The sequence below is a fragment of the Aedes aegypti genome, chromosome 2 (assembly GCF_002204515.2).
Source record: "Aedes aegypti strain LVP_AGWG chromosome 2, AaegL5.0 Primary Assembly, whole genome shotgun sequence".
NCBI lineage: Eukaryota > Metazoa > Arthropoda > Insecta > Diptera > Culicidae > Aedes > Aedes aegypti.
The window spans coordinates 69,122,403-69,410,760 of NC_035108.1; the positions used below are offsets into that span (position 1 = coordinate 69,122,403).

Below are 288,358 nucleotides of genomic sequence, written 5' to 3' on the forward strand. Positions count from 1 at the left end.
ACTTCAAGAACTTAACAAAACGCAAATTTTCATGCAAAAGTATTGACGATATCTATTTTAGTTCAAAACTTATTAAAGTTTTCCTGCTCAAAATCCTTTGTTTTTCAAGGCATTTTATTAGGGTTACAAAAATAACACATCTGTCATTTTTTGATATAATATACAATTTAATTTTTTCTTTTGAATGCCGTCAAAAGATATGTTTTATGTTTGCCCCAATCAGAGATATTCACAATCAAAGTAGGCATGTTTTTGAGAGAAAAACAACAATAACTCCTAAACGGAAGGCGATAGCGAGTTTCTTCACTCACCAAATTACGCATTTTTCAAAGCTCTAAAAGTGTTTCTTAGACTACTTTGATGAGAAATTTGAATTGAAAATTCTAGAGCCAGAAAACCAGTTTTGTTCGGACCACCCTATGTCACCGTAGGAAAAAAGCTCTAAATCGGTCAATTTAAGAGATACAAAAAAACTTTTTTTGGCAAAGTTGCTTGAAATTGAATGGTCTACAACTTTGCTGAAGCATGTATAATATAATTTCTACAAATAAGAGAGTTAGTTACACAATTTCTATGAAAATGTGGTCCACCCTAATTTTCAATAACACCAAACAAAGGGCTTAACTAATACAAACAACTTTGTAGAAGACCGTTTTTGTCTAATGTTTCATTCTAAAGCTCAAAATGCATCGTTCCGCGTAAAACTGATTCCTGGACCACTGTGCATTGTCTGTACTTACGTACTTTTGAAACATAGTCGACTCATTAAGATCCTTCGCCTCAAAAGACATCTATCACATACTATAATCCCACTTAACCACACCCATAATGTCCGAGGTCGGCGCAATGAAAATCCCCACAAACTTACCCGTAGACCTCGTACTCCATTCACAGCGCCAATAATCCTTCCTCTTCCTTTTTCTTGCCTCCTTTGGAGGCGCTGTTTGGACCTCCACCGCCAATTTGGCTGGAGATTGACGGTAGGTTATCGGCGACAGCTGCCCTTTCGGCAAGGAACTTTTCAAACTCCTTACTGGTAAGACTTTCTTCTGGACCACCGCCGTTGCCACTGCCACTGGATGGGTCCAGGTTTTCCAAATCGTCCTGTTAAACAATCATAAATCAGATTAAACATTGAGTTGCCATTCAATGGCATTGCTAAATTAAATTTAATTGAAATAAATTAGACGACACCAAGATTCAATCATGAACAAGTTAAGAAATAACTACTCACCGGGTTACCAAGCCACTTCTCCATTTCATCATACTCGGTATCTTGAGCGTTCTTGATAGATGAAATGATGGTGGATAGAGATGAACGGACAGACAGCACAAGTCATACGATAGAAAGTTGTCCGTTAAGTTGTGGATTGACGGTCCCATTTGAAGATTTTATTATTTTTTGTAAAGAGATGCATAACGAACACACCGACACGTAAGCAGAAATGAAAGCCAAATCAACGAAATTTATATATATAAATGTTGCAGTTGATATAATCACGAAATGATACAAGGATAGACACCATAAGCATTGAACGTGTTTTCTGTGTTTTGTGTGAGTGTTTTCTGTGTTGTGTTGCGTACTAACATTTTTAATAACAAGCAGAAGTTTTCCAAAGCTCTTATGTAAGGAGAAGCTTTCTAAAGCTCCTCTACAAAGAGCTTCTCTGGAGGGAGGGAGAACCTCTGTCAAGCTTTTCTAGAAGAAGACGCATTTCCAAGCATTCCAGGTAGGAGAAGCATTAATAAGCTGGAAAGAGAAGAGTTACATGTTTCTCTGGGAGCTTACCCAAGCTTTTCTGAAACAAAAACTTACTCAAGCTTCTCTGGAAGGAGAAGCTTTCGCAAGCATCTCTGGATGTAGGAGATTTCCCAAGATTTTCTGGAATGAAAGGTATTCTAAGCTTCTCAGGAGACGTTTACACAAGCTTCTATTGAAGCAGACACTAATCCAAGCTTCACTGGGAAAAGAAGCTTTCCCAAAGTTCTCTGGAAGGAGAAGCTTTCCAAGCTTATCTGGAAGCAGAAGATTTCTCAAGCTCCTTTGGAAGGAAATTTTCAAAGCTTCTCTGGAAAAGGAATTTATCCCATGAACTTTTTTTTTTAAAGAAGCGGCCTAAACTTTTCTAGAAGTAGAAGCTTTTCCAAGCTTCTCTGGAAGGAGAAGCTTATTCAAGCTACTCTATAAGAAGACGCTTACCTAAGCTTCTATGGAGGGTGAAGCTTACTCAAACTTCTCTCAAACTCTCAGGAAAGAGAAGCTTTGTTTTTTGAAAGGAGAAGATTTCCCAGTCTTCTCTGGAACTTCTTTGGAAGGAGAAGATTTCTTTTTTTAATTATCTCGTTCTAAAGCTTCTTTGGAAAAAAAAGTTTTTCAAAGCTCTGGAAGGCAACGCATTCCGAAACTTTTTTTTAGAAGGAAAAGCTTTTCCATGCTTTTCTTGAAGGTGAAGCTTTCCGAAGCTTCTCTGGAAGGATATTTCCTAAACGTTGCTAGGTGCTTTCTCAAGTTTCCCCGGAAAGATAAGCTTATCCAAGCTTCTTGGGAAGAAGAACCTTAACCAATCTTCTCTGGAAGGAGAAGCTTACCCAATTTTTTTCTGGAAGAAGCTTTCCCTACTGTTGGAGGAGAAGATTTTCCAAGTTTCTCAAGTATGAGACGATTTCCCAACCTATTCTGATAGTTTATCCAAGCTTCGCTGGAAGCTTTTCTAAGCTTCGTTGAACGCTTTTCCAAACTTCACTGGAAGCTTATCCTTCGCTGGTAAATTTTCGACATATCGCAGGAAACTGTCCCACGTTTCGCTAGAAGCTTTCCCAAGCTTCGCTGAAAGCTTTGCCCACACTTCGCTGAAAACTTTCCCCAGCTTCCAGAACTGTCCCACGTTTCACTGGAAGCTTTCCCTAGCTTCGGTGGAAGCTTTCCCAAGCTTCGCTAAATTTTTTCCCAAGCTTCTCTGGAAGCTGTCCTAAACTTCTCTGAAAGCTGTCCCAAGATAACCTGGAACCTGTCCCGAGCTTCTCTGGAAGCTGTCCCAAGCTTCTCCGGAAGCTTTCCGAAGCTTCGCTGGAAGCTGATTTACGCTTCGCTGGCAGCTTACCCAAGTTTCTCCGGAAGCTCACCTAAGCTTTCCTAACAAGTTTTAAGGGTATCTTCCTAACTTTAACATGATTAAAGGCATGTTTGACAACACTATAGTGTTTGAATCCCATAAATTTTACCCTCAGAGTGTGTTAAAAGTTTTACAAAACAAAAAATTAATTGTTCATTCGACACGATTTAACTTAAAAAGGAAAGAAAGGATATGCAATTTTCGTTCATGGTTTGTTAGTGTTCAAGAACTCTCAAGTATTTTTTTTTATCAATTGCTACCCAGTATTGTTTAAGTGTAAAGTGTGAACTGTACAAATAATAACATTTGAACCCGTAGACCGTCAAATTATGGTTTACTATGAAACAAAGAATAAAATTAAACACAACACCAAAAGATTCCAGAAAACACGCTAAATGGAAACACACCAGAACATTACAATGAATCAAACCTACCAGCGGAGTTGTTTTGGGTTGTCCTGGTTGGTTCAACTTTGCGGTGTCCTTAGCGGTATCCCTAAAATAGAAACACCATTCAGTCGTGATCCAAACTAATCCTGCAAAGAATTTCTCACCCTGTCGTGTTCCGGGACTGCGCAAACATATCGAACTCATCGGACACCACATCCGGTGGGATGGACTTCTTGGTACTGCTGCTACCCGTGGTTGCTCCGGACTGGGCCGGCACGCTGCTGAGCTGCGACAACTGAGACGAAGCCGTTGTTCCCGTTCCCGCTAAACTGAGCCCGGCAAGTTGTGTGCTCAACGCGGCACCACCTCCGCCGCTGGCTTCGTCACTGAGATCGATCAACGATTCCTTTTTGTCCGCACCTCCGGTGGATGCCACCAGATCGGTAGGGACGCCCATCGCAGCCCCCAGGATGGCCGATGGCGTCGCCGAGGAAGCTGTTTTTGGATCGCGGTTCTTCTCGAAGCGAGCATGCCGCACGAAGAGCAAATTTAGTTCGTCATTTAGCCGTAGCAGTTCCGCTGTGAGCTCGTCGTGGTTGACTTTCCCTATCAGCTCAACGATTCGGCTTTGCATTTCCCTGAGAAGATAATTTTTGTTTTTAGGCTTCGGGGCTGGCATAAAATTTTCAAATTGCTAGTATTTGAGCAACAGTCAATTTTTTTTTTCATAAGATTTTGAGGTTTGATGCACCAGTTTTTATTATTTAGGCTGACCATAAGGTAAAACAGAATCAACTTCTAAGGTTGCACTAAAACTTCAAAGGCACAAATCTCGCGAAGAAAGCATACCACAACAGTGCTCTTTTTATTTTGGCTCATGCTATTTTAACAATCTACACCAACCAATATGATATACATGTGCAAAGACTTGAGGCAATCCAGAGAAAGTTCGTGAAATTTGCGCTGAGAAACCTACGATGGACTAGAGAGCAAATGCCTGAATACGATGAACTCTGCCGTCTTGTAGATATTGACAGCATAAGCAACAGACATCACATCGCAGACATTGTATTTTTCTGCAATATTTTGAGTGGACGCATAAGGAGTACACTTTTGTACGATCGACTTAGTTTTAACACCAGTCCGGTTTCACTTCGCCGCAGAAGGGTGTTTGATCCCCCATTGAGGTCGAGAAACTACACCCGGATTAAGATTAAGGATATTTTTAAGCGACTACTAAGAAATGTGTTTGTTAATTTTAAGTAAGGGTAAGGGTAAGGCTTATCCGGGATTCGATTATCCGGAATTTTAGACTCGATTATCTGGAATTGGTATTTCGATGGTTTTGTTTTTCAATTTTTATGCATAAATCTGAGATAATTTGGTATTACAATATACAATATGGATGGTTTTGCAGTTTTGAACGCATTTAAGAAAAGGGGGGGGTTTGAAAAAGTGTTTTTTGTGTATGCTGGTCAAAAAAATTTGTTTTCTTGTAAAGACCTCTACTGTTCCTAGAAATAATTTCTGGCTACGCCACCGCAACAGTTAAATAAAACAACAAAAAAGAGAATATTTAAGTTCTTTTATCGAAGATTTAATTTTCCGGAGTGAAAAAAAATCGATACTCCGGATAATCGAATCCGACCTGTAATAAGATTTCAAGTAAAGATAAAATCTTGTGGAAAAAATTTCGTTCAAATGATAAAATTAATAAATGCCACATATATAAATCACTTAACTTAAAAATAGGCCTGTGAAACATCAAATTGCATGGAACAAGGACTTTAGAAATAATCCTAAATTGCACTGAATATAGGGGAACCTGGTCCAATTTGGACCCTGTGCTAATTCGGACTATCAAGCATTTATCAATACTAACGCTACTGTAAATATCGTGTGTACCGTTTTTCTACTCACCTTTCGGCATGGATCTAACACAATAGATTTGACGCCTTTCAGTAATTTCGTTTGATTTTTATATTAGTTTATTGTTTTGAAGTGCTCTAGTGTACCATCTGTTAGAATTATTTTTAAGCTTCTTTAAGCGACAATAATTCTCCAATCTTTCGGTGTTATTTAGTAATGGAATCCCCAAAGCCTAAGCTTTCATATGACCATATGGTTTTAATATGTCTATGCACTGTTTGTGCTCAACTGGTTCGAACTTCACAAAATGTGTGTTGGTCCAATCCGGACCTTTTGATATGGTTCAATATGGACCTCTTGATTTTCAACGTGTACTCAGTCTATTCTAAGAGCTCCACCCCGTGAAAGTCTTCTCGACTTGGTAGAAAATCACAGCAGTTATAATATTGATCAATGGTGCCTTTGCTTCTGTTGCCGTCAAGAAAAAAGATTCGAAAAAAATCTAAGAAATACGGTAGACCACCAAAAACTAAAGGAATCAATAAATCAGCTACTTGAAAAGCATCTCCATCAATGCCACAGCCAAGCTGTATCCTAAATAGTTTGGCAATGCGCTATAAAATAAAAACGTTTACAAGTGCTAAGAATAATACAGTCAACTTTCCCTTACCCGATGTGCTGTGTTTTTGTTCATAAGCTTGATAGAATGCGTAGTTCCTTCGATATAGTATAATTTGACCCCTATATCTAAATCCATTCTTCTCCAACTTGATGTCCTGAGACTCGGTGTTGTCTGTTTCAGCGCCCCATACAAGTTCACCTGTTTAGCCCGATATATTCATGCAAAGTTTGAATGTTTTGACATTTTACTACATTCAAAGTTGAAATGACCTTTTCGATTGTATTTAGTCAAAATAACGAACAGCTCCAAAGTTTTAAAAATATGTGTTATTTATCTTGAATCTCTCATACACTACGGTCCGTTCAAAATCGAGTTAGGGAGAGTTGACTGTACCTAGTTTCAAACCAGCCTCACCAGTGGATTTCACTTATGTTTGTTTTTGTTAAATTCACATTCTACTTGAGCTAGCTATGACTCAAATTAAAATGTAATTTGTCACGCATTGAGTTTATTTTTTATGTTTGCACTTACAAAAAAGTTCAATAAGCTTTTAAAACAACAAAACGGAGTTATACTTGATAACTACCATAGCAAAAAACGATAATATATATAGGGTGGTCCGAATTAGAACATGGGGGGACCGAATTGGAACAGGGTTGGTCCAATTCGGAACTTCTGGATAATTTTGTTCGGACATGTCTAGTCATGTCCTGGTAGGAGATATCACAAAACTCTCTGAGTGAAAAGTGTGCGCGCTAAATCAAGCTTTCACGAGAACATAAAAATTTTCATGTAGTTCATCGTGCTGAGAAAATATGGCCAAAAAACTGTTACTAGGTCCGAATTGGACCATGTTCCCCTAAATAAAACATGTTTATATTTTTTTAGTTCAGTGCATGAAGAGTTTTAAACTAGTCTGGGTTTATAATACTTTTTTTTTGTATCAGTGAAGAGCAAACATGAGTTAAAAATAATGAAATTAGTATTTCCCTGTAGTATGAACTAAGTATATACTGCTGGATAAGATTTAGCACTAACCAATTTTAGATCACATTACAACATCATTTCTGAAATCCAAAGAAATTTGTAACGAATTCTGCGCTTGTTCCCAAGTGCCATTCATCAACTTTGAATAAAACAATTTCCTATTTTCTGCGTTACTATTTGTGAATTAAAATTATATATGATATCTTGACAAAACACAAACTATCACGCATTGTTTTATTTCACTAAATAAAATTTAAAAAGGCTTTTTTTTTATTAAATCTATTAAAAGGATTTGAAGAATTTGTTTCCATTTTTTTTAATCTTGACAGAACAACTAAAACAATGTTTTCTGGAGGAGTTGTTAAGCAAAATTATTATGTAATATCTAGACACCTCTGCATTTTTTTAAACAAATAAAAATACAGTTAGCACATTGTATCCAACAGATTGAAAATTAAACTAATTGTTCCAGCGATTTCAATAAGATTTTTATTAATGCTAAGCTCAGCTTTTTATGCAGATGCGTCTCAAGATCAATAATGTTCTTATGTGTGGTAATAACACAACTTTCAGATAATTTAAATTAATTCTCAAGAAAATCTGACTTGTGCACAATTTATTGATATACCTATATAAAATATTTTAATATACTCTAAATTAGTAAATACTTAAGTCTCAGCATGTTATTTTTTATGGATTCGATAATACTTTCATACAGTTAGTAGTCCTCCTAATATTTTTGAAAGAATTTTAAATGACAATTGACTAGTTTCCCAAGAACGAAGTGGCTGTAGCTGTAACTCAGGCACATAAACAGGAAACATAAAACAAGGATTACTGTATAGCTACAATTAACGTTGATTTAAAGTGGGAAAAGGCCCCTCTAGAGTGATATTGATAGTATAATTTATAACATTAACTCAAATATCTTTGACATACGAGCTTTTAGTTTTAAGTTTATTTTGTGTTGTAACGTTACATGAAAAGATTAAAAGGTTTTGTGCATCTTTGAGAAAGATTTCGAAAGGAAATCGCTCAAAGCAGGTTTCCCTCTTTCAAAATATCCTCCAAACTCCTTTTAACTGTTGTTATATAGTACAGTGCTATATGTACACCGTTTGTACGCATAAATTACATAAATTACAGCATGGAAATTTTTTACGTAAACGGTAATCACATACAAGCTCGCATCATGAAAACAAAATTGACTTAGGGGCGCCAAAAGGGAAGTTCGCCAAGAGCGCCGTGAGGCCACGCTACGGCTCTGATCATTCAATTCGTGCGTTAACCTAATTTTGAGTTGATGGGGTAGAAGTTGTTTTCATTTGCAGCCATGCGAAAAAATACCTACTGGCTAAAATCTTTTCACTCAACCGACAGATCAAATAACTCAACTTCCAGTACTGCCACTTACTCAAATTTGAGGTAACGTACAAAGGTTTGGATTTTGGGTTGTTTTGTTTCGCTCTCTGACAACAATAGAAGGAGCAAATGAAATAGGGAGAGAAAAATAAGTTCAAAAATACTCAAATATGAGTCTTCCGGTTTCGCCGTGTAAGGCTGCAGGCTAAATCAGATTAGAAATGTATGGGGCCATTCTTCGATTGAATGAATGGCAAAATTACATTCTAAAGACCCTTTTCTTTGTAAACTTATCTATTTTATTGTCCTAGTGATAAAAACTAGTGATGTTTTTCTTACATAACCGCAGATATCTTACCAAAAAGTCAACTTGTAAGTGAATATATGTGCAAAAACTTACATTGTACACGGTGAAATTATTGGAACGAAATATGAAAATTTAAGAATTGTTTAGATCATTTCTCCTGACTATGTTAGATTTTCAACGTAATTGTGCAAAATGCTTTCACGTCTTTCGCGTTCGAATTTCGATAACTGTTGATAGTATGTATGAATATCCATAAATTTTTTACCACTAGATGAACAATTATTCCGGATCAAAAGGCTGTAATAAGCTTCTCGCTATGACAACTAGAGGCACCACAGTAATTAAAAAGAAGTGGCCAAATACAAAGTGGAACATGCTTGAATCACTCCATTCAATCAAAGTCGTGGAAAATAAAGGGTTAACATGTTAAATGTTCATAATAGTATATTTTTCGACAGTAAAGTTTTACGGATTAGAACGAAAGCGTTTATAGAGAATAACACAAGAATAGTCAGCAGTAGAGTCGGTAGATCATTCGGACTCGTACTCCAGGATAATTTGCATGGCCGCCATTATCCGATCGCATGGAGTTTGAACGTCTAGTAAGGCCTTGCAAATGCTGTAATATACAAAAATAAGCCATAATATGCTATTGAATAACGCATGGACTTACGTAGATTATGGCTGAAATTTCTAGATGTTCAGGAGGCCTTATAATTAATCAAGATTAATTATACTCTTCTTCATCCCTCGGCTCATCGTAAATTAATAAAAATCAAGGGTCTGTCCAGTTTTTGAACATGAAACATTTTGTTTACAAATAATGAAACAGTGCTAAAAGAAAGTTTATGTGATTTTACTTTACCGTCAGTCATGTTCTGAAATAACTGTGAACGAAAAACTCAAAATCTTTGATTTCCCATCACATATGAAACTACAACTACTAGTGAAGCCAATTCCAAAATTTTGTGGAAACATTTTGACGCTTTGAGTGTTTTATGTCAGTCCCGTAGCCTACAGGTTAAAAGCAAAATGGCAATACTCATGCTTACCGACACGTGGAGGCCAATTCTGTGAGTAGCTGATAATCGGAGGGATCTTCCTGTCCGGGCTTTAGCTCGGTCAGCATGTCTCCCAGTACGGTCATGTTCATTGTGACGATATCCAGTTCGGATTGCAACTTCGCAATCTGGTCCTGCGACATCGAGGATGGTGGAGGCATCTAAAATCAACGAAACACACTAGAGATTGGTGCATTTACGAACAGAGCAGGATCCAACTCACAGCCGGCGAATTTGGTGTTTGAGACGCATGATGTGGCGACACAGACATAGTATTATCTGTAGCCGCTCCGTCTGGTACGCTCTAAGAATGAAATCAAACAGCATTAATCATCCATATGTTCACGACCACCTTCAAAGTTCAAAAACAACTACTCACCCTTTGCGGCGTGTAGATGGGCGCCAGTGAGTCTAGGTCAGTGGCAGGAAACTCGATGCCCTTGTTTTTCAGTTCCTGATACACCTGCACCACCCCGTTCAGATCCTGCTGAGAGCGGAAGGCATCCGCCCAGATCTGGATAAGACTCAGCACCTTCTCCTGTACGATGGGCGGTGGGTCATTTTTTGGTCCGATTAGTTTTACCAGTTCCTGAATGAATTCCTTGTTGGCAACGAGCACGTGAAATGCTTTGCCGCAATTCTTGACGCATGTTTCCAAAACGGTCAAGGTGTACATAATAACGGTGTAGTTTTTGCCGGCATTCTGTACCAGTCGCTTCCGGATGGCTTTCATGGCATCCCTGGCGCCGTCCGAGGACTCATTGATAAGATCGCATATCTCCATGTTCAGGGCCCAGTTTTCCGACGCTAAGCTGGCATCCGTGGCTTGTTCTGGAGAAAACCAAAACAATTATCGGTTAGCATGGTCATTAGAGTGGTTCAAAAAATCGTTTTTACTCCACACCGCTCATTCGATTCTAGATCAAATTCTGGGTGTCCTCCCAAAATTTGAGGTCATTCGGACGAAAACTGAGACTGCACAAGCCCTTCAAAGTTTATATGGGAATTACTATGGGAAAAGCGAGCAATTCATTCAATCGGTCATAGTGTTTGCCCATGTGCTCTTGGAGACTAGAGCAACGTTGATACTGTGAGATACATTCATCAGCTACAACTTTGCCGAATACCGTTTTTGAGTCGGACGCCCCAGTAATTAGTTATTGATTTTTGAATGAGTTGTAAAACTTTGGCTATAATTATTGGGCAGTTCTGCAGGCATCACTGGGTATATGCAGTAAAACATAGTAGCCATGATTTGTGCGTGCTATCTTTCGCGCCAGGTGCAGCAATGTTGCCTGTTCAGAAGTTGAATGAGCACTGCTGAAGAATTTGTAACCGGATATGAATCAATAACTAATTACTGAGGCGTCCGATTTGAAAACGGTCTTCGGCAAAGTTGTAGCTGATGAATGTATCTCACAGTATCAACGTAACTCTAATCCCCAAGAGCACATGGGCAAACACTATGACCGATTGAATGAATTGGTTGCTTTTCTCATAGTAATTCCCATATAAACTTTAAAGGGCTTGTGCAGTCTCAGTTTTCATCCAAATGAGTTAAAACTTTGGGAGGACACTCAGAATTTGATCTAGAATCGAATGAGCGGTGTGGAGCAAAAACGATATTTTGAACCACTCTAATGGTCATATTTTTACGAGGCAGATAAGAGTATATTTTCGTGGCACTGATAATATGACTCATCGACCTGAAGGTGATAAGATATCATAAGCTTGTCTATTTCAAACTCGAAAGAACATGTTATGATCGCGGTCTTATAAATACAATTTGGAATCGGATGTTGTTGAAATATGATGAATCTATTCATGAATTAATCCAGTGATTCTTCCGTTGATATCTTCAGAAACTACACCTGAAAATCTAATAGAAGTATATCGAAGAATTTCATCTTAAATCCAATCCTGATAGAACTTATCATGAATTCATGCACAGAATCGTTGACAGAATTCATGCACAGAATGATTTTTTTTTTCAAAAAATGTTGGAAGAATTCGTGAGAAAACTCAGGAAGCATTTCAGACGAAACCTCCTGATGAACGAATCCCTGAGAAAGCCTTGGATTTTTTTTTTTGCAGATGAACCGCTAAATTGCTTATTGGAAAAAACTACTGAACAAAATGCTGGATAATGCTCTGCAAGATGTTTGGAGGCACTCCTGAAGAATCACCGGCGGTAATCCCTGGCGATATGTATGTAGGAATATTTAGAGTAATCCTGAATAATTTCTGTAATATTCCCTGGTAGCACACCTAAATAAATTTTGTATAGAATCTATAATAAATTTACATGCGTAATTAATGACAATCTTTGGAAGAGACTACAAGAGGAAATTCTGGGTGAAAAACATTCCTTCTGGGTAGAAAAAAATGTTCGAGAGTAATTCCTCGTGGAGCCAGTAAAACAATTTGAAGGAATGCTTGTAAAAATGGTTGGAAAATTTTTTTGTAGGATACGGTATGCTTTTAGCCGCATGACACCATGAATTATGGGCCACCTGTATGATTTGCTTATAGCACCATGTACACATTTCATATAGATTTCCTTATGAAGAAATGTAGGTGGAATACCGTGGCATAGCTTACTTCTATGAGAGTGTCTGATGCAGTAAAAAGAGTTTGTTTTTTTCTTGAATTGAAAAAGCGTCTTGAAAAATAAACACTTGCATAAATATTGCTACATACAACTGGCTATGACACATCACATTATTGTACACTCACCAGTCCGTAACCATAAAAGTCTAACGAAAAGTAAATTTACCTAATGTAAGAGTACACTGCACACGCATAGCTGTCTACGCTAGTTAGGCATCGTTTTTTCTCATTAAATCTATACTCTAGCTATAGTTAGAAGCATCATGACAAAGTTTATACCGTTACCAATTAGGTATAGTGCCTTTACGCTTCGCATCCCAAGGTATGATGTCACATTTTACATTGAAAGTGTCGATTTAGATTTGTTTTGAACAAAGCAGAAAAATATCCGCGTTTATTTTAGCTTTAGCATGGCAATGCATTGTACATTACCTAGACGTTGCTTTTATCAGCACCCCCACTTTATCGATAATCTCTATCCTCCTCTTATCATGTGACCAATGGGCCAATGAGCAGAGAAAAATCAAGCCAACCATCAACTGGAGGAGATAATTGCAAAGAAAAAAGAGCGCCCCCATTACTCCCACGTTAGTTGCTTATGGAAACGCGATTCCCGAAGATGGTAGGTGGACAAGACCAGGGCTGGTAGCGACTAAATGTCTTAAAAATAGGAACTTTGGAGACTTCATGCCTAAAATAAGAGAGTAAACAGAAATCAGGAGATAAGATTTTTAAAACAATCCGACCAGAACCTAATAAGAGTTTTTGAGAATACCTCGTGACATTACGGCAAATATGACTGCTCGTATTGTTGTATGTATTTAGGAAAATTATCAGGCCAGCCATGTTGTATGGTGTACCAATGTAGACTAGCTGTTGTAATATCAGGAAGAAAGCTCTTCACAGGATTCAAAATAAAGTTTTGAAAATGATTCTGAAGCTTCCTCCCTGGTATTGTACTAATGAGTTACATAGAATAACGCTAAAATTGAAAATTGTAGAGTATCTTCGTACCTGCCACACGATTATACACATGCAAAAATGGTCAATTGGCAAAGAAAGCTCTCAGTTAATAACTGTGGAAGAGCTCTTAAGAACACTAAGCTGAGAAGCAGGCTCTGTTTCAGTTGGGACGTAACGTCAGAAAGAATAAGAAGACCCTTAAAGAAATGCATGGAATAAATCCATGAGATTCCTGGTCAATTTTCCTGGCAGAATCTGCAGACGAATTCTTAAAAAGAACTCCATGAAAAAAGACATATGAGCTCCTGGAGGAATCTTTGCTAGGCTTTCTGGATACAAAAAATGAAATTAATCCTCTAAGCATCCCTTGAGAAATCGCTGACGTTATTTCTGGACAAATTCTTGTAATAATTGGTGGAAAATTTCAAGAAGTATTGCGAAAAATCACTAGAAGGATAGAAGCATTTCTTCGAGCAATCCGTAATGAATTTCTAAAAAACCTGTGGAATATTGAATAAATATTCAATCAAATCGTTGTATAATGTACCGCAAGATGTTTATGAACCTTGAACAACATCGGACGGACCGCACCCTTTAGTTTTAGCATAACTACTATACATGTCGATAGCGGCCTGGTTTCAGCGAGAATTGCTCTCTTACAGAATATCTACAACGTGATGTAGATGTTTTTGGTTGAATTGCATGAGCATTCCTGTAAGTATTTCTTGACTAATCACTGGAATATGCATGAAGAACTATCAAGAGATTTCAAAAAAATCTTTGGAATATTTCATGGATCAAGTTACGGCCTTATGATACTGAACGCGGGATATATCCTTAAACCATTAGACTGATGCAAATTTTGAAATTTTTGCTCCCCTATGCTTAAACGGTGTCAATTATGATAAAAATCATTCTCCCAAAATTTGAAGTGATTTGGAAGAAATTTGGTTGTGCACACGCCATTTGAAGTTTATATGGAAATTACTATGAAAAAGGCAAAGCTTTTGTATTCAGTCCTCTAACTGCTTGAAATAATAATCTATGGAAAAGTGAGCAAACTCTTCTCATGTGAAATCTTCCCAGCTACAACCTTGCCGAAGACCACATTTTGATCGCCTGAATAAAAGGCGAACAATGTTATCGATTGATAATTCGAATTAAGAATAAGATATTTTATACGCGCCTATTACCGAATTTCATTGATTGACTTATGAAATTTTTTACTGAATTTCTTCACCAAAATCATAAGTAAGACTTAAAATTTTTAACATTTTTATTCGTTGTGGCGCCAAATCAATTATTAAGTTTTTTTGCCTCAATTATTAAGTTTTTTTTGCCTCAGTGTAGAAGAATGAACACCGCTAGCGCATGACGGCTCACCATAGTAGCATGTCTGAAAGAACTTGAAACTATTGAGAACCAGAGCTACAGGTCCAAAGCCCTGATAAAGGTGGATGGTTGTGATGGCTATGACCGTGGTCATCATGTAAAGAACAAGCGGACGATGCTGTATCGTGTCAGCATCGAGGAGGCAGCCCCTCTAGCACGATGTAGGTAGCGCAACCCTGGTTAGGTGGCCTATCGAAGACTCTTCACCAACCAAGAAAGGCAAAAGTAGAGCAAACGGATTGATTTTACGGCAACAGACCCGGCAACGAATAAAGGACAACGATTGGAAAGTTGGATCTTGGAACGTGTAGAAGAATGAAACATATTTAGGGGGACAACGTGGCGTAGTTGGCTACACGTTCGCTTCGTAAGCGGATCGTCATGGGTTTGATTCCCAGCCCCCCAACAAAAAACCCCTCGTCAGTTCGCTGCTTGAAAACTACACGAGCTCCACCCGTCCAACACCATGGCCGTCTGAAAGCGGACTGACAACTGACCCTCTTCTGAGCGAACATGCTCTAAGGGCGCGGCCAGGGTAGACGCGAATTGCGAAGCGAAGCGAAAATTGCATGAGAAGGAATAACAATTATCAATGATTAAATGTATTGAATTTGTTTTACCAAATTAGGATGATAGTATTGTCTAATAACACAGAACACCTAGATATAAGAAATGAATGTAATGTTTGGAATGATACTAATAAAGAAATTAAAAAAAAAATGATTAAATGTCAAATTCTAAAGGATTTTCACGTCGCTTCGCTTGACGCTTCTACCCTGGCCCTGGCCCATACTTAATGTACCTGCACGGGAAAAAACTCTGTAGTAAAAACTACTATTTTAGCTGACTACGCCCATTCTTGAAATTACCATGGAATTTCAGCACAAATTACTATGTTTATAGTACCACCCACCACATTGCCGATACATTTGACAGAAACCATATTCGACTATCTGATTTCGACTATAGACATGGTAAAATCGAGCGCATTTCTGGTCTGCTGAAAATTGCCGGTGCGAGCGCTTAACTTAACCCCCTAAAATGGTAGTTTTTACCGCACAATTTTTTTGCGTGTGGATAACATGACGATCGACCAACGGCAAGGAATAATGGACTTCTCTCTGGACTCTCTCTGGAAAAGCAACATCACAGGTAACGTCGGATCAGATCCACAAATAGATTTAATCGATAAAGTAGATACGGACAATGTACTAAAACAAACAACTGTCAAATTTGAATTCGCTTTGTCGATGCCCAAGCTGGCGAATAAGAGCTCAATAAGTTATGTAAATGGAGAATAAAAAAAAATAAACATATCAATAGATACAGATTGTACAACCAAGATACAACATCTAAAAAGTAGTCTACCTACGGACGAGGCCTGTTATTGAACACATGGCCTTCTGCTTACCAAGCAGCCTGCCATTAGATCACCAAACCTCATATATTCTTCATAATACTATCAACAAGCTATCATAAAGAAGTGATTATAACAGTATTAGAAATACAGATGTTTGTACTCTTGTTTTTGGATTTTTTTGTCGGCATGTTCTATAAACTCTATAATTCTATAAGTCGATAATGCCTTTAAATTTCGAGTTATGGAAAGTCAACTGTATTTGTTTTTTTTTTTTTTTGCTGTAAGCTTAGTTTAGCTTCCTCGGGAATATTTATATCACAATTATGCGAAGAATCCAAAGAAAAAAATATGGAAAGTTTAACAGCATTTTGATATTTAAATAAGGAAGGCTGATAAGTTTGGCAGTTTGTTCAAGTTTTTGTTAAATATGTGTAAATAAACTGGTCTGAAAAGGGATATAAATTTTGATCAAATATTAAATCGCTAATGAAGTACATCTAACCAATGACCTTGAAGCGTTCTCAGTCTTGTGTTAATGACAGGCATGAAAACAGTCACTTTCAATTTGCTGTCTAGCATTTCATAAATTTGAAAAAATATCTGGACTTCATAGGAAATAAACAGTTTGCCAACGTATGTCCTACCCATGGTTTTGAATGTGGACGCGTCTTTGTTTGTTCTGGAAGTTTAATAAATGGTTTAAGAATGGATTTTTTTTATTATCTTCATTTACGAGATTTTTAGTCCTGGCTTAGTTCATCTCGGGACATGAAAGAGAGGAGACAGTTCACTGAAAGTTGGCATGTTTTCTTGCCTTCTTTGACTTCTTTCTTTAATTCTGGAGTTGTGCACAACGGTCAGATGGACTTATTTTGGCCAAAATCATATTCATTTCTTGTTGTTCACTATGAATATGAATACAAAAAATCAATAGCAGTTTGCCAACACACAACTATAGTTAGGTATTCATCTTTTTAAAATGTGAAATCATCGGAAAACACCTAGAAATTTTAATTACGTTTACGTGAATTCTGACGGTTTTTCACACTCTGCCTTTCAAATGTACGGTTTCCCAGTGACAGAATCCCTTGACTTTTGGTAGTTCGCAATCTAAGCCAGCTGTCTCCTCTCTCTCATCTCGGTATCAACGGGTTTTGCCGAAGGAAGTCATAAGTCATAAGTGATTATGTCGGGGATGGGCTTCGATCCAAGTTCTTCGGCGTGAGAGACGTGTGTTCTAACCACTACACCAGATCCGTCTACCTAGAATGAATTTATGGATTTATGGAAGCAATAGCACACGCGCTTCACTGCCTGCACAGTGATTTTTTTTTGCCGATTTTGTGATCGAAATAGAATAGCGTCTAAACCGTTAGTTTTAGTGAAAAAGTTTGTTCAGAGAAGTTTCTTGATTTGTAAAAGCGCTTCTTTTGATACTAGCGGCCAGGTGATTAAATCACCTAAAAGTGAGATAAAAAAATATTTTTTTTACCTGTTCGCGATAGACGGTCGGTGTCTTCAGCAAAGTTGTAGCACATGTTAATTCAAGACACTTTGTCAAAGACACCAAATTTCTATCTCTTATACACTACAAGATATGTAATTTTATCTTAAAATGACCCTTAAAAATCAAAATTTTAGTATAACTTTTTTCTACAATTTTTGACATTTTTTGTATCTTCTACAAAATTGTTCAACTACCAAATCTACATGTTTTTGCTGAACATTGCAACTTGCTATCTCTTATGGTAAAATAGTTATTTTCAAATAATCGATTTTTATGGGGCTTTTTTGGACTAATAGCATTAGTTTGGACGCAGATTGACGCACATAGCGATTTGCGATTCTGAAAGGACTATTTTTTCACTTTCAAATGACACTAAGAACTTTTGGCCAGAAGCGGTCTATTGATTTTTATGTTTAAACTAGTTAAACCATAAAAAAGCATTTTATTTATATTTTATATAAGGAAAGGTACAACTAATTTATAATCAAATCTATACCTGTATTTGTTGAACCAGACATTTTTCAACAGTTCTCACTGATTTCACAGAGTTTCTAACAGTTATAACAGAATTCAATAATATACACTGAATTTAAGGTGAAACCCCTTTGAATCCGTAAACTTCCGTTTCAAAGTAGTGGTACACAAAATATATTCTCTTACTAGTTGGTAATAAATAGTGTAGTTACAATTAATAAGACTCCGTTGCCAGTAATCCCAGCATCAGTTCCAGTCTTTTTAATTTCAACTGAATAATACTGCTTGATATCATGCGTAACCATCAACATTCCTGACAGCACTGCAAGCGTGCAGCCGACTTGATGAATATTAGAAAAATAAAAAAAGCGGAAAGTTGAGAACGGGTGATTGTTTTGAGCACGGTTCTGTAAAGTTTTATGTTGTATCCATCAGAAATCAATGAGAAGGTGTCTTTCAATAAATAATTAATGAAAGTAAACTGAGTTCGGAGCGTGTAGCGGAAATGATAAAATTGGGCAAAAAGTATTTTTCGTTAGCTGGTGAGTAAGTATAAACAAACGAGAGAATGTTCGTCGCTCGTGTTGAAAATTAACACGATTTATGAAATTTGGCTAGTTATGAGTTACTTTAACTACAACAATGGTAACATAACAGTGTTCTGATGTACAGTTAGTAGTTTGGGAGTGAATAATATTAGGTAAGTGAAATATTTTGAGAAAAAATGTGAACCGCCGGCAAATGTGTTTGTATGTGTGAGGAGGTCATTTTCCCTGCCATGACAGGGATTCCTTCCAATATGTCTTTAAAGTTCTGATTCATGTCCAATCGGCGTTCACTGTTACAGTTTTATATCAAATCAGCAAATACCTTGTCTGTATTAGTATAAGTGAAATTTACATTCACTATAGAAGTGTCAGCACACATATAATTCTCGATAGTTTTTTTTTTTTAATTTTGTTCCTACATCATAGAAGAATTTGTATAACACAAAAAGAATTTTTATTAGCTATGTCGCGTATCGCGAGATTTTGAAAGGAACAGAGACATTACATGGTAGCGCCACAAATGAAAGTTGCGTAACAAACGAATGGCACCGTTTACAAATTACGTAACGCTCTATGGAGAGCAGTGATGGAAAGTGGCGAACACTTCTTCTGAACTGGGACAAAAACAAAACCAAACGCTCCCGAGCGTCAGAGCGCTGGTTTACTCGCATCTGTCGGCTCCCGACTAACTGAAGCTAAAAGTGATTCGCGAACGTGTTCTGAGCCGTTCAGAGTCATATTGTGCTTTTGAGAAAAAAGCTGTTTCCGCTCCGAGATTTATGGTTTTCAAGGGCTTTTGACTACAAACTAGTAGTTTACTGTCGATATGATGGTTATATAATTAATTTGTCTGTCAAAACCATAATAAATCACACCTTGCTCGGTTACTCGCGAGTAAACGCTCCCGAGCTTGTTGCTACTTTTTTTGACATGTTCTCCCGAGCAGACGTGTGTGGACTTACTCACACCAGTTCCCGAGTCTGTGATGTTTGTTAAGCGTTGGTATTCACTCGTGAACTGCATCGTGATGCGAACTTTTCCAGCACTGATGGAGAGTCAAAAGTTGGGTCAAACGTTATGACTTAAACAAAAATAAAAAAAAGCATTTCCATGCTAAATGAAGTTTGTGGGTGAGGTAGTATATCAAAAATTATATAAATGGTCATAACGTATCAAATCCAACATGTTATATATGAAATAACGTTATGAAAACGAGAGAAAAGTCGTAAAACCGCAAAAAAAAATGCATTTTTTTGGTTTAACTAGTTTAAACATAAAAATAAATAGACCGCTTCTGGCCAAAAGTTCTTAGTGTCATTTGAAAGTGAAAAAATAGTCCTTTCAGAATCGCAAATCGCTATGTGCGTCAATTTGCGTCCAAACTAATGCAACTAGTCCAAAAAAGCCCCATAAAAATCGATTATTTGAAAATAACTATTTTATCATAAGAGATAGCAAGTTGCAATGTTCAGCAAAAACATGTAGATTTGGTAGTTGAACAATTTTGTAGAAGATACAAAAAATATCAAAAATTGTAGAAAAGATTAAGATTAAGATAAAATTACATATCGTGTAATGTATAAGAGATAGAAATTTGGTGTCTTTGACAAAGTGTCTTGGATTAACATGTGCTACAACTTTGCTGAAGACACCGACCGTCTATCTCGAACAGGTAAAAAAAATATTTTTTTATCTCACTTTTAGGTGATTTAATCACCTGGCCGCTAGTATCAAAAGAAGCGCTTTTACAAATCAAGAAACTTTTCTGAACAAACTTTTTCACTAAAACCAACAGTTTAGACGCTATTCTATTTCGATCACAAAATCGGCAAAAAAATCACTGTGCGGTGCAGTTGTGTAAGCTTCTAGAAAGCTATTTTGATGGTAGGATTCTACTGTATGACACATAGGAGGGGCAGAAAAGCGTTCGAATTACCGCGGGAGTGCCTCAAGGTTCAATCCTGGGCCCGCTGTTATGGAATGCGATGTACGATGACGTACTGAGGCTGCCCCTTCCGACGGGTGTTAAGATTGTTGGCTTTGCCGACGATATCACCCTAGTGGTCTATGGTGAATCGATGGAAGAAGTAGAGTTGACAGCAGCGCACTCTATTTCCATAGTTGAGGAATGGATGAAGTCTAGGAAACTAGGACTGGCCCGTCACAAGACTGAGGTGGTGGTGGTCAACAACCGCAAGTCCGAGCAACGGGCGCTTATCTCGGTAGGTGATTGCACCATAGAGTCCAAGCGATCCCTTAGGCATCTTGGGGTAATGATACTAAGGCATGGAGGACCAATCTGGTCAAAAGCGCTTAGAACGAGCAGAAACCCAAAGCGGTTGGAAAGCACGTACAGGATTATGTGCTTAAGAGTAGCAAGTGCATACCGGACGGTATCTTAAGAGGCCGTGTGCATCATAGCCGGGATGACGCCCATCGGGCTCATCATCAAGGAAGATGTTCAATGCTTCAACCAAAGGGGTACCAGAGGAGTCCGCCGCACGTGTAAAGAGGAAACGCTCAGAAGCTGGCAGCAGGAATGGGATAAGTCCACTAAGGGTAGATGGACCCATCGACTAATACTAAATATGTCAGATTGGTATAGTAGAAACCATGGGGAAGTGAACCTCCACCTGACGCACCTGCTCACTACATGCGGAGGGGACAGGTCCCCCGACAATATAAGAGAGAATGTGTGCGGATGCCGAGTGCTGGAATCCAGTAACCACGGCTGTCACTCACATTATGTTAGAATTGCAGCGCCTATGGCGCGCTGACCAAGAGTTGGCACCAGAGGATTAGCCCTGCCGAGGCTGGTCCCTTGTAATATTGTTTAAGTCGGCTAGGAGAAACAGTTTGCCTAGGCTACTTCTGCTATACATGTTATGCTATATGCACTGGTCCCTCCCCGAAGAAATAAGGTGATTCCGGGGAGATAAGGGTCTGAGTCCAAAAGTCATGTCGATGCACTGTTCACCACTTGAGCAATTCTAAAATAATTGCTAGTACAGGGATAAGGCGAAATGATTGAGATAGGCTAAATTTTGCCTAAAATCAAATGCTTATAACTTTATGAAAAATGAATAAAATTGGATGGATCTGGAAGCAGTCGACGGCAAATTTAGTCTAGTTTCAGGAATTGCTTGGCCATGCATATTGGCCACTGGACACCGGAGATTTTTTTCGAATTTTATGAGGTCATTCCATGGGCCTAGTGGATGTGGTCATGTTCCGAATTGGACACATCTCGAGGACCCCCTGGATCTACTAGAGTGGTTATTACATCTTGTGGTTCGGGAAATGCTCCACATTCTCCAAGCCACATGGATCCTACTGTTAATTGTAAAAGATGATTTTAAACAGATTAACGGACATTTTTCAAATTGGCCACTTCCCCGGGGGCACCTGTAACCTTCTATAAAGTGGTCTATGCGTTTGATGGTTCTGAATATGCTGCTGGTAACATCATGTTTAAGGTTGATGTCTACTTGGATATAGCTCCGAACAATATTCACATGATTGGAAATATTTACAAACCGTGTTTACCGGAACCAGTTTTACGGAAATGGTCATATTTCTGAAGATTCTCAACTAATCTTAATGCGTCCGTCCGGCGGCATTCAACTTCCTATTAGTTCTAGTTTCTAGGAAAATTGTAAACATCTATCCAACTTTACACCGCACAAAAATACAAGCGTCAGAAAAAAAATGACATTTGGACATGACCTCAGAAAATCCGAAACATCTCCGGTGTCCAGTGACCAATATGCATGGCCAAGCAATTCCTGGAACTAGACTAAATTTGCCGTCGACTGCTTCTAGATGCATCCAATTTCATCCATTTTTCATAAAGCTATAAGCATTTGATTTTAGGCAAAATTTTGCGTATCTCAATCATTTTGCCTATCCCCTGTATCTGTCAAAGGATACAAACTCTAGTGGAATTGAATGGTATAGTACTAAATTCTTTTTATTCTCTACTTATAGCTAAATTTAAGTATTTTGGAAATATTTGAACATTGTGCTGAAACTTAGGTTTTTTTTACAAAGTTCCAATAATTGATTTCTGAAATTTTGATATCTATTCTCGGAAGGAAAGATGAGAATCCTATAAAGTTTCTGATAAATGCTCTCAGAATTATCAGTATCGTCTCAGGATTCTCATTTGATTCCTCGCAGGATTCGGATCAAAATTATCAGCAACATCATCGTAGGATTTACATAAGATTCTTTTTCGGATTCATATCAATCTTTCCATAATTTTTATCGGAAACCTTCTAGAATTGTCACCAGAAACTATTTTTCAACAGAAACCTTCCAGGACTCGTATCAGCAACCCTGCTTTAAAGACCATTTTGGTTGAAAAAGAGACTTAGGGAGCTATAACGATCAATACTCTATAAAGGGACCTGCTACCAGCCCTGTCAAGGCACTGCCCTAACTTATATGGCAATCGACCGAAACGATAAGGCATTGTTTAGTTTCAATTTGCGGCCATGATGACCCTGCCGTGACCGCTATCTGTCGGGAGTGTCATAAATACTTCTTATCAGTGCGCCCTGGTATGTTTCCACACCTATAGATATGGGACAGGTGACTTACCTATTCGTTGTCCAACCGGCGTCGAGAACGGGTTACCCCCGAGGGCACCAACATTGAAAAACGAAGCCATCCCTGCTGGAAGTAAACAGCTGTTAATCTCCGGATGGTCTCTTCCCTTCCTTTATCCGAAGAGTTCCGCTCCAAATCAATTTCACACTTTCACGAGCACTTTTTTTCTACTGAGACCCAGACACAAAGCAATAACAAGAAATTATTTCTATTAGCTGCGGGTACTTTCCTTCTTCCCGACAAAAGGCAGAGCACTTTTTAGGCTTTGCTGGTCCGATTCTTCTCTTTCTTCACTTTACGGTGTTTCAAACCGTGAACGATATCTTCATAACAAACACGCAGTTTTTCTTCAGAACCTTGTTCCACGGATTCCCCTTTCCGTGGTCAGTCGTCTGGTCCCTGGTCACACAATCGTCGAATATTAGAAGCCAGCCAAAACGATTGCCGTAACGGCACACATTCTCCTCACCGGACAGACTAACGAAAACATACACCTAGACATAACATCCAGTGCAAGGAACGGCTGCTATGAATCATCATCGCCTTCCTCCAACGCCCACCATGGATTCCGTTTCTCCCGGGGAGTTGTTCCTCCTCTTCCAAAAACAAAGCAAATCCAACAACAAAGGTCGATGATTGAACGATTTTTCCACACGCAGGAACTCCGATAGTGTTTTCACAAACCCGTTAAAAACACAAAACACTTCATTTCAAAACTAGTCTATGAGGAGTTCACTCTTATTTTGCGTAACTAACTGTTGATGGCACGAACAGGAAACAAATTGAATAACACTTTTTCCAGCTAGAGAGGAATCAGCGCAGAAAATTTTCTTGTTGTGACACAAGTTTCCAACAAAATCGCTGTCACGGGAGGTGACAAAGTGCATTTGGAGTGCGACTTCGCGGACTTCACACGATGTTGCTGATGATTTTCGAGGTTTTGTGTGAGGTAGAAAGAGAGAGGCATAGGTTTGACTTGACTTTTGCGCACGATCTGACAGTTTCATGAATGGGCTTTCATTGGTGCGAGCGAGAGTTGAAATCTCTTTTCGTTTGGAAATCTGATCCAAAATGCATCCTTCTGAAGAATGCATTTTAATGTTTACGTTTTATTTGTTACAGTTGGTAGTACGAAGTAGAAGTCTCATGTAACTTTTGTAAAACACCTATTATTTATTTTTAAATGGATCAAGAAATTTTGAACTCGTCGAATAAGCCATTTTATGAGACGTTTCGAATCATATGGTTTCCTTTTGTTTACCAGCTTTGAAAGTTTCTGGCGGGCCGATTTATTTACGTTTTTTCTAGCGCTACATTTGGAAGGAACATGTTCATCAATCATATGATTTTCGCATGTAAAATTTAAAACAGAAGGCAAGGAAGATATTTTTCATCTACCTTATTTGTAATTCATTTAAACCGGGTAGGAACATGCGCTGAAAGAGACGGGGACGTCATCGCCAACAAAAATGTGACCAGCGCCATTCAGATATCATGCTAGTTTTTTGGACAACAACAATGAGCGGCCCGCCAGAAAACTTCATTCGAACGTCTCGTAAAACGGCTTATACGAAGCCTCTAAATACATCACAGCAAAACTGACTGGCGAAATTTCCATCGAACACTCATTTAACGATCATTTCGTATTTGCTATGTTTCAAACCTCATAGTCAGAGGCGCGCGCATCTCCTTTCTTCTTATTTCACGTTCCTTATTATCGCTATCTGCAGTTGTTGTTGCACAACAGTAAATATTTCATGCATGTTACTGCAATAGACTGCAACTACTCTAGCAATTTTTCCCACTCAAAAAACGGCTATATCATATTTAAACTTTAATTTAAAAATATGGCTCATAAATGAACCTTGACACTTCGGGTCCATTTATATATTTCATAACGCGGGGCCTTCCTTAGCCGAGCAGTTAGAGTCCGCGGTTCAAAGCAAAGCCATGCTGAAGGTGTCTGGGTTCGCTTCCCGGTCGATCCAGTATCTTCTCGTAATGGAAATTTCCTTGACTTCCCTGGGCATTAGAGTATAATCATACTTGCCACACGATATACGAATGCGAAAATGGCAACTTTGGCAAAGGCAGCTCTCACTTAATAACGCTGGAGGCAGTGTTGTGAAAAACTCAATTTCTCACAACTCACGCTTGAGATTTTTCATGCGTGAGTTGTTAATCATGCAACTCAGCAGTCAAAAAATCATGGATGAGTTGGCTCACCTTTTTGACTCATTGTCTCGTATTTCCACAGTTTACTCACACACGGCAATAATTTCTTGCTAGTCTGGTAAAATTATGTTAATCCTTTCTAACGTAAACAACAACATTCGGTTTTCACGAGTTTTTGCCGGGTTTTGCGACTAAATCATTTTTTACAGTTTGAGTTGATTGAGTTGATTTAGTTGAAAATAAAACGACTACAAAACACAAGGCTATTTCTTCCACACCGCGGGCACTGATTGATTTCGCTACCAACCAGCCCCTCTCATTTATTTCATGTCTGGGTAAAGATATCTACAATTCATTCGCTTAAAATGCTACCTCTACAATTCTTACCCATCGACATCTCCACTGCAGGTTGTGTGATGTACCTGCATTCCAACACTCCTCCTCATCACACAACCTTCAAACCGCCATCTGCCACCCGAGGTCTCTTGTCCACTAAGCTCCTCCTGGCACCAAGCTCCAGCTACCGAACTCCTCCTAGTCAAGCTTCTCCTGGCCAGCTGCACCATTGTCCTTTTGGTCAACCGCGCCATCCTACGAGCTCATCCTGACTTCCGAGTTCCTCCAGCACTTCCGAGCTCGTCGTCCGATCAGCCAGCATCCGCACCTTTAGCCTCGTTCTCAGCATCTTGGCCTCCAACTCTTGGGAACCTCGTCCAAGCCACCTCCCATCCAGACTCCACCTTCCATCCAGGCTCTACCTCCTCACTGAGATTCTGCCTCCTAGTCTAGGCCATGTCTCCTCGTCCAGGTGCTTCCTCGTGGTCCCTCATTGAAGCCGCCTCAGCGTCCTCCTGGCGTTCCTGGGCCCATAACCTGTTGAAATATGCTACACTACAACAGTGGAACACCCGCAAGCCGAACCGGACATACTACGGGACTTTCACGTGATTGGTAGAAGACACCATGAATACAGAATAAAACTATAACTATCTTTATTGCGGTTAATAATTACACGGAACACTTTACTTCGACCTGATAGCCTCACTACTAAAAAACAACAAAACGATCAGCGCGCCAATTCGGTTGACACCAAGGGGCAGCACACTCACATTCAAATCACTAGACTACAAGGGGTCGGACACTACCTTTCTCCCAACAGAAGATACTCTATGCCCTGGAAAGTCGAGAAAATTTCCAACCCTAAAAGATCCTCGACCGGTGGGATTTGAACCCACGACCCTCAGCTTGGTCTTGCTGAATAGCTGCGCGTTTACCGCTACGACTATCTGGACCCCGGAAGTAATGCGCTGTATTGACTGTTTAACGATAAACTTGTGACGATCGACGCGCCACCATATTTTATATAACGGAGGGTATTAGAACTAACTTGGAGGTGATGCTTTGGAGGTTATTTGGCAATTTGGAGGTTAAAATATCCCTCCAAACACTAGCGATTTTGAGGTGGGATGTTGACGTTTGATGACGAATAGATCATCTGATGTTCTTTACAGCGCATTACTTCCGACATTAGGTTTAACGTACAGGCAGCGTTAATAAAAAAGCGGAAGGCGCTATTTAGTTTAGTGCTAGAAGGGGTATAATTAGTATTTACAACGGCGCGCGAATTTTAAACTTCTGATTTGGTTTTAAGGCACATGCTCCTGGCTACTTTCGCCCTTATTTTAGTGTTATGCGCGTGTTGCAGATCTAAATCCAAAATGTTGGTAGTAATGACTTTGACAGTTGTGCGTGAGAAAAGTCAAAAGAAAAAAGCAAAAAAAATCTCACGACCAAATCAGCCGTCAAAGCGCCACCCGAAAACGAGAAGAATCCCCTTCTTCAGCGCGACTGTCGTGTGAGTTTTAATCGCAGGTTGAGGAAAAATCTGACCAAAAAATTTATCTTTTCCAGATCTAGAGTGTAACACCGAGACCCTCTTCGATCTAGACACAGGAATAATGGCATCAGCTGTTTCGAAGACTCCGATGCTTCGTGCCGCTGCGGTAAGTACTTATCCGGGACTGATTTTCCGTCTCCGTAGGGGAACGTCAAACATGTTACGTAAATAGCAGAGCCCTCTCGGAATGGAACGAAATGCTTCGAAAAAGTGGTTCAAATTTTGTGCAAATGCCTGAATGTATTTTCAATTGCAGGCCCGAGGATTTGCCGCCCAGGCCCAGGCTGCATCTGCTAGCCGAGGATCCGCTGAAGTTCAGTGCAGCAACCTGCCGAACAAGATGACTGTCGCTTCGGCCGAATCCGGAGCTGCCGTGGCTCGGGTGTCTATCGTCTATCGGTAAGTGCTTCTGGGGATTGATGCCGGATGGGAACAAATTGTTGATGGGTTGCGGAGGCGAAGCCACAAGACGGAAATTAGCTGGGACAATAACTTACAGGGGTGGTAGCGAGTCACTATTTTCGCTCTAGTCACTTAAGGTGAAACATGAAGGAATGCAAACATGGGTGTCACAATGACCAGCTTGTGCCCATACTTACGATTACAAAGACGCTAAACTGGAGAAACAACAAACGCTAGTGGATTCCAAGCTGTGGAGTAGTTTTTGATCCTTTGGCCTTATCGCTTGCTCTGCTCTTGCGACCGATAAACACTTATTCGGCATACAATGCGTTTATCGAATAATATCGCGAATCCGATTGGGCGTGAACATGCATATCATGTATGTATATTACTTATCCCACTAACGCAATATCCTTTCCATGACAACCGTGGAGATGCAGAGGTTCACTCGGTCTCTAGTAACGTCAGTGGTCTTAAGGCTAAGTAGCCCGTCATTCGTTTTGACCACAATGATGACTTTTCAGCTTGCATTTCAAAGTGATAATACTCAGCCTTGATAGTTTATATTTTCTTGAAAAAGTATCACTGTACGCGCTAACATGCATAAAGTATGCTGATACTTTTTCAGCTGTGTCAGTGCAAAACCAACTGATTTTCTTTGATTCGAAATCGTGAGATGAATAGGGCGATATTCAAAACTTAAAAGGCAATAGATGGCTCTTTTTCAATGGTAGTAAAAACGAAATCCTGAAGCAAAGAAAGCACCACGGAAGATGAACTAAACACAAAAAGTTATGTATTCACTTTACACTTGATTTCTAATCACTATTTTTTGATCCAGTTTCCTAATTGCAAGTAATTTACGATTTTCATTATTTTTCATACGTTTTGACAGTTCTCCGACTACCATTCTTCCATGCGCTTGTGTTGGAAGTTTGAGAAATTTGAGAATCCAGCGTAGCGCGATCAGTGGGTGACATACAAACAACAGTGTCGTCGCTCGGCGGCCGGTAAGAGAAACTGAATGTTCGAAAGGTTGTTGTCTGTAATTTTTGCTGCTGGCGCCAACTGTTAACGTTTAAGAACAAAATAAACAGTCATTACCCTATTAGCAACAATCATCAACGACGCGTACAAATTTCAATGACGGCCTACATCGCCTTAAATGAAAATTCGATGGATTGTTCGCAACCAATTAGTTACAAATTGATCAAATTTTCAGCGCGATAAGTTGTTTTGTTCTTTAAATTTATACTTTCGTAAAATGGGTATGATTATAAGTGTATTTTAAAGCAATAAGTTGATATATTTCGATTAAAAATTTTCGAAACTGGTGCTCCGGTGCTCCGTGACCTTCCAAGGCTTCGCGGAGCATCAAGTGACCATTTGAGCAACATTGCTTAGGAACGTCTGTGTGATGAATGCAATAGAGTGCCAGTACTACCCCTATCGCTACCGACAAAAAAAAATTAAAACAAGTACTGGCATCCTAGCTATCAATTACAATGGATTACCTGCTTTGCTCTTGTTCACAGTTGATCAGCAGAAGTTTTCTCATTTTATTTTGTATGGGGAAAGGCATCTAACTTGTGAATGGAAGCTTTAATCGAAACAAATATTTGGTAGGCGTGATAGCCATCGTCATTATGCACAACCGGTACCAAATGTTTTTTTTTCGAAAATAGTATCCAATTAAAAAAAAAAATTAGTTAGATGCATTTCGCCATACAAATATTTTACGCGTTACCTTTTAGCGATTTTTCGTGCATAGATACTAGCGCATGTGCGTTACGGTGTGGCGAGTAGCAAATCAGGGCATGCATGTAACCCATTGATAGATTGCTAAAAGATTCATTTTGAATGGATACATAATTTTAAAGATTATTGAAAGTCGGGTTTCTGTTTTAGGGTAACTTTGATAATGGAATATGAATCGAACAAAAGAGAATTAATTACGGAACATTTATAGGGCGTTGCATACCTCTAGGCCCGTGGTGGCCCGCGGGCCGCACATGTTGTCTGGATCTCCTGAATGTGACAAACTTCGTACAATTTTTCGTCAGGAGGCGTACTACCCCTAAAGTTATCATGAATAACACACTCATCTATTCGGATAACTATCTTCGACCAAAAATACATGCGATTGAAAAATGAGCCTGAGCACCACTGCCTAGGCGTTCAACGCTATATGGAAATTTCTTACTTAGATTACAAAAATGGTCCCAGTTTGTGAAAATGCTTTTCGCTAAGAGATGTGAGACCATATTCAAGTTCTATGATAACTAGGCTGTCAAAGATAAGTGACCATCTATACAAAACTACATCAAATAGCGATCGTAGAGCAGATTGTTTGAAAGCGTTTCGAAAATGCCGTATCAATTTTTAATATTCGTATATAAAGCAACAAATGTTCTCGATTCAAATGGAAACAGCTCTTACATGAAGTGTCATACTTACAATCTTCAGTTTTGCATTCGTTTTGCTTAACCGATTAATAAAAATTATGATATTTGGTGCAGCATGTGGTGGGTAACGCACTATCAAAGTTACTCGCATTATCAAAGATACCCCGTTTTACGGTACCATGTACGAAACTAGAAAATTTTGCCAGGCAGTCGCGCAGCCTGACAACTCGTATTTCGTATCATGACATTATTGATTACGCTACAATATCATGTAGAATTTTGATGGAAAAATTTACTACAGTGGGATTCCGTTTTTGGCATGCTCCGTTTTTGGCATGCTCCGATTTTGGCACCCCCCGATTTTGGCAACAAAATGGATCCGTTTTTGGCAACATTTTTCAATACCATTAAATTTGTAAATTTTTGTAAATATTATCGTGTCTGTTGCCTTAGTCATTTGAATAGCATGTCAACTCCTCACCGATTACATTCCAGTGCTCCATTTTCGTCGATATTTCCCCAAATTTCACCAACTACTAAGGACTCGCTTATGTGCTTTTTTACTTCAGAATGGTCATTGGTCATACATTGGAAACGTTTCATGAGGCCAATAATCTCCACCAGTAACTCAACTAAAGACCAATCTTTTTCTTAGGCATTCATATTGAGTGACCAGCCCACTTGAGTTTGCCAGTTGGTGCTAAAATAAAAAACACTGTTCTTCAGATTTGGAACAGCTTGTTTGAACAAAGCACCAGCACCGACATAAGAGCAACAAAAAATCTATGGCTCACCCAGAGTAACAATCATAAATTTTGTCTTATCTTTTTGGCTCATTGTCTTTATTATTATGGATTTACATACATTGCGCATGTAAAAAAACACCGCAATAATAGTTACAAATATGTACAGCAAAATGTCGTGTATCATAACTTTTAATAAATTTCATTAAATAACATGACAAATGCGAGTACAGTCCAAACTACAATTTATTCTCAATAATATCATTGAAGCGTGCGATAAATACGACTGAGAGTGTTTTTGTTTTAACTTCTTATCTGTGGTATTGGTGTGTATATTGATCTTTCTGCGTCAATAATTTAAAGCTACGTTCCCTCTTTTCTATAGACTCTGTAAGGCATTAGATTTGTTAAGAGACGATTCAGAATTCTGTATAAGATTGTTAATCAAGGATACGGGTCTCAACATCATCAGAATGTGCCTTACGAGCTGAGTCTATGAGTTTCTTAACTGTACCCTGGAGAATTCTTAAAGGATTCTTGGTTCTTGTGGGACTTTTCAGAAATTTTAACGAATTTATGAGAACAACTACCGAAAAGCTAAACATTACATATAATTTGCAATTGGATTAGATGGACAAATTGATGTGAAGATTTGCGAAAAAGTTACACGTCTTCTCAGTGAGAATCGAACTCACGACTCCCCGATCTCTAGTTGGGGCGCGTTAACCACTACGCCATGAGAGGACTCATGAACGCAGAAGTTAACCTGAATTCGATTTCAGCTCAATAATCACGTGGTCCTCTTTCGCAAAGTGCACCTCTTTCGGAAGAATTAGATGCCCATCCAAACACAACGCTTTCTATATATATCCAATGCCTAGCCCGAGAGCGCATTGTTTTTTAGATATAGGAATAGCACACTACACTAGCCAGCAACTGCGCTGGCTGAGGTTTCTATTGTGTGGGCTTCCAATGGGTCGCGACGTTCTCAAACGACCGGTTACGGAACATGAGTCCGTTGCTCGATAAATACTTGTTTTAATTATGAATCGTGGTTTACGGCCAACCAGCCGAGTGGAAGTTTAACAACTACCGAAAAGCTAAACATTACATATAATTTGCAATTGGATTAGATGGACAAATTGATGTGAAGATTTGCGAAAAAGTTACACGTCTTCTCAGTGAGAATCGAACTCACGACTCCCCGATCTCTAGTTGGGGCGCGTTAACCACTACGCCATGAGAGGACTCATGAACGCAGAAGTTAACCTGAATTCGATTTCAGCTCAATAATCACGTGGTCCTCTTTCGCAAAGTGCACCTCTTTCGGAAGAATTAGATGCCCATCCAAACACAACGCTTTCTATATATATCCAATGCCTAGCCCGAGAGCGCATTGTTTTTTAGATATAGGAATAGCACACTACACTAGCCAGCAACTGCGCTGGCTGAGGTTTCTATTGTGTGGGCTTCCAATGGGTCTCCTATATCCTATATCTAAAAAACAATGCGCTCTCGGGCTAGGCATTGGATATATATAGAAAGCGTTGTGTTTGGATGGGCATCTAATTCTTCCGAAAGAGGTGCACTTTGCGAAAGAGGACCACGTGATTATTGAGCTGAAATCGAATTCAGGTTAACTTCTGCGTTCATGAGTCCTCTCATGGCGTAGTGGTTAACGCGCCCCAACTAGAGATCGGGGAGTCGTGAGTTCGATTCTCACTGAGAAGACGTGTAACTTTTTCGCAAATCTTCACATCAATTTGTCCATCTAATCCAATTGCAAATTATATGTAATGTTTAGCTTTTCGGTAGTTGTTAAACTTCCACTCGGCTGGTTGGCCGTAAACCACGATTCATAATTAAAACAAGTATTTATCGAGCAACGGACTCATGTTCCGTAACCGGTCGTTTGAGAACGTCGCGACCCATTGGAAGCCCACACAATAGAAACCTCAGCCAGCGCAGTTGCTGGCTAGTGTAGTGTGCTATTCCTATATCTAAAAAACAATGCGCTCTCGGGCTAGGCATTGGATATATATAGAAAGCGTTGTGTTTGGATGGGCATCTAATTCTTCCGAAAGAGGTGCACTTTGCGAAAGAGGACCACGTGATTATTGAGCTGAAATCGAATTCAGGTTAACTTCTGCGTTCATGAGTCCTCTCATGGCGTAGTGGTTAACGCGCCCCAACTAGAGATCGGGGAGTCGTGAGTTCGATTCTCACTGAGAAGACGTGTAACTTTTTCGCAAATCTTCACATCAATTTGTCCATCTAATCCAATTGCAAATTATATGTAATGTTTAGCTTTTCGGTAGTTGTTAAACTTCCACTCGGCTGGTTGGCCGTAAACCACGATTCATAATTAAAACAAGTATTTATCGAGCAACGGACTCATGTTCCGTAACCGGTCGTTTGAGAACGTCGCGACCCATTGGAAGCCCACACAATAGAAACCTCAGCCAGCGCAGTTGCTGGCTAGTGTAGTGTGCTATTCCTATATCTAAAAAACAATGCGCTCTCGGGCTAGGCATTGGATATATATAGAAAGCGTTGTGTTTGGATGGGCATCTAATTCTTCCGAAAGAGGTGCACTTTGCGAAAGAGGACCACGTGATTATTGAGCTGAAATCGAATTCAGGTTAACTTCTGCGTTCATGAGTCCTCTCATGGCGTAGTGGTTAACGCGCCCCAACTAGAGATCGGGGAGTCGTGAGTTCGATTCTCACTGAGAAGACGTGTAACTTTTTCGCAAATCTTCACATCAATTTGTCCATCTAATCCAATTGCAAATTATATGTAATGTTTAGCTTTTCGGTAGTTGTTAAACTTCCACTCGGCTGGTTGGCCGTAAACCACGATTCATAATTAAAACAAGTATTTATCGAGCAACGGATTCATGTTCCGTAACCGGTCGTTTGAGAACGTCGCGACCCATTGGAAGCCCACACAATAGAAACCTCAGCCAGCGCAGTTGCTGGCTAGTGTAGTGTGCTATTCCTATATCTAAAAAACAATGCGCTCTCGGGCTAGGCATTGGATATATATAGAAAGCGTTGTGTTTGGATGGGCATCTAATTCTTCCGAAAGAGGTGCACTTTGCGAAAGAGGACCACGTGATTATTGAGCTGAAATCGAATTCAGGTTAACTTCTGCGTTCATGAGTCCTCTCATGGCGTAGTGGTTAACGCGCCCCAACTAGAGATCGGGGAGTCGTGAGTTCGATTCTCACTGAGAAGACGTGTAACTTTTTCGCAAATCTTCACATCAATTTGTCCATCTAATCCAATTGCAAATTATATGTAATGTTTAGCTTTTCGGTAGTTGTTAAACTTCCACTCGGCTGGTTGGCCGTAAACCACGATTCATAATTAAAACAAGAATTTATGAGGATATCTGCAGATTCCAAGTGGACACTGAGAGCTTGTTGAGGGATCCTTAGAGTGTACAATTGGTTATGGAGGATTATGTCCAAAATTTGGTAACTCCTAATAAACTCTAGGGCATCCTGTAAATTTTAAGCGGCATAGTGTGAATATCTAGTAGTATTTTTAATATTTCCGTCGAAAGCTTGGGGGTTTTGAAAAGGTTCCTAGAGAAATTTAAGGTGTGCTAGTGGTAGCCTAACAATAATAAACTTTTAAATTATTCATAGGAGACTTGAGAATATTCAGCAACATCGCAGCGGAATTCCAAGATTTTAACTCCTATCAAATTCCTTAGCAAGATCCTGAGAACTCTATGCGAGATCCTACGAATGCTTGGCAAGATGCATCAGAGCTCAAGCGTTTTTTCTGTAGATTTCTCATGAGAACCTGAAGATTCCTATAAGATTCTTGAGGTTTCATAGCAGGATTCTGTAAATTTCAGTTGATTTCATAAGGTAGGTGTAAAACATATATCAAGCTCAATTAAACATTATTTCAAGTAAAAATAAATTCTACAAAATTACAAGTCACATTTATGCATCATCTCATGTTTATGTTTGTCCTTTTGATGCAGTCAACCATTCATTATAAAATGCTTTACTTTATCAGAAACATAATTTTCAAATTTTACGCTCCAAAATTAAACTGATTTTATATGGTAATTTCATGCCGTTTTGCAACACCCAGCGCTTTTGATTCGCAAATACGTCTTTAAAAGAAAACAATTTTTTTTTTGTTTTCTTTCATAGTTTTAAGAAAATGTCCAGTTCTTCAATAAAAGTCACTTATGCGATTATTGGTTTTACAAGGCCTTCTTATACAAAAATTATACATAAAGCTTCCAAAAAATAATTGAAGACGTTGAGGCGTAAAAACGCCACCAGAAAAAATGTTTGCCAGATATAGTATAACCCTTCGGGAAAATGCTTCGAAGTGAACCTTTTCAAAGTCTCAACGCCTTATGATTCCATAAAAATGATGTATTAACATTGTAATGATGTTTTCAAAACCAATAGTTGAACAATACAGTTTAAAATAATGGTTCCGATTTTGGCACGGTTCCGTTTTTGGCAACTGAAAATTTAAACTTTGTTGCCAAAAACGGAATCCCACTGTATTAGTGTAGAATCAGAAAAAAAACAAACCAGCAAGTACGAAATGCTTTGATTTCAGGACAGCGCACAATGGTCGGGATCCATATAAGGCTGAAGTCAAAAAATTGAAAAATGTGACAATAAAATTAGGTACAAAATTAATATTTAAGGAATGCAATATTTCCTCAAAGTTACGCACTATCTGAAAGTTTATGGTTCAACACTTTTATCGAGCATGAGGATGGAAAAAATAGTTTGTTGAAGTTTTAATACTATTCAATATTATTCTTTAGTAATTTTAATGATTTTGAACTCTTGCCGCGTCATGTCGCCATGTCGAATATTGCACATTAAAAAGCATACTCATATCTTACAAAAAACGTTTAAATTTTTTGCAGAAATTTGCTGATTTTCAATTTAGAGCTATTTGAATAATTCAATATTTTCATATATTTTGACGATATTTTCCATACAAAGCTGATTTAAAATATATTTAACTCTCTTCAAACACATTTTGATCAAACGCGGTAAAATACAAACAAAATTTGTGGTTTCGGCCAAATTTGATAGCTTTTTTAATAAAAAAAATTCTTCTAAAACAATAAAAACGCCAAATAACATATTCAGATTACATATTTCATCGATTAAGGCGATAAAACTAGTTTTGGCTAAACTTTGTATTTTTCCGACCATTGTGCATTCGAGAGACAGCTAGTGAGCGCAATCGGACGAAAGATTGATGGTCCGCGAGTGAAATTGTTGGCTTTGGGTATGGGGACGAAGAGGCTTTCTTGCCATTCAACTGGAAAAATATCCGACAGGTTGGTTGAGTTGATTTGGTTGAGAATTTTCAGAAGTTTGATTTTCCGGGAAACGGCAGATTTTTGAATAGTGGATATCCAATGCCATCAGATCCAGCTGTTTTTCCTTTACTACGGCTAAGAGCGAATTTTAATTCTTGGAGTGAGAAAAGTTCGTTGATGGCTCAAGTTTCAAGATTCAAATGGAAACACTTTCTGTCAAACATATTCTCCGTGACTATTTAACGTAAAATTTCATGTAGTAAGTCATTAGAAGTCTTTCAAACCGATACCGATACAGCAAAGTTTACTATGCGTCTAATTCAATTTAGTACGAGACAACTTACAGATTTTTGATAGTAATTTGGATGCTTCATCGATTATTTAGCTGTTTAAAGGTACCAATATATTTTAATGTTCTTCTAACACACAGCTTTCAGTTTGATTTTCAGAAAACGCAACTCTAGTGGGATTAAATTAAGCATAGTACTAAATTCGATCTTTCATTTACTTAAGAAAATTTCGTTAATTATTTGCTTTATTATAGTAGTAATTCACAGTTAATTTATTAAATGCCCCTTTTTATTTCTTTAACGAGATTTTAAAACCTGGGCTACATTATCTCGGGACCAATGGCTTTACTCCCCTTCCGAAGGAAGTCGTCACTGTAACATAAATGTCAAGTGACTATTTCGGGGATGGGATTCGATCCCAGGTCCTCGGCGTGAGAAGCATGTGTTCTAACCACTACAACTGGTCTGTCCTTTTATTAAACTTCTAAGGAATCTAATAATGAAAAACAAATAGAACTTTGAAGAATGTAGCTGCAAAAATCGTTGAAACTCACATTGTTAATCCGAATCAAAGTTATTACTGCTTCGTAGTTGTAGGGGGTAGAGCGATGAACTTCAAAATATACTTTTAAAGCTTTTTATTTTCCCCGTTTCTGGGATGGATATCTGGGGATACATATCGGAAGAAAACCACATTATATTGACCTACAATCTTCTTTTGCAGTGCCGGATCCCGTCACGAGTCTGCCGACAACTTGGGCGCTTCGCACGTTTTGCGCAACGCTGTCGGTTTGTCCACGAAGACCGCAACGACCTTCGGTATCACGCGTAACTTGCAGCAGGTCGGAGCTTCGTTGACCGCCACTTCGGATCGGGAGACCATCACCTACACGGTTGCCGTCACCAAGGATGAGCTGGAAACTGGGCTGAAGTTCTTGGAGGCCGCTGCCACCGGTCAGGTCTTCAAGCCTTGGGAGTTGGCTGATTTGACCACCCGGATCAAGGCGGACATTGCCCGAGTTCCCACCGAAGTGGAAGCCGTCGAATCGCTGCATAAGGCTGCCTTCCACAGCGGTCTCGGAAACTCGGTCTACTGTCCAAACTACAATGCTGGCAAGCATTCGTCGGAAACCATGCAGCATTATGTGGCCGCCAACTGCACCACTGGCCGTGCTGCCGTTGCTGGTGTTGGAGTTGACCACCAGCTTCTGGTTGGATTTGCCCAAAGCTTGAACTTGGAATCCGGTGGTAGCTCGGAGAACAAGGTCGATAGCTTCAACAGCAGCGAAGTTCGTCACGAACGTGGAGGAAACCGTGCTGCCGTGGCCATTGCCACTCACGCTCCCGGATGGAACAGCATGAACGAATGCCTCGCTAACTATGTCCTCCAATGTGCTGCCGGAACTGGTCCGGTTACAAAGCGTGGTGCCAACAATGGCATCCTGACCAAACAGCTTGGAAGCGGCGTTGCGAGCAGTGCTCTGTACTCCAGCTACAGCGACAATGGCCTGTTCGGATTCGTCGTTGCTGGCGATGCCAAGGAAGTTGGCCAAGCCGTCGAAGCCGGAGTCAAGGGTTTGCGGTCGCTGAACGTTTCGGACGCGGATGTCGCCCGTGGAAAGGCCGGAGTCTACTCGTGGATTGCCGAGTACATGGAAAACCATGGCACGTTGGCGTTCGATCTGGGCGAACAGGCTGCCCTGCTCGGAAAGATCTACAAGAAGGCCGACATTCTTGCTGCCATCGAGTCGGTTTCGACCAGCGATGTGCAGGCGGTAAGTTCGAATTGTTGAAATTACTTTGATACCAATAACTGAGAGTACTTTCTTCCTAATTTTCAGGCTGCTCGGAAATTAGCTTCCGGAAAGCTGGCCGTCGGTGCTGTCGGTAACTTGAGCAGCGTGCCGTACCTTTGCAGCCTGAACTAAGGCGCTAGAAGGGTGTAACCGTCGGTGCGCAGGAAAGGTCTGTAGCTTGTATCATTATTATTCGTAAATTAAAGGGAAAACCAAAATAAAATCGAAACGATGTAGAAGTCGGGTACTATTGTTATGAGAAATTCCCTGAACGGATCAGAGTGTGTCCATAAACCATTTAAGGGTTGGAGGGGTGGTGTTGGGATTGGCGCATAGTAAATCAAACATATGAAACGAATTCTATCTTGTGAACCAGATGAAACAGAGAATTCTAGTCTTCGGGGAAGTTCTTCGAAAAGTCAAAGGCATCCGGAAGGCAGACAGTTTGATTTATAATTTTGCGTCAGGTGGCGCTATTGATAATGTTTAAATAATTACTAGTTCTTTCTATTTTGATTAGAGAGAACAAATAAAAAAGTTTTTAGCAAAGTTGTTTAGAATGTCAAGGAAATCCGGCAGGCAAACGGATTAGTTTGTAATTTTGCCGCTAGGTGGCGGTAGTGAGCATGTGAAATTGAGAATTTAAAGCTAGTTCTGTGTTGTCACCCACAAGAAATAGCAATTTAGAATGTTCGCCAAAGTTGTTCAGACAGTCAAAGAAATTCGGACGGAAAATAGTTTGATTCGTTACTCTTCCGTTGGTTGACACAAGTTTGCATGTGAAATTGAACATTGTGAAGTTGAAATTAAAACGATCATCGTGTTATGAAACACATAACCAGTGTTACTGCGGTTGAAACCCAACTTAAATTCTGGTTCTTTACCTTGATATTGAGATATCAGAAGGCCGGAATGGTGTCCAGAAAGCCTGTGGCATTTTGAAGTGGAATTGGTTAAGGTCAGAGTCATATCATATGCAAATTATTCAAGTCTGATCAATTGGGCCGTATGAATAAAATGTAGTAAGGTTGAGTTTACTACATTATCGATAGTAAACGCTATATGTGGAACACGAGTGGAACTTGTTTGGGTCATTTCTCTTTCTACACCTTTCGAACATACTACAAAAAACGCATTGCTATGAATAAAGGTAGCATTTACTACAAATCTACTGGTAGTTAGCTTCAGAGGTTGCTACTCTGTGTTAGGGACTTTATAATCCCAATGTTAGGGACTTTATAATCCCACAATTGCTGTAATCTCAATATTCCTTCATACAGATTTCAAGCTAAAATTCCAAAATTATCTGAAAAATCATTGTTGTTATTATAAAATTCACATGCACCTAAGTGGAATGTGAAGGTTTGATCGTAAAATAAAAAATAATTAATAGAATAATTCAAAATTATCTGTCAAATCGTACACTTCAGGTTAATTATCAAGGGATTTTCATTCAACCTGGAAAAAACCTGGAATTCTCAGGGAATTTCGGCTACACTCAGGGAAATTATTTTGAGGCTTTAGTACATGGTATAATATGTCGTTTTTGTGACACAAAATCTTTTAAATCGAAAAATTTTCGGCTGCGCGTCTACAGAGCCGTAGCGTGGCCTTATGGCACCCTTGGCGAACCGTAATTTGAACGCCCCTTGTTCTAAGGTCTTCCTTTTTTACTGGTTGACGTAAAATTCCAGAAAATTTTCAAAGATTCTTTTCAAAATGCTTTAGCGTTTCCTGTTAATATTGTTCATCGGAATTCTCAAAAAAATGGCATCATAAAGCTCCGGTAATACTTAAATATTAGCTTACACTGATAAGGCTTGTGCAAGAAAGCATAACTCTATATTCAAAATTACTGTTTATATGGCCAGAGACGAATTTGAAGAAACCACTGGATTCACAGCCCAGAACCTTGCGTCGCGTCTTTTATGTGCCTCTTTTAAAGTTTCAATGAAATGCATACTCCCGAATATATTATTGTAGATATTCCTGATATGTACTTTTATTTCTCCATAAGTTTACAATACATTTGTCCAACGCTTGTTCCAAAAATCTCGGTAAAGATATTGATTAGTCATATTTGGTTGGTTTAAAAACGAGGAGCAATCGCAAAACATATCCCAAAAAATCCTGATCAATTCCTTTAATTATCAAGAAATTATCGAATATTTTTACCTTGATCCATGCAAGAAAGTTTTTAAAGAATTTCCATGAAAACAGCGCATTGGATTTGTATAAAGAAGTTTCAAAGTTTATGCAATGAATTTGTGTAAAATAGCTTAAGATTTTATATTCAGGAACCACTCATAAATTCAAAGAAGATTTCTAAGGAAATCTTACCAAGATATTCTATAGAAGTTACATTGAATAAATGAAATTGAGGATATAACAAGTTTTGTACAGATTAAAGCATTTATCAGTCAGTTTGTAGCATTGTTTTCAAGAAATATATAAAAAAAATCTGTTGTTTCAACAATACCCTATTCCATTTCTTATATTCTGTGATAATTTTTTAGGATTGAATCAATTTTTTCGTTAGGACTCTATGCAAATCTTGCTTGACGTTCTGTGAGTACAAAATCAACTAATACCAAAGAATCTTGCTCAGAGTTCTGTCTGGAACCCGGAAGTATTCTGCTATGATATGGGTTTTTGGGGTTATTACTTTTTTGTGGAAATTGTGTGCCGAATTGTTTGAGAATCCTTCCAGAAATTCTGTGGAATCCTACTATTTTATTTATCAGATGTTATCTACATATTCATTTTGAGATTGTTTTATAGATGTTGTGCAGTGCATAAGCTTATTTATCATTGCTATGGAAAACTGTTTCGAAATTATGGAATGAACTTTTAATGATAAGTATCTCAGAAATATCCTATTTACGCATCATTGAACACCTTATGAAATGCTTTGAAAATGTTTTGTTCAAAACGTTCCAGAAATAGTTTAAATCTATCATGTCATAAACATTAAGTTTATAAAATATATAGTGATAATGACGTAACTTTGTCCGTGACGCAGTTCTGTATCGCTATTTGTTTATATCTATTATTGTTTTCTTTCTAGATTCGGTGGCTGCAGAAACGCCTTTACTAAATGTGACTCAAAAAAAAAAAAATCCCAGGTGCCTCAAGCATTTTGGCGCCCTTGGCGGGTGCCAACCTGACCAACCGCACGCTACGGCACTGCGCGTCTATCATAAGTCTTGACATGTTTAGCCCATTTAATGATTTTTATCTATTCAGCATAAAAAATGTTTAGACAAGGAAGCATGTAAGCCATATGTTGGTAAGAGCAAGTACAGTTCCAGTTCATGAGCATATGAAACAAAGTGCAAAACAAGATATCGAACTGATTCACATTAGTACTGAAACTTGGTTGCTATTTATTAAAATGTAGGCAACAACACCGCACCGATCAAATTTAACATACACTTGTTGCGCGGTTAAGGTGAAGATGAATCGAAGCCAAACCTCAAATTTTCAAGAGCACAAATCTGGAGAACCAAACATCCGTTTAAGCTGAAAACTTAATCGATTCGTCACTAGCTGGCGGTGACCAATCGATTAGGTTTTAAGCTCAAACGGATGTTCAGTTCTCCAGATTTGTGCTTTTGAAAATTTGAAGTTTGGCTTCCATTCATGTTCACCTTAACAAACAACTATGTGTCTCTTGGTCGACTTCAATAACAACATTGGACTTTTTGTACTTGAAATATAGATTTTCAATATCCAAAGGTTTTATATTATGGATCCGGTAGAAATAAGGACAAACATTTTTTTCAAATGTATTTTTTCTCAATCTCCAAGCGTCGCGACTAATATTTGAATAGTGCGCTGTGTTCCTAAACATCGTAAGAATGCAGCGACACACTTAGAAGCTGATTCGCGCGAGTTGAGGCGCGTCGCGAGTCTCTCTGGCGCGATCCGGTTTGGTGGCGGTGCGACAATAATAAGCCGTGACAAGCTCTACAAAATATTCATCGTTTATTAACCATTCAATTGAACAACTTTGCCAACCACGTTTTTCTGCTGGACCGTTGTCAGATGTTTCAATATTTTCTAAAGGCAGTCTTCGCTTAATATAGGGAAAAATTGCGGTATAAAATAAGCAGTATACTTTGAAATGATATTTGGTTTATATTTTTTCCATAGGTGCACACCTAAGGCCAAGTTATGTTTTCTTACAAATATAACATGCATCAGATCAGACGCTTCAAATTAAAATTTATCTGCATAAGTAGGTAGTAGTAATTAGAGTAAATATAAACTTTCCATTAACATGTGATTTATAGATAGTAAAAAAGAATTATTGTCCAAGCTCGAGGACAAATTCCAGATTTGATTCCAACAAGTCGTTCGCTAAAGTAAAATCGACACCAGCACAATGGCCAAAGCTAGCACTCCGATTATTACCCAATAGCCACGCGTTGAGGAATCCTGTTCCGTGACGACGCCAATCTGACGCGTTTCTCGATTCAATCGAGAATCAGTGGTTTCCATTGTGTCTGCTATATCATCCAAAATTTCTGCGAATAATGCCATACTTCATTAGTGGGAACGTTCCCTCCAGGGTTCATCTTAGTCTATCTTACCATTGTGTCGATCCACTTCATTTCCGATCTGCGAGGCCAGCACTTTCTGGCGCGATATGACCTTGGACAGCGCTTCCAGGCCCTCGTTCTGATCCTCCAGTATTCGCGTTTGCTGGGCTCGTAAATCGTTCACCGTATAGCTGGACTCTGGCCGGATCAGCGCCGGATCGTCGTCGTCGTCGTCGAACAGTCGATTGCTTCCGGTAGCAAAGAGACTGGCCCGTTCGACCGATGCTTCCACGGTGCTGAACTGTTTCTGAAGCTGGACGTGCTTGGATTGGAGGGCCTCGACCAGTCGCTGGCGTCGTTCAGCTTCGGCCGATGTGAGCGAACTGGATATGTAGCGTAGCTTTTTGTTCAACTGTTCCAGCTCGGAACCGAACTGCTTTAGCCGCACCCGCACCTGGCCGGAAATGGAGGAATATTCGGGGGAGAGCTGACCCTGGCGATTCCGGGCCACCAGATGGGACTGGATTTCGTTGCTCAATCGTTCGCACGCATCCAGATCGCTGAGCCTGCGGCGGGGACAAATTGATCAGGGTCAAGTTTAATTGGATTGATTGGTCGAGGTCAGGCTAGTAATGAATCTCTAATAAATCTAATGATTACTCACCATGGATCGCCATCTATGTTGATCAGGGCCATTGCTAGAATTCCCAATCAGGTCGAATTTACGGCTTAATTAACGAAAAACCAATACTGCGTATGGGGTGAGTAATTGCGAAAACTTGATATCGGAAAAATAAACTGATAAGGATGCAAGCAAATCCTGATCAGTGCCAGGCAGAGCGAACACAAAAACAAAGTGCAGTGCGAGTGCATATATTTTTGACAGCTGCTGCAAAGAGTTAGTTCAATTCCACCTTATTAGGGGAGGCTGTGGTTTGGAAAAATGGGTGGTCTGCATCAGAGTCTATGAATGGAGAGTTGCGCGAAGAGGCTTCTTTGAATGGTTGTTCTTCTTCGTCTTCGAAAATAGCCCCTATCTGTTTTGCTGGTCTGCTCGATAGGTAGACGGTTTGACAGTTCGATAGGTAGATTTGGTTTCACTCTTCGCGCAACTCTCCATTCATAGACTCTGGTCTGCATAAACATTACAGAAGAGCTCATGAAGTCTTTGAGCCTTTTTTCGGCATAACGTTGCTGTTGAGCCCAACGATTGCTGTTGAGCCCAACGATTGCTGTTGGCTCTTCCTGAGAGAGCTATTGTCAGATTGCAACATCTCACGCGACGTGTGGCTCATTCACATATTCCATAACGCTGAAAATATTTTCATACATGTGCAAATGTACACATGTTTTCATCCATTCACCTCCTTGTAACGATCTTTGGACGAATAATAATATTCTTCATATTTTGTATGAGCCGTAACATCGTTAGAATACCCACCCACCTCCTTCAGCGATATGAAAATTATAAATGGATTGCTCGAGAAATTTCGGTAGTGGAATCAGGTGGAATCATTTGATCCTTTTGCACAGCACTTTTCAGCAGCGGATCACGGTTTACAGTTGTAGTAGATAAAAGACCCATGGAAAATATAAAGTTAAATGAAAAATAATTCCAATTTGAATCAGCAGTATTTAGCGTGTTTGACATCCAATTGATCATTATAATTTGCCCGGAAGAAAGAAAAAGGCTATAGAAAAGGAGAAATGACAAACGGGAGATATCTGGTTGTGCAAAATTAAGCGTCCTTCTCAAATTTACAGAGAGCGTGTTTGGCCGCATGAGAGCGGGTTATGCTCGGGCCGAGAACGGACGACTAGGTTGCGCTGGATGAAAGATTCGGATCGATCAGTTGAACGTGAGTGAGAGTGTGTGATGGGAAAACGAACGATGGGTCGAGGCCGTCAAGGCCGAACTGAGGGTTCGGTTCGATGAATGAAAAGGTTGAATGCGAAAAAGAACGGGGAGATATTTCGGGGCGTTTGGCTTCGGGTAGATAGCAGCGTGAGTGGGTGATGGGGAACGAACGATGGGTCGAGGCTGGACTGATGGTTCGGTTCGACGAATGAAAAGGTTGAAGGCGAAAGAGATGGGGGAATATTTCGGGACGTTTGGCTTCGAGAAAAATAGCGGAGGTCTCTCGGAAGAAGCAACGAAGCGAACCCCGAAGTGGCTTCTGACTGATCTGGGAATAGGTTCGTCGTCGCGGTGACGATACGGGGTTTCCATTCTGTTGATGAACGTTATAGCAGTTGGACGCGTTATTTTGTTAGTAAAACTTGGCTTCAGAGTCCCAAGTTGTATTCCCGTTTAGTTTAACCGGCGATTTCGGAGTAGTTCGCGACGAAAATGAGAAAACGTTACGACAACAGTGTTCATCAAAAACTGTAGAATATAAATACAAAAAGCATTACAAGGCGGTGGGTGGATGTCCAGCATTTCGAGAAAATGTATTTACATGCCCACTTCCAGCAATTTTGTAAATCATGGCTTGCTCAAATGTGTGGCTATGGACCGATGCACGAGTTCACTATCTGACGTTTGAGCGGTGCCGTGTTATTTACGTGACCATGGCAACGAGTGAATTCGGCACCGCTCAAACGTCAAATTAGTGAACTCGTGCATTGGTCCATGTGACAGCTATCAAATCCAAAAATTGTTCAACCTAAGTTTTGTAGGTTTTGAATATTGATTTTGAATACTTGTATAACGATGTTCCTAATTTCTTCGTGGCTCAAGCGTGACAGCTCACACAAAAAAAAATGGGTGGGGAAGGTGGTTAATGTCAAGGTTGGGGTTTGTTCATAAATTTCATAACGCGAAAAATGGCCATTTTGGACACCAACCCAACCCCTCGTAACACATTTTGTATGAATATTATACAATTTTTGTATGACCTGTAATTTCAAAGTGATAGATCTCAGTCCTCATAGATCATATTGATCCGGAAAAGTATCACCATATGAGCTGACATGCAGAAAGTATGCTGATACTTTTTCAGATGCATCAGTGAAATACCAACCGATTATCTTCAATTCGAAATTGCGATATGATTTAGCAACATTCATCAACGACACGTACAAATTTCAATGACGGACTACTTCGCCCCAACCTTCCAGTTGTCGTGGGATTTGTCACCGTCAAAACCACCACGCTGCTGTTGTGAACGGAAAGCGAGCTTTTTCAACAGTGTTGTGTATACAAAATACAGCGCGGCGACTGAAGTGTTGAAACAATGGGTAGTTTATATTACACGACTTTAAAAGTGAGTGCGTTCAATGCCGCTTCAGACCTCTTCGCAGACTGTCATTTATATCTCTTTTTTATTTTCTCTTTTTGTGTTCCTTTTCTTGTTTTTTTCACCAGACCAGTCTCGCAGACGTCGCTTTTTTGCCTTTTTGACGGTTCGCATCATCCATTCGAGTACGGGACGTCGTCATCGTTGCATCCTTTGTGTCTGTAGTGCGTGGTTTCGTCGATTGCGAATAAGAGTTTTCCTTCATTTTCCCACAGGTAAAAATTGATATTGAAAATTCATAGTGCAAAGCAAGTGTATTCGTCGACTGGTTGAAATCAAGTTCTAAGCCGAGATTTTTGAAGGGAGTGGTGCTGTGAAACTGTTGTTTCCTGAGGACTCTGTTTAGGGAAAGTTTTTCGGATGTTCCAGCTGCTGAAGTGAAGAAACAAGAATCTGATTTTTTTTTTCCATTTCGTGGTCTTGCGCGAAAGTGTGTTGGCCACTGTATGTAATGGTATTTTATGGTGTGAAGCGCAGGAAAATCTGTCTTACATGAATTCCATACGGAAGAGATAATAATTCGAACTGGAGATTATTAATCGTGCTGTTGATTTTTGGCCTGCGGGAGGATTTGGAAGTTCAGGTGCAGTGAAAAAAATGTCCACCGTCGTCGCATACTGCGATCCTTACGGTTATTTCTGATAGACGTCACAAAGTGTTGTGTGGGTGAAAGGGGGAGGAGAAGTGAAATACACAACGTCAAAATCAATAACACGCAAGGATTTTCCTCCCAGGATATTTGTCTCCAGATGGTGTAATAATTCGCGGGTTCCTTAGCTGAAGTTCGTCCGTCCCAATTAGGTAAGTGGACCAATTTTATCATCTGATGCCGTTCGTTGCAAAGGTTTGCGTTTTATGTTTTATGAACGATCATTTCGAGTGGTACAAATCGTGTTTGAAACAACTTTTTCTTTTACGCTCTAGAAGCGAGCTAATGCCTTCGCTGCTGCTGCTGCAATGCAAAAGGCATAAGCTGCTTCGAAATCACCTTGAGGGAATCAGTTCAAACCGCAGCAGAGCGAGGTACGTCTTCTCATTGAGCACTATACAGCAGTATGACGACAACGAGTGGGGAGGAGGGAAATACCGAAGTATTAAAGTCGTCAAGTTTAAGTTGTAGAAGTATATCTTGGCACTGAAAAGTGTGTCCGATAGTATAGAGGACAGTATGTTGTTCCAATATCTCTGTACTATCTGCGCTAATGCTTACAGTCATGCGATGAAGTGATTGCTCTTAAGGCCCAAGAATCCATCATACAACTATCAGCAATTATTAAATATTAAAATCCAGTTTTGTGTCTTAAAATTGAAAAAAAAAAACATCAAGAAAAATATGTCATTGGATTCCAATGTATTGCAATGATAGATTTTCATAATCATTGCTTTGGTTTCGAGCAAATAAAAAACATTTTTGAAAATTTTTAAAACTGTTTGTAATGAAACAACATTAAGTTTAATCAAAACACAAGTAGATGTCCCTTTGTAGGAGTACATATAATAATCTGCTTATGCCAACGAACACAACCACTGCAAGGAAGACTCTGCTAAACTACGGAGTAGCTGTTTGGAACGCTCTTCCTGTCGATATTAAAACGAAACCATCTGTTTCTACCTTCAAATCTGCCCTACGAGCACTATAGTGCTTATAAACGCAGACCCATATTTGCTGGATTTCCTATTCACATGGGACAATTATGCGTTTATGGGCAGTATATTGTTTCATCAATAATTTCCAATTAGCAATCACTGAAAATTGTTATTTACTAGTTCTCCAATATGTAGTTTTCATTTTGTGACTTCCTTGACCCGATAAAAACGTTAAAGCTGGTTATCGTAAGATTAATAAATACATTTACAATTTATAACAAAACATCGACCTTTAAAATACGGTGAGTTTATCAAACCTATGACTTTAATCAGCTTTTATAAAAATCCTGTCAAAAATTGATTGAATGCATATAACAAACCATTAATTCAATATTTTCATCTCAAGCATCATGTTACTTTTAAAGCATCTTTGGTTTTATAGTGGTTTTTGAAACTGACCCAAAATCAAAAATTGCACATTAAAAGTAAATTAATTAACTCATTACGCGTGGTAAAGATGGACAAATTATGGGTGAAATTATGAAAAAAATCCACGTGCTCGGCTGGGATAAAAAAAAACGCTCAATATAAGCGTCAATTTACATTAAAAGTACTTTAAGCACAACATTTTACTATGGATTGACAGTGATTTCGCACCCTGTTATATGAACGCTTATTCATAGTTATGGAAGATTCAACGCTTCAACCTCGTTTTACGACCGTCAGTGTTAGATTAACGAATGCATCTGTCGTCTAAATTAGATTAGAAATGAGTGGTCCTTCAATTGCATTATTTAGAACCAATGTTTATCAACAATATTGTTATCTTTTTTTTTCAAATGGAAGTCCTTCTGACTTGTTTGTTTCGTTTTGAATTTTGAATTTCTGCTCTAATCATAAGTTTTTGCTTAATCTAGATTCTAGAATAACGCCCTAAAAGCCATTGGTAACGCGGTGTGTAGCTCGTTGTTTCTGATCAATAATAGCTGTGTTCAATGACTTTGATCGAACTTGCTCGGGGTTGGTTGTACTAGCTCGTATTTTTTGTCAACAAATAACTGTCAAAGCTACTTCGAGCAACTCCAAGCTGCTTTCTCAATGAACGCTCTTTTTACTCTTTTTACTAATTTACCGGAATTCCACGTGAAAAAAAAATTCGCGCACTTAACAATCCGTATCGCTTCGGAATTTTGCTTTTTTTTTTTCAATGTTTACGTTTTTAAACGTCAAAAACACGAGCTACTGCGAGCTGGTTGAACTAGCTTGGACTCTAGCTTCCAACCTGTTTCGAGCGACTCGGAGTTGGTTGGACTCGGCTCAATGAACACAAACCCGAGCGACTCGAAGTAGGTTGGAGTGGCTCAATGAACACCAAAAGCTGACTCGCAAGTGATTGCAACCAAGTTCGAGCAGCTCGTTGAACACAGCTAATAATGAATAAGCATCGAAATCAACACTACGGGCAGCTAGAGGATGATCCTTTCTGCACCATCCCAATGAGCCACACATATGGTTACCAATGACTTTTAGGGCGAGATAATAAGTTATGCAATAAACTGTTTATTTCATTTATTCCTAATTTAACCCTTACTCAGCCAACATACTTTGCACATGCTGAAAAACACACTAAAATGTGCATTACTCATTTTTCTAAATAAATTATGTTGAAATTTCCAGAAGTTTCAGAAAAAACTCTTCAAGTTTATGGCCCGGAAAACGTGAGAATATTATTTTGGAGTGTCTTGGGGTAATACAATTGGCCAAATCATCCATTCCACAGATATCTCAACACCTTGATGAGCTAGAAAGTTGGTGTCTTCGGCAAAGTTGTTAAGCAGATCAAGTGCTATCTGACAGTAAATCTAAATGGGTATTTATCCGCTGGGGTGGCGCTATTAACAAATTTCGTTCGTGGCGACATTTAGGGGGTCCACGGAACTATTTTACATCAGGGTTTTTTTTATGAATAAATGTGTGGAATTTCTTATTATGACTGAGCGTTAAATTTTTGATCTTTCAAAAAAAAAAAAAAACAAAAATTGTCCACACAGTTATTGATAAAATACTTGCAACATCAATGATATCAATAAAATATGACAGACCTAATATTACCTCACTGGCTTTCAGCGTTTTTTTTTCAGTGCAAACTGGCAATTAGAACCAACATCATTCCAATCGAAGGAAACATATTTGTATTATTTTTTGGAAGATCCTGGTAAGATCCACAAAAAAGTTTTCCGAATATCCCAAAAAATAGACCTAATCGAATATATTCGAAATTTTTCACTCAAACGAATCTTTGTCACATCCTTACACGGTTAAAATATCATCTAGTCCAGTTTTTCTGAACACCGATCAACTGAAGTAATAATTCTTAAAAGATTTTTGCAAAGATTCTACAGACCTCTGCAAAGGTTTTTGAAGATTAAGCTCTAAAAAGGTTGGGAACCACTGAGCTTAGAAGGTTGGTGTCTTCGGTAAAGCTGGCAGTTATTTCGAATCATTGTGCATTTATCCGCTAGGTGGTGCTGTTAATTTTGTTCAATAATCAATATTTTAAGATCCTGATGAGCTAAAAGGTTTGTGTCTCTGGCAAAAATGTTCAGCGGTTCCACGGCGATCTGGCAATGACAAACCTGATTGGGAATTCATCAGATAGGTGGCGCTAGTAACACATTTCCTTCGATCTTCTATATCTTAAGACCCTGATGAGTTATGTCGAATTCGTTTTTGAACCTAAGTTGGAACTGGCGCAACCCGTTCTGAATCACAGTTTCAACCCCAACCCGATTCAGGTTCGACCGAACTACAATTTATTTGACATTGGTTTGTTTATGTGTCGATCACCGACCCAGTTCCTAAAAACGAAAACGACATTAGAAAGTTGGTGTCTTTGGAAAAGTTGTTCATTATACCGAGGGCTATCAGTAATAAACCTGATTGCGAATTATCCGATGGGTAGCACTTGTTACAAATTTCGTTTAATCGTTCATCTGCGGCGATCTGACTGCAAAACATCTTTTTGAGAAAACAAACATCAATTGTTCATGAATCTGCTATATCTCGAGGTCTTGATGAGGTATAGTCTGGTGTTTAAGACAAAGTTATCCATCAACACAAAGTACGGCTGACAGTGAAAAAATCTGAATGAGAATTCATCCGCTAGGTGGCGCCAGTACCAATCTTACTTCATTCTTTTATAGATTGAGTTTCTGATAAACAGGACAAGGTATATATGGCGGTGCAAAAATCTGATTGTGAATCAATCCGCTAGAAGGTTATTTTCTACATTAAATATGTCAAGACTGCTAAGATATACCTGATACTGCAAATTAAAAAAAAAAACAATTTGATGGTAAGATTGTTGCTACTCTATTGAGGATTGATGTGTTTGACGAAGATACCAATCTTCCGGCACATAAGTCTCTTGAGATGGAGAAGTTTACAAAACTAGAACCACTTAGCGTTATATTTTTCCCCGCCCTTGATGGCTTTTTGATCATTTGAATTACTTTGCCGCAGACTAACTTATCAGGATCTCGAGATAAAAAAAAATCAAAAGAATTTGTCACTAGCACGACCTTACATATAAACTCTTAATCAGATTTGTTACTGCCAGATGGCTATTGATCTGATGAACAACTTTATCCAAGATACCGACATTCTAGCTCATCATGGTTTCGAGATACAAACGGATAAAGATTTCTAGAACGGTAATTTTTATTAAATTTTAGATGTTTTACTGCCAGATAACCTTTGATCTGCTGAACAATTTTTGTCGCAGACATCAACCATCTAATATCAAGATAATAAAAACAAAAGAAAAATTTTTACTAGCGTCACCTAGCGGATGAATTCTCAGATAAGATTTATAAATGCCAGATAGTCCTTGATCTGCTGAATCTCTTTGTCGAAGACACCAACCTTCTAGCTCAATGGTTCCCAAACTTTTCGGATGCGCGACTCACTTAATCGTAAGGCGTATTCTTTGCGACCCATTATTGAAAAATCATGATCCAATTTGGCAGGAACTTTTAAGGTATTATAAAACGAAGCCAAACTTTGAATTTTCAAGTGCACTAGACTGGAGAATCTGACAACAGTTCGCGTTGGAAATCAATCAAATTGCTTGCTGGCTGGTGCTGACCAACGGGATAAATTTTCAACGCGGAGCGCTGTTCGGTTCTCAAGTCTTGTGCTCTCAAAAATTGGAGGTGTGGCTTCGTTCTATAATCACCTTAAGGTCAGGACTTATGTCCATTTAAAATTACAGAGCGTGTAATGCTAACATCATTTTTGAGTTTCCAGTTCACACTTCCAAATAGCTTTCAATGCGCTGAGCAACTTTGCCGAAGACACCAACCTTCTCTCATCAGGGCCCTGAGTTAACCGTTAACCGAGTTAACCCAAGACCATCCGGAAAAACTCCGGAACCACTTAGACCATTTTCCAAAGTTTTCCGCACCATAAACTAGAAGAGTTTTCGGGAAGTTCTGAAAATTTTAACAAAATCCATTAAGAAACAAACAAGATAAGCACATTTTCGTGTGTTTTTCAGGATGGGAAAAGTATGTCGGCTGGATGAAGGTTAACCCCTTGTCTGTTTTCCGGGTCAATAGGATTCTAAAAAACTTTGGCTGTATGGTGCATGGTGCATTCCCAGGAGTTGTTTATTTCGCACATGGATTTTTCAAACACTTATCTTGAAAAATAGTTTTCTAAAATTAAATAATTCGGGGGATCAGAAAATAATGTTTTTTTTTTTTGTGATAGCTCCATCATGCGGTGCAATTCCCAACTAACCAATGGTTAACATAGTAGCCCTTCCCATGTTTCAACTCCTTACCGAAGAAAATATAGTTTTATGTAAAACTGTTTAACTGATATAAGCGTCCAAATTTTCAAATTTCACGTTTTTACCTTTTTTCACAATAACTCCTTTTGATTTTATTTTTTTTTTAATTTTAAAGTGAAACTGAACGATTTTTTTTTTAATCAGCAAATTTAAATCCAAATCGAACATCGGTTGAAATACCGTGAAGTTATTACGATTTAAATTTCGGGATTAATTTGAGTCCATCGCACATACAGAAGGCGAAAAAGCCATCATTAAAATTTGTATGCGTCATCGATGGATATGGCTAATTCATCTCACGATTGCAAATCAATGAAAATTAGTTGAATTTACGCTGACAAAACTGAAAAAGTATCAGCACACTTTAGGCGTGTTAGCACACATAGTGATACTCTTCTGAATCAATATTAGCTACAGTCATCTCTCCCTTACTCGATATTGAAGGGACCATCGAGTTAGGGAAGTATCGAGTTACAGAACACAAAAACAGTGCAACTGCGTTTCCAAGGGACCATCGAGTTAGCCATGAAAACCAACTTTTACTATGGTTCTCTAACTCGATATCGAGATACGGAATATCGAGTAAGGGAGAGTTAACTGTATAATGATTAAATATTATTACTTTGAAATTGTGAGCTGCAAAGTCAACATGGATGCCAAAACGAATAAAGGGCTATTTCGTCTTTATGGGATATTTATCATATTTTTACCTATCGTTCTATCCAATAATTTCTGAAATTAACAGTGACTTTATAGTTTTGAATTGGATGATTTATGGATTCTTTCACCATTTTTCTATTTGGCTTTACATGTAGGAAGGTGTACCGGTATTCGCCATGTACCAGTTATTCGCCATCCCGCCATTATATACTGTTTTACGACATATATGGCTGCCAATTGTTTAGTGTTAAATTGCTTTAAGATGACACGGAAACATTATTGTAAACTGCAAAATTTGCTCAGAAAAAAATAGAAAAAAAAACATTTCCCTTAAAAAATTTCTCCTTTGCACCTGTGTTTCGCCATGGTGTTCCTGATTCGCCACCCTCCATAAGAAATCAACGTAGGTTGCGAATTCAGGAACCGAAATTAAAAACGTGGCGAATATTGGTGCAAGTGGTCCAGTATTCGTCACTCCCATTCTTAATACAAAAACAAAGTTTCTGATTGGTTTTTATATGTTTGAGTATAAATTGAAAGCTTTCGTTTAATGTATTGACAGTAACCAAAGATCTTTTGATTTATGTATAAACAATATGTTTCCTTAGGGTGGCCAAAACTGGGTACACCTCCCCTATTCTGCTTTTACTGACCTCGAATTGAAAAGTGATTACGACTGTCAATTAGGCATTTCACGGCGAAATTCTCTCTCTTTCGCTCTTCAACAAAACTTGAAAACAATGGTGCCAGTACCTGTCCACTTTGGGAAAGAGAGCGATTTCTGATGACGTCATCGTGCAATGGGCAATGTCTCAATAACCTTGAAACCACTAGAACTATGGTACAATGGAGCGCAATTTTTGCATATATTACAAACATAAAAAAACTCCACAAATTTGATTACTAATTTTCTGGCACGTTTTGGTCTTATCTCGCTCTTGAACATGAAATTTGCCATAAATATGTGCGAATAATTTAAATGAATTCATTGTGATAATATGCCGTTTTGAAAAATTCGTTCTTTTTTCTAATGATAACTTCAATGTACGTAATATAAAGTCAGAGAATTTATACTTAGATTTTGAATTGACAACTTGTAAATCACAACTTTTCATATACAAGAATTTAATTTAAAGTTACATCGTAGTCATATCTCAAACCCCCAAAAGCACCAATCTAGAAAACCAGAAAGCCATTCTAGCTGAAAAATTGATCAATTGGTTAATCGATTAAATTTTCGGTGGTATCAGCTGACTTTTTCTGCTGACATGTGGTCTTGATAATGTGAGACCCGGCCGTTCCGATATAGCAACACATCGATTATCGTGCCAAAAAATCGGTATTACGGATGAATGGAAATAACGATACATGGCGATGTAATTTGATTGCCAAATCAACATTTTTTTTGGGGCGAGTAATCCGTCATATGGAACACAAAAAAAATGAAAGAATCCATATATATCCATTTTTTCGACTCCATTTAGTGCCCCAAACAACTGTGCAAAATTGAGGCACGATTTTTCTAAACTTTTAACACTATACGCACAGACAAACCAGACGTAACACTGATGAAATTCCCATCGACCACTCATTTAACGATCATCTCAAATTCGTTATGTTACAAATCTCAGAACCAGAGGCGCGCGCATCGTTTTTTCTTCGCGTTTGACGTTTCACACTACCGCCATCTGCCGGTCTTGTTGCACGAAACACCTTTTCGTGCAACATGCTCACCAGATGATGATGGTGTAAACTGGGCGATGGATTTTGAATAAATTTGTTCTAAGAGTTACGTCTGTTTGTCTGTGCTATACGCTTAAGTGTACTTTAGAATGTGTCAAAACCATTTTACCGTTAAAAGCAAGGTACTAAAACGTCTATAAGCAAATAACAACAAAATAAAAAACGGAACGGTTTTATCTTTCTAGATTTTTGTACGTTCGGAAAAAAGGTGCTGTTTCAATTTTGGCAAATGACCGATTCTGAGCAGAACCTCAAACTGAGATGACATTTTGTATGAAGTCGTTTCGTATTAGGGCGTTTGGTATGCTGAATGTTTCAAATGTGCAAAGGAAACTTTTAAAGGATGGGCATAACCTTGCCGATTGTTGTTTTTACATTGATTAGATTCATGTGATCCATTCATCCATTCATGCATTTATTTGCTATTTGTTGTTGACTAAAATCCCACATGTAGTCCGAAAAACTTCTGCAAATACGTCAAACTAAATTAGCCCAAAAAGGATTTGTTTCTTCAGTAACTTTCTTTGTTATGGTTTAACAAATGAGTTTTCATATGGTTATAATATTTTGCTTACATTACAGTACAAATGAATTTGTAACATTTTTCAAATTTTCTCCCGTAATAATTTTCATCTAAACCTTCATTGTTTTTGGGCAACCTTTAAACCCTCACCGAACTATATTTTCATTATGAAAATTTATTGGCTTTTTTCGGTGAATAACAATACCTATACTCAGAGTGAAAGGGAGTAACGAAAGTAATGAAATGACAAGATGGATAGAATCGCAAGCGAGCGACGAGAGAAATGAATAGAAGTTGAAAATTTGTTTTAACAGAGGGCCATATGTGTGAACAACACAATCGAAACGACAAATCGTTGCCTAACGTCCTGGTCTTGAACGGCTAGATGTTGTAGTGTTGGTCACTACTAACACTAGACAGGAAAACATTTGTCGCCTCGACCTGTTAACTATATTGTTCGGCGTATGTAACAGTTCTATCGATCGTTGGCATATTTTCGGAGATTGATACGAAATTGACGTTACTTATTGTATTTTTTCGCGTCTAATATCGCATACCCCTAATTTGGCCCAAGTGATCATTCGAACTGAAGTTAGATTTCTTTGCCAATTATATTCTACATTTATAAGGTTTAATCACCGCATGACTTTATTATTATGAAAATTTATTGGCTTTTTTCGGTGAATAACAATACCTATACTCAGAGTGAAAGGGAGTAACGAAAGTAATGAAATGACAAGATCGATAGAATCGCAAGCGAGCGACGAGAGAAATAATAGAAGTTGAAAAATTTGTTTTTAACAGAGGGCCATATGTGTGAACAACACAATCTAAAACGACAAATCGTTGCCTAACGTCCTGGTCTTGAACGGCTAGATGTTGTAGTGTTGGTCACTACTAACACTAGACAGGCAAACATTTGTCGCCTCGACCTGTTAACTATATTGTTCGGCGTATGTAACAGTTCTATCGATCGTTGGCATATTTTCGGAGATACCTTAAAAAATGAACTATATATTTGTCATAAGGATGGTAGAAAAGATATGAAAGATTGAATTTTTTAAACTTTTTCGAATTTTGAACCGCGCTAATCAATCATACAAATCATTCGAATAATCGAAAACTATGATTCCAATGTAATATGGAGTTTTGGCAGTTAATTTACTGATCTCGGACAACTTATTCACAAAACATTCGGCAAACATTATAATCAAGCGTGTTTGTCTGCCATTTGAAATTAATGGTCTTGTACATTTAAATGGGGACCTTCCTTAGCCGAGTGGTTAGAGTCCGCGGCTACAAAGCAAAGCCATACTGAAGGTGTCTGGGTTCGAATCCCGGTCGGTCCAGGATCTTTTCGTAAAGAAAATTTCATTGACTTCCTTGGGCATAGAGTATCATCGTACCCTGCCACACGATATACGAATGCGAAAATGGCAACTTTGGCAAAGCTCTCAGTTAATAACTGTGGAAGAAACAGGCTCTGTCCCAGTGGGGACGTATTGCCAAGAAGAAGAAGAACATTCAAATGTATAAATATGATTTGTCGAATCTCAAATATGATTACCCACACATTTAAATTTTATTCATGTAGAACATTTTTGTTCAAAAAAGTTTGCATAATAAAGAGGTAGTTTGAACGTCTGTTATTCCACCCCATTTTGAGCTCTTGTTGACATTCGATGAAATTTGCAAATGCCACGTGGGCATTTCGGGAGAAGGTAGGATTGATGAAATTTCCACGCTTGTCCACGGGGAGTAGGAGGGGTTGGATGAATCCAAAACAGAGGTTTTAGGTCCACGTGATATATGCGCGGCCCCTAAAGTGAAATGATTTGAGGAAAATTTGACTGTACACACGCCATACAAAGTTTATTTGGAAATTACTATGGAAAACTTCTAAGCAATAGAGTTTATAAACAAAACTGAAATAGGTACCAGCCGAATTCCATAAGTTAACGAAGAGACTGATCTAAGCAGTATACCACTCCTCTCATTTCTTTCGCTTAAGCTTTGGGAATTTCATTAATAATGGATTGTATCAAACCATGAAGTTCGCGCATTATCAATAATTACGTTTACGGTCACTGATCGCCAGTCATATATTTTTTTTGTTTCGACCATCTTCAGGTAGCGAATGTTTGCTACCGAAAAAAAAGTGCACATTTCACTCATCCAGTGATGTTTTCCGCATCAGCAATAACAAGCGTTGTGCAGATTTTTTTTCTCCTGCCATCACCTTGTGCCATCGATACGTGAATGTTTGCCACCGCGAGTTGTAATTTAAAGTAGTTTTTTTTTGCATGGTGCTGCTGTGTTGTGCAACAGTAGCAAAAGGTTTTGTAACATTTTTGTTGCACCAGTTATAATTCGCATGCTAATTAGAACTCTTGCTGTTCTCCATGTTCGAGTGAGTTATTCAGGATCTTAGAAAATCGGCCAGGTAAATATAAAGTAATGTCAGTCAAAGTATTCAGTGCAATTTTGAATTTTGAATTTCGTGAAGGTCGTTAATTATTGGTACCTATTTGCCAAAATCGCCAAATTGAAGTTCAGATCAGAGCTATTGATAGATGATACCGAAACGGAATAGCTATATGCCAGCTTGGAAATTCGGACGAATAGAGTTGAGAAATAATAGAGATGCTAAGTGGACTGCGCATACTTTTGGTATTTGCGTCGTTTTGTGCTTTGGACTACTAAGAAGCGTCACCAAAGTGGTCCACACTTGGTAGAGTATGCCATTAACAACTTCAATACGAGAGGGATTTTATCACCGAACAAGTCAGCAATGATAAATGTACCGTTTTCCCGAAGGTTTATACTTGTGTAGCAGGTAGTTCAGTTTTATCAGCTGGGTATTGAGGTGCTTAATTCGATAACGCATACCAGGTCTTAATCAGTATCTCTCTACTGCCTGTTGTTATCTGTATAGTGATTGCTATTTGCTGTAACTTGTTGATGACTAATAGTAGACACAAGTTGGAAATGTAAAATATAGCGAATTTGTTTGTAGCGGTTTAAAACTAGGAACTCATCAGTACTGAATCATTCTGTAGGTGTTAAAACTGTATTGTCTTTGCCAGTCTGGAGAAAGGAAAAGCAGTATATCATGTTTTATGGTAGTTTTTATATGAAGCATGAGCATGATTTCCATCCGCAGCGGCTACTTTTTATTGCCAGAATAACAATACTTGGTGAAGAAAATACTTTGGAGTTCTTTACTTTTTGAAGGCTGGTTTGCTACTGACAAGAAAGTAATCGCCTGTCTCGATGCGTGGACAATTTCTTTCAAGAAATGGTCAAGAAAATCACATTTCTTTGATCGTAGTACGCAGTTGGGAGGAAATGTCATTTTAAATGGGGCTCTTTGTAGGAAATTTTCTTTACTTTTATTGAGCGAAACAGCATACTTAGCTTGAAGGTTAATTCATAAATTTGTTGTCTTAATGATAGCTTCAAAAGCCGTAAGTCATAAGTCATGCTCTCAGACTACTATGATTTTAAGTACTGGTTTACCACATTTCGACCATCCTGATTAGTTGATGTCCTCATCGATAGTATTATCATCAACATTCAATAATAACACGGAGATAGCCACAACTTCATGTTTCCGGGTGAACAAATCGATTGATAAGGAATGCTGGAAACTGGAAACGCCTCAATATCAGATACCAAATAACGACCATTAGGCAATATTGAAAAAAAAAAAAAACTGATGTTTCGTAGACACAAGAGTTAAATTGAACAAATTGAGATGTACAGTGAAAAATGATGTACAGTGGGCTTCGATCTTACGACTCCCAATACGCTAGACTTGGCGCGTTAACCTACTGCGCCACAGAACAGGTAACTGCAGCGCCGTCGGCCAACCTGAAACCAAAGACCCCACATTCTTCCTCACATTTCCGCATCTTCTTCGGCTCGAGGACCGTAAATTCTCATACTGTCCAGAAGGTGTTGCAAATGATATGTATTTTGTGTATTTAGGAGTAATTTTTATTTGGTGTAATCCTGCTTTCAAATCTTAAACTGAAAAATTATATTTTTGTTCCTGAGTTTATCTAGTATATTCAATCAATACCCTTTACTAGTTGTCCCTATGTGTATCTTCATTTAATTTGCGATAATCAACACGCATTCAAAAATCGCCATATATTTCTGGAATTAATACAATGGGATTACCAAATGAAGAATCACTCTTCTTAGCTATTTTCTCACGTAAAAGCTGTTCAATATTCTCATCTATTTTTTTTCTTTAGAATATGATAGCCTCCTAGGTTTAAGAGGAAAATAATAGAGATGGTCGGGTCTCGGGTTTTTAAAGTTTGAAATTTTTCGGGTTCGGGTTCGGGTCGGATTTGAAAGCTACAAAATTATCGGGTACGGGTCGGGTTCGGGCTTGAAAAATGTCGGGTTGAGACGGGTTTGGGTCGGGTTTGATGAGAATGATGAACAGAGTAGCCACCTGAAAGCTTTCCTATGCATCAGAAACGATGAATTTACCATCTTTTCGAGCTCGGGTTTTACTCCGGGGTTTTCTTTACTAAAAAATTTCGGGTTTCGGTTCGGGTTCGGGTTTGATCAGTGAAATATTTTTCGGGTTCGGGTTGGGTCAGGGTTTGGCTTTTAATTATTGTCTCGGGTTCGGGTCGGGTCCGCGTTTGAAAAAATAAAATAAGTAGGGTTCGGGTTTGAAAAATGTGAAACCCGATCATCTCTGGAAAATAACCATCATCGTTTTTATAAACATTCAAATTTTTCTGCTCAAAACCGAAACAATGTTTATGAAAATATATCATTGCATTGCACTAGCTCACTGTAATGCAGTAATAGATTTTCATGAGGATATCATTAAATTTGAACGAAAAAACTGGTTTTTCATTTTTGATGATTGCTGATGATTGAATGATGGATTCTTGAGCCTTAAGGCTAAGTAGCCCGTCATTCGTTTTGGCAGCCATGTTGATTTTGCAAGCAATTTCAAAGTAATAAAACTCAGACATGTTAAGTTATATTGATTCAGAAAAAGTATCACTACTTGCGCTTACATGCAGAAAGTATGCTGATACTTTTTCAGCTATGTCAGTGCAAAACCGAGTGATTTTCTTTAATTTGCAATTGTCAGACGAATCATCGATTCCCAGTACAAATTTCAATGACGGCCTACTTCGCCTCAAAGTGAAACTGAGTACCAGTTTTCAGATAAATTTCATTTCACATATGATTTTTGCCTGACTTAATTTATCGGTATACAAGTAATTCATTTTCAATATTTTCAAGGAAATTGCCTTGTGCTCGCTACTTACGTTAACAACATTGTTTATTATGTTTGGTTCTTCGAGGGATTTTATAACTTTTGTTTTGTTCAAATTTTCAGATTTCACCATTTTGTTCACATGATTTTTAGAAATAGTAATATGGCTTCTCGCAATAACAGTTTGAGTATGAGGTACCATATTTTTCAATAATAGCGTCGCCGATGACGTCGTTGAATCAGAAACGACCAGAAAGTTAATTATAAAATCTATAAAAAGTTGAAAAAACTATAAAAAAGAGTCTCTGAATGATAATAACATCGTTTAAACTCAATTGCTTTTTATCGACCATATGCAATGGACTACCTATTTCGCTTGTATACACAGTTGGCCAAAAGAAGTGAAATCATTTAGTTTTGTATGAAAAAGGCACCTTAAAATCGGTATGGATGATAACCATCAACATTTTAAACAACTAGCACCTTTTTTTTTGGAAATAGTTCTCAATTTTCTAAAAAAAAATTTTTAGATGCACGAATTTAAATAAATAATTTTTTGATTTACTTCTCTACGATTTTGCGGGCGTAGACATGCCGGTACTCCATTGTACTTTCGAATCCTTCAAAGATCTAGCATTGATTATATATGCCATCATGAAGGAGCGTAGATCTGGAGGATAGCTCTGGTTTAACGCTGGATTCAAAAACATGTTCCTGATTGATCTCGGATTTGGGATCTGTGCCCGACCAAATGGATTACAATAGAGTTGTAACAGATTTTGTTACTCAGGTAGCGCGTTTTTTTTCTATCAAAATATATTAGTAGTTAAAATAACAAAAAATTATAACACAATTTCCTCTACAATAAACAAAATTGAAACAAAATATGTTAATTTAAACAAAAATGTAACTCATTATGTTTCAAATCAAACAAAATACAACTCATTTTGTTATTTTACATAACTTAATTTATAACAAAATTTGTTATAAGCAATTTTTAATTTCTTTATAACGAATTTTGTTATAAATATGTGTTGGCTTGGCGTAGGGTATTCGGCTTCTTTTAAGCAATAACACCGATGATGTTGATGATATTAGCGCTAAAAGCTAGGTTCATTTAATTAGTTTCTTGACGTTTTTAGCATAATTGAGCAGTAAACTTACATATTTGATCCGCTATCCCACTTGCGGCCAATAAATAATTATAGGTTTAGTTATTCTGCTGAGTTTTTCCCTAAAATTCAGTCTATTAATTGATTGTCATTTTATAGGTGTCCAATACATACTTTTAGGTTATAACCAGGCTCGTGAACTTGCAGAATTATACAGTCTTTGCAGGTGCCCAAAAATCTATATAAAATGCGGAATTGAATTCAAAATATTCATATTTTTAACAGTATTACTTACAATAAAGAAAATTCAATATTATTTGTTAAAAACTGCTTTCTGAACTAAATTCAACGTTGAAATAACTTCTCGCTAGCTACAACTGATTTATAGAGGTGTTGAAATCTGTTTTCGTTATTTGATACGTCTACCTAGATTTGAGAGTAATCCAAAAAACGGTGCTATCCACCATGTTTTCAGTTGAAACAAATTTTTAAACAGCCTTGTTATTATAACTAATTTTGTTTTAATTATGTTATAATTTCCTCCATCAACTCAAAATCCTTCTGACAAAAATGAAACAAAATTTGTTAGTTGTAACAAATCTTGATATGATTGTGCTATAATTTTGTTGCACGTCTACTACAGACGACACGCAGGCTTCGTCCTTTGGCGGAGCCTGTGTCATCCGCAAACAAAGATTTTCGACATCCCTGAGGTAACTCTGGTAAGTCTGACGTGAAAATATTGTATAATATTGGTCCCAAAACGCTGCCTTCAAGAACATCAGCCAAGTCTTTCAGACTTGGAGTTGTGATAATTAACCTGAAGTGTACGATTTGATAGATAAATTTGGATTATTCTAACAATGTATGTAGTATTTTTTTTTTATTTTACAATCAAGCCTCCATGCTTTCAGATTTGTTCAAACGAATCAAATTTGTCACAAGTGAAAGTTGATGTGTGATTGAATGTTCGTGTTGGAATCCGAACTGTTTAAAAATCCTTCTTATTCGATGAAGCTCAGACTACTTCTTGATTGAGAATCGAACAATTAGGTATGAGATCAGGACAAGCCCGAACGCTCAGTAAGATCACTTAGGTACTATTATCAATACAGTTATTTCTTGTTGGAAGGTGGCATCTTCCGCAAAGTTATGCAGGGGCTCATCAAAGGTAGTCTAATGGCCATTAGAGTGGTTCAAAAAATCGTTTTTGCTCCACACCGCTCATTCAATTCTAGACCCAATTCTGAGTGTCCTCCCAAAATTTGAGTTCATTTGGATGAAAACTGAGACTGCACAAGCCCTTTAAAGTTTATATGGGAATTACTATGAGAAAAGTAATCAATTCATTCAATCGGTCATAGTGTTTGCCCATGTGCTCTTGGGAATTGGAACTACGTTGAGACTGTGAGATACAATGATCAGCTACAACTTTGCCGAAGACCGTTTTCAAATCGGACGCCTCAGTAATTAGTTATTGATTTATATCCAGTTGCAAATTCTTCAGCAGTGCTCATTTAACTTTTGAACAGGCAACATTGCTGCACCTGGCGCGAAAGATAGCATGCACAAATCATGGCTACTATGTTTTACTGCATATATCCAGTGATGCCTGCAGAACAGCCCAATAATTATACCCAAAGTTTTACAACTCATTCAAAAATCAATAACTAATTACCGGGGCGTCCGATTTTAAAAACGGTCTTCGGCAAAGTTGTAGCTGATTATTGTATCTCACAGAATCAATATAATTCTAATCCCCCAAGAGCACATGGGCAAACACTATGACCGATTGAATGAATTGCTTGCTTTTCTCATAGTAATTCTCATATAAAATTTAAAGGGCCTGTGCAGTTTCAGTTTTCATCCAAATGAGCTCAAATTTTGGGAGGACACTCAGATTTGATCTAGAATCGAATGAGCGGTGTGGAGCAAAAACGATTTTTTGAACCACTCTAATGGCCATGTGTTTAATTCCGATTACTTCCACTAGTTTGCGCTGGAAGCACGTATGTGAAGTTTTTAACTGTTTTGTCAGCAGCTCTTGCCAGCATCATCAGGCTCGTGTTATATTACAGTAAGCGAAGTTTTCAAATGAGAGATTCATGGGATTCCGGTGTGGACCCCTAGTGTAGATCCTGAATGTGGATCTTGAGATTTGAGTATGGATCCTGGGATTTCAGAATGATTCCTAAGATTTCAATGTGCATCCTGGGATTCCAGGATGGATCTTGGGATTCCATGATGGATCTTGGGATTCCAGGATGGATCTTGGGAGTACAAGATGGATCTTGGGATTCCATTGTAGATCCTAGGATCCCAGTGTGGGTTCTGATTCTCCATTGGAATCTCAAGATCTACGATTACAGTGTGGATCCTGGGATTCCAAAATAAATCTTAAGATTCCAGTGTGGATGCTGGAATTTCAGTTTGAATACTGGGATTTCAGTGTGGATCCTGGAATTCCAGTGTAGATCATGATATTTTAGTGTGGGTCTGAGGATTCCAGTATAAATTTTTGGATTCCAGTGTGAATCCTGGTACTCCAGCTTGGATTATGTTAATTCAATATGATTGCTAAGATTTCAATTTTGATTCTGAGATTCCAGAGCGGATGCTGTGTTTGCAGTGTGGACCAGCATGAATACTGGGATTTCAGTGTAGATTAAGGCGGTTCAAAATTCAAAGAAGTTGAAAAAATCCCACCTCAGTAATTAAAAAAGTCCAGCACAAGATGTCAAATAATATTCTTAAAAAATAGCTCAGTTAAAAATAACTCTGCCAGCTCACATAAGTACTTTTGATTCTATTCGAAGTAGAAACATATGTTCCTTTGCTTTGAGTTTGAGGTTTTTTTGTATCGGCATGTTCTATAACTCAACAGTTCTATACGAAGTTGCCTTGAAAGTCGAGTTATGGAGAGTCGACTGTATTGTGATTATTTTTTGCGTCTAAAATATTTGCTTTCAATTGTAATAAAATCAAATAATCTAAAACCCTCCATTCTCCTTCTCGTTTCAGTTGAACTTGCATCACATATTGCCTACCATCAACCGCACACGCAAAGAGAAAAGTGAAAAGCCAGTAGATTTTTATTCCCACCATTGCATTTGATGGCCGGGCGCCGAATCTCGCAATCACGTTATGTGCTGTGTCCCGTCTGAAAAGCTCCAGCTCGTTATCGCATTACACAGTTTGCGGTGATCTTGTTTTTCCACGGCGACGACGACGACTGTTTGTGTGATCTTTTTGTATTTCTTTAGTTTTCAGGTTTTGTAGCAGTGGAAACTGGTGCAGAAGAAGCAGTAGTCGAAGAAGTGAAAGTGTGTTACTGAGAGATTATTCCAAAGGGGTGCCGCTGGGAAAGTGCGTTCTAAATGTAGGTTACAACAAGTGCAAGTGTCAAAGAAAATCCCAGGAGCAGAAAGGGAAAGCTTTCAATAATCAAGCTTCGTGGGTTGGCTGTGGAGTGAATTACGGTGAAGCGGATCAAACACTTTCCGGATCCGTACTGTACTGTCGTTCCGGTTGCTTAACGGTGGCGAAGAAGTGCAATACGAGAAAGGCCGCATCATGAGCAGTACGGAACATCCTCCGGGGGATCTGATCAATGGCAGTACGATCAACCCGAAGCCGACCATTATCGTGCATTCTACGGGGGCAGCTGCGGCACTGGGAATCGATCCACTGATCAGTCACGTTGGTGACGGTATCTTTCTGCAGACCAAGACCGCCCAGGGATTGGCCGGTATTTTCGTGTGGATCGCTTTGTTCATCACGTGTCAACAGGTAGGTCTATGTAAAATTATTGTTGGATTTAGAAAAAAGCTATAATTTTCAATTGTATACTGACATATTCTGTCATACCATTGTTGGACTTAAACATCTCTACTCTTAACCTTATGCCCAAAATTTAGCATATGCTCCCTATTTGATCTTATTTTTACGAAGTAAAGCACAATTTTATTACACTTCAGAATCTTATTTTCGATATTATAAATGATTAAAAAATATTACAGTCTTGACTATGTATAGATAACTAGGTACCCCTAAAAATCCAAGTTGATGGTCTTGTGAGAAACTTCAATATGCACAAGTCTAGAAGTTCTGTAAATTCACCATATAATGATTTTGAACGATTCATTTCAAAAGCTTTCCGCTAGACGCTGATTACTTGCCTTGAGGGAAATTTCATCTCATCTTTAGGACCTTTTCGTCCAAATTTAATTGATCTACCATTAATTAAAAGCACACGTGGTTTGGATGATGCAGTTGATACTGCAATGGGCTTGATTATTATCAAAGCCTTCATGCCTATGCGGTCTTTGAAGTAATAAGATGCACCTATTCGCATAACTGCCCCGTGTACACAGGAAATCACAGGAGGATACGATTAACTGTTCTACTATGTATTGTACATTTTGAGAGAGATCCGCGATAAGGACCTATTTGACAAATCAATAACGATGAAAAAATAACCAATGAAATTTCCATGTGCAATTTTTAATCCCAATTGCAGAAAATATACTCAAACTTAAACCATTTCACTATAATTTACATTTCATAAACCTAGTTTTAAAACCCCTATGAATATAACACACATCTCCTATAATTTCCCTTGCTATTTCGTACTTAAAAAATCTTATAAGCACAGACAAACAGACGTAACACTTAGAACAAATCTCGATCCAAATCATAGTCACAAGGACATGTACGTCCAATGCTAAAATTAGTGTATTTGGCCGACGGGTCTACAGATGGCGCTAGTGTGTAAACGTCAATGGTATATCATGAAGAAAATACTCTATATCCAGGGAAGCCTAGGAATTTTCAACAAGAAAAAAATCCTGAACCTGAACTGATCGGGAACCGAACCGAGACACCTTCAGCATCGCTTTGTTTGTTAGCTACAGACTTTTCCATTAGGCTAAGGAATGTCCAATGAGCTTCTTAAAGCGTTTATAGATTTTTTTTCCAATGATTCCATATCTAGTAGTTATTACAGGGATTTATCCTAAGGAGTTTCCAGGGATTTATGCTGACACATGTCTTTCAAGCCTTTTGTGGGCCTTCCTTAGCCGAGTGGTTAGAGTCCGCGGCTACAAAGTAAAGCCATGCGGAAGGTGTCTGGGTTCGATTCCCGGTCGGTCCAGGATCTTTTCGTAATGGAGATTTTCTCGACTTTCCTGAGCATAGAGTATCATCGTACCTGCCACACGATATACGAGAGCAAAAATGGCAACTAAGGCAAAGAAAGCTCTCAGTTCATAACTGTGGAAGTGCTCTTAGAACACTATGCTGAGAAGCAGGCTCTGTTCCTCCAGTGAGGACGTAATGCCAAGAAGAAGAAGAAGAAGATGTCTTTCAAGCCGAGGGATTGGGTTCGAACCCCACCTCGAGATAGTTCCTTAGAGACTTCCATCGCAAGGGAAGTAAAACCGTCGATATTGAGCTCAATTATTATTATTTGTCTTTGATCGCTTTTAAACCTTGCAGAATTCGCCAAGATGAACTAGCTTAGGGCTAAAAATCTCGTTATAAAAACATATCTCGAAAACTTATTCATACAGACTCAAGTCAAAAAACTATACAAACTTACTTTATCGATCCTACGTGTTAAGCAGGCGGAATTCTACACGTACCGCTCTGTACCAACTCAACTTTTCCACTTTTAGAACGTTTGATTTCCGGATTTACAAAACGACGAAAGTAACATTTTCAACTTTCGCAACCTAACCACTACTTTCGCTGCCCCGCTGTATGGAGAGACAAAGTGACTTAACCACGAATCAAAACAAAACACTACTTGAGCCGATTTTACACTGGTAGAAAAACGTCGAAAGTAACTGAATGAAACGGCTTATCATTTTTTTATAATTATTTTTGTGGGAAATAATAGAAACTACCTAGTTTTTGAACGTGAGCTGAGTGTATCTGGCATTGTTCGGAAAGGGCTTTCTCAAGAATTTTATTTAGTTCACTTTAACAAAAAAGAACTTAATAATATTAAAGCTTTAGAAAAAGCAAAACTTTTGTTTGATGTCCGTGTGACATGGGAACATTTCCAGAAACCTGGAGGAAATTACCAGAACCCCACTCAGTGCCGTCGGTGCCAAAAGTGGGGTCATGGTACAAAAAATTGTCGCATGGATGCTAAATGCATGATTTGCGGAGGTTCTTGTCACGCCAAAGACGTCTGTCCAGTGAAGGAAGATACCACCAAATTCATATGTTGTAATTGCGGGGCTAACCATAAGTCCAATTTTTGGAATTGTCCTTCACGCAAAAAGGTCATTGAGGCTCGTGCCAGGCAGATGAAAGATAATATCCGTTACGATAACGGTCGATTCCGGAATTTGCCTGGTAGAGTATCGAACAATGCTCATTTTTCAGTTAACGATCGCTTGATCATGAATCATACCCATCAGGAAGATCATAATCATGCTCATTCACAAACTAATTTTAATCCGTCGGGTAGCCGTTCGAATCTTTCTATTTCGAATGTATCTACCCACGGTAAATCCTTTGCCGATATCGTAGCAGGAAATTCGAACTCCTCCCCTGTTCGATCCATGGGTACCCATTCTACTTGTTTCAAATCAAATGGAAAAAACCCTACCGCCACAGGTAACTCCGCTTCTTCGTCTACCGGAAATTCCAATGGGAAATCACATGACATGTCTGCCTCTGATTTTAATTTTCTAACTGAACAATTGAATCTAATGATTGATGCAATGTTCAAAGCCACCACAATGACTGAAGCAGTCCAAATAGGTGTAAAATTTACAAATCAAATTGTTATTGGATTACGTTTTTCTAATGGATCCAAATAATAATTTAAATATTTTAAATTGGAATGCTCGTTCTCTGAATGGTAAAGAGGACGAGCTGTTTAATTTTCTTACGGTTAATAACGTGCATATAGCAGTTATTACCGAAACGTATTTAAAACCTGGATCTAAACTCAAAAGAGATCCTAACTTTTTTGTTTATCGTAATGATCGACTTGATGGGGCATGTGGGGGAGTTGCAATCATCATTCATAGGCGTATAAAACATCAACTGTTTTCATCATTTGAAACTAAAGTTTTTGAAACTTTAGGTGTTTCTGTTGAAACACAGTTTGGTAAATATACTTTCATAGCTGCCTATTTGCCTTTTCAATGCTCTGGGCAGCAAGTTAATTTGCTCCAAACTGACTTGCGTAAATTGACTCGCAATAAGTCAAAATTTTTTGTCATTGGTGACTTTAATGCCAAACATCGGTCATGGAATAATTCTCAAAGTAATTCCAACGGCAGAATTTATTTGATGAGTGCTCTTCAGGATATTTCTCAATTCAATACCCTGATAGCCCCACATGTTTTTCCTCTTCTAGAAATCCATCTACGATTGATTTGGTCTTAACCGACTCTAGTCATCTTTGTAGCCAACTGATTACTCATGCTGATTTTGATTCTGATCATGTCCCTGTTACATTTCAAATATCCAAGAAGCGATTCTCAATCCTATCAGCTCCACTTTCATTTATTTACGAGCAGACTGGAATATATATAAAACGTATGTTGACTCCAATCTTGATGTTAACATTTCTTTAGAAACTAAACTTGATATTGACAATGCTCTTGAAACTTTAACAAATTCCATTGTTGAGGCCCGGAGCATTGCAATTCCAAAATGTGAAGTAAAATTTGAATCCGTGATTATAGACGATGATCTTAAACTCTTGATCCGTCTTAAAAACGTGAGGAGAAGGCAATTTCAACGCACTCGCGATCCTGCTATGAAAATTATATGGCAGGATTTGGAGAAAGAAATCAAGAAACGTTTTGCTCAATTAAGAAACAAAAATTTTGAAAATAAAATTTCTCAATTGGACCCTGGCTCTAAGCCCTTTTGGAAATTATCGATAATCTTGAAAAAACCTCAGAAGCCAATACCGGCATTGAAAGAGGAAAACAAATTATTACTAACTAATTGCGAAAAAGCTCAAAAACTTGCTATGCAGTTTGAAAGTGCGCACAATTTTAATTTAGGACTTACTAGTCCAATTGAAAATGAAGTTACTCAGGAGTTCGAAAATATTCTCAATCAAGAGAACGTTTTCGAAAATGCCAGGGAGACTGATTTGGAAGAAGTGAGAACTATTATTAAAAAATTCAAAAACATGAAAGCTCCTGGCGATGATGGAATTTTCTACATCCTCATCAAGAAACTTCCAGAAAGTAGCTTATCATTTTTAGTTGATATATTTAACAAATGTTTTCAATTAGCATATTTTCCTGACAAATGGAAAAATGCTAAGGTTGTTCCAATTTTAAAACCAGACAAAAATCCTGCAGAAGCTTCTAGCTATCGTCCAATCAGTTTGCTTTCCTCCATCAGTAAACTTTTTGAAAAGGTTATTTTGAACAGAATGATGGCCCACATCAACGAAAATTCAATTTTTGCCAATGAACAGTTCGGATTCCGCCATGGACATTCGACCACTCATCAACTTTTACGTGTAACAAATTTGATCCGTTCCAACAAAACTGAAGGCTATTCTACTGGTCTTGCTCTTCTAGACATAGAAAAAGCATTCGACAGTGTTTGGCATGAAGGTTTGATTGTAAAATCAAAAAACTTTAATTTTCCAACATACATTGTTAGAATAATTCAAAGTTATCTGTCAAATCGTACACTTCAGGTTAATTATCAGAACTCCAGATCTGAAAAACTTCCTGTAAGAGCTGGTGTTCCTCAAGGCAGCATTTTGGGACCAATATTATACAATATTTTCACATCTGACTTACCTGAGCTACCTCAGGGATGTCAAAAATCTTTGTTTGCGGATGACACAGGCCTCTCCGCCAAAGGACGAAGCCTGCGTGTCATCTGTAGTCGATTGCAAAAAAGTTTGGATATTTTTTCTTCATACTTGCAAAAATGGAAGATTTCTCCTAATGCTTCCAAAACTCAACTAATAATATTCCCACATAAACCAAAAGCTCTTTATTTGAAACCTTCAAGTAGACATGTTGTCACGATGAGAGGGGTTCCAATAAATTGGTCAGATGAAGTTAAGTATCTAGGGCTCATGCTAGATAAGAATTTAACTTTCAAAAATCACATTGAGGGCATTCAAGCCAAATGTAATAAATATGTAAAATGTCTCTATCCCCTTATTAATAGAAAATCAAAACTTTGTCTTAAGAACAAGCTGTTGATATTCAAGAGTTGTGTTTGATCCTTCGACCTTGACGCTTGCTCCTGCGTAGGCCGGCGATGAGGGCAGGATGTCGGTCGAGTGAAAGTGAAAAAGTGGCGTGATCGATTAGTTCTTTTTGATCTTTCGACGTTGACGCTTGCTCCTGGGCAAAGCGTCAAGAAAGTCCGAGCAGTCGTCAGTTGTTTTCCTTCTCGGGTCGCGCGCCCATTTTCTCTGTGTGTTTTTATTTAGCCGAGCAAACGAGTGAAGCTGAAAGTGGATTGTTGCTGCTCAAGGATGACGGATCAATTGGTGAGCTCGTTTCATGCTACTATTTCTAATCTATAAAATATGTATGATTGTACCTTTGATCGTTACAACGGTGAGACGTAAATATGATTTTTCAACAAACTATGAGAGGTTCGTCACTGTGAGTGTCGACATAAACTCTGATTCATAAATTATTTACGTCCAATTTTTTTTCTCAAAACACCTTTTTCCTTTTATTTTTATTTTTGTAATTTAAAAAAAAATACTTAGAATGGTTCGACACTACGAGTGTAGACTTGCGAAAGGTTCACTTTATTCAACAAACTTTGAATGGTTCGTCACCTCAAGTGTCGGCATATTTTTTTCCTGCATAGATATTGTTCATACCAAATGAAAATATTATATTTACATATGAGCATATTTATAGCTCACAAATAATTATTTATCATGGTCTAATTGCTTATCAAAGTGAATCCTGTGACCCAACGATCCTCCCCATTAACAAACATCCCTTCCAGTAACCTTTGTGGAGATGCAGAGGCAAACACGGTCTCCAAATAGCAAAGGTTACACTCTAACATTCCTTCCCCCAATCCCACTTGACTGCAAGGACGTGGCCGGCGCCGTTATTGACCATGTAAAAATAGAGGTACTGAATTATGCACACTGAAGAAGATTATGGCCAATCCCAGCCGATCTTCTAGTTGATTCTTTGTGCATTTTCACTGACCTCGGTCAATCACGGATTAGCAACCATTGATATGTGTAGTCAGTCTAAGCTAAGCTAAGCTAAGAACAAGCTGTTGATATTCAAACAAATTTTCTGGCCAGCCATGTTGTATGCTGTACCAATATGGACTAGCTGTTGTAATACCAGGAAGAAAGCTCTGAAGAGAATTCAAAATAAAATTTTGAAAATGATTCTGAGGCTTCCTCCCTGGTATAGTACCAATGAGTTACATAGAATGTCCAATGTTGAAACATTGGAACAAATGTCAAATACAATCATTAATAATTTCAGGCAAAAATCGTTACAATCTTCTATTGCCACGATTAATGCGTTAACATTTTTTTTCTCTTATAAGCAGGTGAAATCAACTCACCTGTAAAAAAAAATGAACTGCTACGGCAAATGAAATGTAATATGTTGTTAACAAAATGTTAATTAAATCTTAAATTTGTAATTTGTTTTACCAAATTAGGATGATAGTGTTGTCAAATAACACAGAACACCTAGATCTAAGAAATGAATGTAATGTTTGGAATGATACTAAAAAAAAAAAAAAAAAATCGATATAATACTCAGCGCAGATTACTTTGTGGTTCTCTACTCTAGATTTGTGCTCTTGAAAACTTTATCTGTGACTTCGTTTCATCTTCACCTTACTGAAAATTCCTTCATTTAAATAATCAAGACAAGTACATTTTTGGATGACACGAGTGAGATAATATTGCAGATAAAATAACTTGTGCTGGCGCTACAGAAAAAAATGCGATCTAAACTTCATTCACGCGCCATAGTTTCGCACCAAACCTGCTCTGCTCCTTAGGTGGTTCGACGAAAGTCGAAACTGGTTCACTACTTGCTTGCCTGCCACCACGGCTGGCAAGTCAAGAACAAAGAGAGCTAAATACAATGCCGGTCACTGAGTTCGATGACGGAATCTCTTGGTCCGCACTGAACAGTGGACACTCAATAACATCCACCAAGAGCAAAGCCATTAAAAACCCTCGCGACCATTGCTGGTGTTGAAGCGTAGCGGGAAGGTCAACTGCCGCGAAGTGTATATATTATGTACTGCAACGGAGGCTCTACTAGCGTAGAGGATACGTACGTCACACACAGCCAGGGTGGTTCTCATGGGTGGCATTGTTTTTTTTCTTTCTGTTTGTTGAATTGTTGCAATCCACTCATCCAGCGAGGACTAGTTCAACGAATCGACAGAAATTGCGCGACCCGCGTGCCATTTCGATTTCTGCAAGTAGTTAGATGCTCTTTTCGAGCTTCACATCGCGGTGTAATACAGTGGCTCAAATTCATATTCGTACAGGGAATTGGTTTCACATCAAGTTCGTAAAAAACTATCTAATGATATAAGCATTTAAAATATATATCAACGGTGAAGTTAACGTCTAATCTTGGAAATTCATACACTTTTATCATTTGCTTTTATCTTTGGAATAATGGAAAAGTATAGAGCATTGCAGCAATCGCGTTAACCCGAGTTTTTTGAAAGTTGTTTATATCGTAAACAACTTTCTGAATTCTGAATTCTGAAACGATGTGCAAAAAAATTAACAAGAAAATTCCGTTCTAGAATTATACTGCTTAGGAAACATTAGAGAATGCAATCGTTTAACTTTCCTATTACCCGAAGTTCAATCGAAAAACGCTTTTGACATTTCTGCGCCGAAAACTAAATCCTTGTACGCCATCTTGTAGTCTTCTACTGAAATAGTGTCTAAAATTGACCCATGTCATAATCATACACCTAGGGTAGAAGCACTTAAGTCTAGAATCTAGACTAGATTCGGCTACACAACACTGAAGACGGTTTTACAGTTGAAGCCGAAATACGCGTATCTGTCGAAGGATGCAAACTCTAGTGAAATTAAATGGTATATTGAGTACTAAATTTAGTTTTTATTTATTTGGTAGTTTTCTATCAACTTGATGTGAAATCAGTGCCCTGTACGCATATGAATTTCAGTCTCTGTACACTACGAAACAGAAGAAAAAAGGAAGAGCCCCGCTGAAACATATTATTCGTGGCAAATCGTGACGACCGTCAGACTCAATTTTTTGCATTGGGTCTTCTCCAACCAGACTTCGGGGTTGTTGTTTGTATCAAAATGCCAGAGGAGCTGATGACATCGCTTCGGCTCGCGTTGTCATGTGATCCATTTACCTACCTCTAGACGCGACGTGTCAAACAACCTGAACCAATCGATGATGGGAATTAGATTTCAACGAAATTTCATTTGGAAGGCTTGTACCTTCTAGTTCAAAAATTTATACTCCACAAAGTGTAGTTTTATTTTGCGACATGTACCCATCAGATACAATACAGTTATTTACAGCCTGACGGACCTGTCGCAAAAACATAAAGCTCACAGTGCTATAGTGCCAAGTAAACGTACCATTATGACGATGGCAAACTACTATAGGTGTGTTTCATTCCTGCTGAGACTAAGTACGTGGTTGTTGCTTCATGTTGCTTTTTTCGCGAATGAATGTTGCGCTGGAACATGTTTTCCGCCACAGCACTCACACAAACAGGCAATGAAATGGTGGGAGGGGGAGGTGTGTCACGGTGGAGTAGAATTAGCGATCGTGCAGCATGTTGGAAAACAGACGACAACCAACCAATATACGGCGCGGGTGGTTCAACAGAGTGTAGAACGGTCACGATAAATGCTAAGGGGGGATGCAAGATGAATGATTGACTTTACGTAGTCTTATTTAGGTGGTAGCAAATGCTGTTGTTGGTAAAATGTTGTTTGTGCACAAAGGGAAAACTGCATCATGATTGTTGTTGTAATGAGGTTATTGAGCATGTAACTTCCCTAAACACTTAAAATGAATGTGTTTCAATTTATTTGTTACCATATTGATCAAGCAAGCTGCATATTTTAGATTCTTACTTGCTTACTTAAGTTCCACTATTCTATATCATTTTGTAACAATTTCTCTAAAAATTTTACAACCATATTTCTGTGAAAATCTTATTGGAAGGAGAGTAAATATTCAGTTTTGAATAATTCCATAATTTTGTTCTCAGAAATTGATTTTAGTTGTTTCTGTTTGCCATTTACAAAAAAAATGAATATTGTCAATTTTAACGCTGGAGCTTATTATTAAAGTTGATGTTTTTTATGTTTTTTATGTTGAAATCATTTTGTTTTGTGACATCTAGAACGTTGTTATTGTTAGTACGTTTATAATGGCATGTATTATATTTCTGTATTCCTAGTAGGAATACTATTCTAAGCAACATTTTTATTATGTTGCATGTGGAATTCCTGCATTTATAAATAAGCTGTAAAATTCTTCGAAGTTTACAACAGATTCTTGGTAACATTCTAGCCAAAACCGTTTTAGGATTCTTGTTGGGTTTCTGTTGATGTTCGAAAGAAAGTTCTGGTGGATTCCTTGTTATTTTTCTTCTCAGCTTTCTGCTGAGTTATAATTAGTTGCACAGTGCATTCCTGGCGTATTCATGAAGATCTGCTTAACAGATTTTCCAAAAATCGTGAAAAACATCTGATCAGAAAGATCCTGCCTAAGACTGCATCAGTGAAGAGAAGCAACTTCAGTTTGTATGCATCTTAACCTAGATTTGTTTGAATACTTTTCAGAATATTCATTATGCTTTACCCGAGACACATCATGTTTTGTGCACACAACGGAAAAGTTTCAAAATAATTTTCGGCGGAACCTATTCCTTGTGCTCTGGATCTGTTGATAGCGAGGTCATTCTTCATTTTTTGACATAGTTTTTCCTTCAAATAACGGAAATGTCATAAAATAGGCCTTCCTGGAACCTGTGCGTGATGCTCAGTAGTAGCAGCATAGAGTCTATTCCTCATTTGTTGACATGTTCTTTCGAATTCACGAAGATTGACATGTCATGACATGATTGACACGGTTTGTTTTGGATATAAAACAGAAATATCCCCAAGGCGGTCCTGGCGGAACCTGTGCTAGGAGCTATGGAGTGGCCACATCAGATGTGAATAAGTTTATTCTTCTTTTATTGACATGTTTTTTTTACAATTCACAAAGATTGAGAAGTCGCACGGTATGTTTTGGACAAAAAGCAGAAGAAGCCCTCGTGGAACCTGTGCCAGAAGCTCTGCAGTGGCCAAATCTTTAATTACTGTGTTTATTTTTCATTTATTGGCAAGTTCTTTAGAATTCATGAAGATTGAGATGTCGCACGGTATGTTTTTGGATATAATAAGGAAATGTTCCCAAGAAGCCCTCGTGGAACCAGTGCCTGGAAATCTGGAGTGGCCACATCTGTTCGTACCGACTTTTTTCTTCTTTTATTGACAAGTTCTCTCGAATTCTCTCTGGAGTGGCCAAATCTACTGATATTGTTTATTCTATCTTTATTGACATATTATTTCGAATTCTAGAAGATTGAGACATCACACGGTATGTTTTGGACATGAAACGGAAATGTCCCCAAGGAGGCCCTCGTGGAACCTGTGCCAGGAAATCTGGAGTGGCCACATCTGTTTGTACCGAGGTTTTCCTTCTTTTATTGACATGTTCTCCCGAATTCATGAAGATTGAGACGTCGCACGGTATGTTTTGAACATGGAACGGAAATGTCCCCAAACTGGCCCTTGCGGAACCGGCTACGATGTACCAGAATGGTCTACTTATTCAAATTATGTTGAAATGATGACAATCGATCATTATCTCACGTTTCACTTAAAAACTTCAATATTGTAACTGAAATAAATAAAAAAATAATCACATTTCCCAAATTTGGCACCCTCGTTACCCCAGTACAACCCGGAATATCTCCGGCATGGTTCCGGCATTTATGACAAATAACTGAAACCTTTTCAAAGTAAACTGACGGTAGTTTAAAAAAAATCTAATAGAAATTGTCGAAATGGCAGCTATTTGAAAATGCCTTGTCGGAGGTCGGTAACGTAAAGGTTAAACAGGAAAAAATGAGGGAAATTAATATTGTTATTTCAATAGAATTAATCTTGTTATATAACAAGCCTCTTTTGTTTTATAATTATTATGAAATCGATGATGTTAAAACAGATTTCTTTATAGAACGGTTCTAATTGATAGTCAATTTCCAGAGTAGTTTTCTTAGAATCAAAATATTAAACATTATCGCATTTTTTAAACTTGAATTGTTTCCAATAGTTTATGAAAACTAAATGAAGAAAAAATGGGTGTAATAAAAAAATTACCAAACTGAAGTATTGGTTAGAAATTGAATCAAAAGATGAAGTTGGCCTTGATACTAACTTCAAATTAGTGGAACATTTAACAGACCAGATATTACAAAAATCTTTGAACTCTTCGAGGACCGCACTGTTTTAGATGCAATAATTTGACTAAATCAATTTTAACTAACTATTTTAATCAATTTTTACACCTACCTATCACCAGCATTACGAAATTCTTCAATGAGCCCTATATAAGACGATTGTTGCAGTCAAGGCTTAGAGATTGAACCGGTTTTTCTTGGTGAATGAAATCTCTTTCAATGTTTGCTGTATAACGAAACGATGCTGAACCCACCGGGATCGAAACCTTTCAGCATGGGTTATCATCAAGCCAAAAAAGGGCACTTATCCAACAATTCTGGCGTGACGTTGAAAAGGGCCTAACAGCGAAATGTAAACATCAAGATAATCGTGCACAAAGGTTCTGTATTAAATGTGTCAATACTATTTCAAAACCATTCACTTTTGAACAAATTTGTTACTTGCTCTCGATATTTATGATAGTCTGTTAGGTGACCCATAACAATAATGAATCTTATTGACGATAAGTGAAAATGGTTGAATTCCAATATTGTTGTCAGATTGACCCTTTTACGAGTCTCTAAGGGGAAGATAAGTCGAAGCCAAACCTCAAATCTTCAAGAGCACAAATCTGGAGAACCGAACATTTATTTGAGCTGAAAACTTAATCGATTGGTTATTACCAGCAAGTGACCAATCGATTAAGTTTTCAGCTCAAACGGATTTTTGGTTCTCCAGATCCGTGCTCTTGAAAAATTTAAGGTTTAAGTTCGATTTATCTTCACCTTAAACCAGTTTGGTCACAGCAGGTTTGGTTCAGCATAGTTCCAGTTAGGCCCCTGTAGTTTGGCCCTTTGAATTCACATGGCTTTAGTTAGGTCTTTTTGCGTTAAGTCAATTTCATCCATAATTGAGCTTATTTGCACAATACTTGAACGTTAAATGAAACGTTTAGGTATGTAAAAAACAAAATAATGGTACAAGATCTGGAAAATGAGAAACATTAAAAAAAAGGTACAAAAGAGCCCATTTAGTTTTTATGAAAGTTCATAGTTAGGTCTTTTAGAAAAGTATATACAGCTATGAGTTATGTAGATATTGATAAGTATAGTAAACAATCGATTTTGTTTGCAAACGTAGTTAAGCTCTTTTCAAATGGTATGCTAGAACTCGTCTCAGCGACCTCCTTCGTTCAGTAAACTACGCTTTCAGTCACCAGAGGATTTAATATTTTATTATTACTCTTTTCACGCTAAGCCGCTACATACCGAAATGATGGATACGTTTGGAAATAGCCTTCTGGTCATGGTATAGTAATCGTGAGTTGATTTTTTTCTAAGGAAAACAAATATGAATGGAAGGCAATCTCGGTTCTCCAGAGCCTCGACAGCAAAAAAATAAACACTAAGCTGTCGTTTGTACGTGTGACTAGAAGTCTTCACGCTCCACAAATTTGGGTTTCTCACTCGGCCTTCCAATGCTGCAAGCAAAGGTTAATTGCTTGTATGACAACTCAAGGTTGATCGAAATTGTCGTTAGTGAAAGTATATACTGTATCGCACCTGAACAACACTTCTCAATGACTGTCAATGTCAATGAGTTTCTAAAAAAAAAACTGTTCCTTCAGACAAGGTCATTGCTTATACGACTCTGCTGAAAACGATGGCAATAAATTGTGTAATTGATTTTAACGCCATGGAAATCTTTCTGAATGAATGTATTGAGAAGGTTGTCAAGGCACATTCTTGCAACATGTTTGCAACTTCACATGATATTATATGTTATAATATTGCACTGCTCATAGAAACCTCAGCAATGCGGTTATAAATAACAGCGAATATTGGCGTAAAATGAGTGTCATATACATATAAACTGCCAATGGGTAGTTTAGCATAATGTCTGCAGAGAGATACTTTGCTACTGCTGACAATCAGCGTGCAGTCATATATGTGACGCCTGCAGCTAGCTCTAATGTTACACAAATTCATAACAACTAGACCACACAGATTTGCATCAACTCTGGAAGATAGGCTATCATAGCGGCAAAATGCTCACACAAATGCTCTATTTCCGTCACACATTCTTCGACTTGTACCGGATTATAGATCCGTTATGACGACCGACCGCTCTTTACTATGATGTGCAAGTTTCTCCACTGTTTGTGGGGAAAAGGCAAACTGCGAAAGCAAATCAAAAACAACTTTTTCCTCTTTTTCTAACCGCATGTGAATGTACAGTCCCCACAAACTATATTGCACATATGTTACGGATGAATGACGCAGAGAGGAAGCTATTTCTACATTATACTACATATTTAGGGCAAAACATCTTACATCATTCTCAGTTCAGCTATTAATCCGTCCATGCAAAAGAGAACTCCACTACCGTTTACACTCGCAATCACACACCAAAATTCACTAGTAGTGGATGGGGTAGAGTATGTTCTTGCACATTTTCCAGACAGTGATAAACATTTAAATGTTTCACAATTTTCATCCCGACTTAAAGTGACGTATAACTAGCGTTTACGAACCACATTCTAGCGCCAGATCCTGAAGTGGGAAGGCGGCTGCAACATACATAGAGTTGGGGGTTGGCAAAGTAAACAAATTTTCCGGTAGTCTACATGATGGGTGAGTCGATTCGTATCGGGTTTGTTTATCGTGTTTCATAAGCTTTCCGTGACGGATGAGTGAATTGGTAGATGTAGTTCCTCCTTTCGGATGGCATCATTCTGTTGGCATATTTTGTTTAGGTAAAGCCTTTCGAAATAACAGGAAATGAACGGTCATTTTTCGCTTCGTTACATTGTACCTACCGTACACCAGCTACCAAGATCCATTTACATAATTTATACTTTTAAAATTAATCGAACTTTACTATAAAATCTAGATTTTATTTGTTTCGATAAGTATGACAGGGTCTGACAAAATAATAAAACCATCAAGCTATCAACATATTGCTTTGGTTTTAATTCTTGTAATAAAGAGATTAAAGTGTGATTGAAGTGGATTTTAGTATTTTGTACCTGTTAAATCCTCCTTTAACCCCTCTACTAGCAGCTCCATTCTTTACCGATGGAAAATATTCAAATCGCGATAACTTTTCTGTTTCTCGATTATTTTGCACCATTTTTTCACAAGTTCTCAAAAATCTCTTCTGGTTTTAGAATTTGTGCTGATATTGAGCATTGGTCATCTAGATCCGGTTATCTCTAGCTTTACTAGTGGTCCGTCAACACTTTAAACTTGTAGAAAATTCTTTCAAAATCATAGAAAAATTCCTGGCGGATTTGCTCAATAAACTGTGGGTTCCCCTGAAGTAATTCCAGGAGTTGCTGGTATTTACTTTTTGAAAAATTCCAAAAGGAATGAGTTTTAGAGATTTAAACAGTGATATCTTTGAGGACGGGGATGATTTTTTGCAGAAGTCCATGGAGAAACAGTAAATGAACACCGTGAAAAAATACTGAATGTATTAAAGCAAAATGGGCACTTTTTGGAAAAAAAACAATATAGGAGTGACAACATAGAAGATATTTTAGAAGTGATTCCTGAAAAAAATGTTGTGTGCATTTCTTAAATATTTTCGACAATTTAGAGTGTTATTCTTGAAATAATACAAGGCGGAATACCTGGACAAATTACTTTGCAAGAATATTTAAAGCAATTCAAAGCAATGAAAACTTAAAAAAAAAACCTTACAAATTGAGAAAGCGCTGAAGTTAATTGTTGCAAGATATAGAAGAATAATTCAACAACACGATAATAATAATTATTTTTGTTTTTAAGATAATGCGTTGAAGATTTTTTGGAAGAAATTTTAGAAAAGTCTTAAAAGAATTAAGTATATTAGCATAATCATAAATATATACTGCCCTTAAAAGCATAACTGTCCCATATTGATTTTCGAGTCAACACCTGTTTTGGTTGCAATATACATGTTTTAATGTATATTTCGCTATGCATATAAATACTAAAACAATTTATTTGAAAATGTTGTAGAAAAATATGAAGATGATGCAGTCCCATATTGAAAAATGAAGGCCTAATAGTCTCTATATGATCTTTCACCCCTAATAACAACTGCATAATGGGAATTGCATTTATGTTTATATTTTTCGCTGATCAATAGAAGCAATATGAGTTATCTGAGCGGTTGTGTTCAATGAATATGGTACGTAGAAATATACTAGAAAATTATGAATATTTGTATGATAAAACAAACTTCAAACTTTGAGTGCCATTTTCTCAATGCCTACTTTTTCCATATGGGACAGTTATGCCTTTATGGGCAGTATATGACCATACAATTCGTAGTTGCTACTCCGTGATTACCTTCTTCTTCTTCTTTCTGGAGTTACGTCCCCACTGGGACAGAGCCTGTTTCTCAGCTTAGTGTTCTTTATGAGCATTTCCACAGTTATTAACTGAGAGCTTACTATGCCAATGACCATTTTTGCATGCCTATATCGTGTGGCAGGTACGATGATACTTTATGCCCTGGGAAGTCGAGAAAATTTCCAACCCGAAAAGATCCTCGACCGGTGGGATTCGAAACCACGACCCTCAGCTTGGTCTTGCTGAATAGCTGCGCGTTTACCGCTACGGCTATCTGGGCCCGTGATTACCTAGAACAATCAAAATTTCACAGATAACCAATGAACGGAGCTTGAGATTAGCTAAACATTCTCAGTTTGCACAATTTGAGAGCTCAGAACATAATGAAGTCAAAGACGGTGCCGGCCATCGAGGAGAAGAAGTGATGCTACTACTACCGTTGTCACTAGAGACCGAGATCACCTTTGCATCTCCACGGTTGTCACAAGAAGGATTTTTGTTAGTGGAAAGGGTTAAAAATTTATATGATTAGGATTCACCTTGGTAAGCGATGCGACTCATGAAACTTTGATTTTAAATAAAACTATTTTTATGGCTTCATTATAAACGTAGACGAAAGTTTGTCGACACCTGTTGTGACGAATTATTCAAAAATTATTGTTAATTAAAAAAGTGAATATTTTTATTTTCATTTGATAAGTGTTCTTGATGAAAGCTTTTGCCGACACTCAGGGTGACGAACCATTCATTATTTGTTTATTAAATTAATCAATATTGCGTATCGAAGAAACAGATAAAAGGAACGTTCTCACCGAAGATATTCATTTCAACAAATATTATTTCAATAAAACTACAAAATTCAATACATTTTTGAATGAATCATAAGTATTATCGACAGTTAATTATTAGCCCAAAGGTAAAAGCTATAGAAAACCTACTACCTATCAAAAAAATCGTAACTGAAGCAAACATGCAACCAGTCGCTAGCCTATAGAAAAGTCCTAGAAGAATTACTGAAAAATACATATGGTATATTTTCTTGAAGAATGCTTTCAAGCACATGTGGAACTTATGAGTGAAAGCGATTTGAAAACTTGTACCCACTTCTAACTACAGGTAAGTGGTATATCTTATATAGAAGAGTAATTGCCAATGGTAAACAAAACCATATGATTCGAGCAGTGGACCAGTTGCTACAAAGATTGCAGAGCTTAAGATTGACAATGTTGGGAAGCAATGTCGGAAGACAAAACCCTCTGTTTAATTTTTTCATGAAATATAAATGTGTTTTGTCATCCTCTTCAATATTCATGTTATTTAACCAATGATTCTAATATTTCGGAAATATGATTTCATATACAACTAATCCGATTCGAATACGGTCTTCGGGAAAGTTGTGGCCGACTAATGTATCTAACAGTATCAGCTTTGATCTAACATTCTTACCCTCAAGAGCACGTGGGCAAACACTGTGACCGATTGAATAAATTGCTTGCTTTTCCCCTTAGTAATTCCCATACAAACCATGCAACCATCTGTTTTCAACCAGATGAGCTCAAATTTAAAGCAGAATTCAATCTAGAATTGAACGAGCGGTGTGGACCAAAAACGATTTTTTGAACCACCTTAATGACCCGTATATCATTTGAAAGATCTAAATGAAACAAGAAAAAATGATATGGTTTCAAAAATATTAGTCGATCTCAAATCGATCAGGTATTGATGGACACTTCTCCGACATAATCAATATCAGAATCGGTTAGGTGGCGCTAATATCTACTCTGACCTGGTTATGATAAAACTGCGTTCAAAGTTCCCTTTGTGAACAAAGAACGGTACCGACGCCGGTCTCATTATGACCTTCTGAAAGTCATACTGAGCCACAGCATACTTATTGAACAACAGCCGTCAGTAATGAAACGGAGCTGCTGTTTCATACCTGAAAATGCAGAAGTTCTATCACAAACTCAATACATCCCACAAGTACAAGGATAAAGATAGGAGCATTTCGTCGGCCGAAGGCGAGGTGATTGAAAAGTGGAAGGAGTACTACGTCGAATATTTGAATGGTGTTTATGGCACAGGCACAGAGGTTCAAGGCAGTGGGGGAAATGACTAAGTCGGAATGTTGGACAATTGTAATCAACCAGCTCCCACTTCGAGGAAAGTTGAGGATGCCGTTCAACAGGTCAAGCATAACAAAGCAGTTGCAAAGGATGGTATAGGAGTGAAATCAAGATTAAAATGGGCCATGTAAAGCTGGTTATTAGAATTTGGGAAACATAACAACTGTAAGAGAAGTGGAACCGAGAAGTTATATGGCCTACCATCAAAAAGAACGAGTGCCTATCTATCTGTATCCATCCCTCTATCAGTAATGCTTGCATAAAGGATGCCAAGGGCTGGCAGACAAGCTACTGGGTGATAGAGACAGAGATAGAAACAGAAAATTATATAAGATACAGTATGGCCCATAAAAAAATGCGAAAGTTGTTTGAACGTGAATGTAGCATCCACAAGCGTTATTTTCATTGTTTTTGCTAGTGAATGTAATTTCTGATTATTGTAGTATATTCTGACATAACTTCGCTATTCAGGACAATTTTTGTCATATTTTTCTTACTAACCTAAATAATGTAATAAAGCAAAGAAGTTCAAAGGTTTTGTCCGCCCAAAGCTAGAAACAGCGTCTGATTGTCGTATACTCTTGGTGATAAACTTTCCTTTTTCAAAAATCACACTTTATTGTTGAAAATTTTAGTTTGTTTGGTATCAGAGGATGGAGGAGTTCTTAGAGAACGTATTTTTCATGATAACAATAAAATATTTTGCCAGGGTCATAGTTATGAGGGCATTTGCGTCTTCTAGGTTTGATATACCTTCATTTTTAGTTAAAGTTGAATAAAAGATAAATACGGAGGCCTATAACAGATTTTTGAGGACGAAATTTGTTCCTTCGGTTAAAGACAACTTATATCAATACTAGCTCATAGCTTTTGAGCAAAACGGAGCCGCTTATCACACTTATATGAAGGTTCAATCAAAGCTCACCTATAGCCGTTTTTTTCGTAAATATGTTTAAGTCTCTAATGACCCAAGTATGAACCAATTCTATCATTTGATATGGGCGTATGCTGAAGACAAGGCCTGTGAAGAATCGCCACGCTGATGTTTTAGAAGCTTTCATCACACAGATATTGAACTCGACGTCCGCATGATAAAATTTGAAGGTATGCTTCCAATTCCTCTCTGGTAAGGTGAGAGTAACAGATAATAATCATGTCCAAAGCGAAAAACTGAGTCTAAATATATTGAACAATGCAAGTAATGAATAATATTTATGTTTCATTCATATTTTCTATGTAAAAACTACCATAAAACATGATATGACGATTTTCGCATTTTTTATGGGCCATACTGTAGGCTGTCATAAGATAAATAGTTCCATTTGGCGGTACGAAATTCGCATACCAACTCGTAAAACAAAAATGATTGATCTTTTTCTTTACTTACATAAGACCGGTTAGAATTTGTTTTCTTATTCAATGAAAAATATAGCAAAAATAATCAAATGTATCAAATATCCATCTTAACTTATGTGGAAAAACTTGTTTTTATGCGTCGTATGTTGTTAAACCTATGTCTTATTTAGCTCTTTCAAATGATATATATATATATATATATATATATATATATATGTAAGTCATCTGTGTACATTCCGGACCCAGATTTGCCCAATCTCCTTTGAAGTTGAACAAAATCTAATCATGTTATCCAAGAAATATTGGACAATTTTTCTCCAATTTTATAAATCATGACCGGTAATGGTTCGAAATCGGTTGTGAGTGCTTTAGAGAAAATGATCCAATCTGGAAATGACGAAATATATGAGTTTTTTTTTATTACCATTGTGAATTTCCGCGACTCTGAACTAAAGCTTTCCAGCATGTTATGATAATTCTTTGACATCCCTGGGCATAGAATATTATCATATTTGCCACAGGGCAAACGAATGTAAAGTTGGCGAATTGGAAAAAACGACGTGTCGTTTGATAAGTTTGGAAGTGCTTATATAGGTTTATGGACAAAAGGTCGAAATTTATTTGCTTGGTGGGAAATTTTTCCTTCTTTGAAAATACATTTTCGACCTTTTGTCTCTTCTTTTTTGTTATTCGACCTTTTGTCTTTCGACCTTCTTTCTTTTCGACCTTTTATCATAGATTCGTCTAAGCATAGGGAGCCGGATCTTATTGTTGGCACTTTTGATTCACTTCGGTGTTTTTGTAAGCTACTGAGGTCATAATTATCCACAATACGAGTGCTAATTAAAATCTTTTTTTTTGCAAATTTCAGACAATTCGACGAAGAAAAGCCCCTTATGCCAAAGCGAATAATGGATATGTCTAATACGTTCTGTACCCTAACACTCCAAATTTAACCATCCGATCACGTTCCATACGTGAGCAAACCCGAGGAGGAATAAAAACTCGCACCAATCTATACATACCATATTTTGATATCATACCATGTCTGAGTATTGCTCAGTAGTCAATACCGCAATGTTCTGTTATTATTAAAGTTATAATTAGAGATATCTAATTGAGGCATTTGAGAACCATCGTGGATTGTTTTAGATATTGAACTACTATTGAAAATTTTCACTTTTATATGGAAATCAATAATGTATTATTTAAGTATTACAATATCTGATCTAATTATTAGTTTATATGCATGAGATATTGCTTAAGGTATTTTTCCTCTTATGCAGGGCTCTTTCATGCCTCATTCAGTTTGTAAGTGTCGAAATTATCTGGTATGAAATACCTTAGTTTGGTATTTAGTAGCAATTTTCTCCTGCTCGGGAAAGTCATGCACGTAGACAAACATTCGTTTGCAATGAACTTTGCCTTACCGTGTGCAGCGATGCGAAAAGATTGGGAACTTCCTACACGTTCGGTCCCACATATTGCACATCGAATGCGGTAGACATACGGTTCCGATTGGGAACCGGTATATTTTAAACTGTCAAAGTTCAGTCAATATGATTACCCGCACTCACGTACAACTGGCTTGAAGTTTCGTAATTCGATTGGATGCATTTATCAAGATGAGACGACCAAAGCCAACTCAAAAATTTCTCGAACTGCTTGAAAGTACACAGGCGTAATGACCATAGTGTAATCAACGGTTATGTGAACACTAATTACGGTGTATTTTGATTGCTTTTCGTGTGCGACCCTGCAAACAGGAAGCTGCTTGAAATTAGTTCCTACTAGAAGTTTGAAACATCACCCTTGCCATCATTGGTTAAACGACGCATGGTGAAGAAATACATGGCGAAGATAAAACAATGCAATTTGGGTGCTAACGGATCCGGAACCGACTCCATTTGTGCTGACCATGAATTAGGTATGAACAAAGGTAGTAGCGTATCATGAGCATGAGTTGTTTGGATTTCGGTAGGTTCATTAGTTGTTTTATTATAGTGTTTTAAGCAACAATATCTTGTTTGATATAAGCACTAAAATACGTCAAATTTTAAAAGAAATACCTCGGATAAAATAATTTCATACCACTTTTAAGATCAATGGGAAATCGTGTTTCGTTTTGTAAACTGTACAAAGCTTTCGCACCTGACCAACCACTTACAAATACTCAACCTATCGACGGAGTATTTTTTTTAAACCATGAATTGCAGATGGAAACGGAGAGAAAATTAGATCGCATAATAATTACGCTTCTTCTTAATGGAGCCTCATAACTGCAATCGATGAGATTTTTCCCATCGGCGAACCAGTTGTGCAATTTTTCGATCCGTTTGCCATACACAGGTATATGATTTTCATACTTTTCAAGGCTATATCAATCAGCATGGATTATCAAGTTTGGAAATGACCAACAGGTGGTTGTGTTTTTGTTGTTTCTCATTTCACTGTATCAGTTTTTTTCTCCACCTCGTTAAAATACATCCACATGCACTTTGCTTCAGGTGGTTAACTGATCTATCGTTAAACGGATATTGTTAGTTTCCTTTCATCAACCTTCTTCATAATCTACTTTTTATTCACGAATTCCATTTTATATTTTTCTGATTCTTTATAATATCTTCATGAAGTTTTTCCTGAAACTTCCACAAGGTTGTTTTATTTAAAAACTCCTTCTAGAATTATTATTATCATGTGTAGTTTGTACATCTAACGAACTCACTACAAACTTTGCTTAGTATTTCTCGGTATTTTTTTTCAAGCATTGTTTTTCTATTTTTTTTCATTTTTATCTTGAATTCCTTTCAGCAAATAATCATTGAATTTCTTCAGTATTTACTCCCTCAAGTTCTCCAGAAATTTCTAAAAATATCACTGATTTTAAATTGTGATCAAAAAATTCCTCTAGAATTTTTTCTTCAACAATTGTTTAAGTTATTTAACTTGTGTTTTATGTTTATTTAACGATATATTCACATCCTTTCTATATTGATTAATTTGATTTCAAATCTGCGGTGTTGCCAGTCGTAGAGAGTGAAAAATTATATAGCAAAGCTTTAAAATTGCGTGTGCCGCTCATAATCGCACAAACTCCAACTTTTGCATTTCGAATGAATCAACCATATGACATGTCCCGAACAGATTACAGTCCCACTCGCAACTAGCTCACATTTCTGCCATCTCATAATCGTAAAACTGCTCATACCAGTGCACAAAGCTTCCTACATTGAAGCATTACGTGCCTCGACCGATGTTCCTGGGAACCACCAGCGATAACAATTTACGTTGGCTTGCGGTAGAAGCTTTTTTTCGTGCGATTACTCGAATACCAGTTTTAATTACACACGGTGGGTGCCGGGTTAACCACGCGATGAAATAGCAACATTGTTCCTGAAAACGGCTCAGATTGAAACTAGTATGCGCTTATGACTATCAAAGTAATGCAAAATGGAGCGAAAAATGGTCTTAATGACCATGGGTCGTAATCTCTTCCTTTTCGTGATTCCTTGTAAATATTTCCAAAGTACGTTCCGTATTCAGTGCGGCAAAAGATACTTGTAATATGAGCTGTCTCTTAGTAATCCTTATATTTATACGGCTACTTTGTAACAAATTAGTCTTCCAGTGCTTATTCTTGTCTGTAAGTGCCAAAGATGTTCCCCAATAGCGTTCTTTCCAGATATTACAGATTTTAGCCGAGCGTTCGATATCTTGGTCAGAAATATTCGCTATCTATACGTCCTAGAGCCCTACTGCCCATATGCTTTAACATAGGGCCCCCAGACGTACATATGTTGGCTACATGTGTGTAGCTTTCTCGACTTGGCTCGTGTTAAATTTATGTATGTTTGTAAACGAAACACAATCAGCCCGTCGCACAGTGGAGCAACTTAATTCAAAGGTCGGACAAAACCGCAAAAGTTCAGTAAAATAGCTGTAACTAAATTTAAAAAAAAAACTGATTTTAGTACTATACCTATTAATTCCAAGTAGAGTTTGTATCCTTTGACAAACAAATAAATAGTATAGTACTTAATTCGTTTTCCTTCCCTTGTTAGTTCACTGACTTTTTCGGTAGTCAAAAAACCCAGTTACTTTTACCGAAACAGATTGCGTGTGTACATTTTCGCATTCGAAACCCCTGTTTTGAAACTTTTTGATGTTTGCGCCATCTTAAATAAAGACAAGTCAATTAAAATATCATTCAAGTACATTAAATCTTGCAACCTTTTAGTCACTTTTTTAAAAACCATAAGTCACTATAAGTCAGTAATTACCCCAGATGCTGTAACTCTAAATTCCATTACCTAGAATGTACCATTACCGAATGATATTTTCCCCAATTAACAATTATCTTAACATGGACTCTATGACACTACCCCGAATGCCATTATCCCGAATGGGTCATTACCCCGAACGCCACTACCTCGAATCCATAAAATTTTGAGACTAAAATAAGAATGAAGATGGGGAGAAAAATGTACGATTCCTTATGAGTATTAAACAAGTTTGGCTTAACAATGATTTTTTTCAAATATTAGAAGATAAAATAAGGAGGATTTTCATAAAACAATTTTTACATACTAAGTTTTGTTTGGGTTTGTCCTCTAATTGTGATGAGATTAACACAGCTACACTGAAATGCTCTGAAGAACAGCCTATTTCGAAAAGAAAGAGAATTTATTATGAAAAGGATAGATATTCTATGCACAAAATAAGTTTCGTTTTGGACGCTGCTATCCACTTCCTACACTTAATTTTTATTTAGATGTACTAACTCGGTTGAGAATTGACCACATACGGGTAACCCACACTTTCTTGTTGAAAAAGGAACCGCCACCAATTTGCGAATGCTGTGGGACAGTCCAAGATGTGCGACACCTGATACTTCAGTGTAGGAAGTATCAGAAAGAAAGATAGGAAAATGATTTAACTATAACTAGCCTTCAAGACGCTTTAAGCAACGGAGAAATGGACAAGGAAATCACTGCAATTTTTACAAGATTCTGGATTATATAGACAGTTGTAATGAAATTTAAATTGTAAATCAACAAACATTCATTGCCGACACGGATGCACTTTCTAGTGTAAAGTGCCGTGAATACACAAACAAACAAATTACTAGCATTGAGATTTTCTATAAGATTTTGTTTCATAAACGATGGTAATATCATTCTGATATTATCGCTGCAAGTGTCGTTTTATGGAACTCTTTCAAAGACTATCTTGATAGACAATCGTACCGCTAATACACTTGTACATGTAAGCAAAACAGCGTTACAGTAAACACTTTCGTAAGTTGTGTTTGATTCAATACAATTAATAAAAGATGAAGAAAAGTGATGAGAAGTTCCATAAGAGACCTGACTGTCTTAATGCAAGAAGATAAAAGATGGAAAAAATTCCGATTAGAAATAGCGGGAATAATCTAAATGAATGCCTTAAGCATCCTGTTTACAAATAAAATAGCAGTTCCATATGGAAATATTTTTGCCTAGCTTATCCAGCAGCAAATTTAAGAAAGAAGGGCAAATTTCTGGTGAAATGCTTGCAGCTATGACGTGAATAATCCTATGACGTGAATAATCACTGTAACAACGTGATGAAATCGCACAACCTGTGTTCATTAGAAACGATAATCTTTGTTTAAAACAAAATTAAAATATTAACACCACCAAGAAGTCCAAATACCGGTGATCACGCAGCTGTTCAGCAAAACAATATGGGGTATGGTTCCAAATTCCTCCGATGGTGAATCTTATTGCATTGAAAAGTTCCTCGACATCCCTGGTCTTACAGGCACATGTACAAGAATGGTAAATAGACAAGGAAAGCTCTAGATGAAAGGCTTGTTTTGTTGAAAGCCCATTCAGAAATTGCATAACCCTGAAGGGGGTTGTGGGCGGTTCTCCTCGAAATGTTACACCTCATACAAAATTTGTAGAGTTTAAATACAAAATGGTTATGACGGGGTTGATGGGTGTCAAAAAGGCCATTTTTGGCATTATGAAATTTGTGAATGAACCCTTGAACTGTGAAAATGCCCACGGGGCTGAGAAACAGGCACTGTCCCAGAAAAAAAAGAAGAAGATAGTTGCCAACAAGATATTTCGAAAGAATAGCTGACGTATTAAAGAAGGGAAAATATATGATGATCGTTTTACTGACGAATTTTCCACACTATTGATTGTCAAATTATTTTAGAGACGCATGGTCAATCCGCTATTGTCATTATGTTTGCACTCAAAACAAGATACTGCATTGTATCTCATACTATTCGGGGTAATGGCTCATTCGGGCTAGTGGCGTTCGGGGTAATGGCTTTCGGGGTAGTGACCCATTCAGGGTAATGGGATGGAGTTCTTAACATGATGACATCGATGACATTTCCCCACGACATTGGATTTCGGGGTAATGTCAGTCGGAGTTATGCGTCGTTTAGTAATTTGAAATTCTAGGTAATGGAGTAGAATCATTTTTGACATTATTTGTCGCTACCAGCCCTGAAATCGGGAATATCTCGACTAACCTGTGATCTCGTCCGAAAAGCCATTGGTAACCGAGTGTGTAGCTTGTTGTTACAGAGAAAACAAATGGACTTACACGTTATTTAAGGTGAAACATCTCGGAATCAAAAGATGGCCGGCACAATGGCCGAGTGGTTATAGTTTTCATCCTGGGCCATTAAGAGCTACACACTCGGTTTCCAATGGATTTTAGGGCAAGATCACAAGTTATGCAAGATATGTAATATTTTTGTTTAATACAAGTGAAACCTCAAATTAAAGAACCAGACTTTTACTCCACTTTACTCTAAATAAGTAAATTTTCTGATTAAAAGTAACAAAGTAACTAGTTAATACTCCCTCATTAGTTCTGCATTGATTCATAGAAAAAATCATAATTGCACCATAAAAATCACTAGATTGCATCATAAATGTTCATAATGTTCCATAAAAGCATAAACATTGATGACCTACAATTTGTAGTTGCTACTCCGTGATTGTACAGGGAACCAACAGATGCAGCTTAGGAGTAGCATACCATCTTCAATTTACAATTACGAGAACTCGATACTTTATAACGTCAATAACGATGCCTGCCATGTCCTTACGGTCAACGAGGAAAGGAAGGAATGTTAGTGTGAGCATTCTGTATCTCCATGGTTTTCACAGAAAGGAGTATTGTTAGTGGGAGAGTTAAGAAGCTTCATGATCAGAGTTCACCTTGGTAAGTGATGCAATTCATGTAGCTTTAATTTAAAAAGATATCTATCAGTGTGTCGATTTTTTTCATTGTCGCACTATTCAAAGATTATTTTTAGTAACTGCGACAAATAAACCGAAGTATAGGTACGTGTATCTTATTTTTTATATAACAGGATTAAGGGCTTATGCCGACACTTATGGTGATGAGCTATCCATTGCCACCAAACAAATTTATGTTATCACAAGCATGAAACGAACTCACCAGTAGGTAATCCATCCTCGACTGAAGCCACTCCGACGACACAGAAAAATAAAAAAGCTCCATCAATAACATCATATGTTGAACCATTAAATTTATCATTTGCAACTGGCAGCACTGGCAGTAACCTATATACAAAAATGTGAGAGTCAATTGAGTAGGGTTATACCCCTTTTATAATACAAATCTCGCTTAACTTATAATAATGCCTTGAAAGTCATTGGTAATAACGGATGTAGCACGTCGTTAATTGTTCTAATAAATTTGGGACACTTTTTAGGTTTTATCCTAGCTTTTTATAACGGCGCGCGACTGTGCATTGTCGTGTGGCTCGTGCTCGTGCGAACAGATAAGTTGTAGCGTAGGTGCGAAAATCAACCTGCACAGAAACTTATCAGCTTGAATATTTCAAACAACGTAAGTTGTCTGCGGGGTATTGCTATTGTGGGAAACTCAGACCTTCATTAGTCATTCATGTCTAACCGCTTAATAGTGGCGCTTGCAGCCCTTCGGCTTCCATGTGTGATTCAGGTTTCGGTATTGCACCGTTCATTATAAATCTGAATTTTGGTTAGACTCGTTGGCGTTCATTGGTCTGGCAGGGCAGTATTTACAAACTGGTTTGCAATTTAGAGTTTACAAACTGAAATAATTGTAATATACCTAGGCTTATTTTCATTCTTGATAGCACATAGTTTGTGTTACGGCGATGACAGAACCAGTTGTGTTTGAACTTTAATTATATAGAATCGATATTATTGATCGGACAACTGTTACGATGCTGACCGCGGTTTGAAGTGTTGGAACAGGCACTGCCCACTCAATTAAACGTAAATCTGCAAGCTGGTTTTGAATTGCGTCTGTTAAATACACGAGTGTGCATCTGAACTCCGTTGCACTTGTAGTGACGAATTATCTTCTTCGTGGGAGTACATCTTCACTGGGATAGAGCCTGCTTCCCAGCTTAGTGTTCTAATAGCACTTCCACAGTTATGAACTGAGAGCTTTATTTGCCAATGTGCCATTTTTGTCTTCTTATATACCTATATACTTTATGCCCAGGAGAATCGAGGAAATTTCCTTAACGAAAAGATCCTAGACCGACCGGGAATCGAACCCAGACACCTTAAGGCCTTTACCACTATGCTAAGAAAATCCCCTGGTGACTGATTATAAGAATGCTACATTATATCTACGTACTTGTTTCGACGTTATTATCGTTGATTCCATCATCAAACAGAAAGGCAACAGTTGCATCATTGTTCTCTCGCATTCGAAAGCAAGTTGTGCATCATTTTATCTCTGAGAACAATCAGTGTAGGAACATACATTGCTCATCATAACGAATTACGATCAGGAATTACCGTTGCTTGCAACCTTCTCTACAGAATGCTCGATTTACAAGCTGAGATACGCATAGCCTATTGTCAATGTATCTTTCCACCGAGAAGGTCAAGAAGGTGACTTTTTTCTGTTAAACTTTGTCAGAGCAAACCTAGTGCTTTTGAAATGGAAATCGCTCCGGCGCTATTACACTGATGGGCCTCTATTTTCCGCTGCTTTCTATTTTACGATGATGATGTTTTGTCAGAGTAATGGTTGTAGTGTTTAGGCAGGGCGATACGATAAAGCACAAGCACAAACAATTATTGTGCGTGCTGGAAAGTGATTAGCTGAAAAGCGATCCCCTAACGTCCCAAATTGGGGCCATAAATTGCAAACTGAATAAATTAATTCGTACGCGTTGTTGGTGGCTGTGAAAATATATATTGAGCCTAATTTGAGTTGATTAACCGAAATGTTTAGGTTGATTAGTTTCATGTTTTTTTGTGCGCATTATCGGTTCTAATTTGTAAAAAATCTATCAAATTACCAACATATATTGAATGAGGATTTCGCCAAAAGCCCGCTAATGCTCCCTAAAAATGTACGAAAAATCAAACTATCATCATTAGGACGTCACTAGAAATCTATTAAGGAATGATCCACCAAGAATCTACACAAAAATCTAATATAAAATTTGTTATGTTTTCACAAATTACTTCAAGAATGGCTCTTAGATTCCAGTAACTAAAAAAATCTGTCAAGGATGTTTTCTCTAAAATCTTTTTTGGTAGTAATCGACAAGAATCTTGATTAGACTACAGAATAATATTCCAATTTCATGATAAAGTACTTTAAACTTTCTTGTTATTTTTCGATATGTAGATGTATTTAAAAAAAATCTTCTAAAATTGAAATGAAAAAAGTTTAATATTAGTCGCGTTAGAAAATGGGTTAACCAACGTGCGAAGTTTGATTTTTGACCAACTTTGCCACGTCGCAACTCGATTCTCAATACTGCGCATAATACACACATAGATGCGCACTATAGCGAAGTGACTCGCGACGCGGCGAAGTTGGTCGAAAATCGAACTTCGCACGTTGGTTCATTCATTTTTAGTCGCGAAGCAGTATAATCTATTCAGACGCCTCTAAAGTTTTTTTTTCCAAAATATCATGGTACAGTGAAATCTCCATCTCACTATCTCGATGTTTCCATGAATCGATGGTTCCTAGGTTTGTCTGTGATTGCAATACAATTCTTTGGAAAATAATGAAATAACACTAAATCTATGTAAGAATTTGTGAAATATTGCATGCAGGGACTATCATAGAGGCTTCAACAACCACTGCAGATATTCCAATCCAATTGGTCCTTGGTTTAATTCAGGAATTCCTAGAAAAATTCGCCAAGCAATAGCTTCAGGAATAATCCCAGTAATTACTATTGAAATTGCTTTAGGAAATCCAGAGAATTTTCGAAAAATTCTGCTCTGGAGATACCTTTGCTTTGATATGGTTCCAATAGAAATTCTCACTCCAAAGATTCTCCCGATATTTTTGTTGTCCGAGCAGGTGAAAAAACCTTAGTGGTAGCAAATATTGAAATGGATATCTAAAAGTGATATTAATCTGGGAGGGTGCTTTTCATTAGAACATGCAGAACATCAAATTATGCTATGACTCAGAAGCTTCAGAGATACAATTTTGATTGTATCTTTAGATCTTTTATATTTTATGTTAATCAAGTTAATATCACGTTTAGATGGTCAGTACTTCGATTATGCTCAGGATATATCCAGGAATTCCTGCATCAACTGCTTAAGCCTGCCTTGGAAGACTTTCTCAAATAAATATATTACAATTCTATCCATAGATATCTATGGCTGCTCTAAGTTCATCCTCGCTATTTTCTAGGTTAAGAATGACAGCTGTGACGGAAGTTTCTGCTGCAATGTGCACAAATAGAGTTTTGTTGTTCTTGTAGGACCCTTTTGAGAATCCCTGCGGAGCTATTCTTCACATGAATAAAACTTGAATTTTTAGAACATGTGCTAAGAAAACCTGAGGAGTGTTCTGGGGGATTTTTATTCCCCTGAAAAAATAATCAATTCTTCAAAACATACCTCCATAGATTCCCTGCTGCAGTTTTTTCGAAATTCTTCCAAAGAATCATTTTGAAAAAAAAAACAAAGGGATTCTACACAAAAAAAATCAAGAAATTTACAGTGCCTTAAGGACAATGTTCCGTGGAAATTTGTAGAATAAATTCACTCTAACACTCATAAAAAGGTACAGAAAGCTATAAGAAAACTTAAAAAAAAAATCCAATTGATCCATATGTTAAGTTTCAAAAAAAAAAAAGGTTGGGTGATTCATACAAATTATATACAGTGAATCCTATGAAAAAGACTTTATAAATTATTTCAAGTTTTAACAGAGAATTTGAATTGCTTCTGTTATTGTCAAGAATTTATGAAAAAAAAACTCTTAAAAGTTTTCATATTTTCTACTCTAAATAATCTTGAGGATAGACCTAATTTCTATAAGAATTTCCGAAACAACCCTTAGAACACTTTTTGAGTAATCACTGCCTTCTAGAAATCTCAAAAGAATAAATTCAAACGCATATTTTGGAAAGAAATTATGGAAGAAGCTTTCAAAGATTTCTTGAAGGATAATAAAAAAGTAAACATTCCTCATAGAATCGCTTTCATTTTTGGGGAAATCTCTGAAGTAATTCTGTTAGGTTCCAAAAATATTAATGACTTCAATTTTCAATAAAATTGCAAAATTGCAAGTTTTTAAAATTTAAGTAATGATTCAATATAGGGTGTTCAAGTGGAAATTGCAAAAAAAAAAACACAAGAGATACGAATACGGCGTCCAAGAAGGAATTGTAGAATAGCTTAAGGTGATTATAAATCGAAGCCAAACTTTGAAATTTCAAGTGCACAAGACGAGAGAATCTGCCAACAGTTCGCGTTGAAAACCAATCAAATTGCTTGCTTGCTGGTGGTGATCGATGGGATAGATTTTTAATGCGAAGCGCTGTTTGGTTCTCAAGCCTTGTGCTCTTGAAAATTTGAGGTGTGACTTCGTTCTATAATCACCTTAAGGCGCACAATTTTGCCTAAGGAAACAATATCATTTATTACTTATTTTGAAAAGTCAATTGTCAAAAACAAGTAAAACACTATGTTTGAACTTTTTTGTCTTTAAAAGTAAAATTAATTACACAAAATTACAGATACAAAAACCACGAGCGATTGCATATTAGCCTTTTAAATGGCGTACATATACAAAAATAGAAAAAAGTCCCATAACTCGGTAACGGTTGAGATTTGATCATATGCGTATAACGATTTGTTTCATATAATATGATCATTTATCACCCCCCAAAATATTAGCATAGGGGAAAGGGACACCCTGTGTTTATGGTTTTGTACAAAAAAAATGATTGATCACTGTGAGATTAAACTACCAAGAATAGACGAAATCTTCCTTAGTTATTGCTATATCTGTATTGGAAATAGTCTAAATATAGAAATTCAGAATTCGTTGTCTACGAAAAATAATTCAAAATTTTGATTTGTTTTAATTTTTAATTATCAGAGGGGATGATCCACCATGTCATTGTCATGTCATTCGCAAAAATTGTGTACAATTACATCTTTTGAACGTATCAATCAAGCCAGACTCTAGCAAAGCTTGAGACCATATTGAAAACTTATGTTGATGCTGACTTATTGTGAGATGCATGTTTTGATAACTGTGTTTGTTGTTATTTTGGTCGTTTCAACGGTTAAAAATGTAAAAAAAAAACTGAAAGAAGAAAAATGTTCCCATGAAATCAAATTGAATACTACTTTTGCTATCAGTGAACGCAAATTGAAAACTTTTTCTGCTATCATTGAGTGCCATTCGAGAACTCACTGGGATATACCTATATATTAGAGTGGTTCAAAAAATCGTTTTTGCTCCACACCGCTCATTCAATGCTAGATCAAATTCTGAGTGTCCTCCCAAAATTTGAGCTGATTTGGATAAAAACTGAGACTGCACAAGCCCTTCAAAGTTTATATGGGAATTACTATGGGAAAAGCAAGCAATTCATTCAATCAGTCATAGTGTTTGCCCATGTGTTCTTGAGGGTTAGAGCTACGCTGAAACTGTTAGATACATTCTTCAGCTATAACTTTGCCGAAGACCGTTTTCAAATCGGACGCCTCAGTATTTAGTTAGTTGTGGGCATCGTAGCCTTGCGGTTAGCGGCGTCAGTCGATTAGGCGTATGGCGGCATCCATTTATTACGTAACGCTAAAATTGGAAATTTTTTACCCACCTCCCCCCCCCCTCCGTAACGCTTTTTGTATGAAAAAAAATCGAATTTTTGTATGAGCCGTAACGCTTGAGCCTACTCCCCCCCTCCCCCTAGAGCGTTACGTAATTTGTGGATGCCGCCTATTGTGCTACGGAGTGTGGGTTCGATTCCCGCCCCAGCCGGAGAAAACTTTTCGTCAAACGAAAAATTTTTCACTGGTCCACTGGTTGTTCTGTGTGTCCGTTGTCTAATGTTAGTTATGTTCAGTCTGTGCAGCCTATGGCTGAAGACGGTGTAAATTGTCTTTTTTTTATTGATTTTTGTGCGAGTTGAAAATCTTTGGCAATAATAATTGAGCTGCTCTGCAGGCATCACTGGATATTAGCATGGAACACGGTTATAAGAATTTTTATAGAGGACAATGTGCGACGTCTGGCGATTTTTCTTTGTAAAAGTAAGTTTTCCCATAGTAAATCCCATACAAACTTTGAACGGCTGGCGCTAAAATATAGTTTCTCCGATCGAGCTGAAATTTTGCACAGTTGTTATCGGACCTAAATGCAATCCAAAACGTGGACTGGAGCGAGAATCCAAAATTTGTCCCACACTACTGGATATATACAGTGAAACATAGTAGCCATGATTAAGTGCTCTCTTTCGTGCCAGATGCAGCAATGTTGCCTGTTTGGAAGATAGAAGAGCACTGTTGAAGAGTTTTATATATAAATCAATAGCTAATTACCGAGACGTCCGACTTGAATACGGTCTTTGGCAAAGTTGTAGCTGAAGAATGTATCCAACAGTTTCAGCGTAACTCTAACCCTCAAGAGCACATGGGCAAACACTATGACCCATTGAATGAATTGCTTGCTTTTCCCACAGTAAATTCCATATAAACTTTGAAGGGCTTGTGCAGTCTCAGTTTTTATCCAAATGAGCTCAAATTTTGGGAGGACACTCAGAATTTGATCTAGCATCGAATGAGCGGTGTGGAGCAAAAACGATTTTTTGAACCACTCTACTATATATGTTTGATGCCGGAACTGGCTTCTAACAAGATGAGATACACATAGTTTACATAAGGCAGCACTAAAAAAATAGTCATATGAAACTTAAACATTAAAAAAATTAAAATAACGGCAAAACGAAAACAACAAACAAAGGAAAAAGGGAAAACAAAGTTATAGAATATATTTATTTATTTATTTATTTATTTATTTAACCAAAATTTTGAAAGAGGGAAAAACCCCTTTGAGTGATATCTGTTCAAAATCTTTCTCAAAGAGGCACAAAACCTCTTTATCTTTTCATATAACGTTATAACAGAAAAACTAAAACTAAAGGCTCATACGGTAAAAATTAACCATAGAAGAGCCATAAACTGCAACATGGATCCAAGTGAAGTAATGGGGTATGGAGTGGCTTCCAAAACGGGATGAGGGAGGGGGTCTACCAAAAAAGAGTCCATCTTCATATCTGCAAATAAAAACAAGAAAAAAAAAACACACACACCAGCAGAAATATCAAATAGTATATGAAATCTCATTCAAAAAACTATATAAAAGTTTAAGTATTTGATAACATTTTGTACCCAATATATCCCGAATAGATACTGGTATTGAATGTCCGTAATTCATTAAAGTGTTAAATAATGTAGTCCTTGGTAAAATAAACCTTGAACATTGAAGGACAATATGATCAATGTCTTCATAAGATTCACCACATTCACATAAATTAGAATCCACAATATTGATACGATATAAATGACTATTACAAATATAATGATTTGAAATGAGTCGTGAAAATGAACAAATAAAATTTCTAGTTGCTGGTATATTCCTAAACCAAGGAAAATTACTGACTTTTGGACAAATTGAATAACACCATCTCCCTTTATTACTGGAATTCCAACAAGTTTGCCAATTATCAAGGGAATGTGTTTTCAATTTAGGATAATATTCAGAAGGAAAAATATCACGATCGTAAATTATACCCCGAACAACACCAAATTTAGCCAATGAATCAGCCTGTTCATTACCATATATTCTACAATGAGCAGGGATCCACAAAAATTTAATTATAAATCCTTGACAATGTAAATCAAATAATAACTTTTTCAACATGAATAAAACATGATGAGTTTTAAAATTGAAAGATATGGTACCCAAAGCACGAAGGCAACTTAAGCTATCAGAACATACAATGTAAATATTTGGTGGGCAGTCCTTTATCAAGTTACAAGCAAAATATAAAGCAATTAATTCTGCAATGAATATGGAACATGGAGATTTTAATTTGAAAAAATGAGCCACATACTCATTGTATATTCCAAATCCAGCGATGCCTTGAACTAAGGATCCATCTGTGAAATAAAATTGTGCAGAAGTGATTCCATCAAATTTACGCATAAATAGAATATTGGCAAAATGAGAGTATAGATGATTTGGAATTTGTTGCAATTCATGGAATAGAGAGAAATCAATCAAAGGTAGATAAGTGTGAATATTAATTTCAAAATTATAAAAACTATTATATGAAATTGGTGCAACATTTTCAGTTGAACAAATAATGTAAGATTCCAATATTCTGCTCGTTGGGTTAATTTCGAATAGTGACTTCAAAATATCAATAATTGGATGATTATTCGAGAGACAATTAATCAAAAATTTACAATTCAGTTCTTGAAAACGAATTTTAAGTGGTACAACACCGGCAAGTACTTCTGTTGATTGAGTATGAGTTGAATTCATAAGTTTCAAACAAATTCTCAAACAACGAAATTGTATTTTTTCAAGTTTGACAAAATGTGTATGTGCAGCACTTCCAAAAGTGAAACAACCATATTCCATGACTGAACGGATAGTTGTTTTGTAAAGCGTAATTAAGTCAGATGGATTGGCACCCCACCAAGTACCTGTAATAGTACGAAGAAAATTGATTCGTTTCAAACATGTTTTTTGAATTTGTTTAATATGAATGTTCCAATTTAATTTAGAGTCAAACCATATACCAAGATATTTAAATTCGTCAACTTGTTCGATTTCGATTCCATCAAGATACAAATTAATGGATATGTTCGAATGTTTTCTCGAAAATATGATATATTTAGTTTTCTGAACTGAAAATGAAAATCCGTTTTCATGAGCCCATGAATCAATGTTATTTAAGGCACATTGCATAAAATGACTAATGACTTCTCTATTTTTGCCACTGATAGAAATAACATTATCATCAGCAAATTGAAGCAAATAGCAACCATTTGGAATTATTGATGCCATATCACTGGTAAATAAATTGTATAAAAATGGACTTAAACATGAACCTTGTGGAAGTCCAAAATAGCTATATCTTAATAACTTTGAATCTCCATTGTGAAAAAAGTTCATAATTTTGAAAGAAAATAAATTACATAAGAAATTAGAAATCATATTGGGAAATTTTAAATTATGCATCTTTTCGAACAATAAATCGATTAGAACAGAATCATAGGCTCCAGAAACATCAAGAAAAGTGGAAACTAAGTCCTGTTTTTTATTGAATGAAAGTTGAATTTGTGAAGCTAATAGTGAAACACAATCGCGAGTACCTCGACCTCTCCTAAATCCAAATTGAGAAGATGAAAAAATTTTATAATTCTCGGCCCACAATTCAAGACGATTCAAAATCATTCTTTCCAAAAGTTTACGCAAACAAGATAATAAACTAATAGGTCTCCTACTATCAGCTGATGACGGATCTCTACCAGGCTTTAGAATACTGATAACTTTGATTAAACGCCATTCATAAGGAATAATATTTTGAGTTAAGAAAGCATTATATATTGAAAGTAAATGGAGTTTTCCATCATCCGGTAAATTTTTTAATACAATAAATTTAATATTATCAATACCTGGAGCAGTATTTTTAGTAATTGATAATGCTAAGTTAAACTCAGCTAATGAAAATGAACCACAAAGTTCAGGAAAATAATTTAGTGAACTATTTTTAAATTTAATGGAACGTGGGACAAAATCAGGACAAATTTTTGAAGCAAACTCATGTATCCATTTTTCCGAATATTCTAAAACATTAGGAATGGTGGGATCATAATTTCTTAGATTTCTGGCAACAGACCACAAGGTAGATAAAGAAGTTTCTCTATCTAAATTTTGAACAAAATTTTTCCAATAATTTCTCTTTTTGGATTTAGTTATCCTTATGAATTGTGCCTCAGCTTTACGATATAGAAAGAAATGGTTTCTGGAGCCTGATCGACGAAATAATTTAAAAGCATCAGATTTAGTTTTCAAAGCAATGGAACATTCATTATCCCACCAAAAAGAAGGGCGATTTTTTCTAATAGAACATGACTTATTTTTTTTATTTTGAGATTTATGCAAACAATCAATCAATAATTTTGAAAAATTATTGTAATTTTCAATTGGAGATAACAATTCAACAATATTAATTAACGAAAGAGATACCAGATCAGAAAATTTTGTCCAATTTACATTTGTACAAAGGTCAGGAGCATTAAATTCATGGACAAAATTATCTTGGACAGGATTTTGAATTTCAATTAAAATTGGTAAATGATCACTACCATTAGGATCGTCAATAGTTTTCCAAGAAGATTTCATAGACAAGCTATTAGAGCATAAAGATAAGTCAATACACGAATGATGATTTGGTGGTACAACAATCCTAGTAAAAGATCCATCATTGAGGATATGTAAATTTAAGTCATCAATTAGTTCCATAATCAATGAACCTCTACCATCCGTTTTCTCACTACCCCAAGCAAAATTATGTGCATTGAAATCACCTAATATATAAAATGGGGGAGGAACTTCGTTCAATATACTTCTAATTTGCGATAAAGAAAAAGTGGTATTAGGAGGAATATAAAAGCAAATAACTGAAAACTCACACTTTTCTTTTTTAACAGAAATAGCAATATATTCAACTTGTGAATGTATTGACAAATCTAAATATTTAAATTCTATATTTTCACGAATTCCAATAAGAACTCCTCCATACGAAGAATCTCTATCTTTTCGAATAACATTGAATTTAGAAACATGGAAGAATTTTGATGACACTAACCAAGTTTCATTTAAACAAAACAAATCAATATTATAACTGCTTATCAAAACTTTTAAACTATCAATTTTTGGAATAATACTACGACAATTCCATTGTAAAATATTCATATCATTATTTTTTATTTGAGCCATTACGAAGAGAAAAATGAAGACAAAAGAGGGCCAAAAGAATTCAATTTATTTAAAAAGGAAGCCAAAATAGGTAAAAATATTTTAATTATTTTTTTCCAGAAATCACTCAATCCTAAGAATTCTACTATTTCTTCTAAAATGTTCAAAATTGAGTTATCAGTATCTACTTTAGCTTTGTTTTCCGATAAATTGTTTGAATTTTGATTTTTATTGTTAGATGTAGGATCAGTCTCTATTTTACGAAATCCTGGAATATTTTTAGGAGAAGTAGTATCATTCAAGGATGGAAAGTGCAAATCGAAAGAAGTAGATGGTTGAGGTTCAAATATTTGATTGTGGTTGTTAGAAGTTTTATTGTTTATTCTTTTCCTTTTGCTAGGAGGTTTGTACACATAATTACCAAAATTTTCATGGTCTACATTACCATCATCATCTGACAAAATTTCAAAAGTATTTGCAGAAGCAATGTTATCAGTGGATTTCATTACTTCAGCATACGACAAGAGATTTTTATTTTTTATTTTTTGGTTGAATTTTGATTGATTTTCGATATAAACAGCACATTCTTTTAAAGAATTGTGTTCCTGTTTACAATAAATACATAAATTAGATTGATTCTTGCAAGTGGATGACGAATGAAATTCACCACATTTAGAACATTTTTGTTTGTTAGAGCAAAAATTCGAAGTGTGACCAAAAAGAAGGCATCGATCACAATGCATGAGCTTTGGATAATAAAGTCTCACGCGAAAAATAACATTATCAACATTAACGTAGTCTGGCAGTACAGATCCAGAAAACGTAATCTTGATACAATTCGAATGTACATACTTGGTATCATTCCCATCAATAAATAATTTTGATAAACGGACACAATCCAGTATCTCGACAGGAGAAATGGATTTGTTTCTAAAAAAACCTGAACCATGATTTCTAATGTCATCACAGTTCAATGATTCATCATATATTATTCCATTAATTTCGCATGAATCACAAGGTGCATACACGCGATAGGAATTAAAAAATAACTTGGATTCCAAGAGAGCATTTGCTTCATCTCGCGATCCAAAAACAATTCTCAACTTGTCCAATGAAATTTTTTTAATTTCCTTTACAGATTTATACTTTTTATAAATCTCAGAGGAAATCAGCAAAACATTAATGGGTTTCTCCTTTTTTCGAAAATATACGACAAAAGGCCCAGAAAAACTAGAAGGGTAAACTTTTACACGAAATGGTTTGGTCAAAGAAGAGGATTCAGCACAATCGGAATTTTCTTTAGGTCCCCCCTCATCCCCGTCAGTTTCCATAATGGAAACTTCACACAGATAGAAATAACAATGTCAAATGAGAACTACAATAACAGGAAAAGAAATAAATAATAAAGGTAAATTATAGAATATATTAATGATAAAGTGATATCAAATTATTTATACTATCAATTATAATTAGGATATGTTTTCAATTTTTCTTTTTGATGTTGTACTTTACTCGGAGAGTCAGTCAAAAATCGGGTTCAAGTAATCCATGGGACATGTTTGAGAAATTGACAAATAATATATAACAGTTTGAATGAGTTTCGAACCATCGTTTCGCGAATGAGAGCCGTGCCAGATACTTGTTTGTCATCTCACCACACTGAACAGAGTGATTTCAATTTGTTAGAAGTTTTGTGTTGCTACTCGAAATGTTTTTCTTGGCATTCGACCACATTCTGCTGTGAACAAATTCAAGCATATGCAGAATCTGTATTTTTTTATCAGAAGAAAAAACAATCCGAAGGTATTTTTTTTATTTAAAAAAAAACATGTTTCTAAGTATTTACTACTGAATTTCGTAGTTATAGATGATTCGGTATTGATAGGCGTCATTGGCATTTTGCAGAATGAAAAATCTGTTAGTAGCGTTTTTTTTTTCGAAAAGTTAGAATCTTGAAAAAAGACAGCTGGTATGTACTGCCAAGAAGATGAAGATAGCAGTTCACCATGAATAATGATATCCACCTCGCATCGTCTTCAATTTCAAGCTAACGATGGTCATAGAATAGTACACCGTACGGACTGAAACATATTACAGTCCCGAGGAAGTGATACATTATGTTCTCCTTGTTAGTGTAAAAGGTCACGTTCCCCAAACGAAAGCTTCCTGCATAGCTATGATACCTACTTGCCACGTGGGGAACAAGTGTGTGAATGCGGTGAAATTAGGACTTCGACCACGGTAACAGCTCACTCCCTCTGGGGGTTGGAAACGGAATCAACTTGAAAGCGTGGGAACATTGGAAAACCCGCTAAATTTATAGAGGCTCGTTTGCGTGCGATAAATTTATGTATCAGAGTTAGTCAGCGAATGTTTGAAATGTACTCTATAGACTTTCTGTGATTAATTGTCCTGATGGGCTTTGGAAGTTTTTATTGAATGGGAACTCAGTTGCTGAACTGAAAACCTACTCACAAATTATTCCGTACCCTCTACTTTCAATAATGAAAGTCATATTAATCACTATTTATTGACGTCCACTGGTAAACATCATCACAAGTTCATTTGAAACGTGCTATATTGGCTTGCGTTGTTATTGGTCATCTCAAAATAAACGATTGCCAAAGGGGACGGCCAGTGTCATGCATATATCGACATACATGAATGCTGATATATTCAAATCGCCAACATCAACACCAACTCAGCAGCCGTCTGGAGAAGCCAATCAATGCAAACCGAACCAGATAAATGGACGTTGATTGAAAAGCGTTCAATCCTCGTTCCGCACCATGGATTCGTTTGCTACACATCATGTTCATGGAAGTAAAAAAGATATTTTGTTCTTTCACTTTTTTTGTTGTTGAAATCAATACAGTTTGTTTCCTTGAAATGACCACTGGCATTCAAGTTTTATTGAAAGTATTGCTTTCTCAATTGTTGAAGAATCTAAGAATCTATATTGAAAAACTGTAACAACTTTTTCTCCACTTTGATCATCAGCTAAGGGTCGATTTGTGGTCTATAATCATTATCTATAGTTATTTTTCCTGGAATACTATCAGAGACTCCCCCCTAAAAATTCTGTGGAGTGCTTCTTCACCAATTTTTGGAGGAATGTAACCAGAAATTTCTACAGTGATTTCTTAAGGGATGCTTAAATGATTTTCTCCTGAATTTGTAACAATAAGTAATTATTATAGGGATTAGTCTAATTTTTTTTACAGAGAATGTAAGTATTTTTTTCATCGTTGGATCCAATTGTTGTTTTTAAGGAATTGTTTTAGAAAATCTGCAGAGATTTTATTGATTTCTTTTCCATGATCATAAATCAATAATCTTCTTCTTTTCTGGCGTTACATCCCCACTGGGACAGTGCCTGCTTCTCAGCTTAGTGTTCTTATGAGCACTTCCACAGTTGTTAACTGAGAGCTTACTATGCCAATGACCATTTTTGCATGCGTATATCGTGTGGCAGGTACGAAGATACTCTATGCCCTGGGAAGTCGAGAAAATTTCCAACCCGAAAAGATCCTCGACCGGTGGGATTCGAACCCACGACCCTCAGCTTGGTCTTACTGAATAGCTGCGCGTTTTACCGCTACGGCTATTTGGGCCCCATCAAAAATCAATAATCTAACCCTCTTTTTTCTTTATTAATATTATTTTTAAACTCAGGCTTAACTTTTCGGGACCAACGGCTTTTCTTCCCTTTATTATAATCTTAAGATCATAAATTACTATCTCGGGGATGTTGTTGTTGTTTGTTCCTTAGACTTTAACCTAAAAGAAAGTTATCCAAATATTTTCAGATGTAGCTTTGAAAACAACACTAATAATAAATATACCAGATTGATTTATTTCCGTACAGATATTTTAAAAATATTGCATGAATTCCTCTTATGTAGTCCAGTACTTTGTCATATGGAGAATTCTAAAAAAATCTAAATAAATTCCTCCAGTGTCATGGCCAAAATGGATGTCAGATATATAAACATGTTAAACAGATTTTTTGAGATTTCTTTGAGAACCTTCTATGAGACTATAAGGTGTAAAGGCATTCCTGACAAATAAATAAAACCAATAAGGTAGCGTTTCTAAAACAAATTTCTTGGGAAAACATTGTTCAAATTCCTCGATCAAAATCTGGCGAATGAGCCATACTTCTTGTTTTATGTCCGAATGATACCAACACGCCAAATTAACCGTCTTCTTTTTGTTCTCCACAATTTCCAGATCTACCAGCACTTACGGTGGTACACAAACCCCCAGGAACAGCGATGGATCGTTCGGATATTGTTCATTGTCCCCATCTATGCCACCTACTCGTGGATTAGTTTACTATTCTTCAACTCGGAAAGTGTCTACGTATACTTCTTCACCGTGCGAGATTGCTACGAAGGTAAGTCCCACTCTAGTTAGGATGCTCCTAAATTCAAAATCATCCTAATTGACAAAATAAACCATTTCATTGGCAGCGTTCGTCATCTACAACTTCCTGTCGTTGTGCTACGAATACCTTGGCGGTGAGGGCAACATCATGTCCGAAATCCGTGGCAAGCCCATCAAATCGTCCTGCCTCTATGGGACGTGCTGTCTCGCCGGAAAGACGTACACCATTGGGTTCTTGCGGTTCTGCAAACAGGCTACCCTGCAGTTCTGTCTGGTGAAACCGTTGATGGCGTTTATTATCATCTTTCTGCAAGCATTCGGGCATTATCACGATGGTGATTGGAGGTAAGGAGAACTAGTAGATGGATAGGTCACACGAATTCACTTTGGTTAAGTTCAGCACTAGGAAGGTAGATAGATAAATTCGAAAACCACCTGCGGAACCGAGGACGTATGCCTTGTAAATGTATTCGTTATGCCTAATTGATTTATGGAAAATGAGTTATTTCATCAAGCCTCTTATGCAACTCGTACTACCAATTTTACACGCATTATTCAAATTACCCCACTTGACGGTACCATAGATGAAGCCAAGGATTCGCAAACAATTTCCCTTCCAGATTGTGGCCAATGTTTGGTTTCCTTCTGTGTCATTTTCTGAATTTCCAGCACTGTCAGTCATATTGATTTTGCAATTACGAGCATGGCATTCAATTTGCTGAAGCTCTTTGATCTAATCATATTTCAAAAGTTCTGTCACTTCTACCTCCTCTGAAAGATGGACTACGGTTCACTAGCGTTAACCGCAAAACAAATTGAAGGAAATTGAAAATGTGAACTGCGGCTTTGCTTTTGGGGTGACCACCACGTTACGCACATATGGCACAGATATTCGAATCCATTTCTCAATTTTTACATTTCCCGCTCAATTCCAGTGCTGATGGTGGCTACATTTACATCACCGTCATCTACAACATCTCGGTTTCGTTGGCCCTGTACGGACTGTACCTGTTCTACTTTGCCACCCGGGACCTGCTGACGCCGTTCGATCCGGTGCTCAAGTTTTGCACGGTGAAATCGGTTATTTTCCTCTCGTTCTGGCAGGGTGAGTAACAATGTTTGCCCGTACATCATTCCGGCTATAACTAATTGGAATCCCTTCTCATCCCACACAGGCGTCGGGCTGGCCATCCTGGAAAAGGCTGAAGTAATCTCACCAATCGTGGACGCTGGCGGTTCAACCACATCGGCTGGTACGGTGTCCGCCGGTTATCAAAACTTTTTCATCTGTATCGAAATGCTGTTCGCTGCTATTGCCCTGCGGTATGCGTTCCCGTATCAGGTTCGTCCAATCATTCAATTTTCTGCGGTTTTGCTTACTGCAACGACAGAACACGTTAATTTCCGCCTTTTCTACTACTTCCAGGTGTACGCCCAAAGCTGCATGACTGACGCGCACGGTAGATCCGTGACGATGCAATCAATATCCAGCAGTTTAAAGGTTTGCATGCCATTCTTCGCCTGCAAATAAAAACCATAATCACCCGACTTATTTTAACTTCTTTTAGGAAACGATGAACCCGAAGGATATTATGACGGACGCGATACATAACTTCCATCCGCAGTACCAGCAGTATACGCAGTACAGCTCAGGTTAGTGGCAGCATAAAAACTGTGTCAAAACCTAAATTGGTCCTAATGAGGCTCCCACTGTAGCGTATGCTATACGTTTCGCCAGAAATCGAAAATTTCACTTTTTCTCCAAGACATTCATCATTTGCACGCCACGTAATTTGAATTCTGTTGTTTCGTGATATTACCTTCTGCCTGACTCCTGCTATAGAAACAGTGGCAAAAGCAGAAAGAAACCGAAACTTTCTGCTTGCTCGGTTACTTATTGCTACCGTTCTTTTAAGTTGATGTTGTTCTTATTGTTGTTGTTGACTGTAATTGAGCTGCTAGCGGTTTCAATTTTTTAGCTTTTGATTCTTATGCAAACCTATCTCATTCATCATTCGCATAGTGCAATTTAGTCATTACGTTCTTTTATTTTTGGTTTTATTTAACTGGTTTTTAAGTTCAGTTTTGCATGCTATTTTCACTGTAGTATTTCTAGCATTATTGATATGATCATTTTCCTTGTATGTAGCACAAAACTTCAAACTTTTCCCAATAAGGTTAAAATTCCTTACCTGTTTCTATACTTTAAAAGACAATATGGGAAATAATAAGATAAACAAAAAAAACCCTTCCTTATCCCTACTCAAAAGTAAACGCATACTGAAACTTTCTGGGTTTGATTCATGGTCTAGTTCGATGGCGGTTTCCTAATATTTGTCCCTAATCGAATGATACACTGACTGCCCATGACAGCATAACTGTCCCATATCGATTTTCAAATCAACGCGTTTTTCTATTGCAACATTCATGTTTAATATATAATCTACTGTGAATATGAAAATTTTAAAAAAAGTGGAACATTATTAAGTTAATGTAGTTTCATATTGAATAATATAAAAATAACAGTCTCTATATGAACTTTGAACCCCAATGGCAGCTGCAAAACTTGAATTATGTTTAAGTTTATATTTTTTGATGATCAATAGAAATAAAATAAGTTATCTGTGTGGCTATGTTAAATCAATATAGCATACGGAAATGTACTAAAAAACTATGAAAATTTGTATGAGAAGGCAAACTTTAATCTTTGAGCGTTATTTTCTTAATCATCACTTTTTCCATATGGGATTGATATGCCTTTATGGGCAGCTGTGCTGCTTTGTGATCTCAAGCATCTTTGTTTGATGCTAAATTTGAGGAAAAGAAGAAGACAAATCCAGAGGATCGAATTTTTAGTGTAAAATACACGCGGGATGAATTTTTGGAGTAAAAAATACATACATGATGAAAGAAACATCATGCTTATTCTTTTCAATAAGAAAAAAATATTGCGATTCGATGCTTATGCTTTAACCTCTAAACAAGTTTACTTTTTAATTAACCCTCTAATACCCAACCCCGCCTTTAGACGGGCTACACTTTGGAATTTTGTGTATTTTTTCGTAGCTCGGAAATTAAAATGATTTTATTTTTGGCTTAAACCTTGACTCATAACACGCATATAAGAAAAGTTTTTTATGATTTTTGAAACTTATTTGTATTATTGAAAATTGTTTGAAAAATTGTATTCTTATATAACCTACAAATGCCTGGGATTCATTTAACGTGTATTATAAAAAATCGTAACTTTTATATTTTTCTACGATCAACCTATCACAGAAGAAGAGCCTGATGGTATTGAAATAATTTCAAATCTGTTTTTCCGTTAGTTACACGGAAAATAAAAAATGTCCCAGAAAAAAATTAAAAAAATCATATTTTCAAAAGTATGGTAAAAACTCAAATTTTTATTATTGTCAAAAATCAGTAACCAGAAGGGGCTTCAAGAAAAAATTTAAAAGGATAGGGATGTTTAAAAATAAAAATAATAAAAATCAAAAATCAAAATTCATAAATTTGCGAAGAAAAATAATTCATTGCCCAAACCGTGTTTAGAATGATTTTAGATAACGAAAAATAATATTTAGATCGAAAACAAAAATTTGGGTATTAGAGGGTTAAAACCAAACACATTTGTTGTTAAAAATCAGCAGCGCAACCACGATTTGGTTCTGGGGGGGGTTTGTAAAGTTGGATAGAAGGAAATGCTTTTTGAGAAAGCATTTTTTAATAAAATAAACCTAGTTCAATAATTTAGGAATATTTCACATTTTTTACATGTATGGTAAACATTGATTTAACAAGATTATTAATACGTTAGAGTGATATCATTCAATCATTTTTCATCTGTTTCCAATTTTTTTTCAACTTGAGTATTAACTAATATTCCTATAAGCGGTTTCTTCACCACCGCTTAGGCCTTAAACCAGGTTTAATCGTATGGGTAAACGTGGTTTACGACTTAAGCGAAGGTGAAGAAATCGGCCCTAAGTATACGGAGACGGGATTCAACTCAATTTTTGGGTTGTTTCAACGCAATTCCGTAATTGGGCTCAAAATTACTCAATTTTGGATAAATTTCCTAGGTCCCCAGTAGGTAATTTGTCTTTAATTTCATAAGAAAAATGTATACAATTTTGGGTAGATTTAACGCAAAATTGAGTTTTTTTTTAACCCAAACATAAGAAAAGTTGCATTCACCTAAATTCAGGCCCGGATTTGGGGGGGTGCCAAGGGGGCAAATGCCCAGGGCCCCACGATGAAGGGGGCCCCCGAGAAGTGAAATAAAGTGAAACACAATTGAATCAATTTTGTTTTACATTATTGATTTTAAATTTGAAATAAAACTCCAATATAATTTCTAACACAAATATTATGGCATGAGATGATGTTGTTTTATAGTTAGTAGAAAGTTCAATATGATTTTTATCTGATTTTTTTAGTTTGAAAAAATCCTTTTCGTTAATAAAAACCATCAAGGTTGTATCAAAAATTGTAAAACTCGTCTCTTATCAATAATAGCGAACTGTCACAGCTTGCTGGAAAGATGCTGTCAAAATTACAGAGCTCTATGTCCTGGAATAATCTTGGAAAGACGAAGATAGTCGGTAATTCATAGATTTTCTTGATTTTACTATCAGGATACTGAAATTATTTTTTTATCAAGCATATTTGAAATTCCACAGAAATTTGGAAGCTTCCTGTACTCTTTTTCATCTATGCCAGATTTTAATATTTTCATAGTTTTTGTTCAAATATTGCAATTTTCATTAAGAGCTTAGAATTTATTATAATTCCAAATCCACAGAATCTGTTTATAGACTGCAATTTCCCCTAAGAACTTAAAGTATACCATAATATTGACCCAAATCTACAGAATTTTATTACAATTATGGTCCTTAAATTTTTAGCCCAAGAGGATAGATTAACAAGGTAATTTAGCTATTTTTCTTTTTCTGTTCGGAACATAAACCACTGCGACCAATATTTGATCTATTGTAGTATATCCCGTGTCCTTTGTGTAGTGCATGTCGTGTTACTTTGTCACTATCGAGAAGTGATAAAGTATTCGGATTTTTTTTACAGTTGTCATTCCTAACTTGATCACAGGAAAGGATTCTAATTGAAAGGTTCCGCTTCTTAAACCCTTCGAAGGGTGTGGTGGGTACACTCTCCGCAGGCGCGCCCCTTTATCAGTCAAAATCGGATCCCTTGATAAAGTCGGGAAGTGACACCGATATTGTCCATGCATCAGAATCCTAGTCCTTACTTCTTCAAACTAGAGAATAATAAATAAAAGATTAGAAAACAACTTGTTGATTTCGACTCATTTTTATCCTTGTCTCAAGGTCATTCTCGGCTACTGGAAAACCGAGACTTGTCACTTTTAACAAGGTTTAAAATGTAACAAGGACTAATAGTGTTCCTTTGATTACTATAGCATCCTGTTCTCTTCGTTTGAAGCAGTCAGGACTAGGGTTCATTGGTAGATCTTTACCCCATAACGCACCACGAAAAGGTGATCTACCCACGTTATGGGTAAAAGGTAATTTAGCTATGGTGTTTGTAAGTTTCTCGCTCAAGGGCTAACTGCAGAGACAAAAAATCTGAAAAATTTCTAAGCGTGAATAGTTCTTCCAAACTGTTGTTAAAATCTGGAACATTAACATTATAAAGCAAAGAACTTGGATTTGAGCTTGAAGTTGTTAGTTGACTGAAAGTGAGGTTCATGTGTTTTTTTTTCTGAAAGCAATTGATTCTTGTCCGCGAAGACAAGTTGAATATGTGATTCATTGCTTTAATGCTATTTAAACGATCGTTTGCTTCTTTACTGTAACGAAAATAATATAAAGTATTTAAAAGCATATTGTTTAATCCAGTCACGATGAGATCGTTTTTTTAACAATATATGTATGATACCTGCAAATTTCTACACAATAAAATAGAATAGTTAATCAATTTGTTTATAGCTTCAATGACGACTGTTGTTCAAGTTCATTTAATGGAAATATCTTCAATAAACTGTAAAAAAATGATATATCTATTTTATGCTATTATTAATCAAGTCTTGGTGAATCATTTAGTCTGGATTTTAATTTCAACTTGATTTCAAACATTTTTAATTTTGGACTTGATTGAGAACGATTCACAAAATTCAATCTTATCATTCAAGACTTTTCGAATATTTTATGCAAATGATTTATTTTACGCAACCTTCGCGAAATTATGTGGGTATAGTCGAGTAATATAACATTTTTTGGAGTTTTCCAAATATTTTATTTTAATAATATTAAACTTTTCTATGACTTCCCGCTAATTTTGTACCAAGGGCCCCCGTTAAGAAATCTGACCCGGGCCCCCCGAAGCCCAAATCCGGCACTGCCTAGATTTGGCTTATCGGGTCAAAGTACCCCCATTAGGTAGATGCAGCTCTCTCTATTTTTGACAACATTCGTGAGTAAGAAATATACAATCCAGAAAATTCAGTCAAGGTCAAACAAGAAGACAAATTGATTACCAAATATGTGTAAACACCTCAAAATGTTCAAGTCGATCATTAAACTTTGTTTTGGATCATTTTCTGTAATTGGACTGACAAATCAGAGTCTTATTTTTCCAACTGTTTCTTAGAATAAACAGATGTTTAATGTTTGAAGGCCTAAATCACAGTCTAGTAAAAACATTAATTTAAAAATTTTACCAGCTGAAAAACTATCCTGAATTTCACCCAGCAGAATTTTTGTTGACATCCCAAATACAAGCCTTCTAATCATCGTAAATTTCCCATTTTGGAAAAAAACTGTCAATAATTTCATTTTGATTCAACTAAAAAGATTCTACCCCATTACCCCGAATGATGATATTGATAACATTTCCCCGTGGTATTGGAATTCGGGGTAATGTTATTCGGGGTGATGAGTCCTTCGGGGTTTTGGAATTCGGGCTAATGGCGTTCGGGTTTATAACATTCGGGGTAATGGGACTCGGGTCAATGGGGTAGAATTTCCATAACTCGCTGATGATTTCAAACTCTATTTTACTATTAAGACTGAAGCTGATGCAGACATTCTTCAAGACCAACTCAACATTTTTTCGGATTGGTGCACTTCAAATAGGATGATTTTAAATTCTTCAAAATGCTCAGTTACCGTGACCTGCTCTAATTCCGTGTGTTGCCTAATACCGTGTATTTGGGAATTATGTGGATTTCTAGCATATTATATTATTTATTTTTCTAAATGATTGTCACAAACGTTAGCATAATAAGTAGTATTTAGAAAGCCATGACAAATTTAAACTAAAGTTACACACACAAACAAACAAAAATAATGTTAGAATGTAATCGCTTGGTATTAGGGCACGGTTGCTTATGTGTTCCAAATACCGTGTTTCAGTTATAATTCCAAAATGGCGAAGTGAAATATATATTTTTTTTCCCGAATCAATCATGCAAACCTCAATACGTTCTTCGATACAAAAGAATTATTTTTGATGCGCTTTGTTCGTTCAATTGAGAGATGTTTCAAAATGTGACTCAGCAGTCGGGTTCAGATGCACGGTATTTGGAACACTGGTATGTTTAACAACATCAACTGTAACTATGGTTAAAATTTTCAAAATGGTTCAAATCATATTTTTTATGCAAAGTATATAAAACGGTCTACTATATAAAACATAAAAGACTTGAAAATAATCATACGTTATTTTTATCTGATCGATTGAAACTTGATTTTTTTTAACCTCACGGTAATAGAGCATGTCACGGTATAACATTTACGCGCAAACAGAATCCCATTATCAGAGACTATATCTTACATGTTACCGTTTTGAACAGAGAATCTGTCGTAAAAAATCTGGGAAGTCTATTTGACTCGAAACTTTCTTTCAAAGATCACATTTCTTATGTGACCACAAAAGCTTCAGCTCAATTAGGTTTCATTTTCCGTATTACTAAACAGTTTAAAGATGTGTATTGTCTGAAAACTCTATACTGTTTCTTAGTTCGCTCAATTCTTGAACATTGGTCGGTTGTTTGGTCTCCTTTTTATAAAAATGGTGTCGACAGGATTGAATCAGTTAAAACAAAAAAAATTAAGATTCACTTTAAGATTATTGCCTTGGAATGACCCGCCGAACCTCCCGAACTACGAAGATCGCTGTAAACTAATAAACCTAGATCTCCTTGAAGTGCGACGAAATGTATCGAAAGCGAAATTTATCGCTGACCTGCTGACTTCTCGTATAAACTGTGCCAATTGAACATCAACATCCGTAGTCGAATTTTGCGCACCAACGACTTTCTTCGCGTACCGGGATCGAGAACAAATTACTGTTACAATTCTCCTTTAGCTAGTATGTGTCGTGTATTCAACAAGTGTAATAATGTGTTTGATTTTGACTCGATGGTCCCTTCAATATCAAGTAAGGGAGAGTTGATTGTACTACAAACTCGTTTGTCTCACCAAATTGAACAATTTTGCAGAAAATGTATTGTTCTTAAATTAGCTGTAATTTTAGCTCTCTCTCAAATGAGAACAAAACGTTCTCGTCTTATCTTATCACCACAGAAAATACAATCCAAATGATGAATTAAAACTAACATCTATTACGTTTATTATAACTTGAAAGTTTTAATATTTAAAAATATAACTTTACAGCTGAGCAAATTTTAAGTTATTTCTTAGCAGCGATGCAAATTTCAGATCAATCGGTGCACTAGAAATAGAGATTTCACTTTTCAAACTCGACCATTTGTCCATTCAAAAGGTCAATGCGTTTATATTGTTCAGTGCTGTATGATAGTAGCAATTCGTAGGTAATTTTGGTTCTATTAAACTCTTCAGGGGTCTAAAAATTCAAAAACACAACTTAGAAGAATATTATGCGTAGTCGGGGCCAATGAGGTGTAATGAACACCCATCGAAAACAGCATACATACTCGAAACATTCTCAGAAATAGCATTCAGTCCCAAAGCTGACAAGCCAAATGAAGCAATAGGCATGCTAAGTCAGTGTTCTACACTGAAATAATAAGAAATAACAAATGTTCGAAAAAAAAAACTGCCGGTATTGCCCCGAATGCTTTTTCAAAATTCATCATTTCAATTTTAATATTTTTGCACGGAGTATTTTTTTTATTCTTTTTTATTTTATCTTTATTAAGGAGACTTTCAGCCAGTGGCTGGTTTGTCTCCGTGAAAAAAGAGGGCGTTACATTGGCCCTCCTGGGCAGTAATACTTATACAGAGTAATGTGTTAAGTTAACATTTTTGGTTAAGGAAAAACAATCATTCGTAATATAGAAGCTATTTCCGTTTGGATAGTCCAGGTGCGGGTGCGTGATCTGTTCCAGGCTGTATTCTAGGGTGGTTCCATTAAACGAATTCGTTGTCAAGTTTCGAAGCGTGGTCAAGTTGAATTATTCTGTCGGGGAGGATGGCTAGATGTTGTGGTATAGTTCGATGTCTTTTAAATAATTCATAAGTCGTGTGATGTTGTCAGGATCGTTGTTGAGAGCACAGCGGATACTGTCAGGAATGTCATGCAGCATGCGAGCAGCCTGATGTTGAGGACAATTAATGATGAAGTGCTCCACCGAGTATAATACATTGCAAGCGGGACAGATTCTTCGGAAAGGTCCCTCACCTCCCATATTGTGAGAAGCCTTTGTGTGACCCGTGCGAAGTCTGGACATAATTTTTTGCTCGAGATGGTTTTTGGGGTCAACCCATCGTGTAACATCATATTTAATTTTTCGTAAGAAGAGGTTACGTGTGTTCAGTCACTTAAGCGCCCAGGAGTCCCTAATGGTCGTAGTGATCCAACGTTTCAAATCTTGGCCAGGAATTTCCTTTGTGTAGAAAGTTGAATGTCTACCGTGAGCTGCTAAACGGTCAGCCTCTTCGTTGCCACGGATCCCGCAGTGTCCAGGTATCCAAGCAAATACTGTACCCGGATGCGCCTTAAGCTGGATTGCTTGGATCCATGGATGGCGAGTCACTTCCGATGATAACGCTGCGAGAACACTGGCTGAGTCTGTCAGTATCAGGACTGGCTTCGGTGACGGCATTGTAGAGGCGATAAGGATGGCTGCTGCTTCTGCAGAAAATACTGAGCAGGGATCTGGAAGGCGGAGAAAACGGCTGATTTCAGGGTCGGTAACGCCGATACCAACTCCGTCCTGGGCCTTGGAGCCATCTGTATACCGATGTGTATAGTCGGGATATTTCGTTCGAGATAGCTCGGCGACAGATCTAGTCAACGCAGGGGAGTTGTCTCCCGCCCGGAAGGCATTCTTTATCGATGTTTCAATGTTCATACGGGGCGAGTCCCAACTCCTGGCTCCATTCCAGTGGACCTCGGCCACAGGGGGGAGCACTTGGTTGACGTGTCCACGCAGGAGCCGGTTCGCCTCATCAAGGAGAAGGACTCCGCCGGTACAAGGTGTTGTCTTCTCTAGGAAACTGATTGCTCTTTTGCATACAGTCTCTGTGATGAGATACGTGAACGGCAATCTACCGGTTTCTGCACAGACAGCGTCTGATGGCGTGGATGGCAGTAGACCGGAAGCGATTCGTATCGATTGATGATAAACAGGAGCGAGTGATGTGACCATTGCGTCGGTTGTTGTACAGCTAAGTTCTATACCGTAGAGTAGTCTGCTATCAATGATTGCTGCTGCTACACGAAGGCGGACGTCACGGTTGCTGGTGTTATGGCGTCTGGATAATGTACGAAGAAGGTTTAGGCGAGTTTGACAATTCAGTTTAACTTCTTTGAAGTGTTCGACGAAGGTCAGATGCCTGTCCAAGTGAATACCAAGTACTCGAACGGATTTTTTTAATGGTATTGGTTGACCGTTGGCAGTGACTAGAGATCGAATGGGACGATGGCGGGATGTACAGAGGTGCATTATGGCACTTTTCTCAGCTGATAACTCGAATCCTACTTCATTGCCCCACTTGGCGACGGCGTTCACTGATGCTTGGAGTTTCCGGCGGAGCGCTTTTTCGGTGGACCCAATAACCACAAGCATTATGTCGTCCGCATAAACGAAAATAAAGATCTCTTTCGGAAGACTACTGAAGACCCCGTTCATGGCAATTAGGAAGATAGTGACGGCAATAACCGAACCTTGCGGTATGCCGGTCTCTTCTGAAAAAGTATTTGAGCGGTGATTCCCAATGCAAACTTGGAAAATTTCTCAGGAAGTGAAGGACATGTCCTGTCAGACCCCATTTGGAAAGCTGGTTAATGACGCCTGGTGTCCAGGCCCGATTGTAGGCTTTCGCCAAGTCTAGTGTAACCAGTTCAACGTGTTGCTCCTGTGCTTTAGCATCGTGGAGTACTTGTCCAAGAGTTGCAAAGTATGTCCCCGTTCCGTGGCCGGAACGAAACGCGTGCTGTCGGTGGTCGAGATGACCATTAGACTCAAGAAAGTGAACCAGGCGGCGGTTAACCATTCTTTCCATCACCTTGCTGATGCAGCATGTTAGCGAAATCGGACGAAAATCTGTAGGTGCTTTGTTAACAGAACCGTGTTTAGGAATAGGAATAACGAGGCTATGATTCCACTCTTTCGGTAAGGTGTTTCCAGTCCATTCCTTGTTTAGCAGTCGTAACAGGGCTGCTTTGCCAACGGGAGGGAGATGCTTCAATATTGGGTAACCTATCTCATCGACTCCGGCAGATTTACCGTTACACTTGGCTAAGGCCAGTTCTAGTTCGATAAGACGGAAGGGTTCGTTGATTGGTTGGTGAGTTTTGTCTTCTGGAATGATCATTTTTTCGAGGCTGCTAGCATCGTTTCGTCGCTTGAAGGTGTTGCTGTATTTCTCAAATGCCGAAAGAGAGGCGAAATATTCTCCCAGGGCCTGAGCATTTGTTCTTGGATCCCTGGTAAGGACGCCGTCTTGGTGAATGGCGATACCATGAGCCTTCCGTTTTCCGCTAAGAGAATTTACTTTACTCCATAGCTCGGTCGAGGATTGGTTGGAGTTTATACTGTCCAGGAAGCTTTCCCAGCATTGATTTTTTGCGTCACGTATGATTTGTCGGCATTCATTCCGTTTTGCTCTGTAGAGGGCCATGGCCGCATCTTTGTCTGGGTGACAATCAGGGAGTCGCTTTATCAATCGTAGGGCCTTTCTCCTGGCTTTTATTGCTTTTTTCGTTTCTGGTGACCACCATGGGAGAGCCTTACGGCCAGGTTTGGGACTGGTTTTCGGTATAGATGCAGCGGCTGCCTGGTGGATGGTACTCAGAAAGGTAGAAAGGTTGTCGGGTTCGGATGAACCCAGTGACTCGTCGATCATTGCTTGTAAGGATGCTCAGTCTGCTTGATTGTAAATCCATCGAGGGCGGCGCGATGTTTCGGGAGGTCGTTGGTTGATAGATATCGAGATGGGGTGATGGTCGCTTCCAAGGGGGTCTGCACCGACACTCCAGAGCAATCTGTTGACGATGCTGGAGCTAGCAAAGGATACGTCGACGGTTGATTCACGTTGACCGCTGGTGAAAGTAATGGACCCATCGTTAAGTGAAATCAAGTCCATTACCTCTGCAAGTTCCATCAAGATGGAACCTCGAGCATTAACCCTGGCACTTCTCCATGTGGTATGGTGCCCGTTAACGTCGCCAAGGATCATTGCACCTTGTATGGGTTCTAGTGCACGGAGTAGTTGGTTTTTGAGGTCCTGTATTTTACCACATGGCAGATACATACTGACTATCGATACAGGGAATGGATACTCGAGTTTGGCGGCGACAATGGGAAGATCGGTATCTAGTTGTAACTGGGAGAAAGTGACCGATTCTAGTACCCCGATCGCTACAGAATGGTATACATTTGCATTGCTTTTGTATATCCATTTGTACCTTCCTCTCAACATTCGATTCATTCTGTTCACAGTGGTGCGATGAGCTTCTTGTAAGGCTATTACGACAGGCAGGTTATCGTGGATCAGGCATTCTAGGTCACTTATGTTGTTGTGAAATCCGTTTATATTCCACTGCAGCACGAAATTGGTTTGCTTTATCGTATCGATGACGGCCGTAGACGTACCAGGGTTGGTAAACGATCTAGAGAAAGTTGCTGGTGCAGAGGCAGAGGAACTGGATGCAATGGGTACCGCAGCAGGGCCGTACCGGAGAGCCTGGACGCGATCATAATCTGCCACGCTGCAGCTGTTTGCATGACCTAGCTGAGCATCCGCATTGCTCTTCGAAGTCTCGTTTAGATATCTTGCTTTGATCCGTGCAGAGCGTCTTGGTTGGGACCCAGACAACCAGAATGTACGTATAACGAAATCACCTTTTGCGTTATGCGATGCTTATATGCGCAAAGTTTCACGTATAAGATGATGCGAAAAGGCCTTATACGTACAAAAGTGGAGGCGATATACGTGCATATTTTATATGATGAAACATAATATGCAATGCGAGTGTGTAGATTTTCTAGCGAACTAGTCTGTACTCTTATGCGACTTAATTTATGATAACAAAGTTGATTTGACAGCTGCTACGGATTGATCCGACTTACTTTGTACGAGTATACGGAACGAAACGAAATGTACTTATGAACTCATAAAATAGCGTTTTATGCGAGGAAATTCATCGATCAAACGATATTAACAACCATGTAGTGCGGGTGTGATGGAATTTGTGTAAATAAACGACTTAGTTCGTAAACTGTTATGCGACTTCTGGTTGTCTGGGGAAGTCTTGGTTTCTATGGTGTTTTTTCCCAGCAAAGATGTTGGAACTGCTTGAAAAAAGGTGGCATTTGGACGTGGGATTTTGGAAACATCGTCTTCTTCTGTTGTATCGTTGATGGAAGTGGTTGAACTTGTGATAGACAGTCCAGTAGTCTCCTCTTTCTTGGTGGACTGACCACTTTCTATGGGTTTAGGGCCCATGACTGGTATAACACATGTAATTTCCCTGTTGTAGAGTACTTTAGCGAGGAGTACTGGATGAATTTCTAGGAATCTGACATGTCATCGTCTCCACTTGAAGTGGAGATGTTAACGTTGGGAATGAGGTCACAGTTAGGAGTATAGACCTTATATTTTGGCTGGCCGGATGATTCATCAGAGTCTGTGACTGCACGATCTCTTTTGGGGGTTCGCTCTACCGAAGTTGGCTCTGAGGGAATTGGGCTGGTGTCGCTTTCATACATGGGAGTCAACTGGGATTCTTTCACCTTCTGTTTCCTATTCTTATTTTTTTTCGAGTTTGTAGGCGCTATATCGATCTGGTTCTGGGCTTGCGAATGAGCTGCAGGGTTGTCGGTAGATTGTTGAGCAACGTTTGAGGAGTGTTGGACGTGGGATTGGGAGCGTTTTTGGAAGAGACTTTGGATGGTGTAGACCTCTCTTTCTTTCTGTTCCAGTTGGAGTTCAAGGTCGTTGACCTTACTTACTAGGTCCTCAATTGTGCCGTGTTTCCGGACAATTTCCATGCGGGAACCGCTCTGCAGGGCTGCTTCCAGGATCTGTATTCTTTCATCTTTCTTTCTCATTTCACTGGTCAGGAGATCTACTTTTTGCAGAAGCTCCGCAATCATGCCGTTGTTGCCCGGGTGGTTGTTGCCATTTAGGGTTACTTCAAGAGATTCGATTCGCTTATTCTTCGCTTCCATTTCCTGAAGGAGTTTGTCAACTTTAGAGGACAGGTCGGCGATTTGCTGATCCTTGCTAGCTACTGTGACGCTGGAGAAGGTGTGCTGGTTATTGGCTTGTTCAAATAGCCTTCGGGCTGCTGGGTACGAAATGCCTTGATTAACACGAATCTTTTGGATTTCGTTTTCATTGCCGTAGACAGGGCATTTTCGGCTGGCCAGAGAGTGGCTATGTCTGTCGCACCGCTTGCAATATACCTCCGCTTGACAGGGATTCTCCTTATCAATCGTGTGGTCTTTTGAGCAAGTGCCACAGGTTGCATGTGATTGTTGGCAACGCTTACTGGTATGTCCAAACCCCCAGCAATTGTAGCATTGCATTGGTGCAGGAAAATAGGAACGTGTCTTACACCGGATGTAGCCGAAGTCTATGTGCGCCGGGATAACGGTTCCTGCGATTGTTAGGATCAGAGTAGACGTATTAACGTTATCTTTTCCTACGCGCTTGGTTATGCGTCGGAATTCTCGTACCCCTTGATCGAATAGTTCCTCCTCAAGAATCTTGTCGGCGAGATCCATCACGGCTCTGCAATTCACGACACAGCGACTGATATTCAAGGTTGGATGCTCGGTGACCTTAACTCCTGTTCCATCAATAAGCGTGGTCAGCTTCATTAGTTTGGTGGCCTGGGTTGTGCTGCGGACCTTCAGAACGTTACTTATTCCTTCCTTGCCTTCGGGAAAAGCGCCGTCGATTTTCGTGCCTACGCATTTTTCGATTGTTTTCCGCATAACGAAAGGGTTGCATGGCAGTACTCCTACAACTGCTTGCATTCGGAGCACTTGAATAGACCCTCTTGTTCCTTCCTTGTCAAGGTATCCTGGCAACAGCGCTCCAGCAAATTCACCGTCGAAAAAATTGGATGAGCAGCCGCCTCCTTGATCCCCAATAGGGGGAAAAGGGTCCGGGGCCCACTCCATGTGGGCGAACCAGATAAAACCGCTTTAGAAACGCTGGTTTAAGTACACACACTTGCACACGAAACGAAACGAGAAGAAGAAATGCTGATTCGGATTCACATGAACGGTAAATAAAAGCTTTTTCGGTTCACACTTCCACGATCACAATACTGTCTCTTCTGGACCACTGTGCTGCAGCCCGTTGATGCTGCTAATTGAGGTTAGATGCACTTTTTCCGACGTCAGCTCCTGAAAAGTTCCCGCCGGGGTTGGTAAGAATGCAAAAACCGTGCCAATAGACGTCCGGGGACACGTAATGTACCGATAGACACCAGAGATACTGGCGAGATACCCGAAAAAATGGCTTTGGAGACGCAGACAGACGCGCGCGGAGCGAAACAAAAGGCTTCTGTTTGCTGCGAGAGCAAGCTGTCGACTGCGGAGTATTTATAAATTAAAATTAAAAATTGTATTAATAATAATTTCACAATCAAAAATAGGGTACTCATATCAATCTTCTTCTTATTCTTCTTCTTGACATTAACGTTCCCTCTGGGACAGAGCCTGCTACTCAGCGTAGTGTTCTCATGAGCACTTCCACAGTTATTAACTGAGAGCAATGCTCGCTGAAACCAGGCCGCCATCGGCACCCATCGTTAGAATTCCAATTTTATGTCACTGATCGCTAGTTTTCGATAAAACTTAAGGGTGAAGCAATAATTTGATACGCTAGAGTACCGATGCATGGTCAAAATGAATATCATTCAACCAGCATAGTTGCCGAACCTCGATAAATGGCTGGTAAATGGCTGGGCATGGCGTACCATTGGTACCTCGCGTACCTGCAGGAATAAAATAGACCCCTTTGTGCGGTCCTTAGCCTCTTGCCCAGCAACTCCTATCCCTACCTTCTCGTGGTACTGGCCGGGGTACGAGTAACCTTGGGGAAGATCGGGTAACCAACCCCCGGTGGGAACTTTGGTCGTATGCTGACAGGGAAGGGGGGGTTTGCTTTTGCAAACCTGGAGCGTCTGTACTCCACGTTAGGAGCGGCTCACAACAGCGTCTGTTCCCCATGTCAGGGGCGGCTGATCATCGTCCGAGTGCCAGAGAAGGACTCTAAGCTAAACTGCGCACTATGGCCCTCCGAACATTTAGGGGGAATGGTCCTCCGGAAATCTCCCTCCCCTTGGTTATGCGACCTTGCCGCGATGGGAGGGCATAATCCATTAGCCCATATGATGGAAACCAAAGGCGTAACCTGTAGTGGTGGTATCACATTTTGGCATTTTTTTGCTTAAAGCCGCGTCATAATTCATATGGCATAGACGCAATAATATCTCGGATGTGATCCAACGGACATTCTGCGTCATTGACAGAATTGATGCCCATTTCAAATAATTAATCTATTCGAAGTGGACATTAATACTATTGGTGACGTTCAGTTTGCCTTTTGCTAACCAGAATGATCCGTAGCCACTCTTACTCTTACTATTAGCTAGCTAGATACATCGTTATCATATACGACGTAGGGAATACTTAGGAACTCTTAGGAAAATGACTAGTAGATTCACTGAGTAGAAATAAGTGGCGACAATCTTATTTTAATATGGTTTTTACATTGCCATAATATGAAATACCCCTTTTGTAACAGCGGTATAAATAATCTAATTCCAGCTTCATTTTCGCAAAATTTACAAGTAGAAAGTAGGCGTTGTGAAGCATTGCATTTGCCACCGAAAAGTGAATCTTGTAGGAGACTGTAATAAAAGCCTAAGGTAACTTTACTCTTCAATATTCACTATAAAAATGACTATGGAAAGTAAGACGCTGAGATCGATCATTAGGGTACACTTGCTAGTTTCGAAAAATTGTTGAACAGACAAGGAAAGCGACTTTTTTCTTTAAGTATATATGAACGTAATGACCAATAAATACTTTTAACAACAAAAAATGAAATTAACTAGAACTACATACTACTAAACAGCCTAATTTTGTTAAGACTTGACGACACTTGGCATTTAAGACTCTAATCTTACGTAAAAGACAATAGTAATCAGAATAGCACTTGAATGACAAATTATTCAAAACCACTAGACAGTATTAGTAATGCACTACTATTTCAAACAAATTCTACACTACCATTTCAAACAAATTCTAATGGAGCTGCTGATTTTCATAATGTATCCTTTTCTCAGAAGCAAGGGAATATGGGTACTTTTCAAAAACTACCACGTCACAATACTAATAAAAAAACAGTGTTCATGTGGGCGCCATTGCCTAGTCCGTCTGAGTATTGGTCCTGGTAGAGGGGAAACTTGGCAAAAGCCAGACCGAGGGTCCTTGACAAGTTAAGCTGTCAGGCAGCTCCAACTGAATACCATAAAAAAAAAAAAAAAAAAAAAAAAATGGTCCTTCGGAAATCTAGGGGGTTGGTGTCAGGCCCTGCAAGCCAACCGTAAAAACACATCAGCACAGGAACGTCAACGAGAGAATACGGACCGGAACAATCGGCAAAGACCACAGCGACGAAAATGGACTAGCGATTGGAAACTCGGTACGTGGAACTGCAAATCTCTCAACTTCATTGGAAGTACTCGCATACTCTCCGATGTACTGAAGACCCGCGGTTTCGACATCGTAGCGCTGCAGGAGGTGTGCTAGACAGGAGCATTGGTGCGAACGTTTAGAGGTAATCATACCATCTACCAGAGCTGCGGCAACACACGCGAGCTGGGAACAGCTTTCATAGTGATGGGTGATATGCAAAGGCGCGTGATCGGGTGGTGGCCGATCAATGAACGAATGTGCAAGTTAAGAATCAAAGCGTGGGTCACAGTCGAGGATGGAGAGAAGCGGCCATGAACCGAGGGAATTGGCGAAATATTGTTGGCGAGGCTTTATCAAGATAATTGATGTAAAGCCAAATAAGTAAGTAAGTAGTTGCCGAACCTGATTAAGGGGCGCGCTTTTGAGAGTTCAATGGTGACAAACTGTTTTCTCCAAAAGTTATAAATAGCGGTATCTTTTTCTAAAGAGGCTCTATGCAAAATGGTAAAGAATGATATTTGTATAAAAAACGACTACTTCATTATTTCTCAATAGTAATGGAGTAGAACGACATGCACTAAACAAAGGACACGGGTACACCACAAAAGATCAAAGAAAACTGGTCGCAGTGGTTCATCCCGAACAGAAACAAAAAAAAAATGGGTGCCGATGGCGGCCTGGTTTCAGCGAGAATTGCTCCTGAGAGCTTTTTTTGCCAAAGTTGCCATTTTCGCATTCGTAGATCGTATGGCAGGTACGATGATACTCTATGCCCAGGGAAGTCAAGAAAATTTCCATCACGAAAAGATTCTGGACCGACCGGGAATTGAACCCAGACACCTTCATCATGGCTTTGCTTTGTAGCCGCGGACTCTAACCACTCGGCTAAGGAAGGCCCCCGGTACTCATATCACCTCATCGGTAAAAAAATCGGCTCAAAAAATGACAAACTTTGAAAACCATTCATTCATTCGTGAATTTTGTAATACAACGGAAACCATGCGGATCTAGAGTATGAATCTATAAATTGTTTGAAATCATGCAAATAATATCCGTAGATTCCATGATATGTTAAGCCCTTTTATCATTTTTTCCTTAAGGTGATCAAACTGTTCCACTTTCCCCTGAGTGACTGCTTCGTAGTTGTAGAATGTGTGATGAATTCCAAGAATATGTTTGCTAATATATTTTTAAATATGTTTTGCCATTTTCGGCTCTTGTAGGAAGGATTTGACTCCCAAACCCCTCCCTCCCTGGTTCTGCCACTGTTAAGAATAGCAGAACTGATTACCGAAATCGCCTTAGTCACATTTACAGGACACTTCATGTGCTCTTTTATAAATTTCAATATATAGAGCTGAATGGGCCATCTAACGAGAAGATAATGAAAAATATAGAAAAAGAACCCATATGAATCTTATAGGTTAATGCATAGTTTTAAGTGTATCTTTTCACAACGTGACCATATTTTGTAAAAAATAAGGTTGTTTTAATTTCTTTGAGGAGCTCAAAAAGATGTGGTAAACGTGGTGATATTCAGCAATAGCACTACGGTTTGCCTGTTTGGATAGTAGAAAACTACCTCAAAGAAGACCGCTGACTCATTGTGTCATCCGACTAAAAACATACAGTGCCTACACTGCCCATAAATGCATGTCAGTCCCATGTTTACTGGATTTCCTATTCACATGAGACAATTATGCGTTTATGGGCAGTACAGGCCTATACGGATAAATGGTTAGTGGGTTCAAAAGAAACCTACCCGCGAACGGGTCTTTGGAGTTCCGGGGCATCTTTCACAGTATTGTACCAGAGTTTTTCAAAATACAACAGCGCGACTACTGAAGTGTCAGATCTCAAAATTCGAGACTCTTTCATATAGTAGTTCCAGAGCTTCATTTATCTTTGGTAAACATGAGACAAACCGAGTCAAATGAATACTATGCAATAGTTACAAGAATATATTTCCATATTCAGATCAACACAAAAGTTAACTAACTATTTCAATAGCAAAACTATGTATTGATAAACAATCAATTTTCTATTGAAAAATAACTGACATTTATAAATTGATTTCGTTAAATTTAGCCTATGTGCATTTTTATTTCTTCAAGCACTTTTTTTATAAAACGCTAGAAATGTATTAGATTTTTCTGGAAAGAAAAGGTTAAAAATATCTAGGTAATCCTTCATTATGCAAAGGGCGCAGCATCAGTGCTTAATCGAAAGTTCACAAAGGAAAATTGTAATATGGGACTAATTGAAGAGTCCTCTGAGTATATAATGATAGGATACTTGCTTGCCCTCCAAGTCATTTTAGTTTTCTACCACAAAAGTTCAAACATAGTAATGACTGTTTGATGTTTTTCTATTATCTACGATGCACTTGATACAAACAATTGAATAATATCCATAAAATTGATTCGAAGCCATTTGAAACAATTATTTTGCTTCTTTCCATCTGTATTGGTGCATTAGCACCACATGGATCCCATAAGAATTCAATATATTGTGTCATTAAAGGAACCATGCTAAAAACATACATAACACTGTTCCTATTAGTGGTGCAAAGATTTTTGAATGGGAATTTTCAAAATTTTGTGTGAGCCGTAACGCTCGCCTATGGCTGTTCTTGATGAGAAAATGTTATGCCAAATGAACATTATGCCAAATGACTATTATGCTTATCAAGCCTGCTTCTCAGATTAGTGTTCTTATGAGCACTTCCACAATTATTAACTTAGAGCTTTCTTTGCCGATTGACCATTTTTGCATGTGTATATCGTGTGGCAGGTACGAAGATACTCTATGCCCTGGGTTTCGAGGAAATTTTCTTTACGAAAGGATCCTCGGCCAGCGGGATTCGAACCCACGACCCTCAGCATGGTCATGCTGAATAGCTGAGCGTTTACCGCTACGGCTATCTGGGCCCAAATACCCGTTATGCCAAATAACCTTATGCCATATGGTTTTATTCAAAATAACCCAGACCTATTTTATGGTAGGTATATTTTATATTTAGTTTCAAAACAAATTTATTGGGTTTGTTCGTGTACTCAACTAATAATGGTTTGTAGAAATATTAAACATTTTGAACCAAATGAAGACTCAGAATGGAGCGAAGCTGTTTCCACATTTCAATCGTCTTTTTCTCAGTTTGTCGTTTTCCAACATGGGACTGTTGATTTCCGATATACGAATGCGAAAATGGTGTATTGACGAGAAAGTTTTCAATTGATAATTGTGGAAGTGCTCTTAGGAACACTAAGCTAAGAAGCAGGCTCTATCCCAGTTGAGACGTAATGCCAGAAAGAAGAAGAATAAGTAGTGAAACTAAAACTAACAATTTCAAGACAAATTTGAACAAAAGGGGTTGTACGCTGAAATCTGAATGAAGACCAAAAAAAAACCTGAAGTTTTGTCTGTAGTGAATTCATTACACTTCAGTCATTTTTCAAAGAGTTTCAGAGGGTTGTTCAAAAGTAAGTACCGTGACCTGCTCTAATTCCGTGTGTTGCCTAATACCGTGTATTTGGGAATTATGTGGATTTCTAGAATATTATATTATTTATTTTTCCAAATGATTGTCACAAACGTTAGCACATTAAGTAGTATTTCGAAAGCCATGACAAACTTGAACTAAAGTTGCACACACAAACAAGCAAAAATAATGTTAGAACGTAATCGCCTGGTGCCAATACACGGTATTAGGGCACGGTTGCTTATGTGTTCCAAATACCGTGTTTCAGTTATAATTCCAAAATGGCGAAATGAAATATATGCAGGGTGACCAGCGCATCGGGAAATCGGGAAAACCGGGAAAAAGCCGGGAATTTCGAATCACCGGGAGAAAACCGGGATATATACGGGAATTTCAATTAGCCCCGGGAAAATTTTGCATACCGAGTAATGTTTGAACCAGCACGATCTATACTTTAGTGGATTTTTACAAAAGCTTCTGAATTCGAATCCTAAGTTAGTCAATAAAGTCAAGAACATATTCTGTATACAAATGTTACCACTTGCTCAAATCCAGTAAATAATTAGCCAGTAAATTAAAAGCTGTTAATATAGAAACATCTTGCGAAAAGTTTTCCATATAGTTTCATGAAGCATTTTATGTTAAAAACTACAATGTTTGGATGTTATAAATTTCTCTAAGCAAGCTTGCAATTCACTAAGATCAAATAAAATGCGTTTACAACCTATGATACTCATTGAAGATTTGCCACTCGCTTCTTGTTTGGGGTTAGTAAAAATAATATAAAATTTTATTCATTTGCCCCGAGAAAATGTTTTAGATTTGTGGGGATTAAACAACAACAAATTTCATGCTGATGACCATGGAACGAAATGTTGAACAATTGATAAATTCAGTTATATGTCTACCAAATATGTGACCGTTCAAAATTTAAACTATGATTCATTCAAAGATTGATTCTCGGGTCAAACTTTTTTTAACACTGAACTTTTTCATAACAAATTCCACGATTACTTAGAATGACCGTCATAAAATATCGTTTCAAAGATCAAATTGGAATTTAGAAGAATCAGTATAAGCACAGAAAATTTGAATGCGAAGCAAAATGTCTGATTTTCGTTTACCCCTAATAGAAATGCATTCTTTTATGATAAAAAAACTACCAAAAAAGTACTTGAAAGTCGTTTGAAATGATAAAAAAAATCGTAGTAATGTTTCTTAGCATATCATTAAACCGGGAATATTTTTCAAATACCGGGAAAAAACCGGGAGAAAACCGGGAATTTGAAATTGACTTTTCACTGGCCACCCTGTATATGTTTTATTTCCCGAATCAATCATGCAAACCTCAATACGTTCTTCGATACAAAAGTTTTATTTTTGTTGCGCTTTGTTCGTTCAATTGAGAGATGTTTCAAAATGTGACTCAGCAGTCGGGGTCAGATGCACGGTATTTGGAACACTGGTATGTTTAACAACATCAACTGAAACTATGGTTAAAATTTTCGAAATGGTGCAAATCATATTTTTTATGCAAAGTATATAAAACGGTCTACTATATAAAACATAAAAGACTCGAAAATAATCATACGTTTATTTTATCTGATCGATTGAAACTTGATTTTTTTTAACCTCACGGTAATAGAGCATGTCACGGTAATCGAGGGATTTTCAAATACAATTCAAAAACGGTAAATAGAAAATGGTTGGATTCTTCTGCAAATATGCGTAACTTCTGAAAGTGAATAACTTTGTTGAACAAACCAACCACCCACAACTATTCTTCTTCTTCTTACGTCCTCATTGGGACAAAGCCTGCTTCTCAGCTTAGTGTTCTTATGAGCACTTCCACAGTTATTAACTGAGAGCTTTCTTTGCCAAAGTTGCCATCTTCGCATTCGTAATTCGTGTGGCACCACGATGATACTCTATGCCCAAGGAAATTTCCATTACGGGAATCGAACCCAGACACCTTGTAGCCGCGGACTCTAACCACTCGACTAAGGTAGGCCCCACAACTATTATGTTATGCTATGCCGCACTCTAATACGCTAGCAATCAAATTTAATATTCATATTTCAACGATTCCCGTAGGCATTGTTTAAGAAGACGCTATTAGTGGCTAATCGCTTATCAATCCTAAATGAATATCAGTTAGCTCAACTGACGGTCAAATAAATCTTTCCTACAACAAGTATGTCAAATTAGATGCTTCACATCTAGTTCCTGCTACTGAATGAGCCTATTCCTCGTAGAATTGTAAAATAAGGTGACCCATCTTCAGTGTTATCTCACATGTTGAAAATCAAATTTGCAGACTGTCCATCACCGACCAATCTCGCAAGCAAGTTCAAAATACCCCGGAAATCACAGGCAGCTCAATATCTTCAAAACTACTATCAACTACGTGACGACGAATTGTATACCAGCAGCTACAACAACAATAACAGCAACAGCTTATCAAGCATGGCGAATCAATTTTGAAGGCACTCGTGTTCATAATCTATGTGTCAGTTTATAATATCGAAAGACCAAGAGCACCCCGTCACGTGGCACTTTACTTCCTCACAGTTTGTATCTATTATTTTTATTCACCAACACACGCTTTCTTTATCTTAAGCCGAAGGTATTAGACTCTTCGCGGACCACAAGTTGTGATTTTATTTTTTCAGTTACATCATTGTACTGATATTGATAAAATTCAATGACAACATTCTTTAGCCGAAGGCGATAAATTATACTCACCATTACTCATATTTTTTCATATTTTTAGCCCTCATTTCCATAGCTTTTACAAATTCATTTGATTTTCTTTTTTATTTTTCCTATCCATTTTATTGTTCTCTAAAATTTGCAGAAGTTGTGTCCCAGCAGCCCTACGAGCGACTCTAACTGCGATATTGGCTTAATTCATACTTGACAACAAACTAACTAAAAACAAAAGCAAGTGCCTTCCACCTCGGTGGGCAATGGGAGAGTGAAATCTTCAAACTCAACTGAAAAGAACTCTTTGGTGATCTACAACTTCAGTAACAACAACCGTCAAAGTACATTTTATAATTTTAATCCTACGATAGTATAGTAAGAAAATTCACAGCTCCTGCTCCTTCTGTCCTGGTAGCAAAACAAGCGAGGAAGTTAAATTAAATCTTTTAATTATATTTTCATGAATTTAACTGACTCTGAAACTATTTTAATAATCGGTGAAAATTAAACGTGATTCCTTCGTGGAACATATGAATGGTAAGATTGCTGTCGCCACTTAGGAAACGATCGTATATTATACTTATTTTACGTTATTTTACAAAACAGCATTAAAACTATAGGCGAAACGAATGTGTATCATAATTAAAGACTTTGGACTAAACTAAGCAATTTTCAATGTTAGAACAATAGTAACATAATACTTATAAGGCCGTTTGAACTTTCTTTCAGTCTGTATAGAGGTTCTCGACGACCTAACGAGCCCAGACTCTGAACGTACTTATCCAAAAACCGGGAAATTATTACCTTTCTATGCTATGCAATTTTAACGGCATCCTCTGACATCTAAGAAGTAATATTTGCACGCCCAAAATCATTCCTCCAGCATTGATCCATCATTCGCTACTACTATCTCTTCCTATTATTTCTATGTCGATCTTTCAACGTTATTATCGTGTCTGTACAAAAGCTTAACTTCAATGTGATTTATAAATGCTTGCAAATATTACTGCTTGGATTTTGTTCAACTGCCTGCTGTTTGAGCGTCCTTTTCATTGGAATGTACTTACTCTAGATGTATTCGTATATGTTCTGAATCAACAAAGAATTAGCGATTTCATTTTGCTGTTTTGGCGGAGCATGTTTATGTCGATGTAACCGAAAACAAGTGTTATTGTAAGGATGAAAGGTAGAGTAGGTCAATGTCGGTAGCTGGAAACTGTGAAACTTATTGTGAGAGACAGCAGGAAGAACACATACGGTAAGGAGCGATCGGTTCAACCACTCTGTCACCCCTCTCCAGCGTGTAAGTAAGTACCTTTTAATGATGATTAAGTAAAAGTCCGTATATTTAAAATGGTTTTTGTATTTTTTTTTTAATTTTTATTAAATAATTCACTGATTTTGGTTTATGAAAGAAAACATCCTTATGCATGAAATGTTCCAGATATATCAATGACATTCAGTTGTGTGATGCCTACAGTATCGGACAATACATTTGCAACCTTTCGATTTTCCAAGCTAAGCGGTCAACTTTGGAAGGCTAGGGCTCAGTTATTTATGACCGATATTATTGACATTTTCATAGCTCGTCAAACATAATTTGAATTTCAATATATATTGAGTGATTGTTCCATCAAAGTGTTCAAACTGAGCAATGCAAGTCTTTATTTTCAATTGAGGGTCTCTAAGGTATTTTTTACCAGAATGGTCTATGAAGTCACTTTTTACCTTCTCCTTGCAGTGAGTTCTGTTTCGAAATGCCAAAACAGGAATTTCCACAGGGATTACATTGAAAACTTTCCAAAATGCCCAAGGCTGGTAGCGAGTCACTTTTTAGTGACTTGGTCACTTTTTTGAGGCCAGTCACTTTAAAGTCTCTTTTTTGAAGCCATTTCAACTAAAGTCACTTTTTTCGTCAAAAAGTCACTTTTTTCAACTATTTTGAGCTAATTTTTCGGGAGAAAATTTCGAATCGGCCTTCTTAATTTAGGCTAAGTTTTAAGTTAGCAGGGTGTCTACTACCTAAAAAATCCTTGAAAACCTGGAATTATCAGGGAATTTTATTCAACCTGGAAAAACCTGGAATTATCAGAGGATTTCGGCTATTCGCAGGAAAAATACCTTTTTGTAACACAACATTTCTTCAATAAAAAAAAAAGTTCGGCTGCGCTGTTACAACTTGAGGTATTCAGTCAATTCACTTTAAATTATTTTTAATATTCCAAATAACTTGTTTAAATAAGGAAGTAGGACTTAGGATTGCTAAAATGGGAAAGGCAAATACGATTCCCAGTTCTAGTTGGGTATCTTTCATGAGCATATGAAATATATAATATTTGTAGGAAAAGATTAAAGCTAGTAAAAATAGTATATTTTCAGGTAAGCAGATCCTTTTGAAAGGCTTGGATACTATTTCAATGCATATATCTAAAAAGTGTTTATTTTTAGTTAAGGTCTCTAAAGACATTATAATCAATATGGTATCTAAAGTCACTTTTTTGCCATAACCCTCTCTTTCCCATGTAGCTCCAGAGCTCAATTATTTTTGACGAACTTGAGGTAAACCGAACCAGAGGAATACTATGCATTACTTTCTACAGTCAACTCGCCATAACTCGATATTGAAGGGGCCATCGAGTATGGGAGGTATCGCATTATGGAACACAAAACCAGTGCAAATGCGATCCGAGGGACCATCGCAATAGCCATGAAAACCAACTTTTACTGTGGTTCTCTAACTCGATATCAAGATACGAAATATCGAGTAAGGGAGAGTTAACAGTATATTATGATTCTATACTTATCAAATTAATCCAAAAGTCAACTAACTTTTTGAATAGTAAAACTATTGGTAAGCAATCAGTTTACTATTGTAAAACAACCAACAAATTTTAAACTGATTTTGAAAAAAGTAGACCCTTTGAAATATTGTTTTTTGAATTACCTTTTATAAAAACGCTTTTTCATTAAGAAACTGTCGATTAAAGTCGTCGGAAATCTGCTTGTAATGAATTCTGGTGTAACATTCTAGAGGCTCCAGAGAAACCTTCAGAGACTATTACGTAACTATTTATCCAGAGATTCCTTCTGGAATACTTTCAAGAACTCCACCAGGAATGCCACCAGCAATTTTTCAATAGAAGCTCAGAGGGATTTCTTCTCAATTTTATACTAAAAATTTTAGAGCATTCCCACGCTACTACCTCCAGTAATTTTCACAAAGATTATTTTGAAGAAAAAATCTCAGTATTTCCTCCAGATCACAGATTTCTTCAATCGCTACTTCCAGGGATCTTCCCGCATGCCCTACAGAAGTTTTTACCCAAAGGTTTATTATAGAGTTTTCGAAAAAAAAATCGACATTTTTACAAGAAACCCTACAATAATTCCTACGCATTTTTCATTTAATTCAGGCCTTTTTATAAGGATTCTCTCAAAAATTCATCCATAATTACTCTCCGGAATTTCTCAAAACTCACTTAAGATACCGTTTTGATTCATATTACGGACACTTAAGGACTCAGTGAAATATAACCCAGCATAGAGTATACAAAATAAATTATTCTGTATGATTCCTTAGCGCTATCGAGCGTCAGAAGCCCTTTACTTTCGAACGGCGGGTGAAGAATACGCTTCCGCAACTTCAATAATTTTAAATAAATCAAAATGTGTGGCTTTTTCATGATTCTTATTCCGGACGCTTCCTCACTTTTGCCTCATATTCCGGACACTTTGAATCGAATTCCGGACAGCTCATGATACTCATTAATGGAACAGTCAAATCATCATTCGAAATCGTTAAACCACCAAACAGACATCTAAGGTAGTTGGGCATTATAAATTTTCAAAGATATTTATGAAAAAAGTTTTCTAAAACAAGCCTTGAAATTGAGAACTTTTGAACAGCAAAAATTGAAACATTTCGCGTGAAATGTTTCCCATACAAAGTAGAGTGTCCGGAATTTGAAGCTGTCCGTAATATGAATCAAAACGGTATTATAATATCGAATATATTCGATAAAATCTTTTCCAAGAATTGCTCGATGAATTGCATCTGGGATTCCTCATTAGATTCCTCTACAAATTTGTCCAGCATTTCTTCAAAATATTATTACTGCGGCTCAAACAATTCAATGATATTTTTTCAAATACAAGACCTTCATAGATTCTTTAAAATTTCATTCAAGGTTCCACACTAGTTAATACTACAGCAATTATTACAATTATTGCTCCGACCATTGATGGATTAATATGCTTTTATTATCATAGCAATTTATCAAGAAATATATTCATAAAGAATTTAAGAGATCCTTCAGTTATCCTTGTAGGTATTCATCATTATAACTCACACAAGTTTCATCAGAAATTACACTAGGATAGGCGATATCTTGTAAATTTGGAAGCACAATAAAAATGTCCAAATATGGTACTCAACTAGACCTACTACCTGCAGAAGATCATATGGAATATTCCCTATCATGATTGATATTGATCGTAAAACAGTATACTAGAATTGAAATAAAATTGATTATGGCTTGCTTTTCAAGTCACTTTTAGTCACTTTTTCGAGAATAGAAAGTCACTTTTTAGTCACTTATTTCTCAAATTTGGTCACTAAAATAACTTTTTTCGGTACCAATTCTCGCTACCAGCCCTGAAAATGCCATTCCAGGAATTCTTCCAGTTTTTTTTTCACAATCCACCATTTCAAGTTTTCCTCTGATTTTTCCATAAGTTAATCTAGTACATATGGCAAAAAAATACTACAGGAGTTCTTCCAAGAAAATCCCCACGGGGTTTAGTACAGGGTTTTTGAAGAATTTCTCCACGAATTGCAACAAGACTTCGTCAAGAAGTTCATGCGCTGATTTTTTCTACTGTCCCAGCAATTTCAAATAAACGGTTAAGTAAAAATAAAAAAAAACGTCCAAGATTTTGTGAGAATCCTACCTATAATTCAGTAAGATTTTATTTGTGCATTTTTTGTTTAAGTTTGATGGAAATACTGTTTTTTTGTCTATCAAGTAGTTTCATATTACGAGCATTCAAATTTCAACTTCAAGCTGAGATTTTATGAAGAACGGTTCTAACGGTTATTAAAATTCTGAAAAATGGCATAGAATCTAGCTACTAAACATTTGCTCATTTTCAAAATTCAAAATTAATCAGGGTGTCTTCTCCTTTACAGAAATAAATTTCCAAGTTTGAGAAAAATATTTCCAGGTTCAAAAATACGGGCGAATTTTTCATTTCAGATGACTAAAAATTTATTTTCAAAGATAGAAGCTCGGCTTCAAAACATTTATACGAAAAAAATCTAATGATAAAATTCAAAGTATTTTTCACTTCAATGTGTTTGTTCTAAATGTGTAGAGAATTCTAAAAAAATATGACTTTGATTTAATTTCCACAAAAACCAATAATGATTATCAAATGATCTGAATGTGCATATAATCATGAAAGTCAGAAATTAAAATATAAAATAATTTCTACAAATAAGAAAGTTAGTTACACAATTTCTATGAAAATGTGTTCCACCCTAATTTCCAATAACACCAAACAAAGGGCTTAACTAATACAAACAACTTTGTAGTAGACCATTTTTGTCTAATGTTTCATTCTAAAGCTCAAAATGCATCTTTCCACGTAAAACTGATTCCTGGACCACTGTAGTAAAATTATAAATAAATCACTAGTTTGTTTCTCCACTTAAGATAACTTTACGAAACCATAGCTTGTCAGGTATTTTCAATTTATATAAAAATAATTCATTTCAGATTTACTAATGTCTAATATCTACACTTTTGTATAGGCAACATTTTTTTTAGATTTTCACACGTTTTAACATATATATAAGAACTTGGTTTTGATCCTTTTTTAAATCGACCACAGCTAAAATCGGATTCATAGTTCATATTAAAATTTTATATACTTAATTTTTTATCATACATTAAAATAAGTGATATTCTGATCCAACCCGGTTGCGATTTTTTTTTTCAAATTGTTATTGTGAACGTTCAAATCAACTGATTTAGATGCGCTTTCCACTAAATGCAATCCAAAGGCTTCTAGTTTCATATGCTGTCATAAATGGAACAATTTATTTCCTATGGCCGGAGCTATTCCGGTGTCCCCCTGGCTCAGGTCGGGTAAAAATTCGATAAACTTCCTTTTCTGAACAGCTTAGCTATAATCACCTCAAATTTAATAGAAAACGGAAATTATGTAACCTCGGCTAATATTGTGATATCGTGGGGCAACTGATTGCGGTCAAGGTCACCTTATGGTTTTCCGGAAGATCCGGAACATCCGAAAAAGTTGACATTTCTCGAAAATTGAGCTTAAGAGCTGGCATTTTTCACACGACTTGCAATGATGAGCTTCAAGATAGTATACCATAGTTGCCTCGTTATTATCTCGAACGGCCATTTCTTGGTCCTTCGGAAAATCCGTAACATCCGTAAAAGTGGCCATATCCTGAAAATTGACTTAGAGAGCTAGCTAGCTGGGATATCTTCCAAACAATTTGCATGCGTGGTTTTAGAATCATCCTTCGGAAGATCCGGAACATCCGGAAGAATGGGCGTTTCTTAAAAATTGGTTTTGAGAGCTACGATTTCTTGAACGACTTTTATTTTATACATTTATTTAGTAGGCTTAAGCGCCGTCAGGCATAACGCATCCGAATTCATTGGATTTGATTTACACATTTGCTTCTTAATGAACTAAGGTGAATTTAGGGGACCTTAAAACTCGCGGTTTGGTCAAGGATTTTAAACGGCTTCTAGTGATGTCACTAGCTGACTCACAACATAGTCCATCGTTGCCTCCGTAATGTCTTGAATGACCATCCGGAACATCCGTAAAAATGGGCATACGCTGACAATTTACCTAAAGAGCTGCAATTTATTCCAAATAATTTGCATACGTGATTTCAGAATCGGGTCATTCGAGATAATACCGAGGCAATGGTATACTATCTTGCAGCTCATCATTGCAAGTCGTTTGAAAAAAAAAAAAATCCAGCTCTCTAGGTCAACTTTCGGGATATGTCCACTTTACCGGATGTTCCGGATCTTCCGGAAGTCCAAGAAATGGCCTTTCGAGATCATACGGTATACTACTTTGAAGCTCATCACTACAAGTCGTTTGAAAAATAAAACAGCTCTCTAGGTCAACTTTCAGGATATTTCCACTTCCGGATCATCCGGAGGACCAAGAAATGGCCATTCGAAATATTAATGAGACAACAATGGTATACTATCTCGCGGTGCTCCCCTGCCCGTTATTATCAGAAGAAATTTTCCATTCAATCTGTACTCACCAGTCGTTTTCTATAGCTAAGCATGTCTGGGCTAAATTAAAAAAAAATCATAGGGCCCGTTTCGAAGTTACGCCCTTTTGATTGCATGAGTTCATAAATTCAAAGGAAATCTGAGATCAGTGATCGTGAGATCGTGATTATCAGAAGTAATATACCATTGAAATTTGATTCAAAGTTGGTTCATTCAGTTATTTGTAAATTCTAGTCGGAGTTTTGAATGAGAAGTTCAATAAAATATGGAGTTACGCCATTTTGGTACCATTAAAAAAAAACACTAATTTTAAATGGATTGATTGGGCATATTCAAATGTTTTCAATGGCATATTGCACAAGCCATTTTTTCACAAAATTGTTGTTGGATAAAAATTACAAAAGGAAACTACTATTATTTTGAGCGATTTCATCTGGTGCTTGATTTTTCAACTGGTACTGTAAATATTTTCAAGTTTTGTGATAATGAAAATGAGGATTTTTGTAGTTCACTGTCAAAACTTTATGCCGATTGTTGAAAGTTGCCAAAGTTGAGCATTTTGTATGAAAATCGGCTTTTACTACTATTATTCTGAACACAACTGTAGATACTGCAATAATACCAAGGCAGACCTCCAGAAAGTTATTTAAAATGACTGATTTTTATAGCATACAGCCAGAATAACAAAGCAAACACATTTTTTTTTTCATTTTTCACGAGGCTGCTTTAAAATTAAACCTTTAATTGATTGTATTGATTATACTGAAACAACTACAATTTAATAGAAATTTATTGAAAGTAAATTTACGGTGATAATGCAGAGTGCTATGCCCCACTTGCTCGCTATGCTCCGCCTACTCCTATCATGATGATTTGTTACACGAATCTCCAATAATTTCTTAGAAATGCCTTTGACAACATCATTCCCAAGTAGCACACATATTATAATTAACGCAGATCTGGTTTTATACCAGTTGATGTGCTTTAATTGTAACATGCATTCTACTCGGATGGAGACATCCTTGGATAAATTCATTGAGAACTTCCTGGGAAACTTCTCAAAGAATTTCTGCTGGACTTTCTGAAGAAATCGTTGAAGGAAAATCTGGAGCAATTTCCAACGAGATCCTTAGAGGCATTCGTGGTTGAAATCTTGGAAAAATTGAACAATAATTCTGAAGAAAATGCTAAGAAATCAGTGGATTGAAAATGTCTTAAACGGAAATCCTTGACGAAATCCTAGCAAAATCGATAGAAGAATCACTGGATTTTTTTGAGAAATTTGTGAAGGAATCTTTGGATGAATTCCTGAAAAAATCAGGATGGATTCTGTCGAGCGCTTTTCGGGGTTATCTTAATCTAGGTTTTATTCTTGAAGGTATCATTTACTAATTTCATGGAGGAATTTCTTAAAATGGGCGTTAAAAAATCCGATGACATCTGTTGGCTATTCAGGTTATTAAAAAAGTTTTTTTAATAACTACCGGAAAACTAAACATTACATATATTTTGCAATTGGATTAAATGGACACATTGATGTAAAATTTGCGAAAAAGTTTCACGTCTTCTCGGTGAGAATCAAACTCACGGCTCCCTGTTCACTAGATGTTTAGTTTTTTGGTAGTTGTTAAACTGCCACGCGGCTGGTTAGCCGTAAACCACGAATCATTAATTAAACAAGTAATTTTAATGTTTGGTAAATATGATCGCTTTGATAAAAGATTCGAATGTTTTATTAATAATACAATTTCTGAAACTATTTTTTTTTTCATTTTGATAAGATATTCCTACCTCGGTTTAACGATGCCTAACCTATTTCAGAAGTTGAATCGGAGATACCTGAGCTCGTGAAATTTAACTGATTGCATGTTTGATTGATTGTTAAAAACTAAAATAATTGATTTCTTGGGACTAGCGTAAACTTTTTCATGCTCCCTACAGTAACTCTACCCTAAGTTGTCCAAGTGGTCCAGCCCCCTTGTACTCTTTCTTGGGAAAATGAAGCCATTTAATCAATCATCTGGTGGTTATGCGTCAGGTAGAGAGTTTGAATCAAGTAAGAAATAATCGAATTTTCTATCCTAGATCTATTAGGCGCGATTGTGGATGGCGTCAAAGAGGTAAGTCAAACAACCAGGCATGAGATTTTACGTTATCTATCAGCATTGAAAGCATCGGTAATTTTCGTAACATTCCTTCGAAATTTACATTGAGTCATCAACCGAAAACCCCCTTTTTGGACAATCAGACATCATCATAACGGGTGCGTTGTGCATTTGAATTTGTTTTCCACAGGTGGCAAAAACTCACGCGGAATACGGGTGTCGTCCTACGATCCGGATGATCCGAGTCATCAGTTAACGCAGGGTGGCGGAAATGGCGGATCGGGTGGTACCAACCAAGGAAGCGGAAGTAGAAGCAGCGGAAATTACAGTACAGGCCATAGTAACTACATTGCACCGCCGACGTTGGGAAGTCAGCGGAAATTTATGCCGGGTGGTGGAGGTGGCTCTCAAAAGGTAGCAACCATCAGCCAAAATTATAATGAGAAAACGATGCTGCTAAGTAGCGACGATGAGTACCAGTAAATAGAGAGCGTTTCCTAGACAAGTGTTTCCGTTCCCTTGCCATTCCTTTGGGGTTGGTAGAGGAGATTTTTTTCGGTTGAATTAACCCTGGTGTATATGAAAAAAATCATGTTTATCTAATTTTGTGTAAATGTTGTAGTTTTTTAATGACAAAAACGCTTTCATTCAAAGCCGAACTTAAAGTTTAGGGTATTCAAACTATTGCAAATCAGACGAACATAAGTGACAATGAGCAGGCAGAGTAGTTATTTATATATGAAAAACATAAATGATCAATGACAGCGTGTGCAAAAATGGTAAACGATAAAACGTTGCTATTGAAGTACACACAATTGCAGGTAATTTTAAAATATTGAAAATTATGAAAATACAAATCAAGTACTCACTAAAGGAATGGTCCGGTTTAACGTTTATAATGACGTGAATCAAACTATATTGTATTTTTGTGTATCATATTCAATTAAAAAGGGGACTGTTCTCAACCGAAATAATATACACAAGTAAAACTGAAAATTGTACAATACAACATTGTTGTATTGTAAATCAGCAAACTTAATCAGATTTAGTAGTACACAGGATGAAAGCTTTTTTATTTCAAAACAATAAGAAAAAGTGCTAATTATAGCTAAACAGTACAATATTCCTGCCATTTTCAGACACCCAATAGAAAAACGGCATAGAACGACCATGCACTGAAACTGATATAGAAAATTTATAGGAATCATGTTTGTTATATTTTCAATAAATCCCCAGAAAACGGTAAGATTGGATTATAAGTTAATCAGCAATTTATAGCATTGATAAGCTTCTAATTTTACTTCTATTATTCGTCTGTTATGTTAATTTCCAAAGGTCACCCAAACTAATATTTTTGTTAAATCTTCCCATAATTCCAAATCGTGAAAGTCGAGTACTATATGCATACAATTATTGTGCCATCGAAGTCGAAGTACCAGCAAGTCTAACGTTAAGGAGTAAGCTTCCTGTTCAGGTGGCGTGTATCACTTACTCGGTGTATTTAAACAAAGCACTAGGCACACTGGTGTGTAAAGTTCTGTTTAACTAAATATAAATTAGTATGATGACCTACGTCGGATCCCTTCGATGCTGTGGCATTGTGTGTAAAAAAAGCAGAAAGCAAATCATTATATAGAAAATCCTGCTTTTAGGGAGCCAGAAAAAATAATAAGAATACGTCGTAAAATACACATACAGAAAAGAATGCTGGTGTAATTTCTAAAATAGCATATTAATATATTGCAAATTATTTTAAAATGTGTTGTTCATCATTCATTCATATCACATCCAAAAACAATATTTACGATGCAGACACGGCAGGTAGCAGGCCTCTTTTAATAGATGTAATGAATGTCTCTGAAAAGTCTTTATTTTTCATGGATATTCTCTATATTTTCTGTTTTGACCAAAATGGCCTCTATAATCTAATGCCATGTTTTCCCTTTTCTGCTTACAGTGAATCCTTTTCCAAAATTCTAGAGGTTCCAGAGAATCCAGAGAAATTGTTTATTGAAATCCTCGACGAAAAGCTTCAGGCATTCGTTCACTACTTCGTTCGCTTTTGCAACACTCAGTCGCTACCAGCCGTTAGACAAGAAATTATAAATCAACCAATCTACCTCCAACAAGTCCCTTAAAATTTATTCATTCTCAAATTCGAACACGCACTTCATTTTACCGCTCACACAGCACATCGTAGGTCGGTACCGATACTTCCGCTCCCCCGTAAGGAATGTAGCAACATCCGTGTGACCGTTGCACCTTGCCAATGGTTTGAGATCCCTCGTGATAAGCTCTACCGATGTACAGTGGTTCCCCATCGGCGGTGTTACCACCGACGACCGCATCCGGTGGAATGTTTCCGCCCGTTGCGCTGTCCCAGATCAGTTCCTTCTGGCAGAGCACCTCGAAGTTCTCGACTAGCACTTCCTCCCCACCGTAGGCGATGTAGGCGGCATTTTTCTGGGGAATCACCTTGGCCGGAAGAACATCCCCGGCGTGATTTGCCCGACCGACATAGAGCAGTGCACCGTCACTATCCTGTCCACCGGAGACCATGTTGGGCGGGTAGGGCCCGTGGGCATTCGTCCAAACCCATTTGGTTGCTGAAATAATTACCTCCAAGTTAATTTACTGCTAATTGAGAACATCAAGATCGTCTTACCCATTTTGAAATAGTTCAATTGATTGTGCGTACACCGTGAAAAACGGTTCGATACTGACACGTCGTCCGTAGGTAATTTCGTTCAATATACTGTTCTTTTGGAGTCTAGAGAGTTGGATTCCCCATATATAGGAGCAAATATGTTATCTTTTTCTCGATGGGAGATATTTGTAGTTGTAACATATGCAGGCGATACAGTTCTTATCTACTATTCATTGTGGCTTATTTGCACAAGATTTGAACAACTGTTACATTTCTTCATCATTACCATCATCATCGTCGGTCCAGGTGAAGGCCTCGTTTGTGAGCCATTAGTCATCTAGCGTACAGTGCAGCTGTAGACTTCTAGAATGTTTGGGTCGCTGAATTTGAAAGCATGCTCTTGTTTTCTCGTTGGATCATAGTCGAAACTGTTTTATTTCGCTTGTGTATCTTCTTAGCTGATGATGACCTCACATATTTTAGCTAGTGGCTTATTATTATTCACTGATTGCGAAGTCAAAGAAACAAAACGTTAATTCAATTAGCAGAAGATTTTTTAAGTTGGGAATACCAAAAGTTTAGTTTGGCTAAGACATTTGTACGCTTTTTATAGCTAAATATAAAATTACATACTGCTTCACGTTGAAAAATGGGTTGACCAACATGAAAAGTTTGATTTTTGACCAACTTCGCCGCATCGCAACTCGATTCTCAATAGTGCGCATAATGCGCACGGCGGAGGGCATAGATGCGCACTATAGCGAAGCGACTCGCGACGTGGCGAAGTTGGTCAAAAATCGAACTTCGCATGTTGGTTCACCAATTTTTAGTCGCGAAGCAGTATACTTTCTTCGATGAAGAATTGCTAAAGGGACAGGGTCACACTCATAAGACGCTCTCTCTTCGCCAGACAGGACACAATACTTCTGTTCTTACAATGGTAAAAAGAAATGAAAATGCAAATGGTGCTAGTTCTTTATTTTTAAAACAAGTACTGGCACCCATTGCTTGTGAATATGTACTGTAATTTGTTTTCTGTAAGTTTGAAGCATGTTCAAAAACATGATTTAAGCGAGTTTTTTATTTGGCTGGTATGGTGTTGCATTGATCATCCATGTAAACAATGTTTGCTAATATTGAAAGTGTCGTTACATACTTAAATCATGGGCTCTGAAGCCGAATATGAAGGCCAAACTCTTACAAGTCATTTTCTTTTTGAGTTATTTAAAGCATAGCATAGAATGGTTGCTACTCCGTGATTGATCCGAACCGGTAAGAATTACACTTCGATCCAAATAAATAAGGGATGGGATTTTCCGCATATTCTCGAAGTGCAATTTTAGCATCTCTCATATTATTGATCAATAACGGCGCCGGCCATGTCCTTACAGTCAGTGAGGAAGGGGAAGGAACATTATTGTATAATGATCGTTGCTTCTAAAGACCGAGAATACCTCTTCATCTCCACAATCATCACGGGACAGGTGTGGTTAGTGAGGGAGGAAAAAGATCTGGGAGTCACCTTTGATCGGTGATGCGATCCATGGATAAGGAGGGAAAATACGACCTTCACTTAAAACTAGTTTAGCATTTTGGTATCGCAGTAAAAATATTTTGAAAGAAATTATAAAAAAGTCGACATTCATAATATCGAACTATTCAAAGGTTATTTTTAGTAATGACGAAGACAGAAAGGTTTGTGTATTTTAAAAGTGTATGTATCAGAAATAAGGGTATTGTCGACACATGTAATGACGTTGCAACAAAAGGTTATTTTTAGCAATGACGAAAACATAAAGGTATATTCAATTTAAATTAAACACGAAAAAGTCGACACTTGTAGTGACGAACCATTCAGAGCTTTTTTGAAAATAGAATAAAAGTAGCTTTGCAACGATAAAAATGAATTATAAGCATGAAACGATCTCACCAGTACTAGTCCTCGGCTGAACGCGAAGCTTTTCGCACTTGATCATCACGAACCGAACACGATTGGTCTTGACTCCATACCTCGTTCCTCCGGATCATGCAACCGAATCAAAAGACCACACACTATTGTACATTTGTTTTTTCCGCACTCGAATGACGCAAACCGAACATGATTTGTCTTGATTCCGTCGCGCGTCCCTCCGGAACATGCAACCGAATCAAAAGACCACGCACTATAATTCATTTTACGAGACGTTTTTCTCATTTGCTTTTTGAGTTATTTAAAAATTAAAAACACCTGGCACCGCGAAATACGCCTAAAGGTCAATTTTCTAAGGAAATTGAACATCCTTAATAGTGATTCAATAATTTTGTATAATAGAACATGCTTATGAAACTTTTTACAATGGAATCGGTTTTCAGCGATGTAATTTTTACCTACTAACAACTGAATTTTTCATGCTCATATCGTTTGCGGAACTCCTGAATCTTCGATAGTGTCGTCCAAAAGCATAGATATCATTGTTTCGAAAAACATGTTTTTTTTTCTATCTCTGTTAACGAGATGTTTAGCCCTGGGCTTCTCCATCTCGGGACCAACGGCTTTACTTCCCTTCTGAAGGAAGTCGTCATTATAACCGTTTTGCCATAAGTGACTATCTCAAGGATGGGATTCGATACCAGGTCCTCGGCGTGAGAGGCGTGCGTCCTAACCACTACACCAGGCCCGTCTTAAAAACCTAAATTTTTATTAACTCATGAACATATGAAAGAGAATCACCATGAATGCATTAAAAATTTTGGATCGATGATTCGAACTTTTTTCGACATGGTTCATTCCGATCAATGTTACCCCGGATTACGGTATCGTTTTTGTCTATTATGCTCAAAAACGGAATTTACGTTTTCATCCAACGATTCGGACACATTTATTGTGCCTTTTTCAAGAAATTAACTGTGTTCCGTTTTATCGTTAACATGCCCACAGCATAGGCAGCATAAGTCAACATACGAGGTTTTGCCCATTCTTGTAAGGTACAGTGGGGGAAGTGTATCAGTAGGGCAAGTGGATCATTTGTCAATATAAAGCATTAATACTTGAATATGTTGAATGTTTTCGCACCATTGCTTGGTTTTAGGTTATGTTTTTACGCCCACACTGATACTATTGCAAAACTGGTACTACACGTACACTAACACAAGCAAATTTGTTAGCTGCAAAAAGTAATTAATTTGAAAATGGTTTTCCATCAATCAAAAATCCATTGTATCTCTGTCTAAAAACGAATTCTATTATTTTTTTCGACACGTGGTGAGCATTTCAGTTCTAATTAAATGAATCACAATGAAAAATATGTCATTTTTATAAATAAATACAAAAATATTGGACATAGTACACTTACCCCTACTTTTTAATGGGGTGGGGTAAATGGACCAACAATAATTATCATTTATTGGCAGACTGCTTACGAGAATTTTAATAAGCTTTAATATCCGCAAATGTTGTTTTCCTTTATTTTGTTCCATTCCCAGCTTGAATTTGTCAAATTGACCATAGAAAATTTGAATTAATCCACCTAAAAGTGTTTTTAACCTTTCTGGTATAAAAAACCTTATTTGACCATATAAATTGTTCTAGACAGATGTATGTGTATTCATAAATAAAATAGAACGATTTCAGTTTGTTATTCAAAAGTAAATGATACTAATAATTTTAAACCAAAAGTGTTTTTCGAAAATATCGTTAGGAATTATCTTACAATACTTCTGTATAACTTATGCGTATAAATGGATGATTTTTCTCCAAATTTTTCTACTTACAATGTATTTTTTTTTTTGTTCAAATTAGTACAGTCGACTCTTCACATCTCGATGTTCTACATCTCGATATCTCTCCCTATGTCGATGATTTTTTCGGTCCCTTCATTCTGCATACATTTTCAATCTCCATATTTCGATATCCTCCTTATCTCGATATCTCCTTATCTCGATGTGATTGTCGTTCCCAATTTTCTCTCCGTATGTCGATATGCCCATTATCAAAGGTTACTAGACGAGATTTTAGAGATTCAAAACAATTTTCGAAGACGGAATGACATCTGTTTGTTTTTGATTTTCCTGGCAACGGAGTGATTTTCAATCTAGTATTCGTTAAAAATTTGTTCTATGTCTCGATCTCTCCCTATCTCGATGGTCCTTTCGATATCGAGATGTGGAGAGGCGACTGTATGAGCTAATATATACATACTTTTTATTATATTTTGATTAAATAAAGATACTTCTTAATTTTAAAATATTTAAATGTAACATTACTAGCACTTATAACAAAAACGAGGGTTATATGATTCTTATTAAACATAATCACACTACATTTGTTTCGAGAACAGATTTTTTTTAATGGTGATCCACTTACCCCACCATGGTGGGACAAGTGGATCATTTGGCACACATTTTTAAGTCTCTCATACTCAATACATAACAATCAGAAAAATCGGAATAAATGACGATTTGAAGTATAATATTCCCTTATTTGTTATCCACAGAAAAAAGTTTGAGTTACATTATTCACGTTAGCTGTACATAACAATGAAGCTAACTATTGATTTTTCTGTATCCACTTACCCCACGGTACCTTATCTAACACGGGCGTAGAATCCGTAAAAAACGATCCGGGTCGCAGAACTTGCCTGTTTGGCGCCACTTTCACTCTTCTTGTGTGACACCGAGTACTTCTGAAGGTATGGGAGGACGAAGAATTGCCCACCGGCTGGTTGGATGGCCTTATCTGCCCTATCTTTTCTTGGGCACAGGCTGGAGTGTGCCAATTACAGAGGAATTACCCTGCTGAATTCGGCGTACAAAATTCTGTCGCGCATCCCAGACTGAGACCGCTCGAGGAGTCCTTAGTCGGCAAATACCAAGCTGGTTTTCGTGAGGGCCGTTCGACAACGGACCAGATGATTAGCTTGCGAATGATCCTAGATAAATTCCGGGAGTATACACAGCTTATAATATGTTGTAAATTTCAGTTTATTTTCATGCACATATTTGGAGCATCAAAATAAACTGAAATGTCAACGACAAATCGCTTATTTTTCAATCGAATGCACTTTAAGTTTACAAGATCTTGTAACATTCAAGCATCTTTAGTTGACAATTAAACGTGATGCTGTAACAATATATGAATTTGGTTTACTTTTACAATACTCTTTTATTTACGCTACATTGAAATTTAAATATTTTTATCTGTGTAGCTTGCAGCCTTACCATCTGTTTATTGATTTCAAGGCGGCGTACGACTCAGTGAAAAGAAATGAGCTTTGGTAGATAATGTCTGAACATGGTTTTCCGGCGAAACTAATTAGGCTGATACGTGCTACGCTGGATGGTTCGAAATCAAGTGTTCGGATCACAGACGAGGTGTCAACCTCGTTCGTGACGTTAGACGGGTTGAAGCAGGGAGACGCACTTTCGAATTCACTGTTCAACATTGCACTCGTGGGTGCTACTAGGAGATCTGGCGTGCCGAGAAATGGCACTATTATCACAAGGTCGCGCATGCTCCTTGGCTTTGCGGACGATATAGACCTAATTGGAATTGATCGCAGGTCAGTGGAAGAGGCCTTCGTGCCTCTGAAGAGGGAGACAGCGAGAATAGGCCTGACGCATGAATCACGAGTTGTATCAAGTGTACAAAGATGCGAATATTATCAAGCGTGTGCCGTATTTTACCCGACATCAGTGGGCACTTAGTGAGAAGATTGGAAGAAATAATTGCGAAAATAATATTCAGCAGGGAACCAGGTAAAGGTCGGCGGCTTCGGGGAAGCCCACAAATACGCTGGCTGTACGAAGTGGAAGAGGACCTGGCAACCCTAAACGTTCGGGGCAACTGGAGAAGTTTCGCTCAAGACCGACGAAGATGGAGCTCTACAATACGCCCGGCAATGGCGTGACGCTACGCTGTAGCCATCAAGGTATCAAGGTAAGGTAAGGTAGGTAGGTATTATTATCCGTAACATTGCCTCTTGGCAAAGCTTTAAGATGGATAAAGAGCTGTGAACTACACATCTAATGGAGTCGCAGGCACTTAATCAGCACCTTGATATAAAGAGCCTGCTGGATTTGTACCATATTCTAAGCGACTGTTATGCGAGTATGGGCAGGATACCTGTCGTGCCGACCTAAATGTAGGAAGATGTATCCTATGCTATAAGGTTCAACATAATTGTGATAAAATTTATCTAAGGCTGTATCAATATTTCTATAATTTACACATTGAGGGATTAAGATGAATCAAACATACAGTTCAAATATTCAAAATACACAAATCTGGATATTGAGATAACACTGAAAATCTAGCGGTAAACGCGCATCTTCTCAGCAAGACAAAACAGAGGGTCGTGAGTTCGATTTCCGTCGGCCGAAAATCTTTTAGCAACGAAAATCTTATCTATTTCCCAGGACATAGAGTATCTTCATAGTACATGATTTACTAATATATATTTTTCTGGTAAATTATTTAAACTGGACTTAGAAATTATTTACCGATTTGATTCATATTACCAACACTTGAAGCCTCAGTAAAGTAAAGCTTGTCAAAAAGCTTAAAAATAAATCATTTTGCATGATTCCTCAGCGTTGTCGGGGAGAAATTTTGACCAGCAAATACCTATTGAAACGTTTCGTGTGAAATGTTTCTATCAGTCTGATTTTTGAATCAGAACGCTACATTAATCTATTGTGTGTTGAAAGTATTGAAAATTAGTATTTTATTATTTAGCTTTATTATAGTCCAGTTCTAGCGGCTTTTTGGCTGTATACTAGACTGGCCCTTAAACAAAAAAGTTGTAAATCTCAATGGGGCACCCCCTAGATATGTGCCTTAGGATAATAAAAAAGCTCTCTCAAAATTTCAACACGATTGGATACTCCACCAGCTGGCGCATTCGATTTGAAGTTTGTATGGGATATTCGTCTCAAATATATTGAAAATTGACCCTATGTCACTATTGCGTTCCGTGTACTAGTTGATCGTGTTCAATTGACCCCAGAATGTCAAATTCACTAGTTGATACCCTAATGAACATAATTGCAGAAGGTTGTATTTGGGTTTAACCTAATTTTCATTAACATTTTAGTTGTTGAAAGTTAGGCTTAGATCAGCCCTCCCGTACAATACCTATAAGCATGCGCCTTGTGCAGCAGCTCGCTCAGCGTCATACGTGGCTATGTTGAAGAAATTCAAAGCAGTATTGTATGTGCTTAACAAATCTACTTCAGATAGTTAAAACATCAACTTTATCAATTTTAATCATGATACAGCCTTCTACAATATTGATTCCTGTGGTATCAAGTAGTGTTTTTGATATTATGGGTTCAATGGAAAGGCGACCAAAATTTTCCTGTACCAAACAGTAGATGATGTGCTGTTTCTCATATGTTTGAGCTGGAAATCCCTTATTAATTTCAATTCAGATGCGCCAGCTCATGGAACGACCAATGGAGCTGAAATTTTCAGCAAGTCTTCCTCTAACCCTACGGAATAATCCCAAGGGGTGCCCCGTGGAATTAAACAACTTTAATTTTCTCATATTCTAAGCTGGGCCAGTCTACTGTATACAGTTGTTAACAGTTCTGCTAAAATTGCAAAAAAAGTATAATCTTCACAAATTTATGCAAATTTTATAATTCGTCATTACTACGACGGATGCGACATTTCTGAAACTGAAGCTGTCGTCCATCGCCCGAAGAATATCCTAACAACGCTAACAAGTCTGTCACGTACTTAATATTGACCACGATTTCTACTGGAAATTTACTCGGATACAGGTAGAGACAGAGGCAGGCTCAATATCAAATATTAATATTACAAAATGTGACATACTTACAGCAAATTAAAAAAAAAATGTGAAATACTTACAAGGACTGGTCGCTTAATACTAGGTTGGTGATCACGAATACACTAGCTCAGCTCTACAAAACGCCTCGGAAGCTTCCCTAGTGACCAAGCTACAATTACCTACTTTGAAAGCAAAATCAAAATATTTTTACGAATAAATAGGCACGCTTAACTTACATCTTATACTAGTAGTTTAGAAGGCCACTACATACGCGATACATGATTTGATAAGAAGTGCGACGGTTTCGAAGACATAAATAGGAATTGAGTGAGAACTTGTAAACGTTGATCATATTTCTTCCGGGGGAAGCAACCTTCTGCGTAGCCGGATATTTTCCGTACATACCATGTATTTATCTAGTTTTATGAGAAGTTCGACAATACATTCACCCTACAGGGTGTAGAACCACTTGGGTACTTCCATGATTCACTTTGGCATGGGGAGTTTTTCTCGGTCGTATTGCCTAAAACTTTGCAATAAGAAGACGCATATTGTGGCCAAATATGAGATCTGTAGCTCAATCCCCCTGCCGAAGGGAATCAAAAGTGCCAAGAATAGGATCCGGCTCACTATATGTTTTCTCCGTTGAGTCGTCGTATCATTCAACTTTCGACAGTGTATATACATCCTTCATCGTATAATTCGTCGAATGTAGTAAATATGGCGTGGCCTGTATTAAATGGATTAACAAAACAAATTCAGGGGTTTCGAATAAATTTCTCTGTATCATCCAGTTATATAATTTGGTGCCAACTTAGCCTCAGCCGAAAAAAAATGGAATGGAAGTTTTGTTTTCCTGTTGTCAAGATAAGGTGCACTTTGTGCAGTATCTGAAAAACGGGGTCGAATGTGATCGAGCAATTGATACGATATGTGTTTCTCAAATTATAGATAGTCTCTCTGGTATGTTACTAGTAAATTATGTTTTGATTTATTTTGCTTCTCATTTTTTTTTGAATCAAGTTGTTAAACGTTCGTTTACACATGAAATTGAAATTTTAATTTATCCATTTATCTAATGAATTATTTCTTCTCTAGTACAATGTTTTTGGTATAGTATACAGATTTACATCATACATTTCTGGATTCTGGATGTAGAACCTATTAACGGTTTTTAGCCGAACCTTCAGGTATTCCCTTAAGCTGAATGGTTCCAGCTAATGTTTAGGAGTTCCTGTTGTTTCGAAAGGTACATCGTGTCGAAATGTGATTACTAATAAACTCCTATACATGCTCAAACACCAATTATATTATTGGTCATCGCATATTGATCTTACTGCCGATACAGGAGCACATTTTGTAATCCTTTGGCCGTGACTCCCCAAAAAGCCTTCTGATATAGCGTACCTAAGTGTGTATTTTCATTTTTTTTTTTGATGATGTGTGCATTCGGAAACACATAAACGATATCGGTGAGCTAGGCGCGAAAGATAGCGAGTTATCAGCCCAGCCCAGGTGACACAGAGCCGGTGGACATGTGTATAATTAAATTTCGTAGCGGGGTGCAGATTTTAGCAAGAACCAAGAAGCTCCCGAGTTGCAGTTAGACGAATCGTTCCGTACAAGCAACATTACGCGAAGGTGTCTCGATTGGCAGTGGTCTCGAATTGTGCCGTCTGTAAATACTATAACTATAAGCAATCATGACTGGTAAGTGTGCAATCGAACTGTTACAAGTGATTATACATCGAGTGTTTGATATTGGATGGCTTTTTTTTTTATCTTGATGATAGTAGGTAGTTGGTATCGATACATGTGGGCGTTAAGTAAACTGAACTTATATGAAATTGCATTGCCACACACATGTAAGTTTTTCCATGCATGATATAGATCCGTTGGTCGAGCCAATCAGAATAGTGCTTTTTTATGATCGGTACTTGTCATGAAAATTACTGATTAGAGTTATCGTGGACTAATAAATCATTGCGTGATTAGCTATCTGCAAGTGCAATGTGAAAAGAGAAACAGCATTGTGGCTCTTCTGTGGTTGTTGAAAAAAAAATCTACTGTTTTGCTACAAAAACGATTCTAATGTTTGAATGTTTCAAAAATGACAACATTCATATTTATAAAATAAATGAGTTGCATCACCGGCAAAATAAAATGCCCACTGGCTTGTAATTACGCTAATTGGCAAACATCGTTTGTGAATACGGGAAATTCTTTCGGTAAAAGATTTGTACATCAAATTTAACACATGATCTCTGTGATACAAACCGAAAAAGTTCTTATTTTTGAGTAAAATTTAGATTTTTACAAAAACGAAACAGAAGTGTCTAAACGTTATGTGTCAAAATGAAGTGCCCACATGGCGTTTCCTTAACGTAGCAATATTTTACTCTTACTTGTCCAAAGTTTTTCATGAGGTGTTTTGTTATAACTTAGAGGGATTATTAGTCCCAAATGTACTTCAACCGGTAATACTGGGAAAATTAGCGAATAAAACATGTCTGATCAGTCTTGTCAGTGGCGCAATCAGGGAGGGGATTTGGGGGTCAATTTGTGAAACTCAGCAGTAACTTAATTTCATTCTTTTCAGCAATGTTTACAGTTACGTCTTCAAAGTTATGTTTTTTTTCAAATTCGTAAACTCCTGAAAAGTTCAATAAAAAAAGGTCATATATTACAAAAAAATAAAATAAAAAAGGTCAAACATAAAGAAAATTTTGTCAACATTGCACTACTACGGAGGCAATTGGATTGGTCTATTGTACCTCGATAATATGAGACATGTTTTATCTTCCATATATACGTCTTTCAACAGCAGGCTTGATAATACTCCTCAACATCACCTGAGTTCGGTAGCATGCTCTAGAGCATCTTGCTGTCTTTGCCTCTTTGTGAGAGAGCGAAAAAATACTAGCAGATAGGCAACGAAAAATAAGCGAGGAAGATGCGACACAAAACACAACGTTGAACAATTCCAACCAAAAAGAGTGCCATCACAGCTACGCGAGGCCTGTTTTGTTCAGACCCGTCTGCTCAAGAGCAGTGTTGTGAAAAACTCAATTTCTCATAACTCACGGTTGAGATTTTTCATGCGTGAGTTGTCAATCACGGAACTCAACAGTCAAAAAATCATGGATGAGTTGACTCACCTTTTTGACTCATTGTCTCGTATTTCCACAGTTTACTCACACGCGGCAATAATTTCTTGTTAGTCTTTTAAAAATATAGTAATCCTTTCTACCGTAAACAACATTCGAGTTTCACGAGTTTTTGACGGGTCTTGCGACTGAATCATTTCTTACGGTTTGAGTTGATTGAGTGATTTTGCATCAAAATTGCAAGCGTAAGATTTGCGAAGCAGATCTCTAATGAGTTTACTCTCATGGGAGAGCCTATTGATTGAGATTTGAGAGTGAGTCTATCAACACTGCTCAAGAGTTCTTTTGAAGAGGGAGTAAGCGTGAGCATAGAAGCAAGAGAGAAAGTGTAGGTACCAGAAAAAATCCGAGATTTCGATGCACTTTCACTCGAATCGTTTGAGGATAAATGTTGTGAATTTTGAGTTTATTTTTTACTCCTCAGAAATACCTCGAGGAGTTTCTAGCTATATTGAAGCAAAAGTAACCATCCCTATTACAACTGCTACTCAAAATCCGTTCAGGCCGTCCTCCGCCCTCATATGGCATGCATGACTTTGCTGCAATGTGTTACTATCCGGTCCCGTACCCAAACCGAAAAATGCAAGATTTGCCGCCTCCATCGTCCCCATCAGCGTCGTCGTCGTCCTCGGATGGCAATGAAGTAAACCGTACACGGTCGGAATTAGTCCTCCAAGATAATCTAATCGGTAAAGCAAACTGTTTATCGCATACAGTTAATTAATACATAACATAGCTACTAGAGTGATTCAAAATATCGTTCGATGTTCTTTACAAAAATTATCTCCTCTCAATCCCTACATTGTGCAGACTCAGTTTTCATCCAAATTAGTTCCAATTTTGGAAGGGCACTCAAAAGTTGGCGTATAATCGAACGGGTGGTGTGAAGCGAAAACGATATTTTAAACCATCCTTCTTATACTTACCTCTGTTTTACTTCGTCTAGTTCTGTATCTTTTTAGTTCTCTTTTTGTGTGACTAACACTTTCCGATTAATACGGCATTCTTCACTGGCTAGTTGTATGTGAATTTGATTTTTCATTGGCATTATAGAGAAGTTGTTACACAGTATTGATCACATTTCTTTATTATCATAGGAGGCTGCTGGCAACACTGCAACATTGATGGTCCCTTCCCGACCAACATGGTTCGCGCCGGCGTGGACGCCGACGGATCGGTGATCTTCGCGGGTCGCGCCTTCCACGAGGGCGAGATGATCCCGGCCAAGGTGATTCCATCGAAGAATGCCTGCTATATCTGCTACGGTGGCGAGGAAATCATGAAGGAGGACTTCGAGGTGCTCCGCCAGGGCGATTTCGTGTGGGAATTTGCTGCGAACGGTGTCGTTCCGGATGGTGCCGTCAAGATGGGAGCCACCGTCGATGGCGAACCGCTATACATGGGCCGTGCCCTGCACTGCGGAACGCAGACTCCCGGAAAGGTGCACTCATCGCACGGCTGTCTCTATATTCCATTCGAGGGCGCCGAGATCAGCCATGCCGAGTACGAAGTTTTGTGCCTGAAGTGAAATGGGCCGTTCGAAGCATACTTTATGACGGGATTTTAAGAGATTTTCGTTTGTGAATAAATATATTTGTGTTTTTTTTTTGTGGAATTCTATAAACTAGACGAGTATTTCTCTTCTGAAGAGAAAGGGGTTTATCAATTCATTTCCATCTACACTACAGTGGCATATAATTCTTGTTACCTATATTCATGGGTAAGGGCTAAAATTGTACGTAAAATTCATTTCATATCGATTGTAAGAGACGTTTGTTAAAAAATCTGCTTGAAGGTTTTAAAATGTTGTGAATTGTTTTGCGTAAAATGTAAATATTAACTTTTTATTAGAAATGTTAGTCAAAATCCTGCATCATGTACCGTTGCCATTCTCGTGGTAATTCAATAATACCCGGCAACCTCTTCCTGATAGCACAGACCAGGTTCTATTGCGGATACATGGACCCGTGACAGAAACTGTCGCACTGGTGGCCACATTCTTTCACCACCCGACACATGTCCTGGCAGCCCACCGATCCGACCTTTTCAAAACTCATCCGGATGGTTAATCTGTAAATGATAAGAACATGTTTAAAACACAGAACCTTATGTTACATGACTCCTATCGAACCTTAAATAATATTCATATGTTCTTCGCACATCAGTTCCCAGCGTGTCGCCAATCGCCGAGTGTTCTTCCAGTCTTTGTTTAATACTTTGCCAAATTTTGCTGCACCCGCCAGCAGGTCCATGTGCCCACCATGTAGAGACCATTGCGGGCTCGTGACAGCGCTACGCAAATCCGATTGCGGAAGCCAGGAAGCCAATCGAATTCGAGTCGTTGCTGCGTACCAACGAGAGCAGGATGATTTTGGCCTCCTCACCTTGGTAGTTGTCCACCACGGTTATCCGTATCCCGTGGAGCTTCTCGTGGCCCTTACGTTCCTATGATTTTGAGGCAAAAAATGTAATGAAGCACGATTCAGGATTTGATATCTCCGGATATATGGTCTTATTGAGGTCGGACCCCTTCCCCCACTGTCCACACAAAAAAAAAAAAAAATCAAAATTAGTACAGTCATCTCTCCCTTACTCGATATTCTGTATCTCGATTTTTCCCCTAACTCGATGGAATGCGCGGTCCCTTCAATCTAGCATGCTTTGATACCTCCGTAAGTCGATACCTCTCTAACTCGATGTTCCCTAACTCGATGCTATCTGTTTCAGTTTCCCAAGTAAGTTCACCTCTCTAACTCGATATTTTCATGAAAAGTTCCAAATGTCCTCCAAACGTTAATAAATTTCATGAAATTGATTATTATGATTGAATTGCTAGTAAAATTAAAGTTTACTGCCAATTTCTGGGTGCTAAAATTTTTAATTTTTACAGATCGGTAAAAAAGTGTCACATAGGTAAATATGGAAAAATTGTAATGTTTTTCACGTTGAAATAACTATTTTGAATGTATTTTGTCAAAATAATAAAAAGTTTAATATTTGATAAATATGTGTTCTGTACCTCGATACCTCCCTAACTCGATGGTCCCTTCAATATCGAGTAAGGGAGAGTTAACTGTATATATAGGGTCGGTGTTCCCTTAGTGGACAGTCCCCTATAGTGGCACTAGTGGCTTTTTACGGCCGTTTTGCTATAAATCTTTTCAAAACATTTTTTGACATGAAGGTCAGGAGCTATTTATCTAAGTACCATTGATACACAGCTTGATTTTGTTCAAAAAATGATCGAAACTATTAATTTTGCTTAAAATTTTAGCTCCCTTGCGCCTATAGTAAACCTATTGTTCCTATTAGCACTACTGAGAGAAACTATTTTTTATTATACGAAATTGATAAATTAAGAACTTTTCTTACATCAAACGAAAGCTTTTGACACATACTTTGTGGGAAAAATATAAAAGTTTTGTTAAATTACGATTTTGATTAGTATTTTGCCAACGCCGTGATGCTGGTGCTACTATAGGAACAGAAATTAGAAATAGTGCTACTATAAGCACATGTATTCCTATAGTGGTACAAGCGATAATAAATACAAACATATGAGTTTTCAAAGTTTTCATATTTTTTCCCACAACACCAAGAGAAAAAGGTTTCAGATGATGTAAAAATAATGATGCTAGCGTTATTTTTCGATTTTATACGAATATTTGTTCTTAGCTAGGGGCTATTGGTACATCGACCCTAGTGGTCTTCGGATAAAACCCACCCTATGGACCAATGCACGCGTTCACTCGTTGACGTTTGAGCAGTGCCGTGTTATTTACGTGACCATGGAAACAAGTGAATTAGGCATCGCTCAAACGTCAAATTAGTGTACTCGTGCATTGGTCCATACCATCATAAATGACCACGTGGTTCATGAACGGCTCCTATGGACCAATGCACGTTTTCACTATTTGACGTTTGAGCGGTGCCGTGTTATTTATGTGACCATAGAAACCAGTGAATTCGGCACCGCTCAAACGTCAAATTAGTGAACTCGTACATCGGTCCATCGGTCTGAACTCGTGCACCGATCCATCAAATCTGAGCATGCCTGGGGAAAAAATAAAAAAAAATCATAGGGCCCGTTATGAAGTTACGCCCTTTTGATGGTACAAGTCCACAAATTCAAAGGAAATCTAAGGTATTTATTCGGGATTTCATAAACCGGTAATATCAGAAGAAGTATACCATTTAAACTTGGTTGAAAGTTTATTTCTTTAGTTATTTGTAACCTCTGAGAGAAGCTTTGAATGAAAAGATCGACAAAATTATGAATTTCGCCTTTCTTGAGAGGCAACCATTAAAAGCATTATATAAATAGTTAAAACAAATTAAATAAGGCATTTTTATACCATTAAGCATGTTTAAATACACAATTTAATGATTTCTCTTAGTCTCAAGAGCTATAAGGCATTACGGAGCCAATTTAGTACAACCAAATTAGTTTTATAGCACAGTTTGGTGAATTCATGTATACCGTGAAGGCCCCTAACTCTGCGCAGCTCCTAACTTTGCGCACTTTCACCAAAATCCATCAAAATCTTGTAAAATATTTAAATTTTCGTTCAAAATTAATTTCTCATATATTGCTACAATAGTAATCAATAAGGACGCGAAGAATTTTCTCGACTTTAATAAAAAATAAAATAGCTTTGAAAACATTGAAAAACGTCCAAATTGACTGCTCGTTAGCAAAAATGCTAAGGGAGTACCTCATCACTTAAGTTATTTGAAGCAAATTAAAAAGAATATATTTCAGATTTTTAGTACGTTCAGTAACTGCTAAAGTGCAACTTATTTTCTTTTCATTTTCTTATTCTTCTTATGTGCGCATAGTAAGGAACCATTTTTCAACTAAGTTCCTTACTATGCGCAGCAGTTATAAAACGTTATTTTCAAATACAATCAACCCTCTATAAGTCGATATTGAAGGGAATCGAGATATGGAATAGAAATGCTTTGGAAAATTGTTTGAGGGGATTACCTTGGTGAGGGAATATTCAAAAATGACGTCCATATTTTTTGAGATTTCTACACTCCACTCTCTCCTCCCCTGTCGCGCTTTTTACAGTACCTAATGCATGCATTGTCACATTTTTGTAGACTCCTCCTTCCCCTAACGATGGACGTCATTTTTGAATGCTCCCTAACCATGCAATAAAGTAATTTTGATTTTTGGTTTAGTTTCATGAGTCAATACCTAGTAATGGAACATCAACTCAGGAGATTTAATCGTATTTGCAATATAGAAACGCAAAAAAAACTGTTAGTGATTTGCAATATGAATCGTTCATTAATTACGTCACGCTTATACAGAGCGGCAATACTTCTTGATTGAGTAATGAACAATACATTAAGAATACGAAAAAATCATACAAATAAGGGAGATGGATCGATATACCCTCTCAGATAACATTCACATATAACAAGCCAGAACCCGGCTCTTACTTATTTTTTTTTAAACCTGGGCCCGACCCGAATCCGAGGCAAGAGTTTAATACCAAATTCGGACCCGATCCGAACCAAAGAAAATTTCGTTTATTATATTTTTTTTAGTGTGAATTCATAAACAGTTAAAGCTAGTGCTTGTACCCTTTTTATATTTTGGGTTAGATTTTAGAAAACAAAGTTAATAACATATTTTGCAAATCATATGATGATTTCGCTTATTTTGAGAGTTACATTTAATGGCATCCAATAACAGTAACTATCACGGATTGAATTATAGATAAAATTCACTTTACTTAGAAAAAAATTATGTTAAAGACATGCCAAGTTCCTCTAGGAACGTAAAGTCGTATAGAGCAAGAAAATGAAGAACAAATCAGAGTTTAAATGCTAGTAATGCTTTTAATAAAATACTTCACCCGTTATAAAGAATTTATCGAGTGCGCAGAGTTAGGAACCTCAATGCGCAGACTAAGGAGCATTGCAAAAATAAGTGCGATGAGTTAGGAACACGTACACCCTTGAGAAGTTTAAAAAAATTGCAAAGAAAATCATTACTTAGTGAAGCTTTTATATTTTTACCTTATACATAAGAGCAATAGGAATCTGCTCCCAAAATTTCAGATTGCTGTGTTTTGTTTTCAATTAATTACAGCTGATTGAAATTTGAAAATCCTTAAATGCGCAGAGTATGGGGCCTTCACGGTACTCACAATTCAATATATTTCACGTGCAACTCAATTATACATGTATTACATCGATGCGTAAGTATACTTCAAAGAATACTTTCGGACTTTGAGTTTTCGGTTATGAGCAGCAATCGGACATACTTTGTTTAATCTTTGGGCGAATGACCATAATGGTTAAAACCCAATAAAAAAAGTTTAATCTGTCAGTCTAAGTGGAATGTAACTAAATTAAGGACGTATCAGGTATCAGAAAGCCGGCTACAAATACACGTTCCCCACCAGTTGGGAAATTTGTGCCATCGCCATATTTGAGCCTATTTCATCATCTACTCGATAGGAAAGAAATGGGAAGGGAAAGATGAGAGGAAATAGAAGTGGGGTCTCTTGAAGAGGGAAGATCGCATAAGCAAAATGAGAGCATGTAGATCCATACCAAAATGGGTACGATCAGCGCCCTTGAAAGAGCACTGCAAAACGCATGAGCGTAAAGAGAGCCTATAGCTCATTACAACAGCGAGTTGAGAATAACAGAATGTCCTGAAGGTTCAGGCTTCTGAATTCAGTTTCACTTAATAAGTGTTTACCAAGTAATTGGAATCGCATTTGCGCAAAAACAGGACAATTACATATCATGTAATACGAGGTTCCATAATCGGAGTCACAACTATCACACACAAATGAATATTTGCCATATGATAGTTGAGTCAGCAGTGGCCTTTTAGCAAGACAAGACTCCCCCTTGCGATCATTCACAAACACTCAATTTTCGAATCGCTACTTGACGCAATGTGGAAAAGAGATGTCAGTTTTTGAGCATTTGATGAATCCAATTGGTAATCATTGTAGGTAGCCCATGGTTTCGTGCAGCTTCCAAAAAGGCATCGAAAGACACGTTACACAGCGCAACAAAAATGACATTTTTGCGTGTCTCAAGGATCAAATTATGTGTCTCTAGTAGATTTGGGGTTGATGCCGTTCTCAGAAATTTCCCAGCACGTCAAATTATTAGCTACAGGTCGTCAAAGTTGTATAAAACATTGGTTTTGTTGATGTTTACCTAAAATTTGAAGCATATTTTATCAAACTTTTTTGTGATCTTACCCGCCTAGCATGTAAAAGAGGACTAAAACTTTCGTTATAGATATATTTTGGTTGAAATTTCACGATTAAATTTAGATTAAACCGGTCTTTTTCAACATGCTTGCAGTCTCCATACAAAATTCTTCGTTTCTCTTATATGGCAAAATACAATATTTTTCTATACCATCAAAAAATAACTTTTCCGTTTCAAAAATATTATAAACTTTGATGATAAGTATTGTTATACACATAAAGTTTGAATTATGTGACAAATTAAGCAAATAAATTGCCTTACAAGCTGGCAAACTTGCATGCAAGTTGGCTGAAATAGTCAATTTTTGCATTTTCAACAAACAATATCTCAAAAACTAGACGTGCTATGATATTTCTGTAAACGGCAATGGATTCAGCAACCCTTAATTAAGTAAATAGAGGTATTTTGATGCTGGAGACAAAAACGTGTTCCGCAGTGTTATCGAAGGCACCCTCAATATCCAAGAAAACACCCAAGCAGGATTGCTTCTAAGCGAATGCTTTCTCGATATCGTATGCAACTTTGTGTAGTCACAGTGGAATTTCCAGATTGGTAAGCATGTTGATTCACATGAAGAGGCATCTTTGCCAAAATAATCATCACTGATGTGATCGATAATGCGTTCCAGACATTTCAGAAGAAAAGAGGTCAGATTGATTGGTCTAAAACCCTTCGCTTCTTCATACGACGCACGTCATCCTTTCGGGATAAACTAATAAATAATAAACATTGTAAAACTTCTTCATCAGAAGAAGTAAAGACACCATTAGGTAAGCGAATATCGTTCACTTGGAAATCTCTAGATTTTGCAAGGATATTGTTCAGCTGGCTAACTTTACTCAAATTGGAAACATTTGTACAAAGGTTTTTCCAGCCGGATCGTTCAGCAGATCGAAGAGCCTTCTTATAAGCCTTGCGAGTCGACTTGAACGACTCTGATCCAGCTGAACGGCGTCTGTTCCAACTAATTCTACATTGTTTCCTGCGTCTAGTCAGATAGGAGAACATGCTTCTTCAAAAGCTTCCATAATGCGTTGTTGTAGTATCAACGGCATCATACAAATCACTTGGACTTTCAATGGACGGCAGTAAAAGCTTTAGTGTGTAAAACGCATAGCACGAAACCATATAGGTGCTAATTCAAATTAAATGGCAATATATTCAAAATCCTACCCTTATTTAGCCTAAGGCTAGAGACTGAAGAAGGACAGCCGATTATCTCGGATGAACACAAGGTCACCTACGCCATTGCTCCGGTTAGCACAGGAAGGGCACAATACTGCAGAGGGAACCCAGGTACTCCACAGGCCCCGTTAGCCGTTAGGTTTTATTTAGACCCCCTATCCATTATTTCCTAGGCACGGTACGCATCACACCATCAATTATGGATCATCTGTGAGGTGGACAGATAATGTCTGAACATGGTTTTCCGGCGAAACTAACTAGGCTGATACGTGCTACGCTGGATGGTTCGAAATCAAGTGTTTGGATCGCAGACGAGGTGTCCACCTCGTTCGTGACGTTAGACGGATTGAAGCAGGGAGCACTTTCGAATTTACTGTACAACATTGCACTCGACGGTACTATTAAGAGATCTGGCGTACAGAGAAACTGCACTATAATCAAACGGTCGCACATGCTCCTTGGCTTTGCCGTCGATATAGATCTAATTGGAATCGATCGCTGGTCAGAGGAAGAGGCCTTCGTGCCTCTGAAGAGGGAGACAGCGAGGATAGGCCTGACCATTAATTCTACCAAAACGAAGTACATGATTGCAGGTAGAGATAGAGTAAGGCATGGTGGTGTAGGTGCTGAGGTAGTATTTGATGGGGATGTGTTTGAAGTTGTTGAAGAATTTGTTTACCTTGGAACATTTGTAACATGTGACAACGACGTTTCCCGCGAAGTGAGAAGACGTGTTGCGGCTGCGAATAGGGCCTTTTACGGACTACGTAACCAGTTTAGGTCCCGCAGCTTGCAAACGGAAAAAAAATCGCCCTGTATAAAGCATTGATTCTTCCGGTGGCTCTCTACGGGCACGAAGCGTGGACGTTGAAAGAGCCAGACCGGAAAGCTCTTAATGTTTTCGAGCGTAAAGTGCTGAGGACAATACTCGGTGGGAAACTCGAAAAAGGTGAGTGGCGCAGACGCATGAATCACGAGTTGTATCAAGTGTACAAAGATGCGAATATTATCAAGCGTGTAAAATACGGCAGACTTCAGTGGGCTGGTCACTTAGTGCGAATGTCGGAAGAAAGAATTGCGAAAATAACACGCTGTAACCATCAAGGTATCAAGGTAAGGTAGGTGAGGTGGACTTTTACCACCGTAACAGGAAGTCCGTAGTGTTAATTTTTTGCCAATTGAAACAAAAGCTACCGACACTACGCGGCTGTCTAGGTTGCTCGGGAAAAGGAGGTTTATATTGATGATTAACTCCGAAGCATCCAGACAAATGTTTAATCTTTCAGTGTAAGTGGTGTATGGAATAGAACTAAATTAACGACGTAGAAAGCAACGATAAAAAATTTAAGAAAATAATGAAAAGTGTGAAACATCACTATTATTTTGTTCAATGGAATTCAAAATCATAGCTCAACTTTACTGATTATAGCAGCTAGCGAGCGTTAAAATTGTACTTTATAACCCGGAATGCCCAAAGACCGATTAAACAATTCTTTCTCTGTTGTATTCATCCAGGACTCTTACCGTAAGAGTTTTACGTAATTGTGTGAAGGAAAACCTACATGCTACAATTTACTTGTCTTTGATTAATAGAGGAGGATAATTCAACTTTACAATTTACTTGTGAAAAATCTAAATGTTGTGATGTAGGGTACAAATGATCACATAAGTATTGAGAGTACCATATTTTGGGCAAGACTGCGTTACCTACTCAGCAACGGACGTTCAGTTTGTTAGACAGTACAAAATTTTCCCGGACAGCCAAGGGGACAGCTAATTGAGCTATAACAATATTTTACGAGTAAAAATAATAAAAAAAATGGCTCCATAATGTCTTATAGTCATGAGCCTAAGAATAATCAGTTAATTGTGAAAGAATTTTGCAACATGTAATATTGCAGTGTGTCATTGAAAACATTTAGAAGTGGTTAAAGATATGAGAATGTCTTATTACCCTATTTAAAATTAATGCTTTTTATACGAATGACTAAACAAACCCAGTTTGGATGGTATATTTCTTCTGTTAATAACGGTTCAAGGAAATCCTTTTAAATGCCGTAGATTCGGGCCGTACGACTTTTTCAAAATTTTGCCTAGGCATGCAAGTTAACCATACTATGTAACTGGTGAGCTCAGATTTGGTGGAGATTTTTTCTGACGATAACTGTCTGGGGAACACCGTGACACCACGTTCCAAAATGCGATACTTACCTGCACCAGCTGCAACATCTGTCCGTTGTACGCGGTCAGAATGACAATGTCTTCCGGACGATAACCCTGTGCTATCAGATACTCGCCCAGCCCGAGCACGAACTTGCACTCGTAGCTGTTCTTCTTCGACTTTTCATCATCCCGCCCGGCAACATCCTCCGGTGCGGTGTGCGTGAAAAAGAACATATTCTTCCGCATGCCTTTCACCTTCGGGCGCCCCCGCACCGAATCAGCGTCCAGCAAGGTCCAATAGATGGTCGGTCGAATCAAGTCGGCAAATTCCGGACGCATCCGGTGCTGTTCCTCCAGGCAAACCACATTCACCTGGTTTTTGATCATGCGCTCGAATAGGGAAATGTCCATCTGGTAGCGCTGGGCCAGGCCGTATACGCTTGTAGTAGGACGAAGTTGGTAGTGGTCCCCAATCAGGATGCAATGTTCAGTCCACGGGGTCAACGAAGCGACGATATGCGACTCCAGGACTTCAGCAGCTTCCTCGATCAGGACGATAGGGGATTTCAGCAGCTGTAGGAGGGTGTGGTTACGGGCGGCAAAGGTTGTTGTCATGCCGACTACGCGGATGTTCTTGACGAACTCGTAGTTCGATAGCTGGTTTAGTTCGTGGATCCGACGAGACGATTGCTGCAAGCAGTTCAAACAATGGACGATCTCTTCGCTGCTACCTTCTTTCTGTAGTTTCTCGAATTCTTCCATCTGTTTGAGATATTCTTGTTTGCTGTTGTAGTAGCAAGTTCTGAGACGTTTATCGATGAGAACGTCTTCGTTCAGCTGTTTCACGTTGTAGCTGTCGAGAAGAGCGTGTTTTGACTGGCTACCCATGCGCACGATGCTGTTACTGTAACGCAGCACCCCACTTAGGAACTGATCCAAGGCATGGTTAGTGAGACAAATCAGTAGGATTTGGTGTTCCGTGTTCGACAGTAGGGCTTGCACGATTTCCTGACCAATGAAGGTTTTCCCCGTTCCGGGTGGACCCTGGATCAGAGCAAATTTGTGTGTTAACGCCAGCTTGAACGCTTTGTACTGTGAAGGATTAAGCCCGATGGGTGATCCAGTTTCGGGCCATTCACTTGGGACTTTAACATTGTAGAGCTGCCCTTTGTGGCTGAACATAGCCCTGCGGTCCCGGGAGATGTAGTCAGGGTACTGATGCTGCGATTGTGAGTCTACAATGTAGGACTTAAAGGGAAATGTGTCCGGTTTGAGATTCTTTACCACATTGAACACGTGGTGGTAAGGCTCAAAGAATATCTCACTCTCAATCATCAGTAGTTCGCGATCGAAAATGTCATTCATGTTTTCCACTTTGATGATTTCAACGCATATGTACCCATTGGAAAGTTGCTCGCCGTCTCGGTGGCTAATGATGGCCACAATCAAATCATCGAACTGCAATCCCGACGAGAAGCAAACCATCGAACCGTGCATCAGACGCTTCGAGTTCGCCAAACCCCATTTGCTGAAGCGCATCGACTTGCCACCGCCATTAATACTACGATCAATCGGATCCAAATCGACTATGACCAGCTCCTCTTTAGCAGAGCGACGGTTCACATTGCCCGGAAGAAGTAGTTTTACGCACCCGTGGACGCGGATGTTGTCACCGTAGAATGGCATATCCGATCCACTTTTGCTGTGCGCTACGTAAGCTGCAATGCCTTCGCGAAGCGGAATCAAAAAGTCTTCCTTCAGCAGATTCAGGTGCACCTCAAGGTAGTGGTCTACCGAGGGAAACTTCCCACTTACGATGTTCGGTTTTAGGTCTGTTCCTGGACCTTTCAGATCGTCCAATGTGGGATAAATCTGAAATAGACAGACAAGTAAAAAAAATGGCGCCAGATTCTTGGAAGTTTTTTTTTATGAAAGTCTGTATAAAGCCTGTCCACGTTAAATTTCGGACACCCAAATAATGGCAGCAAAAAAAAGTTACTCATAATTCAACAAAAACAATTGTTTACTTCAGAATAAAAGAGTTATATCTACAAAATAAACAGTTGACAAGGATGTTAATCCTTCTTTCTGTAAAATTCTCGAACTTTCTGTGGTACACCCGCCATCCGTGTCCGAAATTTATCGTGGACAGGCTTTATATCTTTATTTTGTCTTAAATGTTGTCTTTTCATATTTTTAAACAAGTACTTTCCCCTCTTTGCACAACAGTCCCATGTTGGAAAACGACAAACTGAGAAAAAGACGATTGAAATGTGGAAACAATTTCGAGTCTCTATTCGGCCTAAAATGTGTTATATTTCTACATATCACTATTTGTTGAGTACACGAACATACCTAATAAATTTCTTTTGAATTCAAGTTGAAAATTTGCATAAAAATGCACAACTATAAAAACACAAGCGAGACTGTTATGTTATGTTATGGGGCCCAGATAGCCGTAGCGGTAAACGCGCAGCTATTCAGCAAGACCAAGCTGTGGGTCGTGGGTTCGAATCCCAACGGTCGAGGTTCTTTTCGGGTTGGAAATGTTCTCGACTTCCTAGGGCATAGAGTATCTTCGTACCTGCCACACGATATACACATGCAAAAATGGTCAATTGGCATAGAAAGCTCTCAGTTAATAACTGTGGAAGTGCTCATAAGAACACTAAGCTGAGAAGCAGGTTTTGTCCCAGTTGGGACGTAACGCCAGAAAGAAGAAGAAGAAGAGACTGTTATGCGAACATATACAATATAATATATCAATATAATTGCATACCAGTCCCATTATACTCATCGGCTCGTTCGACAGCTACTAAAACACTCATTGTTATTAACGCACTGGTTGTTTCATTTGCTATTTATGTTCTTTGATAATAAAAAATAGTTATTATAGTACAGTCAACTCTCTGTAACTCGATGTTAAGGCGACTATAGACGGATTCCATGTCAAATCGCTCAGTCACAGAACTCGACCATCTTCGATTTGGATTAAATTTTGCACATGTCAAAAACATGGTAGAGTAATGGCGTTTTCGGTTTTAAACCTGGGGTCAGAGCTGACCCGACTCACAATAAACGAACGAAAACGGATCCAGGTTCGAGTCAAAATCAACTGTGGCATTCCTACATTTGAAATGTCAGCCACACAGTTTCATCAAATTTAACTTCTTATAGTGCAAAAAGGCAAAATGAAGTCTCATTAGTAATCCAATGAATAATGCCGATTGCTTTCCTATACATCTTTTGTTACTAATATGTTTCTATAATAGTTAATTTTGATAATTACAAAAATGTAAACAATCTATTTTTGACAGTTGGACCCCGCTCAGGTTGGATCGCAAAAAATCGGCAGAGCGAACCTCGTTGTGTTTGGGTCGAACCTGGGGCGGATCCGGGTTCGACCCAACCCAATAAAAAAACGTTTTGACAGCTGTTAGTGCGAACCCAGGGCGAAACTAGGTTCGCCCCAGCAATAAACGAAAACGCCATAAGTGTTTTCCATAGAAAAATTGATCATTTTGACTCAAGTATAACTTTTGAAAATGGCGTATAAATTTTTGCATGCAACTTATTTGAAAAATTCTAACTCCGAAACTGTTAATTTTAGAGAAAAATGTTCTATGAAGAAGTTGTAGTAAACCATTTGGCCTTTCAGAAAAAAATATACACTGAAAAAATATTTTACTTATTTTTATAAAAAAATCAAAAATAAAACTTAAATTTTAAATTACACAAAAAACCCATTTTTAATATTTTTTAAATTTTCACCATAGACTCTTGATAGTAAACAGATGTTTGGAACAAAGTTTCATGATGGAGAAATTTTTAATAAAACATTTTTACTAAGAACAACTTATGGTCGATTTTCAAAATTTTGATTTTTTTTTGTCAAAATAAATACGTTCTGATGATGATCATCTGAAATGATTCTAAGCCATAATGATTATATAAATAATTTCTCTAGAAGTAGCCATTTTCGAATTATATGAAGTTTAATACAAAAAATATTGTTTAAATATTAAAATAGGCCATTTTCATAAGTTATTCGCGTTTGTCCATTAATAATAATACGATTTCGAGATTAAAGACCGTATTTCTTTCCACTTACTTATTTTCCTTGAAGGAGAATCGCGAATAACCAATGAAAATGGCCTAATTTAATATTTTAATAAAAAATTAATGTAGTACTAGAAGTACCCATTCTGAGCCCGACCACTATACGGACCAGGGCTGTTAAGTATCATGACCGGCTTGCGACACTGACGAAACGAGTCTTCTCACTGTCGCAAGTCGAAACTATATTTCATGTGCTCACTTCGTCAAGTCGCAATGACAGAGTTCTCACGACAGCAATTTTACTGTTGTTTTGCTATCAAAATTTGTATCTCATTTTGGAGAATTTCGGGAAGCAAATGTGCTTGAAACGTTAAGTGGATATCTTTCCTTGATTCCAAAGATATAAACAACAATTATACCAGATAATTAACTAAAAATAATCAAGTTTGCGATCCCGTCACAGGCCGTAGTGACGGAAAAATGAAAGAGAATTTAGAGAAAATCTCTGTCATTGTCTCGCCGTCCGATGACAGTGAGGTAATAAACTATGTAAAAGTCGCGCGACACCCTGTCTTGACATTGACGCTTTCCAGCCCTGATACGGACTTTGATGTGACTGTTATGCGAATATTTTCAAGATGGGACAACACAAGTGGGGTTTGTTTTTGTACAAGTTAGGAACAAAGGCTACTTTTTTAGCAGTTTTTACCGAGCTTCGGACGATGTTGAGTTGATTTATGCAAAAAACGCAAATCGGTCGAAAGTCGACATGGGACTGTTATGCGATTATGGCCAACTGATATCTTAAATATCGTTCGCAATTAAATATTTTTATGATGATTGATTTTGGAAGGACGTATTAGTAGAATATATCTCATATATGATTTTACATAAATCGAAAGTCGATTTTCGATTCCAATCTAACTTTAACCTTAGTAAGGACCTTGGGTCTTGTTGAGGCACCGTTCACTGGCAACACGGCCCAGGCGCACTATCACAGTAACATAGAACAAATCGAACAACCTTAGAAACCGAGAGATAGATAGGGAACAGAACCAAAACTAAACCTCCAATAACAGTGAATTTATTGAATCTATCATTGCCACGAAGTTGTTGCTATTAAAGTCAATATAATTTGAAAATATATTTTTTTGTCAAATCGCGCATTATAAAAAGTTGTACTTCGGCATTTAAAGCCTCAAATGTAAGTGTAGAACTATAATTATTAGACATTCTTTCATATCGATGTAGTTCTCCAGGTTGTCACCAATAGTGCACGTATTTCATCATTAGTGGGAACAAACGTATCTGAATTACTCTGACTGCATCTAATAGTAAGTTGAAATAAGTGTGAGAGAAAATTAATATTAATAATTTAATTTGTTTCAATAATTAAAGCAGAGAGGAAGGAAACCTCAGTAAAAAGAGGAAAAGGTTCTGGGATATTAAGAAAGAGAATTGGTTGAAGGAAGAAAGCTATTCATGTAAGTGAAGTAATTGTTATATGATTCTGAAAGATAATTAAATAAACAATCGTTACAGTTTTGAGCTGCTAAAACCATAAAAAAGCTGCTTCAGGAAAATAGTGACCCACCCGAACAGGTCTTTTTCGACCCATTTAAAAATTTAAATAGTACTTTTGAATTCGTTTTGCTTAACTGATTAACAATATTTTTTCATTTCTTTCAGGAAGTGGTAGGACGAAACTATCAAAGTTACTCGTATTAGCAAAGATACTCCGTTTTACGATACTTAGAACCCATACTTACACTCCAGTGCTTGACGCTGCTGCTGGGAACGCTTCCTCCCAGACCAAGCGCGTCCGATTTTACGCTGGCCTTCGCCAACACCGCCGTCAGCTCTTCCAGGAACTTTGCAATCCGTTTCTTCTCACCGAGAATTCTTCGAACATTCCCAACCACTTTGCCAACTGCGAGCAACATGTCCATCACACTAACACCCTGAACTTTGCCCTTATTTTTCTTCTTGCGGGCTTCCGCCTGATTGGTGCTCCGCTTGAAAAACATGATCAAATTGTTCCAAAAGTTCTTTTCCTTGACCAGCGCCAGGAACAGCTCCTCGTTAATCTCGAACACCGGAAGCGATGCGATTTTGTTCATAATCTTCATCGTCACCAGCATCAACTCGTCGCCGCACTTTTCCTGGCTGAATGTCTTCACAAATTGTTCCCTCTGGCTGTAGATGTCCAACAGCACCTCCCGGCTTTCGTTCTCCGACAGATTCAGCAGCTTCGAATATGGAATCTTCTGCACATAGCCGTTCCGATCCTCCGGCAGGTGGAATTTCGTTTCGGAAGTACTCGCCGCCGATTGGGCAGCAACGAACGGATCGAAATAATTGCCACCGACATCTGAAAACCGGACATACATAAGTTAAATACCTCCAACGTATCTAATGGTGCCCGCCAGACCGTTATGAAAAAAAAGTGCATCAAAGTTGAGTACAGAGTTTGATTCCTAAGGTTATTCTGCATCTCTGGATCAATTTAAAATTCCAAGGAGGAATTTCAAGGAAACTTGATTTAAAGTTTTTAGATAAAAAATTTCAAATAATTATTATTGAACAGTATCTAAAATCCTGCAAAAACGCCCCAAAACAAAGCTGAACAAGCTGTTTTCAACTTACCGTTGTTATAATTAGCAATCTGCGGCTGCAAAGTAAAGCCACGCTAAAAGTGTCTGAGTTCGATTCCCGGTCGGTTCAGGATCTTTTCGAATGTAAATTTCCTTGACTTTCCTGGGCATAAAGTATCATCGTACCTGCCACACGGATACAATATGCGAAAATGGCAACTTTGGCAAAGAAAACTCTCACTTAATAACTGTGGAAGCGCTCATAAGAACACTAAGCTGAGAAGCAGGCTCTGCCCCAGTGAGGACGTAATGCCAAGAAAAAGTGTCTTTCCAATGACTAGGTCGAAAAAAGTGACTTGGATTTTCTTAGAAGAACTTCTGTAGGAAATCTTTAGGGTAATCCCTGTAGAAATTCCTGATTAGATATTTCGAATCATAATTAAATGCAAAAACAGAAATATTAATTTTAGAGACATTTTGGTTAAAAAAAGACATTATAGTGACCTTCCATTAAAAATAGAATTCAAGTCTCTTAAAAGAAACTCGCTACCAGCCCTGAAGTTGAAAACAAATTGGCCAACTTTTTGCAGATTTTCGGTGCTATTAATTCTACTATGGATTATTTGGATTTTTTTAATAGTTTCTTAAATCAAAATTTCTTCAGATTCCTCTTAGGGATTGTTTATATAAATAATTGGTCTAGAGGTGCAGAATGGCTTCAGCAATCGAAGTCTGTATTTAATCTTGGACATTTTTTTTCTTAATAACGATCTGGCCCCGTGTTTTCACCATGAAACACTTACCGTCGAAAAACTGCTTCGGATTGGTCCGCAGCGATTCTAGAAGCAAGCTTGCAGCCGTGTCAACATCTGCTCCCGGTTCGGCCGAAGAGTCCTTTTTGATGTCAACTACAAAGTCGTCGATATCCTTGCTGAACCAATCGTCATCGTCATCGAGTGGCGGTGGCGGGGGCGGGGCTCCAGTGCTCGCCATTTTCCACGCAGTATACGATTCAAACTTCCGGTTGGCCGGTGGTCGGAACCGGCGGAAATAAGGATTATTTCGTTGCGGAGAGAAGCGAGCGTTCGTTCGGCTCCGCGGCGGAAACTAAACAAAAACAAAACAAAGACGCTGGTGAGTGCATTTTCCAGTGAGTGGACGTTTGTGTAGTGCTGCACGGTTAAATATTTTCACAGATGAGATGTGTTGAACATTGGGGACCTTCCTTAGACGAGTGGTTAGAGTCGGCGGCTTCAAAGCAAAGCCACGTGTCTGGGTTCGATTCCCGGTCGGTCCAGGATCTTTTCGTAATGAAAATTTCCTTGACTTCCCTGGGCATAGAGTGTCATCGTACCTGCAACACGGTATACGAATGCGAAACTGGCAACTTTGGCAAAGAAAGCTCTCAGTTAACAACTGTGGAAGTGCTCATAAGAACACTAATAAACAGTTTATCACATTGAAACGATCATTCAGAAACACGGGTAGTCATAGAATGACTAAATTTTAGTAATTTATGACTATTTTCTATCTGCTTCTCTTTCATTCTGCCAGGGAAGTCCGAATAATTCAATTGACAATTATTGTCAATTCGTCTGGGTTGAAGTATCGCTAAGCTTATTCAACCCAGGCGAAATGACAGTTAGTGTAAAAAATCACAGCAGAATGAAAGAGAGGCAAATAGAAAATAGTCATTAGGCGGCATCCACAAATTACGTAACGCTCTAAGGGGAGGGGGGAGTAGACCTAAGCGTTACGGCTCATACAAAAATTTGAAACTTTTCATACAAAAAGCGTTACGGAGGGGGGGGGGGGTCAAAAATTTCCAATTTTAGCGTTACGTAATAAATGGACGCCGCCTTAATGCATAAGCTCTATGTCGAATTCGTTTTTGAACCTAGGTTGGAACTGGCGCAACCCGTTCTGAATCACAGTTTCAACCCCAACCCGATTCAGGTTCGACCGAACTACAATTTGCTTGACGTTTGTTTGTTTATGTGTTGATCACCGACCCAATTCCTAAAAACGAAAACGACATTAGTAATTCTGTGACTATTTTTATTTCTGAGTGATGCGGTGAGTGCCCAATAAGAACCCTTCCAGTTATTGACCATTCCACGAACTTTTTCTAGAGAAATTATTCATGTGCTGGATACAATTTACACACCCACTAACTTAGCAGGCGTATGGCTTCAAAGCTATTGACGTTTCGGAATAATTCCCAACGGACTACCTCAAGGAGACGTCCTATCACCAACCCTATTTAATGTATACACCGTAGGACTACACAGTGCGGTGGAAGTGGACGAAGATGTAGTCCTAGTCCAGTATGCGGACGTTTTCGGATTAATCGTAAGGGCTCGAAACACAGAAACGCTCAACTCCAAATTACAAATCGCGGTGGATAACTTCACAACTCAGGCGGAAGAGCTGAACTTTGCTGTAAATCCAGACAAAACAAAGGCAGTGTTGCCACATTTTTTTCGAATCTCATCTGTGTTTTGAGTTGAAAAAATCTTTTTTATCTGTAGCCGACCTACAAAAATCTTGGTAAAAATCTGTGTTGCACAAAAATTTAAAATTTCAACTTTTTGGATCAAAAAGAACATTTGCTAACGTATGTTGGGTGTTCTTGGCATGTCAACAATTTTAAATTTGAACTTACTCTACTAAAAGTGAGAAACAGATGCACAATTGTTTCGAAGTATTTGAAATACTTACGAATTTTAGAAAATTAAACAGAGTAATGGCATTTCTTTCCACATCCATGTCCTAAAATATAACACGAGTTATAGTAAAATCTTAAAAATCTTTTTGAACTCAAAATTCTGTGATCTGTGATCACAGATATCTGTAGGCAAGAACAAGAAAAAATCTGTGTAATTAGAGATAAATCTGTGTATGTGGCATCACTGAACAAAGGTGATCCTTTTCACTATCAGTGACAGGACTATGAATGTCAAAATAAATGATGCCCCTCTGGAAACGGTAAGAAACACCCGTTACCTGGGCGTGACGATGGACCGTTACTTGAGTTTTGGGGCGCACCTACGGGAAACCCGAGTAAAAATCAACGATCGCCTAAACATGATTAAGGTGATATCCGGGATCAAATGCGGAAGCCACCCACAAGTGTTGCTGAACATTTACAAAGCGTTGATAAGGAGCGTAATGGAATATGGTTGTACCGTGACTTGGAACGCAAAGAAAACAAACAGAGAGATTTTGAAAACCGTAAACAACCAATGTTTGAGGAAAGCGACCGGCTGTACCAAAAGTACACCGCTAAATGCTCTAGCGGCGATTTCGGCTCAAGAACCGCTGGAAATGAGAATGGAGTATGCAACAGGTAGGAACATCGCACGGTGCTTTGAAAAAAGCAATATTGTCTCGGAGCAGCTGATTAGAGTGACGGAACTTGAAGCGGAAGACGAGGATAAGTTTTCCTATATGGAAAAAGTATACTACCAAAACAGATCTCTCTTCAACAAGATCATGCCAATTGTAACAATACCTGCTGAGATCAACGTTGAAATTTGCTCATCACTTGAAGGAATTGCTGGATCAAAATAAAATCTCCCTAAAGCCAAGTTGAAGCAAGCCTCACTTGGCGTAATGTATGGCAAATACAAGGATCGGGGACGTGTCTTCACCGACGCATCCAAAGAGTCGACGATATGTGGAATAGGAATCTTTATCGAAGCAACACGAATGAGGCGATCATTTCGCCTCGAACAAGAGATTAGCATCACCGCAGCAGAACTTCAGGCTCTGAAGACAGCACTTCTCCTCATTGAAGAAGGGCAACTTAGGAGTCAAGTCATCTATACTGATTCAATGACAGCTTGCCTAATGCTCGAAAATGCGCTGGATAGTAGAAAAGCAGAAACTGTTATCGCGGACATCTTGGAGTTAGCTCATCGCTGGGGAACCGCAATCCAGTGGATCCCGAGCCACGTCGAAACGCGTGGCAATGACTTGGCGGACGAACTCGCTCGTGCGGGGTTAAGACCAACATCAGCTGTATTAGAACACGAGCTGTTTACAAAGGATGTATTCAACCACCTGAAAAACCAAATGGCATGTAACACAAGGATATGGTACGAACATTATTCTGAAGAAAAAGGCAAACGATTCCACGAAATACAGGATGCATTCCAGGAAAAACCCTGGTTTCACGGGAAGAACCTAACCGGCAAAGAAGTTCGGCTGATAAACCGTTTAATGACCGGACACAACTATTCACGCTACTGGTTGGCGCGAATGAAAATTTTGGACGACGAAACATGCGATTTATGTCAGGAGGCTGAAACAGCAGACCATGTCATTATGGACTGCCCGAAATACGGCCACATCAGGATGCACTACGAATTCGACCTATCCTACAGGACACTAGTAGAAGTACTACAATCCAAGAGTATATCTCTCTACAAAGAAATTTGCAACTTTGTAAAACACTGTAAATTGGACCTGTAACGAACGCCAGTCACGGACGGATGCAGATGACACAGGGCATATAGTCAACTATGACTGACCCTCAAACGAGCTGTTCCAACGGCTCAACCAGAGCAAAGAAGAAGAAGAAGAAGAATAATTCAAAGCAGTCAAATAAATTGCATGAAAGTTTCTCAATAATAGACCATTTCCGTCAAAAAAATTTATTTGCTCATGAGCTTTCTTTCAATTTACTAGACAAACTTCTCTAAGGAACCCATATGTTTTGAAGCTCCTAACTATTGAAAAACTTAGCTTAGCTTAGCTTAGCTTAGACTGACTACACATATCAATGGTTGCTATTCCGTGATTGACCGAAGTCAGTGAAAATGCACAAAGAATCAACTAGAAGTTCAGCTGGGATAGGCCATAATCTTCTTCAGTGTGCATAATTCAGTGCCTCTATTTATACAAGGTCAATAACGGCGCCGGCCACGTCCTTGCAGTCAGGTGGGATTGAGGGAAGGAATGTTAGTGTGTAACCTTTGCTATTTGGAGACCGTGTTTGCCTCTGCATCTCCACAAAGGTTACTGGGAGGGATGTTTGTTAATGGGGAGGATCGTTGGGTCAAAGGATTCACTTTGATAAGCGATTAGACCATGATAAACAATGATTTGTGAGATATATACATGCTTATACGTAAATATAATTGTTCATATAATTTCTATGTAGAGGAAAATTATGCCGACACTTGAGGTGACGAACCATTCAAAGTTTGTTGAACAAATACCTAAATGTAACATTCCTACAGCTGTCAGTACGAAAGCATGTGTTATTATATTTTACTCATTTGAAAAGAAACAAAAGACTCAATTGGTTGGGACATCATAGAACACTCTTATTCTTATGCCGACACTTACAGTGGCGAACCATCCAAAGTTTGTTGAATAAAGTGGACCTTTCGCAAGTCTACACTTGTAGTGTCGAACCATTCAAAGTTTTTTTAATTACAAAAATAAAGGTATATAAGGGGTGTTCTGAAAAAAAAAAAAATGTTAAACATAAATAAATCATGAATCAGAGTTTGTGTCGACACTCACAGTGACGAACCATCCATAGTTTGTTGAAACATCATATTTACATCCCACCATTGTAACGATTAAATGTGCAGTCATACATATTTTATAGATTAGAAATAGTAGCATGAAACGAGCTCACCAATTGATCCGTTATCCTTGACTGAGCGGCCACAATCCATTTTCAGCTTCACTCGTTTGCTCGGCTAGCACCCAGAAAAAAAAAAAAAAAAAAAAAAAAAAAAAAAAAAAAGGGCGCGCGACTCGAAAAAAAAAAACACGGACGACAGCTCGGGCTTTCTTGACGCACTGCCCAGGAGCAAGCGTCAAGGTCGTCGAAAGATCAAAAAGAACGAACCGATCGCGGCACTTTTTAACTTACTCCAACCGAACTCCCCGATCACGCCACTTTTTCACTTACGAGACCGACGCGCGACATGTTTGATCCTGCCCTCGTCGCTCGCTCCGGCAAAAGCAAGCGTCAAGGTCGAAAGATCAAACAGAACTAACCGATCGCGGCACTTTTTCACTTACTCCAACCGAACTCCCCGATCACGCCACTTTTTCACTTACTAGACCGACGCGCGACATGTTTGATCCTGCCCTCGTCGCTCGCTCCGGCAAAAGCAAGCATCAAGGTCGAAAGATCAAACAGAACTCATTTTGAAGCTCCTAACTATTGAAAAACAATGAAAAACTGGTGGCACGACAGTTCTCCCGACGGTCCCCTACAATTTATTTCTCTCCGATTTTTATCAGACCCCTTTTTCCCCTATGATTTTATCTCCACGTTGTGGTGAATTTTGATCAGCTGTTCCCGCTGTTCCTCTACGCTCTCCACTCAAGCTTCTAGATTTACTTAGGTGGTGCAGATCATTGATGCGTGACACTAGTTCTCTCTTTTATTCTTTCGCTATTCTTATGCAGAGCAAATAGTGACGTCAGCCGGAAAATAAAAGAAAGAAATAGTGGCACGAGTCTATGATTTGCGCCACCTAAGTAAATTCAGAACATTGGTCTCAACTTTGTTGATCTTCTGATTTGAATGCACTACTTTTTCATTTTTTGGTAATGGCGGTGACTGCAATCCCCTCATCCGTCCCGGAAACGACCTTGGTGCTGGTACTGGCCGTTCAAATATCTATATTAACAGGTTCAACACCGGAACCTTTATTTATGTCGTGCGCAGACATATTTCCCCGTTTTATTCCCAATACCCCAACCAAGTGGAAACTGGAATCATCAGGACACGAAGAGAGCCGTCACGACGAAATTCTTCATGTCCTTCGCATGAAGTTGCTGTGGTGCTCCAGCTGAATAATTTCCGAAAAGAGTTCTACTCTCTCCTGGTTTTGCGGCCAGTGGAAAATTGGCGACTGATTTCACTGCATGGCAGCATATTGAAGCTATTTGATCTCAAATGGAAATCCGGAACATTACCGCTTTCAAGGTTGCAAGAGCTTCCGCCCGGCTTCCATGGATATCCGGGAATAACAATGACGCTTTCGCACAGTGAAATTTTCGTTGCCAGTCTGCCGCCGACTACAAAACCACAAGAGAGCAGGATCCTTTTCGAAACCTATAGCGGATCATCCGGCGCACCCCAGCAGGTTCAGATAATGAGATGAATGGGTTATTTGTTATGGTCGTTTCATTGTTGAAGAAGACCACTAATTTTTTTTTTCCAGCTACAATGATGGCCATTTTTAGTGGAGCGAGTCAATAGGCCTTTTCATGTGACAGATCCGTCTATGCATTTGTTTACATCGGTGGAGGACCGGTGCTAACACGGGCCTGTCATTTTCATAGAAGAACTGTCAAAGTGCTTCCCGATCAGCTGATTTGAGACGTCATGTGAATAGGCCTATATTTTGTTTTCTGCTGGATTTGACATTTTGTTGGGTCTACAAACATCCAATGCAGGGATGTTGTATAAATTTTGGAAAAGTCTCCACTTTCTATACCCACAGGGTTGAAACAACTGTGCCGCATGACGAAATTCACCTCAAATTCCCAAATTTTCAAAAATTTGTAAGAAAATCAGGAGTGCATGTAAAAAATATCTGAAAGCGTCAATAATCATTAAAAATAATTGCCTTTCGAAGAAAAATATAAAAATTGGGGGTAAGGTCTGACGGAAATGGTCTATTATGTTTATTAGAAAGCAATTATAGCATTGATGTAAAAAAGTCTTCATCGTATTGCCAGCTACACACCACTAGCAGACTTATTTTACATTGCTCCTTTTGCATGGTCTTTGAAAGCTCGATCGGCCAATAGCCAGCAGCTGTAAAATTCATTCGGAAGTTTTTCCTTCGAGAAGATATTGTTTGTTGATTCCAAAATAATTGAGTCATCCAAATCATCTCCAGAATCAGATCTGTTTCCCGCAGATTCAGGGCGTAATCGTTCAGCGGTTCAACATTTCTCCTACCAGAGATCTTTCAGCAACTTGATCTACGTCGTTCTCTAACGGTTCACCCAAGTACTCCACGTTGAGAAGCGATCTTAACTCGTCGTTCTGCACTGGGCACAGTAGCATTATATCGGTGGCGTTTCTGGCTCCGAACATTGCCATTCCTGGACTGAATGAATTTAATTCACCGGTGGATGAGTTAATTTTTGGCACACAAAATCAAAACAAAGACGAAAAAGTTAGTATCCAAGCATGCTGCAAAACTAATGTGTGAGGTGTGCAAATGTTCACAGTGCAAAAATTTTCTGCACAGTAGTCTAATAAGGTGCAAAATGCTCAATACTGTGGTAAAACATTTTAATGCATGCGCCCTTTTTGAACATACGGATTGCAAACTTTCCAGCTGTCAGTTTTGTTTTGTTTACTTTCGGTCACTTTCTTCTACCAGTACAGCTGATCGATCGATCGAATCCTTCGCAGAAAAAGTTTTCAGACAGAAATCATCAGAATTTTAGCAGAAACTAGCAGTTATGAATTCCGAAATGAGCAGCAGTATGCATTCTGGTAGACCGGAGAGTGAGTTCAGTATCGAGTGTTTCCAAAACTACACCGCACCGGAAGTATTCGTGCAAGGATTGGCCGGATTGGTCAATCAAACCGACGTCGAAGTGATGATCCGGGCACAGAAGCAAATGTAAGTGTGTAACATCGTGGGTTATTGATTATTTCGAAAATTAATTCCATTATTATTCTAAATCCAGGTTGCAGAGATTCGAAAAAACTAACGAAATGTTGCTCAATTGCAATGCCCTGAGTCAAAGCCGCTTGAAGATTGCGAGCGATGACTTCAAGAAGCACACCAAACTGCTCAACGAGATGAAAAAGGATTTGGATTATATATTCAAGAAAATCCGGAACATTAAATCGAAGCTCAGCAATCAGTACCCAGGGCCGTTTGCCGAAGCGGAAGCGAAGAATAAACCGATAAGCTTCGATGAGGAGGATGAAATTGATACGGCCAGCAGGGCGGAAACTCTAGACGAGGGAAACCCATCGCGGACGGCCACTCCAGTGAAGCAGCAAGCCTCGGTCGAAAGCGTCAAGCAGCTGCAGAAACAGACATCGCAGAAGGAGAAAAAGAAACCCAGTGGAACGACTGCACAGTTGGGTGAAGAAACTACCACCGTCAGCTACATGAAGATGGAACAGAGCCCGGAGAATCGCAAGTCAGGCAAGACCAGCCCAATCGATCCGAAGCGGAACTCGTTGCTCTCGACGCACAGCAGCTCAACGGATAATTCGAACGATTCGTCCGAGTGCACGTCGGATACCGGTTAGATGATTCGAAATTGCTCGTCATTATAATGTAGTGGCACAGACGAACAGACGCCACGCCCTAATAACAGTTAGTGTACTTCTTTTGAACGGTTTATCCGTATTCACGTTTGATTCACTTCGGGAGATTTTTTTGAACTATTAGGCTCACATTTGGCCCACATAGCCGTAGCGGTGAACGCGCAGCTATCAAGTAAGATCATGCTTAGGGTCGTAGGTTCGAATACCACCGGTCGAGTGTATTTTCGTAATGGAAATTGTCTCGAACTCCCAGGGTCCGAATGCAAAAATGGTCATTTGATAAAGAAAGTTTTCAGTTAATATATGGGAAGTGCACATTAAAAAACTAATCTGAAAAACAGGCTCTGTCTTGAAGGACTTAATGCCAGAAAGTCCCACAGAACTCGTCCTACTGCAATGGTTTACTTTGCAAAGTTTCAGACAATCCAAACGAGAGAAGCATATACACTACCCGCGCCAAACATATGTAATTGCTTCATAGTGTATTGCAATATCTACTTCAAATTACACTTCTAAAAGTTTATAATCTCCGGTAAGCACTCTTCGGGTGAGTTTCAAAGGTTACAATACTCGGTGAAGTGATTGCATACTCTAGGTGGGTAGTGTGTGTTGCCAGCGCTGGTATTATCATGATTAGGTTTGACTTCATTTTTTTTAGTTAACTTTACAAACAAATCAGTGATTGCTATTCAAGTTTGCAATTACAGTTGTACAAAGTGTATTTATTACCCAACGATAGAAAATTTATCTGTAAATTGTGATTATTCATTAGCTGCGTATCTATTGAGCCGTCAATTTCGGTAAATAAAATTTGATATCATTTCTGAAACTAGAATTATTTTTACTTGTTTTTAATTATGAATCGTGGTTTACGGCTAACCAGCCGAGTGGAAGTTTAACAACTACCGTAAAGCTAAACATTACATATGTATACTTTGCAATTGGATTAAATGGACAAATTGATGTGAAGTTTTGTGAAAAAGTTACACGTCTTCTCTGTGAGAATCGAACTCACGACTCCCTGATCTCTAGTTAGGGCGCGTTACCCCTACGCCATGAGAGAACCCATAAACGCAGAAGTTAACCTGAATTCGATTTCAGCTCAATAATCACGTGGTCCTTTTTCGGAAAGTGCACCTCTTTCGGAAGAATTAGATGCCCATCCAAACACAACGCTTTCTATTTATATCCAATGCCTAGCCCGAGAGCGCATTATTTTTTAGGTAAATGAAATAGCACACAACACTAGCCAGCAACGGTGCTGGCTGAGGTTTCTATTGTGTGGGCTTCCAATGGGTCGCGACGTTCTCAAACGACCGGTTATGGAACATGAGTCCGTTGCTCGATAAATACTTTTTACTGCATTTTCAAGGTACCCCAAAAGGGGCCGTCCATAAATGACGTACCATTTTTTCACTGATTTTTTACACCCCCTCCCCCCTCGTAGCATTTCATCACAAATGTTGATACCCCCCCCCCCCCCCCCCCCCCTTGGAAAATACGTAGCATATCAAGCACCCCCCCTCCTTAATATTTTTTATTTGAATTCCTCAACAATTGGGCTAAAACGAAATGAAATTCAGAAATTTAATTATTACTCGTGAAACGTCAGGATAATCTGACGAATAATAGTTTGATATACCGGGGCGCTACGAAGTCCCCTCCCCTTGGTTATGCGACCTTGCCGCGATGGGAGGGCATAATCCATTAGCCCATATGATGGAAACCAAAGGCGTAACCTGTAGTGGTGGTATCACATTTTGGCATTTTTTGCTTAAAGCCGCGTCATAATTCATATGGCATAGACGCAATAATATCTCGGATGTGATCCAACGGACATTCTGCGTCATTGATAGAATTGATGCCCATTTCAAATAATTAATCTATTCGAAGTGGACATTAATACTATTGGTGACGTTCAGTTTGCCTTTTGCTAACCAGAATGATCCGTAGCCACTCTTACTATTAGCTAGCTAGATACATCGTTATCATATACGACGTAGGGAATACTTAGGAACTCTTAGGAAAATGACTATTAGATTCACTGAGTAGAAATAAGTGGCGACAATCTTATTTTAATATGGTTTTTACATTGCCATAATAAGAAATACCTCTTTTGTAACAGCGGTATAAATAATCTAATTCCAGCTTCATTTTCGCAAAATTTACAAGTAGAAAGTAGGCGTTGTGAAGCATTGCATTTGCCACCGAAAAGTGAATCTTGTAGGAGACTGTAATAGAAGCCTAAGGTAACTTTACTCTTCAATATTCACTATAAAAATGACTATGGAAAGTAAGACGCTGAGATCGATCATAGGGTACACTTGCTAGTTTCGAAAAATTGTTGAACAGACAAGGAAAGCGACTTTTTTCTTTAAGGATATATGAACGTAATGACCAATAAATAATTTTAACAACAAAAAATGAAATTAACTAGAACTACTACTAAACAGCCTAATTTTGTTAAGACTTGACGACACTTGACATTTAAGACTCTAATCTTACGTAAAAGACAATAGTAATCAGAATAGCACTTGAATGACAAATTATTCAAAACCATTTCGACTAGACAGTATTAGTAATGCACTACTATTTCAAACAAATTCTACACTACTATTTCAAACAAATTCTAATGGAGCTGCTGATTTTCATAATGCTTCCTTTTCTCAGAAGCAAGGGAATATGGGTACTTTTCAAAAACTACCACGTCACAATACTAATAAAAAAACAGTGTTCATGTGGGCGCCATTGCCTAGTCCGTCTGAGTATTGGTCCTGGTAGAGGGGAAACTTGGCAAAAGCCAGACCGAGGGTTCAGCCTTGACAAGTTAAGCTGTCAGGCAGCTCCAACTGAATACCATACAAAAAAAAAAAAAAAAAAAAAAAAGATATACCGGGGCGCTACGAAGTCATTTTTTTTCTATCTTTATTACGAGATTTAAGATAAACTTTTCGTCATGAGTGACTTTCTCGGGAATGGGATTCGATCTCAGGCTCTCGGCGCAAGAGGCATCAGTTCTAACTACTACACCAGGCACTCCACAGCCAAAAGTCATTTGGAAAACAGTTTTAAACAGACTTATTTCCTGTTTGAGTAACATAATTTTGCTTTCCAGTTTCATATAGGTTCAATTTAATTTGTAGTACTTTTGAAAACATAAAACAAGTTTACAGCTAAAAACAATGTGAAAATTGAGTGGTTTAGATAATTACCAGTAAAATTTCGATAACACTAATAACACTCATTATTCTCGAGGATATTCCACCAAGAACGATGATAACAACACAAATCGATGAGTTGCTTGGGCGGAGATCTTCTACGACATTGAATACATTATCTCACTGAATACATATCTTGTTTTACTGTGATAATATGGATATTTACCTCAATAAGCATATTTTATTTTTTTGAAGAAATGAAGCTTCAACACAAAATAAGTATAACACTTAAACGGTTTATTCTATGCCTTGATAACAAATGAAAAACAATGTTTTTCATGTCGATAAAGCATTGTTTTATAGTTAACTTTAAATTGTTTGTTCATCAATGGATCATTAAAATAACCAAAACGGCCGCTATGGAAAGCATAGATAGCGCCACCGTAGCCTTGTGTGTTTGACAGAACAGCAATGGTGTCACAATGTTAAATCCCATATACAGTGGCGCCTTTGTTTTGATGCGGTGAGCACTGGCAAAAACTACCTTCAATGATTCATTGATAAATTTAGACACGAATATAATATCATATTCACATTTGTTTTCAAAGCTGTCTAAAATTTATTTGATTGCATATATTATGGAAATTTAAAATTTTATAAAAAAAAAATTAATGTTAGTGTTATATTGACAAATGTAATACTGGCAACACGGGAGTAGAAACGGGGAATGTAAGAAAGAAGAAAAAGAAAGGAGAAGAATAAAAATGGTCAAGGAAAGTAAACGTGTCTTTTGATCCGAGATTAAATTCGTTGTTGAAATCATTTTATGGAGGTAACATTTGGCGAACGAGGATGGCCAGTTACTAGTGGTTCTGTTTTGATACGTTAAATGATTAAATTCGGTGTATGTTTGGATACGAAAATAGATTCGATTCGGTGAAATCAAAAGATAATTCGGACTTTTGCGGTTATGTAAACAAACACCCTCAAAGGGAACAGTGCGCGAAACGGTTTAATCCGTCGGAAGAAAATGGAAAACCCGGCAAGCTCCAACTTGCCAAAATTTGACCCCAGCGATACGTCAACAGTTTCGAATCGCTGGAAAAAGTGGAAGCGGTGCTTCGAAATATTTTTGGACGTAAACAACGTGACACGGCCGGAAAGGAAGCGTTCGTATTTGCTGTACTACGCTGGAAGCGATGTCCAAGACATATTTTTCAACCTTAGAGGAGATGCTGAAGTAAACATCCCAGAAGGATCCGATGTGTATGCAGAGTCCCTAAAGCTGCTGGACGATTATTTCCTCCCGCTCAAATGCTTGCCCCGAGAGCGCCATATTTTTCGGAATCTCGAGCAAGCTCCAGACGAATCCATTGAGAAATTTGTGCTTCGACTTCGCGAGCAGGGAAATCTTTGTGATTATGCCGATTGGTTGGACGAAAACATCAAGGAACAGCTTTTTGAAAAAGGGAATTCCGACGAACTTAGGGCCAAAATATTAACGAAGCCGAATATGACCCTTGCCCAGACTGTGGAACTTGGAAGGTCTCTAGAGACGATTGCCAAACATCGGAAGAACCTGGTGAAGTGTGAAGAGATTAACCGGATTGCCAGTTCAAAAGGAGAATGTTTTCGATGTGGATACAGTGGTCATTATGCCAACGATGACGAGTGCCCCGCTCGTGAAAGAAGGTGCGAAAAGTGCAATCTTGTTGGCCACTTTAAGAGATGCTGCAAAACCAAACTGAAGGAGAAGAAAGCCGCTCGAAAAGGTAAAACTCGCCACCGAAGCAAAGTGAACCAGGTAGCCGACGAAGACGACAACGACAGCGAAGAAGGTTCCGAAGAATCGTGCAGCGATGAAGAAAGCGTCAACTATGTATTTGCCATCAACCCAGCTGACGACGACCGCGTTACATGTAAGGTAGGAGGAGTGAAGCTCGACTGGATGATTGATTCCGGCGCCGGGGTCAATGTGATCAGCCAAGAAACATGGTCGTTCCTGAAACAACAGAAAGTTGAAATCGAGCATCAAACTAACAACGTCACGAAAACCTTGCTGGCGTATGGAAATCATCGACTGTCGGTCCAAGGAATGTTCGTGGCTAAAATCGAAACCAAGAAATCCTGCGTACGCGACAAAGTTTTCGTTGTTAAGGAGAGTGGAATGAATCTTCTGGGACGGAAAGCAGCGAAGGACCTCGGCATTCTAAAAATAGATACGTCGATCTGCACCATTACGTGTGATGAGAAAATTGGAAAGGTTAGAGGAGTCACTGTATCCATTCAAATCAATCCAGATGTGAAGCCCGTCCAACATTCTCAATGTCGGATTCCAATACCTCTTCAACCGAAGGTCGAGGACGAATTGAGAAAGCTACTTAAAGAGGATATCATTGAACGAGCACCACGTGATTCGCCGTGGATATCCAGGTTGGTTGTGCGACCGAAGGCTGGAAATGAAGTTCGTCTATGCGTCGACATGCGAGATGCCAATAAAGCGATAGTACCACAACATCATCCCCTGCCTACTTTCGACGACATTATTCCACATCTACACAACTGTAAAGTATTTTCTAAAATCGATCTGAACAAGGCATTCCATCAAGTTGAATTGGCGGATGAATCTCGACCAATAACGACTTTCGCAGCTCATGACGGCTACTATCGCTACAAACGTCTGACTTTCGGGATGAATTGTGCCTCGGAAGTGTTCCAGAGTGTCATCGAGAGAGTGTTGGCTGGAATCAAAAATGTGAAACCGTTCATCGACGACATCCTGGTGTTTGGGCCAGACATGGAGGAACACGACGCAGCGCTGGCGGCTGTCTTGGATAGGCTAAAGGAATGTGGAATCACTGTGAATAGAGCCAAATGCGAATTTCGGAAGGATGAAGTGACTTTCATGGGCCACCGGCTGACTAATCAAGGTATTAACCCCTCCGATGAAAAAGTCGATGCGATTCGTCGACTCAGAAATCCTGCAACGGTTGAGGAGCTGAGAAGTTTCTTAGGTTTAATCAACTACCTGGGTAAGTTTATACCAAATCTCTCAACCATGACAGCTCCCCTTAGAGAACTCTTGAAAAAGGATTTAAAGTTTAAATGGGAATCGAGACATGCTGAAGCATTTGAACTCATTAAGCGCGAAGTTTCGAACCCTAGGAACTTAGGTTACTACTCCCCACACGATGAAACCATTCTGATAGCCGACGCCAGTCCAGTTGGCTTGGGGGCGGTTCTGCTCCAGGTAAGAGATGGGAAAAAGCGAGTGATTTGCTATATCAGCAAAGGTCTTTCTACGGCCGAGAGGGCTTATGCTCAGAATGAACGGGAGGCACTGGCGTTAGTTTGGGCGACGGAAAGGCTTGAACCATACTTGCGAGGATTGGAGTTCAAATTGGTTACCGACCACGAACCGCTGAAGGTAATATTTGGAAGCAGGAGCAAGCCATGTCACCGCATCGAACGGTGGGCTTTGCGGTTGCAGTCCTACCGCTATACGATCGTACATGTATCCGGAAAAGCAAACATTGCTGATCCTCTGTCTAGGTTGCCAGAGTTCCACAAATGTTCAACATACGATCAAATTGGAGAATCCATGTTGCTGGCGATCTTGGACACGGCAAAACCGACTGCCTTAACTATAGATGATATACTCACTAATACAGTCAAGGATGTAGAGCTTTCATCAGTCAAAGAAGCGCTGAATACCGGTCAATGGGGAGCACCGCTGAAAAGATATGAGCCGTTTAGAGAAGAGCTAAGCTGTATTAATGACATCGTGATGCGAGGTACTCGAATCGTGATTCCTGCTGCTCTTCGAGACCGTGTAATGAAGCTCTCCCACATCGGACATCCAGGGATAGAACGAACAAAACAGCGGCTCCGTGGCAAAGTCTGGTGGCCACAAATTGATAACGATGCAGAACGAATGGTGAAATCTTGCTTGGACTGTCAGCTAGTGTGCGGCTCTACGCGAAAAGAACCGATGTCAATAAGGGAGTTGCCAAGCCAACCATGGCATACTTTGGCAATGGATATGTTGGGACCTCTGCCGTCTAATGGTTGGTATCCACTTCGTAAGTACTGTGCAAAATGATAGGACAAGTAATGGCCAAGAAATACTTCAGCTGTCCAAATTACTTGAGCTGTATCCAGTTGACAAGTAGAGCTGATTTCGTAACATTGGTAACGCCTGCCGTACAAATCAAATGGAGCTGTCACTATTCCGTACGGAAAAATGTGCCGCTCAATTATTCCGCAAGTAAAAGTGACACTTCGCTCATTCTGGATCAGCTGTCAAAATTACTTTGGTAATTAGCAACAAATTGTACTTGACCTCTCTACTTAGGATGTGGATACTAGGCTTAATGATTCCATACTGGTAGTGATCGACTTGTACAGTCGCTATCGCGTAACGGAGATAATGCAAACTACTACTTCTGATGACATCATTGCGAAGCTGCGAATGATTTTCTTCAGACTGGGAATTCCTGCGATCCTTGTTTCTGATAATGCGAAGAATTTTTCGAGTGTAAAAATGGAAGACTTTTGTAAGCGTCTTGGTATCCAACTTAAACACACCACTCCTTATTGGCCACAGGCCAACGGTGATGTTGAGCGTCAGAATAGGTCGATTCTGAAGATTCTGAGGATTGCTGAGATAAATAAGTCTGATTGGAAAAGTGACCTTGAAGAGGCAAACTACGTGTACTCATTGGTTCAACATCCGGCTACGGGACGCTCCCCTGCTGAAGTTCTGTTTGGGAGGAAGTTTCGCGATTGGATACCTCAGCTCACTTGGAATGAAACTGCTAACGATTCTGAAATCAGGGATAGAGACTGGATTTACAAGCACTCTGCGAAGACCTCGTATGACATCAACCACCGAACTGCAAGTGCTGAATTACAACCCAACGATCGTGTACTGATGCGCAATTTGGTGCCCCAAAATAAATTATCGCCGTTGTTTGACCCAGAACCAGCCACAGTGCGTGAGAAAGTGGGTAACAGTGTAATCGTGGAGACTAGTGAGGGGAAGCAGTACAGAAGGAACTCTTCGCACCTGAAGAAACTTGTTAACTACGATGGCTCAGAAAGTTCTCAACTGCAAGAAACTTCTGGTGAGGAATGGATTACACCCTCATCGAACATTCAAATTTCGTCCAGCACTCCAGCATCTGCAAATCCTGGTGTACAATCCGGTGCGTTTGCAAGGCCAAGAAGAGAAGTAAAGCGTCCGCTTCGTTTTGAGGACTACGCGATGGATGAGTGATTGAAAGTGTATTTAGCAGTCACAGGGAACAATTAATCGACGGAAAGGGGGAAATGTTATATTGACAAATGTAATACTGGCAACACGGGAGTAGAAACGGGGAATGTAAGAAAGAAGAAAAAGAAAGGAGAAGAATAAAAATGGTCAAGGAAAGTAAACGTGTCTTTTGATCCGAGATTAAATTCGTTGTTGAAATCATTTTATGGAGGTAACAGTTAGTATATGATTTTTTTGAAGCTGAGACATCATATTAAAACCCGCTTAAAAACTCAAACAAAAAAAGTGATAAATTACTGTTTGTAAATGATTTTTTTCAGCGTTTCATTTTTTACCGACATGATTCAAAATGCTACGTTCACTAGTTGGGACCCCTCCCTCCCCCTCGTCACACATCGTCACAAATTCTTGAAGACCCCCCTCCCCCCTAAAATGCTACGTCATTTATGGACGACCCCAAACAGAAAACCGACTTTCGACCCGGGGTACCCCGGTTGGTTTGACCACATGTAATCTGAACACTTTTTAATTTGTACCCCGCTAATTTGCACATCGTTCAGATTAAAAATGGTTCAAACGTCATTCAGCACATGGAACGGAGTAAAGTGAAATGGAACGCTGTGGAACGAAACTCAGAATCAAAACAAAACAGACAAAGAGGTAACCAGAAGCACGATTTTCTGTTGTTCGTAGGGTGACTAGATGTTCAAATTAAAAACGAACCCCGATGGTTTGCATGAGGTACCGTTCAAATTAGCGGGGGTGTAAGGTACCCGGTAATCGAAAGTCGGTTTTCTGTTTTGGGGTAACTTTGATAATGGAGCATATATCAAACAAAATTGAATGAATTACGAACATTTATAGGGCATTGCATATCGTTATATGTAAATTTCTGACTTAGATTACAAAAATAGTCCCAGTTCTCGCTAAGAGATTTGAGACCATATTAAAGTTAACTATTCAAAACTACATCAAATAGTGATTGTAGAACAGCTTGTTCGTAATCGTTTCGAAATTGCTAAAGTTGCATCAATTTTCGTGTACTAAGTTTCAAATGTACTCGATTTCAATGAAAATAGCTGTGACATGAAGTGTCATACTTATATTCTTTACTTTTGCATTCGTTTTGCTTAACTGATATTATCCTATTCCTTTAAGTACCGTACACCCCCACTAATTTGAACGGTACCTCATGCAAACCATCGGGGTTCGTTTCAATTTGAACATCAAGTCACCCTACGAACAACAGAAAATCGTTCTTCTGGTTAGGGTGTTTTATGTAATTTGGACAGAGCGTTACGCGTATATAATTTGGCCACTTCCATTTGATTTTGCCGTGAATGGCCAAATTATATACGCGTAACGGTCTGTCCAAATTACTTTGATCACCCTACCCCTTTGTCTGTTTTGTTGTGATTCTGAGTTTCGTTCCACAGCGTTCCATTTCACTTTACTCCGTTCCATGTGCTAAATGACGTTTGAACCATTTTTAATCTGAACGATGTGCAAATTAGCGGGGTACAAATTAAAAAGTGTTCAGATTACATGTGGTCAAATCAACGGGGATACCCGGTATGTGGTGGGTCCCGCACTATCAAAGTTATCCGCATCATCAAAGTTACCCCGTTTTACGGTACGACAATCAATCACAAATGTCATAACGCTAAAAATGATTCAAATTGTATAGGCCTATTCACAAGACGTTTCAAATCAGCTGATCGGGAAGCTCTTTGACAGTTCTTCTATGGAAATGACAGCCTCGTGTTTGCAGCGGTCCTCCACCGATGTAAACAAATGCATAGACGGACCTGTCACATGAAAAGGCCTATATGAGCTGTAACATCCTGAGGCTGTGAACCGTTTCACTGATTCTTTTAACTTTTAGTTAAAATTTGACGTTTCGATAGTTATTTTCCCCTCAAATGGTTTAGTGACCTTCGCCGTCTACCCATTTGAGTTTTGACAGGGTGGGTATACGACTGTCAACTATGAACAAAGCTCGCCTAACAATCATCTCTCACAATCAGCCACACGCGGGCCGACCCAAATAGCACAGGGTCGAAAATGCGAGCCAAGCCAAGCAGTGAACCCTGATGCTTTTCAACACTCAAATCAGCATTGTGAGCCACACTAACACACTCACAAAACATGAACGGTTGGCGCACCTTGTTGCGTATACCCCCCCTGAGTTTTGACAGTCGAGTAGTAAGTAGTTCAGAACAAAGTTGATAGATGGTTAGTTATAGAGTTTTCAATCCCGGGAACATTTCCCGGGAAATGAGATTTCCCGGGATTCCCGTTTCCCGGGAAATGATTTCCTGTTTCCCGGGATTCCCGTATTTCCCGGGATTTCTGTATTTCCCGGGTAGTTCTATTGAAAAAGGATTGACCATCCATTTTCAAACCTAAACTACACTGATAAAAATCCACACGCTCGATCTGTGTGTTTAAAATTATGGATCGATTCATGAACGTCCATAAGGATTTGCTATGATTTTCTTGCAAACTTCGTGTGTGTTACACATTAAATTCCTGTGTTTTGCTTCATGGATTGATTCATCAACTGACAACAGGGATTCCATATTTTTTCCACATAAGTTCCCGGAGCTTTCTCTTCAGATTCGTATGTGTCAACCTATGGACGCATAGATCATCACTCCAACACGGATTCAGTGTGTTTTGCTTATGGTTATCTTGTGTCATAATCTTCATGTTCAAGTTGGTCGATTCATTGATTTGCGCAATGAGATTGTTATGATGAAATCCATGAGCTATGCTATCGATTTCCATGTTCAAAGCTTCTAAATTATTTGTGATCAACCCATGGGATGCATAGTGAACTGAATTGCGGTTGGACCTCGTGTCGAACGACAGTCATCATCATGCTTCCAAAGAGAAGAAGCAAATTTTGAAGCTGAAACTGTTAGATGAAAATTTGTGAATTCGATTTTTCTTTTATTAGTGAAGTTGACCGATATACGAGAGTTCTACCTTTCTATAAGAAAACATTGATTATAATGTATAGTTTAGTAGAAAAATCGGATTCCACAAACAGATTTTCCTGGCTTTCAGTTTCGAAAAAAATGGAATATGCTTATCCCTGGCTTCCCAAATTATGGATTTGCGGCGCCCCGCTTGTTGCTGGCTCACGGGTTTGAAAAAAAATCAAGAGAGCTTGCGACAAGCAGAGGAGCCTCGGATCCATATTTTGGAGAGCAAAAGTTTTTCTACCAAATTTCTTCTTTCAGTCCCTTGACATTTATGTTCTATCTCACATGACTATCTAAAGCTACTACATTTTGAATTCAATAAGCAAATCAGTTGGTTTTCATGATTTAATATTTGGAAATTCATGTTTGTTTCACATGACAACCTAATATTGATACACATGTTATTATACCGTGAAATCAATGATGAAATCCATATGGCTACCACACTCAAATCATGTGGTTTTTCTCATTGCGCAAATCTATAAGTAAAACACACGACCTTGACGTGTAGATTTTTCTCAGTGTATCGTATAATTTACTTTTCATATCAGTCTTACCAATGCAATTATCTTGCTAGATCACTAGCTATTGGCCGGTACGCTGATCATAAGTACTGTGCAAAAGGATAGGACAAGAAACGGTCAAGGAATGATTCCGCTACCAAAATTACTTGAGCTGTACGCTGCTGAGAAGTAGAGCTGATTTCGTAACGTCGGTAACGCCTGCTGTACAAATCAAATGGAGCTGTCACTTTTCCTTACGGAAAAATGTGCCGCTCAATTATTCCGCAAGTAAAAGTGACACTTCGCTGATACTGGATCAGCTGTCAAAATTACTTTGGTAAAAAAGAGAAATTTTACTTGAGCGCTTTACGTTTCAGGTGCATACTACACATATACTTGGATATTGATTTGTTGTTTTCTTTTTGTAATCAAATAGTTGTTGATAAAATTGATAGCTCTTTGACGATATGTTTTGTTTTCCAAAATAGATTATATGCTATACAAAATACAGGATTTTTCGAGTGATCATCCATGAATTGAGTACGCTCATAACGTTTTCATGGATTTAACCGTCACATTTTTCATCGTTAGACTCTACTTGATTTTTATTCTAGTGTTTGGAAGGTTCAATTTGATGTTGGTACAGGTCGGACTCGATTACCCGTTGTATCATTTTTTTTCACTCCGGATTATCGAATCTTCTTAATAATCGAATCACTAAAAGAAAAAATAAAATCAGCATTAAAAGAACTAAAATATTATATTTTTTCGTTGTTTTGTTTGTATAATGCAGTGGCGTAGCCTGAAGTTATTTTTAGGAACATTAGGGGTCTTGGGAAGAAATTATTTTGACCGGCATACAAAAAACCTCTTTTTCAAACCCCCTTTTTCACCTACATCCAAAGCTGCAAAACCATTCACTTTGTATGTTGCAATACCAAATTAATTTTATGCATAAAATCTCAAAAACAAGAATATCAAAGAACAAACTCCGGATAATCGAGTCCGTCCTGTACATATTATTTGAACTGCATACGATGTGTCTAGAATAATCTCCACATGGACTCAATATCATAATTTGTGTTGTTTTGAAACCTAGCGTACACAACGAACTCGATAGATTTTTTTGAGAAACATCAATAAATTACTTAAAAAAGAGAATGTAGGTACCATACAAGTTTACTGGTATAAAAATATATAACAAAAATACGAATAATTAAAAAAAATCATCAAATTTGCTTAATTTTCACATTTTTGAAAATTTCCCGGGATCCCGGGATTTCCCGGGAAATGGCAAATTTATTTTCCGTTTCCCGGGAAATTTGAAAACCCTAGTTAGTTATTCTCAAATTACCTGGAGTAGAAAATAACTTTTGAGCTGTCAAGTTTAGCCATGCTCCAGAGCAGGATTATCTTCAACAGGAGGGGACATAGCTATCGAACTGTCAAATTTTAACTAAAAGTTAAACTAATCGGTGAAACGGTTCACAGCCTAAAGGCTATAGCCTATAGCTTATAGCCTATAGGGCTCTGCACAAAAGTCTTCCTCTCTCTTTCACTCTACCTTGAAATTTGTAAATAAGGGATGGTACCCAAATTATGTCACGCTAAATTTCAACTTTTTTGACCCCCTCCCCCCTCTTTGTCACGTTTTTTGTATGAGTCCTCCAAAAATTGTGTAAAACTTGTCACGCTTGGCTGCCCCCTCCCCCTTAGAGCGTGACGTAATTTGTGCATGACCCCTAACAGGGTCAGTAAACGTCAAAATCCCTAGCAAAATGAAAACAGTGAAGTGCCCCATAGCCTTATGAGCCTATGCATGCTATAAAACGTTTGACTTTTACTGTGCGCCCTGTTTTCAAGTTGCCCGTGAGAGAGAACGAGACAGTACCAAAACACGGCGCACAGTAAATGTCACGAGAACAAAAGAATTTATGGCACGTACAGAGGCTCATAAGGACACCCACCCACCCTCTTCAGCGTTATGAAATTTATGACGTTTTAGCGGTTTCGTGTTATTTATGTGACCATGGAAACCAGTGAATTCGGCACCGCCCAAACGTCAAAGGGTTTATTCTCAAATTTAATAACGGCAAAAATGGTCATTTTTGACACCCACCCACACCCTCGTAACGCATTTTGTATGAATAATTTTCGAATTTTGTATGAGCTGTAACATCTCAAGGACATCCACCCACCCCCTTAAGCGTTATGAAATTTGTGAATGGGCCCAAATTAGTGAACCCGTGCATCGGTCCCATGGACCTATTTGACGTTTGAGCCAAAGACAGCGGTACCCAATGGACCAATGCAGGAGTTACCATGGTCACATAAATAACACGGCACCGCTAAAATGTCAAATAGTGAACTTGTGCATTGGTCTAGTGGTTTTCAAGATTTTCGTTGCTAGAAGTTTGAGAGGGTTCGTGAACAAATTTCGTTTCAGTGTTTTTACCACAGTTAACTATCAACAAATTCTTACCCCGTCCATCGGAGTCATATTTGTGGATCATGTGGAACATATCTCACTCAGCTCCGCTTTTCGCCGCTGTCATCCATCATTTCGTTTTGTGCTCCATTCGTTTGCTTCGGCGCGTGCCTTTCGCATCATTGCCAAACAGCAGCCAGCAACCGCAGAAGGAAGAAAAAGTACTTTGTGAAAATTTTCTGGCTTGTCGGTGGTCAGCCATCAGCTATCAGTGCGTGTTCTAGTTAAAAATAGTGCGTAAAGTTGGAATCGAATCGTGCTTGAAACGGTTTCAAAGTGAAAACTAAGTGGCCAGTTACCGGAAAGTTGAATTTTTGACTCAGGTGCGTTGTCGGTTGGGGAGAAAAAATGGATTGAAAATTTCGGCTGATACAGCCACCGGGTTTTGGCTATAGGACGCCATTTTAGTTTATGATCATGGGAGATTTTGCTTGATGGCGTGTCCGGTTAGAACGGCAGGAAGTGTGATCCGGATGCGTTTTTAATGGTGGAAATTGGATTTTTGTTTTTATTATGTTTTCAGGAAGCACATAAAAAAATCGGTCGGAGTAATATGACGCGAGGTGGTAGGGGTTATTCGAGGGGCGGTGGCTCCCGTGGGGGAAGTTCCTATCGAGGAGGAGGCAGTTACCGGGGATCGGACCACCACGGCAGAAGCAGCTATAACGGAAGAGATAACTCTCGAAATCGGTACAGCGGTGGCGGTGGAGGAAGCTATGGAGATTCACGCTCGTCCCGGTATGACAGCGATCGGTATTCCAGGCCGGATAATCGCCAGGGAGGTGGCGGTGGAGGTTACAAGCGAAATGATTCGTACAAGGTAAGATGAAATTGTGATCGGATTGCAGTCCGTTACGTAACAAATCGATTTATGTTCTGCTTATTTGTTTGGAAAGAAGATGAAAATTCAGGGCTGGTAGCGAGTCACTTTTAGTGACTTGGTCGCTTTTTTCGACTGCGTAATATTTGCAATTAAATGTCAGAAAAAAATGCCACTAAAGGAAAAAATCAATCAAAATTTGATTTCTTTTCACTTAATTCGGCTCTTCCGTGGGGTAAACCAAATTTCTCAGTAGGTAGTTTTAGTTTCACAACTGCAAAAAAAGCCAAAATATTGTCTACCCAGCGTTAGCTTTCGAAATCTCCCTGGTGGGTTAAAACAATTTAAATTTAGATAAACCAGATAACACCCGAAGTCGACGCATCTCTCTTTGTTTTGACAACATGGTTTTCTAATTCGATATCGAGTTACCGAATATCAAGTAAAGGAGAGCTGACTGTATCTGTTCCCTGATTCAGCAAATCGGATTTCGAAATCTGAACATCTGGTTGAAGTGATGATACATACAAGAAGCATGTTCTTACATCAAAGCTGAATTCATAAAGGTTTGAAAGGTCCATGTCTAGTTTAACATTATTTATGTTTGTTCCTGATTCATCGGAAGTGACCTCAGAATCCAGTCTTTGCCAGGTCATCTGGACGAAAAGTCAATACCGACAAGAAGCATGTTCCAACAGCAACGGTCAGGCATTGCAGAATTCGCTCTCATTTGAGTATAAAGCACGATCAAAGCAAGCAAAGAAAAACATCCCATCTGTTGCGGTCCACTATCGTCTTTGTATCGCAAGGTGTAACAAGTCTGATAAATGGAAGCAGCGAGCGAGAGCCCCAAAGAGAGAGCGATGATAAAATCTATTTTTCTCGCTAGTTTACCGTTGGGGGTAGGTGTTTTTCTTTACTGGCACGATAAACAATCCACGAACTTCCAATAGCAATAGTGTCCCCCAGGCTTGGAGCATGTTTAGAGGGGTTTTTGTGGAAGAATTAAGCGCCAAGATGCAGAAGTTGTTACTAATCATAGTAGTCACACTAAACAAATAACACATCACAGTAGCCACACTTAACAATTGTTATAGTTTTTGTCACAATAAAACGTTATTCATGTTCCAACCACTGTACGTGAAGGTTGTTCTTTCTACGGCTCCCTGAATATCACCAATAGGTTATGAGCCCAGCCTAGAAAGTTTCTAAACGTAGTACAAGAAGGAAAATTTATCGAAGCGTATTCTCGAAGATGGCACGAAACGGTGGAGGCGATTTAGCGGTTGCAGCAGTTCCAGGTCGAAGCCACAATCCATTGAGTCTGCCGTCAATTCAGCTGCTCCAGGGACGCAACAACTGGTCTACCTGGAGGTTTGCTGTGCAGACGTTTTTGGAGTTGGAAGACTTATGGGAAACTGTGAAGCCTGCGGAAAATCCTGACGGCACATTCGTTCAAGTGGATGCATCAAAAGACCGAAGAGCTCGTGGCAAGATTATTTTACTCTTGGACCCCGTGAACTACATTCATGTAAAGGACGTTACGACAGCCCGGGAGACGTGGTCACGCCTGGAAGCGGCGTTCGAGGACTCCGGTTTAACAAGGAAAGTCGGACTGCTCAGGAAGCTAATTACAACATCTCTCGGAAACTGCGAGTCCATGGAAGCCTTCGTGAATAGCATCATCGAAACGGCCCACCAGTTGCGGGGAATCGGTTTCGACATAAGCGATGAATGGATTGGAACGTTACTGCTTGCTGGTTTGCCCGAAGAATATCGTCCAATGATAATGGCAATCGAAAACTCTGGACTCAAGATCGGTGCGGACGTGATCAAAACCAAGCTTCTGCAAGATGTGAGTACTTCCTCGTCAGCATCAAGTGGTGCTGTCTTCGCAGGCAAGCGGCAGAACTGGCAGCAAAGACAAGGCGTCAATGTGAAATCAGCAAGCAACGGCCCGAAATGCAGGAACTGCAAGAAGTTCGGACATATTGCCAAGAATTGTCCGACGAAGGTTTCGAAGACCGAAAATGGAAACGCTTGGTGCACCGTGCTATCAACCATTGCCGAAGATGATCAAAATTGGTACTTCGATTCTGGAGCTTCAAGTCATTTCACGAAAACGGAAGATTTTTTGGAGAATTCCTGTCGGTGCGGTGGAAAAGTTCTAGCAGCGAACAAAGGTTCCATGTCCGTAGTTGCCAAGGGAACAGTCAAGATTTACCCGGAGTGTTGTCCTGAAGATTCGCCCATCGAAATGCATGACGTCCAGGTAATTCCAGAGCTTTCAGTAAATTTGATTTCCGTGAACCAGATAGTGAAGCGAGGCCACACAGTTACGTTCAACGTGGATGGTGTGGAAGTTATCAACCCGGCGGGACAGGTAATCGGTACTGGTACGAGGTACAATGATTTGTTCAAGCTGGACCATCTGGTGTCGCGCAAAGCACTGGCGTGCTCTTCCTCGGATAACCTGGACCTGTGGCATAGACGGATGGGGCATCTCAACATCAACAGTCTGCATCGTCTGAAAAGTGGAATGGTCACTGGAATGCAAGTACCGGATACCCCTACGACAAGAGTAGACATGAAGTGTAAAATCTGTGCGATGGGAAAACAAACGCGACTCCCGTTTCCGAAGTCTGGTTCAAGAGCGAGTGAAGTCCTAGAGCTGGTACACTCCGATATTGGCGGACCGATGGAAGTCTCATCCCTGGGTGGCAGCCGATACTACCTGACGTTCACGGACGACAAATCACGCAGGATCTTCATTTACTTCTTGGAAGACAAGTCTGGAGAAAGTGTCTACAGGGCATTCGAAAATTTCCGAAGCATGGCTGAGAAGCAGACAGGTAAGAAGCTAAAAATTCTTCGCACAGATAACGGCAAGGAGTTCGTGAATAAGCAGTTTGAAGATTATCTGCGGCGACTAGGGATTCGTCATCAAACTTCAGCGGATTATACTCCGGAGCAGAACGGGCTCGCGGAGCGAGGGAATCGAACGATCGTAGAACGAGCAAGATGTATGCTGTTCGAAGCAGATCTACCCAAAACGTTCTGGGCCGAAGCGGCAGCCACAGCTGTATATTTAATGAATCGATCGCCAACCAAAGGACATGAGATGACCCCTGAAGAAGCTTGGAGTGGGAGGAAGCCAGACCTAGCCCATATACGTGTTTTCGGATCTCCTGTGATGGCGCACGTCCCTAAGCAAAAACGAAGGAAATGGGACGCAAAAGCTGTCGAATGTATACTAACTGGATTTGATGAAGACACGAAGGCCTATCGTCTGTGGGACACTCAATCAAGAAAGCTGATCAAGTCACGTGATGTCACTTTCCTAAGCGAACAAGCGAAGACGGTAACACAAGTCAAGCCTACCCCGGTGAGCACACGGAAGACTATAAGCCTAGATTGGGACGACATAGTTTCGTATGAACCAGAACCAATTCATAAAGTTGCCATCGATGCACCGGATCCCATGGAAGCTGTTCATGCAGAAATGATCGATGAAGCAATCATGACAAGCGATGAAAGTGATGAAGAGAGTGCTGATGAAGTTGTAGCGGCTCCGTCATCTAGTGAGCATCAAGTTCCATGTTCAATAGAGCCACCAATGCTGAGACGAAGTGGAAGAGAGCGGTATCTGCCCGACAAGCTGCGAGATTTTTTTTTTTTTTTCCAATCCGAGGACTGCCGTCAACCAGATTTACAGAAGAAGTTGGTGAAACAGGTGAGGAACCCGCAGTCACCCGGAGATCGGAAGCCGTAGCGGAAGAAATGCAGCAGTCACAACAAGACTTAGTTACTCGAGACAAACCGTCTGGTGGTGATGATCCTCGCACTCCATCCGAAGCTCTACAAGGCCCGAAATCGCAGCATTGGAAGGAAGCAATGGATGATGAATTTCGCTCTCTGGTCGATAACGATACTTGGGAACTCGTGGAGCTGCCGCCAAACAGGAAAGCCATCGGATGTAAATGGCTGTTCAAGTCAAAACGAGATGAGAATGGAAATGTTGTGCGGCACAAAGCCAGACTAGTGGCACAGGGATATACCCAAAAATTTGGCGTGGACTTTGATGAAGTGTTTGCGCCAGTAGCCAAGCAGGTATCCTTGCGTACCCTGCTCACTATAGCAAGCCGACGTGGAATGATCGTCAAGCATGTAGATGTGAAGACTGCATATCTCCACGGGATACTGGACGAAACGATATACATGAAGCAGCCGGATATGTACCATACAGGAGGAGCGAATGTTGTTTGTCGTCTCAAGAGAAGCATCTATGGACTCAAGCAATCAGCTCGTGTGTGGAATCAACGAATTGATGGCGTGTTCAAATCAATGCAGTTCGTACCATCCAAGGCTGACCCGTGTTTGTATGTAAGAAAGAAGGGAAACCGAGTAAGCTTCATCCTGATCTACGTTGATGACGTCATTATTGCCACGCAAACTGAAGAGGAGTTCGAGCGGATTTTTGAAGTTCTGCAGAAAAACTTTACCATGACGAACCTGGGCGATGTGAAGCATTTTTTGGGCATCGACATCAAACGCAAGTCAGGAAGTTACACGTTGTGTCAGCAACAGTACATCCGAAAGCTAGCGGAACGATTCGGCCTACAAGATGCGAAACCATCGAAGATCCCGTTAGATCCTGCATACCTTCAGCAGAAGGAGGAGGAGGATTGCCAACTACCGAACAACAGTCAATATTTAAGTTTAATTGGAGGTCTGCTGTATGTATCCGTGAATTCTCGTCCTGATGTATCAGTAAGCGTGTCCATCCTGGCACAGAAATGTTCCTGCCCTACTCAACGAGATTGGCAAGAAGCAAAGAGGATTCTTCGATATCTGAACAGCACCAGCGATCATCGTTTACACCTTGGATCGACCTCAACTGGACTAGAAATGTTTGTGGACGCCGACTGGGCAAGTAACCATCGTCACCGAAAATCAAACTCTGGATACCTGGTGCGTTACGGAGGAGGTTTGATCAGCTGGGCATCGCGGAAACAGAGCTGTGTTGCGTTGTCCTCTACTGAAGCAGAATTCGTAGCGTTGACGGAAGGATGTCAGGAGCTCAGCTGGATAAAGAAGCTATTGAAAGATTTCGGCGAAGATGTCTCAAGCCCAGTACCCACATATGAGGACAATCAAAGCTGTATCAAATTAGTTGAAGGAGACAAAATTGAGAAGAGAAGCAAGCATATTGATACGAAGTTTTTCTACGTTAGAGAGCTGAATGAAGAAAAAGAGATAATGCTGAAATACTGCCCTACTGAGATGATGTTAGCGGACATTTTAACGAAACCTCTGCAAAACGTGAGAATCAAGACACTGCGAGAGAAGATTGGGATTCTACCAGATCTTGCCGAGGAGGAGTGTGGAAGAATTAAGCGCCAAGATGCAGAAGTTGTTACTAATCATAGTAGTCACACTAAACAAATAACACATCACAGTAGCCACACTTAACAATTGTTATAGTTTTTGTCACAATAAAACGTTATTCATGTTCCAACCACTGTACGTGAAGGTTGTTCTTTCTACGGCTCCCTGAATATCACCAATAGTTTTATCATACACTACTATCCCCCCAATCTGATCAAAGTTGTAGCAGTTTACGATAAACAGTCTCTCATAATGTGCAGCATATTATGATAGTTACAGAGAGCGATACGTGAGAGATTCTCTCAATTTTCTCAGGATTCAATCCCTGGCAACGGTAGATAATTTTAAAAAAGTTTGAGTAGTCCCATGCCTGGCTTTACCTATTATTTATGTTTGTCTCCTGGTCCACCGGAAGGGACCTCAAAATCCGCTCGTTGTCTGGTTATCTGGCCGAAGTATCGATACATACAAGAAGCATGTTCTGACAGATACGCTGAGGTTAGTTCATGAAGTTTGAGCAGTCGCATGCCTAATTTTGAGCTTTATCCATGTCTGTCTCCTGATTCACCGGAAGTGACTCTAAAACCCAGCATTGGCTGGGCATATGGTAAAATTGACAATATTGAAAGTTGATGTCTTGCATTGGATTTCTGAGATTATTCCATGACGTGCAAGAAGTCGCATATGTTGTTTCGGATCAAATTTAAATGTGTGCCTTGGCTCCTACCCGGAAAGTACTTCCGGAACCAGGTTCCGACTTTTGCCTCATGCAATAAAATAAACCAAATTTATTTATTTATTTATTTGAAACACATCAACAGGCAAATCAGATGACAAAAACTTAACAAAAACACTAAACAGTCAAGAGATAAAATTTAAACTAAACTCCTCGTTTGTCAAAAAAATGATAAAAACCTTCGGCGAAGCATCTCTCGGGTGGTATTGAAATCGAACAATGATGCGACTTTATTGAACACTCGCTGCAATCCTCTAAGTGCTCCGTGAAATCCGTAGTTTGTTCGAGTTAGAGGCAATCTCAGCATGACGCTGTTCTAATGGGAGGACGGGCATTTAGATGGACTCGCTCCAGGATTGTCTCACAGTCGATACGTCCCAGTAAAACGTCTGCAATAGTTAAAGCTCTGATTGTATCCCTTCTGTTCCGGAGGTCTAAGTCTATCAATCGGCATCGACTCTCATAGCTCGGCAAGCGGAATGGATCTCTCCAAAGTAATTTACGGAGTACTAATCGAAGAAATCGGCGTTGAACAAATTCGATCCTTTCTGCGCCATTATTATAAATAGGACTCCAAACAGCAGAACCATATTCCAACGTGGAACGCACGAAAGAACAATAGAGTGATTTTAGACAGTAAATGTCGCAGAAATTCAACATGAATCCCAAAGTCTTTGACGCTTTACTGACAGTTTACAAGATATGCTGCTTATACGTTAACTGTGAATCAAGGAACACGCCCAAATCCTTGATGTGATTCACACGTTCAATTTTCGTGCCAAGCAATCTATAATCGTACGTGATTGGTTGCTTTTTTCTAGAAAACGTGATGATGGAGCACTTGGTAGGGTTAACCACCATTCAGCGAGCACCAACTGGCGAAATGATCGAGTTGCTATTGTCGGTATAAACAGTCGACAACAGAGCATATCCGTAAAAATATTTTCATGTCGTCTGCATACGATAAGCGGGGGCCTTTGATAACGAGATGGACGTCGTTGAAGTAAAGTAGAAAAATCAATGATCCCAGGTGACTTCCTTGTAGTATACCGGATGTAGCGTGAAAACTGTCAGAACTGCAATTGCATATCACAACTCTTAGCTGACGATTGATTAGGTAAGAGCCGAACCAGCTCAGAAGATTACCGCAGACGTCAAATCTGTCAAGTTTGGCAATAGCAATATCGTGATTAATAATAATAATAATAATAATAATCCATTTATTTATCTTTTGATAATATACAATAAATACATACAAATTCACTTAATTATCTATACTTATTTTTTATCCACATTGCACAATTTCTTTTAAACTCTGAGACAGATCTTGCATTTCTAACTTCGATTGGTAATTCATTGAAAATTCTAATTCCATTATAATAAATTGATTTTTGAGTACTTGTCATAGTAAACGGCACAACACGTAAATCATCTCTTCGTCTAGTTCTATGGTTATGTATATTTCGTCCTCGTATGATGATATTCGTCAAGTATTCTGGCAAGAGTTCATTGGTCATTTTGAAAATAATAGTTAGCACATTAAAAATTATACGCTCTTTCACAGAAAGCCATTGAAGCGCCTCTAACATGTTTAATATTGGTGTATACCTGTTACAATTTAAAATGAATCTCATTATTTTATTTTGTAGTCTTTGCAATCTATTTAGGTGCGTTTCACTTGCCAAGAATAGCACTGAAGAGCAATAATCAATATGTGGGGCCACTAAGGTTTTATATAAAAATATTTTGCTCCAAAACGTGAGTTGACTGCTCAAACGGATCAGTAAACCATATTTTTTTGCTACTTTTTTTACTACGTTATCTATATGCGCTTTAAATGTTAATTTTTGGTCAATTAGGACCCCAAGGTATTTAAAAACATCAACTCTCTCAATTTCATCTCCTTCGATACAAATTTTTAATTCTGAATAATTTAATTGCTTCCTATTACCATCGATTTAGTTTTTTGAACGTTTAATTTCAGCTTTTTTATTTTTAACCACTTATTCAATAATTTTATATCACTTCTAATTTTCTTAATTGCTATCTTTTCATCTTTTTCTGCAATAAAAATGACAGTATCGTCTGCGAATAAATTAATATCACAATGCTGAATAGCTCTCTTCATGTCATTAATATATAAAATAAATAGAATCGGCCCTAAAACGCTACCCTGTGGAACTCCAAGCGGCACTGATTTTGGCGAAGAAATATGATTTCCGTATTGACATACTTGTGTGCGATCAGCTAAATAAGACTCAAACCATTTGAGGACGTTTCCTCCCATACCATATTTACTCAAAGTTTTAATCATTTCCGGCCGTGATATAGTTTCAAATGCACGCTTAAGGTCTAAGAACAAAACAATAATAGTTTTCTTTTCTTCGATCATTCGTTTCCATTTGTACAACAATAAATTCAACGCAGACTCACATGAATGATTTTGCCTAAATCCTGACTGTTCATTTATTATAATTTTATGGTCGTTCAAGTACTCCAGCAATTGGTCTTTAACAATGATCTCCAACACTTTCTCGTAAATAGGTAACATGTTAATCGGCCTATACTCCTCAGATTTCGTTGTACCGGATACTTTTGGCATCGGAATCACTGTGGATTGCTTCCAACTACTAGGGAATTTGCCCTGCTCAAGAGAATCATTAATTATTCCTAATAAATATTCTCCAGTTATTTCTAAAGAATCTTTAAGGACCTGTAAATTTACATTATCAATGCCCGATGAACTACCAATTTTGTCAATAGCTTTTATCAAAGTTTCATAAGAAACTCGATGAAAAACGTTCCAGCAATTTGTGATATGACTTTCATTGTTTCCAAAGCAGTCGTAAACATCATCTATGCTTTCATTTATTTGTTGTACGCTGTTAACTTGTCAAAAGCGGCCGAAAGGTCAGTATAAATAGCGTCAGTCTGCATTTGAGCGATCATACTGTCGGTAATGAAAGTGGTGAAGCACAGTAGATTAGCGATGGTTGAGCGTTCGGTGGTAAATCCGTGTTGATCGGAATCGAGCAGGTGCTTGTAGTGAGAGAGCAAAGGTTCCATTACAACAAGCTCGAATAACTTCGAAACAGCACTCAAGGACGTAATACCACGGTAATTATCTACGTCGTGTTTCCTTCCTTTTTATGCACCGGGAACATGTTTGCCACTTTCCAACAGGAAGGAAAAAATCCGGAAGAAAGAGATAATCGGAATAAACAGCAGAGCGGTGCAAGCAAATTTCCGATATGCTTTTTGAGAAATGCTAAGGGAACTCCATCTGGTCCAGGATGGTTGGACGATTTCAACTGCGAAGCGGCCCTGGATTCAGCATTGATATCCAACTCAAGACTCCCCGGAGCTTGGCCATTTATGGGGACATTATTGGCTGCACGAATCACCTGATCATTGCTTATACTTTCCCCGCTGAATACGATGACAAATTTGCTAGCGAAGAACTCAATACAGAGTCAGAATTAGGGCGAATGTGAACACTAATACATTGTCAGTAAAATCGGTTTGAAGTTCAGCGGATATAATTTCAATTCTATATTATGTTTCCGATCGATTCAATAGGATGATGCATTTTTGTATGATCCATTACAATATTACTTTTGTAACAAACCATTTGATTTATTTTCATATTACCCTGTCCATAGGTGATGGGATTGACGGTGATTCATCAAGTGATTACATATTGTTGATATTGTGAAAAATTACTCTAATGCTAATATATTGATCGCGAAAATTTATCGTAATTATAACTTATAAAATGTAAGCTAGTCTAATAGTTTTAAGTTAAATAATGACATGTGTTTCAATGCTTAAATATATTTAACACTTGATTTATCACACCTTCAGCATGAGTTTAGTTACTGTCGCATGATCTAACACCAGATAACTACGCGTAATGCTGGAGGGACCGGCAGGCCTACTACCAGTCTCTACTAACACTCAAATCACTAACAAGACTGGGAAACCAACGATCACCTTCTTCAGTAGCACTATTTCTAATAGTAGTATTAGTTCAATATACATAAATCTTTTTCAGTAGACCACGAGGCGCAAGAGTGGGTGCGGGTGGTCTCTGCGTCTCACAGGTCATTGAAAATAGGCATTTATGTTAGGTTTACTAACAATGTAGTAATTATTACCTTAGTAATACCGTAAGGTGCTGTAATTCAGCGCATCGCCTAAATCCGTAAGCGTATTTGGTCCAAAATTTGTTGAAATTTAAGAAAAAATTTGAAATTTACCCATACCGCTATTTGTATATGCTGGTAATGCATCATAATTCCAATCAAAATTATCATTAACAATAATTTACGATTTTTGAGAAATATTGCAAAATGTTCTGAATTACGGCATTTTACGGTCTTGCGTTATTTAGTAAGGTAGGTTGTAGCGGTATTAGAGATGGTTTAGTAGTGTTACTGATATATGTATAATAATTAGAAAACCGATGGCACTGTTGTTACTGAAATGTTTCATTTTTAACTATCTGTTTATAATATAATATAATATTGTTGAACAAAATGCTGTAATTTATAACAAATTTAATTCTCTAAGCATTCTTGCACTACTTTGCATTTATCACACCAACACTGGCGACATTAGCGTTCTTTGAGTAGTATTATGTAGTAGTAACCTCTATCGTTTTTATTCTAACGATCATAACATTACTGTGAGCGTAGTAGTGGAAATAACATAGAAGTAGCTTTTGTATTTGTAGTTAAGGTATCATGGTATTAGTTCTCTGTCCTTTGGTTCAGAAAGGGGTATGGGCGCGTTCTGCCAACTCGGTCGAGGCAGATTTCTTGTGTGAACAAGTTACAACATGGACGTTCTAAAGTTCCAGAATGAAGTGTTGTGCATTTGAAGATGGGATGGATTCGCGTTCGTGCTTTACTTCTGCTTATCTATAAAGTTATATACAATGACTGACCCTTAGCTTAACTATTTGAATTAACAGTTGCAAATACAATAATCGTTTTGAGCTTACTAACATGTCGTCGCGTTAATTTTATCTTAATGATCTTTTATTTACATCCGTCGATCCATTCTGAATGGCCGTTGTGAGAATATCACCAAGAACTTCTTACATGCAATAAAGCTGGATTGTCATACATTGAAACATCAAGGTTCTCGCTCTTTCGGATTCTTTTTTTGTTGTTTATCATTAGTTTCAGGGATTGTTATCGTGGGAATCCAAAGAGCGAATTTTGTATGACTTCAATGTACGCCAATACTGCCATCAAGCATGTAACAATCACTAACATTCATTCTTTCTTTATCCTTGTTTTCATATCTAACCCGCATCGAGGAATAATTCATCGAAGAGGAAAGGCATCTCTTATCATGGCAGCGTAATGGCCGAGAAAACGTCGGTTTGCGGTCGCATCTCTCCATTCTCGGTTCTGCCCCACGCTCGCCAAATCGATGCGCACTTGATCCGCCCACCTAGCTTGCTGCACTCCACGCCTTTGTTAAGTATAAAGTTTCTGTAATCATTGAATACTAATTGAAAGGTAAATCAAATGAACTTATTATTTAACTAATAACAAATTTGTTCCACAGAGCGATTTACAAAACACCACACAAAATCCCTCCTTTCACATATCCTTAGGCAAAACACTTCACTACCGTTATATGTATGACTGATTCATGTTCTTTCGACCTTGCATCATTCATACGTGTAGGGGAAGTCTAGAGTAAAAGCAAAACTTAAAGAACCTTCTGGTCAAAGATGTTGCGTTGCCTACTTCCAAAACTCCAAATCCCTCGGTGTATTATGGACGGTATGAGTTTTCAAACTTATGCTGGAGACTTGGCCCCTGACCTGACCCCCTTGTACATCAATAAAATAAAATAAAAATAAACCATTTGATTTATTTTCATATTATGAACAACATGTTAAAATAAATAAAAAAGCATCATGCGCCATTCATCAAAATTGAGGATTGTTGCGCCCCTCGGTTTTTCGTCTCCTTCAGTTTGACATCAGCGATTGCGCCTTTCTACCTCATCCTTCTGGTTTGACTATCATCAGCTTCGCCGTTTTGCTACGCTCTTTCACACGAACCTTCTTCACTATGGGCCTATTCACATGACGTCTCAAATCAGCTGATCGGGAAGCACTTTGACAGTTCTTCTATGAAAATGACAGGCCCGTGTTAGCACCGGTCCTCCACCGATGTAAACAAATGCATAGACGGATCTGTCACATGAAAAGGCCTATCGACCTTCTGCACACTCAGTTTTAAATGCGCCCTGCTGCCACACTCAATCGCAAATGCGCCCGGTTACCGCAGGGGGAGAAGGTGGGCGAAATTGACGTCAGAGTTCGTATCGAAAGAGAATATCAAATGCGCCTTTATGTTTTTCTCACTTATTTCGTGAAAAACGTTATTTTTAAGAAACAGTTGTGCAGTATATGATTGTAGTTTATCAAATAAACTGTTAGGTGAATAAAACTCAATTTGTTTACATTTGTCAGTTAGGCCGTTGTTCTGGTACTGTATTGAACTGACAGATTTCCTGTAAGCAGGACGAGAACCTAACATTCCATTCCATCGAAGAAGGAAAACCCGATTCTTTGCGCTGCTCATTTACGTACTTCCAGAAAGATTTAGGTTTGCGTTTAAATTTCAGTTCTATGCTTCGCTGGTACTGCGAAAAATAGTGGCGTCTGACACGTTGGTACTCGTAGTTCTCTCAGATAGTAGCTTCGCAATGAAGGTGTCCGATACTATGTCTAATCTCACCCTTCACCCTTCTTTCTACTTCCACCTACTTCTATAAGTACCAAAAAAAAACGCATTTCTTAAAAATTGCTCGAATGAACATTGTTGGATAAACAGCCATTCACTACCTCCACACCCACCTGCTCAGGAACAAATTCACATTCGATTTAAATCTCATATCTGACAGATAACTGTTAAGAAATATCCTGAATTACTGCTATCCATATAAAACGTATTTTCAATTGAAGTCATATTTTTGGGTACTGCTTGTAGTTTTGAAGTCACTGTTTTAATCATTTTAGTAATTAAAGCGACGATTAATTTGCTATCTGACCGCTACCACCACTGGAAATAGGATGATTCCTCTACTAAAAAAATTTCCCATCTTCTTATGTTATTTCAGGATTCAAGAGACCGTCGTTCTCCGGACCGCAAGAGGCCTCGTACGGAACATTCATCGCAGGTAATTACCCCCATTGATTGGTAGCCAAATAGGTAAATTATGCGTCTACAGAATACTCAGATTTATGCATTTCAAGACCGTTTTAGAAGAGCGTTGAGAGTTGTTCCATTACTTTGCATCCTCATCGACATTGGTTTTTACTTGAGCTAATCTATTTTTTTCTGTTTATTGTACCCTTTCACAAATCCTTATTTAAAAAGACGAAGAAGAGTAATAGAACAGATAGTATGAACTATTTTCACAAGCTTCCTCTTTGAGACCAAAACTGTACGAAACTAGAACGAATAATCTTTCAAAACTGAAAAGCATTACCGATTCGAACTGAATCTAAGAACAAAAAAAGTCTGTAACAAGTTTGGTTGAATCGAGAGAGAAGCAGGAAATGCTTGAAAGAACCGGTTTGAGTTAGCCAATTTCATCTCCATCCAGTAATCGAACGAGCAAAATCTGCAGTCTCTGATTAACCCGATCGATGCGTGGAGAATGAAATATCGGATTGGGACAGAGAGCAAGCGATTTGAATGAAGAAAAACGGCAGCCTTTCTGTAGATTTTCCCAGTGCGCCCGTCATGTCATGTAGAAGAACTTGAACGTAAAAGTACTAGCGATTCATATATTTCTCGAGTGGAAAATCCGAACATTACTCAATGGACTGTGACCGTCGCCAGCCGCGTACCGGCAGCCTAGTCCGGAATCTACTACGACCAAGCGATTGAATGCGATTTTGAGAGTGAGCGATCAGTTTTGTATTAGCCACGTGACGCGAATAGCATCTCTTCGAGTCAGATCTCGGCGTGTAAATCACACCAATCTTCGTGTGTTGCTGTTACAAAAAAGAGACAGTTCCAATCCATAACAGGATCAGGATGAGTGTGCGAAGCTGGAATGAGCCATACCTTGTTATATCTAGTTTGTGTTTGTCCACCTTTGCCGCGATGGCGTTTGTAGCAAGTGCGGAAACCAAGTAGGAAAAGACGTAAATGATACAACCTTCGAGATGTGTAACGATTGGGAGATTACTTCAACGATGAGCTTCTTGGGATCTTGCGTGGAGCCGGATCCGAATCGATATATTATGTTATGTAATTTTTTCCTTAAGCCAGCGCCTAGAAGCTGACCGCTTTCCAGAGGAATCCTGCACTGCGAAGCAGATAGGCTTCTGACGGCAGCGGCCAGGATGTCTCCTCATCTATTTATGTTTCCTATTTGTCCTACCAACACTTGACTCATCGCGTGGCTACTGAAATTACCCACAGTACAAGACACAGAATGCGGGGGACGACCAGGAAGTGTGGTCAGAATGTTTCTTATCTTTAGCCAAAAATAGAGAATAACCTACTAAAAGCTCACATTATAGCACCAAACCACCAACAATAAATCCAAAATATAAACATCCAATACAATCTTACTCATAACTAATTTCTCAACCTCAATCTTCATCAACTTCGATATCTTTCCTGCGCCTGTATGTATGCCTGATTCACACACACAAATTCACATGCAATTCGAATCATGCGCGCAAATGTGTTGTTCCTGGTGTCGCGGAATGGCCAAACACGAAATGATCTTCGGTCGGCGACATCATTGATTGGATGTGACAGGGCGGAGGTCGCCGAGATTATGGTGGAAGCAGTGGAGCCGGAGATTATCACCGTAGGGATGGTAGTGGTGCTCGCGGAGGCTCTTCCAGTCGTTACCATGATGGTGGTAGCTCATCCTACGATAAACGTGGCAATGATCATCATTCCTCGTCGGTTGGTAGCAGTGGTGGAGGCGGCGGCGGTGGAGCTAGCCGTGATCGAATGGATAATCGCAGTAGCAGCCGGGGACGCGGAGATAGATCCCGGGAACCGATGGGACCACCAAGGTCGGTTGCTCCTCGTAACAACACAAATCGGGGACCACCGATCCGCACTTCGATGGGTTCGCGTGGGTCGGCACCGATGTCGACGCTGCGCCGGGGTTCGACACGAGGTAGGCTTACGAGTCGTTTCAGGAACGATGGGCGCCGCGGGATGATCACAAGTCGTATGGGAAGCAGACGGGACGTGAGACCAATACCGCCCAGAAGAAACTTCCCGTCAATTCGAGGCAGACGGGACGGCATCGGACGCATCACCAAACGAACGATTATGGAGTCATCCAGGGTGTCCAGGAAGTAAGTGATTTTGCGATTTAATTTTCAATGGCTGGTGGCAGGTCTCTTTTTAGATGTTTGGTCTCTGATGCAAATCTCCAAAAAAGTCTATTTTCAATGGAGGGTCTCTGAAGTCTCTATTTTAACCAAAACGTCCCTTATATTTTGCTTACTCTGCAGTGCAGTTCACATGTTCTTAAGGAATTTCTTCTCAGATACCTCAAGGAAAAGTTTCAGAAATTCTGCAAGAGATTTCATCTGGTATACTTTCAGGGACTCCCCCTAGAGATCTCTCCAAAAATTCTACTAGCGATTCCTCTATCAATTCTCCCAAGACTTTTTCCCAGTGGTGCTTCGAGGAATGCTTAGCGAAATTTCTTCAGAGATTGCTCTTGGACATCCTTCCAGGCTAAAATTCATCCAAATTTGCTCCCAGAAATTGCTTCAAAAAGACCTCCACAAACCTTTCGAGGCAGTATATTAAACACTCTTAGAGGAATTCCTCAATACTTTCGACCAAGAATTCCTTTTAAAGTTCTTTCAAAAAAATATCTAGGAATTTCATCAGTAATCATTAAAGAATTATTCCTGCAGCTCTTTCAAATGTTTTCTCGAATAAAATTTGCATAGGTTCTTCATTATAGATTTCACACCAGCTAATCCTTCAGTAATCATTCCAGTAATTTCTTCGATTGTTCCTACACAATGTTTTCAGGGATTTCTTCAGATAACTTTCAAGGAATTCTTGCAGAATGCTATCAAAATATTTTTTTTCAATTATCTTAGCGATATGTCGGAAATCTTCCAAGATTTCCTCTAGAGTCCAGAATTTCTTTTAGAGAATCATGTGGGAGTTAATCAATTGTTATTAGCATTTAATCAAGTTTAATTAGAATGTTACCTTAGGATTTCCTTCTGAAATACCCTCTGGATTATATAAAAATTTTCAATATTGTTGAACTAAATCCCTGACATTTTCTTGAAGACATTCCAGCAAAAAAAAATAGTTAAAGACATTGTTGGGATCTGTCTTAACGAAATTCTGGAAAAGTTCATGGGGAAATCTTAGTATGAGTTTTTGGAATAATTCTTTAAGGTTTTCTAAGAGAAATTTCTGATTGAAACTTTAAAGAAATCACATCTTATCTTCTAGTTGCCGTTAGTTTATTTTTCTTGGTACCTATTTGGTCTCTTTTTCATGAGATATCTTGTCTAGAAAGATCCTATTTTCAAGAGACTTAAAAAGTCGCTACCAGCCCTGCATTTCGCATCAAAAGATGGGTCTCCATCAAGCTCGATTGCTTTGCCAAATTTTAACAAATCTTAATTTTGCAGGGCTCTGATCAAGCGCGCTCTGGCTGCTGCTAAGGAGCTGGATGACGATCAAACCACCGAAAACGAAGGCGACGACGACGATGAAGTCGATGAGGAGAAGGAAGTTTTGGAGGGTGATGATGAGGAGGTCCATGACGAGACCAGGGATGACGAAGAGGAAGAGGAAGACGATGGGGATAAAACCGTTAAGGACGAGGACGAAGAAGAAGAAGACGTCGAAGAGGGAGACAAGACCGAAGACCACGAAGACAAGGAAGGTGATGACAAGGCCGATGATACCAAAGAGGGAGAAGATGGCGAAGGCGATGAAAAGAAGGAAGCTCCCTCCACTCCTAAAAAGAGCGTCAAGAAGGTGGCTGCCAAACCGAAAGGTACCCCAGGAAGTGAAAAATCCACCGACAAAGATGGAGAAAGGAAGAAGTCCGACACAAGGATCAACACCAAGTACACCAAATCGTTCATCAAGTTGAACTGCGTTCAGTGTCACACCAAGTGCATCACATTCAAGGTAAGCCACAAATTCCTCAATTGGGTGTTAACAGTTAAATGCATCTGCCTTAGCTACCATTTGAAGGTTAAGCCACCCATGTGTTCTGTCTAACGAAATTGAATTTTAGAAATCGATTATTCCACAATTGATTCTTTACAATCTTGCCTTCCCTCTTTACAGGAATACCAAAATCACTTGTTCCGTGGATTGCATCGCACTGCAATGCGCCGCGTCGCGAACAAGACACGCGAAAAGCTGATGGAAATGCGTCAGGCCCAACGGGCAGCCCAAAAGGAAGAGGACGAAAAAGTCGATGAGAACAGCGAGCAGAAGTCGTCCTACTGTTTGCTGTGCCAGTTGAACTTCCGGCAGCCGAAATCCGTCCACCAGAAATCGGACGGCCACAAAGAGATGAAACGGTTCCTAATGCCGTACTGTGCCACCTGCAAGATCCACTTCAAGAGCCCCATGGCCTACGAAGCTCATCGGGCCTCGTTGGAACATCTCAAGTTCAAAGCCCGCGTCGAACGGTATGCCAAGGATGACGGCGAAGATGGTGCCGAAATCGATCTGGAGAACTTTACCACTGTCGATGAGGTTGGCAACGTCGACGAACCTACCGATACCAGTAAGGAAACCCTTTCCACTCCGAAGAAGGGAGAATCCGTTGGAAGGCCAGGATCGGACGATGAGGACGACAGCGATGACGAAACCGTTATCGGCCGCGAACACGTCAAGAAGGTTGAAGTGCAGTACTGCGACCTGTGCAATATGTATCTGCCCCGAAGAGATGATCCGGAACAAATGGTGGCGATGCACTGCAAGACCCGATCACATCTCAAGCTGTACATCCACGAGCGAGAGGACAAGAAACTCCGGGAACGGGCTGAACGGATCCACAAGAAGAAACTCAGCGATGCGAAGGCCAAGAAAAGTAAGCTCGATGTTATTTCAAATGTATCATTACCCCAATTATGACACTTTTATCCCCCACAGATGCCAAGAAAGAGAAAGATGCCAGCATATCCGAGGCTGACGCCAGTGAGAAGCAGGATTCCGCCGAGAAGAAAACCGGCGAGGAAGGAGAGGGCAAGGAAACCACCACGGACGATCAGATGTGGGAAGTGGTCGACAACGACATTGGCGATTTGCTGCGCGAAGTCGGAGGCCCAGGTGAAGACGGTGAAGAGGAAGAAGACGACGAAAAAGCCAGCTCGGAACGGTACGATAAATTCAAACACACCGAGAAGAACGGACTGGACCAGAGTAACATTCATGACAGCACCGGCGAAGAGGAAGCCGCGGACAAGAAAACCGGATCGAAGAAGGCCTCCAACGGTGATGTCAACGGAGCCGAAAAGGAAGTCAAGGCTGAAGCCTAAATCGGACGCAAGTTTTTGATCGTGTAATTGTGGACACAACATTTCGCTGTAAGTCATCAAGGTAGTATAAGTGTATACCTTATCTCAGTTTTAAATTTTCAACCTTCCTTTTTATCGAACAGGATAAGAATATTGAACTATTAAATATTAAAAAAAAAAACAACAAACTTAATCGTATAATGATAACGCTATAAGCTACCGTAACTAGAACCTCACATTGAAATAAAGGAAGAAAAATATTTCCATCTTGTATCTGTCTGTGAAAGAAAAGTCAGGGCTGGTAAATCACTTTTTAGTGACTTCACCACTATTTTCGACTTCGCTACTAAAGTAATAATTTACAACAGAAAAATGGTCTTTTAAGTCGCTATTTTCATACTGGAGTTCATGCTCATCAACCGAGGAAGTAGCATGCACTCGACGATCCCGAATACCATTACCCCGAAAGTCAATACCCCGAATGGTCAAGTACCCCGAACACCAATACCCCGAAATCCATTACCCCGAATAGTCCGTTACCCCGAATGGACCGAAACCCCGAATTTTCTTGGCACAAAAAATTCAATATGAAGATCTGACGAATGAATCTCATATAGGGTAAATCGCCAAATGTTGAACAGTTAAGATAGACTGGTGGTGGTTGGTCCCTAGTGATAAATCCTACCTCCGTTCTGGTCACGATCTTCAGATTATCGTGATTCGTCAACATTCTTATTGATAAAGTGGGGGGACAGGCTTGAAATGGGGTTTGAAAGAAAAGAATGTCAGAACAGGTATCCACCGGCGACGCCAAACGGACCAACGTAATGTGGTGTAATCTGGGATTTGTGGATTGAATACTGATATTTTTTGCCAAGCATCAATATGGGTGACTTCCGAGGATAGCGAAACGTAAGAGGGGTTATGACAAGGTTGTGGGTAAATCCATCACATTGGGGTTGTGACTCTGTGTATTGTCAGGAATAGGGTCTGATTGGTATTGTAGTATGCAATAGAGTTCGGAATTGATAGACAGACTTTGAGGAAAGAAGTTTTGAACGTAAGGCAGCAGCACCTTGGATCTTGGAGGGCGTTGGTCTGGAGAGTTGGACAGCTGTTTATGCTGGGTTACATTACGTAGAAAGTGGAATCTGTTTTGCTTCGCATAAATTATGGGAAGTATTTGAAAATGGTTTCTTGTTCAGATTATGTAACGCTAGAAAGAATCTTTAGCTCGGCGTTATATTAGGAGGTTATTATAGTGCAGGGTCGAAGAGAGGATGAATATTTGATCACTTAAACTTTACGCTGCAAGATATTCGTAGTCGTTTTTCGTTTTTTTTCTGATGTACAGGTATAAACAGGTATATTTAGCCTAAATAATGAACAATCATACGCGTAGAGCCTACGGGTCATGAAGTTAGGATTGAAATCAAAATAATATTGCGCATTTCTTTCACACCACAGGATTATCGCAGAAGTTTTTACATGTGCGGAGGTGCCGGTAGAGGTGCGCGATTGCGTCGAGTCGGGTCGGTGTTTTCAGCGGACTCATATTTCGCAAATCGAAGAATGAGTGCTCTGAGGGCATCAACATGATTCGATGCGGTCTCACACTTTTATTTGTGCTTTTGCACTTGTCTTATTAAATAGGAATACTTTGTGTTAGGGAAAGTGGAGGAGAATAAATTATGATTTATTAGAATTTTCTAATAGAGGCAGAGTTCACATGTTACTTAGGTATTTGAAAGCAAATGAGAACCACATTAAATAATAGATAAACACTAATGCTCATATTTTTATATTTTTATATTTTTCATTTCATCACGGTCCTCATTGCCCGAGCGGAGTCGACAAAACTCGAGATTAACAGAATCGACGGAACTACGATACGGAAAAGAAACAGATGAGAAACTATCGATACATTTATTCAACTATAAATATCACGTTTTAACGTAATAATTTTATTTCTTTCTTCTCGTTCCAGCAATCCAACAGCCAAACCATTTCTACTATCTTTTCATTTCCTCTTCGTTACATTTATAGTCCCTCTGGTACTGAATCGAATGGCGCATTCCGCTTTTATTAGCGCTGTCTTTGCTGTACGTTGAGCATGGTGTCGGAGGTGGTGTGCTCTGTAGAACATCTGATGTGCTACACGGCACGCCACTTCCGACATTTTGTTTGGTGTGCGGGATGGGCAGTGCTGGTGATGAGGTGGAGGGCGCTATTCGGTTTAGTGGCAGAGGGACTATATCTATTTAATGTATCTGAAACTTGTGGGACCGCTTTAATTCCGGCGCCTGCTTGTGGAAGAACCCGGTGTGCTAAACGGTATAGGACATGTTAACGGGGGAGGCTTGGTAGGTCCTCACCCAGCCCGTGTCTAGATTGGCGGATAATTGTCTGCCAGGGTGTGGATTGAGCAATTACAATTACAATTACAATTACAATTACAAAAAAATTCAATATGAAGATCTGACGAATGAATCTCATATAGGGTAAATCGCCAAATGTTGAACAGTTAAGATAGACTTTTTTTTTGTTATTTGATTTTCATGTAAATTTTGATAGAAAGGTTGCTAAAAAAGCATTCAACACCGTAGACGATTGTTTAACATTATTTCTGTAACATTTTTAGCACGGTAATGTCCATTTAAATTTAAAAAAATATATATATAAAAAGATAGTTCTATACCCAATTGTTGAACACATACATAACCCATCTTATCCTAATGTTGAACGATTGCCGCTAAATGTTGACCGTTTTACTCCCGCATTCATTCAACTTGCAAGTTCGCTCCTCGTCGGTTGTGAGGCCAGGGTTAGGTCCGCGAAGCACTTTCCCTGACCACTCTGGCCTGAAACGGAAGTGAATCGTCCCCTACGACAATCCATAGACTTTAGCGGCTTCTCCACATGTACATTATTTTCGACATTACAGCATCAATCGCGAGATTGAGGTTATACTCCGGATAAATCAGCTGCCGATGCGTAATTTCAATCATGGTGTAAACAAACAAACGGCGATGAAATTCGAAAAAAAAAAAAGAATCAGAATGGCTATGGAAATGGGATGCAATTAATTATTCTTTTCTGAATCGCGTTTTTCACCATTGCAACATACACCATTATAGGATTTTTTATAATAATTATTCAACAGATATTTAAAGCAAATAACAATACTATATTGTGTAATGCAATATTCCAATTCAATATAGGTGTTTGGTACGAAAATAAAAAAAATCTGGCAATATTGTTGATGAAACCGAGCCTTTCATGTTATGCTAGTGTTCAACAAATAGAAAATGTATGTGAAACGAAAGTGCAATTGAAAATGATTTTATGTAATTAATAGATACGAGTAAATTGTACGGATGTTTAGAAAATAACTAAAGTAGACTTTTAATGATATCGTGAATAGGTGCTTAACCCAATATACGTAGTATGTTTTACCACACAGCTTATTTCATAGCAGCCTCAGCTTAAGTTATTTTTTAAAAGAAATGAAATTTTCGTTCCACCTACCGGTAAAAATTTTCAATAAATATTTCGTTTCAGAAATTGATATGCTATTTAAATTTATTGTGTCCAATAGTACAGCTAACTTACAAAATAATCTGTATAATTTATTGAAACGGTTTGAAAATGGTTCAAACAGATCGTTCAACATTTGGGTAGCGTTCAACAATTAGCGAATTACCCTACCTATTTTATAGAATTTTGGTTTTCATTTGAATTCATGTTCTTGTTATCAAAGTAAATCGCTCATATGCTGTTCTATGATAAAAGAAGAAAAAACACTGATGAAAGCGTCAATAATTATGTTGCCAACAATCATTTTGCTAGTGCAACATCCGAAAAAATAGCCGATAACTAAAAGTAGGACTCTTGTTGGAAATTGTAATACTGACAAGATGTAATACAGACAAGTAATGCAAGGGCTTATTTTCAAGGTTGCTCGTCTGAAGTCACTTGGGTTTATTCTACGACTGGCGTGAGGTGACAATTGTCGGTGTCGTATAGCGAGGTGACAATTCTCGACTCGAGTGAAGTGACTCGCCATGTAAATCAAATGGAGAGTCACTTCACTCGAGTCGAGAATTGTCACCTCGCTATACGACACCGACAATTGTCACCTCACGCCAGTCGTAGAATAAACCCAACTGTCAACTTTGAATTTCACTCAAGATAATTTTGTCAGTCGATTTTTTTTACCGCTATCGCTCAAACTGAGCGATGTGAGCAACTCCGAACTATCCTCCGATTATAACATTTTCCGTTGCGACCGTAGCAGTGCATCTTGTCACTTCAGCAGAGGCGGGGGAGTGCTAATCGCTGTTAAGAAGGCTATCTCAAGTCTCCCTGTTCGACTCGAAAGATGTAACTCACTCGAGCAAATTGTGGTAAAACTCCGCCTCCAGTCAAAGTCTGTTTATGTCTGTGGGATATACCTCAGGCCGAACAGCGATCCCGACAAGTATGCCGCTCATGCTGACAGTGTGCAACAAATAATGCAAGACTTCCGACGGTGATTCTGTGCTGATAATCGGTGACTACAACCTGCCTCATCTGCACTGGGCATATGACGACAATTTCACACCTACCGACGAACGCGTCTTCGGAGTGTTCACAGAGAACATGATTGCCAGTGGTTTATTGCAGATTTGTGACGTACGTAACTCAAACGATAGACTACTTGGCTTCGCCGATCTTCTCCTCGCCGCCCGAATAGTTTACCGTGGTGGAACGCTGATCTTCGTCGCCGGCGAAATGTCGTCCGCAAAGTGCGTCGCCGTTTCCTGCAACACCGTTCCGAAGAAAACAGATCCCTGCTACGTAGACTCGAGGCTGAATACAACGAGTGCGTCTCTTCATCCTTCCGTGAGTACATTTTCCGCATCGAAGATGAGGTTAAGGCGGATCCTTCCGTGTTTTGGCGTTTCTTCAAAGAAAGGGTAGGGGCACAATCACTCCCATCGGAAATGTCTTTTGGTGGCATAACAAGTCACAGCCCTACGGAATCAGTCGAACTTTTTGCTGATTTTTTTAAATCAGTGTACAATCCCTCGTCTCCTTTGATATCTGCGGATGCGTTGGATTTGTTACCATCTTTCGATATTCATTTTCCGTGTCCGACGTTTTCAATAGCAGATGTCACCGAAGCCCTGAACGCCATCGACTCATCGAAAGGCCCAGGATCAGATAAACTTCCTCCTGTTTTTATCAAACGTTGTGCTGAGGTACTCACAATACCTGTTTGTCGGTTATTCAACTTATCCTTGACTGAAGCAATTTTCCCAGACGCATGGAAGTTATCTGCAATTACACCGATACATAAAGCTGGAAACCTTCACAAGATTGAGAACTATCGACCGATTTCGATCCTCTGCTGCTTAGCGAAGACTTTCGAACGCTTGATTCACGACAGAATGTATTCGGCTGCCAAGCCCCTAATTTCACAGTATCAGCATGGCTTCATGGAGAATCGCTCTACTACTACCAACTTGATGGCGTATGTTAGTTCGCTGAACTTCAGTATGGAAAAACGCTTCCAAGTGGATAGTATTTACGTGGACTTTTCTAAAGCGTTCGACAAGGTACCGCACGACTTAACCCTAAGAAAGCTCGATAGACTAGGTTTTCCTGATTGGTTCATTAACTGGTTGAGATCGTACCTGCGTGATAGAACCGCTTATGTTAATTTAAAGTCTGTTGAGTCTACGCGTTTTCCAACTCCTTCGGGTGTCCCACAAGGTAGCCACCTGGGACCCTTGATATTTATAATTTTCGTCAATGACTTAATCGATCGAATCAATTCACATCGTCTCATGTATGCGGATGATTTGAAAATATATCGAATTATAAGCTCGTCGATCGATTGTGCCGCGCTACAGCAAGACATCGACACCGTATCTAGTTGGTGTGTATTGAACGGTATGGAGATGAATGCGATAAAGTGTAAAGTGATTAGTTTCACCAAATCGCGGGCGCAAATGAGATTCGACTATAGCGCGAATGGAACGTTGTTAGACCGCGTAAAATCTATTAAAGATCTTGGAGTTGTTATGGACGAAAAGTTGAATTTCAACGAGCACGTTGCTGCGACCACTGCCAAGGCCTTTGCTGTACTAGGATTCATTCGACGAAACGTATCCGAATTCCGTGATCCATATGCTTTAAAATCCGCTTACTGCTCGCTCGTAAGAAGCATCCTGGAATATGCTGTTCAAGTATGGGCTCCTTACCACGAAACTCAAATCGCTCGTATAGAAAGAGTGCAACGATGCTTCGTCCGATATGCCCTGAGGAGATTACCGTGGTCAAACCCGATCGTGCTGCCTGCGTATGATAGTCGGCGCCAACTAGTAGGGCTGGAGTCACTACGCCATCGAAGAGTTTACCTTCAAAGGATGTTCGCATATGACGTAATAAGTAGCCGGATCGACTGCCCAGAGCTTCTGCAACAGGCGAATTTCTTTGTCCCAGCGCGTCTTTTACGTCAACGTTCTTTAATCAGAATAAGTCGACACCGTACTGTTTTCGGCCAAAATCATCCACTCGAAAAATGTTTTAATCTTTTAAATGATGTAGATATTTTTGATTTTACTATTGATAGAAATCGTTTTAAGAATATTGTGAGACAAATTTATTAGTAAGATAAGGGGTATTCAGTCTGTACAGCAAAGCTGAAGACGGTGTTAAATAAATAAAAAAAACTTCTCAAACGCTACAACTTGAAAGAACAGCCTATAACTTAAAGAAGAGAAAATCATTGATTAAAACTTTTACTCTGCCATTATACAACCTCGAAAGAACAGCCGATGATTGAAAGAATAAAAAATCACTAATAGGAATAGTAGTAGTTATTAAGCCGAAAACTTTAGGGCTCAAAGGCGCTTCCTTGAAGAATTTCTTGAAGTGCATCACTGATTTTCGGGGAAGTGTCGTATTCGGGGTAATTTACCATTCGGGGTAATGGTTTTCGGGGTAATGTGTCATTCGGGGTAATGGTATTCGGGGAAGTGTTATAGGACCTCTGTAATGGGTTACATGCATGTTCTGATTCGCTACTCGCCACACCGTAACGCACATGCGCTAGTGTCTATGCACGAAAAATCGCTAAAAGGTAACGCGAAAAATATTTGTATGGCGAAATGCATCTAACGAATTATTTCTGAAAATTGGGAACTATTTTCGAAAAAAAAATCGGTACCGGTTGTACGTAATGATAATGATTATCACGCCTATCAAATATATTTTCGATTAAAGCTTTCATTCACAAGATATTTGAAAGATGCCTTTCCCCATACAAAATAAAATGAGAAAACTCCTGCTGATCAACTATGGGCAAGAGCAAAGCAGGTAATCCATTGTCATTTAAATTTAAACAACGATACAATAAGAATCTCGTACGGAATTTGCCACACAAGTTTATCAAAGCTTTGTACTGACTGTGCAGACTGTGCACAATCCATCCAAGAAAAATTCTTCACGAATCAAGTAAGTCTTGAATTCACCGATACTGACTAAGTTTAATTCATTTAGGGTGACCATCTCTAAGAGATTCAAAATCAGGATATTTTATATTTCTTTTGTCCCAAATTCTGAACATAATTCATATTACACACAATACACTCCGTCGAGCGTGTTGTACGGTTTTACCGTATGTGCCGAAAAAAAAAAGGAACCCGACCAAGGAGTTCGGTTTGAAATGTGGTTGCGAGTGGACGCGTGTGTGCAGTGTTCCCCGAGTACGGCGTGTTTTTCCGCTGCAATGTGCTGTGACATATTTCTGGATCTTTTCAGGCCTTCCAAAAACTTGTAATAGATGCATTAGAAAGATTTTTCATACTTGTAGTGATTGTTTTCGGTCATCAATTGTATAACATCCGACGCGTTTTTGCATATCGCAAGGCATTTTTTTTCGTCTTGGAGTGAGTGTGTATGTAAAAGTGGAAGAAATGATGCGAAAAAAGGGCTGTATACGATGTGGTGTAGATGTGTGCGTACCGAAACTGAAAATAGATGATGAATGGTGGGCGCTGGTGAAACATTCCTATCGGTGCAACACTGGCGAATGTATAGTGAGGATAGCGTGCAGTTTCGGAATGTGTTCGTATGTTTGATGGTTTTAAATAATGAACCACGTATGGACAATGAATAGAACGAAAAAAGAAAAGTTTTAGAAGTTTCAAGTAAAGACGCGAAACGTGCATAGTGTGTGTGTGTTGGTGCCAATGAATAATGCGAGAAAACGAAAGGGTGCGAGAGCTGAGAGTGAGCGCCCACCTTGAGAATGTGTAGCAAAAGTGTATGGAAAATGAGGAAGAAGAGAAGAATCAAAACGGTGTTGTGCTAGGGTGGATCTACGATAAATAATATATAAAACGTTTGTAATGATTAGTGCATAGGGTGGAATCAACGAATCATTGTGGTTTAATGTGAAGCACTTTTAATAGCAGTTTGGGGGGGCAAACATGGGCGTAAATAGCCATCAGACTTGAGGGGGGCCACGCCCCTTCTCATGAGAGATAAAAGTCTTAAAGGATTTAGATAACTTAACAATGCTTCGATAATATTTGTGAACCGGTTATAGTGGCGCACTTTCATACAGAGATAGATCTAGGGCTGCGGACAATGACGATTTATCGGTATCGGCGATATATCGGATTTGACATTATCGGTATCGAACCGATGTCCTATGTTGTTTAATAAAGGGTTTTTCAAATTCCGTTTGACTAGTTTTAACATAATCATTGAGTGTTATCCTGATTATCGGACAGTCAGTAGTTTTATCGATGTCGGAAAATATCGGGTCGACAGATATCGGATATCGTATCGATAAACTCAAGCCGATAACATCGATATTATCGATAATATCGATATTTGCACAGCCCTAGGTAGATCAAAACCGAAAAATCGTTCAAAACCGATTGATCAACTTTCTTAAATACCAAATGTCACTTTTATGGAAAAATAGTAAACGTATCTATTTTTTCGTTTTATATTTCCATGATGCCGTATTCAACTCAATCTTATAGATCTCGAATACAATACAAGAATGTTTTAAAGCAGACTATAATCAGGATTTACCTTTTCAATTCGATTTGAACTAGATTTTTTGCAAAGTTATAAAACAGGATAGAGATATAAATTCAATTAAGGTTCAAGATCAATGTGAAATTCAAACCTCTTTAAGCCGACACTTAAAAAAATCAAGCCTCTAAAAAAAAATAAAAACGCTTGCTAGTTTGAAAATATGGATTATTATTGCTCAACATTTCTGTAGTGAACGATTAATTTCTCTAAACCTCACGAAACCAAAATTTGAACAAAGGATTGAATAATACCTTTTTGTTAGAGTTTAAAACTTTAAATCCTAAAGTTGCTTGGAAAAGTTATAGTGGCAACTTCATTTGGAAGGGAAGTAAAGCTGTTGGTCTCGAGATGAACTAGCCCAAGGTTAAAAATCTCGTTAACAAAGACAATGAAAAAAAATGACGTTATGTCCATATAATCTACGTAAGACGATTAAAATATTATTAAAAATAATTGAAAAAAAAAATACATATTATAAATAATTATAGAAGAATTAAAAGCGTGTCTAAAAATGATCTTCAGTATGAACAAGACCTTACGTTTTTTCTACAAAAACAACTAGTAAATAGTCTTGTTATCTTTTCAATTTAAAAACTTCAGAAACTTTGTGTCAATTTAACATTGAAAAAAAAAACAAATGTTGCGGCATCTACGACTTTACACGGTTCGATGTTATTTATTGTACGAATCCCCCACTATCTTACTATACGTAGAGGGATTTCTACACTCAGGCAAAAATACTACACTCAGGCAAATTAATTATCGAATTTCATTAATCTTCCCTTATGAAGCATTGAAAAATTTATAAAAATCCCTTTCATAAGGCTAATATGGATTCCATACCATTGAAATGATACTCATAATTGAGAAAATAGTTGAACATAATGAAGATTCACACATTTCATTGCGCGCCTTATGATTTTCATTGCCGTCATTAGTCATTTCCTTAACGATACCAAATTTCATAAGGCTTCTATGGATTTCATATTAGTTCAATGAAAACCATAATTGCGAAGCATGTTATACTTAATTTAAGTAATCAATTTCATTAAGCTACCTTACGATTCACAAAGCTATCACTAGTGTGAACAGCTCATAAGGTTGTTATTATGAAAATTTGCAATTAGGCTGCCGGAATCCTCGCTAGAACTTAATGAAATCGAGATCTTAGTGCCGGCCTATATTCAATAACATTTTATATAATTTAATTGTGACCTCAGACTCGAAATTGGAGTACTCCAGCTGACGATTAAGAGGTAAGTTTGAATATAAGCCTTTAAAAAAATCGCCATTCACATGGACGGCTATGAGAAATCGATTTTAGATTTTTATTTCGAAAAAGTGTGCCGTAATGCACGTGAACTTTAATACTTAAATCTTTACTTTTTTCAAACTTTCAGTCTGACTAGCCAACGAAGGTAAACATCCAGTTCTATCACAGAGACGGCGATTCGAAAACGAGCTTCCTCGAAATAGTTTGGAGATGGTAACAGCGGAACATGAACGGAACCAGATAAAGCTAAGGAGCAGTCATTCGACCGGAAAGCAGCTCCCTATCGTGGACACCCAGCATACTGCTCAACCAAGAAGCCCAGTCATGGGAAGGAACTGCGGAAATGAACGATTGTTGAGATAAACAAATGTAGATTATAATAAACGTAGAGTAATTGTCGATTTTACGTCAACTATATTGCAGTTTGTATAAAAATCCGAATAAACCAATTGCATATTGGTTCAATATCTGATTTGTGTTAGAAAATGGCTGAACCAACGTGTAAAAATCAGATTTCCATTCTTTGATGTATGTATACAATAGTCAACTAATTATAAAAAACGACTGGTGAGATAATGATTTGTTTCATTAAAAGTAATGTAGTTTATACTGTTGATAGAAGGAATCCTTAAATTTTTGTATCAATGTTCATAATGCTGTTTTATGAAATGAGCAGAACACAGCATTGGCATGATTGAGATCAATTCATAAGGAGAATCAATGAAATGCTTACCGATTTCTTGTGGCAAATAAACATAAGGGAAAATAATGAATATTCATAGTATTTTTGCCTGAGTGTATGAATATTCATTATTTTCCCTTATGTTTATTTGCCACAAGAAATCGGTAAGCATTTCATTGATTCTCCTTATGAATTGATCTCAATCATGCCAATGCTGTGTTCTGCTCATTTCATAAAACAGCATTATGAACATTGATACAAAAATTTAAGGATTCCTTCTATCAACAGTATAAACTACATTACTTTTAATGAAACAAATCATTATCTCACCAGTCGTTTTTTATAATTAGTTGACTATTGTATACATACATCAAAGAATGGAAATCTGATTTTTACACGTTGGTTCAGCCATTTTCTAACACAAATCAGATATTGAACCAATATGCAATTGGTTTATTCGGATTTTTATACAAACTGCAATATAGTTGACGTAAAATCGACAATTACTCTACGTTTATTATAATCTACATTTGTTTATCTCAACAATCGTTCATTTCCGCAGTTCCTTCCCATGACTGGGCTTCTTGGTTGAGCAGTATGCTGGGTGTCCACGATAGGGAGCTGCTTTCCGGTCGAATGACTGCTCCTTAGCTTTCTCTGGTTCCGTTCATGTTCCGCTGTTACCATCTCCAAACTATTTCGAGGAAGCTCGTTTTCGAATCGCCGTCTCTGTGATAGAACTGGATGTTTACCTTCGTTGGCTAGTCAGACTGAAAGTTTGAAAAAAGTAAAGATTTAAGTATTAAAGTTCACGTGCATTACGGCACACTTTTTCGAAATAAAAATCTAAAATCGATTTCTCATAGCCGTCCATGTGAATGGCGATTTTTTTAAAGGCTTATATTCAAACTTACCTCTTAATCGTCAGCTGGAGTACTCCAATTTCGAGTCTGAGGTCACAATTAAATTATCTAAAATGTTATTGAATATAGGCCGGCACTAAGATCTCGATTTCATTAAGTTCTAGCGAGGATTCCGGCAGCCTAATTGCAAATTTTCATAATAACAACCTTATGAGCTGTTCACACTAGTGATAGCTTTGTGAATCGTAAGGTAGCTTAATGAAATTGATTACTTAAATTAAGTATAACATGCTTCGCAATTATGGTTTTCATTGAACTACTATGAAATCCATAGAAGCCTTATGAAATTTGGTATCGTTAAGGAAATGACTAATGACGGCAATGAAAATCATAAGGCGCGCAATGAAATGTGTGAATCTTCATTATGTTCAACTATTTTCTCAATTATGAGTATCATTTCAATGGTATGAAATCCATATTAGCCTTATGAAAGGGATTTTTATAAATTTTTCAATGTTTCATAAGGGAAGATTAATGAAATTCGATAATTAATTTGCCTGAGTGTATGTTCATTTGAATGCAACTGCTTCATTGTCGTCTACTTCGACGTCTCGGAGACAAATTTATCGAATGACTCATAAATTTGAATATGAAACATTTAAAGTTCACGAAAAATGTATACAAAATAAAGTTCGCTTGCTGCACCAATGTTTTTTTTTTTTTGAGAACTTGTTTTTGTAAAACTTTACCATAACTCTCATACACAAACATTTCCTAGTAACAACGATTTGTTCCCAGTAACAACGATTTGTTCCCAGTAACAACGATCACAAAACATCGCAGCTTGTTCAAAAATATGAAGAGACTTTGGTTTTCTAATTAATAATACCACTACAAATGGATCAAGCTAGTTCTGTTAATTCTAAAATATGCTTCAATGAATTTAAATATCGGGAAAGGGCAAAAAGGAAATAGTATGGCACAATGTGACGTTTTAAAATTACATATTGCTTTTGCCTGTCAAACAATGATCATCCGGAAATTTATATTCAAAATGCATTTAACACGGTTAAGTGCATGAAAACTATATTGTCATTTATTCTCCATTTTTTTTCGGGGGGTCCAAGTCCATGATTCGGGGGGGGGGGGGGGGGGGGGGGCCAGGCCCCCCCTGGCCCCTCCCTATTTACGCCAATGGGGGCAAAGTAAATTGCAAGTAGTATTGTGTGGAATTTATCGTCTGGAGTAAACTGGATCGAACAAGATGAATTTTGATTGGAAGAGTATACGTGCACATTGGGAATATGATATATGAAGAAGATAAAAAACAAGAGTGACTCGAATACAAGAGAGACTTTTTTACGAATTGACGGATTTACTTATTTGGCTTGCACGTCATTGATTGCCCAAGCAGACAAAAGTTTTGACGAATTTCCAGTATAGCACACAAGGAAAAAAAAAACCGGTGAGATCTTTTCATGATGGATTATGTTTCATTTTACATATATATATATATATTTCATATACTTCTATTATTGTATGTATTTTGGGTTGGGTTGGGACCATCAGGGCACCCGATTGAAACGATTTGGACAGGGAGCTTGGGACTGCCTCCTCCCTGTTGTTAACATTTCGTGGATTGAGGGCGGGCTCTTCGACCCCATCTATTGGGAGTATTCCGTCAATCGAGAGCTTGATTGTACAGTTGTTAGTGATAACTTTCTTCTGGAAGGAGATTCTCTTCCCCTGACGCGGGTTTCGTGCAAGTGTCTCTGCTTGCGGGTCCGCACAACCGTTTTTGGCCCTTCATACAGGAGACTGACTGATCACAAACAACAATGCAATCTTGATCAAATCGCTTTTCAGATTATTCCAGTGCTATAGGCAGATGCCTTGCTACAATAGATGGTAGAACCAAATCATCATCATCATCATCAAAAAAAAGGAACCCGACCAACTTGTCCAGTGCCGTCCCATTGAGGATTTTTTTCGGCTCCCTCAGTGCCCTAGCACATCTTGAGGACACCCACTCACCCCCTATAGCGTTATAAAATTGGGGATAAGCTCTTGGATGTATTGAACTAATTCCATGGGGAATCAATTCAAGTAGATTGATACATATGGGTCTATTCTACGACTGGCGTGAGGTGACAATTGTCGGTCTCGTATAGCGAGGTGACAATTGTCGACTCGAGTGAAGTGACTCGCCGTGTAAATCAAATGGAGAGTCACTTCACTCGAGTCGACAATTGTCACCTCGCTATACGAGACCGACAATTGTCACCTCACGCCAGTCGTAGAATAAACCCAATAATTTTGACTACTAGCCCTGAGGAAATCATTCACAAAATAAAAGCAATCCGTCTTACTCTAAACCATCCCTTTATTACATCTCAAAGTCGTCCCTCATATCGTTGTACTCCAACACATGCTTCCTGATTGCCGATCCGTCCACCCACGTAACAAAGTCCTCCAGCGTTCGCGGCACCAAAAAGGCGGGATCCTTGACCACATCGGTCCCAACCCGTACGTGACCATGCTCGATCATCTGGGTGGCGTGTTTGAGGTTTTCGGACATTTTGTTCCGCAGCAGCACCACCGGAAGCCGCCGCCGACAGAAAGACGACGCACTGATTTTGCTCGCATTTTCCAGATCCCACTTGGTCGGAATGAGTCCCAAAACGTACAGCTTTTCCAACAGCAATCCGCTCATCTCCGTTCGGAAGGGGTGTTTGGCGTCTACTTCGGCGATTTTATTTGCCAACTCCCGGATGTTTCGTGACAGTTTGTTATATCTAGAAGGAATAAACACGTATGTTTTACTTCGATCTCCGTAGAAGTATCATACTCACGTAGTGTAGTCTTCTCGTTTTTGTACATTATATCTGCGCATTATTTTCATCTCATTGAGATTGTTGGTCTCTTTCCAGTTGAAGAAATCAACCTTTTTGAGCAGTTTCTGCTCATGAAACTTAAGTTTTCGCACCATTTCGAACTGATTTAAATTTAAATATTAACAACTTGAACTACAAAAGGGAGCTACTGATGGACGGTGCACGACGATTCGTGAGACGAGACGAATCAAAACAAACTGCTGCCATGCTTGTGGAACTTGTTTTGGCATTTTGATGGTTGTAGTCAACTGTGGCTGAGCTATGATAATTCGAGGGGAAAGAATCTTAAAATAAAAGCAATCATGATCTGTGCACGGAGAAGAAAAGCTTCAGCTGAGAAGAAAATCAACGGGTTCATTCACAAATGTCATTAGGCGGCATCCATTTATTAAGTAACGCCAAAATTGAAAATTTTTGACCCCCTCCCCTCCCTCCGTAACGCTTTTGAATGAAAATTTTTATTTTTTTGTATGAGCCGTAACGCTTGAGCCTACTCCCCCTCCCCCTTACGTAATTTGTGTACGGCGCCTTACGCCGAAAATGATATCTCTAGTGAGCTCTCGCCGAGCGATCACACGAACACGTGCGCAAATTTTCTGGTTGAAAATACTGCTGTTTGGTTTTGCTGGGAACAACTGTTTGTATTTTCCACCAGCACTCTTTAAGTAGTGTTGGTGACATGTAACGTGTATGTACATGAGCGCAGAAACCATTTTTGTTTTGTTGTCAAAAAAAAAAAAAAAATTGTTGTCTAATCATTATAAAATTCACATGCACATAAATGGAATGTCAGAGTTATCGCAAATTTACACTTCAAATCGTGTAAAATTACCCGCATAGAAAAATACAATTTGTCGTATTTTTCAAACAATAAGATTCTTTTATCTGTTAGAGTCAATATATCACAAACGGTACATTTTTTGTTGGACTATATGAATTCCATAGCTCTAGACTATTAAAAACTGTTTTTGTAATGTATGGAAAATAGTGACAGTATATGAAACTGTTCAGAAATTGTTAAATTATATGGGAATGAAGACTTGTGTGAAATTGTAGCATTACAAAACAACCATCTGTGAAATTGTTCGTACTGCTATTTGCGCAACACACTTACAAACATGTGTCTTTTACTTTATTTTACCTTAACATTACTGTTTGGGAAATAGTTACCCGCTATAGTATTCGTGAGCAGATTCGTGAGCGTCCACTCTTGAAAAATTCCCATAACAGCTATGTGATTTTTGCTAAGTGACATACTAAAATTTTAGTTTTATTGAATAACTTGATCTGAAAATATTTTTTCATTGTGTTTTAACACTTTTTGAACAAATTGCGTGAAAACAGATAAGGGTCCATCCATTAATTACGTAAGGGGTTATGGGGGGAGGGGGGGTTTGAGAATTCTTACGCGCCATACAAATTATTTTTAATTTTCATACAAAAAATCTTACCATGAGGGGAGGGGGGGTTGAAAAACCGCCAAAAATGTCTTACCTAATTAATGGACCGCCCCTAATTAAAATAAATAATTTAGGTATGATTATAATAAAATAAGAAAAGCTGATGTGATAGTTTTCTAGCGTGTGTGTTTTAATCAATCATAACAAGAGTGAACAAAGTGAAAATAATTTTCTGGTTTGTATTTGAAAAATATTTGTAGTTTTTGAGCGGAACACCAAGAATTATTCGGTTTAATAGTAGTAATGGTAAGTAATAAATCGAACTAATCACAGGTAACACACGACTCATTTCATTTTTTTTTAATACTAACAGGCTTTGATGCAGATTTCTCTACGACGGAAACTGATGCGGAACCAATCGAACCCTCCAACCCAGTAAAACTACCGGAACCAGACTGCTGCTGCTGCTACCCCCACAAGAATATGGAAAGCTTGGAATTCAATGTTTTCCGAGACACATTTCCGTAAAGAAGCTGTTAAATGATTGGTATACTAGCGGAAGCTATAAGCTGCTCGGAAGATGCCAACTAGGAATCTATCGGAAACTTTTTCATTGCGGTCGGCAAAATAGTGTACACCCGATTCTGTTAGTGGAGAATAAAACATTGATAGTCTAAATTTTTCTTAATGTGGAATAATGCAATATGTTATCAATGCAGATTTTGTTCATTTGAAAGTGTTCTTTTGTAAATAAATGACCGGAGCTGAACGTATCAAAATAATTTTTCCTACAAATAATCACTTATTGTATTATTTCCTACATTTTTCCTTTATTTCTTCTAAAAATATCTTCAGCAGATTTACAAATCGTATGGCGAGTTATGAAAATAGTTAAATTTGCCATAAGATTTGTAATACTGCTTAAGATGCTCGAAATGGGTTATTCATTTTTAATGGTATAAATTTAAAAGAATTATACTGAATACAGTAAAAAGCACATAAAGTACAATAAACCAACAATTAACCAAACATTATTCATTTTCTTAGAATTTTATGGTTTTAATGTAACTTAACTGTTTACCATACCATAAATTTAGCGAAAAATGGATGGTATATCTACCTTTTGGCAAACTGTTCATGAAAAATTTTGTTTGAAAAAATCGTCGTTTCCAAATGGTTACATAACTTAACCGCCTATTCCCCACATTGTTATTTTTTCATTTACTATTACCCAATCTGTCAAAACCGTTCGCCGTATGGTTGATTTATTGTTACATGGCATGTTGTATGAAATTATTCAGATACGGTTGGAAATGGTTGAGTACACTACGGGAAACAGTACAAATATGGTTCGTATCTATGCGGGTAAATAACCTACATGAATTTGTGTTCATGATCGATTACGCGATGTATAGCGGGAATGTAGTAATATTCGTGTTTTACATGGTTTATCGTGTGAATAAGCGACAAATTTGGCATCATCTTATTAAAGTAATTTATATGCATGATTTTATTGATTTTATGCTGCACTCTGAATGGAAGTTTCTTAACGTGCAGCATCAGTCACTGCTCATGTTCGAAAGGTTTTTTTTTCTTCTTCTTTTTCTTCTTCTTCTTCTTCTTTCTGGCGTTACGTCCCAACTGGGACAGAGCCTGCTTCTCAGATTAGTGTTCTTATGAGCACTTCCACAGGTATTAACTGAGAGCTTTCTTTTCCCATTTGATCATTTTTGCATGTGTATATCGTGTGGCAGGTACGAAGATACTCTATGCCCTGGGAATCGAGAAAATTTCCTTCACGAAAAGATCCTCGACCAGCGGGATTCGAACCCACGACCCTCATCATGGTCATGCTGAATAGCAGCACGTTTACCGCTACGACTATCTGTGCCCCGTAGGTTTATTTTTATTCATACCAAAAGTGTAGTAAAGTTTGTGGATTTTGTTTTTGAGTAGATGCTACATGTAGTAAAGTTCAACGATTTTTATTCATACCACCCATTGGAACAGTGTGTCGGAATTTAGTCATTGATGTGATATGATAAATGATCTTTAAATCAAAACGTCTGCCTGGTTGAGTTTTGATTCTATCAAAGCGTATCCCCTATCTGCATTTAATTTTGGTGCAACTCTTCGCATATTTGAGCAAGCGGTCCGAGTGAGAAAACATCAGTTCAAACAGATTCTATTGCTACTCTCCCAAACAACCAAAGTGTATGTGAGATGGAATGTGTTGTCAAATTTTGTAACATATCGTTTGTACTCTTCTCTCTTAGCATTTGCGGAGCAAGTAAATAGCATCTAGATTTCCTCGATCTGAAAACAGGTCAAGCAGTGAAAATGCTGATTAACAGACGTCAGATCTTAAATAGCAGTACTGCTTGTTCAAGACAGCTTAGCAAACCAACTGCTTGTATAAGGCAACCAGCAGTTCAAATGCTGTAAGCAGCTTAATGTACGACTTTCCGTTAAGTCACCAGTCACCGTGCGGCCTCCATTCACCGTGCACATATACAAATTCCTACAGAATATTCATACAATTTATTCATGTCAGCAAAATAAGATAAAACTCATGAAATGAAGTAGTTTTTGTCACAAAATATTTTGAAAAACCTAGTTTATATAGTCAAAATAATGTGAATTCTGTTTGATAATGCACTCTTAGTAAAAACTCCAAAAATTCCCGTTTTTCATTTTAACGATAGAGTATGAAATTTTTCAAAATTTCAACAAGTTTTCACTGTAGATACTATTAGTAAGATGTATTTCATCGTATGAGCAATGAGGTTTTATGCAAATTAATTTTTTTATTGTGTTTCAGTCGAAACCCAAATGCACGGTGAATGGATCCCCCAAGCAACCAAAAGTACGGATAAAATGGCATATTTTGGCTTAATCAGCTATTTGAAAGTCAATGAAGAGCTTTCTAAGCAGCTCACTTTTTAAGTAATTAACCGAACTTTGGTTCATAATTGGTTAAGCCAAAAAGTAAACTTCGATAAAGTGGCAAAAAAAATCGAATGCCAGCTTTAGTGGTAGCTCATTGCTAATTGGTAGGGGATTTTATGAACCATAGGTACCGTAATCCGGGGGCAAATTGATCACTTTTTTACAATTTTTTGTTATGTTACCCTTGGGAATTCAAATATTCTCAAATAAATTTCTACAAAATCAGTATTCCATTGATCTTTATCAGTTTATGCAATCGGCTTTTCATGAAATAATATTTAACATTTCATAAAAATAGTTTTAATTTTAAAAAAATAAAATGACACACTGGGGCGAAATTGATCACTATATAACAAAGCAGGTTTAAGAATGAAAAATTTCGTTACTTCCGTTTTTGATCATATTATTGCAAAATTTAACTTTAAAAATCTTCCTAATACCGCATTATTCTCAAGCTTGGGTTGAATGAACTCAATTTTGCGTTGAATCAAACCAAATTTAAGTAAATTTTGCTTATGGCTTTAAAGGCAAAGTACCTAATGGAGGCCTTAGAAATTCAGCCAAATTTGGGTTATTGGGCTCAACTACGGTTTTGCGTTGAAACAACTCATTTTTAAGTAAATCCGCGTTGCCGTGTAGGCTTTATTTTTCCCCTTGGAACTTATCCTGAACTTCAAGTTCTTTTAAGAGTTTACTTATAACCTAAACAGAACTTGAAAGTTTAAAAAAGTTCTCATGGAACTTTTTGTGAGCTTCACAATTTGACATTACTCAGTTTGTTTTGATTCCCAGTGGTGCAATAAACTTTATTGCTTTTTAGATAAGAAATAAAACTAGTCGTAGTGAAAACCCTTATAACACCGCAATAGTTTTCAACAAAGATCTAATAAATAGTCGGATGCATAACTACTCATTGTTCGTATATAGTGAATGGTGGATATCAATAAAGGAACTGAATTTGCTTGGTGTATGTTCCGAACTTGTGGCGACGGAACTTCACAAAGCTCTCAGATTGTTGGAAATGCATCGATCGAGATATCTGAACTACACTACACATATCTGAACTCGAAACAGGTACGTTTGATTGAATTATTATACAAAAGTGTTTATGAATTCAATACCGACTTGTGCTGAACAATGCGCCACAATTTCTGCTAGGGCGCTCCAGATAAGGTTCGGCTGTTATCTAGAGTAGGTCCAGTATTTCTTCAGAACAGTTACGACCAAGAAGTCAGAAAAAGGTGGAACTGTCGTGAAGTACTTTAATTGAATCCCCGACAATAGAATAAAATGCTAGTGAACGCTAAAAACAAGTTTGAACAAATTTACCTCATTTTACAAAAAAGTTCACGTTAAGTTCGGTTTGTACTTGTAACCGTTCGGTTCCAAGATTAACTTGTTGGCTCCACCACAAGGTTTATTCCTTCTCTTTCCATAATGAGACCTTTTCAAATGTTGAACTTTCACACTCACTGGTCGACGATAATGTCACGAATGAGTGCGTGTTCCCATTTCATAACCGTACCAAGCAGACAAGATGTGATATACATTCGAGCAGTTTGAGTTCGGGCAAAATAAACACAGCCCTGTTAGCGTTGTTTTCACACACAGCAGGCTTCAAATTTATCCCTATCATTTATCATTATCACGTCTATCTTTTGATACTATCAAATGATACTATCCCTATGGGTAGTGATAGGGATACTATCACTTCTTGAAAAATGATGGATAGAAGATACACTATATTATCTCTATAAATTGATAGACGGATGGAGATACTATCAGCATTTTTTCATCACTGATGGATCAAGCATATCTTTATCATCTATCTTTGGGGAAAAAGATACTATCAGCAAATTTCCATAGCTATCATAGCAATGTATCTGATAGGATACATTGAAATATAAAGCGAAACCAAAATCTTGCGCATAATGGGAAAAAGCTAATAGAAATAGCTCAAAGTATGTTCTCATGGGTATTTTTGGAACGGGTGCGACGAGGGGATGACGAAAATCGATGTCCAACGCCATTTTGAAATCCAAGATGGCGGCCTCCGGATAAGTAAAATCATTGAAAACCCATACAATATGGGTATATTCGGAACGGGCACGACGAAAGAATGATGGAAATCAATGTCAATTTTACTAATCCGCAGGCCACCATCTTGGATTTCAAAATGGCGTCAGACATCGATTTTCGTCATCCCCTCTTCACGCCCGTTCCGAAAATAACTATATTGCATGGGTTTCCAATGATTTTACTAATCCGGAGGCCGCCATTTTGGGTTTCAAAAAAAAAAACACTCCTAAAGCCGCTAAATATGGAATTTAGTTAATTTTCTATGCCCATAGTCCAACAATTTTTATTCTATAATATTATCAATTGATAGTGATAGAACCTCTATCATTATTAATTGAGAGATGTTGTACTGATAGTATCATGATGAGAATTTTTTGGGATAGGGATACTATCTCTCTATCCTCTATCTCTGATAGAAACCTTTCTCTCAGTGATACTATCAGAGATAGACAAGAAGTGATAGTACCACGCAACGACGCTGAAAGAGCAGATCGAAGACCAGCGTACAAGGCGGCAAAAACCGCTCTCAACAGGGAAATCCGGCTTAGCAAGAAAGCCTGTCTGGAGGAGCTCTGTCGCAACGCCAATTCAAACCCGTGGGGTGACGCCTACAGAGTTGCAATGGCGAAGTTGAGGGGCCCAGCTGTACCACCTGATAGGTGTCCGGAGAAGATGAAGACCATCATTGAAGTGCTGTTCCCCCGGCACGAACCGACGAGCTGGCCGTCCACACCTTACGGAGCACAAGAGAACGACGAAGAAGAAGCCCAGGTAACGAACGATGAGCTGATCGCGGTGGCAAAAGCCTTAAAAACCAGGAAGGCTCCGAGACCAGACGGTATCCCTAACGTAGCTCTGAAAGCAGCAATTCAAGAAAACCCGGATATGTTCAGGACCGTGCTGCAAAAATGTATCGAGGAGGGTAACTTCCCCGACATTTGGAAGCGACAAAAGCTGGTGTTGCTGCCTAAACCAGGCAAGCCTCCTGGAGATTCTTCAGCATATAGACCGATATGTCTGTCGTAACCGGACATGGTGGATAGGTTCCTTTTTGGTATCCGCTTCTGTTGAATCCGCTTGATCTTCGTGAATATTTTTCCGGTATGACTCGTAGCCCTGAAAAAGGGCCGATTTATTTTCTTAACAACTTGTAGCTCTAAAAAGAACTGTTGCATTGTGAACTGATTTCTCTTAATAACTCGTGGCCCTAAAAAAGGGCCGTTTAGGATTTTTTTTCTTAACATCTTGTAGCTCTAAAAAGAACTGTTGCATTGTGAACTGATTTCTCTTAATAACTTGTGGCCCTAAAAAAGGGCCGTTTAGTTTACCGCAATACTCACTGTATCAGTGTGCGTCACTATATCGCTTCGCCTCACTGTGCCGCTTTGCCACCAGCTCGCTCCGACAATGTGTCACTGTGTGGCTCAGCTCACTTTTCGCCGCTCCGCTGCTGCTATCGACGCTCTGCCAATGCCGACTGGTTTCTCTGCTTTTCTCCCGTTCTCCGCTACTGCTGCTGCTGAGTTGTGTCACTCACAACGTTACACTGATGAATGAGCTTGATCGAGCAATGCCATCGCTTTATATAGCATGGCGGATGAACAACGGCCAATCAGAAACAAGCAGCGAAGACCAATAAGAAACAAGTTACATCGGCCAATTAGAAAACAAGTTATTACGACCAATCAGAAGCAAGCAAAATGAAGCAATGAAGAAGAAGCAAATTGGAGAAATAATTGACTGTTTTCGTTCCCGAGTAAAGGCATATTCATGAGGGTTTCTAATTCAAGATGATTTATGATTCTTTCACCAGAAAAAGTATTTCAACATAATTTATCAATTTTCATATCTATTTATTGCATCGCTATCTTATTCTACAATGTCTGCTGGACACAGTTGGCAAAGTGCTGGAGCGAGTAATCCTAAACAGGCTTACGAAATACACGGAGGGAGAAAACGGCCTGTGCGACATGCAGTTCGGCTTTCGGAAGGGTAGATCCACAGTAGATGCCATCCGAACGGTCGTGGAAGCTATGGAGACGGCGCGGAAGCAAAAGAGGAGAGGAAATCGGTACTGCGGTGTGGTCACTCTGGACGTAAAAAATGCCTTCAACAGTGCCAGTTGGGCTGCGCTCGCCGAATCGCTGCACAGATTGGAGGTTCCCGAGTACCTTTGTAAGATTTTGAGGAGCTACTTTCAAAATCGTACACTGATCTACGAAACAGATGCTGGGAAAAGGTGCACGACAGTCACGGCGGGCGTCCCACAGGGTTCTATTCTTGGCCCGACCCTCTGGAACGCTATGTATGATGAAGTGTTGAAGCTGAGCTTCCCCCGGGGTGTGAGGATTGTCGGCTTCGCGGATGACGTGGTGCTCGTAGTCATCGGCGAATCACTAGAGGAAGTAGAGATACTTGCTACTGAAGCAGTAGACGCCGTGGAAGAATGGATGCGAGGGAAGAAGCTTGTATTAGCCCATCACAAAACCGAAATTGTGATGATAAGCAACCGAAAGGCAGTGCAGAAGGCGAGAATCTCGGTTGGACAGTGTACCATCGAATCAAAGCGGGAAGTTAGACACCTGGGAGTGATGATCGATGATCGGCTGAGCTTCAACAGCCATGTCGATTATGCATGTGAGAGGGCCGTGAAGGTGATATCAGCTCTATCCCGGATCATGCCCAACAACTCAGCGATCAGCAGCAGCAAGAAGCGACTACTGGCGAGCGTGTCGACGTCGGTACTCAGATACGCTGGCCCCGTGTGGGTGACAGCACTGCAGACGAAGAGGAACCGCTCCCGGCTGAACAGTACGTTCAGACTGATGGCCATGCGTGTGGCGAGCGCGTATCGTACGATATCGTCGGAGGCAGTCTGTGTGATTGCAGGATTGATCCCTATAAGCCTTCAACTCGAAGAGGACAGCGAGTGCTACAGGGATCGACACACGCGGGGAATTCGGAAAAGAGCCCGGGATGAAACCATGAGGAAATGGCAACAGCAGTGGGATAGCGCTGAGAACGGTAGATGGACCCACCGACTAATTCCGTGCCTGTCGATGTGGGTAAACAGAAAACACAGAGAAGTGAATTTCCACTTGACGCAGTTTTTGTCTGGTCATGGCTGTTTCAAGAAATACCTCAATAGGTTTGGACACGCCAGATCGCCGTTATGCACCGGGTGCGGCGATGTTGATGAAACCCCTGAGCATGTGGTCTTCGAATGTCCGCGCTTCGAGCATGAGCGAGCCGAGATGACATCCGTCGTCGGCAATGACGTTAATGTGCACAATATCGTCCAACGAATGTGTGCCGACGAAGAGAAATGGGACGCGGTAAACAGGACAATCGTTCAGATGATGTCTCTTTTACAACGAAGATGGCGAGAGGAGCAGCGGCACTCAACACAGCGGACAGAAAATGTCTCTGAATCGTTGGGGCAGCCGGAATCGTCGGACCGAACTTGGCGCTTGACAAGTCAGCCTGTTGAAGCGAGCATTTGAAGGAGACCAACGGACGCGACCGGAGTAGGCTAGATCCTAGAGTAGGCGTAGCGTAATATCGGTAATAAGTCGTCAAGGCGCCTGCAAACCGGAAGTCATCCTCCAACCGAAATTGCAGGACCGACCTCGGCACTTACCGACCAACATCGCGTCGGAGTAGGCTATGTCCTTCCGCCGGGGACTAGCCGAGTAGATCGCGAACAGCTCCGGCAAATGGTCGTCGGGGCGCCTGTGAACCGGAAGTTTCCCTCCACCGGAATCGCAGGACCGACCTCGGCACCTGCCCGGTCAGCTTCGGAGTAGGTTAAGTTCACCGTCGGGGACTAACTGAGTAGAACGCGTAGTTGCACCGGCAAATGGTCGTCGAGGCGCCTGTGAACCGGAAGTTTCCCTCCACCGGAATCGCAGAACCGACCTCGGCATCAGCCCGGAAAGCATCGGTTCGGGAGATCTTCCGCCGTCGGGGAAATCTTCGTCGGAGTAGGATAGATCCACCGTCGGGGACTATTCTGAGTAGTCCGTAGCGAGTCACCGGCTTAAGTCGTCGGGGCACCAGTGAACCGGAAGCCATCCTCCAACCGGAATCGCTGGATCGACCTCGGCACTTCACCGGTCAGCAGCAGTGAAGCGGGAACAAACGCGTAACGTTAACGGTTTCGGGAGACATTCCTACGTCGGGAACTCTCCGCTGGAGTAGGCTAGCTCCACCGTCGGGGACTATGCCGAGTAGCGATCGTGACAACCGCCAGTTTTGGATCGTCGGGGCGCCAGTGAACCGGAAGCTACCCACCAACCGGAATCGCTGGACCGACCTCGGCATCCAACTGGTCCAACCTGGAGAACTCCAGAAGCGGCGGATTAGCAGCAGGCGCAAACGTTGCGCAGGGCTCTGGCGAGATGCCAGCCCCAACACGTCGCAGCAGAGCAACGAAGCGTAGCAATGACAGAAGCGGCAGTAGAAACATGGCCCTAGCGTGATGCCAGCAGTACGAAGAGAGCAAGGGAAGTACAGGAGCGTAAGAAGCAAGGAGCAGTGCAGCGGTTAGCACAATAGCCTCCCCCATGAAGTAATGCCAAGAGGCAGTTTCGGAGGGAATGGCTCGTGGGCGAAGGTGGATTTTAGTCGGTATAAAAGAGTCCGACACTCTGGCGCACGATGGACGAATTCGATATGACTAGCCTCCATATCGAACGTGAAACGCTGGGTTAGTTCGTAAATGTAATTTACCACCTTCTAAAACTAAAAAAAAAAAAAAAAAGAAGTGATAGTATGATCTGGCTGAACTGATAGTATCAGTTGTCCAACAGATAGATGATAGTATCACAGACAGACGTTTAAGCAGGAACAAAATTATTCAAATTTCCTGTGTAAATTCTACCGTGGTGCCACCTAGGGAGCAAATTGCCACAGTACAGTGACAGTTCGTAAAACCACGTGGCTCCGACTTCTCGCTTACCACCCAATCCACCATCCACTGAACAAAAATATCAAAACAATCACTTTAAAAATGATTCACACAATTGTGATACTCTCACGCCAATTTAGTGATATGAGTAACGATCACTCAAGGGCATTTTGACTAGCATGAAACTGTGGGTAAATTGAATTCCAACATATTGTAAAAATTACAATAATTAACTCTTAATAAGAGAAATTAGATACAAAAGGAAACATCACTCACCCAGCGCAACAAAGGTGCTTTGTTTTCAGCGTTGAGCATTTCGGCTGCGGGAGCGATTGTGTGTCATGCTGTTAACGAAGTGTGATCGGGGTGGTGGCGGGACGCATACGCCACTAACGCCATCTGTTAGCTTATTGCCAGTTGGCGATTTGTGGCGGCCATGTTTTTACACAAGTTGCTGAGTCTAACTTGAACGTCTGTCTGCGATAGTATCATCGTCTATCTGATAATTTTGATGCCTGCACACAGAGGGTGCTGAATGTAACAGGATGTGCAAACATGAAAGCATAAAACATAGATGTCAGTTACAAAATTATGAGAAACGGCATTCTATATAAGAAGTCGGTTTGTAAAAATCCGCTCTCTTTTATCAAATAGTGATCCCCAAAAAAGTAGAGTGCGCGCGTGTTAATAGTATATTTAATGGTGATAATTTTTTTTTTCTTTAATGGTGAAGTTCCTTTTAATTCTGTGTTGTTTCTTTTCTTAAAATAGGTTATTGTAAAATGGTATTCATTTAAGCAGTAAATGTTAGTCGATAGAAAAATGTGTTAGTAAAAATAGTATGGAAGAGCATGGATTAAAAATCAGTTAATATGGTTAGTATTGTAGTGTCTAAAATCTAACCTAAAATAATAATCAATCAAAATTATAGTGAAACTAGCTTTGAACAGTGATACAAACAAATAACGAATACAACAAACAAGCAAAAACAATAGAAAAAGGTAATTATCAGTGAAACAGCGGAAAAGTAGAGGTTAGGTAGTGACGTCGCAGGGTGCTAATTCTTGGTGTCCAGGTCCACGCCAAGGGACCTTTTTCTTTGTACTTTATTTCAAGATTGTCAGTGCAGTGCCGTCGATGTGCCATCCGGGAAGATCAAGCCAGCTTCCGTTGCCCCGGTTCCGTTGACCTCGATGATGTGACCGTTGGGAAGTGCTACAATCCGAGTGCATGCCGCCAAGAATAGCGTCACCGGCGTCGGCCATCGCGATCCTGCCACCCTCCTACCATGCACCAATCCACCAACACCATCAGCAAAACTCCGGATCCGTGAGAACACCTAAAAGCTAAGTACCCAATATGTGACGTCACAAATAAATTGTTGTAAAATGTTGCAGCCTCAGGTGTAGCTAAATCCGTAGAGAGACCAGCCCTGAATTCTAAAGGCCTTTCACCAAGTTCTCTTTGTGTCGTTCTCCGGGTTCAAAAGGAACCATCAAGCCTTGTCCTTTGTTGATCACTAAGCATTCAAGAACCCCCCCCCCCCTTTTCTAATATGTAATATGTTTGCCTATTCTGTATTCATCCTTTTTGTGAAGAGTTGAAATTTGACTCTTGCTTGAATCAATCATCCCCTGCTTGCGTATTGGGTGAATTGAATGTTTATACGACCCTGAAGATCCCAATCCCATAAGCCGGTGAGTTAGCAAGTTACATACCATGACCCCACAGTTATGGATCAAATAGTGTGGAGTCCAACCTATAAAATTCAATAAACCGGGTTATATTATGGATCACTAGTTAGAAGTGCTAATATTCGGTGTTTTGAATAAAAATTCATGTAAAATGATTTCCAAAGATGAATTCATACTAAATCGAAGCGAACGAGCATAAAACATGCTATAACATTTGAATTTTTCCACCTGTGGGAGCTTATGAATGCTGACGGCACTTCTTACAGAAAACGATCATATAATGATGGATGTGTAGTACAAACTAAACATTTGTCAAAAACACCGTTATTTAGCGGTTGAATGTTGTGCTTAACATTACAAATGGTAGAAGACTAATAGTATAACATGGGAAAAATATGTTTTACGTCAACTGTGGGTGATCCGTAACTGTGTGGGCATGGTACCTACATACTTTATATGAACTTTATGTTGTTGGTTCGATTGGAGTTCAGTTTGTACTTTATTCGAACTTTCTGGTTTCTGAAAGTATAATTGGTACTTCTTTGAGCATTAAGTATATTTGACATACAATCTTATTAATCAGCAATAAAGTTCCACGGAACTAGATTCAAACTAAATGTGAACTTCTGAGTTCGATTGTTAAGTAATATCAGAACTTCTGGTTGCTTGGGTATGGTTCCTATTACCGTGCATTGGTGTAAAAGGCATGTAATTATTCGGTTATATTAGATTTATTGTTATGTCGTCATTAAACTACTTCATATTTAGTTTTTGAGTAAATATGGAATAGTTTGGACAATACAGTCAAACCTCCTATAATGATTTTAATGAAAAATAGTTATTTAGCCATTTTTAAAACTTGTTATGGTTTTTATTGTAAATGAAGATTTGAATACTCTTTAAAATGAGTACACACACTACTAGCGACATATTTGCTCCATCAATAACGTTTCTTCAAGATACAAAATTAAATCATGACGAAAACTATACGCACGGTGAATGGTGCACTAGTGTGCACGGTAAATGGTGACATAGAACGGTACGAGACGACCTTCACAAGACATTTTCAAACATAAGTTTTGGGTAATATTTTGTTATGCATCACTAGTTTTATATTTTTCCCTGAATTATTGTATAATTGCATGCTACGTAGTGGTATTCTAGTACGCTTCAGATTATTTGGAAAAGTTATATAATTTTTGAAGCGCATTTTTTTTAAATGCACGGTGAATGGTAGCTTGACGGTATTTCAATACTTGGTGGTTACCTGGGTGGTGGTTTACAAATAATGAGCTCATGTATTTTTCAGTAAAAATGTATTTCTCAGTTTAAATTTATAATTTAAGACTGACTGGTTTTTTCGATTTTCTAGTAGCTCTCAAGTGAACAAGTCATCAAAATTGAATACCGTGCACCCCCGCTAATTTGAACGGTACCTCATGCAAACCATCGGGGTGAATTTTTAATTTGAACTTCAAGTCACCCTACGAATAACAGAAAATTGTACTTCTGGTTACCTCTTTGGCTGTTTTGTTTTGATTCTGCGTTCCGTTCCACAGCATTCCATTTCACTTTACTCCGTTCTGTTGGAAACAGCAATCTCAAGCAGCTTTTCCGGCAGAAAACAACAGCAGGGACATTCGCGTGTTGAGAAGATTCAGAAGAATAAAACTCCGATGGTTTCGAACAAAACTATAGTGCAAACTTATTTTATTACTCGCGAGAAAATTATAACAACTTTAATCTAGTTCACTCGACCGCACAACAATAACAAACCTTAGCGCCAAAAACGTGACAGCAGCGAATGAGAGGGACCGGACATCAACCTACATGAAAACAGCATCCAATGAGGGGTCGGACACTATTCCTCCAACACTCCTCCTTAGTGTCGACGCCTCTCCTTCAAACGTTCCCAAAAATCACTCATTTCTATCAATTTCAACTTGTATCGGTAATCCTCCTAGATTCAACATTCTCCTCCTGTCTGATATACTTATTTGGTTTCTCTAAGATAGAACAGTTCACCTCGCTTTTCTCCAATCAGAACGACGTCTTCGTTTTTGCAAATTTTACACTCCTTGAATCCAAACGTGACTGTGTATCCTTCTTGAAGTATGCAGCTCACCGAAATTACATTCACCGCCAAACCCGGTACGTAACACACATCATTCAGTTTTACATCGACTTTCTTGCCATTTTCGTCGCATCCAGAGAATTCACTTGTTCCACCGGCTACCGTAAACAGTTTCTTCCCATCTGCCAGAATGACATCTTGTTTGCATGATTTTACATTCCTCAAACGTTCCATTTCTCCTGTCATGTGCTTAGTACTTCCACTGTCGATCAACCATCCTTTCGTCCTAATGGTAGCTGCAGTAAAGCACACGTTACGGCTGAAACCTCCTCTTGAGCCGCGTCCGGAATTCGATGATCCTTCGCTTTCTCTCGCTAGTCGTTCTTCATCAGCTTGCTTTGCCTTTGCCAATTTCGGACAATCTCTGCGGAAATGCCCTTCTCCGTGGCAATAAAAACATTCTCGCTTCACATATATCTCTGTTTGCTGCTTGGTTACTCTGAGTGCCGTATCATGACCACCATTCAAGTCGATCTCCAACTCACACCGCCTTCGCCATTCATCCAATAGCTTGCCTTTAACATATTCCAGCTTAAGTTCGTCTTCGGAACGACCCTCCAATGCAGTAATCAATGGATTGTAAGACACTGGCAAACTTGACAATAGAATTGCCACAATCCAATGCTCTCCTAACTTCTCTCCCATGCCAAGCAAACGGTGTACCAATTCAGACACTTCTACCAAGTGTTTTGACATGTCACCTCTCTCGGTCAATCGCAAGGAACACAACTTTCTCAGAATATGTATCTTGTTGCAAAGGGATCCACGCTCATGGTACCCTTTCAACCTTGACCACATTTCATTTGCCGTCTCTGCTCCGATGACATGAGCTAATTGGCCATCGTCAAGTGCCAGTCCAATAGCCGCCCGAGCAGAAGCATCCTTCGTTATCCAAACAGCATCCGCTTCTTCCGGTTTGGGTTCGCTCACCACTATCCACAATCCGTCCTTCACCAGCAATAACTCCATTCGGAATTTCCAGCTGGCCCAGTTGAAATTATTCAACCGTTCCATCACCACTTTGGTCTCACTCATTCTCACGAGGATCACGACTACTTTTCCGAATGCAATTTAAATATCCTAGTTCCAATTACACGCTAATTAATTCGAATCAAATGTCCTACGTGTGGCTCCAAACAGCCGAACAAGCGCCGTAATACACTGCAAAGTGCTACAAATGTCCACTTTTCAAAGATTCACTAATCACTCTGACCACCTTCTCTTCCCTGGGCCCAAAACCTGTTGGAAACAGCAATCTCAAGCAGCTTTTCCGGCAGAAAACAACAGCAGGGACATTCGCGTGTTGAGAAGATTCAGAAGAGTAAAACTCCGATGGTTTCGAACAAAACTATAGTGCAAACTTATTTTATTACTCGCGAGAAAATTATAACAACTTTAATCTAGTTCACTCGACCGCACAACAATAACAAACCTTAGCGCCAAAAACGTGACAGCAGCGAATGAGAGGGACCGGACATCAACCTACATGAAAACAGCATCCAATGAGGGGTCGGACACTATTCCTCCAACACGTTCCACGAGCTAAATGACGTTTGAACCATTTTTAATCTGAACGATGTGCAAATTAGCGGGGTACAATTTAAAAAGTGTTCAGATTACATGTGGTCAAACCAACGGGGGTACTTCAATTGACTTATAGAGAGCACGATGTATGGAAATTTGAAGGAACCGAAAAATCCATCGAGTTATAGAGTACATCGAGTTACAGAATATCGAGTTGTGGAGAGTCGACTGTCAAATCTATGAACAAAATTCCGTCCATCTTGCTTACATTAAACAACTGTCACCGTACGAATTTAAGGTTGACAGATTTATTTGAAAAAAAGTTCAAACTTACAATTTGATGATTGCCATGCAACTTTAGCATGTACAATTTTTAAATCCAACAAAAAAGATGTTTCTCAATCTTATGTTTGAATTATAGGAAATTATAAAATTTTACTGATTACCTTTTGAGAAGTTTGGAAAAATAAACTACTCGCTACTGAAATACTGAGCAACAATAATCCATATTTTCGAACGTGTAAAAGTTTTTGGCTTTTAGATGTCTGAAGTTCTGGCATTTTGGCTTTGGTTAGAATTTTACATTGATCTTGCACTTAAATTCAACCAATTGAACATTTAAAACTTCATATTGTTTTATAATTCTGTTAAAATTTTGGTTCATACCGAATTGGGAAGGTAAACTAATTTGCTGCGTTTAGTCTTCTTTTGAATCTTTGTATATTTGTAGATCTATGTGATTGTGTGAAAATCGTCATCTTAGTAACATATACCAAAGAATTATATTTTTGATTACGTTCACTTTTGTCCCATGAAAGTGACACAAGGTATTAACTTTATTTTTATCAATTAAATTGGGACACATATGGTCAGTGTTCAGACCGTTCAGACAAACTGGGCCAAATGTTTTTTTTCAATGATTTCAGAATAACGTACCCCAGGCATAAGAAATATAAAAATCTTTGCATTGTTTGCTGTAGTAATGGAACTTATCTGTTTGATGATACATCTGTATGAAAAGAGCATCGGAAACATCAGTATTGATGGAGCCCTTAGCGAATCTTTAGATCGCCAAAATATCATCTTGTCCGGTCTGTCTAAACACCGACCATTTCAAGTTTTATCTATTGCTGTGTGGAAGTTTGTCATTACAGTTGATTCAAAAATATTATCAAAACAAGTTATGTATATTGTCATTGTAAAGTTATGTATTTCTTTACGACTTCCCCCTCTAATAGATAACACCTATCACATTGATTATTGAAAAAGTATTTCGAAGTCAATAAATCATTTAATACTTTTCAATCAACTTGATGTCAAAACAGTGCCCTGTACGAATATGAGATTGAGTCATTGTAACTCCTGTAGGAATTCTTTGAAAATTTTGGAATTTCTCATAATGATCATAAAATTAAGCTTAGTGTAAAGATTGTGAAATATAAAGGAGGAATTAGTGGAATTTCTGGAAAAATCTCCGTTTAGGAATAAGATCGAAAATCACTAATTTATTCATTTATTTCTATATTCATAAATCCCTCACAGTTTTGTGAATATTCCGAACGACGATATCTCCCAACGAAAATGCGATCCGTCTATCCACCGCATGCTCGCACCGACTGCTGAGCATGCAGCATGATGTAGATGGCGACGCCGACGTTTGAGCAACCGACGTCGATAGATTCATACTGCATATTTCAATCCTCTCTCATCATCATCATATGGTACGAGCGTCGCGACGTGACTGTCTGATGCCGAGCATATAGTGCAGTGCAGCAGCAGCACTGCAGTCGCCAATCGCCAACAACAAAACAGCACACCTTGATCTGCACTAGCAGAGCAGCGGCAGAGTCAGTGCAGAAACTCTTTCCCGCATCGGCGTCGCGACGTCCGAACCGAGATCCACCAGCAACAGCCGACGACGATAGAAACGACCGACGACGGCCGAAGTCTCTTTTCATTCGCCGTTTGGAGCGCGCTCGAAGTGGTTGCTTGGATTACGGTTATTCGGCCGCGTGTATTATTGGTGATTGTGTTTCCCACACCGGTAGAAATCAGAACCGTGATTGTTGTTGCGTGAGTGCGGACAGAAGAATAGCCGGCATTGGTCCGGGGTCCGGTCTGTGTTCTGTGTTCGGTTGTTGGGGGAGAACAAAAATTATTTTCACGTCTGTCCGTCGATTTGGTTTGGCAATAAGCAGCGCGCGGTGACGGGATTTGAATTATTTATGCTTTTATTCGTTCCGGTTCGAAGAACATGCCGCCACTCAGTGCACAGTGGTGAAGTGTTGGGTTACGCCCTCAGTCGAGATATTCAGAAGCTAGAAGAAGCCAAATTCCGGCGGAGTTCGATAGGGGCCTTGAGAGCCCAGTGAAAGGATTGTGTTCTTTTCCGCGTAGAACTAATGTGACTACTAAGTTTTAGTACAGTTGTTGATCCTGGTGGTGATTTGTGGACTGTGGTCGCTGAAACCGTTTGCCGAATTTTGAGGTTTGCTGAGTTGATTTTCGTTGACCGTGGTGTGCCTGATGGAAATAGTGTTGAAACTGCAGTTTAATCCGTCTCTATTATTAGGTGGTTGTTATCGTAAATTACGCTTGATAAGACCTACGGAAACTGCTCTAAACCCCATGTATAAGAAAAGGCGTATCTTCGTTCAGTGATAAACCATCCGTCGTTGCGTGATGCTGTTAAGATCTATTTCAGCAAAAACCGTACTCCGTCCGTGACACCAGTGATTGCAGCGAAGTTTTCGCGGCTTCAAAATTGTTTAGAAAACCGGAAACAAGTTGTAATAAAAAGTGTTTTTATCTCGACTGCAGAATCTCCAGCAGCAGCAAAAGAAAACGCGCCAAAGCCGCTCACTTCAGGGCTCCGAAGCAGTGCAAACCGACTGGTACCCCCTATTGCATCAAGTGATTCACCCGTACGCTCGTTGGTCGGTCAGGCTCCAGTGAGTTCTATGAAAAAAAGCGCAGGGTTTCGATTATATTTTTCGACTAGGTATGAGAAATAAAGTATTGTGCAAAACCGTAGTAGGCCGTGGTGCTGTCTATTGAAACATGGCGGCCGTCGTTTTCCGCCCAAAACCGTCGCCAACCGTCGAACAACGGCCAACAAAAAAGGCCCGAAGCGCCGCGACGCAAGTTCAGTTATGTTGAAAACAGTTGGCATCGGTTTCACCTAACGACCGGCTTCCGTCACCTCCGCCGCCTACTGTTCGAAGGCTGACAAAGTGCTAAATCAGCTGTTGAGAGAAGAGATATAGAGCAGATATAGTGCGGTTCGGTTGTTTGGCGTGACAATAGAAAGTGGCCGTGTACCGATTCTGTTGTCGAGCTTTTTTTCCTTCGTTGGTACATTTGCTGCTATTGTGTCGCGTGTTGCATTCGAAGAGTTATTGCTTGCTACTGTCTGTGCAAAATTTTATTGTTTGAAGAAGAAAAGATAACCGAACGAAGAGAGTAGACGTCCGGCTCTGAGCTCCTACGAGTCAAGGTTATTTGGATATTGCCAAACTCAACCTCCTGTCTTTGTGGAGTCTTTATGCCGCAGTGTGGCTTTACCGGTTTTTTGGGGCTTTGATGTGATTCTCTTATACTTTATGTGTTTGATGTGATGTGCTTGATACACGAGATCACCCGCAGCTACTAGTGTTATGTTGTGTGAGTTCTATAGAAGAAGACGAAAATTACGATAACGATATTGAAGCAAAGTACATACCGATAAAGTGTGTGTCGACGACAGCAACCCAGCAAGTCAAGGCAGCAGTGTTTGTTCAGGTGAGTCAACACGTTTATGTTGTTTGATGGTCCTTTATAACATCAAGATTGTTCTTGGCACATGGCGTATTCTCTTGTGATATACAAGTTGTATTTACAAGTCATTTATAACTCATATCTTCTTAACTCTTTTAGAGACCATTGAGTTAGGGAAATATCGAGTTATAGAACACAAATTCAGTGCAACTGCGGTTCAAAGGATCATCGAAGTAGCCATGAAAACCAACCTATATGTGCTATGGTTTTATAACTTGATATTAAGCATATCGAGTAAGAGGAGAGTTGACTGTATTACGGATTTATAGACCAATTTAGGTTTTAAGTCAGTTTTAAACCATGACAGAATCAGAAATGTTTTACAGTTCTCTAATCGTGATGCGTTATAAGGGAAGAACTGTCAAGAATAATCCTATAATCATATTTTTTTTCATCCTATGGTTACCGCTCTGTTAATTAAAAAGGGTTTAAAATTTTTTTTAAAGATTTGTGGCAAAATCAATGCTTAAAATACATAAATTTACAATACTTAAAATACATAAATTTAAAATACAATAAATTTATTTATGAGTGGTGCCACGATTTTGAACAGAAAATCCACGTCAAACTACTCCAAAAGCTTCTGCAAGAATTTGTCAAAAATGCCATCAAATAATAAACTAAGGTATTCGTCAATGAATCCTTCGAGCTCAGAAGCACAAAAATCTTATGTCGACCTTAGAATCAGATCTACTACTCTTAAGAGAAAGTTGGTTGTTAAGGACTAAGGAGTGCTACTAGACATTGAACTCACTTTCAAGGATCATATTAGTTTCATAACATCGAAAGCCTCTAGAACACTCGGCTTTATATTCCATGTCGCAAAACACTTTAAAAATATTCAGTATCTTAAGTCTCTTTACTGTACAATAGTGAGATTAATATTAGAATACTCTTCAGTTGTATGGTCACCATATTACCAAAATAGTATACATCGAATCGAATCGATGCAACATAAATTTGCTCTGCCTCAGCCTGCATCATCTCCTTTGGAGTAACCCCCTTAATTTACCTAGTTACGAAGACTGTTGTAAACTTATAGGGTTAGAGTTGCCAAGTGTTCGTCGCGATGTATCTCTGTTTATCTCCAATTATCAAAAAAAAAAAAAAAAAAAATTGCCCTATTCCATACCATCGTCTTCGATCCTGCACATTTCTTTTTCGTCAAAGTGCTCATACAAATTATGGGCAGAGCCGTAGCGTTACTTCATGGCACCCTTGATGAACCTCCATTTTTGCGCCCATAGTCAAAGCTCAAAACTTGGCTTTGTGTTTATTTTTTTACAAAAAAAAAAAAAAAATAGGTTCAATTTAACGTTAAAGTTATCCCAAGAATTACAAAGAGTTACCTTTTGATGTTTTATGAAATTAAATCCTAAAAAAGAATAATGATAAAGCTTGAGTAATCACTTAAATTTTGAGTAAATGTAGCAACTTATGCCGTTTAATGGTAGATTAAACAGAACTTGCAAAAGCCTAGGATTTTGTTCAAAACTACAAATATGACCAGGATTTCTTGTGAGAACTAGAGTGATTTAATAGGGTGATTTTTGGTAGCTTTGTTTCTGTGGTTTGCTAAAACTAACTGAGTTCAAAATTTACATAAATTTTCTTCGCTCTAAACTATAGCTCTCTAAAACCTTTTAATTGCAAAACAAAATGGTAGCCTAAAATACACAATTTTTCCTATGCCCGGATTATGAGAAAATGAAATGGAATCCTGTTGAGCATTCTTAAAAAATGCCCTGAAAGTATTTGTGAGAATTCTGCACAAGGTTTTATAACAACTGCACTCAATTCACGGTGAAATTTATTTCCACAATTCCCTTACAGGATTTTATCAAATTTATCCTCTAGAATCTTTGAACACCTATGCTTGATTAAAGTTGTGTTTGACGAATTTGACTACAACGCAGCAACGATACTCCAAGTTAAATTGAATTGCAGTTAAATAGTTAAAGATAAAGTATGTCGGAATTCAAACATGGCTGTCACAATGGCCGGCTTGTGTTCCTAGTCACTATTTGAAAGGCACTAATCTGCATAATGAACGTATGATGTTGATCTTCTTATTTTAAACTTTCTGCTAGTGCACAAAGCTAAAATAATAATTGCACTGATATTTGATGATCTTTAAGTGAGATTTGTGCCTTCAAAGTTTTGTTAGGGAGAGGTGGAGCAATAGGGGCCACCTTCGATTTGAGCTTGAAAATGGATTTTGATCCAGATTACTTCAGGACCTCATAAAGAATGTTTATTAGAGTGATGCAAATTTTGAATTGTTTGCTCCCCTATGCATAAACGATTTTAATTATAGTAAATAGCATCCTCCCAAAGTTTAAGGTGATTCGGAAGAAATTTGGCTGTGCACACGCCATTTGAAGTTTGTATGGAGATTACTATGGAAAACGCCAATCTTTTGTGTTCAGCTCTCTATCTCTTCGTCATAATATTTTATGGAAAAGTGAACAAATTCTTCTTATGTCAAATCCTCCTAGCTACAACTTTGCCGAAGACCACTTTTTGATTGGACGTCAGGATAAATTGTTATTTATCATCATAAAGTTGGTTTGCATGTAGCATGCTTCACCAACTGTTCAGCAGGCAACAATGGTGCTCCTGGCGGGAAGAATAGATCAAAGTAATCCAGGCTACTATGTTCTACAGCAAAAAAGCAGTGTTGCTCTGAATGTAATTGAATGATCATCTCAGCATGATTTAGACTTTGTTATCAATAATAACAAATTATCCTTACGTCCCATCGAAATGTGGTCGTGAGCAAAGTTGTAGCTGGGAAGTTTTCACATGAGATGCGTGTGTTAACTTTTCCATAGATTATTATGACGAATAGTTAGAGGACTGAACACAAAAGGTTTGCCTATCCCATAGTAATTTCCATGTAAACTTCAAATAGCGTGTGCACAACCAAATTTCTTCTGAATCTCTTCAAATTTTGGGAGGATCTTTTTTACCATAATCAATATCGTTTAAGCATAGGGGAGAAAAAACTTCAAAATTTGCATCAGTCTAATGTTTATACTAGCCACCGCCGCGAAAACCGTGCAAAATTCTGTTTTTATACTTTATATATTCATGAAAGTAGGAAACTTTATTGCTACTAAAATGCTACGAAAATCTTATAAGATTTAGGGTGTAAGAATAAGCTTTGCATAAAGTGTCCATTTTACCGAGATTTTTTCACAGCAGTTTGTTATTCTACTACACAGCGTAATAAATATGACATTTTTGCGTGTCTCCAGTCACAATTTGATTGAAATTGGACTATTAAATTCAGAATAAATCGACTTTTCCAACAAGCTTGCAGTCTCCATACAAAATTCTCCGTTTCTTATATGATAAAATACAATACTTTTCTAAACCATCAAAAACTAACTTTTGAGCATTATGAATATTGATGATAAGTATTGTTATACATAAGGACTGTTCATTTAAGAAAGTGGACACCTAAATATTAGCATTTTGATGTAAAAATTCCATAAAAACAAATAAAATTTTGTTTCAGTGTGATCTCAAGTATTTATTTTGACAGCAGACAAAAGTTGACATAAAAAAATTATAAATTCTAAACGATGGGTCGAATTGACATGGCGACTCTCAATTTTTTCTGCACAAATGGTGTACAGAAAAACTGCCGTTCCGAGATTTGGCTTAAATCGCGAAGTGTCCAAATTGATTTTTTTCAACGCTGTGGCCAAAACAGATATTCCTGACGACGTACGATACATCCCAACAGAAAAAATTTGGGAAAAATGATTTGGTATGGCAAGCAATTTGCTCCTGCGGTATGAAAGTACTACATATTTCACGACGGGTTCAATCAACGGCGAAAATTACAGAACTGAATGCATTAAAAAATGGCTTCTGCCCATCTACTGAAAGCATACCATGCCTCCATTGTTTTTGCCAGACCTAGCATCGGCTCACTATGCTTCAGCTACTTTGGAGATGCTCAAGAAGGAATAAGTCGAATTTGTAGAAAAATGATCGAATCCATCAAATTGCTCAGAACTACGCCTCATTGAAACATATTGGGCAATAATCAAACGGCATCTTAAGAAGGATGGAAGAGAAGCAAGCTCCATCACGTTGATTTCCATGTATTTTAGGTAAACTCATGAATTTGTTCGAAAATAAACAGTTTACTGTAAAAAACACGTGTCCACTTTCTTAAATGAACAGTCCTTATGAAGTTTGAATTCTGTGTCAGCAAATAAATTTCCATACAAGTTGGCAAACTTGCATGCAAGTTGGCTGAAACACTCAAACACTCAAGCCAATCTCTCAGAAACTAGACATGCTATAATATTTTTGAAAACGGAAATAGATTCAGCAACCCTTAAATCAGCAAAAAACGGTATGTTGATGCTTGAAACAAAAACGTGTTCTACAGTGATAGTTGACATCGTTTAGGCATAGGGGAGCAAAAACCTTAAAATTTGCCTCAGTCTAATATGCACTATACTAAGGATAAGTGTGATGACACAATAGATGTCAAAACTGGTCGCAGTGACCGACCTGAACAAAATAAAAATAAAAATAAAAATAAAAATGGAAAACAATTACAAATTCTCAAACTTTTAAACTTAATTTCAAAAACTTTAGCCCATTTGCAACCTTGTTTGTTGAGCACTTTTTATAAAAGCATTTTTTGGTAAACAAAACCGTCGAAAAGGATGGGCCAATAAAGCTAATAAGAATCTTACACCAGTTCCTCTCAGGGCAACTCTTAAATTTGTCAAATCATTTTGTAAGAATATTTAATATTAAATCCAAAAAATATTATTAAAAATTTCATGAGAAATTCTGTCAAAAGTTTTTGAACTATACCTACAGAAAAGCTTGGAGAGTTCGACCAACAATTTCACGAAGGACAGTCTAATATTTTCCAAGAAATGTCATTTTAAATTTTTAATGTTTTTTCTTGAGATTCTCCAAGAATTATTACAGGGATTCTTCTCGAAACTTTCCATGAATATGTTTAAGTATTTCTCTAGATATTCTTCTAGATTTTTTTTCGTCAACTTCTCCAAGACCAAGAGCTGGTTAGGAATATTAAAAGTGATGTCTCTCGAATAGGATATAGGAATTACCATGGCACAACATTTTTGAGCTCCTACAGAGGTTTGTGCTTTTCTAGAATTTATAACAATATTTTACAAACACTCAGGGATTTATTAAATCTAGTGATTTCCTACTTGAAAATTATGTTATATTATTTCAGGACTTCACAATTAATTTGGGTAAGAGCTTTACATCGATGATGTACCAAAAAATGGGATTCCACATTCCTCCATAGAATTTTCATCAGAATTTTCTGTGGCTGTGTAGAATTCTGGATAAATTTCACAAGAAAGTCCTGAAGAAGCTCTTGTGGAAATTTTAGAGGAATTATTGGGAAAATTTGTGTAGAAATCCCAGAATGTATATCTGATGGAATCTTTGAAAGTAAACTAGTATTTTGGAGCAATTTCTAAAGATGTCCTTGTATAAATTGATGCACAGCACAGAATTTTCAATAGAAATTCAGTGGTCTTGAAGACCTCAGCTCACTGGAGTAGTTGCCGCCGCAATTCCTTATGAATCTAAGAAAGAAACTCTAGAGGAATGTTTAAAAGTGTTCTCAGAGGTATATCTGGAATAACGTTTGGACAAATTCTTCTAGATAATAAAAAAAGACAATTTACACCGTCTTCAGCCAAAGGCTGCACAGATTGAACAATCACGAACATTAGGCAACGGACAACACGGAACACCCAGTAGCCCAGTGATGGATTTTCCGTTTGACGAAAAGTTTCCACCGACTGGAGCGGGAATCGAACCCAAGCTTCGTGGCGCACAGCGCCTAAACGACTGACGCCGTTAACCGCACGGCCACGAAGCCTACAAATTTTAAGCAACTCTTCGAGGAATGTCTGGAGAAATCCATAAATCTTGAAATAATAACCAGAGAAACTTCTGACGGATTCTCGTTCAATCAAATTCGTTACATGTAAAACTAGGTGATTGGTCTTATGTCCATGTCGGAATCCGAACTGTTCAGTAGTAGAATTTAATTGTCATTCTGTTCAAATCAACTTTACTAATTGAAGAATTTTGAAATTGATACAAAGCTGACGTTTTTTCATATTCCACGAAATATGCCGTCTGAAAACATTTGTTAAATATATTAACCTTTAGGTTACCGGCCTCCGACAAGACATTTTCAAACAGCTGCCATTTCGTCAATTTCCATTCGATTTTTTTGAAACTACCCTCAGTTTACTTTAAAAAGGTTTCAGTTATTTGTCATAAATGGACAATTTTGTATTCGGAACCACGCCGGACATATTCAGGGTTGTACTGGGGTCACGAGGGTGCCAAATTTGGAAAGTGTGATTTTTTTTTTCATTTACAACACTAAAGTTTTTGTGTAAAATGTGAGATAATGGTCGATTGTCATCATTTCAACATAATTTGAATAAGTGAACCGTTCCGGAACATCGTAGCACGTTCCGCCAGGGCCAGTTTGGGGACATTTCCGTTTCATGTCCAAAACATACCGTGCGACGTCTCAATCTTCGTGAATTTGAGAGATCTTGTCAATACAGAAGAAAAACCCCGGTAAAAACACATATGGCCACTTCAGATCTCCTGGCACAGGTTCCACGAGGGCCTCTTTGGGGACATTTCCGTTTTATGTCCCAAAGATACTGTGCGACGTCTCAAATTTCTTGAATTCGGGAGAACATGTCAATAAAGGAAGAATAAACTAAATATCCATAGATGTGGCCACTCCACAGCACCTGACACAGGGCTTTATTTATGACAATAGACCATTATCTTATATTATGCACAAAAACTTCAGTGTTACTGTAACTGCAACAAATAAAAAAAATAATCACATTTCCCAAATTTGGCACCCTCGTGACCCCGGTACAATTCGGAATATCTCCAGTATGGTTCCGAATTTAGCATTCTTCATATATGACAAATAACTGAAACCTTTTTAAAGTAAAGTTTCAAAAAAATCGAATGGAAATTGCCGAAATGGCAGCTATTTGAAGGCCGGTAACATAAAGGTTAATCAATAATTTATGAGCTACTATCTGGAAGCTTCTTCATGAGGATGCTTATGATGCTGAACGCTAGATTTCCTTAAGGCTTAGAGCTAGGGTCCAATTGGAAGATTTCATTTTCAAAATTTTTATTTCTCAATTCAGAAAAACGTTTTTATAATGTCCTTTTTACAGATCATATTGTCTTAGGAGCAGAATCGCGAGTACATTGAAAATATTTTTTCTCACGTTTTGATGATAGACCAATGGATTATATATTTGTTTTGAAATTTACCTTTTGGTATTGCAATATCCCTTGATTTAAAAATGCAATTCGTTTCTTTATTAATATCATTCAGAACATTACATTCATTTCTTATATCTACGTGTTCTGTGTTAGACAACACTATCATCCTAATTTGGTAAAACAAATTTAAGATTTTATTAACACTTTGTTAACATTTCATTTGCCGTAGCAGTTCAGATTTTTTACAGGTATGTTGATTTCACCTGCTTATAAGAGAAAAAAAAGCACGTTTCCAATTTACTTAACCTGACTTAACCTAAATATATAACGCATTAATCGTGGCAATAGAAGGTTGTAACGATTATCAGTTAAATTTTGACTTTTACAGCTTTGTTGCTAATTTGTATACCAAAACCCAAGAGGTCCCGTTTTCAACGCAACAAAATGTATGGAAAAAGTTTCACCGACAGAATATTTTAAAACGTTCTGAATATGAAAATATAGATCGTATACTAATCTCTAGCGAGAAAAAGTCCGATGTACATTCGTTTTTTTAAATCGTCTGGTTCAGTAGTAGCTTCAAGACTTCAGTCAATCCACTAAACTGCCCATAAAAGCATAACTGTCCCATATTTATTTTCGAATCAACACCTTTTTTCATCGCAACATTCATGTTTTAATATACACTTAACCACGCATATGAAAATTTATATACTTTGTTTGGTAATGTTGTGGAAAAATATGAAGTTGGTACAGTCCCATATTGAAAAATAAAGGCATAAAAGTCTCTATATGAACTTTGAACCCCAATAGCAACTGAAAAACTGGAATTATGTTCAACTTTATATATTTTACTGATTAATATTAGAAAAATGAATTTTCTGTGCGGTGGAGCTAAATGAATATTGCATTCAAAAATTTACTAGAAAATTATAAACATTTGTATGAAGATGGAAATTTCAAACTTTGAGCGCTGTTTTCTCAATGCCTACTAATTTCATATGGGGCAGTTATGCCTTTATGGGCAGTATAATCCATCCACTATAAGTACTGTTGTATTCTTTAGTATCGGCAATTCCATCAGCAGAAATAATCTATGTAAAGCGCATTGTAATTTAGGCTCTCGATTCCTGATTGTCCATAACATTACAATTTTGATTCTAATATCTAACTCCGAATATTTTCTTTTTCTTCACAGTGTCCAAATGTTTCCCACCTACAAATATCTGTGGCGAATATCGTTTCCTGTTCAGTGAGACGGCGTACGATAAACCGTGATCTCGCGGAAACAGTAACGTGCAACAACGTGGTGTGACAGAGGGAAAAACAGCAAAAAAAAATGTCCAAAACGATCGAAACGCGCCTGCAAAGCAACGAGGTTCGAATTCCGAAGAAGACGGAATTCGACGTGTCCTCGTCGGCAGCGCCCAGTCAATACTTCAAGAGTTCCTTCGCCCGGTCGCTGTCCTTTAGCCAGAGTGGAGGCAGCCCCTATGGAGCTGGCGGTTCCGATCAGCACCATTTCACTCGATCCCTGGACTTCGAGGTGAACTTCGGGTTGGCCACCATTCCGGATCAACCGTCTTCAGCTGTTAGTTCGTCGCAAACTACACCGTCCGCTTCGCCGGTTTACGATCCGGAACGCGATGGGACCAATGCCAGAACTAAACTGGTGAACGGAATCGCCACCAGCAACGGAGGGGTCGTCAAGACGCTGTGGAACTACTCCAAGGGATCGGTGAGTATTTTTAGATATGGTGGTGGCAGAGCGTTTGTTTATGAATAGCTTTTGTTTCCCCGTATGGTAATTTCGGAAGTCTTTCCCTAATGACCGTGCATCGACCCAGTTTCGTCATGATTGTGAAGGGGAATCATCACGTTCATGGGTGATCGGGGAGAATGGTTATTCTCTGCTGCAGAGTTTCCCAAGTTAGTTGTTTTCCTACCCACATATATAAACAGAAAATCGAAGCATTGTCTTAGGGACAAGCTTATTATCTTCAAACAAATTTTCGGGCTGGACTCAAAATTGAATTGTGAAGATGATGCTTAAGCTCCCTCCCTGGTATAGTACTAATGAATTACATAGAATATCCAATGTTGAATATTGGAGCAAATGTCAAGTAAAATTGGTAATAAATTTAGATAAAAACCATTGCTCAGGGAAGTCAAGACAATTTCCATTACGAAAAGATCCTGCACCGACCTAGAATCGAACCCAGACACCTTCAGCATGACTTTGCTTTGTAGCCGCGGACTATAACCACTAGGCTAATAAAGGCCCCTTTTTCTCTTGAAAGCAGGTGAATTCAATTTAGATATGAAATATAAATGTAATGTTTGAAATGACACAGATAAAGGAATTAGATAAATCTTTTCAAGAATTGAAACTTTAACATGCTTTCAACAGTGCCGTCAAACTTGCAACAGGGGAAACCAAAAATGTAATTCTTCCGTAAAATTGGGAACCCCATCCTCGATGCATTTGGAGTGCACCAGCAAGCAACACCGGAGTGACTCTAATTTGTTAGTGTCAATCAGCTCAAATAACATCGCTATAAAGTTTCGGAAGCGGGTTACACTCGACTCGCCAAGATACCCATACCCAAAAAACAGACAAACGGAGAAAGCCAATAATCAAACGATCAGCTCGCGCGGCGCTGAGATGATGTGCCGAAATTTTCTTCTCGACTTTGGTAGCCAAAATATCACGCAATCGCGGTGAATCTTTCCATGCGACGCCTCGAACGTTGGCGTTGCACAGTGGTTATCGACCATGGCCAAAAATCTAAAATGAGCTGTCATGTTTCTACTATCTTCATTGTGAAGATGAATTGAAGCCAAACCTCAAATTTTCAAAAGCACAAATCTGGAGAACTTACTGACGGTAATCAATCGATCAGAATTATGATAATTTGAGCATTGGATTCGATTCAACTTCACCTTAAACCTTAAACCTTGCCTCCAAAACGTATATAATGAAAAAAAAAAAAAAAAAAAAAATGTTGCTCTCTTATATCTATGGGAAATTTTATAAAGGTTTCATCAAGAACAAGCAATTGTATGTATTTTGAGAAAAAGATATTTTTGGCCGCTTCGTAGAACAAACCACTGTGCGTTGGTTGACTCTTAGATCTTAGAATCGCCTCTTTTTCACTTATAGATCGTGTGTGGTGGCGTGCAGCTAATGTCGGCATGCCGCCGGAGAAGATAGCGCATTCCTTCGCGCCTCGTCGTCATCATCAACGTTCCGGGTCGATTACGTCGGTTCTGGGATGAAGATGACGCTCGCGGCAACCGACCAGCACCAATTAAGTTTGGGGCCATCATTTGAGCGGCGAGAGAGGTGCAGAGTGAAATGCATCTGTTTGATTCGATGCCCAGAGGCCAGCCAGAGCAGAGCAGAGCATCAAGCCCCCGGAATTTGTGCGTGTGGATCCGCGCGAAAATATCTTTTCCTTCTGGCACCACCGAAAATGAAAAGAAAAGACTGCGACTCCACGCGAGTGGAGGAACGAAAATTTATTACTCATAAAATCATTAGCATGGGGTTTGGGGGGATGGGAGGGTGATTTGAGTTTGTTAGTCGGTGGCAAATGTGGAGGAAATAATCACGATCTTGTCGCGAAGCGATGTGGTCGAAAGGAACGAAGTGATCCGAGGGGCCTGATGAACTCTGCAGTATGTATAACGATCAGAATTTATCGGCAGCAACATTTGAAAAGGGTGTCAGCGGTTTCTGTAATATTATAATACAAATTGAACCGACTCTTAGATGAACATTGAAGAAAATTGAAAAAAAAAAAATCCTGGTGATCAGAATAAGTTTCCACTATGGGATGATGAGTTTGTAATTGCATTCCAGTACAAACGTGTTTTGAACATTTTTCAAAATTTCTCCATAGTAATTTCCTCATAAACCTACATTGTCTTTGGACCACCTTTAAATCATCAACTTGCAAGCTGACAATTTCACAGAACACCATTTTTATGGTAAGGAAGATATGGGAGATTGAGTTTTCATTTTTTTTTCAGTTTTCAACTGCCCTAGTCTGGCATACACCACATAAATTTACACAACTACTGAGTTTGTGGTTAAAATCATGAAGAGATTCTTAACAAAAATCCTTGGAACATTATTGGAAAATTCTCTGCGAGTAATTTTGGGGAAATTTATTGAGGATTCCATCGATAAATTTCTGGAAGATTATGAATGAATCCCAAAGTAGATCCGTGGAAGAATCTCTGGAGATATCGATAGGTTGAATTCTTGAACTCAACCAGAAGTCAAATTTTCGAGAAACCGATGGAAACCGATGGCTGAATTCTTTGATCTCTGTGGATGTCTTATAAGGTTCATAGGATGGATTCCTAGCGAAATCTTTAGAGTAATTAGGAAAATCTTTGCGCAAATTGAGGAATAGATGTTTGATAAAATTCGTGTTGACAATGTTTAGTAATACCTGACGTAATGTCACATGGAGTCCCAAAAGAAATTTTGAGGAGCACCATTTGAGAAATGTCTTACGGTCTTATATTCTTATACTCTTGGAGTACTTCCTTATCCCTGTTTGAATTTTTTGATTCTTGTTTGGTCTCTTTTTGGTATTTGTTTCAGGCATGATGTCTCTAAAGTTCCTATTTTAAAGCCCTAAATAAATCGATGCCAGCCCTGAACATCGATCTTAACATCTTTTTATTCTGGAGTGCTTTGAACATTGAAACTTTCTGGAATAAAAAAACTGTTTACCGTTTTGACTCATATTCCGAACACTTAAGGTCAGCAGTGACTTCAAATGCATCTGATAGGCATACATTAGATGATATTTGTGAAAATTTAAATTTCTTCACAAAGGCTAACCCTTAGCTGTTGGGTGTACCGAAAAAAACATTTATTTAGACTTGTTTACTATTGTTTTTACGTTAAAGTATGGAACAACATTTTGATTCAAATACCGAACACTGTGTTCATTCTGTCTCATATTCCGAACACCTTGACTCAAATTCCGAACAGCACGAATACATCTTATTCAAATGAATAATTTCGCAAATAAATTTATCTGAGCTAGTCTTACTGCTCTTGAACTAGAGAATCATCACTACTCCAGAGCTATAAAATAGATTTGAAAACGTTAAAATTACATTGCAATTGACAGCCATTTCGTAGTGATTTGATGACATATTTCAGCGAAACATTTCAACCAAGTCGCCATACAAAAACCGAGTGTTCGGAATATGAGTCTGTTCGGAATTTGAGACAAAACGGTATTTAGTTGATTTTTGGTGCAAAAAACCTTTTTTTACAACCACAGTCGAATTTTCAGTGTGAGAAAGAGTAGTCTCAGAAAAATATCGTGTAGTAATTTCGCATCATCTTCCCACGTCTATATTAAGTGCCAGTGATCAATACAATCATCACCATCACATTCTTTCGAAAAAAAAAACAACATCCACCTATTTCCCGACCGATATTCGAGCGGTTATGCGGATTTTGGGACCAACCGGCTTCGGAAGCTATTTATATCGAGGGATTGTGGCGTCGCCGTCCATCCTCTTCCGTGGAGTATGAGCTCGCAGAGAGTATCTTTCAGTTTGCAATGGTTGCATCTCGGTTGGGAATTCCTTTCCAACGCGATCGATGGCCAGCATCATAGCAAGTACCGTTTTGTCTCAAATTCCGAACAGACTCATATTCCGAACACTCGGTTTTTGTATGGCGATTTGGTTGAAATGTTTCGCTGAAATATGTCATCAAATATCCAGGAAATGACGTCAATTGCAATTCAATTTCAACGACTCCCATTCTATTTTGTACCTCGGGAGTAGTGATGATTGTCTAGTTCGAGACCAGTTAAACTAGCTCAGATAATTTTATTTGCGATATTATTTATTTGAATACGATTTATTCGTGCTGTTCGGAATTTGAATCAAGGTGTTCGGAATATGAGACAGAATGAACACAGTGTTCGGCATTTGAATCAAAATGTTGTTCCGTACTTTTGCGTTAAAATAATACTTTACAAGTTAAAATATACATTTTTAGCAGCACACTCAACAGCTAACAGTTAGGCTTTTGCGAAGAAATCATAATTTTCACAAATATCTACTAATTTATGCCCATCAGATGCATTCGAAGTCACTGCTGGCCTTAAGTGTTCGGAATATGAGTCAAAACGGTATTTCCCTTTGGCTTGAAAATGGTTTAGAGTAAAGTGGGGCGAAAGGTCGATCATAGGGAAGTTATTAATATTTCCAGGTAAACTGATGAGAAAGAAATATATAGCACACGGTGGACTTTCTACATATTTGCAACAATTTTTCTGAACAATTTGGTGTCAAAATGTTTACCCATTTTTATTTGTAGTTTTTCTAAATTGATTGCCTTAAACGAACTTTTTCCCCACCGGTGCAAGGCTGGTCTCTTTTTAGAAACTTGGTCTCTATTTTCAAAGCAAGTCTCTAAATAGCCGCTATTTTAAATGGGAGGTCTCTCGAGTCTCTATTTTAACCAAAATTGTCTCTTAAATCGCTATTTCCCTTGCAGTGAATTCTGATGCAATAGAAATTTTGCTACCCATTTTCCCAGAAATTCGTCCAACGATTTTTCAAATGATGCTTAGAAGAAAATCCCCAGATTTGCTCCAGGGAACCCTTGAGAACTACAAAGCTAGTACCTCTAGTAATTTCCTCATGTATTTTTGTTTTTTTTTTAAACCTATCCTAGAATTTCCTCCAGATAGTTTTTCTCATAATCATTCCTACAGTATGAAACAGAATGAAAGAAACGTGGATGAAACAAACGTTCTTCCGAGAAAACCCACAAAGGTTTATTCCAGAGTGTTTGAAAAAATAGCTTGAGTGTTTTTTTTTTTCAAGAAATCCTGCAAGAATTCCTCCGCTTGTTCATGTGGATTTTTCAAGAATTCACCCACGTTTCTTCCCAAAAATCCGAAATTCCTTGAGGGATCCTTCGAAATTTTTTTTTTCATTTTCCCGGCATTGCATTCAAGTATTATTAATTAGTAATTTTACTATTACTATTAGTAATTTTTCCAATAATTCCTCCGATCATTCCTATACAAATATATAATATGGTATGTCTTCTTCGAGGGTTCCGACGTGTTCGTGTAAAAGAAAAATTTAGGAAAGTTTCTAGAAATTTCGGTAAAACGGGGGAAAGCTAATATGTCATTTTGTATGGGAGGTTCCATGGCCTGTTTCAACAGCCTACTTGATGGCAAGACGAAGTTTGTCGGGAGCACTAGTCTATGTATAATGGAGTCTATGGAGTGCTGTTTGTATGTCATGAAATAGATTGAGAACGGATCAGCGGATTGACGTAAGTTTTTCACTGTTGCACTCGACAAGTGATGCGAAATGTTCGTGCTCGAAAAATGTTCGAGAAAGCCTCCGTAATAATTGGAAAACCCGTAGAAGATTATTTTGTATGGGGGATTACATGACGTTTAACAACTGCCTACTCGATGGAAAGACAAAGTTTGCTAGGACAAAAAAAAATAAATTAAAGATAAATAAATAGATCTCAGAGAAAAGTGTAGTTGAGTTGAGGAAATTCTACTATTTCCACACATCCAGCATCAGAATGAGTGGAAACAGTAGAAGTTCCTCAACTCAACTCAAAACCGACCAAAATTTCACTTATACCCTTTTACGCTTGAGCCCCTCATACCTAGTAGCTTTCAATTTCCAGTTCAGCGTTAAAAATTTTCTTAGCTGCACAGGGCACAACATATTTGCCAACGGTTTGTTCTACCCATGGTTTTGAACGTGGACGTGCCTCAACCTGGTCTTAAGATTTTCTTCTCAGATTTCTCGAGAAACAGATTTAGGAATTATTCTAGTGATTTTCCCAGAGATTTCATCTGGAATACTTGTAGGGATTAGGGATTTCTCCACATCTCTCTTTTTATAGAAATTCCTTTACTAATTCTACCAGAAGTTTTTCCAGTGATTTTTCATAGGATACATAGAAGAATTTCTCCAGAATTTGCATTAGGAAATCCTTGAGCAGTCCAATGCTAGTACCTATTTCCAGTAATTTTCTTCAGTGATTTCTGCTATTTTCCCAGAGATTTTCCTAGGATTTCCTCCAAATATCTTTCAACTGATTTCTCAAATTGTTTCTCTCGGGGCTCGAGGGGCTATTCGGGGTCAGTTCTTACAGTTCTTGCAAATATTTTGCAATGCGGTTCTCAGCTGAATCCTCATGGAATTTTCAAAAGTTTTTAAAACTCTCTCCACTTCTGTAGCACCTAATACCTTCATCAAGACATTTTCTCAGTAGAAATTGTTACTTTGGAAGATCTTTCAAAAATTCCTACGAAAATTGATAAAAAATAATCACAGATGTTAATACGATGTTAATTCCAATGATAAATTCTGAATAAAATTCTTGACATTTAGCTGGAGGTGTCCCTGGATGAGCTTTCAAATTGCCTGGAAGGAATCTTTGAAGACTATATTTGGAACTATTTCAATGGAATTACTGGAGGAATTCCTGAAGAAATCTTAGCAGTAATCTCTGGAATAGTTCCTTAACCCGTTTAGGCCTGAGTGAAAGCAAGAATGCTAAAACCCTTACCGCTCAGTAAATTCGTAATGGATTCAAATGTTTTTTTGTCAGTATACTGGCACAAATATCTAGTTTCTAGAAGTGGCCAGATGAACGCGGAAATTATCATGTGGCCGGAGTTATTCCGATGGGTCACAGGTTAAGTTTTTCTTAGAGAAATTCCTACTTGAAAACATTGATGGAATCTCTAGAAGAGTTACTGATTGATATTTCAAAGATTTTTTGAGCGAAAATCAGGAGTCAGGAGTGTCAGGAGTCATTCAAAACTTTTGTTTCCACAAAAACGAAATTCTACATTGTCTCAATTGTCAGAAAATTTCAAATTGCTGGGTTGGTCCAATCAAAAGTTACATACATTTGAATTTTTTAAATGGATTTAAAAAAGACCCAAAGTCCTTAGTTTAAGAAAATTCTTAAAGGAATAACATGGGAAATCATCATTAAATGTACTTGTTCGGAATATCGGAACAAGCCTGTACCGCCGAGCTTACCGATTCCCCTGTTGAATCTACAACGAGTTGCGACCGACGACGAGACAATCGACGTGCGTCAAACGATCCGTTAGCAAGGCTACCTATACACCCTTGATAGGCAAAAACTGATACGACGTTTAGAAAGCTAGAATTGATTAGTCACGTTTTTGTGAATATTACTACTTTATTGAACTTTATTTAAGTATAATTCCCTATATTTCAATGCTCATTTGTATTTCTTCATTGTTATGATGGTTTAATGTAAGTTTTCATGCAACATATACTGAATTTCGTGAATTTAATTATGAATTTGTTATCCTACCTAAACATTTATAATTTGATAACCTAGATTGAACCTATTCACACTGATAATTGTAAAACGGTGGAGATTTCGTAAAACTAAGATCCTTAAAAACAAAGTAAGTTAATACAACATATATAATCAAAATGATCCACTGATCTTACGTGTTCCTCAATCTATAAAAGTAATTTAGACGACCTATCAACCAGTGTTGGGAGTTAACTCTTGGCTGCCTGAGGAAACAAGAAGAAAAACTTGTTGTAAGTTTATAGAAATTAAGTAATTGATTAAATTATCTAAAATAAATCTAATTACAGCTTCAAGCTGTCAACAACAAGACTGCTCTGAGGACGGTTTGTAGTTCTATCCGAACAGTACTCCTGACATATCCTGTGTAATACACACTAAATTGTTGTCAAAAATTTGCTCAAAACAAGGTTAATCGTAAAATACCCAATAATTTAAGTATTTTTTTGCTAAAATAACAAAAAAAAACAAGAAATTTTGTATAATTTTTGGAGTGAATGTCTTGAATAGCATTTAAAGCAATAAATTAAGCAATTACATTTATAACATTCTTTATTGAGCTTGAAACGTGAAGATAAACTTTTGCCCCACTTTACTCTACTTTATGCAAGTGCGTTTTGCCCACAGGAGTACCTTCGTAACACCTTGGCCACACAGTAACAGCGCTGGTGAGAATGAGAATTGCATACCTATATATTACCCAACAACTATTTTTGTAACGATCGTCCGCGGACTGACGAAGACGACGTAAGACGTAAGAAATGCAATTGCTCAAGCAGATCAGAGAGAAAAACCTCGTGGTTGACGATCGTCACAGAGTTTTCCGGTCTTGAGTGCTAAGTGCGCACCTTGCCCAGTACCACATGCATGCATATTGGAAACTGAATTTGAGTTCTGTTTGTAAGTAGGTATGTGGATGATTCACCGAAGTGCGTTTGGGGAATGGGATCAATCACGTCGGATGATTGATGATATTGCCAGATTGTCGCCGCACCGGGACGGTTAATGCGTTGGATCGCGGCGGTGTGCACCATCATGGAGGAGACTTGGAGATTATTTATTTTTGTGTGATGTTTTTGAAACATAAACAAGGAGAATTTATGACTTGCGTCTGTTTTGTTGCGCTTAGGGATCCGAAATGTAGGTCACTAGCTTGAGACGGTGGTAAGTTTCGTACGCGGAAGTTAGCAGATCGATTTCTATGAGAAGTTAGAAGTTATTTCCGCGATACTAATCAGTCTGATGTGTTTTATATTTTTTATATTTCAAAATTGTTATAATCACGGATTCGAATTTTACTTCACATTTTGGTATTGCAATGCCTCTTGCTTCAACAATGGAATTTGTTAAAGTTTCGAGAGCATTGTCAATATCAAGTTTTGTTTGTAAATAAATGTTTACATCAATATTACTATCGATGTAAGTTTAATATGTATTACAGTCGGCTTGTAAATAATTGAAAGTTGAGTTGATAGGATTGAGAATCGCTTCATGGGCTATTTCAAATGTAACAGGGACAGAATCAAAATTAGCGTCAGTAACCAGTTGACTACAAAGTGACTAGAGTCGGTTAAGAGCAAATCAATCGTAGAAGGATTTCTAGGAGAGGAAATATAAGTAGGGCTATCAGGGTATTGTATTGAGAAATATCCTGAAGAGCACTCATCAAATTATGACGTTGGATTTCCTTTGCGAATTATTCCAAAAGCGGTGTTTGGTTTAAAGTCACCAATGACAAATTATGAATTATTTTTCTATTTCCGCAGATCACTTTCAAGCAAATTAACTTGCTGCCTGTTGAAAAGGCGAATAGACAGCTATGAAAGCAAATTTACCAAGCTGTGTTTCAACAGACACAGCCAAAGTTTCAAAAACTTTGGTTTCAAATGACGAAAAGAGTTGATGGTTTATACGCCTATGAATGATGACAGCAGCTCCACCACATGCTCCATCCAGTCGATCATTTCGAAAAAAAAACAAAAAAGTTTGGATCTTTTTACAGTTTGAATGCAGGTTTCAAATAAGTTTCTGTAATAAATAATTGCTTAACATTTGTGTCTATTCCTCTTCTCTTCCCAGGACTCCAGAACGGCCTCTCCGGCAGGAACTCCAACGAAACTCTCGATGGCAACCGTGGCTGCTACAGCATCGCTGGTCTCGTCCCATCCACCCGCATCTTCAGTGTTGCCGTCCGGCTCCGGCTCATCGTCGTCTACGCGAAAGAGCGTTGAAGCCAACGAAATCGAAGTTCTACGACTACGAAAGGTAAGCCAATCAGCACCCGGCAGCAAACAGTCGATCATCATGATTTTAATGATGATCATCATGATGATGACGTTTTTTCTCATTGTGCATTGGGGAACCCAAAACAGCTGCTCTATATGAGAGGAATGCGAAGCGCACAACCGTTCGATATTAGCCTCCGACAGCCTTGGCATTTTCGACGATCGCACCAGTACTGATTTGCTTTCATTATTGAAACTGGCGGCGTTCGTCCATCCATCAATCCATTGGCTGCATTCGTAAACAGCAAATCACCGAACGAACCATTAAAAATAGAGAGCAGAAATCTCAGCAATCAGTCAGTGGGTCGATGGCTGGAGGGAAAATTAGCTGGAAAATCAAATCAAGCGGCTGATGGAGGAAGGGGAGTGATTTGAAAGATACCGATGGGAGATAATAATTCTGCATTGTAATGGCGAAATTTATGTTATTTATTTATGTGTAAATTTTAATATGATTTATCGCAGTGCTGAAATATTTATATATAAATCTTCTTCCAAAGAAAACACTTAATTTGGCTTGTCACATTTTGAAAATCTTATGATTTTTTAGCAATGAGCATTTCAAATTTCATTTTTGACAATTTTTTATGTTAACAAAATTTACTAAATTTAATCAAATTTAAGGAAATTTAACAAAATTAAACAGAATTAAACATAGTTTATTGAAAAAATGTTTGATAAAATTTCACAATTATCAAAATTTAATATAATTTTACAAAATCTAACTAAATTTAATCAAATTAAAACAACAAAATAAAACAAAAATTAATAAAGTTTAACAAATTTAAACAAAATGTAATAAATTTAACAAAATTTAACAGAATTGAAAACAATTGAACAAAATTAAACAAAATCGAACACAATTGAACAAAATGGAACAAAATTAAGGTGAAGATGAATCGAAGCCAATGTTCAAAATTTCAAGAGCACGGATCTGGAGAACCGAACATCCGTTCAAGCTAAAAACTTAATCGATTGGTCACTAGCTGGTGGTGACCAATCGATTAGGTTTTCAGCTCAAAAAATTTAACACAATTTAACAGTATTTAACAAAATTTAACAACATTTAGAATTTTTTTAACATATTTTATAAAAATTTATCAAAATTAAACCAAATTGAACACAATTGAATAAAATAGAACAAAATTGAACAAAACTAAACAAAATTGAACAAAATTGAACAAAATTGAACAAAGTTTAACAAAATTCAACAATTTGGATGGATTGGAAGAACCTATCCTCGTTTGGTTGCCAAAAATCCTACCAGTTTTGTTCTATTTTGTTCAATTTAATTCAATTTTACACAATTTTGTTCAATATTTTGAATAAAATTGTATAACAATTGAATCAAATTGATTAAATTTGAACAAAATTAAACAAATTTTAACAAAATTGAATAAATCTGAACAAAGTTAAACAAAATTAAAAAAAATGGATAGAGTGGAACCTATCCTCGTTTGGTTTCCAAAAATTCTATCCAAAGAACAATTTTGTTCAATTTTGATCAATTTTGTTTAATTTTGTAAAATTTTGAAACGTATGGTAAATTTTTTTCAATTTAAGTATTTTTTTTAAATTTTGTTCAATTTTGTTCATGTTTATTCAATTTTATTCAATACTAGTGGTCCCGGCAAACTTCGTCTTGCCATCAAGTAGGCTGTGGAAAAACGCTTTTGGTCGTCCCATATAAAATTACAGTTTCGTTTGCGCTCGTTTTTTCATCTTTCCCGATGAATATCCTGGGATTTTTATACACACAAACACGTCGGAACCCTTGACGAACAAAACTGAGAAATCATTAAAATCCGCTGGCCCGTTTGTAAGCCATTTCGTGACATACAAACACCATTCCATTTTTATTTATATAGATTATACAATTTTGTTCAGTTTTGTGAACAAAATTGATTTAAATTGAATAAAATTGAATAGCAATTGAATAAAATTGATTAAATTTGGACAAAATTAAAAAAGTTTAAACAAAATTGAACAAAATTGAACAAAATTCAACAAAATTAAACAGAATTAAACAAAGTTGAACTAATTTGAACAATATTGAACAAAATTTAACAATTTGGATTGGATTTGGATGGGTTGGGACTTACCCTCGTTTTTTGCCAAAAATCCTACCAGTCTAAATCCAATCCAAATCCAATCCAAATCCAATCCAAATCCAATCCAAATCCAATCCAAATCCAATCCAAATCCAAGCCAAATCCAATCCAGATCCAATCCAAATCCAATCCAAATCCAATCCAAATCCAATCCAAATCCAATCCAAATCCAATCCAAATCCAATCCAAATCCAATCCAAATCCAATCCAAATCCAATCCAAATCCAATCCAAATCCAATCCAAATCCAATCCAAATCCAATCCAAATCCAATCCAAATCCAATCCAAATCCAATCCAAATCCAATCCAAATCCAATCCAAATCCAATCCAAATCCAATCCAAATCCAATCCAAATCCAATCCAAATCCAATCCAAATCCAATCCAAATCCAATCCAAATCCAATCCAAATCCAATCCAAATCCAATCCAATCCAAATCCAATCCAAATCCAATCCAAATCCAATCCAAATCCAATCCAAATCCAATCCAAATCCAATCCAAATCCAATCCAAATCCAATCCAAATCCAATCCAAATCCAATCCAAATCCAATCCAAATCCAATCCAAATCCAATCCAAATCCAATCCAAATCCAATCCAAATCCAATCCAAATCCAATCCAAATCCAATCCAAATCCAATCCAAATCCAATCCAATCCAATCCAATCCAAATCCAATCCAAATCCAATCCAAATCCAATCCAAATCCAATCCAAATCCAATCCAAATCCAATCCAAATCCAATCCAAATCCAATCCAAATCCAATCCAAATCCAATCCAAATCCAATCCAAATCCAATCCAAATCCAATCCAAATCCAATCCAAATCCAATCCAAATCCAATCCAAATCCAATCCAAATCCAATCCAAATCCAATCCAAATCCAATCCAAATCCAATCCAAATCCAATCCAAATCCAATCCAAATCCAATCCAAATCCAATCCAAATCCAATCCAAATCCAATCCAAATCCAATCCAAATCCAATCCAAATCCAATCCAAATCCAATCCAAATCCAATCCAAATCCAATCCAAATCCAATCCAAATCCAATCCAAATCCAATCCAAATCCAATCCAAATCCAATCCAAATCCAATCCAAATCCAATCCAAATCCAATCCAAATCCAATCCAAATCCAATCCAAATCCAATCCAAATCCAATCCAAATCCAATCCAAATCCAATCCAAATCCAATCCAAATCCAATCCAAATCCAATCCAAATCCAATCCAAATCCAATCCAAATCCAATCCAAATCCAATCCAAATCCAATCCAAATCCAATCCAAATCCAATCCAAATCCAATCCAAATCCAATCCAAATCCAATCCAAATCCAATCCAAATCCAATCCAAATCCAATCCAAATCCAATCCAAATCCAATCCAAATCCAATCCAAATCCAATCCAAATCCAATCCAAATCCAATCCAAATCCAATCCAAATCCAATCCAATCCAAATCCAATCCAAATCCAATCCAAATCCAATCCAAATCCAATCCAAATCCAATCCAAATCCAATCCAAATCCAATCCAAATCCAATCCAAATCCAATCCAAATCCAATCCAAATCCAATCCAAATCCAATCCAAATCCAATCCAAATCCAATCCAAATCCAATCCAAATCCAATCCAAATCCAATCCAAATCCAATCCAAATCCAATCCAAATCCAATCCAAATCCAATCCAAATCCAATCCAAATCCAATCCAAATCCAATCCAAATCCAATCCAAATCCAATCCAAATCCAATCCAAATCCAATCCAAATCCAATCCAAATCCAATCCAAATCCAATCCAAATCCAATCCAAATCCAATCCAAATCCAATCCAAATCCAATCCAAATCCAATCCAAATCCAATCCAAATCCAATCCAAATCCAATCCAAATCCAATCCAAATCCAATCCAAATCCAATCCAAATCCAATCCAAATCCAATCCAAATCCAATCCAAATCCAATCCAAATCCAATCCAAATCCAAATCCAATCCAAACGCAATACAATCGCGATCCAAAAGCAATTCAAACGCAATCCACTCGCAATCCAAACGAAATCCACACGAAATTCTATCGCAACTCAAACGCAATCCAAATTCTATCTAAACGCAATCCACACACAATCCAAACGCCATCCAAACGCAATCCACACACAATCCAAACGCAATCCAAACGTAATCCAAACTCAATTTAAATGCAATCCAAACGCAATCCAAGTGCAATAAAATTGCAATCCAAATGCAATCCAAACTATGTCTAATTTTAATCCGATACATTTTTCTGGCAATTTTGTACGAGATTTTCAATATGATCTTGAATCAAGTTCATTATTTTTAAAATATGTTCTGGTGCATGCAACTTAATAAGATTGTTCTTAACGGATGTAGTGCAAAACGGAACCCATAATGAAGGACGGAATAATGTCTTTCCGCTATATTGCCTAGTACACACTACACATTCCTATCTGCATAGGAGAACATTCTCTTTCTATTAGATTTGGGACAATTTAAACGTATATTATGCAATCTCGAGTCTGTACTCTACCATCGTCGTATCGTTGGGTTATCTACCGAAGGAAGCTTGTAGAATTCTGTACCATCTTGAAGCACTGTGCTTAGCGAAATTTCAATATTTGTTGTACAAATCGAAATTGATGTGCCCTGCCACCCCAGATGGGCTCAACGACGGCGACAGTTACGCTTTGGACCGGTTGGATTTTTGGCAACCTTACGAGAATCGGCTTTCTGGGTAACAAGGAAAATTTTGAATACCGTTGCCAAGTCTCACCGTCAACGTCTTCTTCAACTTTGGTGCTACCGGAAAGCAAACGGGAAGTCACAATGGATGTTCCGCTTCTCTCTCTCTGTATCTAACTAGTTTTGTTCGGATGAAAGACGCTTTAAATTGCTGGAATATAATAAATATATGCAGAAACCTGCTCCACGCTAGGCTTCGTAAAAATGCGCTCGCAATAAAAAGGGGGAAACTGCAGCGAGCGAGAAAGAGAGAGATAGCATGAAATTCATTCAGGGACATCTATGTTTGTTGGACGTCGTAAATTTCTCTCTGATAATTGTTTACGACGTTAACTGTCGGTTTGAGTAGCTTTGAATGAATTTCGAGGTTTACGATAATATATCAATTAACAAATCGGATTATACTGCCGTTCTTTTGTGGATATTCTATAAATCAAGTCTTCTTCATAGTTGTGCCAAATTATATCAAGGCCTTACAGCAATCGTCGATAATGATATACCTTTCCAGCTGAACGCACTCCAGTAGATAATATTGGATCAGGAAGCTATATCCATTACCTCCATCTAGAAACCGAGTGCACAGAGCTGTATCAGAAGCTTTCACTGCCAAGCAGCTAGTTGAAATCAAAATTTAAAATTCAATAATTAATCGTTCTACTGGTTCCAATTCAAATAGTGGTTTGCTGAATAGGGTGACCAGATTGTTAGACTCAGAAAACGTTTGTCTAACTGTTCTTCAAAAGAAACTCTAGGATATCTCGGAAGTCTGTATTGAACTACAAACCTCTTGTTTTTAGCTTAAAAACAATTAATCTAGCTACCCTAATAACAATGTTCTAGCTTGCTAAAAAGTTTTGAAATTGGCTGTTGTTGTCTACTGGATCGTCGAGCTTCGTACTTACCGCATGAGGCAGTTTTGCCTGTTAATGTCTACTCGGTACAAATGAAATCAAATGCACGACATGGATCGTTGCACTCCAGCAAGCACTTCTTTCCCTCTCTGTCTCCCTCATTCAGTCACTCCTCACCTGCATTTGTGTGTATTACTCCAAGCAAGGTGTAATACGTCTCAACAGCACCAACTAATATTGGTCTAAGCAACGCGTCAAAAACGAAACTTCACCACTTCACGGCAACACGTTCCGACGATTCAAAGCCGAAACGGTACTGCGATTAGGCGAATGCAGATCTTGTACCAAGATCACGGAACTCCCATTTTGGGGTATTATTGTGACTGATTCGATTGACACTAATCTACTTAACAGTGTTTGAAATAAATGGAATGGAAATGGAATGGAAATGGAATGGAAATGGAATGGAAATGGAATGGAAATGGAATGGAAATGGAATGGAAATGGAATGGAAATGGAATGGAAATGGAATGGAAATGGAATGGAAATGGAATGGAAATGGAATGGAAATGGAATGGAAATGGAATGGAAATGGAATGGAAATGGAATGGAAATGGAATGGAAATGGAATGGAAATGGAATGGAAATGGAATGGAAATGGAATGGAAATGGAATGGAAATGGAATGGAAATGGAATGGAAATGGAATGGAAATGGAATGGAAATGGAATGGAAATGGAATGGAAATGGAATGGAAATGGAATGGAAATGGAATGGAAATGGAATGGAAATGGAATGGAAATGGAATGGAAATGGAATGGAAATGGAATGGAAATGGAATGGAAATGGAATGGAAATGGAATGGAAATGGAATGGAAATGGAATGGAAATGGAATGGAATGGAATGGAATGGAAATGGAATGGAAATGGAATGGAAATGGAATGGAAATGGAATGGAAATGGAATGGAAATGGAATGGAAATGGAATGGAAATGGAATGGAAATGGAATGGAAATGGAATGGAAATGGAATGGAAATGGAAGGAAATGGAAGCGAAATGGAAGCGAAATGGAAGCGAAATGGAAGCGAAATGGAAGCGAAATGGAAGCGAAATGGAAGCGAAATGGAAGCGAAATGGAAGCGAAATGGAAGCGAAATGGAAGCGAAATGGAAGCGAAATGGAAGCGAAATGGAAGCGAAATGGAAGCGAAATTGAAGCGAAATTGAAGCGAAATTGAAGCGAAATGGAAGCGAAATGGAAGCGAAATGGAAGCGAAATGGAAGCGAAATGGAAGCGAAATGGAAGCGAAATGGAAGCGAAATGGAAGCGAAATGGAAGCGAAATGGAAGCGAAATGGAAGCGAAATGGAAGCGAAATGGAAGCGAAATGGAAGCGAAATGGAAGCGAAATGGAAGCGAAATGGAAACGAAATGGAAAAAGAAGGAAAAGGAAAGGAAATAAAGCAATATGAAAGCGAAATGGAAGTAGATGCAACATGAAAGCGAAATGGAAGTAAAAGCAAAAAAAAAAAAAAAAAAAACAAGAAACAATTAGAAGCGAAATACATCACACATAAAAAAAAAACAAACTGAAAACTAAATGGAAGCGAAATGGAATCAAAGTTGAAGTAAAATGAAAGCAAAATGAAAGTATGATGATGTTTTTTAAAACCGATAGAAATATTTGTCCTTCCAAAATCAAACCGTAATTCCGAGAAAATTGCAAATAAAGACAATTCTATTTCAAACCCCAAGCGAACCCTTCCTCAATGTGTGTTTAGTGATATAATTACACCCATTGTATGTAACAATCGACAGTACCAAACCATAAAACATAAGCTAGGCACAACATCAGGTGTATCTCACGACTTTGAGACACGAAGAGGTGTGGAGTGCTTGAGGGAGACCATACGTGAACGCTCGATGCATGCGATACCAATAATGGACGGCCAAACATGTGGATTTGACAGGCGAACAATGATGGTTTATAATAGCAAACGCTGAGACTTGTTTCGATCGCCAAGGACAACCCATGTAGAATGCACCGGCAAGCTGTTCCGCACCCACTCCGAGTGTTAGACTGCTGCTGAAGTTCTGCCGTGGGAAAGTCAATTGGTCTTACGAGAATGGACGTAGCAATTGTCGTGTGCAAAGAATTCACCTTCTTCTCATTTTCAAGATTCAAGCTGGCTAATGTGCGCCACACAATTATCCGGAATGCAAATTACTGCGAATTGAAACCAATCCCGTCCGCGTGGAAGAATTCAAATACAACCAAGTCATTAGAAATCGTTTGAAAAGTTTAAATGAGAACTTCTGCTATGGCCCTGCAGTGAATTGCATATACGGATGGAGGCTTTGTTGTTCAGGTCGTTATTGATCAAATACGCTGGGAGTCCCCCCACAAAGGGTACTGCTCGCAGTGAAAGGATGCAAAACTTGCCTAAGAAATCGTGACGTGGATTACTTTGAACTGTTGGCGATGATGTTGATGACGGTAGAGTCGACCGACTTTCGACCAGTATATGAGCGGCTTCTGAGTGGCGTTCGATGGCAGAGAGGTAATGCAAGCGAAACATGCAGTAAACTAATTTTCGACACGGCCTTGACGTTGGTGACCTGCTGACATTTGTTGCCAACGCTGTGATGTATGAATGTTTTTGCACGGTTCCAATCTAATTTGGTAAGTGGAAAGAAAATTACCGAAGTTTGAAATGTTGATTGACGTTCCTATAATTACTTGTGGTTTACTTGGAGGAATAAAATTGAATTGATAACGAAATCTAGCTCAGAGTATATAAAAAGAATTTTATTGGAAGCGGCAAATTTTAATTTTATTTATGAATTCTAGCTCTCATAGAACATTGGTGCACTTTTTAAAATGTGCTTTCTTAAACACTGATGGAAAAATAAGAAACTTTTAAATATTATTTAATTGAAGTAAATAATAAATGTTCCGAAATGTAGTTTTTGTGGACATGTCTCTGGAACGATTAATTTGAGCAGTCACTCTAATATTCGGGGCTTTCCTTAGCCGAGTGGTAAGAGTCCGCGGCTACGAAGCCATGCTGAGGGTGTCTGGGTTCGATTCCCGGTCGGTCCTGGGCCTTTTCATGATGGAAATTTCCTTGACTTCCCTGGGCATAGAGTATCATTATACCTGCCACACGAAATACGAATGCGAAAATGGAAACTTTGGCAAAGAAAGCTCTCAGTTAAGTGTGGAAGTGCTCATTGAACATTAAACCAAGGAGCAGGTTCGATCCCAATGAAGCCGCAATGCCAAGAAGAAGACTCCAACATATATTTTTTAGTTTCACCTACCTACCTATTACATTTTCTCAGTAGCACTAATCAAATAAAATATTCTCGATTGATTTTAACAATATGATGCTGAAGATACCATAGTGATTTAATGTAAAATTTAGCGAAACGATCGTTTTTGTCTGGATTAATTTATATTTAATAATGAAGCTTATCGATCAATTGGTATCTCTCATATTTTAATTGCTTCTAAACATAGTTTCGAAGTTCGTTACCAACACAGGACCCGCTCGATGTGTTGAGCAGTAATTAAAAAAGTAGAAATTTATTTTAGCCCATTCCAAATATTAGTATCAGAGGCGCGTCCTCGTTCGAAAACATGAGTAGGACAAACTTCTCAACGTTTTGTGCACAGTGTAGCTTAGAAAAATGTTTACAATTTATTTTTAGCCTGTGAAAGCTTACCACAAGGCTAAGAAAGCTTTTTGTCTTTACAAGACTGATAGCGACTGAGTGACTTAAAAATAGGAAATTGAAGACATCTTGCCAGAAACAAGAGACCAAAAGTATTCCGAAATCTCCAGAATTCCTCCAACAAATCTGTGAGAAAATTTTCAAGAAAGTCCTAACTTCTCCAAGATTTAATCCAGTGAGTCATCCATCGATTTTCCTGAAATTTCAAAGGATTTCTTAAAATATTGTCTTTTCTGATTTATATGAAATTTGAACTAGGAATTCCTCTAAAGACATCTTCAGCAATTGCTCCAGAGATTCTTTTCAAGATTTCTGCAGATGTTCCTCCAGTAATTCTTCGATATTTTCTGAGTTTGATGCTCTTGAAAAATTTGCATGAATAGGTATGTTGGTATGTAGTTATCCAAGGAAACGCCAAGGAAATTTTTCTGAAAAATAAATCCGTAGGGTGTTTCTAAAGATAACCTTAGAGTAACCTCTTATAAAAGCTGGGTAAGTTTTAAAGTCACAGTTTTAACATGTTTCGCTGGTTTTTCTAAAGACATTTTTCGAAAACATTGGATTCTTTCCTATCTCTATAAAATTTTCTAATCGGAGGAATTATTGAAAAAAATGCTGTAGTATAAACTGGTGTGAAAACTTTTATAATCTTTTGTAGATTGCATAGGAATTAAAAAAAAAATAAGAAATGCTTGATAAAACTGCAGGAGTAATACTATCCAGGAGCTATTTTTTTCAAACACTCATGAAAAATCCTTTGTGAAATTTCCTCGGGAGAAACTCTGTAATTTTTCTATGAAGATCTACTAGAGTAACAACTGGAGAATTGAATTGAAGAATTAGTGGAAAAAATAACTGGAGGAAATTCGAGGATAGTTTAGAAAATAAAAACAAAATGATTCCTGAGGAAATCACTGAAGTTAGTTATCAAGGTTTTCCAGGAGCAAATTCTGGAGAAATTCTTCTAAGCAAACTTTGTGATTAAAAGGCTCTACAGATGAGGAAAGAAAAAAAAGCAAACTTTGAAAAATCGATGGAAAAAATTCTGGGAGAATTGGTAGAGAAATCTCTAGAAGAATTCCTGGAGAAATCACTGTATGAGACCCTGAAAGTGTTTTAAATAAAATTACTTTGACAATCTGAGAAGAAATACTTGAAGAGCCTGTTGAACGCGTTATGGTCTCGGGTGGTTTTTTTTGCAGCCTGTACAATTTTCAATGCAAGTAGAATAATGAAAAAGTAGACTTTAGAGACCATTTTGGTTAAAATAAATACTTTAGAGACCTTCCAATAAAAATATAAACTTGCATTTAAACTGAGACCATGTCTCTAAAAAGAAACACGCTACCTGTCTATAGGATCAACTTCTGTTATCATTCATATTGAAAAATATGAATATCCTTTTTCAATCAATTCTATTAAATAAATTTTACAAAAATAGACCAAACTGATTGCCTTTAATAAAAATGAGGTCGTTCTAATTTCCTCATCAGTTTCTAGATACCAAATGGGTGAACAGCAAAAATTCTGTGAATTTGTATAGTTTGTTTTTCTATGGTCCGACCAATCACAGAAGATTTCAGGAGATACTGAAGATGCTTGAAAATGTATCATCGCGTAGAAACTCTTACAAATATTTCGCTAGAATATCTTCAACAATCCCGCAAAAACAATTTTTCAAAAAACCATCATGATCTGCTCTAAATATTTTTATAATTTTTTTATTTAATAATGATACCACAAAATATCAGTGGAAATTTAAATCATTTTTCAGGAATTAAGAATTTTTAGGAATATAGAATGATGAATATCATTCTATCAAAGCTTGAAGCTATTTCAAAGAAATTTGGCTGTTCACACGTTTGAAATTTGTAGTTTAGGGGTCATGCACAAATTACGTCACGCTCCAAGCCCCCCCCCCCCCCTTGGGAGGTGGTCCGCGCACAGCCAATGGCCAACACAGCGGTTACACATAGCATGAGTGCGACTTACGCAGAATTTTCACTCAGCCAGAGAGTCCTGCATTGTTTGCCTCATTCTGTGTAGTTTTAACACATGCGCTGCGTTGAGCAGGCTTAGCGTGTAGTGAAAGCTCTTGAGCGCGCGCAAAATTCACGCTAAGTCTGCTCAACGCAGCGCATGTGTTACAACTACACAGAATGAGGCAAACAATGCAGGACTCTCTGGCTGAGTGAAAATTCTGTGTAAGTCGCACTCATGCTATGTGTAACCGCTGTGTTGGCCATTGGCTGTGTGCGGATCGATGGAAATGGAACTGTCAGTCATCTCCCGCGCGGCAGCTAACAGTTGGCCATTGGTAGGATGCAAAGTTTTCCGGGATTCCTTCAGGCGAAAAGTCGGAAGATGGTTGCAAATGTGAAAGTTTTTTCCCCATTTGCTTCCGCTTCAGCTATTCGAATGAAAAAATCTCTGAAAACTTGAAAATTTGAATGTTTTTTTAATGTTTTCAGAAGAAAAACAAACATGGAAGCGATTTCCGCATTCCAAGCGTTCCTCCTCTGTGCGCATTTCACTCATTCGGTTTGTTTACCACCGTTTGCACAAAACTGTGTACAGCCCCCTTTGCACAGAATCTGTGCTGCATGAAGAGAGGCCGATTTTGTGTACTCGGCACTCATTTCTGAGCGGATGAAGTTTAGCGTGTATATGCACCGCACTTTCTCACACTGAGGAAAATGCCAACACTGGTTCCAAGGACGTTGAAGAATGGTTTAGGTTCAACAAATAAATGTGGACCGAATCGACATTTTTGCACAATGAATGAATATCGATTCTGTTTCAATTATACTTTTTATCATCAAGTCAATAATGAATCGATCTAAATGACAGTTGAGCATGAGCATGAGCATGATAAACCGCTCACGGATGCTATTGCGTTATTGCGAGATCAGCTGTAGTTACACAGAGAACCAATAGATGATACTTAGGACTAGTTTTTTTTTATTTTCAATGTGTAACAATTGAAGATCCTTCTTTTACGCAATACCAGCACCGGCCGCGTCCGAATGCAGATCAATTGGGGACATGGGAGGGAACATGTTGACGTGAAGCTCGCTTGTTGGAAAGCCGAGGAGTCCTCTGCACTTTCACGAGTGTTCACTGGGATTTTTGATTGATGAAGGATTTTGTTAAGGATTCGTCTTGATAAACGATAAATAATATTTTTTTACGCCGTTCTTGCATATCTTGTTGTTATGACGAAGTGCATTAGAATGACTTAATGTTTTACGTAATACACGTCTCTACTTATCGTGAATCAGGTTATTGTGTCTTTCAGTTCTAGAAAAAATAAGATGATGGTTTCGATGACTTTGAATAATAATAAGTTGATGAATATTTCAAACGAAAAAAATCAAACTAGAAAATCGTGTTTAGTCTGTGTATTGGGTGAGTTGAGAGGTGACAAAAGTTGAGTTGCTTCCATTTGACATCAGCTTGTCACGATTCATCCGACTCGCGGATTCAGCCTGAATGGAAAAAAAAAACGATAGCAACAAACGTAAAAACGAAAGTAACGCATTTACTGTGTAAAAACAACAAAATGTCACTCTGTAAAATAATCTTAAAAAACTCTATTCAAATACTTTCGACCAAATGTCGTTTCTACGAAATGTACTTTCGACTAAATATCATTCGACCAAATGCCATAGATCCGTGCACTACATTTCCGGCCGTGTATCTGGATTGGCCACCGGTTTCTAAATATTTGAGGATGCATTTGAAGGTGCAACTAGTCTCGTACACAATACTGTTGAATTTTAGAGCCGACGATGTGAACAAAAGAGTACAAAAAAGTGGTCCACACCTCTAAAGAGTTGTACCAGTGTACCAGTTTTGGCCACCCTAAGGAAAAATATTGTTTATACATAAATCAAACGACCTTTGGTTACTGTCAATACATTAAACGAAAGCTTTCAATCCATGCTCAACAGGGAAAATATAAAAACTAATCAGAAACTTTGTTTTTGTATTGAAAATGGGGGTGGCGAATACTGGACCACTTGCACCAGTATTCGCCACGATTTTAATTTCGGTTCCTGAATTCGCCACCTACGTTGATTTCTTATGGAGGGTGGCGAATCAGGAACACCATGGCGAAAAATAGGTGCAAAGGAGCAAAAAGAAAATGATTTATTCTATTATTTTCGGAGAAAATTTTCTCTGAGAAAATTTCTTTTTTTCTGAGAAAAAGAAAAGGGAGGGGGGGGAGTAGGCTCAAGCGTTACGGCTCATAGAAAAATTTAAAAAAATTCATACTAAAAGCGTTACGGAGGTGGGGGGAGGTGGTCAAAAAATTTCAATTCTAGCGTTACGTAATAAATGGATGCCGCCTAACGCACCTTTCAACTAGTTTTGAATCGTAAATTTGACAATCAAAAAAAAATATTTTAGTTAATTTTAGTTCAGTTGGTAATTTGTAAAAATAATAATAAAACTAATAAATATTATTAGAATTCTACGCATGGTACAACATTAATTCAGAAATGGTCACATGAAAAGTATGTTCCGATGTCGGTTTTTAGATATTAGCAATATTGAATTGTCAAAGCTACGAGATACTCATTCAATTTTAAAATAACAAAAGATCATCATTTGCTGTTTTTTTTTCTTGTGAAATGAACCCCCTTTAACGGGCTAGTTTTATGCACTCTTTTGTTTATATCTTTTGACTCAATTGTTCAATTCTCTAAACTTGAACAGTATAGTATAGGAGTTAAGTTGCACCAAATGCATCCACAAAGATTTGGATACCGGTGGCCAATACGGATACACGGCCGAAAATGTAGTGCACACCTCCATTTCCACCAGTGATTCTCGATAAAATTTCAATCTATTTCTTGTGCAAATTCCTAAACGAGTTCAATGAGAACTCTAAAAGGATTCTAATGAGCATCCTACAGAAAGCTGATGAGAATCCTAGAAGGCTTTTAAAACCCCTGGATGGTTTAGATAAGAACCCTAGAAGGTTTCCGATAAAAATCATGGACAGGTTCTGGTGATAATACTGGAAGGTGTCTAATAAAAACCATAGTAGGATTCTGATGAGGAACCTGGAAATATTATTATATTATCTCATTCAATGAATCTCGTTGAGGATCCCGGAATTTCAGATGAGATCTCTGCAATGTTTCTGATGAGAATCCTAGAATGTTTGTCAGAATCATGGAAAAATGTAGTGTGAATACTGGAAAAATTATGATGAAAATCTAGGAAGAATTCTAATAAAATCCAAAAAGATTTCTGATAAGAAACCAGGAAAATTTTTTATCAAAATACTGGATGGACTTGGATACAAATCCTGGAAGGATTCTTTCGCAGATGTTTATCCTGGAAGGATAAACTGTTGCAAATATTTACAATAGAAGGATTCTGATATGAATGTATTCTGAAGAAAAATTTGGAAAGGTTTGGATGAGAATCATGAAAAGATTCTTATGAGAATCCTGTAAAGATTCTGCTATGATTCTGATTAGATTCCAGGATCGATTCTTAGAAGAGTTGTGAGAGGATTCTGACAAGCATCTCGAAAGATGATCTATGATAAGAATAGTGAGAGGATTCTGATGACAACCCTGAGAGGATTCTGATGAGAATCCTAAGATTCTTCAGATGAGAAATCTGAGAATCTTCTGAAAAGAACTTTGAGAGAATTCGGATGAGAATCGTGAGAAAATTTTGATAAGAATCTAGCTAGGAATCTGAGCTGAATCCTGCGATGATCTTGATGAATTCTGATTAGAATCAATAATAGATTCAGATGAGAATCCTCCTAAGAATCTTATGGGAATACAATGAGAATTATGAGAGGATACTGATGAGAATTCTGTGAGGATTGTGAGAGATCCCTGAGAGGATTCATCAGAAACTTTTTAGGATTCTCAATGGACACCTTCAGCATGGCTTTGCTTTGTAGCCGCGGACTTCAACCACACGGCTAAGAAGGCCCGAATATATCCAAAATACTCAAATTTAATTTCGGATAGTTTCCTATATATACCTTTACGGAACTGTTGGATTCCATATTTTTCCTGATGTGAATTTTCTTCAAGTCTTCATTTATGTGAAAATTTATGTATTAAAAAAAATCAAACTCCGAAACCAAATACCGGGGCTACTAAGCAAAACCCAAAATGGCCCCTTTACGTCCAAAATGTTCCAACTTTACCTCTTAGAGTTTTTATTTCCTGAATTAGTGTTATTTGATGTTTCGCATAATGGCTGTTTTTTTATGATAATGATTTTTTTTTCAACCAAAAACGGGGCGCCGAAACTGGACTTTAAATTGTCACCTGTATTCAAAACGACCAGAATCGCTTCCGATGGTGTACGGATAGGCCACCGGTATCAAAATCTTTATGGATGCGTTTGGAGTTTGAACTAATCCCCTACACACTACTGTTAAAATTTAGAGAAATGATCAATTGAGTCAAGAGACATGAACAAAAGAGTACTAAAAAGTGGTCCACGCCTTTTAATGGTTAACTGAGAAATTGAATGTAGTAAGCTTTATTCAAACAGGGCGCAACTGCAAGGTTTAACCATATCATATTTTTTGACTTTAAATTAATTACGTACATTAAAAAAAAAGAAATATTTCTATTATACTTTTGAAAAATGCATAAGAAGCTGAGATCTGGCCCTTCAAAGATGAGCAATTTTGTATGGAAATTTGAAAAAAGTTTCTTTTTTGTTGTCCAATACTGTATGTCATATACCTTATCAAAAGAAAAAAAAACATGAATATTGTTAGTATCCAATCCGCAAAGTATACCGTAACTACGCCAACGCTAACTGTATGTTATACACCACAATTTAATATTTGTTTTATTTGTTTTCTTTGCAGGTAAGCCACTGTTATTCCCACGTATCGGGCATGGGACCTTATTTACATGGGTAAAATCAATCTTGAAATGCATAAGGTGCGGCGGGGTAAGTGAAAACAGAAAAACCAATAGATAACATCATCTTGTGGTTCAACTAATGTTAATAATGTAGCTTGATGTACTCATTTTAGAACGAGAACGCCTAATAGCGAATATTTCAATTTTCGACATTAACGACTTCAAATTCAACGAGCAGAATCTTGAAAATTATAGAAAATTTTAATACAAGATGTTACGATACCTTTCTTGTTACAATTGGAATCAGAACACGTTCAAAACTTCAAATTTTTTTTTAACAAGAGTTGTTGAGAATAAATTGGTTTAGATTTCGTTGCGATACAGCTGTTTGAAGTGAGAAAGATGTACTGAGGTTAGAGAAATTAAAACAATCAAATTTTGGTGACATGTCCTCACTTAAGATGACGCGAAAAAGAACCTATCCAACTATACTTTTGACGAAACACCATTCAATACTTGTTTTTAATTATGAATCGTGGTTTACGGCCAACCAGCCGAGTGGAAGTTTAACAACTACCGAAAAGCTAAACATTACATATAATTTGCAATTGGATTAGATGGACAAATTTATGTGAAGATTTGCGAACAAGTTACACGTCTTCTCAGTAAGAATCGAACTCACGACTCCCCGATCTCTAGTTGAGGCGCGTTACCACTACGCCATGAGAGGACTCATGAACGCAGAAGTTAACCTGAATTCGATTTCAGCTCAATAATCACGTGGTCCTTTTTCGCAAAGTGCACCTCTTTCGGAACAATTAGATGCCCATCCAAACACAACGCTTTCTATATATATCCAATGCCTAGCCCGAGAGCGCATTGTTTTTTAGGTATAGGAATAGCACACTAGTTATCGTGAGTTCGATTCTCACTCAGAAGACGTGTAACCATTCAATAGTTTAGAAATCTATAAAAATATTAACAGGCAATCGATTTTTTAAGTTTTGTCATGCTGTGCGGCACTGTCCCTAAGGGTTGAAGCTTGCATCATTAGTTGCGTATAATAAAAGAGCATCGAATGAATTCTGTCAACCATTTGGTTAGAATCGAATACAGCTTCAACTCGAAATATAATTTGATTTTGAGTCTGAAATCATAAGCACCAGCAGACAGTTGATGAACTATGTGACATCAGATTCCTATCTGTTTCTTTGTCCTCCTTTTGATTGCGCACCTGTCTGACTGAAATCAAACAAACCGATTGCACGTGATTGGCTTCCCATTAAAAATCAAGCTACGACACAATTATTGGTTGATTCTTGCTTTCAGAGGTGTAGAAATAAAAATATGGAATCAATTGGTGCTGAAAGTGGAAAGACTTGCACCTGCAGAACTCTTTAAAATTAATCAGCTTGCATGATCAATCGGAATCTGAGATTATCTTCTCAAAGTGTAACCTATTCACACTTGAATACATTCTGTTTGTACTAGCCATAGCCAGCTGCTACCTTTCATGAATATCAAATATTTTTTATGGGATGCACCACACTATCTACTATCTGACCTGTGCCTTAATTGCTAGGCCCGACCATACTTTACGAGACAACCACCGAATTCCCCCCAGCTGCACTGAACTGAAACCGAACAGAACTGTTGAAAGAAGCGACGGCGGCGTCTGCATTGCGCACTTCGTTATAAATTCAGAACATGTATCAACCGGGTGAGACCTCACTCCATGCAAGCCCCCTGTTCTGCCCGGCGGCCCCAGAATAGAACCTGTGTCACTTGGAACGGTCCCAGACAGAATCGAAAAGTTTTAGAATCTCTCTCTGCTCGATAGCCATCTTCAACGGTAATTCAACTGAACTCTAACAACTCTTTCAATTTCTCAGTCGTTCGGTCCGTCTTCGAATGGCTACCTACAAAGTTTTTGAATCTGTTGGAAAGTTCATGTCATCCGCCTTGTCAGCACCACTACAAGATAACTGAAAATCGCTGATTCGAAAATTATAGCTTTTCAGTCGGCAAAGGGAACCTTACCGAATGGGGGCGCGTGTTCGCGAGGGACGCACTAAGGGGTATTTGGACAATCTAACTGGTTAAAAGTGTATAGAGACATTTTCACATTCTTTATGGCCAGTTAGTAGCGAAACACTGATATCGTAAACGGAAGTTAAAATCAAACTTAAATAATTGTCTGCATCCGAATGCAGTTCAATTTGGGGATGGGAGGGAAA

General features: G+C 38.4%; 11 protein-coding genes across 28 annotated transcripts in view; 6 read left to right on the plus strand and 5 right to left on the minus strand.

The window, feature by feature from the left end:
* Nucleotides 1–670: 670 nt before the first annotated feature.
* On the minus strand, nt 671–24,090 carry LOC5566237 (TOM1-like protein 2). 2 transcript variants are annotated; one of them, XM_021841148.1, is made up of 8 exons: nt 23,167–24,090; nt 10,090–10,541; nt 9,934–10,014; nt 9,702–9,871; nt 3,667–4,140; nt 3,548–3,608; nt 1,235–1,285; nt 671–1,104 (listed from the first exon to the last, which is right to left on the minus strand). In XM_021841148.1, exons 1-8 carry the CDS (start codon nt 23,234–23,236, stop codon nt 889–891), a joined length of 1,575 nt encoding a protein of 524 aa, XP_021696840.1. In that variant the 5' UTR covers nt 23,237–24,090; the 3' UTR covers nt 671–888. The 2 variants fall into 2 exon arrangements, with proteins under 2 accessions (XP_021696840.1, XP_001650612.2); XM_001650562.2 differs by lacking the exon at nt 1,235–1,285 and having other exon boundaries at nt 23,167–24,089.
* A 2,992-nt stretch (nt 24,091–27,082) lies between these two features.
* Nucleotides 27,083–38,444, plus strand: LOC5566236 (cytochrome b-c1 complex subunit 2, mitochondrial). Of its 2 annotated transcripts, none has more exons than XM_001650559.2 (5): nt 27,083–27,203; nt 27,262–27,353; nt 27,504–27,646; nt 37,137–38,187; nt 38,254–38,444. In XM_001650559.2, exons 2-5 carry the CDS (start codon nt 27,309–27,311, stop codon nt 38,338–38,340), a joined length of 1,326 nt encoding a protein of 441 aa, XP_001650609.2. In that variant the 5' UTR covers nt 27,083–27,203; nt 27,262–27,308; the 3' UTR covers nt 38,341–38,444. The 2 variants fall into 2 exon arrangements, with proteins under 2 accessions (XP_001650609.2, XP_021696841.1); XM_021841149.1 differs by having other exon boundaries at nt 27,091–27,200.
* Nucleotides 38,445–42,328: 3,884 nt separating this feature from the next.
* Nucleotides 42,329–43,626, minus strand: LOC5566233 (syntaxin-8). Its single transcript, XM_001650557.2, has 3 exons — nt 43,417–43,626; nt 42,804–43,318; nt 42,329–42,737 (listed from the first exon to the last, which is right to left on the minus strand). The coding sequence occupies exons 1-3, from the start codon at nt 43,446–43,448 to the stop codon at nt 42,571–42,573; spliced, it is 714 nt and encodes a 237-aa protein (XP_001650607.1). The 5' UTR covers nt 43,449–43,626; the 3' UTR covers nt 42,329–42,570.
* Nucleotides 43,627–46,150: 2,524 nt separating this feature from the next.
* Nucleotides 46,151–143,160, plus strand: LOC5566232 (transmembrane protein 184B). 8 transcript variants are annotated; one of them, XM_021841151.1, is made up of 11 exons: nt 46,151–46,266; nt 46,786–46,852; nt 64,810–64,988; nt 65,052–65,577; nt 107,622–107,787; nt 107,864–108,122; nt 108,713–108,882; nt 108,953–109,119; nt 109,204–109,278; nt 109,346–109,430; nt 141,685–143,160. In XM_021841151.1, the coding sequence occupies exons 4-11, from the start codon at nt 65,362–65,364 to the stop codon at nt 141,975–141,977; spliced, it is 1,431 nt and encodes a 476-aa protein (XP_021696843.1). In that variant the 5' UTR covers nt 46,151–46,266; nt 46,786–46,852; nt 64,810–64,988; nt 65,052–65,361; the 3' UTR covers nt 141,978–143,160. The 8 variants fall into 8 exon arrangements, 7 of the variants coding, with proteins under 7 accessions (XP_021696843.1, XP_021696846.1, XP_021696845.1 ...); XM_021841156.1 differs by lacking the exon at nt 141,685–143,160 and adding an exon at nt 132,246–133,449 and having other exon boundaries at nt 46,153–46,266; XR_002499665.1 differs by lacking the exons at nt 46,786–46,852; nt 64,810–64,988; nt 141,685–143,160 and adding exons at nt 131,706–131,958; nt 132,246–132,549.
* A 201-nt stretch (nt 143,161–143,361) lies between these two features.
* On the minus strand, nt 143,362–144,320 carry LOC5566220. The gene is made up of 2 exons (XM_001650555.2): nt 144,160–144,320; nt 143,362–144,100 (listed from the first exon to the last, which is right to left on the minus strand). The coding sequence occupies exons 1-2, from the start codon at nt 144,161–144,163 to the stop codon at nt 143,670–143,672; spliced, it is 435 nt and encodes a 144-aa protein (XP_001650605.1). The 5' UTR covers nt 144,164–144,320; the 3' UTR covers nt 143,362–143,669.
* Nucleotides 144,321–153,458: 9,138 nt separating this feature from the next.
* On the plus strand, nt 153,459–156,707 carry LOC5566225 (natterin-4). 3 transcript variants are annotated; one of them, XM_001650553.2, is made up of 3 exons: nt 153,459–153,623; nt 155,584–155,769; nt 156,178–156,669. In XM_001650553.2, the coding sequence occupies exons 1-3, from the start codon at nt 153,617–153,619 to the stop codon at nt 156,606–156,608; spliced, it is 624 nt and encodes a 207-aa protein (XP_001650603.2). In that variant the 5' UTR covers nt 153,459–153,616; the 3' UTR covers nt 156,609–156,669. The 3 variants fall into 3 exon arrangements, with proteins under 3 accessions (XP_001650603.2, XP_021696851.1, XP_021696850.1); XM_021841158.1 differs by lacking the exon at nt 153,459–153,623 and adding an exon at nt 153,694–154,141 and having other exon boundaries at nt 156,178–156,707; XM_021841159.1 differs by lacking the exon at nt 155,584–155,769 and having other exon boundaries at nt 153,466–153,623; nt 156,178–156,707.
* Nucleotides 156,652–173,442, minus strand: LOC5566212 (NFX1-type zinc finger-containing protein 1). The gene is made up of 4 exons (XM_021841157.1): nt 173,139–173,442; nt 171,511–172,112; nt 165,731–167,554; nt 156,652–157,525 (listed from the first exon to the last, which is right to left on the minus strand). Exons 1-4 carry the CDS (start codon nt 173,326–173,328, stop codon nt 157,373–157,375), a joined length of 2,769 nt encoding a protein of 922 aa, XP_021696849.1. The 5' UTR covers nt 173,329–173,442; the 3' UTR covers nt 156,652–157,372.
* A 7,233-nt stretch (nt 173,443–180,675) lies between these two features.
* Nucleotides 180,676–181,711, plus strand: LOC5566211 (kxDL motif-containing protein CG10681). The gene is made up of 2 exons (XM_001650550.2): nt 180,676–180,956; nt 181,024–181,711. The coding sequence occupies exons 1-2, from the start codon at nt 180,793–180,795 to the stop codon at nt 181,598–181,600; spliced, it is 741 nt and encodes a 246-aa protein (XP_001650600.1). The 5' UTR covers nt 180,676–180,792; the 3' UTR covers nt 181,601–181,711.
* A 14,408-nt stretch (nt 181,712–196,119) lies between these two features.
* Nucleotides 196,120–215,768, plus strand: LOC5566214 (zinc finger protein on ecdysone puffs). 2 transcript variants are annotated; one of them, XM_021841160.1, is made up of 7 exons: nt 196,120–196,355; nt 196,556–196,852; nt 210,126–210,185; nt 211,787–212,343; nt 213,658–214,165; nt 214,328–215,081; nt 215,144–215,768. In XM_021841160.1, exons 2-7 carry the CDS (start codon nt 196,586–196,588, stop codon nt 215,527–215,529), a joined length of 2,532 nt encoding a protein of 843 aa, XP_021696852.1. In that variant the 5' UTR covers nt 196,120–196,355; nt 196,556–196,585; the 3' UTR covers nt 215,530–215,768. The 2 variants fall into 2 exon arrangements, with proteins under 2 accessions (XP_021696852.1, XP_021696853.1); XM_021841161.1 differs by having other exon boundaries at nt 196,140–196,355; nt 210,386–212,343.
* Nucleotides 215,769–229,791: 14,023 nt separating this feature from the next.
* LOC5566235 (U3 small nucleolar ribonucleoprotein protein IMP3) lies at nt 229,792–230,417 on the minus strand. The gene is made up of 2 exons (XM_001650548.2): nt 230,281–230,417; nt 229,792–230,223 (listed from the first exon to the last, which is right to left on the minus strand). The coding sequence occupies exons 1-2, from the start codon at nt 230,415–230,417 to the stop codon at nt 229,815–229,817; spliced, it is 546 nt and encodes a 181-aa protein (XP_001650598.2). The 3' UTR covers nt 229,792–229,814.
* An 18,540-nt stretch (nt 230,418–248,957) lies between these two features.
* LOC5566239 (flocculation protein FLO11) overlaps nt 248,958–288,358 on the plus strand; it is a 481,107-nt gene continuing 441,706 nt past the window's right edge. Inside the window, exons 1-4 of one of the 6 annotated variants that reach the window (XM_021841164.1) lie at nt 248,958–250,012; nt 250,657–250,791; nt 259,328–259,867; nt 269,603–269,788. In XM_021841164.1, the coding sequence (XP_021696856.1) occupies nt 259,469–259,867; nt 269,603–269,788 (585 nt within the window). In that variant the 5' untranslated portion in view covers nt 248,958–250,012; nt 250,657–250,791; nt 259,328–259,468. Of the gene's footprint in view, nt 250,792–259,327; nt 259,868–269,602; nt 269,789–288,358 lie in introns of all 6 variants that reach the window. The other 5 variants (XM_021841163.1, XM_021841165.1, XM_021841166.1 and 2 more) reach the window with 5 other exon arrangements.

Bases quoted from the DNA above. Each gene is read 5' to 3' on its own strand.
- LOC5566237 (XM_021841148.1), bottom strand. From the start codon at position 23,236: ATGGCTTCGTTTTTCAATGTTGGTGCCCTCGGGGGTAACCCGTTCTCG. The intron at 9,872-9,933 runs GTGAGTTGGATC...CGTTGATTTTAG, and splicing joins AAACACCAAATTCGCCGGCT to ATGCCTCCACCATCCTCGAT. The intron at 1,105-1,234 runs GTGAGTAGTTAT...ATTGTTTAACAG, and splicing joins AGAAGTGGCTTGGTAACCCG to GACGATTTGGAAAACCTGGA.
- LOC5566236 (XM_001650559.2), top strand. From the start codon at position 27,309: ATGGCATCAGCTGTTTCGAAGACTCCGATGCTTCGTGCCGCTGCG. The intron at 27,354-27,503 runs GTAAGTACTTAT...TTTCAATTGCAG, and splicing joins CGATGCTTCGTGCCGCTGCG to GCCCGAGGATTTGCCGCCCA. The intron at 38,188-38,253 runs GTAAGTTCGAAT...CCTAATTTTCAG, and splicing joins CGACCAGCGATGTGCAGGCG to GCTGCTCGGAAATTAGCTTC.
- LOC5566233 (XM_001650557.2), bottom strand. From the start codon at position 43,448: ATGGCCCTGATCAACATAGATGGCGATCCATG. The intron at 43,319-43,416 runs GTGAGTAATCAT...TCCCCGCCGCAG, and splicing joins AACATAGATGGCGATCCATG to GCTCAGCGATCTGGATGCGT. The intron at 42,738-42,803 runs GTAAGATAGACT...CATTATTCGCAG, and splicing joins TGAAGTGGATCGACACAATG to AAATTTTGGATGATATAGCA.
- LOC5566232 (XM_021841154.1), top strand. From the start codon at position 65,362: ATGAGCAGTACGGAACATCCTCCGGGGGATCTGATCAATGGCAGTACG. The intron at 108,883-108,952 runs GTGAGTAACAAT...CATCCCACACAG, and splicing joins TTTCCTCTCGTTCTGGCAGG to GCGTCGGGCTGGCCATCCTG. The intron at 109,279-109,345 runs GTTTGCATGCCA...AACTTCTTTTAG, and splicing joins CAATATCCAGCAGTTTAAAG to GAAACGATGAACCCGAAGGA.
- LOC5566225 (XM_021841158.1), top strand. From the start codon at position 154,051: ATGAGTTGCATCACCGGCAAAATAAAATGCCCACTGGCTTGTAATTAC. The intron at 154,142-155,583 runs GTAAAAGATTTG...AAATCCGTTCAG, and splicing joins GAATACGGGAAATTCTTTCG to GCCGTCCTCCGCCCTCATAT. The intron at 155,770-156,177 runs GTAAAGCAAACT...TTATTATCATAG, and splicing joins CCTCCAAGATAATCTAATCG to GAGGCTGCTGGCAACACTGC.
- LOC5566212 (XM_021841157.1), bottom strand. From the start codon at position 173,328: ATGGCGAGCACTGGAGCCCCGCCCCCGCCACCGCCACTCGATGACGAT. The intron at 172,113-173,138 runs GTAAGTGTTTCA...TCCGGTTTTCAG, and splicing joins TCCGAAGCAGTTTTTCGACG to ATGTCGGTGGCAATTATTTC. The intron at 157,526-165,730 runs GTAAGTATCGCA...TCAAAATCATAG, and splicing joins AGATGTTGCAGCTGGTGCAG to GAACGTAAGGGCCACGAGAA.
- LOC5566211 (XM_001650550.2), top strand. From the start codon at position 180,793: ATGAATTCCGAAATGAGCAGCAGTATGCATTCTGGTAGACCGGAGAGT. The intron at 180,957-181,023 runs GTAAGTGTGTAA...TTCTAAATCCAG, and splicing joins ATCCGGGCACAGAAGCAAAT to GTTGCAGAGATTCGAAAAAA.
- LOC5566214 (XM_021841160.1), top strand. From the start codon at position 196,586: ATGACGCGAGGTGGTAGGGGTTATTCGAGGGGCGGTGGCTCCCGTGGG. The intron at 212,344-213,657 runs GTAAGTGATTTT...TTAATTTTGCAG, and splicing joins TCATCCAGGGTGTCCAGGAA to GGCTCTGATCAAGCGCGCTC. The intron at 215,082-215,143 runs GTAAGCTCGATG...TATCCCCCACAG, and splicing joins CGATGCGAAGGCCAAGAAAA to ATGCCAAGAAAGAGAAAGAT.
- LOC5566235 (XM_001650548.2), bottom strand. From the start codon at position 230,417: ATGGTGCGAAAACTTAAGTTTCATGAGCAGAAACTGCTCAAAAAGGTT. The intron at 230,224-230,280 runs GTGAGTATGATA...TATTCCTTCTAG, and splicing joins AAACGAGAAGACTACACTAC to ATATAACAAACTGTCACGAA.